At 36.4% G+C, this 245,692-nt stretch overlaps 1 long non-coding RNA gene across 1 annotated transcript; it reads right to left on the minus strand.

Moving 5' to 3' along the window:
• Positions 1 to 108,559: 108,559 nt before the first annotated feature.
• LOC110357101 (uncharacterized) lies at positions 108,560 to 240,202 on the minus strand. The gene is made up of 22 exons (XR_010472403.1): positions 233,454 to 240,202; positions 213,896 to 233,147; positions 207,736 to 207,787; positions 205,031 to 205,161; positions 202,189 to 202,275; positions 178,130 to 178,230; positions 166,880 to 167,185; positions 161,406 to 161,477; positions 150,122 to 150,278; positions 149,779 to 150,029; positions 149,351 to 149,461; positions 147,033 to 147,273; positions 143,017 to 145,387; positions 142,621 to 142,711; positions 134,693 to 134,832; positions 133,564 to 133,637; positions 131,575 to 131,701; positions 129,487 to 129,562; positions 128,766 to 128,836; positions 122,271 to 127,531; positions 120,720 to 120,808; positions 108,560 to 115,302 (listed from the first exon to the last, which is right to left on the minus strand). It is a non-coding gene; the product is annotated as an uncharacterized LOC110357101 (long non-coding RNA).
• Positions 240,203 to 245,692: the final 5,490 nt, after the last annotated feature.

Genomic DNA, 245,692 nt, shown 5'->3' on the forward strand with positions numbered 1-245,692 from the left:
AAATACTTTTTACATATGATTGATTTAGTTTTATATATAAAGTTTATCCATCTCAGAAAAACATTAAGGTTTTAATTTCTCTCTTCTAGGTGATTTCTATCCCCAGCTAGACTTCTTATAGACAGTCTTGGGTTTTTTCTCCCCCTCCAAGGTATAGCCACAATTTTTTAATGCGGCATTCTTAGCTGAAATGGTAAGCAGACCTTCCCTTCTTTGCCCCCATGAGCTTTAACTTAATGTATCCTTTGTACAGTTAACTTATCTGCACATCCATAATGTTTTAACAATGGTTGATCAAGGAACTGGCTTCTGTAAAGGAAAAGAATTGACCTACTGTGGGGTCATAGTTTAGTTTAAAAGGAGAAAACATTTGCATGGTCTCTGTCATGCCCAATGATTTAATATGTTGAGACAAACAGTGATTCTTGTTTCACAGAATGAATGGTAGAGAAGAAAGATCATAATTTAAAAGCTGGTTGGTCCAAGAGTTCCTGGCTACAGAGAAAGGAGGAGAGGAAAGGTCTAGTATTTCATCTAGTATAGATATATTTCTACCTAATGGCAATTTTTGCCTGATTTGGAAGTTCAATGAAGGAGGTGCATTGGAAGTGGAGACCAAATTTGAGCTGTGGGATTAGAACACTAACAAGAAGCAGGACAGAATTCATGATATTTGTAACGATAGAATTCTGCAGACTCAACTTTTGCTGCTGATATAACTTTTCCGTCAGTCTTGTAACCACCATATTAACTAAGAAGAGTGACTAGAAGTACCCTCCCAAAAACAACTTAGTGAGCTGCTACTGTATTTAAATATTGTTGAACTGTTAGACAAAGGATAGGATTAATCTACCATTTTCCCTGCCTAGACTAATTAGACATAGGGAGAGTGTCAGTAAGCATAACTACTTGCAGTTATTTTTGTTTCTGAGTGAATCTGTAAATGCATAAATCTATATTTTATGTGGTTTTAGAATTAATTTTCCTCCCTTATTGTTTTTTATTTGCTACTCTCACTAAATGTAGCAGCTTTATACTTCTAGGGCAGTCCAGATAAAATATTATTGAATCTTCTGCCAAACCTATTAAGGTTTTCCTAAGTGGATGTCATCTCTTGAGAGGTAGAAATTTGGGTTTTCACTTACTTCAGCTGTTTGCCCAGTGCCCACACATAACACATAAAAAAAAAAGAAAATTATCCATATCCATATTATATTCTAAGAATTTTTTGTATGACTTAGGCAGAAACTATTTTTAACATTCTTCTAAAAGGGGCATAATTTTCTTCAGTGAATAAATGCATAATGGCAGGACTGCATCAAAATACCTTACACACAGATAATCTTAAGTGCTCTACGCCATCCTGAAAACTCACTAGCATTTCTAGGTATTGAACTTGGTTTAAATATGACGTACAGCATGCAGAAAAAAATCAGAGTAATTGCCATAACAGGATGGGCATGGCTGGGATTGCAGCAACTTGAATGCTTCTGTATAATAAACAGACATTAGATTTTTTATTTTAAATGTAAACAATGTGGGCCCCCTTCACTCCTCTCGTAAGGCCCAATAGTTTCCCAAATAATAGCCTTTCCCACAGCAGTAGCTAGGATCCACATCACTCTGGAAACACGAATAAATTTTATTTTGGGTAAATTAGGGCAAGGCAACAAATCTTCAAGAGTAGTTTTCAGGTTTTGGAGAAGTACATTTCCCTTTTACTCTTGACAAGCTAACAAAGCCCCTTCCATCAAACTTGTTACCCTCTGCATGTGGAAGCATAAGTCCTGCTTCAGACAGAATACGGGATAATTGAATTAAACAGTGCAAAGTCTTCCTTTGCATTGCTACATTATTCCAGATTTCTATGCACCATGACTGCAGAAGCACATATGGCTTACTTGAACATTTTGCCTATCACTGAGGAAATTTCACTCTGTTTCTGAACAAGCATGTACTTCACATGAGCTAAACATAAGTGAAATAATCCAGGGTGGAAACTGAATTTAAAAAACAAGAGGTCAGAAAAAACCTAGCAAAGTGTTGTCAGTATTTTAACATGGACATGCCAGCAACAGGTAGCCTGTGATACATGATATATGTTCAAATGCATTTAATGTCTTTTTGTTTGGCCCAAACAGCCTCCTTGTGCCTGTGTGTGCTCTGTAGCAATAACCTCAATGTCTTTGCGCTGCCTCTGCAGATGAAGGTGTGAGTGGGGTTTCCTCAGAGCAGCAGAGATCAGCAGCTTCCCCGTTGCAGACTTGTGCTTGGCTGGGACCAACCCCACAAAGGCTCCTGCAGCAGTTTGCAAAACACCTTCTCCCTTCCAGAGAGATGATGCTGCTCTGAGCATGACCCCTCCTGCCTGCCAGCAGCACACGCTGCAACACCAATGCCTGGAGCAGGATTACTGAAAAGCTTTACATGAGTCTGCAGGGCAAATTCATGCTCACGAGTAAGTTTACTATATTCGTTTCTTCTGGCATGCAACCATTTATTCAGATTTCTTTTTTTCTTTTTCGGTTATTCTAATGTTGTATAACTTCTCCTGGAGGAAGTGACTGAACTCACAATTGAAAAAGCATACTTCCCAAGAGAGGATGATATGCAAAAGCAATATATAATGTTTAGAGTACTACTGGGAGGAGCTACAGCGTATCATAATGTGTAATTTATCAACTAAGAAGCAGCAGCAAAATCTACTCTAAATTTTTTATCACACGTATATGATGTTCTGAAGCCTTCATTTCACTTTTAAAGAACAGAGTTCATTTTAAGAAACAAAGTCAATGTATTAAGTGCAGAGATTTAAGACAGACACTGTGGAAGAGTCAAATAATAAGCTCAAGGAAAGTGGATTCCTACATGTGTGTGTGAATTAAGGAAGCAAGACAAATATTTGTAACACTGCCAAACCAAGACAAGATTTCAAATTATAGGGATAGAAGATAATGCTGTTATATGTGATTCAGTGATTGCCTTGCAGTTAGTTTCTGCATAAATTTGCTCAGTTTGTAGATAAATATTAGCTTTTTTGTCCTCTCTAACAGCTTTTCATTCAGGCTGGGGTCATACTTTTTTTCCCAGCAGCAGCACTAAGATTTTTGAAGAGGATATTCAGTCACATGCAGATATTCCCTATCATCAAATACAGCCCTTACTGCTAGGGCAACCAAGTGGCAAACAGCCATCTTCTTCAAGGTGGAGCTGATGGACCTGGAAAACTATATTTTGATTGAGAAGAAGCAGCAGAATGAAGCGGCTGGGTGCTGTGAAGGTAATCAGGTGGCCATGCAGGTGGCGAGGTGTGTTTGCATCTCAGGGTTTGTGAGCTGAACTCCATCCTTGTTTCACCAACCAGGAGGAGCCTCAGCCACCTACATGCTGCAGAAAGCCCTGCTCCCTGCCTGCCTCACAGAGAGAGGGCAGTGAAGGCAGCAGCCCTGGGAACTGGTTTTCTAATATTCTTAATTTATTGCTTATTTAGAGAGCTGATTCGCTCATATTTTAAATCAAAATCAAACATTTATTTGATGCTGCTTTTTAATTATATTTGAATTGCAAAGTGCCCCATGATATGCTTTGTTAAGAATAATGCTCATTAACATTAATATTGTTGGTAGCAACAATAACGATCAAAGCTTATTTCTCAGAATAGTGATGTATATTACCCTATTCAAACATGAATATAAAATAGCACGTGTAGATACATGCTCAGACTGTAGTACATGATATTACTTGCCCCTGACATTTTCGGAAAGACACAAGTAAAGCATGAATTTTAGCTGTGAAACTCTTACAACTTTATGATGTGTTGGGAAAAAGCAGAAATACAAATGCATTCAGAAAAGTTTGCATTTCAGATTAAATTTAAATGAAGTAATTTACCATCCTGCTTATCACGCAAGGTGGGAAAAGATCGTACTCACACTGACATATATATATTTTAAAAAATACATATGAAGCCTTCTAGTGGGGTATAGAGCAAGAAAAGCCTCATGAGGATCAATATGCTATGCAAGCAAATTGATGCATATGAACAGTGAAGTTGCTCATTTTCATGTCTCCTAAGGGAACAAGTTTTAGATAATTGTACGACAAAAAGAACTTTTAGGAGCGATGAAAAAACACTGAAATGTCAAATTCATAGAAGACACGCTTTACCTGTAACGATCAAAGCAGCACATTCTATAACCTTTCTAGAAACAGGTTTACTAAACACATTAGCTTAATTTAACAGCAATGTAAATGTCTGTTGTACTGTACTGTTAGGCAGCTGTGCTGAAAAAATACTGTTTTCCTGCTGTATGTTAGAATATTGTGGTATGCTTCAGGATTTTCTATGGAAAGAAAATGGTAGGCAGAGCATAATTAGAGGATACCAGAGTGGACAGCCAAGTCAGGGGGAATAATAAAGGGAGAATTTCTTAATTAGGAAGTTCTTGCAGCTTGTTACTTTAAAAACGGGCATCGACCCCCACACTCCAAAAACCAGTGATGCATTGTGGCTTTCATCATGACAACATCAGCTGTCTCTGAACTAGATATATGCAGCTCCTACACAAGGCCTTGAAATAGCTAGGCACCTTGGGACAGTATCTTCAGAATTCAGCATTTCAAACTTGGAACTAAATAGATGAGTGAATTTTTCACCACATTCACATTCCCTCCTCTGTAACTATTTCTTTTAATGTGTTTGAACAGGTTTTGGAGGAAAGGAAGTATATAAGTGCTTCCACCCAAACCAGCTCCTGGTCTGTAGATAAGAGAAATCCACATATTTGGATCTCCCTTAATGTTAGAGTGGGCTTAGGGTGGCATGTAGCCCATCCCAGCTCCTGCTTTGAAGGCCACCAGCTACCAACAAGGGCTTCTCCTTGGGTCTGCTTTCTCAGCTCCTGGTTTGGGACTTTCTGGTCAAAAAAGATGCAGCAGTGCCTGGCTTGCAGACTCCCAGGCAACCCAGTGGGCAAGGCACAGCAACAACAGAAGCAGAAACTCACAGGCTCCTCCTGCACTATGTTCTTGTCAGATAAAGTCTCTCAATTGAGCAGCTGTTCATTAGAAGGCTTAAAACCAACAGGTTTTGCCTTAGATCGCTACAAGATCTACCAAGTCAAGCACACCCTAACTAGCCAGATTATATTGTCATTCATTATATGAAGAAAGTTTGAAGCTTAAAAAAAGAATAGAATGTCAATTCCAAGGTATGAAAAAGTTCATACACTCAATGTGCATGGTAAAGCTACATTATGTAGACAGTATATTTAAACAGATTTTTTTTTTTTTTTCATAGAATGGAACAGAAATTACTGTGCATAATACATCAGAATACCATATTTTGGGATGCACTTGCAGATCTTACATATTTACAGTACATTTATTACTTGTAGAGGGTGTGTTTCTTTCCAGATAAAGCCTTTAGCATCAGCCTCTTAAGGAAATGTCTGATTCTGTTAATGCAATATTTGAATTCAGCTAAAGAATATGAAGAAATAGCATAAAGCACAATGAAATGCCTGGGGTTTGAGTTCAAGTTCTCTGTAATACTGGATGTGGATTACTAATTTACATTGGTAACTTTCCTTTTATGTATATATATCGTTGAACTAATGACAGATGTTTGTATATAAAAGTACATGCAGAAGGAGGTGAACCAAGCAGGTATCTGACCACAGGCACAGCTATGGAAAATCCTAAGCCACATCCCCTAACTGTTGCAACACGAGAGCACAAGTTAATGTAGCCATAGACAGAAGGATCTCCAGTGTGTTGGTCTTGCTAATGACATTATGAAGCTACAGTGTCCATCACTGCTGCCTGCATTGTGCCCCACTCCTGCCTGATGATGAGAGTAACATGTATGGGCTGAACCCAAGAGCTACATGAGTTGTGTGATGGATTTGAGTTTCTGTGTGTATGAAATGTAGAAATGTAGGTTATATTACAGAATGATTAGCAGCAAATCAGAAATAACTTTGTCTTCGTGATCATCCCGGGACTGTTTTACTCTGAATTCCCACCTGCCCTGTTTCCCTTTAGAAATTATACTTATGCTTAAAAATTATACTTACACTTAATACTTAAAAAATTTTGTTTGACAAACATGATGAAGTGTCATTTACATGACATCAGAGTCTGTGTATAACTTACTATGTAGATGCTGAGTCAATGCTGAGAATATTTTTTTTTTCTGGAGAAGAGATAGACATTAACTGCCCTTTATATGTTTTGGTTTGGGGTTTTTTTTATTATTATTCTTAAAATGACATGGGATAACAAATGTTCTTCTTGCTGTCTTACAAACAGCTAGCAGCTTCTGTTTCCTGCCTCAGTGTTTCTGTAAATCAAAGGTGGGACAAATTTAAAATGGCTTTAGCTTTATTATTTTAGACTTCAAACTTGGAGATCCCCTGCATTGTTAGGACTGTCCACCTTGTTTCAATGCATTTCCTTCTGAGTTCATATCCATGTGATAACAAGGTAATGTGCAACTGTAGATATGCTGGTTGCTTTTGTTCTCTTCTATCCACCAGCACTGCAAAAGTAATTAGCATGAGGGCAAGAAAACAAAACAAACCTGTCTGACCACTTTGAAACTTTCTAGTTGTGAATATAGCTGCCAATTCTGACACAGCCAGGGAGAAAGACAACTTCAAATCGTGTTATGTCTGGCTGGGATGAGAGCCAGATTATTAACAGGATGACTTGTTTTGTGAGAGTAAGTGAAAAATTCAATATTACCTATGCTTTCTGTCCTCCCTCTCAGTTCTGATGCCTGGAGTCTGTGAACTGATATTTGACTATTTATGAATGTATAATAACCAAATAGTGGCACTAAATTGAGAGACGTTATCTTCATGGTTGACACAGAGGCTCCACAACTGCCCGTTTCTTCATTTTTTTAATACACTTGAATGACAAGCTACTGATAAAAATAAATACTTTGTGACAAGGGAAGAAATATGACTTGAGGGTGTCAGTGTTGGAATGAATATCACAGAGGTCTTCCATCACAGCTGTTAAATGTGGAATGGCATCTAAAATCACACAGCTCAATAAATGGCCATTATACAGCCTATATCTATAACTAGGGCACCTGATTTGTAGTCTTATAGCTGTGCACAGGTATGAGGGCAAAATATTTCTAATCTCTGAAATTTACTACACCTAAGCCTCATCTTTCAGACAACAATAGATTATTTCCAAACAGAATGTCTTCCTTAATCAATTTTCTGATCTTTGCTGGAATATTTTCATAGTGTGTATCTAACATTCTACTATTAGGCCATACTTTCTGACTTTTGTTTTTAGATTAGTTTCATACTGAATTGAGAGGTTTTAAAGAATTTTCATTCTTTATGAGTATCCTGTAACTGATAAGATTATATATGACAGTATGGGAGCATATGTGGCACTATGATTCAAAAATAATATGAGGTGACAATTTGCTTTTGATTCACGATTTAGCTTTTATTTTATAAACCAGTATCTAATAATGATACTTGCTTTATATAAATAGCCAAGAATTAATTTCCTTCAGTGGGAAACAATAAATTCTTAGCAACGTGTAACATTCTCTGCATTGCATGTTGTCCATATCATATCCTCCATCTTTAACAGCATCCTGCCCCCAAACCTTGAACTTTCTTCACAGTTTGTGTTTGTTTTTAAAATATCTCCCCCTTGGTCTGATTAATGACTTTTTATCCAGTACCATAGGTTTTTACTTCTCCACTCTTTTGTTTTTTATCCTATTGCTTTAATTTTTAATGAAGATAGTTTTAGAGGTTTTAGAAATTGCATTTTATCTTTCACAGAATTTGAAGAGATTTATATGGGATTTGCATTATTAATGCTGTTATTACCATTATTATTAATTCTACCTGTTTACTTTTACTGATATACATTTTTTTTTTTCATTTGAATCATCAACTTATAAAACATTAAAAATATATTGCAATGCATGACTGGCAAGAAAGTTAGTCCAGCTTCATTTATAGTGAACATATCTTTAGGGTCTTATGCTTTCTCTTTTTAAAGTTACATATGGAAACAAGTATCAACTACATTTATGTCTTCTTTGAATGAAAGCTCATATTCCAGATGCGGAATTAAAGTTTATAATCTTACATTACCTGTTGAATTTTCATAGAGTTGAGGCTGTAAATTGTGGTAACCAAAGGAAACCCTGTGGAGTGATAATAAATGCCTCCAGTGGAAACCCATCAGAAATGAAAACAGAAACATAAAGAAAAATCTTGCTGAGCATTTTTTTTATTAATTTTCTGCTTCCTCTTGAAGTCTGGTATTGCAAAAATATGCAAAGTATAACTTTGTGCTATATATTTGGTCCCAGAAGCATTCTGCAAATGGCCAGTTCTAAAATTACAGTGATGTTTCTACTACAGATTTGTCTGCTCTCTGTTTCACATGCCATGTCCTGGAACACAGGTCTTGGATGGCTGATATAAATACAGATCATATAGTTTAACTGTGGAAGCTATTCTTAGTCATATAAATGCCTAATATTTCCCTCCCATACCCACTCATAATTACTTTAGCTATGTCAATAATATCCTGTGGCAGGAAGCTTACAAGTTCATTATACACTATACCTATTCTGGCAAACAATAATTAGTTTCAATTTTGAAATTAAAACAAAGGAGTAACTAAAATAAACAAATAAACAAACAAAACCACACAAAAATCCCAAAAACCAAACCAACCAACCAACCAAATGCAAACCAAAAATGGATCAATCTAATACTTTGCTTATATCCTACTAAATTATTCTCCTCCAGTGATTCTTTGAGCATGGCCCTTTCTGACTTTATGCATTACAAACTTGTTGATGCTTAAGTAGTGTTTTGGAGCTCACTCAGGAAATTCACTACACAAAAGTCAAGTAGGTCCTAAATATTATTAATAATCTGTTGTGGTGTTTGGCAACATATGTTTGGCAAAGAACAGGAGTAATAAGCTTTGAAGTGTATGCGTGTTTTGCAAGGGGATTTTTCACAGGTGCTGAAGCTGCATGGGACTCAGATGTTCTTAAAGATCTAAGACAACAGAATATCTCTCCAAACCATTAAAGTTTGAAAAGCAAGTGAACAGATGTTCAGTCCTTTCATTTAATATTTCAGGCAGCTGTGTAACTTTACTGTGTTGTTTTGTTTTTTCTTTTTTCCCTCCACTTTTTTCCCCCTAACATTTAAAAACTAAACTGGGTTTAAGGTCAGGCCTGATGACAGCATGAGCTGGTTCTGACAGCTGTTTAAATGTTTGTGACATCTGCCTCAGAAGCTAGGACTCATGTCTTGCTTCTGCCTGAACTGCTGCAGCATGACGTTTCTGTCATTTCTCCAGGCAACTTCCCCCAGTGAACAACTTAAGGCACAGGAGGTTGCTAAAATTTTCTGATATTTCTGTTAGGCTTTCTTAACTACTTCATAGTCTTTCCATCAGGAACCTGTAGTGAGAAAGTTTAAACCATTTAAATCATGTTAGAGAGTAGGAAGAAAAGCAAAAGCTGTTTGAAGGTATCACTTACAACCTCTGAGGCACATTTTTCTTCTTTTGAAGGGAGCCTCCACCGCACTGGTAACGATATGTGGCTAATTTTACAGAGGAGTTTGTCACAATATGGCATTGTCCTTTCTTCAGTCAAAAGCCTGTACCTAAACAACCTCTCAAACAGCATCTCCCCATGAGGCCTGCAGCGTGAGCAGACTACCGCAGAAATCCTGGCAGCTTGCTGATTAACCCTGAATGTTGGGCTCATCTATTTCCGTATTAAATTCTCAAATAAGTTTCAAGAAAGCAGACTTCAATGCAGTCAATCAGTAGGTAGAAACCTCATGGAAGAGTTATAAGAGGAGGAAGAGCTGAAGAGACCCAGCCCTTCTTTAAAATTACATTGCTGAATGCAAAACACCTAGTGCAGAGGAAGGATTTAAAGTGTCACAGAAACAATTTGGTTAAATTGTGATCTTTAAGTGTGAGATTCATTTCTTCTTTCTGTCAGCTCCTACTGACAGCTTGTATGATGCCTATATTAACAGATATTTTTCTTTCGGGATGTTTAGCAAATTAGCACTTATAGTTGGGCTTTGTGCTGTTCACCTGCTTCTGTGCTACGCTGCAGGGTAGCTGTCTGAATGTGACATACGAATTTTTTTAGTGGAGAAACTCTGCCTACCTTTCTGTGCACCTGCGTGAGTGATGTCTTACTTGCTGGGGTGTCAGAATTTGACACAGGATAGTGGAGAGAGTTGGCATTATTTATTGTAGCATCTCATCATTTCCTATGCCTATGACCACCTGCTGTCTCATACTGCAAGGGAGCAATCAGAGGTATGTCATCTGCAAGTAGAAATCATCCGGAAATCTGTAGTGTGAGGTATCCAAGGAAGGACCTTATTCAGTGTTTTGGTTTGTGTTTTGTCTTATGCAGGTTTCATGTATGATACAGTTAAAGTTTTACCCTTCTCTTGTTTGTTTTCCTGATGAAATTGTTTAGCTAATGTAGTTGATTTGTTTTATCACAAGTTGGATCTTATCTTCCCCAAACTCAGTATTTTCTGCATGAGCCCTTGTCATCACTGTCTTCAGCACTGATAAGTGTTTCATTGGAATTGATACCATTATTACTATGTCATCAGTTATCTTCTGCATGCCTGTAAGTTTTCCAAGTTGTCTTTGTCCTTTTGTTGAAACACTTCACTAGCTGACCTTATTCCAAAAGGTAGGCAATGAAACTGGTGTGCTGAAAGTGTAGTTACTATCATTCTTCATCTAATCTGAATTGTCAGTATCCTTCCTTTCTACCAGGATTACTTTTAGCAGACCAGTTGCTTTGACCATTTGCTATCACAGCTTAGGCTTTCTGAGACTGCTGGAACTTGGGTATATCCAAATTTCACCATTTCTCTTTGGGGCTGATGTCATGCTGTTAGCCTATGGACTGAATATATTTGTTTTGCCTATATTCCCTTGTCTCCTTAGCTGCTACTTGCTTCCTTTACTGCTTTCTGTCACAGCAACAGTAAATTTTACAGCTGTGCATGACAGGGATGATTGATGAATACAGATACATACGTGGTACTTCTTAAGGGATTCTGCTAACTCCTTGAAGAATTTGGGATGTTTGTGATCAGTATTCAGTGATGATTCGTGCATTGGGATGTCTACTTTGTGTTAAATCTTTACTCAAGCATGAGTTACACTGGCCTGCAGGGTGCTTCCATGACAAAGGGTCAAAGACCAGCCTTTCATCAGCCATTACCTTTTTAAGTTGACTTCAAACTGTTTCCCAGGACTACATTACAGCACAGGTAGTTCATTCAGTATCTTTGTTTGGCCTAGGATACAGTGCCTGTTTTAAAAACTGAATCTCAGCTCCTGTGCTTAACTTGAACCCTCAGTACATTTCTTGAAGCACATTCTGCGTGTCCTGTCAGGGTTGTCCTGTTTTATGATATTACGCCCACCAGATGAGATTAGTCACATCTGAGTTCAGCCAGGGATTTGTGGCTTTTTCCCTGGGGTAAGTTTGTTGTTTTGAAAAGCAAGAATAGTGGTTACACATGCTGCATTTGTGACAGAAAATTTGCACAGACTGGTGGTAGTGCCTCTACTCAGGTGTGAGATGTGGAGGGATTTCTGCTGTGGCTCAGGGGCCTTTGTGTCCTCCCTTTTGCAGGGTGGTTAGTGCAGGAGCCTGTGCTGATTTCCAGATGCAGTGCAGACCTGATCTCTGCTTGTGTGGCACTTCGGCTCTGCAGATTACCTCTTTTTGCGCTTCCAAATCAGTCTTCCTCAGACACCTTTACCAAAGTGATTTATCAGTGAACAGAGTTTTATCTCTAAGCATGTAATTCTCAGTATTTTCTGATTCCCAGTTTCGTGCTCTTTGCCTCAGCTCTGTTATATGTTTTTGCATCTGCTCTTCTTGGTACTGCTGAGACCAGAACTGATATCGTTCAAAGACAGCATTTTGGAGTTGTTTGTTTTTCTCATGGATCACAGTATTTCTAAAGCATTGTTAAGGCCCCCTCTGGAGTACTTTCAGTTTGTTTCTTTGATAATGTGACCAAAATCCCAGAATCTCCTAACCTAATGAGTTCAGCAAACCAGCTATTTTCAAGTCCTATCCTCTTTATATACTCATTGGGATTTTGTGCTTTCAGTTCTTTGCTGACCTGATCAGTAAGAGCCTGTGGGGTGATAAAGAGGAGGTGACTTATGACTCCTGCTGCTCTGTACTTTTCCACTGCCCTGCTTCCTAGGTTATCTGCTATGATTTTTCCTTGCATTCATGTATTTACTGTCCTAGAAAAAACAAAACAGAACTGCTTTCTGACCAGCCTGGGGTCACACTGCTACTTTCTGTTTCATCATGATACATCAGTATCATTAATATAAAGTCTGAACTAAAACTCTCTTTTAGGGCAGTAACAGTGGCTCCTACAGCCACAGCTAGGTAGTCCTTTAGCTGCTGTCAGACTGAAGAGACACACGGTATCCTCAGCAGGGATTATACCTAAGTACATCTTGAGAGACCATATCAGTGTAAAAAGCTAATCTTCCTTGACCTACAGGCTACACCTCAGAGGATAACCATGTCTCTAACGCTTAAAGCAGACATAAGCACCTCCTAGAAATTAACCTGCTTTAGATTGGGAATAATCTGGTAGAGCAAATCTACATCTAGTGATGTTACACAGAGCTGAAGTTCTGAGTCTGCTATTAACAGGATTGCCATAAGCAGGAAAAATCTGTAAATAAGCATAAGCAGGTTTCTGTGAAATAACCCTGTAAAACTGTGTTAGATTTCTTGTTGCTGTTTTTTTTTTTTTTTTTCTTTCCCACTATTCCAATACTGAAGCATACTATTGAAGAAAAAATTGACATACGACAGCTGATGCTGAAAAAGCAGCACGGGTATATATGGAAAGAGACACTAACCTCTGATAGTATCACTTCAAAAGCATAAACCAGACAAGGTAAATAAAACCACTCAGCAAATAATAGGGGAAAAAAAAAATCAAAAAAAAAAAACACGAAGAAAAGCACACACCAAAAAAACGATAAAAAATGCGTAACAAACCTAAACCACAACAGAATTAATACCTTACCAATGGATCCTGGCATTTTTTAGATATAATTAAAGTGTTCATCATCGCTAAAATGTGAGTCTGGGTTTTGTATGAGACTGTGACTAATTAATTTCAAATCAATACCTTTTTTATTTTTGAAGTATTTCTGAGAGCTTTTCCCAGAATCTGGTCTATCGCACATCTCCCAGGGCTATTTACTCATTCTGTCCCTACTTACTCATTTTTAGTTGTAGATTTGTCTAAGACATAAATAAAACCTGTTATCTTCTTTCTCAGCTGTAAGGGATGTAAATGCCACAGATGTCGCCATTATGAGATCATTAAAGAAGCAGACTCTTCACAAAGTACAGTGGAAGAGGTTGCGGTGCATATTAAGATGCAGTGGTTGCAAGGGTGTAGTAAGCCTGGCTTAAAGGGTTGCATCTGAGGTAAGACAGTGAATCCATCATTTCTTCCAATCAGTTCAAGATGCGGTACCCTGGGGCTTGTTAGATTGTGCCCACAGACTGTGATGCATTCTACAGTGAAGCTATTGCCACAATACTATTGACATAATTCAGTAACAATTACATCAACCAAGAACAGGGTTGTCTCTAGAGGTCGTAGCACCACCTGCAGTCAGAGTGCACAGCAACAGAGTGCCATTCGCAGTCGGTTTTATCTCTCTAGCAGCACCATTAGACTGTACATTTAAAAAGTACTTATGGATATTCACATGTCTCTAGACATGAAAGTGTCACAGATTTCTGCTCTCCCATCACCCTGGCCCAAGACCCTCTGCAGTTGTATTCACTGTCAGAACAGGGAGACATAAAAAGGACTAACACTAATATGCAACCACCTAAGTTTCTTCCTTCTTCTGCACAACTCCCATCAACCAGGTGTTATAAATTCCTAAGAAAAATCAAATATTTGTAACAGTGCCACCTGCTGATACCTACTGTAATGTTACAGTGTGTGTTTGGTATACTCCTAAAATAAGTGTATTACTTTCTCTGGTTCTTGCTTATCAGGTTGTGTTCAGGAAAGCCTTTAAGATATTCAGTCTGAATTAGGTGACATTTTGCAGCTTTTGTAATTAAATTTTTTCTTGAGACTGATAATTTGACTATATTTTATATAATGAATTATTTGAAGTGGTTCTAGCAATTTTTTCTATGAGTGTCAGGTATTTATAATTATGTGACAGGGACTATACATGCATTCAAAAATTATGCAAAGAGTTTTATTCCTACCCTGTGTAGACCTAAATAAAAGCAAACACAGTTGAAGCTAATGAATTTATCCCAACAGCATGTATCTTAACTGTTTGAATGGGTTCTTCTAAATGATCCAGTTTTTCCAAGTCCTCAAAGCAGGGCTGAGTTCCACAGTTGAAAGCCAGGTCCAAGCCAGTAATGTCTTTCCAAGAAAATAGTGCAATTTTCCGTAGTCCCAGTAATAGTTTGAGACATAATGTGGAATTGTATGGTTCTGAAAACCATGACCATAATCTCAGGACAAATTAAGGGATAAGATTTCTGTGAGTAGCTGGTATTTGACCTTTTATTCAAAATATATAAAGGCTTTCTAAGGTTGTTCTTTGTTGGCTGGTCAGTTGTGTTGTTTTATTTTGTTTTTCAAAGAGTTATAATTTATTTTTTCTTATTTCTCTTCCACTGTTCTATGGCAATCTAGAAGAAGATTTCTCTACATCTATATTGTAAGGCAGGTATACTTGGAAAAGATTTGTCTCATTTTTGGTTTACTACTGGGCAATAAGTGGAATAATGTATTCACAAACATGATGGCTAAATCCAGCAAATTGATTCAGTCATGTTTGTACCAGACTTCTTTTGCTTTTCCATGCACTTTGGAGAAGCTGCTTTTTGTTAAAATAAATGTTTAGGTAAGAACTATTTATGTAAGAATAGATGTATTAGCATACCAAGAGAAGCGTTCCTATGCAAACAAGGATATACAGACAAGTATGTATATAAGAAGTGGTTTTATTTTTATTTTTCTCCTACTTTTTTTTTTCTTCATCTGGAAGAATAAAATAAGAGTTAAGTCTGTTAGACAGCAATAAATCTGATTGTTTTTTTTCATATTTGCTAGTCTAAAGCCAATATACATATTCAAATGTGATACAAAGTCCAAAGTTTGAAAGACTCATTACTTTCCATGAATTCGAATAATTTACTGGCTGAAATGTATTTTATGTTTCAGTATGACAAAAAATACAAACTTACAAACTGTGCTACAGTTTTCAAATAATGGAAGGGCATTTCTGAATGGTAGAGTTACAAGCCCAGATGTTACTTCAATAATTAGGAAAACTGCTACTTGAATAATTAGGAAAATTAAAACATTTATGGAGAATGTAAGGGTAATTTGCAGACAGTCTGCTACCTGCAGAAAGACAGATATGTGTAATAAATATTTAAAAAGTCATGACATGAAATGCTGGTGTCCAGTGGCAATAGCTTAAGACTTTTTATGTCACATTTGGACAGCAAGCTGCCTGAGCTTTATTCCTGGAATTCTGAATTACCAATTTGGGGGGGGGGGGGTGGGGAGCACAAAAGTAAAAAAGCAGAAGAGAGTATTTTTAGTGCTGGGACATAAAACAAGCCAGCAATAGAGCCCATTTATTGCAAATAGATATGCAGAAATGTCAATCAGTGGTGGAACTCCATGATGATTACTGGGACAGATTTTCAGCTCCTCTTTTGGGCAGAATTTTCCTATATGTGTATATATTAGCTCACACTACGAATTTGGAGAGCTGGCAAATCTATGAATTAGGACAGTAACCACTTAATTAATGCAAAGGCTTTTTTATACACAGACTACTTTAAGTACTTTTTATGCAGATAAAAGGTAGGCTAAAGCAGTGTAAGGTCATGGTATGTGAGCCAACATCTGGAAGAGTTATTTAAACTTCAAAATGGTTTTTGAATCCAAAAATAATTAAAAAAAAAAATGTTGAGCATTAAAACACCTCAGAGAAAAGCCTTTTTTCTAATGTAACTGAATTTTAGTGCCAAACTGAGCCATCATGTCAATAGGAATTACATCTTCATATTTCAAAGATTATATGTTTGTTATTAAATCTTTGTAAAAGTAGACATACTGAAATGATCAGAGAGAAATCCAACATTGTAATGGAAATATTGATGAAAATATGCTCATTTTAACATAGGAAGTTTTACATCAGCATGCAATCTAATTAAGTTCACATATAATAGATGTTTTCTAAATTAAGACAATTCCCACCCACAGAATTAACATAAATTTTTACTTCAGAGGTGAGCTGAAATGAGAAGGAACATTAAAGCTGCTGATGTGCTCAGCTATTTCCTTGTTGAACACTATCAAGAAAACAATAATAATAAAATAAAACTGAAAAACCATTCACGCATATGCAAAGTCACTCACTTCTTTTGTTCCAGAAAATGCAAAACGTTACTGTGCAGTGCTTTCAATCCTGCTTTTTGTCTATCTTGACAAGGTAAGACTCTGGCTTTATTTTTTTTGTTGTTGTTTTAGTTGTGTCACTTGCTATTAGATATTTCACTCTGGTGATTTGAAATGCATTTGGAGAAACTATTTTCTGTAGATCTGTATGCATATGCTCGCACAGAGGGAAATGCATGTAAATGAGGAAGTATTTGCACTGATTATAGCAATTAAATCAAAAATACAGAGGAGAAGAAGAATTAAAGTGCATGTGACATGCACTATGAAAAGATTACAGCGTCAAAAGGGAAGAACATAAATTACAGTATGTCCATATAACTTAAGAAAAGAAAAAGCAGGCACGTTATTATTGTTGGTTTCTGGTTTACACACAGGTGCACAGACACATGCACACACATATTATAACATATTTTACAGCCTGAAGCCAGCAAATAAAATCCAAAAATACACTGTGTGAATTTAACTGCAAAAAATAATCCAGAAAGCAAACAGGCTGCTTGTGAGATTGAATTTTTGACGCTTTATATTTTTTTTTCCCCACAATGCCAAGTTATTTTACTCTAAAGACCTCTTAATTGTATCAAAGTTGTTACCAGGCAATTAAACAGTGAATATTTATGATCTGGGAATCAAGAATATCTCAGTGTTTCACATAAAGAAGCATCCAGTTCAAATTACTGAATTCCTGTACTGCCTGTAACTACCCACTACAAATATGCTTAGTCTAACCCTAATCTGGAAGATATTCTTGTTTCACCTTTTTAACCTTGACAGTAAAAGCTAAATCTCTGAGCCAACATATGTGTCCAGGTTGGGGGTCTATTGCTGTGAAGTCATAATACCCACTTGAGTTTTACTTTTTTGCTGTAATCAGTGACATTTATCTTAGTAATAAGAATATCATGTCTGAACATGTAGGGGACTATTTGAAGTATAAGAAAATTTGTCTTGTATTTTCAGTTGAAGGCCTTTCTCGAATGTTCTAAATGAACCTCAGCAAGACAAATAGTTTTGCAATAAAATAATTTATCAAAAGTAAATAATACCATTCTGATTGGCAGCCGGTATTGAACTTATTTACCTTTTTAAAGAAACTTTCTCATGCTTAGTATTGTGTCAGAAACCTCTGTACACTAATAGAGAATAATAAAATAGAATGCCAAATAATTTTAAGAGCAAAGAGCACTGAGCATTTCCCCATAATTTTGAAAAGAATGGAATTCACGTCAGTTCTGGGCTTGATGATTGTGTAATAAAAAAGTCTGCTTTTAAAAATCATCCAATCTGTTTCATAAGCAACGTCTGCTTCAGAAAATGCATTTACCCCTGGAATCTGACAGATGAAGAAGGACAAGGAGGATTCTCTCTGGCAAAGATCCCCACTTTCCCCAGTGAGTAACTGAGAAAACTGAACAGTAAAATCCTGTAGAAAATTATTGAGAACACTATTTTCTTTTCAGTACATCAGAGGACAGACTTTAAAACAGAAAAGAAATCATGATATCATGATGGCCTCTATGGGCCTTAGTGGGAAGAGGCAATAACCATTGACAATCACAGAACTAGGAAACAGAGCTTTTCAACAGTTGATCTGTTTTAAACACTCATAACATCAAACTTAATTGAAAAATTAACATTCAAGAGAACATGGAAATTTCTGCCTCAGAATGCATCTCTATATAGATAGACAGATACACAGAAACTGTTGATCTGCTCGTATCAATTTATATCCCATGCAGCTAAAATACACATGGAAAAATTCACACTGATCTTTCTGATCTTTGGGTAAGGATATGCATTTGGCAAAAGAAATACTTGAGAAAAGAGCATTTCTCCATTTGTAGAAAGGATAAAAATAAAATTTTAAATACCTATAGCTGTTCACTTTCACAGGCCACTATGGGTAGGGTAGATACTGTGCTGCTATTTTTTTTTTTTTTCTTCTTGAGCACCCATGTTCTTCAGTATTAGAAGCACAACCACCCACCAGTTTTAAAGGTCACAAAGGAGGAATATAGGCCACAGTCACAGGGGAAACCAGAGGAAACTCATCTTCCATGTCTAGTAGGTCTTTATGTCAATTTGAGGACCTGGGACACAAACAGTAGAGATAATTCATAGCAAAGAATGACAGCTCTAGACCAACCTCTTCTTGCCTTACAAAACTTTATCTCAATCTTTAGCATAGAGCCTATCTAAGTGATTAAGATAAATGATGCACCAGTCTTCAGATATTCTGTGAAAAGTTAGCTCCCATATTAAGGCTTATATCATGGTTAAACACAGAGAGATTGTATTGAACCAAGAATTCCAGTAGTACAGGTACAATATTGAAGTTGACATATACATTAGTTTTGTGTTATTGATGTTGTGGCTTTTATTTCTTTGCACCTTCAAGGTAATGTGAATATCAAATAGAAATTCAGCTGGCATCAAGTTTCCTAAATTGATCACAAGTTAAAATTCTAAATCTTAATTTATTTTTCTAGGTTTTCTGTCTTTGTGAATAAGATAGGTTGTTCTTCAGAAGGACATTAGGTAGGAAGGTGGGTGTACTAACAATCCTTTTAGAGAAAAGAAAGGCAACCTCATTTTACTCATGCTTCCCAAACACAGATGGAAACTCCTGTTATTCATACTAATCAAAATATGATCAAAGTACACCGCATTTTCCTTATATTCTATTTCTGTTCTAAACAGAGTAGGTAATAGAGCTAAGACACACTTCTGTCCAAAGTTTTAGGTACTTACAGAAGACAGAAGGAGAAATTGAGAGTTATTGTACAGTGGATATGAATGGTTACAAAAATTCCTACCACAGCTGAACAGTTAAAAGTAGAGATATCAATTGTATCCTCTAATTATTAACTGTTAAAGTAAGTTAACATAAGGCAACTATGCACACATATATACCTGTATGCCTGTATAAAATTAGACTGAAGAGTATTGATTTTTCTGGTATGATTCATAATAAAGTAATAATAATACCTTTGTAAGTGGTATTACATAGTAGCTTTCTGGTCCAAAGTCTCTGTAATCTTACCTACTGGATATTCACTAAAGCTCAGGAGTGATAAAACAACCTGTTTAATTAGTCTCCAAAAGTACAAGGAACTCTATTTACTCCAATTCTGATATTATACATGTGGTATCTACATGTATAATATCAGAAGCCTCTTCCCACACACTGAAGATATGCGTTTTTGTGGTTTTTTGTTTTGTTGTTTGTTTGGTTTTTTCCCCTTAAAAGGTCAGAGACCACATGTATGTTTGATGCACAGTCTACCCAAAATGTCAAGATATCCATGGTGCTTAAAAGAGAGGAACCCCTTCACGCCCTGGGGTAAGCAAGCTTCACAGTTTCAGATTTTTGTTGAAGTAATCTCTGAACACTATCAATTTAATACAGAAACACTTTTCTAGGTGACTGGACACACAGGACATCTAATTCTGTCCTGGTAAGACCAAGAATCATGAAACTTGTAATGAGTGTTAGAAACTGATGTTAAACTCTTTAATAGACTAAAAATACATCTGCAATTACACTTTTCTTAATGAGCCTGTTTATTCTTTTATTTTTACCACTGTTAAAAAAAGAGAAATTTTATGCATGTAATTGTTTCATAGACTGTATCATTCACATACAATCGTTCATATTAAATGATGTTTTTCAAAAATCTACCTAACATCCACATGTTGCATATGAAACATGTGTTGGAGAGTCACGCATACCTACAAGTATTTTTCATATTTCCTGCACACTTCTGACTTAGGGTAAAGAGCTTGTTCATAAAATGGAGCTTTATATTCTGAGGAAGCAGAATGTGTTTGCTTTTTGTATTAGAAAAGTTTAAATTCCTTTCTCATCATAATCTGCAATCTGACATGCTTATAAATACCCTGTCATACTCTGCCTTACACATTCCTAATCTTCTGTTGATAGTCATATTGACTTCCATTTATACTGCTTCACTCACGCCCATTCATACTGTATCAGGCTTTGTGCCTGGCTGATCACACTGAATGAAAACCATTCTTTGCCTCTCAGACTTTTATACTCCTAACCATTCATATTTCTTTATTCGTATTCTCTTCTTCACACATCCATTGTGTATTACCTCAAGATATTTCCAGGCTGTGTAGCCTTATAAATTTAAGACCTGATTTAGGGAAAAAGCGTCTATGAAAATTATATACTTTAGAAAAATCCACTTTCTGGATTTTCTTCTTTCTTGAAAAGAAAAATGGAGAGTTTCAGTGGACTGGAAAAAGTGTGGAAAAATACCGAAGTAGGATACTTATTACACTACTCACCTACGGCCAGGTGCTGATAGCCTTATAATGAATTGCTCAATCTCTGAGTGTGTATTGACTGAGTTAGCCCACTCAAAGTATACTGCATTACTCAATGTGGATAAGGATGACAAAGTCTGCCACCCAAACCTTTGGAGATTTTTATTTGAAAAATTAGTTTACGTATGTCAAGATTATATGTTCTGATTGGTAGCTCTAAGTTGGGGGGGTGAGGGAGCAGTTGTTTTAAACAGAGAGATCTATTCTACTTGAAGGAGAGTTTTGACAGCTTTGGGTCATGAGTAAGATGCACTATAATACAGAAGGAATTATTTTTTTGGCAGTATAGAGTTGATATAAAAATGAAAGACAGATTTCCTCTCCCTGTCTTAGTAGCACTTTACTGGCACTCTGGTATTTGTGACACATTCAGCATTGAGAGGTACTATGCATGACTAAAGGCTTCCAAACCTGATAGCATATTGCCTTTTTATTCATTATTTGGTTTGCAATTTGCCAGATGTATACTTCAGTTGCAATGCGAAAAGACTATACTGAACATATATGCTATATTATTAATTTATAAATTTCGATGTATTTGAGAACAGATTTATATGTTTTGAAAATTTGCATTTTCAGTAAAAGCATGCTACAATTTATTTGTCTTGGCTGTATTATAACCACCCATTTGGCTGTAAGATATAACAACTAGTTCATGCAGTTGATTTTTCTTCTATGTTTTAGCTCAAATGATGTACTTTCCATTATCAAGGTTGATGTTTAAAAATCTGATACTGTTCCTCAAGTGGACATAAAATTAGCCCTTTTTTAAAAAATGGAAGTGGCACAAAAATACTCTTCAACCTTAAATTTAATGTTCTGATCATCCTCTGTCATGTTATTTTTTATTTCCTTACAATACAAGTCCCAGTAGATATTTCTTGACTTTTGTGTCTGGATGAATCTAAAATACAGCACAACAGACTAAAAAAGGGGGTAGTCTTATTAATGGATGTAATTTGCAAGCACAGTAGGAATTTGTTCAGGTTTACAGGGCAGAAATTTTATGGCACTTCTGAGTTAGGAGCAAGGTGTTAGTCATGTTGAGAAAACAAAACAAAATAAAACATAGCACTTCTTTGTTTTCCCATCCAGGGTAAAGGATGTATTCACCATGTCTGAAATTCCTTCCTTTCATGGACCATGACATGTACTGGCAGAAGGAAATATCTGCAAGTGTGTCCAAGTGACACTCCAGCACCTGCTCCAGTGGCTTCCAGTGACTGTCCATGGCCAACGTGAACTAGGAGAAAGTACTGGAGTAACTTTATCATCAGGTGAGGAAGCTGTCCTGTGCACTTTCTAAACCAGGCAAAGTAATACTTCTCATATAAATCACAGTAAGTTAGGGGTCACTGCTGTTTAAACTACGCTTAATCCACCAGACAGTGTGTGGGCTCTTGTTGGTCACATACTTCTTGCTGAAGTATTTTATGCTATTATATAAGAAGACCAAAATGATCCCATACTGTATCATATTGAATAGCTACCATAAGAAGGACAGTAATGGTGAAATAAAGCATTGTTTTGCACACATGATAATTTTAAAGGCCTTTTAAAGCCTCTTAAAAATAAAACACCAGCTATAAAGAGTTGCGGATGTGCACTGGAGACTCAGCAGGTGTTTCAGGGGAAAAGCAGCACATGCTCCTGGAGTGGCCCTTCACCTCTTACAGAGGCATAGAAAACTCTGTGGGGCAGAGGGGAGAATGTAAATGTCAATGTAAAAAAATCTGAGGATCTCATCTGCCACTGTATTATACACCCATTCTTCTTGGAGTAACAGCAGTTTCATAATCCCACAAAGTCATTTGCTCATTGCTTGTTTAGAAGCTGCTTTTAGTTTGGTGGGAGAGGCGGGGGGGGACAGAATGCTGGTTGGGGGGCAGTGGGGGAGGTGTGTTTTCCAATTGTTTGGGGGGATTTTGTCCTCAAAAGTAAAGGGTATAAACATGAACTCTCATAGCTTGTGTGGTTCAAAATTTTTTAACCAAATGTGTGCTGTCAAACAATTTCAGTGTCTCCCAGAAGAGAAAAATACAACTAGCTGGTATGAATAAGGTTTGTAAAATTGAGTAATAGTGCTTCCTGAAAAACAATGTCTTTTTCTGTATATGTCTTTTTATTACCTGCAGCTCTTTCATCAGCCAACATCTGCTCTTTGATTCAAATTCTTTCCCTTTTCCCATGCTAATAGTTGTTAACACTGAATCTGCCTGTTCCAGTTCAGGCTGTAAACAGCACGAAAATATTCAGTGTTGCTGGTGTCAAGAATCTTTAATGCAGCCCCAGACTTTAAAAGGTACATTCAAATAAATAGGAGATCAGCTTTCTGTCGTGTTTCAGCTTGACACTCCTGAGGCAGCACAAATAATCTGCTCAGTAAAGTGTAAAAAGCATAGAAGCAACAGATGAAAAGTTTGTTTTCTGTAGTTCTGCTTAGTAAAAATAAAATATATTTTCATGAAAATAACAACATGCTCTCATATAGGTATTTCTCTTCAATCATTTAGGCTCACCTTCCTAACATAACTCATTTGAGTCTTCTTGAAAAGAAGACTGGGAAAAAGAACAATCCTTTTAACATGTGTCACCAATCCTAATCCATCAATCCAAATGTTCCTGTGCTTGTGATGTGTTACCGACCCATGTACACTTTTTTTTTCAATCCCTCCATTGCACGCTCCACACCACCTTCTGTTTTGAAAAGCTTAGTGATGCACCCCATCCAAGTAGGCCAGATTATTCACGGTAATCAAGGTTATTCACTGTCATCTGGACTATCTGGCCTCTGGGTATCAACCACAACATTGTGGGGCTGGTATGGCATTCAGAGAGATGGTTTTGAAGTGATACATGATGAGGGCAAGCTCCCTATGTGGTCTCAAGACAGCACTGCGCTTATGGCTCAAGTTCAGCTGCCATGTACATGGTCTGTCAGAGATCAAAAGTATTAAAAATTAAATCAGCCATCTCTAAATGAGGCATTCTGGATATCTGACTTTCTGTAGTACAAGAGAACTTCTCTGTATCTTTGAGTCTGTGAATTTGAATTCCATTTAAACCATATTAATTAATTTGAATTCCAGGCAGGATTTGGATAAACTCATGCAAACAAATTCAGCAGTGTGTGAATGCTTATCACCTACAGAGGTTTATTTAATAGCCTAGACCTAAATGCACTTGTTTATTCCTCACTCAATAATATAGGCTTTAAAGGGCAACATATACAAAGTCAATTTACCAAAAAAACACCTTTTAGTATATGTCTCAGGATACAACACACTGAGCTGAAAATTGCATGACCTATACTTTTAATTGATAGGTGGAAAGCCATTTTTATCTGTGTTTCGAATTGCCTTGTCCTGATGGGTCAGGATAATTCAGTCGCTGTGGCATAAATGATGAAGCACTGCCAGAGTCTGCGTCCCAGGTGAAGAAATCGGTACCTACAATCACACCCCTGTAGCACAGGCTTTGATAAATGCTACCATAGTTGTGCAGAAGGAATTATAGGGAGCTGTTTTATTTTGTTTGTTATCTACGAGACTGTCAGTGACTCAATATTGTAGCTAGCTTGTCTGGACAAACTGTTTATCTTGCTGAAATGATGTAGAATAGTCCAAATGGGTTGGCCAGCAGGACACCGTGCATACAAATAGCTCCTTGCTGAATACAAACGATATTTCCAAACATATGGGACCTTCTGATAAGTCATTAGATACCTTTATTCTGATATAACTTACTTTGGTATTTAGGATCAACTAGTTTTTCTATCAAAGATGATATTTTTCAGTTCTCAATTGTCACAAGGGGGATGAGGTGTTGACTTTTGTGTGATAGAAAAATGAGTGCAATAACATAGATGATCCGGTTAAAAGGACACTCCTTGTTCTCTGAGTATGCCCAAAATAATAGTTTTCAAGCAAATACTCATTAAATTAAATTAATGTATCCTCACATCTCAGTTCCTGTGTAGTAGGAAAGTTTGAGCCCTACCTGACACAAGTCACTCTAAATATTGTTCACATCTCAGAGTTGCAGTCTCAACTCCAAAACAGTCCTCTTTTCTCCTGCTCCAGGTTCTGCAATTCTTTGATGCATTATTATTCCTCCTTGCATCTTTATTTTGTCTGCAGTTCATTATGCCTCTCTTGATAATCTGATACTTGAGAATATGGTATGCTACTGAAAAGGAACAAATATGTAAACATATGTTTTATTTTTCCATTAATCAGATGTTTAACATTGTATTGATATTATATTTGTGGTACTTTACATTCTATTTCCAAATTAATTAGTCATTACAGTAGTAGGTAATTCAAAATGAATTCCATTGTGCACATTTTAGTAAAAAATATTTTACTGCTGAAGATTATGTTTAATGAGCATTCAACACATAAATTGACAGAATACCTAGCTATGGAATTCTAACATGGCATTAATGAAGTTCCTATTTCTACAGAGGTACAAACAGCCTGAAGTTTATACAGAGACATAAATAGGAAAAATAATATTATTAAAATAATAATATTTATGTTATAAACAAAAGATGTGTATGTATAGGTATATGAAAAATCTCTTTATATCTATACATATTTTACAATATATTTTATGCATAGTTTTATGTATGGTATACATTACGAGTATCATAGAATAATAGATGCATTACATACAGAAACAAAGTCTGTATATGTACACGTAAATATTATGTACACCACACACACCTTATGCATAAGTATACCTACATGTATTCATACATATTAACAGGAGTATTTACTTTTCTATCCTTGTTAATTAGGATTAATAGTGATCATGTTGATAGACCCTTAACAAATAAAACATGACAGGCGTTGCAGTTTTGGGCAATTATACCACACCTCAGGTGGTGTTAGCTGGCACTAAGCCAAATGACCGTAATCACACTCTAATAATCTTGCAATATTTTAGTCTGAGTGTATTGTTGCTATTTTGAAATGCTCTATTATACAAAAAAATCAGAAAAAGAAATGGTTCTGTCCAATCTTATTGAGGATATGGTCATGGGACTGACATTAATGTCAAACAATAAACAAGGTACAAAAGTATTCTGATATTTTCAACTAACTATAGCAGTATTAAGTGATCTCATTATGGTTTATACCTTTTTAGTGTGAGCTGTACGACAGAATAAATGGCCTAAAAAGCAGAATATTTTGTTTCTTTACAAGCAAAAAGAAATTCAGACAAGATTTGGAGTAGCTTTTTTATCAGATTGAAATATCTGTAATGTTGGCACCAATCAGGTACAATTTCTATACAATTCTTTTTCTGTTTATTAATATAATGCCCCTGGATCAACTGTTTGCACACTACTTTGGAAGGTGACTGCTTTTCAAAAGTACTTTAAAGTGAATTTGCAAATAATACGACTGTCCAAGACAATTCTGATATGGGGTTACATTTTTTGGTAATTTTTGTAATTATTCTGGGAAAAAGTTAATGGGTTATACAGAGCCAGTTTCGCAAAAGGACTTCAAAACATAAGGCAGAATCTCAGCAGGATGGGGATGGCTGAAGCCTGACCTGAATCTTAAGCTGCAAAATCCCTCACAAAGTGTGTCAGTGCTCACTTCCACAGGTAGTGGATGCCCTTGTTCACGCCCAGGAATGTACCAGTATGGCAAGGCTGTGTAAGGAAAGATCAACTTTATCTTTAGGCTGAAGAAATACAGGGATATGTACTATTCCTCCTGCTACTGACATTCATCCTCTGAGAACTTGATTTGGGTGTCACATTTAACTTGTAAGCTGGAAGCTGTGCCAGTTTTCACAGAGAAGGGACTTTGTTTAAGTCATGGAGTGGGGACACTCCCTTGCAAATAATACCTGTGCTACAGACTGAGAGCCAAAAGTTGTGCCATGTTAGGTTGCTAATCAATTAGCTCTGCCTTCCTCCCTCCAAATGCCCCAACTGCCGGCTGCACCCTGGGAACAGTCACCCTCATTTAGAGATGAGTACATGTCTCCTTTCACTGTGTTTTTTCAGTACGAACGTTAGATCTCCTCATGCTTCTGTAGTTCCTGTTCACAGATGACAGATCACTGCAGTTTCTTAGGGAAACAGCTGTATTCTAAAAATCCAGCCATAATCCTGTATATGAAATACATTCATGAAATAGTGAGTAAGAAGTAGGCCAGCAAAGATATCAGTCAAAATAGTTATTAAGTGCCAATTACCTTGTTTGGTAATTAACTAATACTTAATGAATTTCTGCATAGCTGTTTCTTTTAAAGCCAATTAAATGCTTGAACAGACCTTCCATGTTTAATAAACTAACAAGAAAAATTCATTTATAATGTATGCATTTTTGAATAATTACCAAGAAGCTGTTCTTATCTTCAGTATCATTATTAAACCTCAGCAATCAGTTTTAACAATAATTCCATATTTAAAATGCATGATCTTGAAAACTTGGTTATATTAATTTTTGTTGCTTCTTTTGAATGATTTCATTTCAATACACATTGATTGTGGTTTGTCAACACACGTAGATTTTAATTTTAGTTGCTGCTAAAAAGTTACCTAGAACTTGAAATTCCATTGTCCTGCAATGTAATTATTTTCTTATCTGTAAAATATTACCATTTGGTTAAGTATCAGACAAATATACCACAAAAACTACATTGATTCTGAAGAAGGGTTTATCCAGCCTAGTATTATTTTCCAGCAGTAGTTATGGACACTTAGAGAGAAAACTATGTTCCAGGTGCACATCCAGTTTCCACAGAACCCATGTGAAATATGCATCCATACCACCTGTACCTCCACCTCTTCTGGATATCACTCTCTCACAGCTCTTTGTTATGGGACTTGGTCCTTGCTTTGAAAGGGACCATGTACCATTGATCTCCATCCACTTCTTTCTTGCTAGTCGTGACTCAGCAGATCTCTCTCTGCTCTTTCCTTCTCCAGCCTTTGTGCTTCCAGGCTGAACACACAAAGTCTACCCAGCTATCCAAAGTAGCACTTTGCAGTTTGCATGTCACCCCCACAAAATGCTCAGTAATGCCCTGTGCAGACCTTGGTTTCCATGTTTGTGAAGGGAGAGCAATTGTACTTCCCCACCTTTTCCAAAAACTTGGATATATATATGAAAGAATACTAATCTGCCCCATTTACACTTTGAAATGTAAAATTATTACTAATGCTAACATTAATACAATGAGGTTTAATTTATTTCTATTCCTTTGGCTCATTTGATATGGTAATAGAAAACTTTCAATATATATTCATATAGTAGATGCTAAGTGTCATATTTGTCTTAGAACTAATATTTCAAAGCACTTGTTTGGCAAAAATTGGTATGCAGAACATGAAAATGCTTCCAAAATATTGATATGTGTTATGGCAGATACAGGATGGTAACATCAAGCACTAAAAAATGCATGTTTGTTCTTTTCAGAATAAAACATCTAGATTTGCTACAATAAAAAATGATTGTATAAGATGTTCTACTTTTTGTATTTCCTGCTGGTTAAAGATAGTTTTCTGTGGATACAGTGAGGAGGGCTCTAAATAAACAAGAGGAAATTAAGTCAGAAACAGGTCAGCTCATGTTCCTGTCTTATCAAAATCAAATTAATTTGGATAATGTGTTCTTGCTAGACGACCAGTGCTGTGCAGTCTGTGATTTGTCCTCTGAAGGAAGGATCACTAACAGGAGCCCATTAGGTCATTGCCAATCTGTTAGCAGAGAGATTCAGAGCTGGGCACTAACCTGAGCTGACACGAGAACAGCTGTGGGCCCTAACAAGTGGATTGCATGCACAGACCATCTCGAGCACAGACAAAACTACAGGCTTTATATTTTTCTAATAGAATGGTGTATTAATCCTCATGTATAGACATGCAAGATAACTAATAGCAACACACACTGGAAAGTGCTTGCTGAGATGCAGAATGAAGGGCTGACTGACAGAAGCCAGAGCTAAAAAATAACTCGTTATCATTATTTTTCTTCTTTTCCCTATGTGAACTAGGCAGAAAGACTAACTGAGTTAATGCACTGTCTCCAGGAATTTTCTGATACCAAGGTTTGTCCTTCAGTATACAATTTAGGATTTCAAGGATATGCCATATTATAGGAGCTATCCAGTTCTTGTTAACCTAGCAAATCTACCATTCTTAAAAAAATTTTTACTTTGACAGTCAATTGTTTTTTATGATTTATTGAATCAGTGGCTGAATGAAATATGCTTTTTAGTGTAATTGCCAGGTTTAAAATGTGTATTCAGTACAGCAGAAACAGAACAGGTATGGCTTGGCTTCTACTGAAAATAATTCCTTTTTTAAAACAAATTCTCTAAAATTTCTTTCATTCCAGTTTTCCAAGTTTAACTCCCATTCCTTCAACCAATCTTAGTGTCATCTAACTCTATGTTAATATAATTTTGCATGCAGTTAAGTCATGACCCAAAGTTAGGACCCTGTACTGTTAATTAAAAGACACAGGAAGGTTCAGAGGAATATTCATTCTATTCATTTACAACAGGTATCTTCAGCTGATACTCTCCATCCCTTGGTCATGCCCACTTTTCTTTGTTGTATATTTGAACGGGCTTGAATTAGACAAATGGCTCAGAGAAAAATATCTATCTTTCAGACATTTGAGATCAGATGAATCACATATCATTTGGTCCCTTTTCCTTTGCAAAGAAAGAAGAGTGGTCTTCTGGCAAGACCAGTTTAAGCAATGAGTAAGCATGAAACTCCTGGTCTCACTAGGATGGTTGCCTCCCCTCCCTCGGGTATCTGACTTTTTATTGAAGAGGATTCCCTGGTTATTTACAAGTCTCTTTATTAGTAAGTTTTGGCTCTGCAGGAGCAAGGGCTAAAGGTCAAGTGTCCCATTCCTTATTTCTTCTCTCCTTTGAAGGGGACAAGAGGGCAAAGGGGTTATGAAGGGCAAACTTCTGCCTCTTTGATCATCCCAGAATACATTGATAAAGGGTTTTTTCTGTTCCTGTGGAACAACTCAAAGAAGCAGTGTGAAAGACTTGGTCCTCATTTTGAGATGTCTTTAAACTTAATGCAAAAATATGTCTTCATTCTGAATGTATTATTAACTTTATAACAAACGAATAATGAAACATCTGTCCAGGCATGTTTCCATCAAATATATAGGGTATAATAGATATTGATTGCAAATTTTAGTATAAAGCTGGATGGAGTATAAAAGATTTTTTTTTTTTTTAATGCTTTTTATTTACAATTTCCTAACATCCTGCTGTTTTGTATGTCTGCTATTCCAGGAAGAGTGGGGAGTATTTAAAGCAGTTATTTATATTAGTTTATGCTCTAACAATTATTCCCACTACTGGTTTTGATAGTTAATGGGAAATCAGTATAAATCCATTAGAAAGCCCATTGAATCCTGCAGTATATGAAGGTCTAACAAATCCAGTTCTCAACTTATTATTTTTGGGAAGCCTTACTTAAAAATTTAATAAACTGAATGTCAAGAGCAATGAACAGTAAGCTAACTACAATAGGAACCCTGGGTTTTGTACACAATTTCTCTAATCAAAAGGAGCCAATTATTTTTTGAGTTGTGTAAAATGTCATCCATTTGGCTGCCTAAAGTTGTGTAGACTGAGAGAAATGTAAAGTTAATGAAAAACCTGCTTTAAAAAATATTCATAGAACACAATACAGTGTTTTTTTCCCTGAGTGATGAGGATCAGATCCTTCTTCCTTTTTAGAGCCCAAAGCAGGGAGTAAGGCAGAGGACAAGATGCTTGTAATTATTACACGTAGAAACACTCAAACTGATTTTTTTTTTTGCTCATGTATTCAGTTTTCTAAGCTTGGGAGGATATGTACTCTGTCATGCACCCCACAATTCCTCATGTCCTAATCATCCAGACCGAAGACCCACCCAGACCGGCCCAGGCATCACAGTGCCTTCCATGTCAGGCATAAGAAAGAGCAAGTTTAAGCACAGATCATGCCTCAGGTTGGAGTTAGGGTGCAATAGTGAAGCACCCATGGAGCTGTAAGCTGAGAAGAGTATTTCAATCCTCTAATTTAGAGTCTAACCTCCATGGTCACTTAAGGGCAGTTCAGAAGCAGGATAATGCCAAAAATGAAACATACACATTCACGTCCATATACACATGCGCACGTTCATGCACACACTTGCACATACACACACACTCACACACAGAGGCACACACAACCATGCACACATGCACACAGACACATGCACACACATGCAGGCAGACAAACATGCACAGACACACATGCACGCACAAACGCATGCAGACGCTTATGCACACATTCATGCATGCACATGCACAGACACACACAGACGTGCACACAGAAACATGCACAAACACAGGCAAACATGCACACACCCACACAACGTAAATCTTTTAAGCTAGATTTTTGCCAGCAAGAAGACTAAGAAGCCACTCCATGATTTTGCTTTAATACTCTTCTTGGTTTTTGATTGACAAAATAATCACAAAATGTAGAACAACTGTTACCTTTGTTTAAAAACTTGGTTAAAGAATCAAAGATTCAACTTAGATCTATATGATGGTTGTGTGTGTTCCATGAGCATTGGTTATTGCAGGAAGATTACAGAATCGCAGAATGGTTGGGGTTGGAAGGGACCTCTGGAGATCATCCAGTCCAACCCACCTGCTAAAGCAGGTACACCTGAAACATTGTACGGGAATGTGTCCAGGCAGGTTTTGGATGTCTCCAAAGCAGGAGACTCCACAACCTCTCTGGGCAGCCTGTTCCAGTGCTCCAGCACCCTCAAAGTAAATTTTCTCCTCATATTCAGATGAAACCTTCTATGCTTCAGTCTGTGCCTGCTGCCTCTCATCCTATCTTTGGATAGCACTGAAAGGAGCTTGGTCCCATCCTCTTGACACTCACCCTGGAGATATTTATAAACATTGATGAGATCCCCTCTCAGCCTTCTCTTCTGCAGGCTGAAAAGAGTCAGCTCTTTCAGTCTCTCCTTATAAGAAAGGTGCTCTAGGCCCCTAATCTTTGTAGCTCTCTACTGGACTCCCCTCAGTAATTCCTTGTCCTTCTTAAACTGGGGAGCTCAGAACTGGATGCAGTACTCCAGATGTGGCCTTACCAGGGCAGAGTAGAGGGAAAGGAGAACCTCCTTCAACCTGCTGGTCACACTGTCCTTAATGCACCCCAGGATATGATTTGCCTTCTTGGCCACAAAGGCACATTGTTGACTGATGGTCAACCTGTTCTTGACCCGAACTCCCAAGTCCTTCTCTGCAGTGCTTCTTTCCAGCAAGTCCACTCCTAACCTGTACTGGTGCCTGGGGTTATGCCTCCCAGGTGCAGGACCCTATACTTGCCCTTGTTGAACTTCATCATGTTCTTCTCTGCCCAGTCCTCCAGACTGTCCAGGTCTTGCTGAATGACAGCACAGCCTTCTCATGTGTTGGCCCTTCCTCCCAGTTTGGTATCATCGGCAAACTTGCTGAGGGTACACTCAGTCTCTATTAAAATAAGTGCACTGTAATGAAAGAATTTGCAAATCTCAACAATTTGTGTAAAAACAGAAAACATTTTTTAAAAGAAAGTTACTTGCCATTTATTAAAAATACCTGACTTTTAGTATTTAAAATAGAGACCTTTTTTTCCCCTTCATTAAAACCAGTCATTTCCCCTGAAAGGATGTCCATAATCATTGCAGTAAAATTCATCATCATAAGAAACAAGAAGAGGAAAGCACAGTTGCACAGTAAGAAGAAAAATGGTTTTAGGCATTTGCAGCACCTAATATCTTTGTTTGTTATTTTCTCCAGTATATGTTTAACTTGAATGTTTTATGATTGCACAGGAGACTTTATAGCACAGAACTTCTGCAAAGCCTCGTAGAGTACTAAGATGAAATGAGTTTCATTTAAGAATATCGAATATGAGACACAGTGAAAAATAATTCTCTCTTTATTTTTTTTCTTCTACATTTACCCTGTTCACTTTTTTTTACTTTTTTATTTATTTATTTATTTATTTTTCTGTAGCACAGGCTTGTTTCTCCAAACAGTGTAAGTCTGTGTGATGTTGGGTATTCTCATTTTCATGAAAAAGAGCATGATGTAAACTTCAAATTCTCCTTGCTCACACCACAAGAATTAAGTGCTCTCCTAATTTCCGTTGTATTTTAAGCCTGGTTTTGTTTTGTCATCTGCCTTCCTTCAGTGCAATAAGTGTTCTTTTACCTGTCATTTCCTTTAAGGTATTTTAAGATTTTACTAAATTAATTATTACAAAACAATGAGGTTTCCAAAGTTACTTTGGGGTGATGGCTGTGTAATGTGTTCTAGAGAGCCCTGTGGATCTGATGATTTGGTCCTCTTGTGTTCTAGGGACTAGGAAAAGAATTCAGTTTTCAAATTAAGCCTCCAAAAAGGCTACCTAACAATGCACCAAATGTGGGAAACAGATGGAAAAAAAAAATTGTTTCTCTTGTGCAGCAAAAATTGAAACATCCCACATCATCAGTCTCAGTACCCCACGGGATCAGATGGTCCTGTGTCTAATGAAAAGGTGGGGTAGGTGTCTGGGTTGTTTGCTTCTCTTTTACTTTCCAGTTGCTCAGGGTTCTTCATTTTTCAGGAGAGGAATTCCACCTTTTTCGGATCATAAGAAATGAAATTAAACTCACCGAACCTGCAGAGTGTAAGGAGTAGTTTCTGTGGCAACGATTGCCATTTGACAGCTCTCAGAACTTGACTTTGCCTCCCATGACTTATTTACTGTTTTGGTAGCGCAGACAGCAGAGGTGAGATCAGCAAGTTGTGAAATGAGCACCTGTGATATAAGGCACAGAAATACAAGTATCAGGAAACTTTATGTATGCAACAAAAGGGAATAGAAAAGATTAAAATAACATTCAGATTATAATTATAATAATATTGAGTATTTCATAAAGGACTGGTGAATTGGTGAACAGACTGTAACACATGCTGTTCAAATAACCATTTTTATGGTTTGAAGCATAATGTTTAAATTTTCTTAAATTAAAAATAGGGCAGATTAATTTTTCTGCTTTACCTTATTTTAATTATGCTTTCATCTTGTACCTAAGCCAAGTGCCTGCATACCTGCACTGTTACTGTTTTCTTTCATCTTAGAAGTATATATACCAGAATTACATGTACCATCTGATTAAAAAGACATAAAGCCTGTGGTTTTGTCTGTGCTCAAGATGGTCTGTGCATGCAATCCACTTGTTAGGGCCCACAGCTGTTCTCGTGTCAGCTCAGGTTAGTGCCCAGCTCTGAATCTCTCTGCTAACAGATTGGCAATGACCTAATGGGCTCCTATTAGTGATCCTTCCTTCAGAGGACAAATCACAGACTGCACAGCACTGGTCGTCTAGGAAGAGCACATTATCCAAATTAATTTGATTTTGATAAGACAAGAACATGAGCTGACCTGTTTCTGACTTAATTTCCTCTTATTTATTTAGAGTCCTCCTCTCTGTATTCACAGAAAACTGTACTTTACCAGCAGGTAATTTTTTTTTTTTTTTTTTTTTTTGGGGGTGGGGGGTGGGGGAGCGTGAGGGAGATGCACAGAGGGGAATAAACATTATCAAATTCAGTCTGATAAAACCAACAATCTGAGCTGAACTTGCTTAGACTTTATTCCCTCTTAATTATTTAAAGTTACTTCAGGTACCTTCCAGATCCAATAAAAATAGTTATTTACAAGTGGTCATTCGTGTCTCATTAGTGCCTTCCAAAAAGTAGACAGAATTAGTTTAATTAGTGGACTATATCATAAACTAAACCAATAATGACATTAGCTATAAAGAAGACTCTGTGTAAGCATGTAGCTTATCATTACAAAACTGTCCTTGTTAAATAACCATGTTGGTTATTACCAAAATTGCAAAAAAAAATGACATGCTGAAACAATATGAAAACCACTGTGGTGATTTCAAAATATGTCTAGCTTTATTTATTTTGGTTTTTAGAATTGCACAGTAGGAGTTATATAGACAAGGGATAAATTCCACATTACCTTCACAGAATGCATCAGCAGGTCATCAACTGGCAAATGTTATAACCTTGATAAATAGCTACCTCATCATCATCTTTGCAAATCCATTTTGCACAGGTGTTCATAGGTCATCAGTAGCATCTTCAGTTACTGGAGATATGTATTTCAAAAGCTATTAGAAGCTCTAGCATAAGAGAAAAAACCCTACTCAGCTTGAAAGAATATGGAAAAAGGGATCAGCTTTTGCAGTTGTACATATGGTTTTTATAACAAGGGAATACAAAGTCCTGGCTGGTGCACTAAAATGAGGATGAATTATGAACCAAAGGACTGAGAAGCCCAGTTCTATTTTTGCAGAGTATCCAGGTGACTATGAAAGGATTTTTATAGGTGTGCAGCTACCCAGTGGTACCATTCAGACCCTGAGAGGCTTAGGTCTCCTTTAAAACTTGTGTGTTTGGTGCAAGACGCTCACTTCGGATGCTTCATGTTCATGGGGATCTCCAACAGAACATCCACAAGGAGGCAGTAAACGAGGTGTATGGGATACTGAAGATTTCCATCCTCATTGACTCTGCAGAAATCTTAGCTGAATTGTCAAGTCTGACACTGGATCCTGAGGCAGATCTGAGGTAGGTCTGAGACTGATGGAGGTCTGTAGTCCCTGGCATCTGTCAGTGATGTGTTTTTCATTTTAAACAATGGGATCTAGGCTTCCACCTGTAGCAGTTATGAATACATAGTCTTTGTTTGAAATACAAACTACTCATTACTGAACAATGTCTTATTAATATTCTTTTGTTATTTTATCTAATGTTCTCTTAAGCTAATGAAATATGCTCACTATCTGCACTTTGAGTCTTCTCAACTTGCATAAAGTTATAGGAAAAAGAAATACATGAAGAAAGTTGCTAAATATAGAAAATAACTTTTTGATAACTCCTCTTATAGATTTAAATGCAGACATATTTTAAATATTCATTGACATAGTCTATATAAATAGGTACATATTTCATTCATACATGCAGATGTTTCATTCTCATTCCTGATGTTTAATCAACCCACATTGTCTTTAGAGAGATAATTGTGATTTTTCACATAAAATTTAATTACAATGACTATTCCAGACTGGATTGAAAAATTAATGACAGGAAAAAAAATATATATTGGTGTTTAGTACCATCTTTGATATTTCAAGAGCTGGAGAGAGCCTGCAAAGGATTGAAAGCTGTTTGAATACGTCCCTGGTTGAGCTGTTTCCAGCCCTGAATGACTAACTTCTATCTTCTGCCTATTATCTTTGCACAATATTCACTTTGCTTTTGCCACTGTGTTTATCTGATTGCTTCAGGCAAAATTAGATTACTGACCTCATCACTCAGAGTTTTGTTTTATTCTCAGTAGAAAGCAGTTAGATCAAAGTCATATAAAGGATCAGCCATGAAGCTGACACTGGGGGAATTTTAATTTTCATTTGTTTTTTATTTTCCTTTTACTTGTATGGTGAAACAGTTTTTACAAAGTTATAGGATGTATCTGGTTTTTAGTCTCACAGACGCCAGTTCACAGAAAAATAAAATTACATAAAATAATAACAACTAACCACTGCTGTTTTGTTGTTTGTTTGTTTGTTTTTCCCACAAATATCTCATTTATCTAATTTTAATGATTTGAGCATTTGTGGAAAATGAATATGAATTCCTGACATAAAAAATTCATTGACACCAGCTTCTAAATTCCTACATTCCAAGGAGTGATGCCAAAAGGGCGAAAAATAAAAACAATCCATGACTAACTAGTGCATCCAATACAAAATATGTAATATGGCCTGAAAACTGAAAAATTACATTCACATTACAAAATAAATTGAAACTATGTCATGCAACATGGACAGAATAACTTTAATTAGTATAAAACATTAATTTATATAAGGATACTCCACAACATTCTTGTTGATATGTTAAACGTTTAATTCACTGTAGTACCTATGAATTACATTTTCAGCATAGGCCCAAGCCTCTATTTTAATCCAAATTTGCTTCACATTAACACTATATGGGAGCAAGTCCAAGTTCAGATACAAGCATTAGGAGTAACAAATGTGTCCTTGCTAATCTTTAGTACGAGTCAAACAAGCAGCTTCCAGAAAATTTTCCATCACTTAATCAATCTGTTCTTGCAGCAATATCTGTCTTTAATTATGAAAGACAGAGAAATCAGTCAAAAGACCTTGCTAGGGGAGCCCAGATATCACAGGAGGGATTTACTGGCATGCTGGTCATCTCAGGCTGCCTTTGGCTGTCTGGACAGGAATCTCGTATGGTGGCATCATATTACCAGCTCACCAAGTGAGGTAGAATTGAATGAGTTAATCCTGTGGTATCACTGTTTAGTGTAATGGCACAACATATCATCTTGCTAATAACAAAAGCTAGCAAGAAACGTAAGAGTTAAATAACATAAATAACATTAATAAGTACAATGCTAATATCTTCCTTTTCAGGAAGTGCTTCATTTGCTATGTTTCATTAGTAAACCTTACACAAGATTGCAGAGGTTCCTATTCTGTATTTGCCCTTTTCTCGGATTTCTGCAACAGGAGCATGAGCCCAGCCTGTGAATCTGATGGGCAGTAAAAGGGAAGGAGAATTATTCAGCTGTGATTCCACGCAAACATCTGCAGCATTATTGCCCACATTACAAACACGGTATATGAACTTTCAGACTTGGATTTTTTTGTGACTGTTCCAAATTGAAATTGGTCAAACCTCTTTATATATTTTTTCTTGTATTTCAAATACAAGCTTCCACTTTTAGCATTGAAACTGACCTCAACGTTGCTTCTTGCTGCCTTTTTTTTTTTTTCTGTGTTTTTTCATTTCCTCAAGTATTATAAACTGGGACATTCACTGAATACATTTGAATTAGATTTGAAGTGCTTAATGATTTCAAGTCAGAAAAATTATTTTCCTAATTAGTAGTCCTTTTTCTTCTGACAAATGCCACATAAATGTGTATGAACACTTTTGCTAAATATCAGGGGAGTTTTCCTGATTCAGGTTAAGGATGAAAGTCTAGCTTGTAGTGTATTTGAATGAGAAATACACAAAAGCAAATTAGGGTTTATTTTCAGATTTTTTTTCCCCACAATATAGTGGATTACTAAATTATAACAAATAAGTATCACTTCAGTGATATACACCTCACCATTAATACAGAAGGCATACAAAGTGCTAAAAGTGAATACCAGGGATGCAAGAATCTCAGGATAGTTGCATTGGTGTGTTCAAAGTCTTATGACTGGGAACCAAAGCACGACAGGTCAGAAAGGAGAAGTGATCACAGTTACACATAGAAAGAGAAAATGTACAAATATATTCCTTGGTGAGTCTATTGTATTATTTCTGTAAGTGTTACTACTTCAGTGTAAATTAGTCTCTTGTCAGAAAAGTTAAACTTGGCTTATTGTCTATTTACCACACCAAAGGTCCCCACAGCATTGTAACGACGACAAGTGCTGCCTCATTTCTGAGGTTTTAGTACCAACTTCACCTGTGATAGATACAAAAATGACCACCAGGTTAACGATGAATAGCACAGAGCCAGTTTTAGATCATTGCTGACTTTTGTAGGCAGTCTCATGACACTGTGTGTGAGCAGTACAAAAGATGAATTGACTACACTGCATCTTTATTAGTGCATATCTATTTCTGCATATCTATATGTATGTATTTTCCCCCTTAGAAACCAGGCACAGTGAAGTCCTCACTCAATGCCCCAAAGCAAGTACTTAACTAGCAGTACTAGTTCTGTCAAAGTTAATACAGCTTCTCAGATATTCTACAGTACATGTTTATTTAGCAGTTTTTAGCAAAAGGTCACTGTGTTATCAAGCAGATCATGGTAAAAGTGCTTAGGAAAATGATCAAAAAACAAAACCAGAAGACCCTAGTATCCCAATACTGGTTTTGGCCAGCCCATCAGAGCTACAGTCCTCTCTTCAAGCAAAAGGTTTTGGGAGTGCCTGTTGTCAGCCCTTTGTCCCTAATAACCTGATTAGTCATGACAAAAAAAAAAAAAAATCCTATTAAATGGCTACATTGTGCCACAAGACAGTTACAGGGATTTGCTCCTCCTGTTATCTTCCATTAGATTTCTCATTGATTCATTTCCTGTGATAGAATGGTAACGGGGAGACAAAAATGGCAGATTTTTTGCTAGAAATAAGTTATAGTTTAAAAGTGCAGAGAGGCAAAAGATACCACAGAGGAAGAGCTGTAACTGACAAACTGTGCTAGTTAAAGTTGCTAAGAGTTAGGGGGAAAACAGTTAATTAAGTGGAAAAGGAGGAGTAACGTTCCAGTTTTATCCGCTTAATTAATTTCCACTGGTCCTTCAGGAGGTTTAGAGACTTAGTATTCAAGTTAGGGAAAGAGAAAAAAAAGTTATCTATCAGCAACTTAATCTAGACTATTTTGACCAGAACACAGACAAAAAAAAAAAGGATACCTTTTGAAAATGGCAAGCTTTATTTATGTGTATATTTTCTCTCTAACAGCTCTGTGAATGACATTGCAGGGACTGATTCTGCTGTTATTTCTCTGGAATATCAGGAGTGGAACAATAATATATCACTACTCTCAATAAAAGGAAAACTAACACATGCTGTACTTATTTCATTCTTAATGCAGTTATGTTTAACAGTAGTTGCTGAGTATTGCCTGAAACTTTAAATAATGTCTGTCAGTACAATAGTGAAAAAAAAAAAAAAAAAAGATGAAAAATATCAGGGTTAGGGTCACAGTGCTGTATTTTCTATGCCTTGTCATTATCAGCTTTGTAATTTAATATCTATTATTTACGCAATAAATGAAACTCTGTAAAATCTGTCAACGCAGGATGTCCATCACAGAGAGTGTGGCATGGTAAAGGACAATTTAGAAATGCACAATGCCCTTAAAATTTTATCATTAATTTTCTGCATTTCCTGATTTTTCATCAATTTGACATTACTTGAAAATTCAGTTGAACTGAGCAAGCATTCAGTTCATTGATTACATTATTATGTCTAGTATCAAGGAAAACGTATTTCCAGAATTCAATTTCTGGCAAAGGAGGACATTTGCCAAGTTTGAGATATGCTAATACTTCTGTTTAAAATATTTGCAAATGGTTTTATGACCATTCATAACACCTCTGGAAAAAAAAAAAAAGCCAACTGTTCCTTTCAACAGTATTTCAACAGTATTTATTTATGGCTATAAGGAGGTCCTTTGTAAGATTAAAATCTTAGATTTGTGACAAGATGGATTAACTTTTGTTGCCATTTTCAGATCTCGTTATATTTTTGGCACAAAATAAAATGGTTTTGTGTCATTTTCTGTTCTTTTTACAATTTTGTCACTGATAATGTTTTGTGAAGATAAATTCACATCGAGTATTGAGCCTTGTGATAATTCACTTTACAGTAGGACAGTTCTGATTAGAACTGCCAATTCCACAAAATCATTTGACTACTACTCATAAATAACACGAGGTGGTATAAGTATTTCTTGTTTCTCATGATAATCTATAGGCAAATTAAAAAACAAAACAAAACTAAACAAAGTTGCTTGTTATTTACCTTGAATGAGACTACGTTTACTGATACTTTAAATTCCAGAGGGCTACCATTTAAATAGTGTGAAAATATTTTAGAAGACTGCAACAATGCAGAAAAGCATAATTTATGTCTTTACGCAATGTTGAGCTGTGTAGCATCTATAAGCCTCATAACACATAATAAGAAATTGTAATGCTAATTTTGCAGATAGAAGTTAGTCCAAAAATGATCATAGTGACTGGGAACTCAGCTGTTTATTGACAAAACTGTAATTTCAGAATTGCTGAGGTTAAATGGCCACAGCAGTGCTTCTACCAGCTAGTCCATAAGTAAGAGCAAACCAGGTTAGAAAACACCTCCTTCCACTGATGTGTGAATTTTGTTTATTTGGGGTGAAATGGCCTGAATCTCAAAGTGTTTCACCAACAAATAATACAGCAGATATTTCAGGGCCAGTGGTCTATTTATATTTCCTGTTATTGTATCCTTTGTATAGGAGCATACTGCACATTTCTGGCAAATTTCAGTAACTTTTGGCATCATCAGTCCCTGGAGGTGTTAATGCTTTAGCCCTCCAAAAGCTATAAACAAAAAAGGATGTCTACCCATGCTGCAAACTCACATGAGCTATGCCTAGACTGTATGTCCACACAGCGGAAAACATCCTGGTCCCCTTTCTCTCAGAGCATCTAATGATCCTGGGGGACCCAAGACACATCCTAGCTAGGATATTCACAGTGAGAATGCTGAAATCTGGTAAGTAAATAATGTGTAGACATAGCTACAGACCAACCACTGCTCCACAGAATTACCAACACCGAACGAGAATCCCATATAGGTTATATTTCCTTTTTGTGCATTGGTTTGTTTGGGATTTTTTTGCCCCAATAATATAGCTAATAACTCTTTTGCAAGGAATTCAAATCTCAAAGTGTTTTCCTTGATAACAGCACAACGACATAAACAACATGTTATTTATGCTGTGGAGCCCCTTGTGACAGGACGTGGTGGATCCTGAGAGGTTATAGGGATCCAAGGGGAACTTCGACAAGTTCATATTAAAATGTGATCCTGAAAGTCCTGGGCAACAAATTAAAGGGCTCTGGGAGAATATTTATGGCAGAGTGTCATACAAATTTTGCTTGTTATTCCACCCTTTATGCGTCTTCACCTTTTAGATGTACTTGAGACATGATACGGGAGCAATGGTTGTGTCTGACCATGTTCTGTCAACATGGGATATGGGAGAAATGGTTCTGTTTCAGTCTTCATGTTTAGTGATTATCATTCCTCAGATACTTTCTGTTCATTACTTCTCTACCTCACACACAAATCTGCTTAAAGAATAATTTTGAAATTCTGTTTACTCCCATTTCTCACTTCCTTGGGGAAAAAGAAAGCAGAGTGGGAGTCAAACACTTTTAGCACAGATGTTGTAGCAGAAGCTAAGCCATTTTGTCCTTGATTTGAGGTGAAGGAAAAGAAAAAACCAAACCAAACCAAAACAAAAACGAACACAAACAAACAAACAAAAACAACAAAAAAACCACTGAATTACTTGCCTCTTTTCAAAGCAAAAATAAGATCTAAAAGTAAAATTACCATTCAGTTTTAACAACTGAATGTAATAATTGAGAACCTCGAAAAAAAGAAAAATCTTAAAACTCACTCTGAGGACAACATACAGTGCTTAAAGTGCATTATGACTGAAGAAAGCTAATATAAATAATTATTTGTGTAAAAAGCCTTGCCAACAAAGCAATTCCGAACCAAAAAATTAATTTCTTTAGAAGACCATTCCATGTTCTTCTTCATCATGGCCTTGTTAATGCCCTGAATACTTCAGTGTTGGTACATCTCTAATCCAAAAATAGTATTGCAAAGTACAGTGTAAAGCCATTAATGCAGATTGCCAGCACAATAGGATGACAGACAGAAAACCTTCAAAAAATGTTACACCTGGATTTAAAGTGCCACAACCCATTGCTTTATATATGTCTATAAATTATTAAATTAATGCTCCATGCTTAAAGGGTAGGTTTTTGGAATATTTGAAAAATCAGTCCATGACACAGAGAATAGTTACTTCCCTCACCCTTATTTCATGGTTAGATTAGTTCTATCTGTCTTTGTGAGTCCAGATAATCTTTAATACACAAACACATCACCCACAACCCGCCGCCCCTGCCCCATCCCCCCATCCCAAACTTGATGACAGTATTTAGTGGGCCCCACTGCATTCTTATGCATCTTAATTTCATAATTTCAGTATACATGTAATTATGATTCTATCTGAAATATCAAATATTGATCTATAAAGTAATACAAAACTATTTACTTGAAGCTAATCAAATGCTTTTTGTTTTTTTTTTTTTTTCAATCAGCCTAATGAGCAGAACACAGATGTGACTGGCGAAATGTAAAATCAACCAATTTGTTGCATTTTTTTATTGAAACATTCTTATCTACTTTTCCGTTTTCTGAATATAGAAATGTACCTTCCAAATACACTTTTGCTTTCATTAGGAAGAAATACTGTTGGTAAAAGTAAGAAATTCTAAGTGTAGAGTCCAGTTTAATATAAACAAGGTCTTATTTATGCTGTGTTTACATATTGCCTCTATTTTTTTATCTAATCTTGCAGCATGATGGAATGTAGCAATGTAAAAAGATAAGGAAAAACAGTTTTATGTGGCTAATTGGCATGCTAAGCAACGTTCATCCAGAATTCTGGAAAAAGAGATATGCATAGACAACCATAATATTTCTTCTTTTTCTCCCCAGTTGTGAGTGGAAAGCATGAAATGTGGAAAGCATGTGAGTGGAAAGCAGAGGGCCACGGAAAAGTTGCCACCAGGAATTCCCCAAGCCCCTAACAAAACCTAGGAAGGAAAATTAAAATCCTGCATTTATCTGTTTTCCCTCCAACCGGGCAATGCCATGTGACAGCGGTACAATCTGTTTTGAGAATTTCTGGAATTGTTTTTCAGTACCTTAATGAAGACTATGGTGCTGTTTTTGTGTTTGTTTGTTGTTTTTTTAATTTATAATACTTTTGTGTTTACTACAAAATTCCATTGGCCCTTGAAATAACACAAAAAGTTATTCACTCAGTATATAACAAAACTTCTCAGTACAACATTGCAACAATATTTCGGCCTCATATGCACACAAAATGGTTCATGTTTCCAAATAAAAATAAGCTCTGTTTTAAGAAAGTACATGCCTTAGCAGCTCTAAGAAGTCAGATGGGTTGCATACCATCTTGTACTTATAGTCCTTATTACCTAGCTTTAAATAACAGGTTTGCATGAAAACTGAAACAAAGATACTTCCATTTTTAATTTCTTAAGTTCATAGCACTATGAACTGATAACAATTAGCCTCTCTCTTTTTCTTAATGTTACTATGAGCAGATGTTGAAACCATTATTTTAAGATTTTTTTTTCTTTAAGTGTCAATTTTACAGCTGGTTTCTGAAATGGTATAGATACTTTTGCCATCAGCATAACCTATTGGAATCAGTTTGGGATTTTTTTTTTTAGGAAATATATCAGGAAGCTGGCATGTAAATTACTGGTTCAAATTAAGAGTAGTGTCCCTCCAGCCAGACTTTTAAACACTAAACCTCTTCCCAGATTTGTGTGCTTTAGTCTGTCACTTTGAACAAACTATATGTCAAAGAAGAAGGTCTTAGTGTTTGTTTGTAGTTTATGTTAATTATTCTTTGAAGAGCCGAAGGCCATAACTTTGTTCTGTAAGAAAGACATTCACGTGAACAACCTCACCCCCTCACACTTCCTTGGCCTTGGAGATGCTCATATCAAAACAATATGTTCCTACTCCATACAAAGGAAAATGGCTACAGCCAGGGGGACTTTGTGCACTATTTTCCATCCCTTCATTGTTAGAGCCTAAAAAACCCAAACCAAGCAAACAAAACACCACCACAGCTTCCAGCTGCTCCCAGAAGGCGAGGTAATTGGGTGGCAATCTACATTAACTGGAATAGCTAAGGTAACTGATATATGAGTTTGGCAGAGATTCTCAGAGAATTTCTCCCTGGGTTAAGTACGAACACATATTTGGTATATGTTTTAAAAAGCTTCTGCATTCTTGGCCTGCCTGCAAACAGATCCTGAGATACTTATGACATATTACATTTTAATATCTGGGCACCCACAAATATTAGATGTCTTGATGGATCTGGCAAGAAACACGTGAGAATTTCAGTGTTCAATTTTGTACCAAGATGGGTACAGATGGCCATCTTTTATATTTCACAGGCACTATCAGTCAGTCTTTCTTTCTGTCTATCTGTCTACCTATCTATCTTTTTGTAGATATAAACATGTAACTGTGAATGCTGATTATTTCTAGTCTTTTGAGCTTCATACAAACAAAAGATGATTAGTGTCTTGTGAAATAGGGTTCCACATGTACAAAAAATTTGCTAGTGTAAAAAAATCTATGGAAGGCTGTTACTTAGGTGATCTCTTCTAGCATCCAACAATCCTAATTAAAATAATGTTTACAACAACATGGTGGTTACTCAATTATGATGGCTGTCTCATCTTGCATTCTCCATATTAGTGTTGGACAAGCATCTCTGTAATCGGGTTCATGACAAATTTGATGGTTAAGACTTTCTGCTAAGTGTTTTGTCTGTCTCTGCTTTATGTACAGATGAGGTTTTTTCCAGCCATATGCTTGATTTGACTACTTTTTTTTTCCCCATTAATCTTTCAACAATGCAGACAAATGCAGTTCTGTGCCTCACTTAGTCTCCTGACCCTTGAACACTGCTGCCTCATAAAGCAGAATTACGGTCTGGTTCCAAGGAACCTGGATCTTCCTGAAGCAAGACAACAAAGGCAGTGATAGCTGTTGTATGGCTGAGTCCTTTACAAAGTTCAGATGGTAAATATTTAACTACCCCTCTTTGTTGCCTGTCTTTCTGCCTTGAACTGCATTTCATAGAGTGATGTTGCTATTCTAGCAATAGGCTGTGACTAGTCTGTATCATTTTTTCTTTGGCTTTTCCTTTTCATTTTTCTGTTTCCTTTTCACTTTGAGGATACTGGCTATGGCTTATTAAAAGGTCATGTTAGCAAATCTCTTTGCTTTAGCACTCATAAATTCCCCTTTCCTGTAAAGAGAGAAGATTTGTCTTTTTATACAAATAGTAGTAAAGTTTACTAATAAACAGAGTTGTTTTTCTTGTTTGTCTAGAAACATAGGTTTCTTAATGCACTTTATGGTATTACATGAATAGACATTGTGCTATGCTTCTCAGCCCAAAGACATAAAACCTCTTTCCTGAAAGACACACTATGCAATTCAAACATTAACGACAAGTCCTGTGGAGTGTTTAGGAACAGTGACATTTGGGTGGAATTTAGGGAAAAAGGTCTATGTGTAAAATTGTAGACCAAACAGGCATTTAACGATTGTAAAAAGTTATATGTTGCTGCTGAAGGGCTGGTAGGATTTGGAAAAATGGAAGAGAGTAAATCTACATAATCCAAAGGAAGTACACAGCAAATATTGGCCCCTAAAGAACAAGCTGCTTCAGCAACCTGTTACAAGGTTGCTAAGTCACACAAACCCTGAGCTACATGCTCTGGAAATGCCCTAAACTGATATATCCCGAATAACGACCAGCATGCTTCAACAGTAATCCATCTTGTTGTTCATCCCAAATTCACATCATCCTCTGTAGCACTATGGTTGCTCTTTTCCTTTCCTGTTCACATGAACAATAAGCCACCTATGGTAACACTGCAGCAGCAAATGAAGCAGCGCTCCTTGGGGAACAAACCAACCTTATTTCCTATTGGTCTATGTACTTTACAAATTCCCTTAGGTATCCTTCTAAAATTAATCTATTTTTGTTATGATTTTCCTGATGAAAGAATGTAAATTTAAATTTTGTCCTTTGAGAGACACGGGATCTTCTGTTTCAGATGATAAAGGTTGCTATTTGTTGTCTCCTTCTGGCTCTTTTTTGCAATGATTAACACCCAAAAGCTCCCAAACAGAATAATTTAGAAGAAAAACAGATTCCACAGACAAAAATTTAAGTTAAAATGACAGAGTAAAGTTTGTAAAAAAAAAAAAAATAAAAAAATAAAAAAGGGAGAAGAACATGAGAGGCTTTGTATTCGTTTGTATTGACCTTAATCTATCAACTTTAAGACTTTAAATCTGATACGGGTCACATTCAATAAGATATTTAAGCAGTACCAGCAGTGGTTAAAGTAAGAGACACACATACACAACTTTCTCAGTGTTATAAAAATCTTGTCTCAAAAGATAAACAAATGACAGACTTTATTTTTCTTCCCTGCTCGATGTTATCTTTCAAAGAAGTTACTGTCTAGCTTCATCTTCTGTCACCAGAGACAACTATTCTAGTACTCTTTCTACTAAAAATAAATGATACAGAAGTAATGTGACAAGCTGGTGACCAAGGCAATGACGAATGAAATGAAATGTTTTTAAGGGTGACAATTCACTATAAATTTCACTTCTAGTGTATGTTGTATATTAGACCTTGTCAGTAAGTAAATCTTCTTATATCAGAAATCTAATCATTGCCAGAGTCCTTTTGAATCCTCAGAGAAACTTATTAGCAAAGCATTTATGGCAATTCTGAATTGCTTTCAGAAAGGTACATCAGATTTGCAGCTGGGACCCAGCATGTATAACAGCTGTCCCTATAGTGTCCTTGTACTATACTGGTGCCATCCTGTCAACACTTAAAAATTCTAAAGTCATCTGGTTCACATTCAATTTTTTGTACTCAGATGACTTATCTGCATTACATTTGAGTGTAGGATGTTTCATTCGTTATGTTTTGTACATAGATGTTCAAAAAATGATGACTTTGCATATACCACAAAAGCCCCACCTGCGGTGTTGGTGGTTTACAGGACTACAGATAGACATGATTTTTTTATAAATCACTTCAGGTAGATTAAAAACAAAAGCAGAGTTTTCTCTGTGAACTTATGCAAAACTGATTGAGCATATTAAATGCTCAAAACCAACTGCATTTCATACTGGAAAATTGCCATTACTGTTCTGCTAATGCTCTGACAACTTAGAGCCTATTTCTAAGTTAAATGCATTGCTAACTCTGACATGCTAAGTCATTCCCTTCACCTGTCACAGGCATAATGTGATGCTAACAACAGCCTACCCATGTCAGCCTTGTCTTGTTAAAAGCAAATGATCAGCATGAAATATTATAATTTTTTAATTTTATTAGTATATAGAAACATTATATTGATTTACCAGTATTCCTGTGGTAAATTCTAGACATGTCACGCATGTCAGTTTCCAGACATCTCCTGACATCATCAAAGATGATGATTGTGTGATCTTTTTCTTTTTCTCACATTATTAAAAATCATTATCAACATACACTAATAAAAACCATAATTACAAAACTGCTGCAAAATTATGGATGCATTTGCATTTTCCAAATTCATGAAATGAGGTGTATATGTTTAGTCTTCATTCCAGACAGAATTCATTCCCAATTTGAGATTAGAAAATTATTGACCTACAATTTGATTTTTTGCAGGCATGTGAAATATCTTCCACATTCCAATGTGCTTTAGTTACTGCTGTTCTTTGAATAAAATAGAGGAAGAGAGGAACTAACATTTTGAACCATAGATTGCAAACTGCATCAGGTTGTCCACAAAAGTGTTTTTATTTGTGGACTATTCAACCATTTCAGAGAGAATTTATTTTATTTTATTTTATTTTTTGTTTTTCAAATACAGGAATCTACTTTCTAAAACACTACACTAAAATTCACAGAATTCTTGAGTATAAAATTCAGGGATATGTATTTCCAGGGATATATATATCTCCAGCTATATTGCTGGGAGAGATTAAACTGTATGTGGTGTTTTAAACAGTCATTTTAAAGTTCACAGGGAAAACAATGTTTATGTTGGAAGAAAATATAACCTGAAGGTGGAAATCACAAATATCATTCACTCAGCAGTATAATATGACTGACTAGAGCAGCAGAAGACCAAGATGAGATTTCCTGTAGTTTTTGGTGTCTTTATACAATATTGAAGCCCAGCATGACTTTTATTGTTGAGTCATGAATATACCTCTCAGAGGACAAAGCTTTTTGCTCTTCCTCTCTTGAGGATATATCACCCACAGGTTTTTCTAGTTATTTTATTCTGTCTGTAGGAAAATACAGAAAACTTTTCATATTTCTCCTAACCTTGAAAATAATTTAATTTCTGAGTCACTCAAAAGTTTTGCCAGAGCTCCCTGAATTAGCCCAGTCTATTACGAATATATATATATATATACACATATATATACACATATATATGTGAAGAGAAACAGAAATGCAGCTGCTCTGGGAAAGGGAAAAAAAAATGTCTGTCCAGCAACTTATGCTTTTGTTTTCCTTAAATTGTATCATCCTCTGAGGAATCCACGCAGAGTGAAACTGATGCTCTGTTCTCCCTGGAACATAGAACTCCTCCTCCCAATCTCTGTGCTGATAAACTAGAGCTTAAATGGTTGCACAATTTTCTTTAGGGAATGGAAAGCATTAAGGAGGGAATAAAGAGACACTCTAACTAATTCATCTCCAGAACAAAACAAAACGGAAAATGATTCACTCTTTCAAAGAGCTTACTCTGTTCTGAACCTTTAGTGTAAAAATGTCTGAAGGCCAAAGTGCTTGATGTCAATGTGGTAAAATTCCTGACAAGGGACATTACAGTAGTTGTTAATCACCGAAGGGCTTTGAATAGGCAGCCCTTAGAAAAGATATATACATGCAGTATCCCTGTCACTGTCATGGCATGCACTGTATAAAATGTATTGACCCTTACTTGTTAGAAGCTCTGTGATCCAGAGCCTGTTACCTGTGTACAGAAAGGAATAAAACAGGAGGATGTGGTTATGCCCTCAGGCTGATGGGCTGTAGGGAATCTGGCAAGAGCTGGAGCTGTGCAGGGACATCTCCCCTGGGTGTGTACCTGGCTTTGCTTGCTGAAGAGGCCAAGTGTGCTGGATGGAATCATCATGGGCTGAATCCTCAGCAAGGAAAGAAAACATCTGATGGAAGAGCAAGTATTGAAACAGATGTGCTCCATCGATGAGGACCCTGGGATTGTGCATGATCAATGATTACATTTCCCCAGCTGAAGCGTATATACCGCTTAATGTTAAAACAAACAGAATTATGCAGTTACTTCAGAATAAAAGAGTTCTATGGTGCCAAAATGATAAGAACTAAAGGAAACATTACAGAGATGCATAATTCACATTAAATCTGTAGTACAATTGTTAATTATTTCCCTGCCATCCTACTGCAGTTACAGAACAGATAATATGAATTTTCTAAAATATACAACTATCGGTATTCATACTGGTCTCAGGAAAATATGAAAAATTAAAATGTGAAAAACAAAGGAAAAACTCAAAAGCCTATTTAACCCTGTTCCAGAGTTTTAAGTTATTTCCTTTGCTATTTTGAAAACACATATCCTCCATTATCTGTTGGTAACATTCTTACTGTCATGATAGACTAGTTGGTTTATGTATCCTCTGTGATTGGAATCATCCCACAGTATGGTTATCCACTTGAAAGACTGCAAACTCTTCCTGACTTAGCTCCTGCGGTGATGTACCTGTGACTGACTTGCCTACTTTACCCTCTTTACAGGGAAAGCAGTCTTGTGGCAAACCAACTTCATTAGCAAGTATTACAGAGCTAATAATTTTGATAATTTCTCACAACAATTTTAGTAAAGCTAGCTAGGTCAAGGTTTTGAACAAATGAAAAAAACCACAAACAAACAACAAAAAGAAACCCAGAACACTTTTTTTTGTTGTTGTTTTTCCTCAGGTCTGTTCATTTGGGATTTCTTCCTCTGGTCCACATTTTCCCCTCTACATTCCCTGATCTTCATCCAGCTCCTGAGAGCCGGATCCAGAAAGCTGGTAGCATACATTGTAATCATCCTTAGTGACACCTGCAACGTATCAAAGACTGTGGGAAGTTTGCAAGACTGTGGCTATTCTTTTCTGATTGTGACTTTTCATAACGTGTTGTGAAGAGTGAAGTGCGGTGCCTGAGACAGTAGCACCTAATGCCATTGCAGACAACCTTGTTTATCTCGCCTGACTTCCCATCTAAGGAGACTTCCTGGGATTGAATGCACCTCGCCTCCTCGTTTGGGTGAGTGGTTGTTTTTCTCTGTTCAATATATCCTTGAGTGAGTCGCGGCCTAACCCAGGCAGGCGAGAGCCCTTGCTTAACCCAGGCAAGTTGATTACTTCTTCTGGGAACCCTTGAGTGAGAGGCCTCTAGTTTTGTTTCTTGTGAGTGAATGCATGTACGCTGTGGATTCTCATTATTCTTATGCAGTCATACCCTAATATTCTCAATTGGAATCCGAATCTGTGGTTTATATTTTCAAAGTGCTAAGAAATTTATATAAACCCTGTTTCTAGTTGGTTTATTTGCTACACTTTTCTGGCTAGAATAAAGTCCATTTTGGAACTTGTTTTCTACCTAAATTGACTTTTGGGGTGCCTCCATAACATTTTAAATGGCGTAGTCAGGAGGATTTCAGAAATGGAGGAATTATTGTGCAGGTATGGCTCTAATAATCCTTCTGCATTGACTTACACACATCGGGCAGACACAAGGTGGTTCAGTCCTGGAGTGTCCATAGTGACACATGTTGTTGTTTGTGTTTTCTGTGTTGTTTTTTGTGCTGTTCTGTGTGCCTACTTAAAGCAAGCACAGGATCAGAACAAATGCTGTAGCCAGTCGGAGAATCACGATTCTGAAAAAAACCTGGAAATAATAGATTGTTCGAAAGTAGAGTTACGGTGAGAGAGAGAGTGGGTGCGTTTGTTAGAACAAATGATCGAGCTCATGTTAACCTGAGCAAAATCCCCTGCTCCTAGCATTGCCCAAATTTGGAAACTGGACAGGGATATCTGGTGACATTCTGAAAACAGTGTTGATAAAGTGGGATTGGTGGACAGAAAAAAACTAAGACCTTTTATTAAAACTGAGAGATGTACAGCTCCACAAGGTGGAGACCCCTGAAATGCTGTTCATACCACACCATGGATGGGACCCGAGCTCAGTGACTCGCAAGGTAAATTCTCATGCAAACTGAGTGGAAGAGGAACTGAATATCTTTGGCATGTTTCACTTACCAGAAGTGATCAGATATTATTGAGTATCACAGTATCACAGTATGTTTGGGATTGGAAGGGACCTCAAAAGATGATCTAGTCCAATCCCCCTGCTTGGCATGGATGCCAAGGAATTTGGGGAGCCTATCATGATTAGGATAATGGACTTTTGGACTTGGCTGAAGGTGTTCAAAGGGCTGCTTGTATACGGGCAACGAATGAGAAAGGGTGACAAGGAGTTGCCATGGCTGTGCTGGTAAATCCGACCCACCTTTGACCACTTATCAGACAGCTGCCGGATGCTTTAAAGATACATATCCCGTCCCTCAAGGAGAGAATTCAAGGGGCCATAGATTGTAACAAACAAAACCTTGAAATCCACCCACAGAAGTGAGCTTTGCACAAAAGCCATGGATGAGCCCTGTAATTTTTTTCCAGTTTCAAAAAGTTCCAGCAAGCAGCCGCATTTCCCCAAAAATTGTAGCTCGTGCCACCAGGTATCAGCTCTCGAGCAAAGACAACGACAATTTTAGCTCACACTTCTGGGACAAAGATGTCTTTGCATGAGAACCGGAGGTGGGAGCCAGTAACACCTGAGCCATGTGGCTCACCCTGGAGGAGCCCCAGAATTTTTCTCTGGCTTCAAAAATTTCCAGCAAGCACGTGCATTTCATCAAACCTTGTAGCTTGCACCACCAGGCACCCAGTGGGATGACATGGCAGAGCCCAAGCCCTGTGGCTCACATGGGACAAGAGTTGAGGTTGTTCTTCCAAGGCAATAATAATTGCCAGCAAGCCGTGGTATTCGGCAGAAAATAGCACCTGACAGGACAACACAATAAAGCCCCAGCTGCTTGGCTCACATAGGGTGAGAGCTGAAGTTATTAGTCCACAGAAAAAATCACCAGGAAGCTGTGGTATTCAGCAGAAAATGAACTTTTAAAAAACTTTTTGAAGCCATAGAAAAATTTCTGGGCTCATCTGGGGTGAGCTGAGCGGCTTGGGCGCTGCAAGCTTGTTTGCCAGACACCAGCTCTTGCGCAAAGACGACTTCATCACAGCAACGTGAGCTATAATTTTGTGCAAAATGCAGCTGCTTGATGGAACTTTTTGAAGCCAGAGAAAAATTCAAGGGCTCATCCGAAGTGAGCTGCGTGGCTCTGGTGCTGCTGTCTCGTGCTGCCAGACGATGAATCTCACGCAAATTCAACTTTGTTGCCTTTGTGAAGTTGGCTTTGCATGAGAGCCAGCACCCAGCGGCACTAGCTACTGAAATAAACTTAAGAACAAAGTCAATTATACTGTTAAGCAGGCATTCTTTTATTTAGCAGCGCTGGGGTAGCACTGGATATTATCCACCATAAGTGCGCCAACAACCGGACGGTCTTATGTTGCTTATATTCACACAATTATTACATATTCCTTACAATTTTTTGGAAAATTTTAACATACAATACTTCTATATTAAGAAATAATTTCACAAACCTATATTTAATAGTGAAGTTAGTTATTTTCCGGTCTTTGCTGCCATCTAGCGTCCCTTTACAGTACTGCAGCCTCTGGGGCAGGGCGGGGCTTCTGGAGGTCTTTTCATGTGTCCGCTGATCAACCCCTCCACGTTGGTAGCTCTTTGCACAAGAGTAATTAGTACATACATAAGTAATTGATTAGTTGCTTACTTACAATACATCTATTGATTACTAGTCAAACATAAATAAGCTAAGCACTCTTCTCCTCAAAAATCTTCCTCTCAATCTTGTCTTCCTCTTAAAAAAAAAAAAATCCCCTCATTTTGCAGGTGGTTAGAAAACATTTATGATGTCAACTGGTTAATGATGGGTACATCCTTTGAAACTTAATCACAGTATAGATTAATTTAGCAGCTTCTCTTCACTACAATTTTCTGCAAAATGTGGCTGCTAGCTGGAACCTTTTGAAGCCAGAAAAAAAATCTGAGGCTCATCCTGGGTGACCCACATGGCTCAGGTGCTGCTGGCTTGTGACACCAGGTGCTGGCTCTTGTGCAAAGACGATGAAGTCATGTTTGCGTGTGAATCGGCACCCAGCATCATAAGGTGGCGGAGGCTGAGTAGGGTGGGTCACAATGCACACAAAGTGGAATGCTTGCTAGGCTTTCAAAATCTGTGATAAGCAGCAGCATTTTGCAGAAAGTTGCAGCTTATGCCACCAGGCACCAGCTCGTGCACAAACATAACTAAGTAGTGTTTGTGCCAGAGCTGGCATTTGGTGGGCCGAGGTACCAGAGACCCAGCAAGCCTGGTCACATAGGACACGATGTGCAACTCCTTCTAGGCTTTCAAAATCTCTGACAAGAAGCAGCACTTCACAGAGAGTGGTCTGTCAGGACTAACTGCTGAAAAATATGTTTCAATGCTTTTGGGTTTTCCTTTTGAGGATGGCTAGTCAGACTCCTCCAATATTTGATAATAACTATAATTCTTGTAATTTGCATTATTCTGTTTGATTCTAACAAGTTGATTTATAGTGATAATGTATAACAGCAAAATTACACTTAAGGTATGGTGATACACAGTGGGCATTAAAACTCACCAACAGTGTGCCTCCTTTTAACTTTGGAGGTGCCCAGAGAAGCTGAGAAGCTTCTGGACCGTTTCACAATGACTGTGGTCAGATCTACCCAGGCTATAAAATTGCCAAAGACCCCCTTTGATTGGTCTTCTCAGAGCAGTAGGTCTGTGATCTGAAGCCCTCCCCTTAGATTGGGACATCATCTAAGGAGACTTCCTGGGATCAGGTATACCTCACCTCCTCATTTGGGTGAGTGGTTGTTTTCCTTTGCTGGATATATCCTTGAGTGAGTTCTGGCCTAACCCAGGCAAGTGATTATTTCTTCTGAGAGCCCCTGAGTGGGAGGCCTCTAGTTTTTTTCTTGTGAGCGAATGTATGCACATTGTACAACCTCATTATTCTTATGTAGTCATACCCCAATAATCTCCTTAACTGGAATCTGAATCTGTGGTGTATTTTTTCTCAAAGTGCTAAATAATTTGTATATAACCTTTTTCTAGCTGGTTTATTGCCTATAGTTTTCCGGCTAGATTAAAGCCCATTTTGGAACTTTTTTTTCTGTCTAGATTGACTTCTGGGGGACCTCTGTGACAGCATGCATGAGTAACATAACAGTGTAACACTTAAAAAAAGTTGCTATGGACAAAAAGGAACATGAATTATATGTTCATCCTAGTATTTACCACTCCCCTAACTAAGGTCTTGTCAGTCTAATGAAAATGTAATTATGTTTGAGACTAGCTCAGTTACAGTGCTGCTAGCACTTGTAGTCCAAAGCGATATAGAAAAAATCTCTCTAACAATCTCTTTTAAAATGATTTAGTAATATATTCACTTTCTAGTATCTACCCTTTTTCTCTAGTGTTAGGCTCACCTTTAGGGGTGTCCCTCTGGGTGCCAAGGTCCATAGTGGCCATCTTCAAGAGATTTTAGAGGGAGAGTTAGCACATCAACTTGTTAATAATATCCGAAGAGCTTCACTGATAGGAACTTGGCATTCACAGTGGGCTTTCTTTACCTTCCATGCTCACTTCCACTTTTTTCCTTGCACTGATTCCCAGCTACAGTTTGACAAACCTTGCCTCTTCACTGTTAAAGACACAGAACAGCCTGCCACAGCAAAGGAAAGAACGTTTGTTTGTTATGCAGGAACTGCACAGGTTTACTAGACCTTTACCACATTTGTATTCACAGAGATAAGCTTAAACAAGTCAGATAGTGGTTTTCTGACAGACAGACAATTGTGACCACAGCTGGAAACAAGCTAAAGTGAACTCTGGCCAAGGCGAGTCCAGGCGAGTCCTGAGGCCAGTGCTGGTGAGTTAATACACAGCATGTGGCCCTTTGTAAAATCAGATACAATCATATTCACTGAGCTGCAACAGCAGCTAGCACCCAGGTTTTTATTTGCTTCCATTTTGTCAAATCTCTCTACAGCATTTAAAGTTAGAGAGCATTGACAGATGGAGAAACAGATGTAAAAGTGGTCAAAGGCAGAAACAAATCAGGAGTTAAATGAGGGGAGAAGCACATTAAAGGGATTTTTGACACCTACGAAGCACGAGAAAGACTCAGGTGTTTATCCAGTTCAGTTCCTAAGTCCTGTGGGTACATATTTATAGCTGTTGGACTTCAAAAATAAATCCATACACCTGGAAGTTTGTTATAAACCTATTGCATATATGTTTTGAACAAAACAGAGCAACAACAAAAAAGTTTAATTTCCTCTGAACTGGAGGTCTGCAGCACTTGCTTATGACCGAGTTGTCTTGTCCTGAGTTAGAACCCCAAAGAAACAAAGATGGGCAGTGAACAGCAGATGTGAACACAGAGAAGGCAGGTGGAGAACATGGCCAGCTATCTGCAGTTTGGGAATTAGTTTGCTGTGGATCCAGAAATTTTTAAAAATAAATGAATAGGACTGACTATTTGGAAGGAGATGCCACAGTGTACTGAAGGTACTTTGTGTTATTCTGTCATTAAAATAATGATAGTGGATACTAGTCTTGTTGAGTTTTCATCTGTTCTAAGAATATTCTACTTTGTATCTCAAAAATGTTTAAATTTGCCATCTTTCTGCTACTAAATTTGCATATAGAGCTCCTGAAGTATACCCTACAGTAGCTTCAGGTTCATATAATAATACTTCACCAATGTTAGGCAGTGTCTTACTGTATCTCAGATGAATTTGAGAAACAGAAATCAATTCTAAAACTCCCCATTACAAGACGTTTTCACTGACATACTTGACAGAAACATAAAAAATCAAAATAATCCAAAACCATGAATTAAAATCTGTTGTCCAAATGATTCTGCCTCCCAGCATGGTTATGGTAAGCAACCATTTACATACTAAGGTACACAGGGCTTATGAGGGATGGTGGATACTGTAACCCTCTCCAGATGAAAGGCACTAGTTACCCAGAAGTTACAGGGAATTTATGTGGAAGTGGATCTCATCAGGAACAGCTTTGACGCAATGTAACATCCGTTGTTGGACCACAGCCAATTGCACTGATCAACACTGTGTGATTGTCACAACAGGGAATTCTGTCCTGTAGTCCTCTCCACTCAGTGCATCACCAGCTTTGATCCCCATTTCCAAAATAGATTATGCCGTTGTCCTCATGGGCACAGCCTGCATTAAAGCTCATAGGAGTCAAACAAGATTATGGGACAGCATAACTGAGGCCCTGGACAGCGATGTATATTTACTCATCTGTTTGTTTCAAAGAAAAACAAATCTCTGGAGTACAAATTTTAAAAAATCCCAGAAATAAACTTTTAAGCCATTTTTGTCAGCTTGTTTCCTTGAGGCTTTTTTGGTTGGTTGGTTGGTTGTTTTTTTGTTGTTTTTGTTTGTTTGTTTTTGGTTGTTGTTGTTGTTGGGTTTTTTTTGTTTTTTTAATGTTGTGAATGAATTCTTCCAAAATTCTTCCAGCACATGTACTGTTAAATGAATGTGTTTCACATGAGCTGATTTATCTGGAAACTGTAATTTCTTCTGTTGGCAGATGAAGATCATTAAGGAAATTATTTATGGTAGACTAACATATCTATAGACATATATACATAAACACTACAGCTAGTATTATCTCTATAAAGCTTACAATATAAGGTAGCTATTTTTATTTAAATTACATTTTTAGAATAGGTTTTAATTCTGAAATTTTTAGCGTGTGTGATTTTATTTGAGAATAAATTAAAACTAAAAGCTAACATGACTTAAACACCCCTAAGGAGCCCTTCAAAGAACGAATAACTAAAGAGACATGACACAAGTCAATCAGACATTGACAATACTTCTTGACAGCCCGAATTTTCATGAAATTATTTTCCAAGACCTTCCTAGTCATTATTAAAAGCCCATTTCACATACTACGTTATTAAAAAAGTGACATTTTAACAAGACAGTAATTATACTAATACTTTACATAGAAACTTCTCAACATGAATTGTCAAGAAATGCGTAAACCAGAGCAAAGTACATGTAAAAGGAATCTCAGGTTCACGAAGATTATGAATGTATCATAAATAAAGGTCTTTTTTTCTGTGCTTTGTTCAACCAAAGCCCATCTAGAAATCTGGTGTTGAGTTGTGGGCTGATTTTTTTTATGTTTCCCATGTTGGACATGTGATGATTTCTATTTTTTTGTATGAACTACCATGGGGACTTAAACTGTAATGAGAACTGTGGAGCTGATCAAAACTTCTTGCATTAAAGTCAGTGAGAAAGGAAAACAGAACATGAGGAATCTATGCAGAAGAAGAAATGGTTTGCACCTTCAGAGTCATCAAAACATCTATGTCAGTAGGACCTCCTATCACATTCTCTTTAAGTGGAGTCAAATTGTTTCCTAAATAACCAATTGTTATAAAAATGCACCTCCCCACTCCTTCTTATGAAGGGTACGACTTATTAAATTTGAGAAAGCAGTGTGAGAACAAAACAACTCCATATAAGAAGATTTTTCTTTGTTTTCTCCCACCGCTTTCCTTGTCCTTTTATAATAACTCCGATATCTACTTCATAACTTTTATTTATCTTCCTCTAAGAGCTCATTTATTTCTGTCCTGTGCCACTTTTAGGACCATATACCTGCAGTCCAGGTGTCACCTCACTGCCTGGGAATAGGGCTAGATTCTGCTTAAAGTACAAGACCAGGGCTTAGGATGCAATAGGAGACTGTAGATGGACACCGAAAAGTGAAGCAAAATTATTTTTAGCATCACTTGAACTTAAAAAGGAGCAGGTTGTAATTCTTGCACTGAAAGGTTTGTTGTTGTTTTTTTTTTTTTTTATTTTGAGATATTTTCTCAGATATACATATATGGAAGTGAATGCTTTGCTGGCTTAGAAATTCTGGATTTTTAAGGCAATTTTATTTACCTTTCTGCGTACTATAATGCTTATGTCTTCACATGTGTGGCAATGTTCTGACTATACTGTAAATAAATTAACCAAAAAAAAAGGCTGTCTTTTATTTTCCTCTTACCTATACAGCCGTTTATACCTCAGTCAGTATTAAGATAACAAAGACTTTCAGGATACCATTAAATAATAAGCAAACACAGCTGACAGATCTAAGCTTAGAGAGACAGAGGGTTCTGTGCTCAGTAATAGGAAGCAGATGGAAAATCTCTGAGTTATTTCTATAAACTCCACCCTGAAATATAAGGAACCAAGCTCTGCCCTTGGTTATGTATGTCCAGCTCCAAGAAGTTTCACTTGTAGTCGCATGTCTGAATATATTCGGACAGAACTGGATATCATATTATCAGCCAAAAAAATTTTAAGATCTTTCTTGCAGTGAAACTCAGTGAAGCTGTGAATTATCTGCTGTCTTAAATGAATTTGTTGGTTTTATGAAGAAATCTTGAGAGAAAGAAAATAAGATGATAATTCCACTAGTGACAAATCCTGGTGATCTCAGCTTTTTGAAGAGTCAGGAAATAAATTATTCACTTGGCCTAAGAACTACCCTGGAAATGGCATAATCCTCAGTTTTAAGCTGTTAAATGTGGAAGGTGAAGTACACCAGGAAAATGAAAAAATGCTCAGCTGATCTCTATGTCCTTGTCTTTAAGTTAACCAGGTAAAGTCTCCTCTGTTGGAGCCTAAAGAGACACCACTGTGCTGTTCAGATCATATTCCAAATATTTCAGCAAAGATCTTAAATCAGTTTTTGAATTGCAAGCAATATTGTAACTACTGAAACTACAGTTCCTACAGTGGTAATGTGTAAAGAAGACGCTTTGTGAGCGTGGGAAGATGATACTACATCTCTTATTTCTAAAAAATAAATTCTAAAAGCATTCAAAAATACTAAGTTGTATGGCAATAACATGGCATCAGGACCACTGTGTTTAGACAGGCTGGTCTGTAGCACAATTGTTGAAAATTAATGACAAAGACATATGTAAGCATACATTATGTTAGACCCAATACTTCAGAGTATAAACGTAGTTCTGGTTATCACCACCAACTTCCCAGCATGAGACCGTATCTTTATCTTCCAGTTAAGACACCTGGGGGAGGAAAGAAAAAAAAACCCCCCACACAAAAAGATGAGGTCTTGTATTAATAAAAAAAAGCACTATGTTACAATAAATACCATCTTTCGATCATACTTTTTCATCTCATATGAAGCACAATGTGCCCTAAGCCTGTTCTTTTGAATATCAAACAGAAATCAACATATTGCAGAAAAGTCTAGATGTCTTAGTGTGTTTTACTAAACAGAAAACAGGCCCATGGCTATCATACTGTTATGAATGTATCTCAAATACGAACGCTGGAGCCTACAGTACGTGTGTTTGACATAGTAGCTTGTTATTGTGAGTAATATTCTAGCTGTATTCTTCTCTATTCTGGAAGAAAACAATAAAAAGAAAAGTACTTATAACTCTGATATACAAACTACATACACTTCAAAAATGTTTAAAACACATTGCATTTCTAAAATACCTGAAAAAAAAATCTTAGCAAAAATGTGTGTAGCTTTATATCTGTAAAGAAAAATCTTGCATCAGACTTCATTGTGGAGAAACATTTCAGAAACAACTACATTCCAGTAAATTAGCATTTGGTGGCAGGTTACTAAGCAAAGAATTATCTTATCAAAGCATTTTTAAAATATATATGTGCATATTTTATATAATACACATAGTTTTGTATGTGAACATGACTTATATTTATTTGTTCATGGAGTGGTTCCAATCACTGGAGCACTTTAATAAAATGGATACACAGTTAGCAATGAAAGCTTTTAATTAATAGGAAAATAACAAGTTTAACAAGCATTCCAAAATCCATAGAGTTACATGTTTTTAAATCAATTTATGTACCCATTTAAGTATATGCCCTTTTGTATACCCTTTGTGAGCTTAATTGCTTAAAATATTTTTTACAGGCTGTTGCAGCATTTTGCCAAATATATTAGCTGTAAGAAGTGTTATGCATCCTGACCTCCCACTATTTGATTAAATGAACTAAATGACACTAGAACAGCGAAAATTAAAATAGGTCTTGTGTGTTTTTCCAGAATGGTGCTGCTGTGTTCCAGCATGGCAGTGTTCATACTTATATTTGTCTTCCCTTAATAACAGTGGCAAGAGATTCATGGTTGGGAGCTGTTTTTATAACATAACATGACAAACAAAAATATCATCAGTGGCTTTTCTCTCATATAACAATGCTTTCCTTGAAAAGAAAAAGCAGGGTAAATTCTCTTTAAAAAGGATCAGTAGGTTTCCCTTTCTTCTGGACAGTAAACACAGAGTACATTTACTCTGAATGAAGTATTTGCTGCCAGAGTTGCACAGCGTCAGAAGTGGTGCTGTCTCACAGCTGGCTTGAAGAGATGGTGGAGTCGTGCAGATGTTTCTGCACATCTGTGTAATGCACGGTACAACTGCACATCAATATGCTACAGTGATCCTGCATCTGTTTATTTTGTTTGTGAAACACTGTCCTTTGAAGAAAAGTGGTCTCTCCTTGCCTCCTAAAATGGTCAGTGATTTCCAAGTCTACTAATAGATGCAAGATAGGCAAGCAAGCCTACTGTCATGAATATTAGGATATGAGAGGAAAAAATCATTCACCTAGTAATGAATATGTGTATTCATGCAAATACCTGTGTTTGTTCAAAAGGGAATCTTCATTCTAAATGGTTAGGCAAACAACAACAAAACCTTAGTCTGAATATCTGGAGACCTCCAGGCACTGAATGCCCGGTGCTGAGTGGGGCTTTCAAATTAGCCAACATTTTAATGGGGAACCCTGTGCTTCCAGCTTACTTAGGAACTGGGCATGTGCAGATTTCTGTTACACGTATGAAAGTAGATGCATATTAATGGTGACTTCAAAATAAAACTTAACAATAGCTCTGCTTTCTATGAACGTAAACTTTCCACTATATATATGTATTTACGTATGTGTATATAAGCATAGACCCATAGGTATATGCACGCACACTAAATTTATCGAGCCCAGTGAAGAAGTTCTTACAGTAACATCTACCACATTCTGACATCAAATCTGCGTTTGACTTTGCCTTGCTCCTGTAAATTGGTTTTGACTGATCTTTTACCTGTCATTTACACCCAATTATTTTTAAAAGTCTGCAACCTACAATTAAAATGAGTGAGTGAAAAAAAAGGAACTCTAGAACATCTGTGATTTATTCACTAACAGATTAAAACATTTAATGCAATATTTCATCCATTATTAAACAGAAATAATAGCCATGGTTAGTACATGTAACTTAAATTCTGGAGTCAAAATTGTATACTAGAAATCTGTGATTTTGACAATTGTTCCACATCTGATTTAAAAACATTACTGAAAGGCATCCTCTATTAAGTACTTTGGTAACCATTATTTTATCCTTTAAAAGTGAAGACTGTTAATCCTCAACACAAGCTGCAGATGGTGGGGAGAAGGGGGAAAAATACAGTGAAAATAAAGTGACTAAGGCTACATGAGTATAGGTCTGTAACTCAGACCTGCTTTCATATAATGGACTTTTCTAGCACATTTTCTCTAAGGCCAAACAGCAGGATTCCTGATCAGAGCCTCTCTAAGCCAAAAAAAGCCAGCACCCGTCCTCTGAGTCCTGCTGAACCTTGTTCCCATCATGGCTGGTGCATCCATCAGGACTAAAAATTGCTTAACTAGAAAATATAGAGGGACACAGTCAAGCAACAGAAACCCAAATTTGGATGAAACTCAAATGAGAAAGCATACAGTTACTCAGACAAAATATCAGGTTTAGGGCTCCATAGAAAGCTCATGTGAGTAGTTCCAGCTTAATGTTAGGAAAAGCCTGAAGAGTTCATTTCAGAAACATAACGTGTGTGCACTGAGCCCAACAATGACAACAGAGTGAAGAGAAAAGCCGACAAAAGAGACGTGATACTACATTACACAGCGAAAAAATATGAAATATATTTCACTGGATAATAGAAACCTAAAATGGGATGAGGACAAGGGCAACGGGTGACCTTCACCATGTAAAGCAATACTGAGACTAAGAAAGGAAATTTTGTATTTTTCTGTAAAGATATTCAAACTGTTAGCTTGAGCACTAGATTCCACTAAGAGTTACAATACATGTAAAAACAGAGCAAACAAAGACACAAACCACCTAAACATAAAGCTGTTTTTGAAGTCATTCCACTTCCTTTCTCCATACCGTTTTCTTCAAAAATCCATAGCTTCAGACAGATCTACTCTTGTGTTTTTGGTATCTCAGGGGACACAATACAGTGCCTGAGATCACTTAAAAAGCCATCTTTGTATTGATATAATTTGGTGTAACTGCAGCAAGTGCCTTTTCCTCCCTCTTTCACAAATCCAATGGGAACTGACTACTGGAGCCACAAAGCAGTATTTTGTCACGGCAAACGTGCCTCAGGGAACTGCCGTGCTGCCATCCACATCCTCGGCGGTAGGCTGGAGGTCCTGAAACTGGAGCTGTAAATATTGTGCATTTGCATTTACGACTCAGAAGTAGGTGTCGGTGTATTTCACAGGGAATTGATTCAGCTCTGAAGACGAGTACTGAAGATCTGCTTGCTTTAAAGGCCAAAGCAAGCAGACAAGCCACAGTTCACATTAGAGTGTCACTACCTGTGACACCACTGTGATTACAGTATTGAATATTTTTTTTTCCATCTTGGATGCCTTGCTGAGCAGCTTTTCTTCAAAACCTTAGGGAAGTACATCCTACTATTTTATAAAGTAATTGCTAAGGTAACATGGTTTATGACATAGCTACAGTACTCTCAGTGTCTGAAAAATAACAAATCTCACTAAAAAGATTAACCTGAGTTGAACCATGAGTGTGAAAGCTTCTAGATTTTTTTTTTCCCCCTCAAATAGAATGATTTCCTTCTTGCTTAGGATGGCATTTTGTTACCTAAATGTAAGTATGTTTCCCAAACAACACAGTTATGTTGCTTTCTTATTTTTTCTCATTGTTCATTAAATATTAAAAGTATTGCCTTCCTTAACACTTCTGCAAATGTAACATATTACTTTCTTCTGCAAACGTAACATATTACTTTCTTCTGCAAACCCCCCTGATACTTTTGTTAGTATGTTACTATTATACCAAAAAAAAAAGGCATAATAGTGTAATAATTTCATGATAGAATACTGCTTTCACATAGTGAACGAAATTTCAATCTTAGCAGAATTAGCAGGGTGAATGTTGTCAAGTGTGATCTATTCCAGTCAACTCAACATAATATGAAATTCCATTAGAGAAAAATGCAGCCTAAAGAGAAGACACCTAAATCGTATTCAGAGCCTCTAAGACAAGACTCATTTATGACTTAGCAAAGGCTCTCTTGAAGACCCATGAACAGGCAAGACTTCATTTTATTTGGTAGGATTTTATTTAGTCAAAGAAATAGATTTAAAGCTCCAGTTTTCTCTCCAGTTAGGAGAGAAAGGTTTATAGGTTTTCTAAAGAGATTTCTGAGAGGAAGAGAGCTTGCTTCTGTAAGTGGGTTTCTGAGATATGTATTTTTTAATTTTTATTTGTAGCTCTTGAAGTAGGAAGTGCTTATCTTGAAAGATTCATGCACATACCCCTAGAAATCTCTCTCACAGGTAATTATTCTTTCCAAGTGCTGTATATTCATAGAAATATATTTACTTCCCCTATTCTTTTTGTGCTGAAATTTGGATTATCTTAGTCAAAAATGTCTTCTCTAGTGAGTGTTTAATCCATCAATTTCTAGAAATTGAAATGTTCTTCTATTCATTCATACTACAATACATTAGTTAAGAATTAAACAGCATTTTGCAGTGCATATTACAGAAATTGTATAATTATTCTTTATTACTTAAATGTTTTTAGAATGTTTACTTGCATTGGAAAATTTCAAACAAAGCTAACTACAGATTTGTAAGTGTGTGATTGACCAAGCTTGGTGAGGATTATGAGAAGGTAACTGGAAAAGAACTAAACTTTATCAACATTTTAAAATTAATTAAACAAATTTATAACATTTAAAAAGTAATTTCTTTCTGATATGCATTTTTGGAACATCCTCAGTAAAATATGTACTAGATTTTTTTCCCACTATTTTAGCAGTAAAGAAGTTGAAACACAAATAACAATACCTGTCCTCCTGATGTGCTCTCTTGTTCTGATATGCTATATCGTTACGTATTAGTTTTTCTCAGTCAGGTTAGTGGAATCTGAATAGAATTCTATTTTCAACTCTCTTCAATATTGGGCCAGATTTGCCTTTTAAAAATTGTATCTGGATTCCAATGAGTCACCTGATTGCTCTGTTTAGCCATTCCATCCCCAGCGAAGTAAAGATGAGCAGTTATCAATACTCGAGCCACACTCCATCTTGCAGTCCCACCAGCACTGGAATGGGCTTGCAGCAACGTCCAGGTGGGAAGGATTCTTGGTGCTGTATTAAGGCTAAGGCCACAACCAGATGCAGATCTCTAGAGCAAAAAAAATCAGTGTGCAAGGAGCTGATGACCTCACTTTAAGATTTTAGCCATATTTTTACTTCTGGCCAGCTCAGTTACGTAGAACAGCTGCCCACTAGGAGCTGACCATTACAAGTTGCACTCATGGAGCACATCTTTTATTTCACTGCTGTATGCCAAGAATACATACTGTACTCTCCAGGGCCATTCCTAGATATTTACCAAGGCACGTTTAAGTGGATGTGATCGAGACTCGCCGTAAGAGTGCACTGCTAAACTGAACTAGAGCATTGGTATAGACACATCCTAAAATGATACTGCTGCCAAATGTTAAAATCAACTTGGTTTCAGCAAATTTTTTTGGAAAGCAGGTAAATCTCTGATCCAAATGCATCTTGACTTTCTGTCAATCAGTCTAACTTGCTCTCTGGCATCCTATATGGAGAACAGAATGGACTCACGGCCCTTCCGAGGTAGTTTTTGCATAGAATTTGAGGATTTTTAAAAGATGTATTCCTGAATTGAAGTCTTGAAATCCTCTATGACATTTAATTTTTTTTCCCAGCCAGCTTTCCTCAATTCCCCATTCTAAATCCAAAGCTAGAGAGATTATACTCATCCTTTCTATTCTGTAGGATGTGGCTGTGTGCAAAGATCTTGAAATAAATATTAAATAGAATATTACATTTTTCAGCAGTATTTCATTGGAGCAAATACATGTTCATTATCCACATATTGGCTAATTATAAGCAGTATCTCAACAGATCCTGACGGATCTTAATTGGAACATACACATATATCTCCAATAATATTTCATTTGATATTCTTTTTCTTCCTTTTTTAAGTCAGTAATTAGGAAACACTGAATAAAAGTGTTGACAATGTAACACTAATATATTTTAAATATAATGATCTGCACATAATATGGATAATTCAGATGAAATAAAGCTGATATTCATCTATCTGATCTTGGATTAACTTTGGTGATGACTAATGACACAACTCCGCTAGATAATGGCACAAAAAATATAGAAAAGACTGGGAAATACACCACAGATAGCTCCAAGGAGGAGCAGAGAATGAGGTGATGAAGCATACTAGAATGAATCTTAAAATGGCATACAAACAACTTGAACAGTCTGTGAGAGACGTATGTTACAGAGATTACCTAGACATGGCTACCAAATGCATTTGACAGGGAAGGGTTGTATGCAAAAATTATTACTATGATTAGTGGTGTCACTCTTGAGCTTAAGTCTTTACTTGAGTTCTGTGGGCAAATTCACACTGATTGAGGGGAAAAAAAAAGCCCTGCGGGATAATCTCAAAGTTGCCTCAGTATCTTAAGCATCATTTGACACAGACACTCATTTGAAGGCAAGATCTGCTTAGGGTACTGGGATAAATATCTTCAAAGCTTTGATTATAACTGGTAGTTTAGATGACAGCAGCAGTTATCTGCACAGTCTCAGTAACCACTGCTTTACATTTCATTTCTCAGGATCCACTGCTTTACATCTCATTGCATATATTTCAAGAGAATAATAAAAAGCTCAGTTCCCTCGTCTGCCTAGTGAAATACTTCCAGAGGGGGATAGGGAGTGGGATGCCAGATCTCTCTTAGCATCATGTCCTAACCAGGCAGGAATTCCAGGAGCTTGTAGCTATAGCGTTTGCCTTACCAACACCTTCTTAGGCTTCCCACTGACTAAACCACTAGCTGCTGTACTTGCTACAAAACAATGACAGATTTGATAACACAATATTAATTATATTCCTACTAAAGAAGTAGTCTACGTGAATTTTAGAGGGTCATTGTAAACTTAATCATATTAGTAGATGCAATGCAGATATCTGGCTTCTGTCTACTTTTCTTTAGGAATACATACTAGACACATACCAAACTTCTAGTGTTTTAGCAACAATTCTTCCTTTAAAAAATCCACACATCAACATGCATGTGTATCTTTACACACACAGGGACACACAAACCGTACGCTTTATTTCTTCTCCGATAACACTAATAAGACATCTTTAGGTAAGAAGAATTAACTATCATCAACAGCCCTTCAGATTCGTTTGAAAGGTTAAGATGCAGGTTAACATCAGAAGCAGGTCTTTCCCTTGAAATTCGCAAGCATTGGATAGTTGCCCCATCTGACCAGAAATCTTGCAGCCTGCAGACCTGGAACCAAATAACATATCATATGATCTTTTCAGTAACCAGTGAAATGAAGATAGCAAAAATTATGTCATGAGAACAACCTTTAGCAACAGTTTATTACATATGACACATACTTACTTAAAGGAGTCATCTGTGCAAAAGAATAACTGTCACTGATAATAAGCTTTCTTATATTAATAAAACATAGTATATCAGATGATTTTCTGATAAAGGCTCTTAGTTCAACTGAGTCAAATGTAGGAGCTCTATGTACTTCAAGAAGCACTGAAACCTAAGTATCTGAGCACTGGGATATCAATTTATGACCGGATAAAGGTTATTCTGACTCTCTATAGGAAAATATGACCTAACGTCTATGACAGGTGCCGACACAAGTGGTGCAGTCTATTCACTGTGAGCAACAGAGCCAATTCCTTTTCCCTCTCTGGACTATGGATACAGACTCTTCTCTTGAAATAAGGTACTCTGCTAACTTTATATCATCTTGGAAAGGCTTTTACTGAAGCATGGAGCTCTTGTATTGCACTGTACACAGCTGCTTGCTTGAGCAGTCAGTTCAATTCTGTATGCGATTCTCAGAGTGGCTCATTGATCTGATTAGCTCTTGATCACCTCAAATTGAGATCCTTTGTTCAGCCTATTAACATAGTCGAGATCTTTGCAATATCCACAAAATAAATTTATTTCAAATAATGTACTTCCTTCTACTGACACTCCATTTTATTATTTTGCTGACTTCCCTTTTTGACTGTGAAGACACAGCCCAAGTAGCTGCAGTCTAAACTGCTCTTTTAAAAAGTTTCTCCAAACCCTTTATTTCCATTTTGAGTCTTGCACTATTACAGCTCTGCATTAGCGTATATACCTTATATGAATTGTAAAATTCTTTAATGTGTCTTTTTTTTTTTTTTTTTAAATCAAGTCTGTAATGATACACTTGCAGAGATGAGGGAAAGTGGGTGATTAGGAGAATGAGTTATCTGGTACCATCACTGTTAAACATAGTGACTCTCCAAAGTTTCTGAGGAACATCTGAGAGCAACAGCTGTGTAACAAAACTGCCAGATTTCCTCATTATTGCAGATAATCCCCAATTCTATCTAATCTCTCTTTCAGTCTGTTCACCTGCAACATAAATAAAGCTCCAACCTACATCATATCTCAGTTCTAGTTCTAGTCCTAGCACTTCTCTAAATATGGGGTTCTCCACCTCTATTCTGCTCTCATGAGACCCCACGTGGGGGGTCCAGATCCAGATCTAGGGCCTCTAGTACAAAAATGTCAGGGACCTGTTCAAGTGTGTCCAGAGGAGAGCCAAGAAAATGGTCAGAGAGCTGGAATACCTCTCCTGTGACGAAAGGATGAGAGGGTTGGGGTTGTTCATCCTGGAGAAGAGAAGGCTCCAGGGAGACCTTACTGTGGCATTTCAATATATAAAGGGAGCTTATAAGAAAGATGGGCACAGACTTTTCAGTAGGGCCTGCAGTGACAGGACAATGGGCTATGGTTTTAAACTGGAGGGTAGATTTAGATTGGATAGAAGGAAGATATCTTTTTTTGATGAGGGTGGTGAAACAATGGAACAGGTTGCCCAGAGAAATTGTGGATGTCTCATCATTGAAGTGCTCAAAATCAGGCTGGGAAGAGCTTTCAGCAACCTGATCTGGTGAAAGATATCCCACCACGACCACCACCACCACCAACAACAGAAAAAAGAAAAAAGAAAAAAGAAAGGGCGACCCTTCCTATGGATAAAACCAGCCACTGCACTGGAGCCTGGCACAAAGTAGGCTTAAGTAAAGTATAGGAGATGCAGCTCAGGTGAATCCTAACACTGTTAAGCAATACTTCAGTTCCCCAAACAAACCTCACTGTTATTGCATGGTATTGAAAAACTGTGTCTGCTCAACAGGTCACGTTTGTGTTTAAACTGCAAACATAAAAACTTAAGACTAGTAACAGTAGTGCTGGTAGGCTCCAAAGAGGTGGTGACTGAGTTGAAGCAGTCCTTCTTCCTAGGAGAAAAATTGCAGGGCACTTGTATCTGAATATATATTTTTGCAGATAAGAGGACCACTAAGTAAAAGAAATGCATATCAAATGGCATACGGTATTTGGAAAATCAACTAGAAAGCAACACAAACAACTCGCACCTTAGACTGTAAAATACCTAATTCAACACTGGAGATGTTGTACAAGGCATCCTCTTACAAGATGACATTATTTTCATGTTGTTTACTTACAGTGCTTTCTGCTACTGGAATGATTATACTTTTAGAACATGATAGCACACTCGATACAGAGGACAAACAATCCTTTGTTGAAGTTTTTTTGTACTGAATTTATCATTTTGAAGATCCAAATTTCAGTCTTCAAGTAAATCTTTGCCTAAAAAACATTTGACATTTTGCATATTTGCCTGCTCAGATTCTAAATCATCAAAACTTGTAAGCACTATCAATTATTCACAGTGACTGTGGTACAAGCATGGATACCTGCAGTTATTAATTTATGGCATAAATTCATCCAGCTGAGAAGTCTTGAAAGAACAATAAAGTCCTGTGTGTTTTGTTGGGAAATTACAGTGGGGCCTGAACAGCTGCTTACTGTTACCTGTATTTCCAAAACAAGACCATCCGTACCAGCTTATAGACAATTCAGATGTATTGGTGAGCACAATTATCTGCTAAGAACAACAATTTGCTTGCAACTGAACAGTGATTAAATCATGCCATGTTCACATAATTCAGCTGTCCAATTCTTTCTGCCATGCTCTACGGCAAATTCTATCTACAGAGATCCTGATTCACGAGCTGCTAAAATACATACCCAACTTTAATCACCCAGACATGCTATGGCAGTAGTATTTTTGCCTTAAAATATAGTCTGAAGATTTTGTTCTCCCACAGAAAATCTATGTAGACTAATAAGTATCAAAAGCATCATAGAGAGTTAAGCAAAAATCCCAAGAAAATACCACTAATAAATGATAAAACAATGCCTAACAAATCACTGTAATAATGACTACAACATATTGTTTCCTTCATATCATGTATACTAGGGATGTTAAAATTTTAACAGTATTAAAACTTCAATAGCTCCACAATTAAAGTCTTAAGAAAGGCAAGATTGACAGGGTTGTGGGTTTTTTTAATTTTATTTTTTAAAATTATTTTAATTTTTATTTTCTAAACAAATAATATAGTTTCCCTTGCACATTTGATTTTATCCAGAATCTAGCATGAGGAGTACTGTATGTGAACTGTAGAGAAAGTACCCTACACTCACCTGTCCCTACTTCTACAAAGTATCTTCTTTGTAATTTACGATAAAGATATATGAAATATAAACAAGAAAATTTATAACTGCTCTGAAGTTTGTGTATCTGGGTCGTTGGCACTGAGTTGACACACACAATTTAGACATATAATTGCTTCTTTCAGGTGAACTGAAGACTTTTGTCAATAGCTCTTCACATGCATAAGTGCTTGCAGAATTTTGTAGGGCTATGCGGTCAATCGCATTTCTAATCTTTCTGTATCAGTTGTAAAGGTTCTTCCCTTGCCCATATATGATCAAATAACAGCCACAAATACAGTACAAATAACCTGAAGAAACTTGTTATATCAGTTGAAAGACGTCCAGAACAGTGTAAATAAGCAAATCTTGCCCAGATTTGTCTGTCTTCCATATCTTTGACTTTCCTGTGTGTGATCCCATGTTTTACTACTTTTCAGGAATATCTGCCACACACCAAGAAGACAATATGGAAGGTCTGCCTAACCAGGAAGGGCTGTTTAGATTTACATCAATTTATCCTGTGGAGAATGGAGAATCTTGGTAAATACCTGCTAAAGAGAAAAAAACATAGCTGTGAAAAAGAACTTAAGTGTTGGGTGTATTTGATGTTACTAGTTGACATGACATGAAAATGACCATCAAATAAATGAGAACTATCTTGATGCAAAGAAAACATAATTTTTCCCTTGATACAACAATTTAGATGCTTTGTTGGTAGTCTTCACTCAAAAATATTTCCTGACATTTAAAATAAATTTGTATAATTTTACTTTTAATCAATTTTATTTGATATTGTTTCTCAATATCACTATAGAGGTTATTCTGAAGTCAGTTTATCTAAATATTTTTATAATAAGGAGTTTACTTTTTTCCATGAGTATTTGACTTGTACTTAAACTGCATCAAGTTGAAAGAATTAATTTCTTTTCTTTAATCTAAAAGAAGAAAACCTATAACATGACATTGCCTGTTGTTAATTCATATTTAAGCAAAGCAGTATATATAAGTCAAAATACATTTAAATAAATACTGTTAATGTGTTAACTTCCAGGGTCTCTTTGTATTAGTTCATTAAATAAAGCAATCAAAATTGTACCATATATCTCCCATGTCTTGAATTGAGCAGTATTAGCTAAGTTGCTTTTCTACAGACTTTAAGCCATCACTTCCTTGCAAAATATTAATCCTTATAAATTTGACCCACTGCAGATCAGACTGAAGGGGAACAGTCTTACTAATTTCCTTATTTAGTTTCATTGCATAGATTAAAACCATACAACAAAAAAGTAGTGTCACAAATATGTTTGAAAGTGATAAAAGGATAAGATCATAAATGGCACTTTAGAAGATACTATCTTTACAATCAATTTAATCCTTTGATATAGGGAAATATATTTTCTTTGGTTCAAACTCACACAGAAAATCTGCACACTCTCATATATGATATTCAAATTCAAAGCACATGCTTTGTCTTACATGAGGAGTATGCATGATCCAGCCTCATGCATCTAAACTATCTTAAACAAGAGCAAACACAAGATCACATTGAGCAAACAGAAGGTGACATTTTATAAATATTCCAGAAATATATTATTACAAGGAATATAATAAATGAAAAAATCATGTGATTCTTAATAAAAATTAAAATGCCACTGGAATCTAGAAGCTTGGCATTAGAACCAGCTCTTCCAAACACTTATCCACACAACCATAGACCATATTATCACAGTTTAAACTTGCAAAAAGTATTCTGTACAATTTCATTGAATATTTCCAGAATTTAGCATTATTTTAACATGGCTACATTAACCTAATAATGTTTTCAACTAACTCACCTGCATCTCTACTTAGAGACACAATATAGTGCAGTCGTACAAAAAGATCAGGAGTGGGTAGGGTGCTCTAAGGGGAGGGGAAAGGTAAGACACTAAGAATTATCAATTTTGAAAAGAAAACTTAAGCTAAATGTGTCTGTTCTATTCCTGTTATTAGTGTATTCAATAAAGAATAATCTGGGAAGTAAGACAGTAGATTTATATAGAGACATTGTTGGTGAATAGGCTAGGTATGCCATTCTTCTGAAATAACATAAAAGAAAATTTTACCTCACAGATGAATGAAAATGTTGAAAAGTTCACCAATTCCTCTTAAATAATGGTGTTTAATAGAGATGTTTCCTGTTGTCAGCTATACTTCACTTAAAGTTAAAAGAGATGACAAAAATGTCTATGTATAACCAAAACCAAAATTCTCTTTTAAAATTCTTAGATTAAGAGAAATGGCTGTATTTTAGATTAGCATAATCTCTAATGATGAGATTTCCTTGATGATTTATTATTTTTTAGAAAGAGTTTTTGTAATGTTAAAGTCAGGGCTACATTGTACTGCTCAGATGAGCATTACCTTGATGAGATTTCCTTGATGATTTATTATTTTTTAGAAAGAGTTTTTGTAATGTTAAAGTCAGGGCTACATTGTACTGCTCAGACAGTAGCAGATCTACAGTTCCCCTGAGAGAACAAGTAACAGCACTGCTCCTCTCCACGCTTCCAAATAGGTGCCAGAAGAAAGCAAATGATGCATCCAATTCCTACACAGCACGCCTGGCATTTGATATCATGGCTTACGGAGCCCATCTCTCTAACGTCCTTGGAGCAATATGCTAGCACAAAGGAAGGAAGCAAGAGGTACCTTTACTATGATTGTAACTTTTTTCCTCATGCAAGAAAGAAAGAAGGAATAGCTCATGTTGTCCTTCCAGTTCTTTATACAATGGGAAGACTGCACTTCAGTTTATAGCTGTTGTTCACTATAAGGTCAGCTACTGCTGCGGTCTGGTCTGCAGTAATAACCAGCAAATCTGACTTTGCAATGACTTCTGCTATAGCTTTGTAGTTGAGCACATAGTGTGTGCTCAATAAGCTGAACATTCCCTTCTGTTTTCACTAGACGTGCCCCCAATTTTGCTCTTTGTGGAGAAAATACTTTTAACATGCAGCCACACTAAATCTTCTAATAGAGATTCTCACCTCTAAAAGCATCTCGTCAATAACAATGGGACCTGGGGTAAGACATGGTAGAGCTTCAACTGGAGAGCTCCCATGAGGAGAGCCCCTGCCTCACAGCAATGAAAATAAACCTTAAGACAATTTCTTGTGTGAAACTACTATGAACCCATTTCATTTAAGAGGCTGACCCCTGGAAGCTATAGAAATAATCAAAAACCATTTTGCAGATCACCAACAAAGGGGAAAAATACAAAATGAGTCATGAAAGCATCCCTTTGAACTAAGTTCTTTTGTTGCACACACTAAGAAATGTGAAACACAATAAATAACAAAAAGCAAGAATCTGTTATAATAGTATTTTCAAGGATCAATTACAAGGCTTAAAATATAAGAATGATGAACTTATTTTCTGTTCTAAGAATAATTGTGAGACTTCAAGTTTAATATAATTTTACCAAAAATATTTTTAAATGGAAAAATGCAAAAAAACACCTTATTTTTTCAGTGAAATAAAATTACCAGAATATTTTGATCATTCAAAATATTTTATATTAGCTTCAGGGTTGTTTTTTTTTTTATTTGCAAACAAAGGAATCCTATACACACCATATAAAGTTTAAAAAAGTGCAAAAAGTTGGGGGTTTTTGAAATGGAAAATTCTACGGCTCCTTTCTGAAAATTAAAGATAGATCATTCTCATTTTTTACTTAAAGTCTCTTCCGATTGACACATTTCCACAAAACAGTTCACTTTAAATGAATCAGCATTTTCTAAATGAAAAACAATCCAACTGAAAAATTCTGGCCAGCTCTACTCAAAATGACAAGTGAGAAAATTTTCTAACTATTTAACAGGAAGATTGACATCAAATCACATCACTGTAGTACGCTACATCAAGCAACTATTAGTACTGTGGCTGAGCCAGGTTTCCCATCCACTGTCTGTCTTCCACTCATGATCTGTCATTTCAGTGCCCTCCACCCATCCCTTTTGTCACTAAACCATAAAGCACTGGAAGACTTCTAAGACGAACAATACCAAACTGAGGAAGTCAGAAGGGGGGTTGACAGGGAGAAGCATCTCTCTAATTGTAACAAAGATTCAATATTTCTAAATAGTTAGGAGAAGCAAAGACTTCCCCAGAATAGGACTTGTCCTACCAAGGTGTTGGCTGTCCTTCCAAGCCTGGAGCAGCTTTCCACATGGACTACTATCAAAAAGTAAATATAAATCAGAAACAACTGTAAACTAGCAATATCTGATAAAAATAGATGAGAACGTATACCAAATGGCAGGCTGTGATGTTCCAGAAGAGACCACAGTTTCTAACTAGAGGTAAGTAGAAGAAAGAAGTCTATTCAATTTCAAACTCATGAAATATTAAGACTACATTTACAGTATGTTTGGGATTGGAAGGGACCTCAAAAGATCATCTAGTCCAATCCCCCTGCTGGAGCAGGAATGCCTTTGTGAGGTCGCACAGGAACATGTCCAGCTGGGTTTTGAATGTCTCCAGAGAAGGATTTAAATCTGTTTAAAAAGAATATAAATACATTGAGCTGGTCATTAGCACATTAGAATGCTTTCAGATCTACACTAGTCTACAAATGTCAAAATCTGGTTTTCAGTTTTACTCAGCAAATATGCAACTCTGCATTCCTTTATAATTCTTAATTTAAAATACATCATATAAAGAGTTTTGCAACTTTCAGTTGTATTTTTTCTGTCTCCACTTGCACCAGACGTGGTTGTGGCATTAAAGGCAAAGGGCCTTCAGAGGAAACATAGAGTTAAGTGTTGTTAAGATCTAGAAGGTTGTCTCTCTCAGCCACAGCTCTAGAAAGAACTTTGAAATATCTTATGACACACCATCCCCTTATTATTAAAACTAACCCTATAACAATTCATCAGTCCAGTCTCCATGTCTCTGTATGATGCATTTGTTGATTTACTCATTTTTATATTTGTTACGAACTCAAACACTTTAGTGCCCCTAATGCAGATTCCTGTAGAAGTGAAGATTTAATCTTTCTTATGTAGTCATTAAGGCAGTAAAGGAAAATTTATTCCAGTTCTTTTTATATATTTCTCTCCTGTGCATTGCAATAAATTCTTCAAAGTTTTCTGAATTAATTCTTTGCCTGAGGGAGAGGAGGGGGAACAAAACAAAAGGCCCCCAACCTACCAGTGACCTGAGATAAGTTGCTTTCAGCAGAATCCAAATCCCAGTTTGCTGATGGATCTCCATCTGTCTAATTAAGCTGTGGACAGTGAACTCTAGGCTATAACGCTGCTCCTCACAGAGCAGCAAATCATTTTGCCAAGCCCCTCTTATTGTCAGGACAAGCTTTTGTCATATGTTATATATCAGTTTTTGTTTTGATAGGTGACTTTTAATTGAACCATAATGCCATCATTGCCAGAGTATGAGAGGACTTAAGTTATAAATCATAAATTCAGATCTATAGCACTTATGGTCTTGGAAGTGTATGAAGGAGCCTGATGTTATTAGCTTATTCAGGAAAAATTACCTGTTATGAAACAGTACATGCCACAGTATAAAGACACAATAATTATTTATGTAGATTTATAAAAGTATAATAAATGTAACAGGTGGTGTAATAAGCTGTCTGATGAGCAAGTTATGATGAACACTATTGGACTGGTTATAACTTCTTTAAAGAATTTGAGTTTATATCTTTGCAGATCTCATGAATTGAGAAATGCTTCAGTAATTTCAAACAACTGAGTACAATGATAGGTAATTTGCAGTTAGTAAGAGCTTTTTATGGCTACTGCAATTAGTGAGTAAGTACAAGCAGAAGTCTTGAATAATAGCTCAACTCGTAGATATAAAAAACTGTAAAATTAGGGAATATATTTAACATTGCTAGAGGAAGCAGTGACAGCAAATGCCAGATTAACCATCAAAAGCCATCAAAATCTTCCGCTTAACAATACAGACTTTCATAGGTCTCACATTACAGCAAAGCAGTAGTGTATTATGCTCAAGGCCCCATCTTACCGTGAGCTTGGCTATCCACAATAATAACCCTACAGATGTACGGAAGGTGAACAAGAGGAAAAATGTTCCTCTCCTTTACCACACAAAAGATGTCCTAAATAATTCAGCTGTCTTCACTGTTAATAAGTGATTTTGCGCATAAGCATATTACATACTGTAAAATAATACGTAGGCTTGTCAAGTTCATAAGCTTCTCTGTTCCTTTTAAATAAAGTAAAGCTGTTTTGGTAGTAAGTTGCTTTTACCAATAAGGACTTCATCCATTTTTTTTCTTCTATTTATTCCAAGGGACTGGAATTTTGCAATCAGCAGCTCAGACAAAATCAGTGCAAGGTATATACCAATGAATCTTTAAAAACCAGGCTCCTGATTGAGCTCAGAATGATATCCAAAAATAGGGCTTCCTGATATTCATGGGCATGAAGAAGGAGACTCTTCCCTGACAGCCTTCATTTTTCTCAAACACAGGGATTTAATTCACTCTTTAATCCTCTGAGTAGCCAGCCCCTCAGATCTCAAAGGCACAATTTTCCCTACTGTATTTCCCTACTGCTTGAATGGATGAAAAGGCTTAATTTGCTATGCTAAAATTCCAATTACATTGACTTCTACCATGGTTCCTAAAGACAATGATTCACATTCTGAAAAACAAATCATCATGAACCCTTCATCTATAAGCCCTGTTTTAATCACTGGACTAGTCTTGGTTAGGTCACCTGACCAAAGCAGTATCTATCTCACAATATGCAAGGAAATGATAGAATTAATTCCTTTGGTGTTTTGTATTGGTTTTTAGACAACAGGAATGTCAGTTGTAAGAGCTCAGTCATTTCCTCATTTTTCCTTGATCATACTCTTATTTTCAGTATCATGGGCTTTTTCACTTTAATAATTTTTATTGGTATTGTACAATTATTATAGTTCTAGATAAGTATTTAACTCACACATCATGATGACACAGTCTTTCTCCATCTCAGGTTAGATCTCTCCAGCCTATCCCTCTCCATACTGAAAAACTATTTTTTCATACAGTCACAGGAGTTAATACTCAGTTATTCAGTTATTCCAGCTAAGCATTATGGAATAATGTGGAATTCACAATCACTGTAGAAAACAGTAGTTTCATTATATTGTTTTTTTATTTGAAATGCAAGAGATGCATAAAGCAACAAGACTTTCACTTTAAAGAAAATTTCTGCCTTGAACTATTTCAGGGGAAAATTGGTTAAAAAAAATCTGAAATTACCTTCAACTAAAGTAGCTGGCACCTAATTGCTCAGGTTTAGCATGCCTTCTTATTTAAAGAAGGTAGTACCTAAAATTGTTTTGCATTTTAAGTTTACAGGCTTCAGGTTAAAAAGTCATCCTGTGCACAGTCAATGTTATAACTGATAATTGATGGAGTATTGCTATGTTTTTAATCTTCCTGAAACTGCAGTTTTGAAATTAGAGACATTTATCACTCCATTTACCTAACAGGGAAGATATGAAAAAATGTTTAGTCAGTATTTCCAGAATTCAAGCACACAATCACAACATGTTCTTTCCACCCATTAACAGACAGCTTACTAGCTTTGTCACTTAATGCAGCTGAAATGTAATTGACAGAATGACAGATCTTTTTATGAGGAGTCTGAGTCACATCAAATTAGTCACACAGAGATGTTAGTAACATATAACCTGCAAAGATGTAATGTCTTTCTGATTTTATACTTTCTGTGTTGTTACCCAGTTACTGCTGCACAGATAGAATGTCTTTTTTATTTTAAACTACTCCTGCTACCACTTGTGTAAGCTTTTATAATTAGTTTTAACCTAGGGCAAAGAATTCACATAATAGTTGAAGCTGAAAATGTGAAATGTATCTAGCAAAAAACAATTTACACAAATACGACACTGTTTATTATATACAAACCTTATGCAGAATTTTCTTTAGCTTCAATTTGCAAAATCAAACCTCAAAGGCAGGATCCTTGCAATATATGTTCCAGCTGGACTATTATATCTAGATTATATGAGAATCTTATTCAAACCTGATCCCTCAGAGCTGTTTGGTGCTCTCTGTTGGACTGATATTTCGACTTACAGTACAGGTGGCTTTGCTCCAGAACAAATCCATAAACCAACAAAAGAAAGCATAAAAAACACACTATGATCCATTTGTCCCACCAGCAGCTCTGAGAGATGCAGTTAAAACACAGTGTCAGTCTCAATGGTATTGTAGCTTACAGGGGAATAAGTCTTTCTGGCTCCACTGCATGGCCAGACTCAGATTTTGACATAAAGATTCCTGCCTAAGGACTGAAAACAGGATTTTTTTGTTAGCTCAGTTTCAGAATAAAGGGAAGGACTCTGTCTGAAGATTCCCATTACTGAACACACAAAAAACCCACCTCAGTTTTAAATGCACAGGTAGCCACCATTAAACAGAAATGGCAGAAAATCCTTGGAATAAAAAATGCAGCATTAAATTATTGTTTATTGTAATTGTTATGATCTCAACAGTGACTTAAGTGCCCTTAATTCACAGGCATGCCAGACATGCTTAGACCACAGTTTTGAATCAACAGCATGGCTGAAAATTACATATTTCAAAAACAGTGACCATCATGTAAGTACTTAACCCAGGAACCACTTGAGCAGGCATTGCTGTAAGTATGTGCATGGGCCCACACTGGCTAGAGCAAGCTTCTTGGCTGCTGCTGTCAAGACCAAATTTATGGTTATCTAGGCTCAGCTGGACCATGCCTTCAAGAGCCACACATAGGTTTTGTACCCCACAGAGCACCCTGATGGACACAGCTTGCTCATGGGCAGTCTGCAGGACATAAGTTGGATACGGGAAGAGCAGCTGATGGATAAGGGAAGAGCAACTGACATCATCTACCTGAACTTGTGCAAAGCACTTGGCACTGTCCCACACGACATCTTTGTCTCTAAATTGGAGAGACATGGATTGAATGGATGGACCACTTGGTGATCAGGAATTGGCTGGATGGTCACACTCAAAAAGTTACAGTCAACTGCTCAGTGTCCAAGTGGAGACCAAAGAGAAATGGCATTCCTCAGGGGTCGGTATTGGGACTGGCACTGTTTAACATCTTTGTTGGCAACACGGACAGTGAGAGTGAGTGTACTCTCAGCAGTTTTCCTGACAACAAGCTGTATGGTGTGGTCGACATACTGGAGGGAAGGGATACCATCCAGAGGGACCTTGACAGGCCGGAGAGGTGGGCCCATGCGAACATCATGAAGTTCAGCAATGCCAAGTGTAAGGTCCTACACATGGGTCAGGGCCATCCCAAGCATAAATTCAGACTGGGTGGAGAATGGATTGAGAGCAACCCTGAGGAGAAGGACTTGGGGGCATTGGTGATGAGAAGCTCAATACAACCCAGCAATGTGTGCTTGCAGTCCAGAAAGCCAACTGTATCCTGGGTTGCATCAAAAGAAGAGTGTCTTGCAGGTCAAGGGAGGTGATTGTCCCCCTCTACTCTGCCCTCATGACACCCCACCTGTGTTCAGCTCTGAGGCCTCCAACATAAGGAGGACATGGACCTGCTGAAGTGAGTCCAGATGAGGGCCATGAAGATGATCAAAGGACTGGAGCATCTCTCCTATAAAGAAAGGCTGTTAGGCCTTTCTAGGGCTGTTAAATCTGGAGAAGAAAAGGCTCTGGGGAGACCTCGTAGTAGTCTTCCAGTACCTAAAGGAGGCCTACAAGAAAGCTGGAGAGGAGCTTTTTACAAGGACATGGAGTGATAGGACAAGGGGTAATGGATTTAAACTGCAAGAGGGTGGGCTTAGGTTAGATATAAGGAAGAAATTTTTCACCATGAGGGTGTTGAGGCACTGGAACAGGTTGTCCAGAGAAGCTGTGTATGCCCCACCAGTGGAAGTATTCGAGGCCAGGTTGGATGGGGCATTGAGCAGCCTGGTCTAGCAGAAGGTGACCTTCAGACTTGAATGATTGAATGCAACCACAGAATTCTCATACATATCCATTTCTTATGTGAAATGCAGCATTCCTCAACGTATTATTGTGCACTTGCTGCCTGGAGAACCAGTGAATCACATGGGAGAAATAAACATTTCTTGCAGGCTTTTCCAGACTGTGCCCTCACTTCTGTGTACACATAATTTTGTATGGAAATTAAAGGAATTTCACATCTTTGAGATCTCTAACTGTTGAATTTGGCTGAAGATGACAGAGCAATTAAAAAAAAAAAAAATAAGAGAGAAAGAGAAGTTGCTTTAGCCTTATTATTTTGGAAATATTGCACTGGTACCAAACTCTGTGTAATAAGGAATAAAAGCTTGATGTTGAAATATTAACAACATTCTCTTACTGCTTTTATACACTAACTAACCTCAAATTTGATCCCAAGTTAATATATTGTCCATTGAAGTATAAGGATTTGCAAGAATTGGTTATTCTTTTTCAACCTGCCATTGACTTTCTTCAGTAAGACATCCACCCTTTCCTTTAATCCACCTAGTAAGTGCTTGATTTATAAACTTTACTTAAGACCTTGATGTACTTTCCACTGAGGTATTTCTGGGCCCTCTGACTAGTGTGTTAAGTCCTGAGGTCTGTTGTTGGCCTCTTAAGCAATGCCTCTAAGATCTCAAGATGATTACAGCTCAACTTGGAGGATTTATGAAATCCACCCAAGCTGAAGGCAGAATGCGTTGCTGCCAATTCACATGATTTTGCTGCTCCTATAATTCAAACTACAAAATGCTACATGTCAGTATAAACAAATACTGGTATTTGTTCATGAAATATAGGTGTCACAAAAGTTAATTTGTATTTGTATACAAATTTGATTTCTATTTGTATGTGGATTTTAGGATAATGTTCTTGCTACTCTGCTTTTAAATTATTTATTAACTGCTTAGACAAGTACTCTCATCTTTATTCTGACAGGTGAGATCAGAGATGAACAAAATGCATTTGCCAATAACTAGTATTTATTTTGGCCTAAATAAAAGTGCATGTTGTCATTTATCCTTCTACATGGCATTGTGAATTTACATAATGATGTATGATAACAGTTATAAAAAGGACACTCTGTCATCTCAAAGAAATGAAGCCAATTGCAGTGACAGCTGTAAATGATGTCAGCAGGGTTGAAAGACAGCCTCTATTGCTGCAGTCTTCTCTGTACCTCAATTTAACAGGTAAATTCCTAACACTAAGTTAAAGTAACATTGGAAACATATAAGAATTTTTTATTCCTAATGTTTTATATTTAAATATAATTTCAGTATCTTTTTTTAAGTATCCATGAAACAGAAATGCATACTCAAAGCATCAGAAAAATATTCTTCTATTCTTCTTTTTTTTTTTTTTCCCCACTTAATTATTCATAGAAGCAGCATAGTCCAGATAATTTGAATCAGATTTCTTTATCTCTGTGAAATGTTTATTTAATCTTTCTGTTTCCTCCCCGGTATCCATTAAGATACCTGGACTTGCATAGGTGACAAAGACCTGAATAAGGGCCACTCTTTCCCGAATCACCCCTTTCTAATACTAATGCTGCTCTTGTCTACCCTTGGCCATCTCTCATTTCACAAAACCATTTCTTCACTGAAAAACACACTCTTCCAATTCTTTTGCTAGATCAACCCTTCAGTGAAGTCTCAACATTTTCTCTTTCTATCTACAGCACCAAGTAAGTAATTTTCTTTTATGTTTTGCATGCCATTTTGCTACATCTCATTTCTTCTCACAATCACAAAACCCCTCATAAATGAACAAATTTCTTGAGCAGCCTTAGCTAAATCCACCTTCCTCTGCTGGAAATACCTTCCTTGGTTAGTACTGGATTCCTCTTTCCTGCAAACCCTATTTTATTTATTTATTTATTTATTTATTTATTTTAATTACAGATAAAAACATAACAGTATTTTAAACATGCCAAGCTCTGATTAGGCATCATATGGTGATAATCACTCTCCCTGAACAGCAAGATATTTACCACTACTTGCTGTCCTATGTCTAAAAGCTTGTAAGTGCCTGAGGGTAGAGACCTGTATTATATTTCGGTCACACATTATTTACACAAGTTATTATTGTTAGTTTTCTATGTAGTCTTCTCATTTCTTATGTTCATCTTTCCATCCATACAACGCCATGTAACTATGTTCTTTTTCCTTGTCAGTCCCTTTGACTGTGACAACCTCTCCTTAAACCTTTGCTGTGACTTTGAATATTTTTTCCGTATCTCATCTTATCTCATTGTCACAACAATAATAACCCTTTTCACTGACAAGGTTTAGGAGAATAAAAATGCAATAAAGAAGAAAATAAGACTAATAATTTGAGAAATACGTTACGTTGATTCTCAAGAGCTGCTTTGTCTCTTAGTAACTGGTAAAAGGAATTAAGACAACAGGGCAAATCGCTAGGAGCATACTAATGTCAATGATAATGAAAGGTTTATACAATTCTTCAGGAAAAAAAAAGTCAAATAAGATAATCTTTTTTCTTTTCATTGATTCCTTTTCTTTTGGCATGGCACTATTCATGTCATAACATCCCATAGAGAAAAAAAACCACAAACACAAAAAACACAAACAAACAAACAAACAAAAACAAACCACAAAGGCTATATTTTGAATTTTTATCATAATACTTAACAGTGAGCCATAAAATAATCATATTCTTGCAATTTTGCTAATGTTTAACTCCCATTTCTGCAATGTAATGCACATCACAAAGCACCAGAACATTTTTAAATAAGAATGAAATTCAGTGTGTATCGTATGTCGTACCACAGGACACAAATATGATATGACATACCACATTAACCTGCCAAGATGCCATAATAACTATTACTATATGTTTTCAACTTTTGATTTAAAACCACAAAGAGTTACAATTCAAATTCTAACTGGATAAAAAAATTAGTTTTATATCAGTGTTATCTCTGGAGATACATTTAGAATGGAAACACTTGTTTTCTGAACTCTTTGACATTATTTCTCATTGAAATGAGTCTGTGAAATTTTTCATCAAAAGCAGAAAGAGAAAGAAAAAAAAAGGATTTGCATTTTAAACCTATCCCAAGATCTTGACTAAAAACTGAGGTAGTTTCATAGCCAGCTAAATTTTAACTCCTTGTAGTTTCTAAATGGTAGCTCTCATAATGTTCACACAATAGGAAGAAAAAACACTAATATATATCTTCTCTAATGACCTGAACTTTAAATAGAAATGTTGCAACTTTAATTAACCAATAAGATTACTGGTTTTTTTTAATGATTTTCTTTATTTATGCAAGAAAGGGATTCTGACAAGGCTTTAGAATTACATGTGATGCTACTGCAGTTTCTTCTGCTCTTGCTGTCCTTCCAGATTATTTTTTGTTTTCCTCTCCTACCCTTCTTTTATTTTTCTTTTTTTTTCTTTTCCATCCTTTCTTATTTCCTTATTTTGTCTGCCTTATCTCTTTTCCATATTTTTGTAATTACAAGTAAAAGTCCTATACAACTTAAGAAGTCTTCAGATAGATCATTACTAATGTAATTACAGTATGGAAAGCATAGTGATGTTTGAATGTAAATCAGAGTGACTTTTTTAGTTCATTAGAAAGACTCAGGGATTAAACTTAGTTTAATCAAAGCTTGAGTGCTCCCAGTATAACAGTACATACCTAGTGAAAAAAAGCATGAATATAGACTCAGAGATAAAAAAATGTACACCATGCTTTGCATGCATTTAAAGGAGTCTATGCAGGGTGCATCACAGACCCTAGCACCTAACAGCCTAATGGTGTTAAACTAAAATAATTGCATACAATTCATTAACTTGCAAATGAATATCCATTATTTCACTTTTCTGCAATAGACAAATAAATAAATACATACGGGGGAAACGCTGGTTCCCAGTCCTGCTGGCTTTTGCCAGGATCCTACCAGAGATGGTGGCCAACCCTCAGCACCTGCTCCTGCATCATTTTCCACTTTATCTGACCTAAGATAATTTCAAATGCACTTGGCAATTTAGCTGGAGAAGAAAGGGTGATTCCCACTGCTGATTCTCTCCTGATTTATTTCCCTGTGGTGAGCATTGGCAGTATTTCTGGGCTTCAATACACACTGGAGCTAGTGAGAACAGCTCTTACAACCAGCACTCCTGGGGACCCAGCTCCCTGCACCCTCATGTGTTGACAATATACAAGAAACACATTTCTCACCTGCTCACTGAAAAAGCATATATCCTCAGGTAATCAACCATAATACTAAGTGCCGTTCCTCTTAGAAAATATCTCTGTGGTAACTTCCTAGGATCTATCCTTAGCTGCTGGTTTTGTGATACCTGAAAATGTTCAGGGCATTAATCCAATTGATATGACTTTTTTTTACTGTGAAAATTTAAATGCAATTGTCAAGTCACTTTAAACTACTAGTCCTAAAGAACTTTGCTTTCTCACTGTTATTTTTCTCTGGTTATCTTCTGTTTTGGGAGGTTTTTAAAAATTATTTTAGGCTTTTTGTTTGTTTTTATTTGGTCAGTTGGTTTGGGGGTTTTGTTGTTGGTGGTGTGTGTGTGTGTGTGTGTGTGTCTCCTTTTGTTTGTTTGTTTTAAAAAAAACCAAACCAAAACAAACAAAAAAACCCACCAGGTACAGCCAGAGAAGATTCTGCAGAAGATACATGGGTTAAGCACATGGGGACTTACTCAGCTAAGCCCTTCAGACTGTTTCTGTGGCTACCTTGGCCTGGGAACGGGCAATTGCTGCAAAAAAAAAATCACTCCTCAGGGAGACTACACAAGAACATATATAATTCAGGGCATGCATGGAAGTGTATGTACATGCCTTGCGAAACTGTACTGAAGAATCTGCATTTGATGTGCAAAGGCACAAGCTACAGGAGAGATGGTTGACAACAAGAAGGAAAAAGGTCCTGAGAGAACAGGGGTGGTACCGCCATACGTGCCACAGCATAGCTGCAGCAACAACAGGGCAACGGTGCTCGAGTGCTTATCTGCCACAGCCAGAGCAGGGGCCAGAGCTGCAGCAGCTTCCCAGGCACCCAGCTGTGTTGGGCAGCAGCTTGTTGGCTTTAATCAGTTAATCATCTGCACAACCAGGATCGCAGTGGGCTGGGTTACACTGCTTGAAAAGCCCCTGCATGGATTTGTGTGTTAAGTTTTAACTGCCCTAAAAATAGGTGTTGATAATTGAAAACCTGGCAGATCCTTTAATTATAGGGGAGCAAACAATGCCACTAGAGAAATGTAAATACAGCCTAATTGTTAGTTCTTTATTTCATTGCTAAAGAGCCCGCTGACATAATGGCAGACATGGGATAATGCCTGTGTCTTAAGCAGCAAGATCTGCAATCAAGTTTTTAAAATGTTCCTCATTTGTCTTCCTCATGGGACTTTACATGCAAAGTCTTGCCAAATTAATCAAGAAAAAATAAGGTAAGCGTGAATGCTGGAAAAAGAAACCACAAAGAATACATTGAAAATACTATATGGGGCACAGTTTAATTGAATTGTGATTTGTTGGTCTTGTAGTTATTCTCCAGAAAAGAATGTCATGCTAATCAAAAGCTGTCCAACTTCACCTTATTTTCACAGCAAACTTAAAATGAGACAGTTCAGGATTTTGATTTCTGGGGGATATTGGACCACATTCACCCACAGGGTATTTAAATATAAAAACCTATTTATATGCAAATTCTGTAGTATTTCATGTAAAGTGGATTTTTACCAATTGACCATTCTATAGGTTATCTTGTTGGTAAAACGTCTTTAGTAATGGTGAAATGAAGGAACAAACATAATCAGTGGAGCTCATTTAGCTAGATCCTCGACTTTCTCGGGGCATGCCTGTGAGTTCTTGAAATTAGGAGCTATAAAGTTAACAAATTGCCTTTCATAGAAGGACCCAGGAAGAGAAGTCCTCATAAAAGGTTCTTTTGATCACTTTCGCCTTAATTGGAGAGATAACTAATACTGGGGAAAGTTTAGAATATGTTACTCATAAGTTAAAGGAAATGAGAGAGTAATTGAGTGATTCTGCTATGGAACCAGTCATCATATTTTCTTTTTTATTTTTTTCTTCTTTTTTAAAACACAGTCCAAATCTCTAATGTCCAAATTTTAGCTTGTCCAGCTTTTGTCACAAGATATTTTTTAGACATCTGTAGAAAAAAATGCTTCATTATCAGAACACCTCTGGCTGTAGTGAGGGAACATCTGCTATTGCAAGGTATGCCTCTTGATAGTAGTTTATATGCATATATGTAATTTCGGGTGGGGGGGTAGGTGTGCCTTGTTGATTCTATGTATTTGATGACACAGAGTTTGGAGGGGTGGAGGGCGAACACCTCTGCTGGAGGAAGAAGCAACCTCATCAGGAAGGTCAGTGCTTCTGCCCTTTTTTTCATTTGCTCACCATGGAATGCCTTGGCAAAACTCAATATATAGTTGTGGTGAAGTGTTTTACCAGCAGACTTTGAGCACCAGCCCAGAGTGCCACCACCCACACTGATATTAACAATTCCGAACACAAAACTCCTCACCTCCAGAAACGTATACCACCATCCCAACTCTCCTTGCAGCCCACCAGTGTTAAGATTTATTATACCAAATAGTTGGATTCCACCCTAAATCTTCTCTTTGGGGTTAAAAATCGACTTGAAAGATTTTGATTATGATTTTGTTTTGCCCTCAAGTTTGGAAGGCAATAGTACAGTTATCCCAGCACTGTCTTCTGGAGTTCTGCAATAATGTAGCTGGCTGAAATCAAACTGGTGTAATATGATATGATTAGGCAAAGGACACAAAGCAGCCCATGTGATTGAGATAGTTCAGCAATCCTAGATCTCACCCTCATCCTTCGGAGGTTATAGTAATGATAGCCAATTGCTTCAACCATGCTTGCAGTGCTTATTTGCTTATTTAAATGAGTTAGATGTAACAGCACAGTTCTCTCTTTTCCTGGAAAGAGGTTAGTGTTTCTTTGGATTGTTTATTCCTCTAAGGTTGAACTCAAGAACAAACTTTTAGAAATAATAAAGTATTACAGATTGTGCTGGGTTTGGAAAAATACATAGAGGTGACCACTTCACATGCAATCTATCTTACAAAGACTTTAGTGTACATTATTACAGAAAATGGCATCACTTATCTGAGTACTAGTAGCATTTCTGGTAATAATATTGTATAGAAAACCAGGTATGAATTTACATATATTTGTCTGACATAAATGTTCAGAGATTTCTTCTAAATTTACACAGTCCTTTTTAGAGGTTTGAGAGAACAGGCAGGTGATTTCACAAATTGAAACTCATTAGAAAGAAGAGATAACTTTATTACTATTTGTTCTCAAATTCAATTGACCAAATGAATGAAAAATGTCTTTTTTGCTAATTCTTAATAGTGAGTGACCAATGTGATGTTTGAATTTACAGTATTTCTAGTATTGAAGCTTTGCTTAATAGGTTCACAACTAAGTGCAACACTCAATGCCTCTTATTGCCTTCAATTATGATCTTAAAATTTGCCACTCACTTTCACCTATGAAGTTAAGTTTGCTGCAAAAATAAGGTGAAGTTGGACAGCTTTTGATTAGCAAAGAAAATAATATTTTTAGAATTTTTTTCAACAGGCAGGCATCATCACTGGTTGGACTGGGAGGAATTGTACTTTCTGCACTGCACTGATGATTACTATTTTTTGATGTCTTTTTCCCTGTCTTTCAGTTGCACATATCAATAGCAACCATATTCTGCTGTATTATTATAGCTAAGTCAAATAATGTAATTTGTAGAAACATACTCAATGCAGTTCATTAAACAATGAACTCATGTCACAATTTATAATTTCTGGAAATTTGTACTATATTCGTGTATTCATTCATTTCTCCTAAATATATTCACTCTTTGGAAACAGAGTTGCAAATTATTTATTTGATTAATGCAATCTTTTTGTTTCTTATCACTTTCTATGAACAGTACATAGCTTTTATTAATTAGTTCATAATTCACAATCATTCCATCATTCCACTACTTTGAACAGAGAAATTTCATCCTATCAATTTATCCTGATCTTTTTAGCTATTTTTCTACAATACTAATTTTTCATTTGATCATTAAAGCAGCAGCTCATTGTGTCCTCTGATAAGCTAACATTGATAACTTCAAGTACGAATGCAAATTCTAACATGAACTGACTTATGACACTAGTTTGAATGCAGTAGTTCTTTTCAGCATTCCAGGGAACAGAAAGGTACATCTAGCAGACAAAATATAACCCTAATTAACCTTCTGAAGCAAATTCACACTCAAATATTACAACCAATAAGCAATACAGAAAGGATGAAAGTTTAAATAAACTCAAAACAATCTTTGTGATATTTCTTAATCAGATCGAAGATCACGAGTGGTGTTCCCCAGGGCTCAGTATTGGGGTTCTGTTTAATCTCTTTATCAATGATCTGGATGAGGGGATTGAGTTGCACCCTTAGTAAGTTTGCAGATGACATCAAATTGGGTGGAAATGTTTATCTGCTGGAGGGCAGGAAGGCCATACAGAGGGATCTGGACCATCTAGAACGTTGGACTGAAGCCAGTTGTATGAGGTTTAAGAAGGCCAAGTGCCGGGTCCTGCACTTGGGTCATAACAACCCCAGGCAATGCTACAGACTCCAGGAAGAGTGGCTGGAAAGCTGCCTGGCAGAAAGAGATCTAGGGGTGTTGATTGACAGCTGATGGAATATGAGCCAACAGTGTGTCCAGGTGGCCAAAAAGGCCAACAGCATCCTGGCTTGTATCAGGAATATTGTGGCCAGCAGGACTAGACAAGTGATTGTGTCACTGTACTCAGCACTGGTGAATACTTGAATACTGTGTTCAGTTTTGGGCACCTCATCGTAAGAAGGACATTGAAATACTAGAAAGAGTGCAGAGGACAGTGATGAAGCTGGTGCACAAGTCTGGGGCACAAGTCTGATGAGGAGCAGTTGAGTGAAGCTGGGCTGTTTAGCTTGGAGATAAGGAGGCTGAGGGGAGACCTTATTGCTGTCTACAACCTGAAAGGAGGTAGTAGCATGGAGGGTGTTGGTCTCTTCTCCCAAGTAGTAAGTGATAGGAAGAGAGGAAATAGCCTCAGGTTGCACCCTGGGAGGTTTAGATTCGATATTAGAAAAAAATTCTTCATGGAAAGAGTTGTCAGACATTGGAACAGGCTGTCCAGAGAAGTGATGAAGTCACCATCCCTGGAAGTGTTTAAAAGGCATTTAGACAAGGTTCTTAGGGACAGGGTTTAGGTTATGGTTGGACTCGATAATCCTGAGGGTCTCTTCCAATAAAAACAATTCTGTGATTCTATCTGGTAAAATTCTTACAAGATCTGCTCACCACATTCATGGGAAGTTCAACTGAGTTTCTAATTTAAATTTATATTCTCACAGCTATTATGTTATACTATACACAGAAAACTGCAAGTCTGTAAATAACCTATCAGGTATACACAGCAGATATTCAAAATTCTGATAAAATCGCTATACTTACTCTAAGGTGTTATCAGTTAACACCTATTAAAATCATCATGGAAACAGAATCAGTGAAATAAGGATTCACTTTTCCCATGTGTGAAACAAGAAAACACTTCAAAATCAGATTTTTTTCGAAGGCTTTTTTATAACAGAAAGAGAAAACCAGTCAAGCCAAAACAGGCACATACACAAGTTTTTACAATCTATGGTTTCCTATCAACCAATATTACAACTGCAAAAAAGGAGATGAAAACCAAAAATCTAGTGCCATTACCTGTGTTTTCAAATTCCTTCTTTCTAGTCATTAACTACCAAAGGTTGTCATTTGGAATTAGTTTCACAAAGATGTACTGAGACGTGGCCCATCATTTACAGTTTTTTAAATATTTCTATCTTAATTTCTAGCTTTCCACTTTACACCCATTTCTTAAAATAACTTATTTATAAAGCAGAGCAAAGAAGAATCTGAAGTCAATTATACCTGTTTTCATCTAGAGTGATTTATACAAGCAAGCCGTAACTCTGGGCCTTTATGGAAGGAACTGGAGCTGAAGGTGTCCCCATGTAAGTAGACACATTGTAGAATTATCGTTACTGAATAAGCCATAGGCATCTTTTTAACAATCAGCATTATTAAGGATAAAAGCTTAAAAAAGCTTGAAAAGCATCCTATTTTCAGATGTAATTACAACATAGCCCTGATCTCTACTAAGTCTATAAACAGAATACTTGCATTAATTCTTGACCCTTGGGATCAAAACACAAATCAGAGATTAAATGAAGTCAAAATTTTATCAGTAGCAGTAATACAAACTAAAATATGGAGAGCGTCCACATTATTTCGTATTCAGATTTCACTTTGTATTGTGTTCAAAAACTAATCCTTTAATTTACTTTAAAAGATTAATGCAACAAAAGGGTGACTAATTGTAAAAGGAGCACAATAAGGTTCAGGTTGGTGCTCTTCTGTATTAGAGAAAAATAATATGTTTGAGATGGAGAAATTAAATTTTCTGGAAGAGGTCAGCATGGGAATCAAACGAATCCTTCTGATTCATGCAGAGTCATGCATTAACCACTTGAGATTTGGAAAGAAAGGACTTAAAGCTTTTTTCCTTTAATAACTAAGATGCTATTTTGTCTTCAGAATATCAACTTTCCAAATTAGTTGAGTTCTGAAGGTCCTCCAGAGCACATCATCTATGATGAAACACTTTCTGAAGTTCATTCTACTAGTAAAAGTGTAAATTCCATTATTTTAGCAAGAGTGGGCATGTCAAATTTATCAAGGCATGATAGGACTGAGGATGGAATAGAGGTAAGGAATCTCTGTTTGTAAAGTATATTCACAGGGCACAGAAGTTATTATAAACCTCATTATTATGTGATGCAGTAATCAAATGAAAAATATACTTATTGTGATTCTTGTTAAGCCTAAACTGTGAAGAATTACCTTCCAAACTTTCAAAATATAACAATGTAGAGGCAGTAGAATCATACAAGCACAATTTCTTTTGCCTGGTTTAGTCATAAGAAAAGCCCCTATTTCTGATTTACCCTCCTTAGAAGCTCTAGGGGTCATTGGAACAAAAGCCACATGTGGCATTACAGTCTGTCCATCCAGGCTACAGCAAAAGAGATGGTAGCCTCGGGAGCTTCTGCACCCCAATGCAGACTCCAGCCAAACCTGGGAAGAAGGACATGCAGGAGCATCACAAAGGACCCCAATATGATTCCTTGAGTCAGGCATTACTGCCATGGAGAGGATTACCTATTTTTCACAATTCTTTTATGGTGCCAAACTATATCCAGGAGGTAGACCAAAAGCTTAATGCCTGGCTGTTCAAAGAGAGGACTGATTTGTTGTTAATTTATGCACTTTCCCCACCTCCACCATTCTATCTGTAGTGATGGACAACTGAGGATTGTAAAAGTAAGTTATTAGGCTGCCTTTGAGACATCTGAGCATTCTTCGTCTCCACTGCTGTGGCAGATTTGTGAAAAATTACCCCAGTGTGCTGAAAACAGGTATCTACTACTGAGATATAGAGCTAGTTACTACAAATAGAATTGATGCATGTGCACTGTGTATGGGGAAGTGAAGCTCCTGATAGGATCTTTTCATCATTATCTACCCACCCTTCTGGTCTCATAGAAGCAGAGAGATAAGACAGGCAAAGAAAAGCATAAAACCATGACTAAGCATATAAAAGTTCCTGATGAGGTCCAACAAAGCATTTTCCAAGACTATAGTAGTTGTAGTGGGCTGTAATCCCAGGATGTCTTAGTCTGGTTTAGTCAGGAATTCTGCACAAAGGCCATTGACTTTTGTCTTTATTCAAAAGAGGAATTTGAATTTTAGGCTTAATTTTCTGTTCCATATGTGTGTGAGGTTCTGAAGAACCTATATACAAGTTTATGAAATCTAGATGGGATGGCAGCAGCACTCTCTGTATGTGAGTAGAACTGCTGGGCAGTTTGAGAGTGGACCAGCTCTGCTCCAGACTTCTGCCAGTGTCACCACTACCTGTTATAGCTGGGAACTGCAGCTGTAATAGTTGCTTGTGACAGTTAGGAATGAAATTGGGTTTGATGGTGCTTATCCCCCTAGATTTTAGAATCTTTGAATTGGATCAAACTCTATGTCTTCTTTTTTAGCTCCAGATTTTAGGGCAGTAACTAAGAAGCACCTGCCTTGATGGATGGCTTCCATCATCTCAAAGGCCTGGTAAGAGGACATCTGGCAGGGGAACATTATAGAAGAGATGATGTGTTACTGGCCGCAATGGAGAAAGAGGAAAATAGAGACAGTCCACATTAGGCAAAAGAGGACATTAGGAAGAGAAGAGAGACCCCAAGCAAAGGTTTTTCTCACAGAGCGATCCCTTTTTAACTGTGAAAGCAGCTGAGCTGTGGAAAGAAAGAGAAAAAACAAAACAAAACAAACAAACAAAAAACACCTATGATTCAATCTGTCAAAAAAAAGAGCCATATGTGGGAGAAATTACACTGGGCTCATTAGAGGAACACACCTTAAATTCAGGATGTGCTGAAAACTCGTTAAAAAAAAATGAGACTGGCAGAAAGATACTGGCACTCTGTTGATTTACACAAATGATGTCTGTATCTCATGTGTGAGTTATACTTGTGTTTTCACACTTTAAGAAAGACTGAGTCATATTTCCTTTGATGACCACATGCCCAAATAATTCACAGAAGTCTGAAACACTGTGAATTTACACGTTCAAAAAGTTTTACTCCATTTTTGTGACAGAGGTGACATTTGTTTTACTTAACATTTGGTGGGGGTTATCTTTTAACTTTATGGATTAAACTATGGATTATCAGTGTAAGAGAACATGTACAGTTCTATTAAATGATACATAATTCCTCTTCTTTGCTTCTTCAAGAAATTAAAAAAATGTTAGCTTTCAATTTTGAAGGGGGATATATTTGTTCTGTTTTTAACATCAAAAAGTTCCTGCAAAATGGAAGTCGTATGCTTGATTAGCTATAAAAGGCAAGTATGGCCAACATGAAGCCACAAAAATAGAATAAAGTATAAATCATTCTACAGCATTATCAAAGTGTCTGAATTACCCAACTACCTCATGATTTTGGGCACAATTAAATACGCTAATAGGAAAGCAGTTGAATAACATCATGCTCAGATTACTAGTTGAATAACACTGTCATACTCAGGCTAATATATTGTGACAGCTTCTGCCTAGAATATATTACTTAAGATCTGAAAGTTTTGATCATAAAAACATGTTTTCCAGACCTTCCAAACAAATAAAATAATAATATAAAAAGAGCATGAGTTAAAGTCTAAAAGTTAATATTTCAGAACAAGTGAAAATATTTCTCTGTTAATTTAAACATTTGTCTCCGTATCTTTGACATTTGGAGCCAGAGGAGTGGTGTTAAGAAGTAATTGCATTTGCTGCCTTCTAGATATCTTTTATTGGTTCTCAAGTGGATCTGAATTCAAGAAATGGCTCTGAATATTTGTGTGCATGGGGAAAATATTTCTTTTGACATTTTGTTCTCTGGTAGCATTTTTATGCTTATGCATGTATAAATAAATTCCTTGAACAGCAAACTCTTTTAGTACGCATACTAATGAAAAGGGCACGACAAGGTAGTTCTTCTAATTTTCTGTCTGAAAGAGGAAGCATGCCAGCTAAGGATCTTTGACATAACTGACCTTGTTTTAATATATGCTTTTATTTTAACCAATGGGAATTTGGTACCTTGATCACTGCTGTGCAAAGATTAAGCTAATTGCAAAATTCACTGAAAAATGCACAAGTACTTGGAGACACAACCAAACAAGTATTACAATCAATAGGCAATGGATTAAGTCCCTGATAACCATTACACAGATGGAGTTGGAATGGAAAACACACTTTTCCCCAACATGGACTCCCTAACGCAATTTTTAAAGATGTAATGTATAACACGGAGCTAGTTGCCTGATTTCAAAAACTCAGTTGTATACATTGGCCAAAATGTTCTACTCAGTTACAACAGAAATGCTAACTAGCACGCCCTGCATGGGGACAGTTCGGGTGCATGAACGTAGGTGCTGGTGCCATTTCAGATCGCTGTTCGTGCAAAAGGGTGAGCATCTTCTGTCAGGTCTGTGTTTTAACTGCTAGCTCCTAGCAGATGTCTGGGGTGCCACAAGCCATTTGAAATAGCCTAAAAAGTTTAGGTACCTAAATCAGTCCAAAGGATTCTGAAATTTAAATACTTCTGAGGGTTGCCAATCCTTTAAAAGAAAGTCTATACATTTTGGTCTCCAATCTAATATACCTTTAAAGCTATTTTATAGCTGTTTATCATGATCTGTTAGTCAAGAGAGAAAACAAAATTGTCTGGGCCAAAATAAAGAAGGACTGTCTGATTCTCCTCTGACTTAACAGCTACTCACAGTAGCGCCACACATGTCAACATAGTCAACATATCCTTTATGGACAGAATTAATTCTGAATATCTTTGTTATCTGACAGTAGAAGTGAAAAGTAATGTTGTTTTCTTGGAAGAAAATCCACTAAGGGCTAGAATGATCAAAATGGGACAGTCCTTTCTAGGGACATGAGCCTCACTGTGTGCTGCACCCTGATTGGGAGCACATGTAGTGCTGTTCACCTCAGGGTTCTTAGTATCCAAAAGGATGTGGGACTACCTAAACTATTTTCCCTTTCTTTATAGCTTTAGCTTTGATAAATAGCATTTTAAATGATACTTTACAGAATCTGAGTGCCTTTCTTACTGGGATTGTAATGGACCAGCACCTGCTGGTGCAAACTATCATCTGGTCTAAACTTATTTTCAGTGTGTTAATTCAAGTAGGTTCCTATATTCACTAAACAATTAGAATGCAGTTCTAACTTATTTTTCATTTTACAAGATTAACTAGAACGGCCATTTCTAAATTTTGAAGATATCTATAACTGCAGATATTAGTTAGTTACCCCGTTTTTTCATTGATTTTATCTACTGATGTATCAATTCAGATATGTAATAGAAATCCTCTACTTCTCTCTAAAGTAAACCCAGAAAAATGTTAGAGAAGATGAAAATACAGAATAAAAAGTAATTTATATTTTGTTAAGTTTCAAAAAAAAGGAACAGCCAGAATAAGTATGGAGATGGCAGCAGGAAAAAATATTACCAAATCTAATAATCAGTAATTTAATTCTGTTAACAGAGATGAGTCATATAACAGATTTGACCAATATCCCAATATTTTCTGTTAACAAATTTGGTTTGTACTTTATTTAGTATTCTAGACAAAAACAGTTCCCTCTGTTAAGCCACTCCACTTTTTCAGCTTGTTTAACCTGTAAAGCTTTAGCTTGGCTTAGTATTTGACTGTCTTGCTTTCTTTCTCTGCCTGTCTTGCTGCCCATCTGAGAAACCAGAGGAATGTCTGCAATGCCCAGGCAAGGCAGGGTGACAGCCCTGGTTTGAACGTACATAATGGAGAGGGATTCTGACAGTAAAAGGGCTTCTGTAATTTTGGCACCATGTACATCTCACAAGGAAGCAAAGGAAATTTCATGAGAAGGCTGGCTCAAGCTTTTCTTCCATCCAAGCAAGAATAACTTTTTTTTTTTTTTTTTTTTTCTGCCATAAAAGACACCATAGAGTTACATCCTGATCCCTGAAACTGGAAAACTTAAATCTTGCAGCAGCAGCAGCAAGGACAGGCTGAGCTGTCTCCTGCAGATGCAGCAGTGGGTTGGCCCTGAGGAGGAGATGAATACATAGTAGACAGCGAAGATCCCTCCAGACTAAGTCACTCCACTTTGCCTGGTAAAGGCATCTGCAAAGCAGTTCCTGTGCTTCTTTTCACCTAGAGAGCTTCTTCATCTGTGGTGTCTCCTCTATTCTAGGAGCATCATTGTTGACGCCAACAGCCAGGACTTTCACTGTAGGGAAGCAGAAGGCTGGTTACTCTCTCTGTAGGTAGTGGTCAAGGGTCCTGAGCTCTCCAAGCAGCCTCTGTGAAGCCACTCACCCACTGCACTGCCACCACTGTACCCATCTGTCCCCTCACAGAGCACTTGCCCTCACTGTGCCTTCTGTGCAAAGCCCAAAGTCCTCCACCATCAGCAAATGCAATGTGATTAAATAGAAGAAAAAAAAAAAATAAATCTATTAAACAGAAAGATGTAACTGGTAATCCTTGAGTCACAGGTAAGTGGAGGATGAAGAGAGTGCACTGGACAAATATGTCTCCGGTTCCTATCCTTCATGGACGTCCCGTCCATGTCCCCCCCGTGTTCTGGATTGGTGGGACTCAATATGGCTGTTCATGTACATTCACCAAAGTCCTGGATGCAGGTTCCTGAATGCTCTCTCTAGTTGGGAGCCTGGGATAATGAAAAGCCTGAATCCTGCCAAGAGCGGTGGCAGAGATTCAAAACTAAATGCCAGCAATAAAGTAGCACAGGATGGATGGGTTCACACTGAGCTTGTGCTAGGTTAGACAGGAGACAAGCCAAACAGTGCCCCAGCATGCACTACTGGTGTTATCATTCATATTTGCTATAAAAATCATTGATGACTTCCAACTTGTCTCCGTGCAGATTAGGGTAGATGCCATATTCCATACAACTTGCAGAATTGTTATTCTAGTCATGAACAAAAAACCTTCTGTTGATCGTCTTCCATTCTAGTGCAAATACATAACACCTAGCATTACATGTCTGAATATTGTTACATTATACTGTAAAACAGCACACATGGATGGAATACCCTGGGACCTTCTAAGCTCCAGTCAGTTTCATTATGTTTGCAAAAGGCAAATACAAATACATCAGTGTACTTTATTATAATGTCATATTCCTGACACTATAGTAAAAGTTGATTTGGCGTTTCCATTAGAAATCTCATTTTCAGAGGCTTATGACTCATTCATCTAAGTTTTTTCAGGATGAGATTTACCATATAGACCTCAGTCTGCTTATAGTTCCTCCCCTAAAAAATTGGTCTGTGTTGGTTATTAGAACATTTTAAATCCCAAGAGTTGAAATGAATTGTTTTCTCCATGCTATTTCATTTTTTAACATGATCAAGTATTTGTGGCCTTCTTTGAGAATATAAAAACAATTAAGTAATTCAAGTTAAAATGTCCTTGCTTCCACATGTATCACATCACATTCTCCTTTTTATTTATTTTTTTTTTTTTTTATGTGTTTTAACAAGAAGGCTCAAAGCCTATTTGGGGAAAAACTGTAAAAATTATTTAAGATACAGGCACCCACCACAATTTTGTCAGTGATTTTTTAAAGCACTAAATGAAAATCTAAGTTTAAGATACCGAGCATTATATCTAATGATTAATAAATGCCATCAAATTTCACTTCTGTATTCCATGTGCTAGGTCATTGTCACACACACTGACACACAAAATTTACATTCAGCTGTTCTCTTTTGCCTCATCAAGAGATTCTGATCTTTTATGCTACCACAAGCTTCACAATTCAGAAGGTCTAAATAAGTGTTTTTGCAGTTTTTAAGCCTATACGAGCTAATTCATTGAACATTTATACAGTCTTCCTGTTCACTATAAAACATGATTTATCTAACTGAAGTCTTGCATTGAATTGCATTTTCCAAGTTACATGTATTTTTAAACTCAAAGTTTAACAAATCATTGGATTAATAGTTTCACAGGATTGTCATGAAAAACTTAGAACTGATTATTCTTTTTTAAAATGTCTCCAGGTTTTTATCTGAGCTATACAGGAAACCTGTTAGGAATGTTAAAAAAACTTTTTCAGCTATCATATATATTAGGAATATAAGCCTATTTCCAAAATATGACTTAGACATGAAACGGTGGCTACTATAACACACATATTTCATGCATCCAGCACACAGAGTGGAAATCAGAGTCACAGTCGCTGGAGATGGCATCATACCTGGATCGTAAATTGTCAAGCACTCAGATAGACACCTGGATAAAGTGAGAATACTCTGCAAGGAAAACTTGAAAGGCAATCAGTAGGGGAACTTAAATTCCATCTTTTTTTTAGAGTGAAAAAACTATTGGAAATATCTGTTCTTGCTCTTTCCAAAGGTCATACAACTAACAGAGGAAGGACCCCCAAATATTACCATTCACTTCACACAGCACTCATCAGAACAAAGACAGTGATGGTTCATTTTTTCCAAGTAGCATTTTTCATCTTTTCCATTGGAATGTCCTAATAACAGTCTACAATGAGTAAGGGAAGAGACAAAGCTTTTTCAATTTTCTAGAAATTATTTAATAATTAATAATTTTATTTGTCTGGGAGATTTTAACACTAAGAATTGAAGTGCTTCACCATGATTCTGTTCTTTAACCTTGGTACTACCATCACTCCTTTAGAAAAAAACAGCCATCCTTCACCAGCTTGCCTTCTACAATAAAATGACTAGGTCTGTGGATGAGGGAACAGCATTAGAAGCCATCTACATTCATTTCAGCAAAGCTTTCAAGAAAACATCCCAAAGCACCTTTGCAGGGACACTAAGGTCTAGATGGGTGGACAACCAGATGGTTAAAAATATTTTATTGTCAGACACAGGGCAGCAAGTAAGGTTTTTCTGTAGCAATCATATTCTTTTGCAATTGCGTCAAATCTATTATTTCTGACTCCATCTAGAGCTCAGTTATGGAACACTTAAAAGATCAATAATCCATGTTCATTTTAACATACTCAGAAAGCATAAATGCATAATATACTTATTCACATGGTGTATGATTCTTTTTAGCTAGGTAGAAAGTAAAATTATGTAGGAGGGAAGAAACAATGGTGAAAAAGAGGATCACTCCAACATTTAATCTATTTTCTGTGCAGCTGAAGAACAAGCTGCTCTCCATAAAATACCATTTCTCTCATTGAAAAACAAGGTGTTTAAGCATGCTGCACATGCCTTCTTATCACAAGGGCATTACCAGTTTCACTTACTTGATTTAACAGTAGACAGCAGGTAAATGAGGTAAGATAAAAATAGAAAAAGCTCTTCAATTTTAGTGCAGCCACTCTGTCACAAATTGTCTTATAATCCAATAGTGAATGTTATAACATCTTTAAGTAATTAACACAAAATATAAACAACACAATGCAGAACCATTTGCTCTCTTGATAAGAAGTTGAAGGTAGGAATCTGTCTAATAATTAATTGCCAAAGTGCTTGAAATACAAAGGAAGAAAGAAAAAAGAAACCACAGCTTCAAGAGGGTTCTGATTCAGGTTAGCGATACCTACATCACCACAACTTAACCAGCAGTGAGCAAGTTAAGGTTTATAATCTTCACTTTGCTTTGCCTTAACTATTTATTCTATACTAACAGAACCATATAGAAATATAACACGGCAGAATGATTGTTTCCATTGCCACAATTTCCCAGTTTTTCTGCTGTATACTGTCTATTAAAGACAGAACACAAAACTTTGACGGGGTCGAGGTGGGCTGCCTGTGACTGTCTGCTACTTGTACAACACTGATGAGCTACCACAGAGGATTTCCCCATTTCTGAAATGACTGGAAAGTGTAATGTATTCTCCTGCACTGTGTTCTCATAGACAAAAACCAAAACTAACAACAACAACAACAAAAAAAACCACAGTAAAATATTTGGTTAACTCCTGCAAACATCCAGCTAGCTCCAACACTTAAACTGTTTAAAATTGTCAAATAAAGGAAACGAAAATGAAATCACGAAACTGTGCTCCCAAGCACTTTTTAGTATTTAATTTCTTTCCTTTCCGGATTATGCAATTGGCCACAGTAACAAAATCACATTTCCAAATAATATACTGTGTTACAGATCTTTATTGAATAACCTCTTGTTGGACTTGTTGCGAGAACAGTGACAAAATAGTGCATGTTTAGCAGTAACAGTGTAACTTAGAACAGAGAGTGCAATGAAACATTTTATACTACTTCTTTCACTTAGTAATCTTGGGGGTTTATCGAAGGCTTAAAAATCTTAACCTAGAAAAATGATAGAGAAGAGGTAGCTGGTACTTCTCTTAGTCAGAAATGAATGAATGTCTGCACTTGGTCTTTTTGTTTTAACTCTGTTCTTACTTGAGAAACTGAGCAAAGCTTAGCCTTACTTAGCCACACACCAAATAAAACCCCCAAATTACTTGTGATCCTATACATCCTCAACATTCAAAAATAAAGACATGGAAGTGGTTCAATAATACAAAGCCGTGATAAACCTAATCCTAAAAACTCAGATATGGAATTAGAATATGAAACAGATCTTTCTGATTGTTATAAAACTACTTCGATTGACCCTGAGTCAGGTCTTAGTTATCAAGAGAGAAACCAGGGCCCAGCTGGTTTTCTTATCAAAATGCACTCATGACAAATACTTTTGTTTCCTTTGTATTTGAAATTAAAATAGTATAGTTACTGAGAATCATGTAACTAGGGGAGATTTCATCTATTCATGTATTTGGTTATAAAGACAATTCAGATTTACTGTCTTGCTCCTTCTCAGGTTTCACATGTGAGAAAAACCCTTTTTCTACATTCTCTGGCCTGTAAAGAAAAACAAACTTCAGTGAGCTCTATGTCTTAATAAATACAGTACTATTCTTGCCTTTTCTATGTTAAGTATTTTTCTGAAGCAAAAGAGGTTTGTTTTCATTTTCTAACAAAATAGAAGGGTACAACTTTCTTATCACACTTAACGTGCTAGCAGTTGACAGGGAAATGTTAATTACTGAAATAAGAATGGGAAAACTAACATTTCACAGTATCACAGTATCACAGCATGTTTGGGATTGGAAGGGACCTCAAAAGATCATCTAGTCCAATCCCCCTGCTGGAGCAGAAACACCTAGGTGAGGTCGCACAGGAACATGTCCAGGCGGGTTTTGAATGTCTCCAGAGTAGGAGACTCTGCAACCTCCCTGGGCAGCTGGTTCCAGTGTCTGTCACCCTCACTGAGAAGAAGTTTTTTCTCAAATTTAAGTGGAACCTCTTGTGTTCCAGCTTGATCCCATTACCCCTTGTCCTATCATTGTTTGCCACTGAGAAGAGCCTGGCTCCATCCTCATGGCACTCACCCTTTATATATTTATAAACATTAATAAGGTCCCCCCTTAGTTTCCTCTTCTCCAAACTAAAGAGACCCAGCTCCCTCAGCCTTTCTTCATAAGGGATGTGCTCCAGTCCCTTAATCATCTTTGTTGCCCTTTGTTGCTGTGACCCTCTCCAGCAGTTCCCTGTCCTTCTGGAACTGAGGGGCCCAAAACTGAACACAATATTCCAGATGTGGTCTCACCAGGGCGGAGTAGAGGGGAAGGAGGACCTCTCTCCATCTACTAACCACCCCCCTTCTAGTACACCCCAGGATGCCATTGACCTTCCTGGCCACAAGGGCACAGTGCTGGCTCATGGTCATCCTGTTGTCCACCAGGACCCCCAGGTCCCTTTCCCCTACACTGCTCTCTAATATGTAATTTCCCAACCTATGCTGGAACCTGGGATTGTTCCTGCCCAGATGCAGGACTCTATACTTTCCCATGTTAAATTTCATTACGTTATTCCCCGCCCTACTCTCCAGCCTGTCCAGGTCCCGCTGGATGGCAGCACAGCCTTCTGGTGTGTCAGCCACCCCTCCCAGCTTAGTGTCATCAGGACTTCATGAGTACTTACCCATCTTAGCACTATGTCCTTAAACAAGTTTCACTGGGAGCAAATGAAGGTTACCACCCTTTCTTCCCTTGTAGTGAATTCATGCATTATGCACCCTATGACATTCAGGAAATAAAGACAGACAGACAAAGACGTTTTTCCTCCAGGCTACAGCAGAAAATCCACCCTTACTTCCTCTTCAAAGATATGGATGGACTACAGTGTCAACAAGCAAAGATACAAAAGTCAAATTACCACCTTTTCACCTGTTTTCTTTTTATTTCCAATTACTGCATCAACAGATGATGAGTGATTTTGGGATATTTTTGTTCTCTCTCATTACAAAGCAATAAGCAATTCTTCTTTAATTGGAATCACTGTTACACCACTATGCTAATGTGAGGTTTCAGAAAAATCTAACAGCAAAATACATAATAAAACCCAAAACAAAAACTAAGGCTTTTATCTACATCCATTTGTAATGTATGCTTGAAAATCTGTATGCCACTTCACATAGTGAAGCCTGAGAAAAGAGAGGATTTAGATTGAAAATCTTTCCACTGGTTCTTGAAATACAATTTTTAACCTCAGTTACTCAACAACATTCCAACTGGGGGAAAAACAACAACAACAACAACAACAAACACACACACACAAAAAGCAAAAAACAAAAACACACACAAAAAACCCAAACAAACAAACAAACAAAGCAATCTAGTCAGTTCACCACAGGGACAGAGATAAAAATCCACAGGTCATTTTTCGATAATTATTATAAGAGCATTTATCAAGAACAGAATAACAAGTAACTGAGGTACAGCTTCATGATCTTACAGTATGAACACTCTCTCACTTAAAAAAAAAAAAAAATCTTCTCAAAATTACTACTAAAATGAAAATCACAATAAAGACTTGACTGTAAAGAAACCAAAAACAACAACGAGAAATTATCTTCTTATTCTGGTTTCCCATTCAAACAGTCAAGATGAAGTACCTAAAGGATCACAAAAATAATGAAAAGCTCACATAATATAGTAGAATACAAAACAAACAAACAAACAAAAAAAACCCAACAACCATTCAATCTAAAAGTCTATACAACTTAGTGATCAAAACTTTTAAGTCCACACTTAAAGTAGTAAATTTAAAGCCATATTACTTCTCTGAACTTAAAAAACAGGTCAACCTGTACAAAGTACCAACGTGCTTAGATTCAATGAGAGGTAAATGATATTATTTCTCTTTGCAGTAATGAATAAATTAAACACATACAAATACATTAAACTGATCAATTTCACAGCTTCTTCCTTGTGGGGGAAAGGCATAATGCACTGCTGTCTCTGATTTTCTGAAGAGTACATTGAACTGTAAAAATCCTACTTCTCACACACAAACACAAAAGAAAAAAGAAAGAAAGAAAAAAAAGTCACAAAAGTCTAACTTTCAAAATTCATTCTGCAATAACAGAATTGAGAAATGCAAGGGATTCAAAATTGTCCTGAGATCATCCCTACTCATACCTTCTCATTAAGACTGCTGTTATTACATTCAGGCTTTGTGCAATGGTATTACTTGGCTATTACATGATTAGCTCACTTCAACTGTCAAAGACAGTAAGGTGAGTATTTTTTCCAGTTCACCATATTGAGAAGCCCGATTGTTTTTCAGGTTATTTCCAAGTCTGTGCTCATTCACCTCTAAACCTCTCATGTTGACTCATGTCATGTTCTCCTTTATTTTCAATTATTTTAAGTCAATTAAATACTCTCCTCCAGTCTTCTCAGGTCCTTGCTTGAGATCAGACTCAACCTCACCTTGTCTGAGCCCTACACAAATTGTCTTGCCCTTAATTCCAGAGGTTTTTAGATTAAAATAAAATGCCATACAGCAATCCATCCATGTGGGATAGAAATTATTACACTCAACCACAAAATTCTTTCTCTGGCCTTAGCATCTCATAGGTTTAGTAGAATACTGCAGTGTTTGAAGTTGTAATGATGATACTCATATTTAGTTTCCTTCAGACAAACATACAGGAGTTATTCTACATCTGGATTACTTCATTGCCCAACCACACAGAACAAAAGACAGTAATGATTTTTTTTATATATATACTGAAGACATACACAATCTCCTAGTCCTCTCTTAACATTACCATCTACAATTATGTTTTGAGCCATTTTTTTTACTCTACATTATAGTACATTCCATCTCTCAGATACCAAAAAGTAGCCCCTGATAAATTTGTCTCAAAGAGAACATGTTGTGTTTTCAAAAGCAGGTAATAGATTTAGATCCTTAGACCTTAAACGTTTTCCAGACTGCATAGCAGAAATGAAGGTGAAAAAACATGAGGGCTCCCAGTGTAGAATTTTCCTGATGAATTGACAAGGAAGAGCAGAACAACCTAAATAGTTGTGTTTTTTTCTTAACTATCCACTTGTACATTGTGCAGTCCCATCCTCCTGTATTTGGACATTACAAGCTAACAATCTCCTATCAACTTGATGAAAAAATATGTTTTCTGAGAAGGAAAACTGCACCACAGAACTGAACTGATTTAGTTCTTCCCTTAATGAATATTAAAATATTGAAGTAGCGTTAAAAACATAATTTTTACTGACGGTTTATACCATTAAGAAAATCCCATTAATATTGGGTTTTCCGCATGAGATACCTTCTAAACCTATTCCAGTTTAGGAGATCTAGTAAGATTGTAGCCTATGTCTTCAGATTTGTGAACTCCCTGGAGCTACGTAAAATAAACAATATTAGAGAGAACATAATTTCTCTCTAAGAAGGCATGTGCAGCCATTGCTAAACACTGACATTTTTGGTCATTCACACAGACCAAATTAAGCTGATAATGTCACTACTTGACATTACAATTTTTGTTTTATAAATATGGTCCTGCACTTACTGCATTCTCATAGAAACTCTTAAACCAACTTCTGTGCTGTATAATACTTGATTCATTCTATTGAAGAACATTGACATAAATTAATCTATTTTAGCTCTTGTATCATTCACAATTCCTTCCACAGTGATTAAAGATTAGATGGTAGAACAAATAACAATCAGTCATTCATTTCAGAATAAAAAAAACCAAAACCATAATGTTTTCTAGGCACTCTAAGCTTAAGCTTAATAACTAGGTTTCACTGCTGATTAAAACATGAACTACTTTGCAGTAACTGGCATTCTGTGAAACAGAAGAGTAGCTGAAGGAAAGATTTATTTTTTCTACTTTTAGTACTTTCACAAGCTATCCCCTTTGCTTAAAGGTTGAAAATAATTAATTTCAAGTCTTTAATAATGATTAATATAATGAAGTAAGTGATAACATAAGATGAATACCACTTATGTGATAATATATTACACATTAATGGATTTGCCATCCTCATTCATCTAGCTGAGGACCATGTTTTTGACAGTTACCATCCCAAGATGCTTTGGAAAAGATGTATCAAACTTCTCAGTATGGAAACAGTAAATAACTTGCCCTTCTTCCTGTCTCATCCGAACTGTTTGAGATTATGCTTTAAGACACTTATGTAGGTGACAACATCTGCAAATTCTTCTGGCTTGTGGATCAGGGTGTCCTGACACAGGACAGTTCAGACTGAGAGGTGGACTCTTCTCATTGGCCTGACTCTGTTGCCAGGCAATTTCAACTTATCTCCCTAGACCATCTGAAAGCATTAATAGTTTATCCACATTAACTGTTTTTCATTTAAAACCCCTAAACAGGAGATACTTTCTGTTCGTTGGTTGCTTTTATCTTGTTATGTATTCCCCAGACTAAGAAACAAAGAATTCCCTGGTTCTCCCAGTTTTACATGAAAACCAAACAATGTATTGAATAAGAGGCTTAGGGTCTACTCTTTCTCTCTCTTAAGCCTCAGGAAGATCATTACCACTTTAGTTCCTGTGATGTAGCAAAAAGTGACAAGAAAGAGATCATAACAAGGGGTTATTCAATGTCAGTGAAACTTTCTCTTAGGAGATCTACACCTTAACTTGTTCAAAGCAGAACAATTATAAATTCACTCCACTACCTTTGATGTTTGTAAAATTCAGAAAGGGAAAGCACTGAAACAGACCAAACCCTGAAATTGAGGTTGTGACTTACTGAAGCATTCCATATAGTGCAGGACTACTGTAAACAAAACCAATATGGAAATTAAATTAAACAGTGAAGCTGAAACTACAACTATTTATGTGAAAAAAAAAATGGTAGATAATTTTGCATTCTTAATTTCAAGACAAACCTAGGAAACTAGTAAGAAGAATTAAGCTTTGTTATTTTTCCTTTAATACACTGTGGTTGAACATCTGACATCCTGTTCTTCAGGGACATCCTCATCTTACTGGTCCAGAGAGAAAGACTACCATATTTCCACAAGGTTTGTGGGCCTACACTGACAGAATTGAATTTCTGCTCTTTTCTATTACCCGAACTCACTCACTTATATTGCTTCCTCCTCCTTTGCCTTCTCTTTAAAGACAATCAGGTTTAGCCAGCAAAGAATGATTCCTTTCATTGCTGCTGTGAATCTGTCACTAAAGCAAGCTAAAAATCAACACGTGAATCATCTTGATGCTCCTGTGAATTTGCCAGATCATTGGCAATCTTGCAAAAGTACCTTCTATATCTCTGTTTCAGCACCAGGCTATCAGCAAGAGTCCACAAACAAAAGCTGTGTATCCTCCTTGTTGCTCCTTAGTCTTCCTATTTGGTGCTAGCTCCTTTCTTTCAAGAAAGTGAGACTGGACCCAGACAGCAACAGTGACACCAACACCACCTCTAGCACACCAACTGCCTTACCTCTACCACTCTTCCCCAGGATGAAAATGAACATCATCTGCAATAAGGACTTTACTAAAATACTCCACTTTTATTATAATGGAAATACCACTTAAAGCTTTACATTCTAGAGACTTTGGTTTTGTCTTTCTCTTTCCTTCTCCTGTAATCTTAACAGAAGTTGTGTCAGGGTGAATCCAGTCAACAGCCAAACACCCACCTGGCCTCTCACTCAATTGCATCTCCTGCAGGAGTGACAGAAAACAGAAGGCAGTTGAGAAGATTCATGGAGTGAGATGACGGTTCAATACAGAAAGCAAAAAGTTGTGTATATGAGCAAACAGATAAATTAACTTGCTACTTCCCACTGGCAGGCAGCTATTTAGCAACTTCCCAGAAAGCACAGCCAATGGTTGCCTCGGAAGACTAACACTATAACTACAAATATCCTCTCTTCCTTCTCCTTTCCTGGATATTTTATTGCTGAGCACACTGTCATGTGGTGTGGGACATTGTTTCAGTCGATTTGGACCAGCTGTCACAGCTATGTGCCCTCCCAACCTTTTGCTCACTCCTAGCCTACTCTCTAGGGGTGGGGAGGGAAGAGAGAACGTCTTGCCACTGTGCAATCAGTGTTCAATAGCCAAAACACTGGTGTGTCATCCCACTAATTTAGCCACAAATACAAAGCACCACATAGGCTGCTATAAAGAAAGTTAACCTCATCCCAGCAAGACCTAGTAGGAAAGCTTATATGATTTAAGTCTGTCAGCTTGCTATGGGAATTAGAAGGCAAAGACTAAAAACTCTGGAACTTCCATAAAACCTCAATGTTCTCCAGTGACAGAATAATGCAAACTTCTTTGACTCTCTGATCCTCCATATTCTTTCAAAATAAAACCCACTAACTCCGTGCTTCAGACCTCTTGTGCATAGTGCTTTCTCCAATATAAGAAACAAGAAGAATGCAGCCAGTAGGATTTTCTATCACCTGTTTATAAAGTCACAGGCATCCATGTAGACACCAGCACCAGCTTCCCCCACAAAACCCCCAAATAGCAGAAAAACTTTTCACATTCCCAACTGCTTGAAAACAGTAAACAGGAGAGCAAAGTGTAATAGCATGTTTTCTTTCTTACCTTCAATGTCCCACCATAGGTGTTTGTCAAGATAATGCTAATAATTCCTTCCAAAAAAACCCTTCAAATTTTGGGAAATAGACTGGTTTAACTGAGGAAGACCACCTTTCTAGTCATAAAAGCTGCTTACCATCCAGTTATATTCATTGGCACAAATTTTATGCTTCTTCTGTGCTCTTCTAGTATATTCTGCTTCTACTTTGAAAAGTTGACACATGATGAAAAATCAAGATGCTGGAAAATCATTCTGCAGTCTGAATTCTATAGCAGCTTTATAAGTATCTGTCACCCATCATAATCTTGATATCCATTAGCTTTTGTCTATTTTTTCCCCTTTCTTTTTCTGCTGGGACTCAGCACAGGAAAAGGATGGATCTCTATCAATAAGAGTGAAAGTTCCTTCAAGAAGAACTTGTTGTAGCTTTTTACAACACTTTTAAGAGTTAGAAGTAAGGTTAATTAAAAAAAAAAAAAAAAAAAAAAAGAAAAGTAAACAGCCATATAGCTAACCCCACTTTGATATAATCCAGCTTCACTGATTTACAATGAAATTTTCATATGTATCCTCAGACTCTGATAAGAATATGAGTCACTTCTGTTTTTAATCAGGACCGCATTCAATTTCACCTACATTAGCTGAGGTCTAAAAATCTTTGAGACAGCAAAGTAATGCACCCATTATAACTTCTGTATTTCATTAGTTTGAATATACAGTATTTGTACATTTCTCTATTTATCCCAAGCTTTTCTGCAAGCATGCACTTTTTTGCTAATCATCAACATCTGTCTGTTTTTTTCACACCTTTGTCTCTATTTTGTGCAATAAAATGAATAGTTCATAATTCAGGATAGATCTGGTGACAAAGAAAGCTTCCAGGAAAACCTCAAATAAAAGCACAGGACTATGGTTGGATTAATATGGATCCCTTAAAACGTAGCCTCCAAGCTTCTTCTTGGCCATTCTGAGCACAGGTCACATGCTGTCATCAAGTTCAAGATTGTTCATGATTTGATTACTCAGTGTTACACTATCCTCACATCCCTTTCTGTAATACTGCTCTCATAATGTGACAGAAGCTCCACATTGCATTGCTTTGTGTCTGTTTGAATGGGTTGACTTGGTATCTGCCGTCTGCTGCTGTTCTTTGGTAGCATGTATAGGCTGTATCCCATAGCCAGTTGCCTTTGGAACAAAAAGAGCATCCTAATGGGAAGAGCTTCACTAAGGCTACCAATGTCATATTTCATCTACAGCAAGATACATTTTGGAGACACATGGAAAGCAGAGGAAAGTGGCTTTTCTTCTGTCTTTTTGTTTCTGGCAGCCCCAGACCTCAGTCATATTTCTGCCAGTCTCTTGCTTATGCTTACCCTCAGGGCAGTTCTCATTCTCCCTGGCAGCTGCGTTTTTCTGCCATGAGTGAAACTTCATATCCCAAACATTAGTGGTCAATCACTTAGCAGCTGCTGGGACCTGGCTCTTGGGTCCCTCAGTTGCTGTCATGGATTGAAGCACACTTCACAATCTACACATTAGATTGAATTTAACTCCATTATAAGCACAGAAATCTGTAATTCATCAGAAAACTTCTGTAGTCTTAATGAAAAGCTTGATGTATGATTACACTTCTTAATGAAATCCATATTTTTATTATCAGTTCACTTTATATGTGAAGAATAAAATAACCCTTAGATATTTTCCATTTGCATCAGTTGCCTGCTAATAAATGATCAACTACTGTAATATTTTTCTCTGATATTTTTAATCTCTAAAAGTACTAGATTGTTAGTAACTTAAAACTGCAGGATTGGGCTATGTATCTCCTTACCATTTGCTGAGTGAAGATTCATTATCTGCAGTCTTGTCAGTATTTTTATCTTCCTTTCTTCCTGCACTCACTTGGGCTTACATGATAATACTTTTGTTATTTTTTATATATTAAATGCTGATCTTATGCTTTCAACACTATGAAAATACTCAAGTCATGTAAAACATCTGACCTTTAGAGCTGAGACAGTAAGAACGTTCTACAGTATATCACTAAAACATTATTGTTACAAAGTATTCAGTAAACTGGAAATGCCAACATAAGGAAGCAATTTCTTCTACTTGAAATGTGACTGTTATTTGAAATGTGATTAGTGTGGTCAGTAGAACTAGGGAAATTATCATCCCCCTGTACTCAGAAATGGTGAAGCTGCACCTCAAATACCGTTTTCTGTTTTAGTCCCCTCACTATGAGAAAGAGTATGAGGTGCTGAAGCAAGTTCAGAGAAGGGCAACGAAGATGATGAGGGGTCTGGAGCACAAGTCTGATGAGGAGCAGTTGAGGGAACTGTGGCTGTTTAGCCTGAAGAAAAGGAGGCTGAGGGGAGACGTTATTGCTCTCTACAACTACCTGAAAGAAGGCTGTAGCATGGATGGTGTTCATCCCTTCTCCCAAGTAGCAGGTGATAGGACAAGCGGAAACAGCCTCAAGTTGCAACATGGGAGGTTTAGATTGGATATCAGGAAAAATTTCTTCACTGAAAGGGTTATAAAGCATTTGTACAGGCTGCCCAGGGAAGCAGTTAATTCACCATCCCTGAAGGTTATTAAAAGATGTGTACACATTTTACTTAGGGACATGGTTTAGTGGTGGATTTGGCAGTGTTAGATTTATGGTTGGACTTGATCTTAAAGGTCTTCTACAACCTAAATGGTTCTATGATTCAGATTTATTTATGCAGTTTCTCTTACTTTAATCAATTAATTGTGTAACTACATGTTTTTGGCCATAAATGCGTTTAGCTACAGCAGTTTCATTCAGAACAGCTGCTGATACAGTTTTAGTAAATGTGCCTGTACACACATATTTCACTCTGCATGAAATTGTCTTCCTCTTTAGAAATGATCTCCATTTCAGCCTTGCTCCTACCCATCTACTCATCAGCTAACTCACAGTAAGCACACTTTGTGCCAGTGTCCCTCTCAGCTGGAAACAGAGGATTTTTCTTTTTGTTCCTATCTCCATATGACAGCAGAGTACAATCACTCAGACTTTTTAGGATTATTTGGGGAGCAGAACACACCAAGGCAGCTACCTCTGGGGGGCTGGGAAGTGTTTCCCTTTCCTTGTCTCTACTTACACTAACACATACCCACACAAACATTAGTCAGTGTTACTGGTGGGATGGCAAGTCAAAGGGTAATTGTAAGTAACTTACTCTAGTACCCTTCCTAGTTTCTTCCTTCAGGTGAAATTCAGGAGCTCCCAGGAGAGAACCACTCTGCTGAGCAAAGCCCCTGACCTAAGCAGTACCTACCAGAAAGCTCTTTGCAAATAGACCTCAGATTTAGCTGAGTGACTTAGTAAATCATTGACTTCAAATGAAAACTAAATTGACTACTGTCTTTTATTCCCCTACAGTAGTATACTAGCATGCAGAATACAACAGAAGTTCTCTGGCCCTGTTTAGATAGGTTGGGTATTGGTTTAAATTTAGAGTCTGGCTTGCAACTGAAAAACAGAGATCAGATACTGTTTTTCAGCCTGTACAATGAGAAGTTTTGGGTGTAAAAGCTGCTCAAATAGAACAAAGAGATTTACTTACTATAATCAAGAATGTACATAATTTTTCTGTTCTCCTCTTACAACATCTTGCCCTAGATTTCACAGAAAAATTACATTTTTGAATAATATTAGACAGAATATTAATATTTCCATACTTATAGGCAAAGAATTTTTGGTGATGGTGGTTATATGAGAGGTTTGGGAAACCTGAGCTATAGCAAATCAAGGCTACTTCCCAGAACGGCACAACAACATGACCAGTGTCACTTCTAGGAATTAAAGATTTGCATTACAGGACTTCTAAGATATTCATCCTATTCTATGATGGTGTGTATGAAGGGATGAAGACTTATTGCAAAATTCTAAGCAATAAACCCTATTAAAGCACATAATATAGAGGTCTAGTTACTTTGGAATTTTAGAGCATTTTAAAACATTTTAGTGCTAGAATTTGTACGGTCGAATAGGCAGCATAGATGTTATTCCTATTACTTCAATATTTTCAGTTTTTATATACTCTGAATTATTTTTGGAGTCAGATAACAACAACAAAATTTAACTCCTAGACAACAAAGCTTTACTGAAAAAAGACTTGGATATCCATTCATTTGAGCATGACAAACTCCCTGGGGATACAAACAAAACCCACACCAAAATGAAACAAACTAACAACACGCAAGAAACCCCCAAAACAAAAACACCCCCCAACAACAACAACAAAACCACAAAACAAAACAATTAAAAAAACCCATCACAACTTGACTTTCATGACTTCTTGAGTCAGAAAATATTCAAGTGACTCTGTTGCCACATATGAATTCAATATGGAAATTAAAAATCTTCAGAGAGAGGGATAATGAATTATTTTGCTAGAAAACAAAAAAATCTTATGATCTCCTAAAGAATAAGCTTTACAGTTCAGTTTCTTCCCACTGTTCACAACTTCATTTCAGGAAGCCTGTAATGATTTAAAGGCTGCCAGGTTGGAGCTAATCAATCTTGCATATTTCCTTCTGCAGAAAAACATCATCAAAAACAAAAAACAAAAAACCCAAAACAACAACAACAACAAAACAAACAAAGAAAAAAAAAAAAAAGCCCAAACCCATCCATAGAACAAAACCCAAACGCTAAATGAAGGAACATTCGAAAACTGAAACAATCTTCTAGGTCTCATTATCAGTCCTCTTTGATCCTTCAATGACTTCTTGACAATTAAAAATCCCCTACAACTCAGAAACGTTCTCAACCAGCTTGTTGAGGAGGACTGCAAAGTTTGACTAATATAAAAATCTTTAGCACAGATATTACTAGGCTTGGTTGTGCCTTGAATAAGTTTCTAAAATTTTGTAACAACAGAAAGACATTTGATAATCAACTTTGCAAACAACACAAATATTAATGCACTTCTCATTTTGACCAGCAATGTCTCTTAAAATTAGATTACCTAAACTTGTTTTAACTTCTTTGATGTTAAAAGATTCCAGATACATACAATTATAACTGATGCATAAATTTAACACAATAAAGCATATTATTGTCTGAGTTGTTTCATATCACTCATGACACACTTCAATTTTCATTTGTGCTAACACTGATTGAAATCCTGACTGTACTTGCCTTTAGAGAGACAGAGAAATCCTGACTCTTTCAATGCAGAAAAACAAACTTCTTTTCTTTTTTTTTTTTTTTCTTTTCTTTTTCCCTAATAAGTACAGGTTTCATATTAGCAGTGAATTTCTAATCAACGTAATATGATATAATCTCACTTCTTACTCTGAAGCAGAAAAATATGCAATCTCTAGCAACTTCTTCTGAGGGCAAGTACAATTCATAATGAAAATTAATTTCACACTTCTATTTCCTATCTTCTACAAATAACAAATACTTGTAACACAAGGACAGATGTTTTTAATATATTCTGTTATCAGATTAGAAATACAAGTAAAATGGATGAAACAAAATCCACCAGGATGAAGGACACAATGCATAATACTATACTGCTATTAGCATAATAAAAATGTGTAAATTATGTTGGTCCTGAGAAAATTGAGAGTAGTCCTTAAAAGAATCTAGACAGAAGATATTTGTGAATGTTATGAACTCTAATCTTCACTTTCCATGACTACAACAAGATATCACTTAGTAGTAAACAGTTGCTTTGAATTAAAACTCATTGGAGAATACTGTAAACAGCAAAGCAAGGTGTATCTTTAGAAACTGTCTACTTTAAAAATGCATGCTATAATTTAGTTCTATTTTCTAAGTACAGAATTAGAGCTCTGAAGTTCCTTCAGCAGTAATATTTGCCATTAGAAAGGAGCAAATTAAAAAAAAATCACTATGTTTTAAAATAACTTCATGGATAGGATGAAACATATTTTATTACACAAATAATATTGGACTTCTTAATAATATAATTAATGAAAATGTTAAAGATTTGGCAACTTTTTTGGAAGGCAAATAAAGCAAACCTTTATAATACAGCCATGAAGTTACACTCATATTTATGTAAGACTATAGCTTTGTAGATTACTTTAAAATTCAATTTCCTCATAAAGTATCACCTTACTACTACAATTGGATGAGTTTGTTTCTATTGCTGTTGTTGTTTTGTGCTTTTTTTGGTGGGTTGGTCAGTTGTGGTTTTGTTTTGTTTTCTTTCCATCAAATTCCATTATTATGTGCAAGATGTGTTTTCAAGGTACAACTGAATTAATCCAGGTAAAACTGGAGACGATCCAAGGTAAAACTGAAATTAATATGGATGAGTAAAACCTTAAACACCTTATTTTCATGATTACACTCCCATTTTAGTCAGAGAAGACAGACATGAGCACCTTGCAGGAACAATTTATCTCACCCTAAAATAAACATTTAAGAAGTTAGATCACTCTCTAGGGAAGAACCTACAGAAAGTATATCATCAGTTACTTAGACTGGATTCATCATTTCAAGGCAGCTGAAGTCAGAAAAGACTGAATTCACACTGAATCATAGTGAGTATATTATCTAGTCAATAAGTTTAAAATGTAAAAACCTTTTATGTTTTAGTTAAGTTACTCCTTTTATTCTGAATGGGAAGATATCAGAAAGATAGAGAAAATGTTTACACCAGGGCTGTATTTATGAAAGGAATGCATCTGCCATCAGCCTTCATTTCCCTAAGTACATCAAGCTTCTATTGGTCCACCTACAGTCCCAGCTCAGGCATTTGTTCAAGCCTGAATTACATACTGATGACAAGAATTGTCAGTTGTATCTTGGACTTCTGATATGAGTATTTGCTGATCTTTCTGGAAAAACAAAAACAAGACAGAATGGTGATTTTTTTACATCATGACATTAGACTCTTGTGTTGTCGACATCTTGATCTTTCACCTTAATTACCAGCAAACAAAAGATCTGAACATTCAGTAAAACTTCTGTGGACTGGTGGTGCATGCAATTATGAATTTTAAGCTTTTTTTCCTAAGTAAATGTGAAATACCTGATCACAATATGAGTTTTTTCTGCATGGGTTTATTTGTCTCTTCATCCCTCTCTTACTCAAAAAACATTTCAAAAGCAATGTCCAAGCTCAATCAAATGAAACATCAGTGAGACTGAGGTTTCAGAGATAATCAGTCCCCACATATTTTGTAAAAACAGGTGCACAAATAAAGGTTCTATGTTAATTCCTTCCAAGGGCTGTGACATGAATTCCGATTTTGTGGATGTCAGAAAGTCTGAGCTAAATTGAAAGTTCTTTGGAGACCATATACTAACTTAATTCCTCAGCAGAAATTTACATCTCTCTGGTCTCACATGTGTAACATCATCTTCAGATAGTAGGACTGGGCTTTCACAGCTCTCCCTAAAGACAGAAGATGACTCATTAGCAATGATGACATCGCTGAACGTTTCAATGGAAATACTGAGCCCAGATGCTTATTCTCCAATTTTTCTTTCATTTTATATTCAAAGCTGGAATGTACTTTAGTGAAGTTTCCAGTTTGTACTTGTAATGATCAGGTTGTAGCGGTAAAGCCTAAAAGTTCAGGTTGCTGGGATGAGATCGGTGTGATTGACTCGCTCTCTGAAATGCCTGTACACCAGCGCATGCAGCATGGGGAATAAGCAGGAGGAGTTAGAAACCTGTGTCAGGGCAGGAGATTATGACCTAGTGGCAATTACGGAGACATGGTGGAACAGCACATGACTGGAATGTGGTCACAGATGTCTGTGTCCTTTTCAAGAAAGACAGACCAGCCAAGCGTGGTGGTGGAGTTGTTCTTTACGTGAGAGAGCAACTACAACATTTTGAGTATTGTCCAGGCATAGATGAGGCGTGACTTGAGAGTCTGTGGGTGAAAATTAAGGGGCAGGCTGGCAAGGGTGATATTATTGTGGGCATTTATTATAGGCCACCAGATCAGGGTGAGGAAGTTGATGAGGCCTTCTACAGACAGCTGAGAGCAGCCTCACAATCACAGGCCCTGGTTGTGGTAGGGGATTTTAACTTCCCTGATGTTTGTTGGAAGGACTACTCGGCTGGCCAGCCACAGTCTAGGAGGTTCCTCCGGTGCCTTGACGATAACTTTCTGCTGCAAAGGCTGAAGGAGCCAACTAGAAGCCATGTACTGCTGGACCTCATCCTCACTAACAAGCAGGGTCTGGTTGAAGCAGTAAAGGTTGAGGGCTGCCTTGGTTGCAGTGACCATGAGATGGTGGAGTTCAGTATCTTACGTGGCAGGAGCAGGATAGCAAGCAGAATTGCAACCCTGGATTTCAGCAAGGCAAACTTTGGCCTTTTCAGGCAATTGCTAGGGGAAATCCCATGGGCAAAGCTGCTTGAAGGTAAAGGGGCCCAAGATAGTTGATTAGTGTTCAGGGACTGCTTCTACTGGGCACAAGATCAGAGCATCCCGACACATAGCAAGTCAAGGAAGGGAGTTCAGGAGACCTGTGTGGTTAAACAGGAAACTGCTGGGTATGCTCAAGTGGAAGAGGAGAGTTTATAGATCATGGAAGGAGGGGCTGGCCACTTGGGGAGAATATAAGGCTGTTGTCAGAGGGTGTAGGGAGGCAACTAGGAAAGCTAAAGCCTCCTTAGAATTAAACGTGGTGAGAGGGGTCAAGGACAACAGGTAGAGCTTTTTCCGATATGTGGCAGATAAAACTAACACCAGAGGCAATGTAGGCCCACTGATGAACGAGGTGGGTGCCCTGGTGACAGAAGATACAGAGAAGGCAGAGTTACTGAATGCCTTCTTTGTCTCTGCCTACTCTGCCAGAGGCTGTCCTGAGGAGCCCCGTACCACTGATATCCCAGAGGAAGTTGGGACAATGGAGGAGTTTGCCTCAGTTGATGAGGACTGAATTAGGGAGCAGTTAGGCAATCTGGACATCCATAAATCCCTGGGTTTGGATGGGATGCACCTGCGGGTGCTGAGGGAGCTGGCTGAGGTTATTGCTGGACCACTCTCCATCATCTTTGCCAAGTCTTGGGAAATGGGAGAGGTGCCTGGGGACTGGAGGAAAGCAAATGTCACTCCAGTCTTCAAAAAGGGCAAGAAGGAGGACCCAGGTAACTACAGACCAGTCAGCCTCACCTCCATCCCTGGGAAAGTGATGGAACAACTTATCCTTGGTGCCATCTCAAGGCATATCAGGGATAAGAGGGTCATTAGGGGCAGTCAACATGGCTTCACCAAGGGGAAGTCGTGCTTGATCAACCTCATTGACTTTTATGAGGACATAACAAGATGGATGGATGATGGCAGAGCAGTGGGCGTGATCTACCTTGACTTGAGTAAGACATTTGACACAGTCTCCCGCAGCATCCTCACAGCTGAACTGAGAGAGTGTTTGGATGATGAGGTAGTGAGGTGAACTGCGAACTGGCTGAAGGGAAGAAGCCAGAGAGTCGTGGTCAATGGGGTGGAGTCTAGTTGGAGGCCCATATTTAGTGGAGTGCCTCAAGGGTCAGTACTGGGGCCTGTATTATTCAATATATTCATCAATGATTTGGACGAGGGAATAGAGTGTACTATCAGCAAGTCTGCTGATGACACGAAGCTGGGAGGAGTAGCTGACACGCCAGCCAGGCGTGCTACCAGCCAGCGAGACCTGGACAGGCTGGAGAGTTGGGTAGGGAAAAATTTAATGAAACATAACAAGGGAAAGTGTAGAGTCTTGCATCTGGGTAAGAAAAACCCCAGGTTCCAGTATAAATTGGGGAATGACCTATTAGAAAGCAGCATAGGGGAAAGGGACGTGGAGGTCCTGGTGGACTGCAGGATGACCATGAGCCAGCAGTGTGCCCTTGTGTCCAGGAAGGACAATGGTATCCTGGAGTGTATTAGAAGGGGGGTGGTTAGTAAGTAGAGAGTGATTCTCCTTCCCCTCTGCTCTGCCCTGCTGAGACTACATCTGGAATATTGTGTCCAGTTCTGGGCCCCTCAGTTCAAGAAGGACAGGGAACTGCTGGAGAGAGTCCAGCACAGGGCAACAAAGATGATTAAGGGAGTGGAGCATCTCCCTTATGAGGAAAGGCTGAGGGAGCTGGGTCTCTTTAGCTTGGAGAAGAGGAGACTCGGGGGTGACCTCATTAATGTTTACAGATATATAAAGGGTGAGTGTCATGAGGATGGAGCCAGGCTCTTCTCGGTGACAACCAGTGATAGGACAAGGGGTAATGGGTTCAAACTGGAACACAAAAGGTTCCACTTGAATTTGAGAAGAAACTTCTTCTCAGTAAGGGTAACAGAACACTGGAACAGGCTGCCCAGGGAGGTTGCGGAGTCTCCTACTCTGGAGACATTCAAAACCCACCTGGACAACTTCCTGTGTAACATCATCTAAGTTTTCCTGCTCTGGCAGGGGGATTGGACTAGATGATCTTTCAAGGTCCCTTCCAATTCCTAACATTCTGTGATTCTGTGAAAGTAATGCTGATGCCTTAAAAAATGCAGAGGAACTAATGAGACTAGCTCCAGAGGACCACTTACCTTTACAAATAGAGTACCTTTCACTATACTCCACTCATATGTTAAAAATCCTGTTTCCAAATACAAATAGACAATTCAAATACTCTCATCATAAACAAAGGTCTGGAGAAAGTATATTTTTTCTATATTTGAAATAGATGTACTGAATAAGACAAATCTACCATGTTGCTTAAGACAGATGAGATACAAAGAACCAAAGAACCAAGAGGAAAACATTGTGAGTGAGGAACAAAGACATAATTTGAGATCTGTGCCTCAATTTTTTCTAAATAAATTATTCTATAGAAAATAAAATTAATTGTCCAGAAAACTATTTTTAACCCCTGAAAAATCTGCATTTCACTCATATCTGAATTACAATTGCATAGAAGTAGATTCAAGAAAATGGTTAATAACTTAATTTTAAACCTCTTCACTATGAAATTAACAAATATAATTTAATTGCAATTTCTTGCATGATTAATAGGCTAGATTTTCATTCTTAATTCCATCATGCAGTCTGTTAAATATGGCCTTTTTGTTAAATTATTTTAATTTCCTGAGAGATCAAGCTGCTATTGCATGCAGATTGTGTTATCTAACACCTCATATTATTATTTCTAATTTTCATATCTATTTGATTAATGGTTTACTTTGATGAGTCTTATGCACTAGGAAGACACAAGCTGATAAGTCTTTACACCCTCAAGTAGAACTGTTTGGACTGAGGGAGCCTGATGATGCGATTCAGAATACAGAAGTATGCTGATGTAAATTAAGTGTACTATAAAATCTTAACTATTACTGAAAGCTATTCTGCTTGTAATGTTAATAATGAAATAAAAACCATAGGCACATATATTTGCTGGGTGTATTGCAAAGTGAGAAAGTATTTTTGGGATTTAATGATTAGATTTTTTTTCAATTGACATTTATGTTTAAAGGTGTTAATGGTTACAGAGTCAACACATTGCCTTGCAGTCTTTTTTTCAAGATTTGTTCTTACACAAGCAAAAATTACTAGATGGTGAAACCATCACTTTACACAAGTCTTGCTCCAGGGAAAGAAATTCTTTGCAGCCCAACAAGATATGGAATTGAGCTATGAAAATAAAAAAATCCCTAAGATCCTGAAGGTTTCTCAGAAGTCACTAAGGGCAGACACACTGACTGGACGGCTGTTACTGGTGTCACATTGATAAACACAAACCCCTGCCAAGGCAGAGAGCATATCACACTGGACACCCCAGTTCTGCAGTCCAGCCTACACTCATGAGGTGGAGCAAAAATGATCCTGGTGCTGTGCTGAAGGGTCAATGAGGTTGGGAATGCACACAGCCCCTGTCTGCAACCACTCCTGATGATTAAAAAAAAAAAAAAAAAGTGACATAGAACAAGCAGCATTCAAATGGATTCTCTTTGGAGAGTCCTTAGCAAGAGAAAGAACTTGTAAACACGTATAATAACACTGAGACATGCCAGTCACCATACAAGCATCTACATGCACACCTTGGATACTTCAGACAATTCTAAGCTTATTTACAATACAGCAACATGCACAGCTGTACATAACCACCTTGATTTGCTAGCACAGAGTTTATAAACTGTTTCCCCCAAAACCACACACACTCTGCTCAATCTTCTCAAAGAATTCTTAGTGTTTGGGAATGAGAGATGCAGAGTGACAGCTGATTGAGAAGTTTTATTTCAGTTTTCCAGGCAGATAGATATGAGAGCTATACCTTTCACTCCAGGAGAAGTTTCTACCATAGAAGCAATTGGTGCCTTGTAGAGACCTGGAAATTGCTATACAGGAACAATATGTATGTACCTAGACGAGAAACAGGAAAGTTGCACTTTCAATGGAGCCATACTGTTCAGCTTTTCCTCCTGGTTTCACTGATCAGCTAATACCCAAAAAATATCCATGAAAAGAAGACCACTTAAAAATGTTCACATATGTCCATTTTTATTCATCTAAATATGTGAGTGCCTTTGCCTTTTCTAGATTAATTTTAAAGTATATACATTATTTTTCATATTTTAAATGCAGTTATATGCATGTGGCCTTTCCCATTTTATTGCAGTATATTTTAATTAAATAGTTTATTGTTTAACAGAAACTTTTTCAGTTCTTTGAAAAATTTAAAATCCATTTGGCTTACTGAAAAGATTTTAAATATTTATCTTCTTTCCTCAACATCCTTCAATATCTCATCATTAAATGATTACTTAAGTGATTTAAGACTCTGAAGAAGAATTTTTTAGCAAAATGTCAACTATTATGAATACAGATTGGTAACAAACACTGCTAATCCAGACTTACACACTTCAATTCAGTGGATACAGTCTGAACAATTCTTTTTTAATTTCACTTTTCATTTACTCAAGTCTTTTTCCTATAAACTTATACAATTCCTAACTTTTATTATTGCCAGACACATAAAAACAGCTGCTCCAGATCATCTAGGTTTAGACAATTTCTAAATTCCTTATAAACATTGTAATAATAAGCTCAATGTTAAACAGTATGAGCTTGAACCTCATATTCCATTAGCAATTTTCTACTGCACACATATTCCTGAAAAATAGCTGAAAACTACATTTCACAGACAGAGCTAAACAGTTGGTGTGTCGAACTGTAAACTTCTAGAAAGGTTAACTATGACAAGGGCTGCTAGTAACCGAATTTCTACTCTCTGAAAAATCTGATTTCAAATTATAAGATACTTGATACTGGATGTTTGCATTTAGCATTTACTGAATTATAAAATCCTCACAAAACAAGATGCCCTTAAGGCAGAAACTGGCAGTGTGGCATCATGACAGTCCCTCAGTTTTACTTCAGTATTTGATGCCAGTATGCTCAAGATTCACAAGCAATACGGGACCAATACACATTATGTCACCTAAATAAGGCTTTCATTTTTACACAAAAGGCAAAAGAAAGATAAAGACAGTCAGTATTCTACCAGATATTTGATAACCATACTCTGTGCTGTGGGTTCTCAACCTAGGTACAAACAAATGTGTCAGAGAGATGCAGAACTGATGTTTGATGTCTATGGTCTCTTCAGCTATGTTGAAACTAGAGAGTTGGGTTTCACAAAGTGTTCACAGAAAGTAACTCATTTCAATAATTCAATTTAATTGGCTGAATGAAGCAACAGTAAAAAGCTGGTAATGTTTTCAAGATTAAAACAATATGACAGTTAGTCAAATCAGTTTCATTTCAAATTTCTCTGCAGAATAGCTTTCCACAACTATGAATTAGTAGAACTGGAGTAACTTACAGACATCTCCTCATTTCAGCTGCACCATTTATTTTGGGTCATCATTTTCTGAGACTCTAGTCCAGAACAAGTGTATGTCAGGATAGCATACGATGTAAAGAGAAAGACATGCAACAGAAGAAAAATTCTACTCATTTACAGTGAAACTGAAGACGCATGCTTAATTGTACAGATAACTTATATATTTACACACACATTTACATATTTACTTCTATGTTTTGCTTGATGCAATTGTGAATTATGGTCTTTCCGAAGAGAATTAGAAGGTTATGAATGCATAGAATATGTTCTTTAGAATGGGATATGTAAAATTATTGCTCGCAATATAAAATAGGAAGTTCTTTTTTTCTGTTGAAAGACAGGAAAAAAGTTAAATAAAAGTATCCAGGGGTTTAGAAACATTTACTGTGTCAGACAATCCAATAGAAAAGGGCTCTACTGTATTATTACTTTTTTTTTTTTTTTTTTTCACTGGGAGACTACATATGCATCATATTTTTTCCTTACTAGTATTTTTCATACAAAAGGCAGTAATACAGCTTTTGAAATTTGGTAGGTATTAAGATAAGGAATCTAATTCTGAATGTAACTCTAAGATTTCTTGAAGCTCAAATATGCACTGCATTGGGGGAATTATACTTTTATTAGTTTCAGTTCACTCTCTTTTCATAGAATCACAGGGTGGTTTGGGTTGGAAGGGACCTCTGGAGATCATGTAGTCCAACCCACCTGAGAAGGAGACTGCACAACCTCACTGGGCAGCCTGTTCCAGTGCTCTGACACACACAAAGTAAAGAAGTTTCTTCTCATATTCAGATAGATCCTCCTATGCTTCTATCTGTGCCTGTTGCCCCTCATCCTATTGTTGGGCATCACTGAAAAGAGTCTGGTCCCATCCTCTTGATATCCACTCTTGAGATATTTATAAACACTGGTAAGGTCCCCTCTCAGCATTTTCTTCTCTGGGCTGAACAGACCCAGCTCTCTCAGTCTCTCCTGATAAGAAAGATGCTTCAGTGCTCTAGGCCCCTAACCATCTTTGTAGCCCTCTACTGGACTCCCCCCAGTAATTCCTTGTCCTTCTTAAACTGGGGAGCCCAGAACTGAACACAGTACTCCAGATGTGGCCTCACCAGGGCAGAGTAGAGGGTGTAGATAACTGTCACTTGACAAGACTCCTTACTGAATGCCTACAACTGACCAGTCTGGTTTTAATGTTCCCTCAATTAGCAACCTAGTTCCGTGGAATATAGGTATTTTACAAAAGTCTCTTAAAGGAACTGAATAATACAAACAACATGCATGACAGAGAGAGACAGAGAAGCCAAACAAGCTTGACTCTTCAGTCATTGCTCACTTATGCTCAAGTGATAGAGCCTGGATTAATAAGAGAAATGGGATCATTGCAAACAATGTTTCCTCAGGACTTGTGCTTTCAAAGATCCCTCACATTCATATGAAGTAATGTATCTGCACTCAAGACAAACTTTCTGCTCTTCAAAATGTCTGTCCACAAAGATTGGGTCCATTTTCAGTGGACTGGTCAATCACAGTGCTGTACAGGAGAGGACCAACTTAAGAGCAGGTTATAGAGAGAAAAAGTCGTGTTAGACCTTTGAGGTGAAAATGACCTTCCTGCCTCTATGCACCTCTTCTCAGTGTTTTACTTTCCTGAGATCACTGGAAACTTGCAGCATCTGATTTACACTGTTGCTTAACAGATGGGCTCTGCTGGCAACTTTCATGGTCTGAGAGCCATTCTTGGCTCTTGCACCAAAACAAAAGAAATTTTCTTCTCACCTTGTATAGTGCTTTTAATTTGTCTTCCAGGTTTCTCTACTGATGCTACTATGTAAATAAAACTTGCCCAAAAATGTTGTATAAAAATATTTTGATAAATTAGAATGACAAATAGCTGTTAAACAAATATATTTGTTAAAAATAATGTTATTTTAATCCTTTGTATTTGATAATTTGAAAGTTGGAAGAAAAAAAAACCAAAACAACAACAACAAAAACAAACAAACAAATAAATCTTGGTCCTTATTCCCAACAGAGAGAAATTAATTTGAATCTCCCTTGTCTTGAGTTGATGACTGAAACATTTTGTGATTATACTTTAAACAAACCAGATTTTTCCTGTGGCTATATTTTAGGAAGGATGAGCCCAGTTTAGTTATTTACCACCACAGACCATGCAGTTTCTCCTCTTGGACAGGTGGAGATAGTTAGCAATAGGTCATGTGGCACACATCTCAGGTTTACATAAAGGCCAGAAATTAGACATTTGCCTGAATCTGCTTTTCCTAACTGATTTGCTACATACCTCATGTCAGATCTTTGGGTTATTGTTCCGAGATACTAACCTTCTTCCCCATCTGTACCGGCACAGTTTGTGCCTAATACAGACAGTGCAACTTTAAGGCATTGCAACAATTGAGTTTGGGGGAATTAATTAAGATGCTTCAGATTTTATCCTGGGTCTGCAAACAGGCTGTCAAGTTCAACTGACTGTTTAATATGGCTATTCTTTGTTAAGGTAATCAAATGCATTTTGCAGTCAAATAACACATCCAGTACAATACAATATGAGAAAAAGGACTTTAGTTCTTCACTCAGACTAGTTTGACCAGACTCTAGTCTTAGATTTGTAAACAAATGAAAAAAAACCTCATCCATCATTAGAAGTATTCTTATTATATACTGATAGGGTTATCATATCCTTTCAGAGACAAGCTATCACCATGTACATGTTTAAGCAGAATTTATACAACTGGCAAAAATACATACATAGTCTGAGATTTACAAATTACAATATTCTCTAGCATTTTGCTTTTGTTTATCTAGTTCCCTTGTTTAGCTAATTTCTTACTGAGCTTCTCTCATCTCCACAGTTGAAGTTGCAGGGAAAACAAAAGAAAATCAAATCCATTCACTTTACATGTCTTGAGGCCAAACATCTGCCTGAATGGGATGCAAAATACATTGAAAGATTGTGGCTTGTTACTCATGACTCCTTTTTTTCACCCTTCAGATGCCTGTGATGCATTTCATTTAAAATTATTAAAATGAATTTTAAAGGATGCATCTTACAGATGTTAAGTACGCTGCTTCATTTTGACTAAATTCTCTCAGGACACAGCAAGTGCAAAAAGCCTTTGAAAGCACAAACCTGCTTCTCTAAATGAAAGGTCACATAAATGTACAAACCCTCTTATTTTCAAAAAATAATTATAAATAAAATCTCCTATGTTTGTGGAAGGTTATTATAAAGAAAGCATGTATTTTTTTAACTTGGCCTTCAGTTACAAATCACCTTCTACGGCACATAAAAGAATATTAACAAATGGATGGGTTACAGCTAGATCTTAATAATAACAGACATCATCTGTGTCACAGCCTTCAGGAAAAGAAATGCTTGTTGTCATTGTTTTTGGGTCTTCAGTTACAATTAAATGTTCCTTTAGCTTGTGTCAAAAACAAAAACAAAAACAAAGCATGAGTATTTTTTTTTGCTTGTTTTTCATCTGAAAATGAAATGGCAAAGCTTCTTATTTAACTCAACCTTAATATATAGTTTGCTTTGTTTTGGACAATACTTGCATAAAAATCTCTAAAAAGAAACAAAGTGAATTGAGGAAAAGAGAGAGAAAAAAAAAAGCCACTCAGAGCAACCACATGAAGAGTGGTGAGCAGGGTGAGCAGTGCAGCTTTGCGCTCGCTTACTTCTTCGCCCACCCTGCCTGCCTCTCTATGAGAAACCAGCATGCCATCACTCAGAATAATGAAACACTCAATCACTTCTTCAACCAAAATCAGATCAGCTTAATTTCACAGGGAAGGCAAGAATTATTAAACACTTCAGATAACTATGCAAATGCCCTTTGTTTTACAGTCAAGAAGGCAAGATATTTTCAGCTAGACTGTACACAAAAATTAAAAAGGAGATCAGAGTTTAAAAAGGAATTAATATGAAGGGCTTCACCTCCACTTTCCTGAAATATGTCTATTTTTTAAAAACACATCAGGTTTTTTGAAAGGGTATGAACAGACTTTTTTGCTAAAATACAGAAAAACGTAGTAAGCATAGTAAGAATTCTGATTTTTATTCAACCTTTAGAAGTGATTTGCATTGAAATAAATTTTATCTAAAGTAAAGTAACTTCACAAAAATTGATCAAATGGGGTAAGGAAAAGAGAAAGATTAAACAGAAACTTTACAGAATGTGTGAACAGTTGAAGAAATGAAAAATTTAGAAAGCACACAGTCACCACAATACATGAAAGTGTGAAGACATTCTCAAATCTTTGTCTAAAAAGGGTTGAAAAACTATTTTTAAGTAATGAAAGTAACTTAGGCTATTATGCAACACTGAATTCTGACGCAATGTTTCTTTATATCTTTTCCTTTTTGACAAGACAGTTCAAGGGTGTTTTTATGCTGCTAGATGAACCAGCTAGGAAAAATATCATAATGTTTTGTACACATTTTACAACCTACATTTCTCCTTTCATTTTGGCATGGCTGCTTCACACAACATGCTTGTGAACAGCAGAATGAGATGAGATGAGATGAGATGACAAAATAGCTTACAAGACTATTACAGGCTGGGAGAGGGGAATGAATGGGTATCTTACATCTATTTGTGATTTATGCTGCTGCCAATCACTGCAGCATCTTGGCATGACTGCCAGCTTCTTTTAATACAAATACTCTGTCTTGAAAGCGCTATATATATTGGCATTAAAAGGGAGTTTTCCTTCATAGATAATATAAATATAAATAAACATGAACAAAATAAGCAGATGAAACACATTATAAAGTCTTTTTTTAATTCAGTCAGAAATAGTTCTTAGTCTTCAATGCCACTTTTTCTTTTCATAATTCAGTTTCTGTTTTCTTCAGTGCTTTTCTAAATAGAATTTCAAATGCAGACTATTGATTCAATTGATTCTATTGGCTATTTCATGTCAGCCTGTGTTTAAATGATATGAGGTGGACATACCAGAGTTAATTTCCTTTTCAGCAGGTTTACTTTGTGGCTAAGCAGTAGCAGGGGAGAAGAACAGACATCATTATAAAAAATAGTTCTAATTTTGGGCTTCATTTTCTTTCCTCAAAGCATGATATTTATTCTTTTACAATATATATTCTCCATCTTCATGAGTTTTCCTCTCCTTCCTTTTGTCCATTGGTACTTAAAGACGTGTAATATTTTTAGCATATTTCTGATGTGGTTTCACTGAGACCATTGTTATTTCTGGGAGAAAAACAAATGAACAAACAAACAAATCAATGATTTAAACAATGAAATTATACATTTACATTTTTATATTTAGGTTATACTTTTACCTAATACTCATTTTAGTGCTGTACAAATCAACATAGAAATCACATAAAATTCCATAAAACAAGATGAGCCGTTTTTCTTTTCAATGTATCAAGGCTTTTCTATATAAGCGATGATTTTCCTCCTCATTCCCCTTTTCCTTATCTTCCTTAAACATATATTAAGCCATGAAACCAACACTCAAGATATACAGAAAGTAAGAATGCTAGGCAGCACTGAAATTCCAGATTAGTCATGGGATTGCATATAATTTAAGTAAAATTTCTTTTTTTTTTAGTTTATTTGATAAGAACTAAAAGCCTCTATAAAAACTGGAGAAAATACTGACGTTGAATTTACTAGATTGTTATTTATCAAAAGATTGCAGAAGGAGCACATAATATCTCCGATTAAATAAACAGAAATTTGAATGAATGAGGCAGCTGTACAAAGAAGAGTTGATGGTGTTCTGGTAAATGGTATGACAAATACTACCTAATCGTATGTATTTCAAAAATGGCTATGCTTTTATTCAAAGACAGAAAAACTTCAAAATTCAAAGAAAAATAAAAAAAAAATCACTGAACCAAAGTACTGTGCTGCATTGTCAGTAGCAAAATGAAGAAAAGCAGCAGATGCTATCAGAAACTGCAAAGAAATGCCTCTGGTCCCAAGCTAACTCACACAGAAATAGTTCAGGAGCTACTAAAATTATTTTTACTCTATTTCCATGTCCTTTGTGACACCAAGCCACTTTTATGAGTAAGATCACATAGTGTGGCCAGCTTAAAGACAGTTGGTGTTTCTCATAAACACCAAAATGCAGAGAGTCCATTGTTATTTCATATCATATGGCATGTCACTGTTACTCTTTTTGCTAACAGGTATTGCCGCTTTCAGAGAGGAGCTCCTATTGTCTCATGTTCTTTAAATTGTTGAGGAAGAGCAGTTTAAATTATTTTGCCTTCAACTAGAATAATGTAGACATAATACTTGTAAGTGATTTTTTAAAATAATTTAACATAGAGACCCCAATATGTATAATACACTCACATCTAACTTGATTTTAATTAAAAACTTTGTTACTTTCAGGTAGAAAATGTTGACATTCTCAATAAATTTCTTCTTCAATTTACTTTAATATTGTATTTGGTAAGAATCTTACTTGCTCATTTAGAACAGTTGTGTGAAACAAAACCATCAGACTTTGTCCCGGTGTGTTTTGAACTTGTACATCTAAGCAAAATGAAAGGGATCATGTAAAATATTTTGAAAGAACCAATAGGTCTGGTATGGAAAATAATACATTCACATGGAAATATCACCCATGTCTTTTCATCATATAAACCCCACAGTTTGTATAGTAAAGTTTCAAAATACAAAGTTTAAAATTACAAACAGTTATTATAGATAAACAGTGGTCGAAGTAATTCGCTAATCTCTGTGGTTTGTAAACCAACTATTTGGCTTCATAATGATACAGTCATAATAATGCAATTGATTCTGTACACACATAACCAGTAGTCTATGCCCAAGTAGCAAGGTAATATGGGAGAACTCAGACATAAGCTTTACTCCCACACCTGAACTATTACTAGCATGCCCCTATTACATGCAGAAACAATTACACATCAAAACTGAGGCTGCATATATAAACTGTACTCTAAAGTGTGTAACTAAGTATAACCAAGAAAAACAAACCCTAAGAGAATAAACAGCCCCATTCCCATTGTACAAAGGAAACCGAGCACATGGTATGAATGGCTGACCTAGATCTTGGGAACTTGTAAAGTATAATCAAGTAGCTAATTATAGATATAACCTATATGACACTAACGATGTATAGTACAGTCTGACCACAGGGATCATGAAAAGAAGGTACAGACCTATAGGGATATTCTTCTTCCTTGTAGGCAACTCATTAGAGAGTGTAATCCTATCTGGTGTTTTCCAAGGGTTGCACTGGGAAGCAAGAATACCCATAGTGTCATCAAGGGGGAAACACAGGGGAAAATAGTGGACTACATAAATGGGGAGTCAGTGTGGGGGTGCTGGTTCTGGTCACAAGGTCATTTGCTGGTAGCCACAAGCATCACAGGAGTCTTAATGCAGCTGTTGCTGCCATGTACTCATTGTTAAAAAGATCACCACACATAGCCCTGTATTTTTAAAATGTAGACTGTGTTAGGAAATAGAAAGTTATAAGCAGTTCAAAATATCACTCTCAAAAGTTAATTTTTATAAAACAAAAAATAAGTATAAATAACATTACAAAGCAAAGCTTGAACACAGGCTATGGAGAATGAAAAAAACCCATCACTTTCTATTTGCTCTGAGTGTCTTCACCTTGTAATAAAGAATATTGGACACAATTCTAATATAACTTCATTTGAAGATAACCACAGGCACTTTTTAGCTAACTTGTTTGTGACTTCAGCCTGGTTATGGGAAATTCATCCATGTTTTACCTCAAAGCACCTGCTAATTTGGACCCAGAAAGAATATAAATTGTATAATTATTCCCTTTATAACATTTACACACTGAGTAGCATCCACAGCTTAATGGAGAACAATGGCAAGAGTTTCCTTGCTTTGAAAGTTATTTTTTTCACTTCAAAATAGCAATTTAAATGTGAACGGTAGAAAGGTGAATAAGGCCAGTAACCAGGAACAGAAATTGTGTCCAAATAGATATTTTTTAATTAAGAAAATTTAAGTCAAGCAAGGCAACTCCTCAGCATTGGTGCTGATAATGTAACAGTGATGAATTGCGTAACTCTCATCAAGGGGCCTCAGTGCACTGGAGAGGCATTTTTTGATGTGGAGTTCTTAAACCTAAATAAATGAATAAATAAACAAAACCAGTAACCTGGCCTCTAGGAAAGCTGTAGCTACTTTAAGTTGTCATATGAGTTTTCCTTTGGATGCACAAATCCAGAACACCCTGCCTTAATACAGGCTGGTGTGACTGATTTAAATCTCTTAGCATCCATTTTAAGGCACAAACTCCTATATAAAATATAATTTAGGAGATTGCCATCAGTATAGTACTGCATGTGATTTCAACAACTTGACACAAATAAGGTTAGTACTTAAACAGAAGAAATGGAATTACAACCTATTATTTGCATCTTCGTAATGTGAACACCTATGTAGCATATTCTGACAATTTAATGTTCATTTATAAGATTCCCACTCCTGCTGATTGGACCAGGCATCCAATATGCAGCAGTCTGACTCATTATATGACTACAGGAAACTTACAGAAACTAAACAGGATTAACAATAACTAAACTGTGCCCACCCAGTGTTAACATACACAAATATTAAATGACTAAGAAATACCTATGTAAAAAAATGATATAGTACCTTTCACTTCTGTTCAGCCAAAACCCAGAAAATCATTATGACTTTTGGCTTCCTATACTTAATAGCAGTTGGGGACCTGTTAGGAACCCAGATGTGCTTCCATCACATCAGAGGGTCCTTGGTGTCAGATGCAAGCTTGCATGAGGGAGCAACAGAGTGCTGGTTTACCTCCTCCCACGACTGTTTCTCCGCATGCCCACCACCTCCATCCAGACGTCAGGGCAGTTGCACACCCCACCCAGCCTGAAGCCAAGCTGCCAGTCATTCTTACCAGCACATCTTTCTGTTTCAATAAATTACTAAGTGAGTGGGAGAACTGGTGGTTGTCACCCAAGGTGAGGCCAGGACACAAACAGTGCAAGGGCAAGAAATTCAGGAGGCAGATAGACTTTGAGGCTGTTCACTGCTTACCTACCACAGAGGGGCATGGGGAAGGGGTGGAGAAGCAGTGTGTCACAGTCTGATCCAGCTCTTTTCTGAAAGCATTTTGAAAGCATAGTCTGGACATGCTGGTTCACATTACTGGATAAATCTCAAGTCTCATCAAAAGTACCGATGTGGGAAAGGTACTTAACCAAACTTTAGGTTTCGATCAGGTAACTTACTGTTTACAGGCATTTTACTGGATCAAAGGATCTAAATTTGTCAGATAAAGATGAAGTTCTTCATAAAATCACATCTTTGTATGAAGTTAATTTTCAACATAATTTTTCTTTCTTCATTCAGTCATTGCTTGGAAACAAAAACAAAAAAATAAAACGCACTTTCATGCTATACATTCAGTATATACAAATGTATTTTTGTATTTGGTATTTTAGATTGCACACACTGGTATAAACAGTGTTTTAACCCAGAAATTACTAGGTTAAAAATCTGTTCATGAGAGTGCAAAATAAAATCCAAACCCCTATATTTGGTAACATAAAAATTCAGAATCTTTCTGGAACTTATAGATTTAAATTGCTAACAAACATTAAATAAGAGTAGATTTTTTTATTAGCTACATCACAATTACTTATTTTCGTAGAAATCTATGTGGACAGAATCACCATTTTCATGATCTGAAACAATTTCCCAAATATTTGATGAATCTGACATTTGTAAATAATTTTCTTGCTAACAAAGAATCATGACTATTTAATCACTTTTCTTTTCTTTTTACCTAGCAGTGTACTGTTCTATTTTCTTGATTTTTAATATAAATTGATCTTTTAAAATAAGTTCTGTGCTTCTCTCTTGTCTCCTCCTATAACAAGAGCATTAATAATTCCTTTTCTTGTATCTGCCTGGTCTACTATCCTCAGAAATATTTATAGTGCAGAAGGCATGCAAAAGAGGGTGACATGTAGTGGCAAATCTTCAATTAGCATTTATTTTTACAGCTTTATGACAAATATGCTTGTATGTTGGACATCAGAACAAGACTGTTATATCTGTGTTCCTAAAAAAGCTGTTTTGAAATTCTGGGGTAGGTTTCAGACCACTGTGTAAAATGTCAGACTATAGACTGTGTAAACTACCACAGCTCCACTGAAGTCAAATTGAGCTTACAGCATCGTGATTTTAATCTTGGCATTTTGCAGCCCAGCATGCTGCTGTAGTCTCATGCAAAATCTTCATATATAATTTAATATTTTGAAGTGCTCTTTTTCCCCTGTTTTTTGACTCTGACAAACAACAACTTGTGTGCTGCATGTGCTGTTGTGTATGCTGGATGTTTTCCTCTTTCTGCTGTGTGGATGAAAGCACACTTATTTTTTTATTTTACACATACTTTACTGTTACCTCAGTTATCTTTATGCAATGCCTTTTTTTTAGACTGTGAGCAAACATGTCCACCCTCTCAGCAGTTCTCTGGATCAGTATTTTGTTTTCTAATGAACTGAGTGTGATGAGCTATACTGCTCTCTGAGCTGCCTCTGCTATCAGATTGTACTCTGGATTTTAATTGCAGTTCCTTATCAACAGTTCCAACTACCAATGACACTTCACAACACTTAGCCAGTTGTCACAACATCCTAAGAAAAACCTTTATTATAACTTCCTTTTTTGGTACATAATCTTCTCATATCTCCTATTTACAATAGCTTATTTCTACTTTTTTTTCATCTCCATACATAAGAACATAAGTGTGCTCACCTACTGCTCCCCTACTGTGATAGTCTGTTACTGCCCCTGTTACCTTTGGAAACTAGAATAATGATCACCTCATGCAAGCTACAACAAACCGTACACTGAAGTAAAGATTTTTAGTAAAACTTCTTATACATAAGCCACAACTGAGATTTTGCTGCTAATTAAATATTTAATGTCATGTATACAGTATGATGCACATAAACTGACATGGGAATTGGAAACTTCCCCATTCACTATTCAGAAATAAGAACATTACACTTCCTCTGCTATTCTAATCTTACATGTAGGGTTATATCTATTCCTGCAGTGTCCTCACTTGGGCTTGGCTTTTCAGATCTTTTGGGAGCTCAGCATCCCCAAGTTTACAGGTAGAATACTTACAAGAAAACAGATTTGTACACTAAATAGGGTCATTTTATTTACTTTTATTTTAGGAACCTCTGGTATATTTCCCTTACATTTTTTTCCACCAAAACTTTCTAGAGCACTTTTTTTTTTTTTTTTTTCAGCAGTAAAAATCCTCTTCCATATTCTGCAGAACAAGTACAAAGGGAAAAAAAAAAAAAAAAGATTGAAATTAATAACACGTTTCCATACAGTTCCATTTATTTCTGTTTTCTTCTTTTTTTTTGTGGTTTGCACCGAATAATGTTCCAAGGGTTCTAAAAACTCTGAAACAATAATTATTTAAGGTGCTTTATACAATTAATGCTGTGTCTTTCCCCAAAGGACTATGCCAGTATAAAACATGGGGTTTTTTTGTTTAAAATATGATCGCTACAGAAAAGCCTCCAGTATGTTTTTTTTCCTTAAAAAGCAGATGGTGTCTTAATGCATAAAACATACAAAACTGTGTCTCAGAGTCTAGTTTCAGACTATGCTCAGTATGCAGGCTCCTTAATTTAAAATGTTATTATATAAGCTTTTAGATTTTCATCTCTTATCTTTCCTCCATCAGCAAAAAGTACACGTTAGTAGAAGCCAAAACAGAAATTTAAAATCTATGCTGTCTAGCATCTCATTCTGTTTTTAGCAGCATCATCCAGACTAGAGTGATGAAAATCTAGATCAAATCGTTAAGAGTCATTCCCGTGGTTGTTTTTTGTTGTTGTTGTTTTTTGTTTTGTGGGATTTTTGTTTGTTTGTGGTTTTTGTTTTTAATTAAATATAAAGCAAAATTTTACAGCAACAGTAACAAAAATAAAATAATAACTCAGTAAAGAGAGATCACACAGAAGCATAGTTTCATACCTACCATTTCAAAAACATCACATTCATCAGCTCTTCCCCGTGAATTAAACATACACGTTGTAATATGTATACCCATTGCTTTGCTAAGCAGAACTGGTATTTTCAAAACCCTTGGTCTAGATGAGGCAATGCTTAGGACAGCAATGAGAGTAAAGGCACTAGGCGTGTATCCCAGATGGAGCACAGGAGTATCAACAGAGGTTGGCTGGCCAAAGATACCATGAACCAGGCTTTGGCGAGTCATGAATCAGGTTAACATACCACATCCTTGGAGAACATGGGGAGATAGAGGAGAATACATGGGAGATATTGCTGTATGTGTCTGGTACAGATTACCTCATCAGGAAGAAAAGGCAGATGAGGCCTTCAGACAGCTGGAAGGAGCCTTGCACACTTCCACCCTCGGCTCTTCTGCAGCTCTGTGACAGATGGGGACTTGTTCTGGCAAGATGATTTGGCTCAAGGTCACAGGCAAACTGAGGGACAAGAAAGGAAAGGATGCCGTCAAAAATGTATTTGCAGACCACTTCCATGCTAAGTAACACTCTTCCTTAGGAGTAAGAAGGGTATAACTCATCCAGTGCTTCTTTCTTCCTTAACATGCATAAAGGATTTCCCTAACTAGAATAGAAAGAAGACGGAACACTGAATGACTAAATGTATTCTGTGAGCTAGGGACTGGGAAAAAAATTAGGACTGCTAGGTATGGTGACTATGCAAACATTAAGAAATCAATATCATGCTCTCTTTTAACATATGTTCCTAGAAGAGAAGGAGTAAAGGATAGATGGTAATGCAAGTAGTTTTCTTTCCCTTTCATGGATTGAGGTGATCATCACTGCAAAAAGTTTAATAGCTTTCTGTCAATTTTTTTTTGCCAGTCTCTTTATTGTCATATGCCATCACTCAAATCTGACCTTTAAATTGAGCCTACAAACCCACTCAAGCCGTAGTTCCAAATGGATGTGTTATCCTGAGGGACTGAGTCAATACAGAAACAGAAAACCAAAGTATTCCTGAGAGGAGACATCTATTCTTGTAACAAATGCTTTAAATATGAATATTACCTTCTAGGAAAAGCTAGTAGAATAATCAATTCTTATTAAAATAAATCCTAAGAGTACACAGTTCCAGAAAGAAATTCTAGCAATTGACACAATTGCACTGTAGAAGAATATTTTTTTAAAATGGCAAAATGTTATCTGTCTGTTAGACCTACAGAATGACAAATGCCCATGCCACAAACAAGATGCCCCTCAGCTGAAACCTAGCTGTTTGAACAAGATATTCATAATTATTTACAAGCAGGACACCACTGAAGCAGAATGGCAACCACATCTACCACTGCAAATTTTTCTTTCGCTTATCCACCAAAACAAGAGCCCTATGCATTCAATCTGAGATGCAGAAACACTATCTGGGTAGTTATGACTGCTATTTCCCCTAACCTAGCACATTTCTTTTAATATCCCCCTGTGCAGCACCTCTACAAACAGTTAAATCATGTTTTTACTGCATATCACTCAATGTAAACAGGTTGCAACCTCCCAGACATAAGCTGATGTTTATTATTCCTCTGTTCCAGTAAGAGCAGTGTAAACTTCAGTGCTGAGAAGCGCATGTTTTTTTTTCTGACTCTAGCCCCACAGATTCCTGGTCCACCAGTAACAACAATACCAAATACACCATGTACTGGATTAATTACTCAGCTACATCAGATAACATGGCAGATAGCACAAGAATTCGATGGTCAGAGTGTGGGAAAGTTTTCTTTCTCTATTTTCTTCCACTGTCTAGAATACTCCACTTAAATGTTATTCAGACTACTAGTGCTAAATACCTGCAGAAAAATTTAGGCACTTAAGTACTAAATAGCACTTCTGAAGCAGGATGCCTATTTGCCATCCAATACTGTAAGCGCTTTGGGTTTTCACACTAAAATTACTTCTCTATGGTTGTATTCATAACACAAAGTTCTTGAGTGACCTGAGCAGTAGCCACTTAACAAAAGTCAATGCAGGTGTTTCCCTGCCTGCTTGTGTAAATCTATCCAGCATGCACACTCTCAAAAAGGCACAGGTTTCAGAGGTACAGAAAATGCTACGTGCTTCAGTGGATACAACTTAAACCTCTCCCTTGAAGGTCATGGCTCTCTCAGGAAGATTAAGTCTTTCCCACTGCTGTTTTGGACAGTACAAAAAAACTCAAACAAACAAAAAAACCCACAAACAAACGAAAAAACCCACAAACAAACAAAAAACAACCAAACAACGACATAAAAAATCCCAAAACAAACAAAAAACCCCAAACAAATAATCAAAAAACCCCAAATGAAACAAACAAGCCCCCTTTTCTGCTTTTCAGAATTAGTTTTCTAGTTCCATGTGCAACGTGTTTCCAGTTGTTAGGGTCATCTGAAATGAATAAATATATTAAAAAATGTAGAGCAACAGGGCATTTTAACAGCAACTTTGCTTACACTTTGTACTCAAGCACATGTTCCAACTGTATTAACATAAAATAGTTCCATAATTAACAGTATGAACAAAGGTATAATTTTAACAAGATTTGTCTATTTGAAGAAATATTACAATGCTGATTTTGTATTTATTAAACTAAGAGCTTTTTTTTCTTTATGTTTTATTCATGAGATTCCCTTTTGCTTTTTCAGTTTAAATAAAGAACTGTGATTATCTGTAAAACTGATTGCTTAAAGTAATTAATAATTTTCATGATGAAATTTCCTGGGTAAATTAAGGATCTTGTAATTGAAGGGTTTTCTCTTGTGTAAATGGAACATGCTGAGATCCTCAACTGAGAAATAAATGTACTGCCCAGACCCCTAGAGCTGTTTCTGTTTTATTATTTGAGTAGAACTAGAAGCTGTCTGACAATAGCACAAAAGTATTGTTTTTAATTAATAGAAATATATCAATATCTTCTTAATAATAACTTACTAAAAAAGAAAATGTTTAGTCTTTTTTTTTTTTAATTAATTAATAACAACATTACTCCTATGTTCAGAGTTTATATTCAGCTCATAAGACAATCATGTAGATGGAGGATAAACTGATGTTTGCTTACAGATACCTCAGCAAACCTAATATGCAATTTCAATGGATTCCTCAGAATTACACCCATTTGTATACTATAGGCTAGAACCACATCCAAAATTCCAAATTACAGGTAGTCATTTAATCAAAAAACTCCTCATTTTATCCTAGATTAAAGCCAATAAGTGTGGTATTAGATAACCATGTGGAGGAAAAAATTAAGATCATCAGAAAAACCTAAGACATTAAAGATGTGTGCATGCCTAAGTATGCTAAAAAAAAAAAAGTCAATGTTGAAACTGTCAAAATGAATAGGAGATAAATACTTGTCAGCTCTTGAGCTCATTAAGAAATAACATCCTCTCTGAGAATCTTATTCATAAACAGTAGTGAGAAACATTAGAAACTGAAAAATATGGTAATGGATAAGAAAATTTTGAAAACAATAGGAAGGAGTCAGAAGAAGATGAGCAAGCAAGAAGATCACAGAATCACAGAATGTTAGGGATTGGAAGGGCCCTCAAAATATCATCTAGTCCAATCCCCCTGTTGGAGCAGGGACACCTAGATGAGGAATGTGTCCAGGCGGGTTTTGAATGTCTCCGGAGAAGGAGACTGCACAACCCCCTGGGCAGCCTGTTCCAGTGCTCTGTTACCCTCGCTGTGAAGAAGTTTCTTCTCATATTTGCGTGGAACCTCTTATGTTCCAGTTTCCAGCCATTGCCCCTTGTCTTATAATTTGTCTTATAATAATGTCTTAAAGTTGTCACCAAGAAGAACCTGGCTCAATCCTTGTGACACTCACCCTTTACATATTCATAAACATTAATGAGGTCATCCCTCAGTTTCCTCTTCTCCAAATTAAAGAGACTGAGGTCCCTCAACCTTTCCTCATAAGGGAGATGTTTCACTCCCTTAATCATCTTTGTGGCTCTGTACTGGACTCTTTTGAGCAGTTCCCTGTCCTTCTTGAACTGAGGGGCCCAGAACTGGACAGAGTATTCCAGATGTGGTCTCACCAGGGCAGAGCAGAGTGGGAGGAGAATCTCTCTTGACTTACTAACCACACCACTTCTAATACACCCCAGGATGACATTGACCTTCTTGGCTACAAGGGCACAGTTCATGGTCATCCTGCTGTCCACCGGGACCCCCAGGTCCCACTCCCTTACACTGCTCTCCAACAGGTCATTCCCCAACTTATAGATGTGGCAGTCAGTTTATTCAGCTCCCACTGGAGTAAATGCTTGTAATGGTGATGGAATGGTTGGATTCAACACCTATGGGACAGAAGAGTATAAAATTGATGAGAGTTTAACAGAGGTACAACTGTAATAAGGGCTGTTTGTACTGATGCTTCGTACTAATTGAAAACTACTGTAAATGAACAAAAAAAATCAGTTTTTCTTATATTTGCTTCTTGGGGGGTTGACTGTGGCCCAAAGATTTTTATATATGAATATGCTGTTTAGTTCTTATTTACAACATCATCAAAAAAGCAACAGCATGGTCATGAAACATTGTATCTAACAGATTAATCAGAAAAACTACTATTAATTTAGCATTATTGATTTAGATTTTGAAGCTAAATAATTCCTGACAATGTACTCTAGAGATGATGTGAATAAAAAGAGCTTAGAAATTCACAATGAATTCTGAGATGATCTTATAAACAGCTCATTGCCAAGAAGGCAAAAATATCTGCACCCTTCACCTAAGAGAGCTCCTAATACCTTGACTTAAGTAACAGTCCAAGTGTTATCCAGTGTCCAAAAGGGAGAAGAAAATGCAATTATTAATTTCTGCACAGGTTACCATAGTCTATATCTTTCTCTGGAAGGAGGTGCTTTGCCCAGGTAGTTTGTGTAACAACTCTATTTATAATGTAATATTTTGGCTATTTGAAGGAACTGTTGAGACTGAAAATCTGCATCATGAGAATCAAGGTCATTTCCAAGGCTGAGTAATATCAGTCAGAAAAAGCAGACAAATTAGAACAAGAACTAATTAAAAATCCTGTTGCAACATCATTTGGATTTTATTAGATTATTAAACAATTTAGAAAACCCATTTTTATTACTCACACTCTATGGCACTCCCTTGACCAGGGCTAGATGCAGAAATACCACCATATTGAGCTACTATAAAGCCCCCTTTCCTACTGTGCCAAACATGAGTAAGGATTATACAGGTGTTGCACAGTCGGCCTCAAATGACTCAGCTCCCTCATCTCACAAAGACTTCAATCAGGCCAGGATATTTTTAATTTCTCCAAGTAGTCCATGTACAGCTTACACTATACTATGGTCAAAGTTTTTAGGGTATGGGCCATACAAATCTTGTACAGCCACCTAAACTAGAATCAAACAAATTAACACAATAACTGACTGCAGCATTTCATGGTGATCTTCTTGGTATAATACATTCCTGCTCTCAAACAAGCTAATTAAGTTAGGCAAAGCATAATGTTAATGAACCTGTACAGCTCCTACAACTTGAGAAAGCTTGAGAAACATTTCTTACCCAAACAAAGTTGGCAAAAATAGCTGTCACTACTCCATCTTGCTCTTAAGAGAGTGAGGAAAAAGAAAGGAAACAAAACCACTCAACAACTATCTCAAATTCTTGCATGCTTCCAGAGAAACCATAAGTCAGGTTTCTTTCCAATCACAATCTTATGTTCAAATTTTCCTACTGGTATAATAAAAGAGTTTCTTTAATTATGAAGAGCCTCCAAGGTTCCTGTCACCTGGAACTGTGTGGATGGGCAGGTTATTTAGAGACTTTCAGTAGAAGGATAACACAAGGACCCTACTATTACAACCCAAATTTTACATTAACCTGTCCCCTCTGCAGATTAGTTATTTTTGCACATTAATCATAATCAAAGCTCATCCAGCCCTTAAAGGCAGCAGAAGCAGCCATCGTCCTTCCTGCAAAGAACCGTCAGCAGGTTTATTTGTTTAGGTGAAATATTGAAAGTATATTAGAGATCTAATTTCTATTAATTGCAATGAGAATTGCATTCCTATGGGTATTCTTCCAGGTTTGGATATGTTTGCCTCAGTTTTCCAAATTGCAAAGCAGGGATAACATACCTCGGTTCTACAGAAATTTTGAGAGTTTTAAATGCTGAGACAACTATGAGACAACTATGTCTCAACTAGAGACACATAAGTATATGAGTATTATAGCTAGACTACTTGAAAATATATACATGTAAAAACAGAAAAGGAATAAAATGTTATTGACATAGCATGAGGAAAAAAAATATACTACTATATGATTTTTTTTTCTTAATTATTCTAATGATAAAAGACCAGAAAACATTTACTGTTAAAACAAAAGCTACTGAAAGTTTATATTCAAGAGAAATTGCCAGTCAAGATATTTTAACTTGCGCTCAGGATTGGAAGATCCACTCTTTTGTTCTGTTTGCCTAACAGATTTCCAAAATTTAAATGGATAAATAAGTACAGGAGTTTGCTTTTTAAGTTTGCATTATGCTCAAATACTTTTTGATTCTTAGAGAGTTAAGTCCTTATTCATACTATGAGCATCAAAACCACCTTATTACGTGTGTACCATTACACAAGGCTGCATGCCAAAACTTGTAAAATGTCAATGTAGTGTTTTTCCTGGAATCTTATAATTAATTCATCATCAGAATAGCTTTGGGGCCTTATTCTCATCCATTTTCTAAACAGTGTTACTGGGAAATTATGTTCTGTGCTTCTGTTTATTTAAAGAATATCATTGTGAATTTACAACAAGCAAACTAGTTAAATGAAAGCCTTTGGGGGAATGTAGTAAATTAAAAATGAAAACACAATGAGAGGTATATGGAATTTACAACTATAAAAATCTCATAACAGAGCGTACATTTGGAGATTCATATAAATCAGATACAGCTTCTGTAAATACTTACAGCACAATAAATAAATGATTGCTGAAATCAAAGACTAGTAAGTGACATTACCATATGTAATGTCTGTTCCTGACTGTTCCATCTTGTTATAGTGGGAGGGTCCTGTGCAGTGAGGTAGGGGATTTTGTTCATTATGGCAAGAAGGTAACATGAGAAGTCAGAAAGAGATTTATCTTCAGTAACTGACAAAGAGCCTAGCTCAAACACACTGAAGGTGATAATAGTGTTTCCAAACATCTCAAGGGCTTTGATTGAGAGATACATTATGTTTTAGTGCAAATTACTCATAACTCCTTGATAGCTAATTTCAGTAAAGTTACCTTCACTTGCATTTCGGAAAAATATGTTTCCAAAGTGAATTCATGATTATGAGGAAAATGTATATGAATAAAAGAAGTCAATAGGGTTACAACAGGTAGGAAATAAGTCCTTGTCTTACAATAACATTACAAAGATTACTTCTTTAAATGGTAAAAGTAAGAATTCTGGATATTATCTTTGGTTTCCAGTAGTAAAATTTCTACTTAGAAAGAAGCAAAATCATAAGAAAAAGAACATAAGTAACAAGAGGGGAAAATGCAGTTTTTTTCCACAGTGTACTCTTGCAGAAGATTTGATTCTACTCATTATTTTGTAAGTTGCCCTGCTCCTGGTATCTAAGTAAGGACTAGACACTTGCTTTCAGTTCCACAGCAGTCTTACAAAACTTGAGTTGTAGTTATAGTCAGGACTTCAATGAAGATAGCATAGTAGACTGGTCAGCTGGAGGACAGTCAGTGCTTCAAAGGCGGCGTGGATAAAAAGAATATAACTGCTATGAGGAGAAAGACACAACAGGGCAGAAGTAGCTCACCAGTTACATACGATTTAAAACGTTTGGATTTCTCTCTCGCGCGCGTTGTACCGATATCTCTGAAGTGTACTTCCTACAATTTTCCTCTCCTCCCTTCCACATGTCTTGTGACTTAAAGTGCACAGTGTGCTTCCCACTCTTTCCTTGCTCTGCTGAACTTAAGAAGCAAGCAGAGAAAACCCTGTTGAGACTACGGCAAATTGAAAGGATGTCAGTAGTCAGTTGAGTCTTCCCTCAGATCTTCGGCTGCAAAGAAAAGGAATGATCTGTGAAGCTCATTCAGGTGACAGCCAGCAAGCAGCAGCCTCTAACTTGACACCTTCTTATATGCATTAAAAAAGCTGAAGGAAAAGATTAGCAGGAGAATGGGAATGGAAGCAGCATGTTGCAAAAGCAGTAACGGGCAGTAAATCGCCAGAGCGCTACTTACAGAAGCAAGATGAAGCTTGCAGCAGTAATGTAATGTCTCCAAGCTTTTCACGGGAAAGTTACTGTTCCATAAATGGTTTTGTGATTTCCAGCTGGCCAAAAAAGATCATTGTGATTTTGCTAAATTGCTTGTACTTTATTTCAGATTCAATGGTTCATTCTTCTCAATGGCATTTTGTTCAGTTAATTTTTAGCTATAAGCAGCACAAAAAGACCACCCCCACAGAAGAAAGACATATTAAAATGAAGTTAGCTATGGCTATCCATCACTATATCCCAAAACAAACCTAGAGCCACAAAGGTTGGGTTGTTCTATATTTCCCTGTGACAAATTATGCCACAGATCTGTTACTGTTTTCTAGAAGACAGAAATATAATGTACCCCACATATACTTACTTTCCCCACTCCTTTTTATCAGTGACAGGAAGGTTAACCCTTTGATAATGCTTCACTGTTCCTAAATTCACAAAAATTCCAATCAGCGGGATCGTTCAGGACATCCTTAACAAATCAGCATATCACATTATTATTAAAAAAAAAAAAAGAAAACAATGTTCATTAGGAAAGTTGCAGGCAGTCCTACGTGAATGGCTTTAAAATTCTATTCTCAGTAAGATCTATGGGCAAAATTGTGCTTTGTCTCTCACAGCTTCTGCTTGGAGTCTCTCAGGCTTCTGGTTGCTCTTTTCCCTGAGATCTACTTGGCCCACGCATGGAGGGCACTGACAAATGCAGAGCATGTTTCTGGCAAAGGAAAATTTTTTTGACAGTTGCTGACTTAAGGGCAACAGTAATGTCTGATTTATGACCTTTATCATCTTCTTTTATTTGGACAGTTCTCATTGTTGAGAGATTTTTTTTCTTTTTCCTTCTTCTTTTATTCTACCTTACAGTCACTTTGTGCAATTTTGGGTGGTCTTCTGGCAGGCCATCAAAAATAAGCCATTTCTCACCAAACTGACAAAACGCCCTATCAAAACCCAAACAGAAAGTATCTTTTGGACATTTTTATTTTCAGGGTGCAAACTACTGGAACTTAAAATTATTTTCATCAAAAAATGTTTCAGGGCCAAGTCCTGCGATGTTAAGCTGTAGTAATACAGGACTTTTAAGTGTTTGTGGGATGCTCCAAACTATTTGGACATGTCACTCAATATTTGTGAAAAAGACAGGATTTACTACTGTATGTTTTTCTTAATTCAAAAGATTTCAGTGGATTCTCTTTCTCATCATACACATTAGAGAAGTACTCGAAATAATGTCATAGCTCAGCCACCTGCTACTGATGTGACAAAGAAGTTGTTAGACTGTGCTAAGGAGCCACATTAGATTATCACAATGGTCCCTCTAGAACTGTGAATATACAGGTTTCTTCAACCTGAACTAATTCCTGCGTGTAAGAAAATGTTGGTGCAGATATTCCTCTTCCAGGTACCTTACCATTAGAGGTGAAAGATCATTTAGAGACTGATGCCCAAGGAATTCTGTGTCAATTTTCTTTTGAATTCCATGCCAACAGAACATAGTCTATAAGCAATTTAACAAAAGAAAATAGCATCTGTGATGGATATTCCTTATTTAAGTGGAAAATGCTAGTCAGCTTTCTCCCAAGTAAATAAAGCATCTTAAATCTTTTAACAGATTTTATTTTTATTGCTGTATTCTTTACTACAGGGATTGTGCAATTTTGTAATTTCAATTACTAAGCAAATAAGCTAGAAGACAATAATGATGCTGATCAGATACTTAATTCTTTAAACAAGAAAAAATACAGTTTGACTGCATAAATACTTCTATACTGCAGTTTATGCATCTTAAAATATGTGCATTTTAGGTTGCAGAATTACAGATTTTCAAGAAGAAGGAACAGTACGCAAGAAAAGGAAAGAAGATCAAGAGCAAATTTTTGCCAGGCAGGATTTTTGGAAGAATAACATAGGTAGGTATCTGTCCATCAGTATGTACATTTAAGTGAAACAACCATAGAATCAGTTACTTTGCAAATTTCTCAGATTCCAACTTGGTTGAAAAATATCAAAAGGCCAGGGACATCGTAATATCCAGCTATGCTGTCCATACTATTTGGCAATATATGAAACTTCTAATGCTGTAAACCATGGTTAATTTAGGAGAAAAATTATCTCACAAAAGTATCACAGATTTATTTTTTTTAATTTCAAAATGATATAATTATATGTTGCTTTTACATTTGTATTTTCTGTTTTGTTTATACAAACAATTTTTTATGTCACTAGGTTGCACTAGATATTATTTGAAATGCACTTTTTAATATTAATTGTCCTTATTGTAGTAAAAAAAGCAGTTAATGGCTGAACTCCAGCACAGCTCCCAAGCCATTCTGGTTTGTACCATGTCATGGGGCTGATGACTTGGGTCACATCACTGACAGCTGGAACCAGTTGTGATTCCACCTGACAGTTCACTGGGGGATACATATAATTTTCCAAAGTCAAACTATGTATGCTTTATGCTTTTATATACTAAAAAAAAAACTTGCATAAGTTCTTTCTGTAGATTGTGACACCTGCTACTGTAACTCCAAGTGGATTGTACCTGAAAAACTATTTGGCTCCTGCAATTGGTTGAAGCTAATATATATTGTTTTGTGATTTAAGTGAAAAACTAATAGACTTATCATTTTTTTCTTGGCCTGAAGAACATATTTTCTTGATTCATTTTATTTCCATAGTGATGTGCAGGACACATTGTCATTCTATCCATTGTCAGCTATTGGATCTAATTAGATCTAAGAAAAAGAACAGAGATAGAGATAGAAAAAGAAAACAACAAGAAAACACATATTCGAGGCTCTAGCTTAACAATTTTTTCTTCCATAACCTTTTACTAGCCTGTTTCTCTTTGATGGCCCTGAAAATGCAGTTCTTTCACTCACCATGTAAAGCCCTACCTAAGATGGTGAAGTAGGATAACAGGGCTTTTTATTGTGTTGCTGAATCTATTCCACATTTTAGGGAAATGTGTGACTACACATATAATTTAAAGCAAGACAGGAAATTCACATAAGTCTTGTCATGTTAAAAGAGGGTATTTTAGAAAATAATACCTTTGTAAATAATTGCTGTGAATTTCCAATATGACCCTGTGACCCTAATGTTTTCCAGGCATACAAGAAAAACACGGTTCTGTAAGAAGGCATCTCTGTGCAGCACTGATGAGAAAACTGCTGTGTGCATTTCCACTGTCTGCACTTCAGAAAGAGCAAAAGGAAACTGAAGAGGTTTCAGGAACATGCTTGAAGAGTGAGCTGGACTCCAGAGATCATGTGAAACCTCAAATTAAAAGGGCTATTCTGTAAATCCCTACCTAGGAAGATCTTTCAATCTAGTGAACTAGAACATGAGCTAACAATACAATATAGAAGCTCAGAAAATGCAATACAAAACTTAAACTAGCATTCTAGTTTTAGATAATTTTAATTTAAAATTGATAAATTCCAATATAAGAATTGCAACACTGAAGGAAAATATCCACTGTATGGAATAAATAACTGATCACTGTATGGAATAAATTATCTGAAAACTTAAAAGTTTCACAGGGCTGTTTTGGTCTTTTCCCATCTTTGTTTGTTTTATTTGGTTGGTTTGGTTTTATTCATTTGTTTTTAAAATAAAGCTATATTGAAATAGATATAATTACTTTTAGGCATCTAGAAGTGCACCATATGTAAAAAACATAAATTCAGATGAAATATTTGCTTGGGGTGTTTTCACTCAATACCCACTCTGATATGGGAATCAATAAGACTATGTTGAAGACAATTCCCCATTCAGTTAAGTACACATTTATAAGCACAAAATTGGGACTCACAAGTTAGAAAACTGACCCAGGAAAAGCTTAAGCCCACTAATAAACCAGGACAAAAAAAGGTCTATATTTGAAAGTGTCTTTTCTGACCATAAATAATAGTAGTGTGAAATCCACAATCCTTAATTTTAAGGCATTTCTAGGACTTTCTTTTTCCAGGTTCAAAACAGTGCCTGGCATGAGGGATTTGTTAAATTCCAAACACATAAGGAGCAGAACTATACATGATCAATTTATTAGAACTATGCTCTAAATATGAGTGCTAATTACATTTTTCATCTTTTCCTAGCAGAAATCTGAACTTATATTACTCTTTTTAAACCTATTTCATAACTGAATCTCTTAAATAGAAACTATTTTACCCATGGGTTTTTGAGATTTGTTTTGGTACAATGATCTACACTACTAGATTTCATATACGGGTTTTTGCCAACAAGATTCTACTTTCACAGTTAAAAACAAAACAAAACACAAACAAACAAACCTAACAACAACAACAACAAAAACATTTTAAGGTTTTGCTTCCTGAGTTGGTATTAGCCCATTGACAGTGTATACATGATTACCTGTACTGAGACCCCATTAAGTCCACAAAACAGAGTTATTGTCCCATGAGGCCTCAGGAGCTGAGTCAAGACAAAGCAGAGGAACATCCACGGAGCTCCATGCCCTGGTTGTGGCTGCATCTTGAAGTACCCAGCTGAGCCTCCCCTTGTTGCTGAGCAACCTGGCCAATACTCCCAGATGAGTATGGTCACCAGTGAGGCACAGATGCCCTCTGCATCCACCACAGGTGTATACAAAATTCTAAGGATGCAAAAACATTTTATAGAAACTATTAAAAAACTAGACTTAAAATCTGTTGTAATCCCAGAAAAACATCTGAGCAGAGTAAGAGAAAATAAATGGTATTTTCTGCACTCCTTGAAATTATTGTTTAAATTTAGAAGTGGCTTTAGGTGGCCAACAGGTCTTACACTTTCTAAATGTAGCCAATTAGCTGCTAATCTTTCTGAAATACTACATCATTTTAAAATCCACTGTAGACTATTTGCTTGATTAAGTAAATATTATAAATAATCGTAAAAGACTTCTGGATTCCCTGAGATTTAAAGCAATAAAGGAAACAAACAAAAAAAAACCCTACTACTGATGTGAATGGTGTAACGTCTGCAAATATAGAAAAATATTGTAAAAAACAATAGATGCTTTCTCCATAAGTAGTTCTTATATATAAGTTCTCATTACAAATGGATATTTTCTCTTACTTATATATAGTTTTTCAGTTGATTATAACTAAAAATCAATGAAATTCTAACAAATGAACGATTTGTTTACTTGCTGTAAGTACATGCTTTTTCTTCCTGTGTAGTACATCACTTTTCCCCTAAATACACTCTTGGTTTGTGATAGATCACTAGCCAGAAGATTGAAGCACCACATACAATGCTAAAAACCTGTAGTTTCAGAAAACTTCACCACTAGATATCTTGCCTTTTAGTCTATGCATAAAAATTAATTATATCCTGAAAAGACTTTGTATTGTGGATAGTCATTTTGAATTTTATCTATTTATATGATATACCTGTTGCATTGAAAAGGAGAAACAATTTAGTGTATGTTTTTTAGGTATCGGTTAAAGCTCATATAGGCACATCAGAAAAGCCACCCAGTATTTCATACATCAGGATGACTTCATTTGATTGATCAGAAACATTCATTGAAAAAACAGCTCTTTTCGTTTTTAATTCTAGCTGTAATTACTGACATTTGGCTAGTGCCAACACTAGTATGATCTTTACCTTGAAGATTTTTATTTGGCACTATTCAGAACTCAGAAAAGCATGGCAAATGATAAATCATTAACACTGGAAAGCAGAAGTAATACTTATCTGACATTATTGAAACATTCTAAAGCTGCTTCTTAGCCATAGAGTCTTTAAAATCAATAATCTATTTTGAGCTGTCAAAAAAAAGTATTTGTTTTCCCCATGGTTCAGAGTTATGTGAATCCCAGATACTTGAACAGTTTTTTTGCTGAGATTGCAAATGTTAGATGATTGAGTCTGAAGGATACTTATCGTGTTTTTCACTCCAGAATACATATATACCTTTATTAGCCAAAAGCCTTAAAACTTCACACTCTTGAAAACAACAACAACAACAAAGTGACATACAGAACTAAACATTATCAGTTATAGGATAAATGAATATGCACAATATTCAGAGGCTGTTGTTAACTTTCAAAGAAATAGTCCTCAAGATGGAATGGTACTTTGTCAATTTATAATTTTGTCCTATAGTGTTGAAAGACAAAGCAGAGGAGCACAGTGAGGTTCTCAAATATAGGTGCTTAAACCCAGCACATTAAGCTCTTCAGGTATGTAATCTTAATTATCTAATTACCTCCACTGTAATTGCCAGCAGTATAAGATGTATAGCATCCCTTACTAGCTGTGTGTATTGCTTCTTTTCCAAGTAATACAGTGTCCCTGTAGGTTGCTGCTTTCCTATATTGATACAAGAGAGACTGAAGAAAAGCATAATCCAGTAGTTAGGACAGTAAACTAAGCCTTGAGACACCTAATTTTGAGACCTGATTTGAGTGCATGCCTTCTATGTATGATCTTCAATGAATCACTACTTTGCTTAAATCTACTAAACTCAAATAGCTGACCATTCTGTACAGCAGTTGGGTTTCCTGGAAAAGCTTGCTGGTTCCTGAAGCAAGCACTCACAGATTCCCATTATAGAATAATTTTTGGGTAGAGCGGGTGACACTCACAGAGCTGAGCTCAATCCTTTCTTTGTGTAGAAGGTAACCTATATGAGACTGTTGGGAATATTTATTTATTTATTTGATTTTGACAGTCTTAATGCTTACTATTTTGTTGCCAATCTGCTTGGGATTTTAGAGTTGTGGCTATTCAGGATGGCAATCACTGAACTACACATCCAGGATTAGTACCAGGAATACAAAAGATAAACCACAACACTAGATGCATTTAAAAAGAAAAGAAAAAAAAATACATCGATAAACATTTCTATAATCCCAAAACATTCTAGTTACATGCACACATGTTCAACATAGTAATGTGTACAATCTCCTCCCTTGCAAGCCATGTGAGTTACAAGCGCACCTACAAACTTCTCCGAGAGTCCTTTTTCCCCCCATCTGCATGTCTTTTCTGCTGGAGATGCAGGTGCTCTAGCTTGTACTGCTTCCTGGAATCTGCTAACTGTGCACTGCTGAGAGAGCACCCCATGACTTCCCAAACACACACCTGATCCTTTGGTCCCCATTTACTTCACCTTGTGCTGTCAGTTTGCAGGCTACTTGTGCCGCCTCATGGAGTCATGGTTCTCAGGCCTGGGCAGAGGTGGCAGTGGACATCAGCTGAGTCTTGGTAAGGTCAAACGTGGCTTGACTGCCAGTCTGGCACTTTTGTCATTCTAATGTCTCTCCTCTGTAATCACAAGTTTTCATGCTTCTTTTCAGGTTGCCACCAGTTTTCAAGAGTCTTTTGGTAACCCCTGGTTGCTGATTAATCTGGCTGGTGGTCCTAATGAGAAAATGTTGTTATTGTTATTCTTCCCATAGAGCTATCAGTTTGGGGGCAAACACTCCCAGAACAATCTTGAGTCTTCTACTCACAGACAATGGTTACACTCATGTTCCTCTCAGATCAGCTGCTGTAATCCAGGCCATGTTACTGAGAGGAGGCTGCACAGACTTCCCCACATAGGTACGATCCAAGTATCCAGCTGGAAGAGTATGGATTTACAAAGAAGACATCCGGAAATCAAAACCTCTGCACACAGGAAATGGAGTGAGACATGAGAAAAAGCCCATGGGTTGCTGTAAGAAATCAAACTATAGAACAGAAGCAGAGAAACTTTCAACAGCTCAAAGTCTTATTTCAGATATTTTGGAAAAAATAAGTTACACTAGGTAACATGAATTTATAATCTACTAGTGTTTTGCATTTTGATGTTGTACTATTTGTTACACTAAAATTAGTGCTCTAAAATTGAATTGTCTTAGAAAACTTCTCTAGCTACTCTTGAAACAGCAGCTAAGTGGAGTTCTTGTCTACTAAAGCTCAGGTAAACATATTAAAATGCTTGAACATTCTTTCTATTTGTCTGACAACGTATCAGTTTTTCTTCATGGCAGGAGAACAAATATGATTTTACGATATCAAATGAGACACAGTATTTTTTTCTAAATCTGCCCTCCAAATATCTGATTTTACATTATGACATGAAGGATCAATATTCTTTGTTTTCCTGATGATTCAATTGCTACCTAATGTATGAGTCACTGAAGATGTTCTGTTAAGTTTTTATTAAATAAGTGCCCCAAGGCCAAGAATATAGATCACATCTTTGGAGGTTTTGGTAACTATGTTCATGATACAAATATAGTTTAATAAAGCTCATTTTAATTGATATATTTTCTCTGTAATTATTCCCTCCAGTCATAGGACAGGCAGTTTCATCTCAGATAGTGTCATACACTGGTATTAAAATAAAGTATTTCACCAACTACATAAATTAATTAGTAGCAACAAAGGCTACAGCCTAGCCAAAGTAAATGGCATTAGGTATAATTAAGAGTAAACAAAGCTTGCCCCTAAATTCTATAAGGCTATGTACAGTTGGATTACAGGAACTCTATTGGGCAGTAACCTATTTGCCTAGTAATTGTGACTCATACAAGCAATATACCAACACTGATTAATTTTACTTACAGACCCTGTGGTAGCTTAATTAAATGATCCATTCTAAATAATGACAGCCTTTTAAGAGTAGCCCTCAGGAGCTCAACTGTTGCCTCGAAAGGCAGGAGCCAAACAGAATATAATGAAGGTGAACCACAGATAAGCCTTTTGAAAAAAATATTTGTACAGAGAATACAAAAAAAAACCACCTTTTTTAAATGCCATATTGTTAAGTATTTGACTGTATTGTTTACTGTTATACCGTCCTTTTGCAGTAAAAGAGATACTGAAAAAATAAATTCAAATAAAACTTGCTCGGGATTCCATGGTAAAACACCAAAAAGATGTAACATTGCAATATCCTACTAAATAACTTGGTTTATAACTGGTAAATTCTTTAAAAAAGATATCCACAGTCATCTCTCCACCAGGCTATGTAACCCCTTTGCAAGGCCACTGCAAATTATGCAGTCTTATTGGCCTACAAAAATGTAAACATTAATGTATATATACTGCACTACAGTTTATTTCTCTTACATTTGGCCCTCCAGAACTTGGAGATGTTTATTTTGCAAAGAAGATTTGAAAACTACTTCAATTCATCAAAATTGCACATACTTTCCAATTCAGCTAAAAATGGGTTAGAACCATATATAGTAGATTAATCAATAATGTCAAACATTCCGCTGCAAGTGACAAAACATATTCTGGTAGGGCATTTAGATAATAGGAAACAGTGTAAGGCAAAAAAATCTTGATCCTAATCTGAGACCATCTTTGTAAAAAAATCAAGAGAGACGAAGTTCTTGTAAATTCTTCTTCTTTAGTACCAAATAAATATAACATACACCTAAAAAAAAAAAAAAATAAAAATAAAAAAGGTAGCTCTTCAGACAGTGTTGAATTCAGGTGAACAATTCAGTGGTCAATAATGGAAGCATGCCATGTCCAGAACCTACATGAGAGATGACAACTGAGGTTTTTTTGTTATTTCTGTAGTCTAGGAGGGTGGTAAGAAGGATAACAGAAAGCCCAAAGGAGCCCTTCACACTACATAAAACACTGAAATAGCTTGTTGGGAATTAGGTTCTGTTACTGTCACATCCCTTGACCATTATGAAAAGTATTTTCCAGATGACTTGTCTAGTATGAGAAGATGAGACCAGGCCTGCCGAGGGTTGCTGAAGTGTCATTCAGCCCCCACCTGAACATGCGAGTACCTGCTTTGGGCTATTTCTCTAGCAATGTGGAGTGACTGTGACATAATACAGGGTAGACCAGATGTAGAAGCAAGGGCATGTACTTTGTGCCATCCATACTTCATCCATACATAGCTTGATTATTATGATTTATGTGGGTGAAGTTATTTTCACCTTTATCCAATAAAATTCTTATTCAACTTGAAAATCTCATCTCTTTCAGTTTCTCGGTGACAGCTGTCAGAATCCATCAACATTCAGCACAAGAATATAAAGCTAATAGGCTTCCTGTAATACCAAAACTAAATGGACTGGTGGAACTCACAATGAAATACCATTTCTGAAAAGATTCTTTTATCTGGTGCTTTGTGCAGTGGGGGAAAATGATTTTTATCTCATCTCCTTTAAATGTTGGATTATAAATGAATGCTGACAGGATCAAGTAAATGTACTTTTAATTTGAGCCTCTGACAGTATTTTTTAAAAAGCCAGCTGAATGTACATTACTTGATATTCTGCAAGTGTGGGTTCATAACACTGAGGTCTTGGTAGAACACAGGAAAATAACAACAGCTAGGTATTTTTTTTAAGTGCTTCAAAGCGACCTGTTTCTTCATTTAGCCCCTGTAACACTAATGAATTTCAGCTTGTGTTCTGCACCAGCTCAGTCCACATAAAGGATACTCCTCATAGTATGTAATCTAGTGATAAAGATGATGAGAGGAGTGATATGACTTCCATATTAAGTTAAACTAAGCAGGCCAAGAATCATCGTCCTGGAAATGAAATGATTGAGGGGTGATACAATGGGTCTGCAAAATTGCACATGATAGGAAAAAGTGAATATGGTTTGGTCTTTACTCTCCTGTGGAAGCAAACCCTCACTAACTCCAAGAAATTTTTGCATTTAATACAGCTTTCACAATACACAACTTATTTCCACACAAAAGTTGTGGAATCATCACAGTTACTGGACGTAAGAGTTGTTCTATCCCATTTCCATCTCTGGAAACAAAAAGGGAGGCTGCTGCTTTTTTTCAATACAACCACAGACACCCATCATATGGCTAAGATTAAACAGCACTGACCATCTTCTATTTCAGACACAATAAATATGAACTATTCAGGAAGGAAAAGCCTATTTGTGAAACTATATACAAGAACCCATGTCTCCCGTGCAAGCTTACAGACTCACAAATGTAGGATCTGTAGAGTAAAGGCCTTAGTCTAAAATGAACTTACAGAGATAACACTGAGTATCACCTGCCAAATTTAGAAGCATCTGGCTAGACATGGAAAGCATGTATTAAAGTTTGGCGCCTTCTTCAGCCACATGCAGAATCCTACCACCCAATATTACTAAATTGTTACCTAAAAGGTAGACCATCACATGTCACAGTTCTGTATAAAGACTCATGTCAGATACAGTGCTTTTAGTATACTAGGAAGTATACCAACTGAATCTTCCTCTTAAAAATCTCAGATACAGAAAAGTCTAATTAAGGTATCCTACTTCTATTTATTATTTGAACTTTGCTGAATATGGGAGCTGATACTGGAAACAGAAGTATGGCAAATGAAAATGAAACATTTAAAATCTGAAAACTTATTACTCCAATAGCTGGATACCATCAGTGCCTCTTTAAGCACACCTAATATAATTCCATGTGAGCTAGAACAGAGTGATTCAAATATTTTTTAGCTAGATCTTCTATATGACAAGATATTTAGCTTCAACAAATGGGGAAAATACTGAGTGTAGGAAATAGCAGACTTTAGTTACCTAATTAACTGCATACGTGGGAATCAATTTGTACTCTAAGTGCTTAAATTTTTTAGGTTTTTTCCCCACCAGGCTATAACAGTCGAGCCTATTTTAATTTTCTGTCTGAAGTCTCTATTTGACACTTACCTGATTTCTTATTTTACTTCTCTTTCTGATTCCTAGCTATTCAGTGAAGTGTCATAAAGATACTTGTTTAAATTTAGCTCTTTCCCCCCACCCCCTTTTTAATTTTATTATTACATAACTAATTTAGACTTTCACATTTCCTACTGGTATTTCAGAAATTATATGAGTGATTGACTCCTATTGTGAATGCATAGCAGTGGTAAAAACCATGTTATAGTCTGATTTCCACCCCAGACACACCATAATGTCATCTCATTTCCAGCTGAGACAGTCTTCAGAGAAAAGGAGAGGTGGTGTGTATCCAGAGAGTGAAAAGCAAATTCCTTAAAGAAAAAGATACTTAAAGTAGCATTTGCTGTTATGACAACTGACACTTTAGTGTGAGGTGAAAAATACAGAACGTAAAATAAAGCCCACTTACTACATTAAGCACAGACTTTTGAAAATACATAGATATTGAATTTTCTCCATCCAATCACATTCATACACTAAAATAAGAAAGTGTAAAGATTGGCGAACATGTACTAGAAAGCTTTCTGTAACACTGCTTTTGACATGAACTTCCACAAAGGCCATGTTCTACCCTCCGGGAAAAAAGGCTGAATAACAGAATGAACATTCCTGCAAGGACATGAAAAATTATGGACGCCATCCAACTACTACTGCAACTACTTTCATGTTTTCTCTAGGCTGAAAAGCAATGCACACCATTTAAACTTCAGTGGCAACACTATTGACTTTCTCTGGTCTCAAACTAGACAAAATTTGTATTATTCTCCTCCTGAATTCAGCGTTAACTGAGTACACCAGTCTGAGGGAATTTAATCTGAGACATCAGCATCTTCATACATTTAAAACTAAATGAAGTTATTCCCGTTAGTCAAAGAGAATTCTTTTTATAGAGCACGCTTGCTGAGAAACACATCCTTTGCTACATATTAATGCCAATCAGACAGACAGACATTCATCAACAGGCTTCTCACTTGTACCGGTTTTGTACCATTTTTCTTATTTGGAATAACTACTACTAATTCAATAAATTAAAGAACAAAAATCAGGCATAACAGCAATAGAGTAATTCCTTATTTATGTTTGAGGTCTGGTATGATTCCCTGACTGTGCTACAAAGCTGAGCACAAAGTTATAAAGATCTGCTCTGTAATCGAGGCTGTTTCAGTGAAATAAGTCTGCTGTGAGTAAAGGGACAGAGACCAACAGAGGTACTGACTAGCAAAGGAACCGGAGTTATAAAGACTAAAGTGAAGCTAAAAGAAAACATTTCTCACAGGTCCAAAAAAAAATATAAAGTGCTGCCATCTTAGATTTTATCTGAAAATCATACCTTTCCTTTTCATATGTACCAAAGATGAATCATGTCCAATTAGAAATTAGAAAGTATTATCTAATCAGGACAACTACTACTAAGACAGCAGTGTTGATGCAGTGCTGTTTTTGAGAGCCACTCACTGTCATTAATGACTAGAGTATGAGTGTGCAGACCATATCCTTTCTAACCCTCATCAGCCAAGGTCTGTGCTGAAAAATCAGTATCCAGCTCACACCAAAGACGAGTGAAGCTTTAGTCTGAAAAGCAAGTGTATGTTTTACCACTTCTGTTGTAGCAGAGCTGTCCAAATCATAGCGACAGGCCTCTTCACTGTACAATGGCCAAGCCATTCAGTGATTCAGAAGTCCAGAAAACAAAACCTGCCAACAATGTACTAAAAACCTGATGTCACACTTCCTGGATGCCAGGGAGAAGAGGAAAAAGGAAACAGCTGTTTACCAGCTTTGTTATAGGAGTAACATCTCATTTATTTCCCCAAGTTAGTCATCTGAATTGCCAACATTAATTAAGGCAAAGGTGGGAATGAAATACAGAACCTATGTCGACTGAGAGATCTAGACAATGAATTATCAGCCCTTCAAAATCCTCAAGCAGGCCCAGACAGCCATCCTCAGTTCCACATTTCCGATCCGAGGCAGGACGGGGGTAATGAAACAGGCTTCACCGGGCAGACTCAGAGGCAACATAAGACATCCCTCGTTCCTCCCCTTGCGAAGTGGGTAGGAGGGAGAAAAAGCAGTAAGAAACACAATTACTGAAAGCAGTATGCGGGCAGAAGATGAACACAGCAAAATGGAGTAATGCCTCATCTTGTTGAGGCTGTTGAGGTGGAGTGTTGAAATGATCAAGGGTCTTTACTGCTCCCTGTTCGCAACCTGGCAATCATTTGCTTTTGCTTGTGTTACAAAAAAAAAAAAAAATAATATTATAACAGGTTAAAGATACAGAAAAAAAAAAAAAATCAGAAGTTTCATGTAGGTTTGCAACCTCTCCCTTGATACAGTTTAAAAATCTGATGGTGGTCTTGTTTACCTATCCTCAAATACAAGCGTGTAAAATGAATAATTACTATGAAGTCTCTAGAGAATCATCTGAAGAGCCGAGCTTTACCATGGCACTCTGTTTTAATTTTTGGCATTTCTGTCAAAACAAACAGTTTTCTTTTTCATTCTATTAGTTTCTTTGCTATTGGAAGGATTTACATTTACCTTTCCCATGGTGAAGGTCACAAAATGATGGATTAAGCATTAAAAATAACTAGAAAACATAGCTGAAAGACAGAAAACATACTGAAATAATGGATCTTTTTGTGATGATATTTGACAATTAACATTTTGTATTCATGATGAGTATTTCTTAAAAAGTAATTTCAAAGCCACATCATTACACAGGAAAGATAACAGTTAAAAGAAATTTGTGGTGCTTAGGTTAACGCACTAGGTATTTATAATTCCAGGAAAAATAATTTTTTAAATCTAAGTTTAATGTGCTTGCTAGTCTTAGTCTCATATCTCATTAATGCAGTGTTTTTAAACTGGAACAGACTTAGACTACTTAGACTATGAATAATGGGGTAAAAAATGACACTGGATACAGTGACACGGACGAGTGTGAAACACCAGATAACAGTCAGGCAATTTCACGTGTGGGGTATGTAGTTGTAATGGTTCTAACTCATGACCTGAAGTACTTAATCAAGCAAAGGTGCAGAAGTATATACTCGGCTTTGCCCAGTGTGGCAGAATGCAAACCCCCCTCCCTCCTTCAGTATGGCACATCTCCCCCTTTCTCTGCTACTTGAGGCTAACAGCTTCTTTTGTTTGGCCCGGAGCACCCTGGCTCCTGGGACATTGGGAGAGGGGAGTGCCGAGCCGCTGGGTGCCAGCAGCCAGAGTAAGGCTTCAGGGGCACCCACAGCCAGTGTGGGGGGTGCAGAGAAGCTTCTAGAGTGCCTACAGTCAGATCTGATCAGATAAAAATGGGACTCTCGTCGAGACAGCCCCATTTTGTGTGGGGGTCTCTTGGAGTATGAGTTTAGCCACTGCCGCCAGGAGAGCCCCCCCCCTCCCCTGAATGGAGACTCTGTTTGCCTTACCGCCACGGATGTAAGTAAAACTTCTCGCAGGATTGCGAGTATACTTATACTTTCCGTGCACATATGCACATATAACTTTCCGCGCTCCATTTGAGCTTGTATAAATTTACCCTCGCCTAATCGCGGGGTGTATTTTCCTCCCGTGCACATATGCACGAGTAACTTTCCGTGCACATTTGCACGCGTACTTTATCTCTTTAAAAATAATCCCGCACCGTGTTAGGCAAATGTGTACTTCTCCGGGACTCAGGGCCAGCTCCGGCATTTTTTTTGAGTGAAGCCACGTGTATGCACGCTGTGGACCGCCTGTTGGTTGTATCAGTTGCTGCCCCTCAAATAATTTTCCTCAGCTGATATCCGAACCTTTATTTAAGTCACTTTGGAGTGCTAAAACCCTGGTCTAATAAAAGTTGTTTTGGACTCTGTTGTCCCTTAAATTAACCTGCGAGAAACAGGGTGCATACACGTGGCTTCACTCAAAAAAAATGCCGGAGCTGGCCCTGAGTCCCGGAGAAGTACACACTTGCCTAACACGGTGCGGGATTATTTTTAAAGAGATAAAGTAGGCGTGCAAATCTCCGTGACACCCAGCTACAGGAGAAACTCTTACTAGTCTACCAAATGGTGCAATTCTGTCTGACAATACTGCTTTTAGTCTAGTGCTGGAACTGCTTCTGCAGCCAAAGTACTCCACAAGAGGTTTACTTTCCATATGCCATTTCCAAGACTTATGCCTCTCCCTTTGAATGTAATAGTGGTTATCTAAAAAAAAAAAAAAAAAAAAAAATCAAATCAAAGATACATATTTCATAGTATTTCCAAGTTAACTTGTAAATAAGGAACACTCAATTAGACCATTATTGTCTCAATCATATTCAGCTTGTGCAAGATCAGCTTATTCAGTCAGCAAGGTAGAAGAAATGAGTTGTTTAGAGAGAAGGCAGTAGAAAAGTAGCTTACATTTTGGATCATTACCAAAAGGCTAGGAAGGGTCTGATTTTTCAGAAGATTGGCAATCAGTACCTTCCTTAAAAGCAACAGATTTTCAGTATCTGAAGTTAGGCACGTCTGTATGTAACACAAATTTGAAATCTCACTATATTAACGGAATCACTATACACAGTCTCTATTTTAACTGCACTTTTCATGCTCTGTTGGGTTGATACATCTATTTCTAATAATCCTAGGTAAGATGTTGTCTGGGACTCAAGCATGATGGACATGCGTGAATGTCACAAATATCTCATCCATGGCAGATGTCATCAGCGGACCACAGCAGCCCCCCAGCAAGAGCATTGTTCCTGGAGAGGGTCGTGGTGGTCAACTGCTGTTGGAACAGTTGTTGGTACCATCACCTCCAACAGCTACCTCACCAAAACACTGCTGGAGAACTTGACACAGAGCAGGTTGTAGGGAAAGGAGCAGCCAAGGGGGACATAGTAACAACAGTAACTGCATCATTTTTTCCCCATTCCTAGAATATCTCAGAAACGGAGATGTGAGGCAACACAAGGGGCAACAGGACACAGAAGATGGTGTTTGCCCCTTAGGTAGCCAGCAGAGCTCATATGGTGCAGCCAGTGATGCAGCTCTGTGCATGCAGTGAGGCAAATAAGAGGCAGAGTCAGCAAGGGTGGTGGAGGAGATTTCTTGTAGCTCCATGCATAGGGGCTGAAGGGTTTTCTGTTTGGAGCCAGCTTTTAAAGCAAGTTGGCTAATACATAGGGAAACATGATTCCGAATTCTCTATCACATAAAGAATGCGTAAAAGGATGTTCAACTGTTAACAGTTACTCCACTGTAGACCTTTAATTGCATCACTATGGTGTCTCAGTTTAGCAAAAATATACTGCATGGATATGTAACTAAGTATGCTTTCAATGCTTCTTAAAAAAAAAACAAAAACGTACATACATATCACTTCAGTGATACATCCTCCCAATAAACAAATAACCTATAAAAAGTATCGTGTTTTCCTGTTTATTCTTCCAGGGGTTTTGTTTTTTCTTCCTGACAATACCCTTGCACAGCTGGAGCCCATTAAATTTAACAGCAGCACAGCTGCTTGCAGAGGCCTTAGAACTCCTTCTGCAATAAAAGAACTTTTTCTAAAAATAAAAAAATGAATTAAAGACATAAAAGCAATTGGCTTCCACATAATGAGATTATAATGTGAAATGATGAAAAGATGAATAAACCACTTATTTTTACTCCTCTGGAATTGGACAAACATAGTTCATTCATTCATGAATATTTGAAAGAGATATGGTCCATCCACACTCTTGTACATAAAAGGGTTTGTTTCACTTCCCTCTAGCATCTAATGTCTGAGAGCTCCAAGGCATTCTAAGAATGCTTTTGTCCCATTAATTTGAATTAAAACGGAGTGGGCAGCTTTTTAGTACCTAGCAGGACTAACTAAATATTTAATGTATTGTGCTGTCATACAGGTAATTTGAGCATTCAGAGTTTAAGACTGAATAAGAAGTCCCATCAGAAGAGAGAGGTTTTTACCTGATATTCAAATGATCTGTTAGTTACTTTACATAATTACTTTTAAAATCTCTTTTCAATAATCTGCTAACAGTAGGATTACAGAAAAATTTCTTTTTACAAGGAAGACCTCAGGCAATTGAAATCTGATAAACAATAGATCTTCTGGGGAGATGCTATTAGTTTGTAAATTCTTCTTAAGCTTGCTCTAGTGGGATCCTGAGTTGGCAGAAGCTTTGAGGTAGAGCATCTTTTTGAAGGAGATGTGCCAAAAGGCTTCAAAATTCTAAAACTGGTGTTGTTTCCTCAAATTACAGAAAGAAATAAGAAATGAGATTAACAGAGGCTCTTTAAATGTGGAAAACTCAACACCTGATAGACAGGAGACTGCTAAAGAGAAATGAAAACAAATTTCTCCTTTTACCAGCCGTTTCCTTGTAAAGTAGAACTGGTTTTCTGTTTTATGAAATCCTTTTCACAGAGGCATTCTGAATGGTAGAATCTCTACACAATTGTCTCTACATGCCTAGAAGTCTCATCCCATCTTCAATCAGATTTGGCACTGGGACTGCTCAATCCAGTCATTTAACAACATACAATCATGCTGCAAGACCTTGACTAGCTATGTCTCTCCCCCTGTCTTTCTCGCTGACTCCAGTGAACTCTACTATATTTTCCACCCAGAACACCTTCAGCTGCTCTCAGGAAAGCATCATCTTGACTCTCTTGCAGTCATTCCCCTTATACCCGGTTACAGAAGCACACAATAGCTGTGTAGTAAATTGTGAACAGACGAATCAAGAGTTCTGCTGTTCATCCCACGCAATTTCTTTACTCTTTCACTGTACACTGACCACAAATGATCTAGCAAATGATCTGAGTTAGGGAGGTTCAAACTTGAGAAGGTTTGAAACAGCTGATCCAGCTCTTTGAACATCAAGTATTACAATGAATGTTTAAAGGAGAATGGTTGCAATTTTGAAAATAGGAAAATGCAACTGAATCAAGTATGTGATCATTCTGCAAAACACATATTATTTTACTAAAAGCTGAAGATACTAAATTCTGATGAGGCATACACAGAAACTGTGGGTAAACAGTGTATTTAATGTTCCACTGTTTACTACCTGTTGGAGTCAACTCATTTATATATTCTGGTGTTACTTACCAAAGGCACATGTAGTATGTCAGAATGCTGTCAACACAGACTTTCCCAAACAGCCTTGGTTCTCTGGACCAGCTTATGTCAAGAGAAGAAAAGGCCAATGAAGATAAGGAGGCAGCCATAGAGCTTAACGAGGAATTTTTCTGTTATAATAACGACTGGTGCTAGGGTTAAATGCATCTGGTTACAGCACTGTATTTCCATTAAAGATACATAAATTTCACTTACCTTACGATGTTGAAAATATTTAAAGTATAGTGTGCTTCTAACAAATTGCCAGAAAGCATAAAGTCTCATTTTAATGGTCTTATGCTATTTGCCACTGTAACCACAAAGTAAAAGTGGAAAATGGGTTACAGTCTTTTGTTCATTAATCATACTAAATTTACTTTTGTTATTTTCCCTTTTGCATTTAATATGGACCTGGAATCTCAACTGGGATTCTCAATATGCATTTTCATTAAAGTATCAGTAACAATTCTGCAAAAGCGATCCTGATGTACATAGAGCAAAAATATTATATGTGTGTCAAGTGTGGTTTCTGGATGCATGACCAATTTTATAGGTTGTTGAAAAATCATCAACAAAATAATAGTTTAAATTCTCTAATTTCCAATAGGCCTATGACTTTCCTGTTTCTGACATTTTGATTATTAAATCTGCCATAATTATAATAATAATTTTGCCTTTATATTATCTTTCACAATGTTGAACAAGACACTGCTGTGATCTTTGTGGCCATTGATTTTGATTTAATATGCTAGTAAAAACATTGATTTCCACCGTTCATCTCAACTGAAAAGGAAAAAACTGTTTTTAACAATACAAAATAAAAATGAGATTTTATTAATAAAAGTGAAAGAATGAAAGAAAAAAATAACATTTTCAAATGATGGGCTGCGTTAAAGAGAGAAATGGAAACAGTATTACATATAGTAGCAAAGGAAAAAAACATTTTCAAAAGTTACTATCACAGATTATTCTCCTTCCATTATTTATCATTAATGTATTATTCCTTCTGTTTTCACTACCCAATGAAGCAGGAGCCCTGTGTTCTGGAAAGCACTAATTTTCAGGGAAAATATCACAAAATCCTCCTCACTTAGCAAATAAATAAATAAAAAAGTACTAATAATGATGTAAGTTACTGACAAAACCCCAGGTATTCATCACTACTTCTCCAGTTGATTAAACAGCTCATTGATTGGGCCTTCCTGCTGCATGTTGCTTCATTTAAAATCCTGAAAGCTAATCCATTCTTGTGTCTAGTGTGAAGCTGAAATCTCTTATCCTTCCAGATACTGTGTGTAGAAGTGCCCCTTGGATATTTTAAGGCCCTCCTGAACAATTTTCAAGTTGTCTGCTAGATATTCAACTTTGTGAGAAATCATACGGTATGTAAAGATATGAAAATCAGTAAAGATCTCTAGATCTACAAGACAGTCTCTAAAAGACTAAATCACAAAATAAAATTCAGTCTGTAATATTATAGCCAGAACCATGAAATTAAAGGATCAGTTGAAAATCATGGAAGGTCCTGAGTTGGAAGATACTCACAAAGATCATTGAGTTCAGCTTCTGTCCCTGAAAATGACAACTCCACAGTTCACACCATGTGTCTGGGCGCGTTGTCAAGTCTCTTCTTGAATACTGTCAGGCTTAAAAATGTACCTGTATGGCCCAAAACACTGACCTATCCTTGTTACAAGTTATACCAAAGACTGGTATTTCAAAAATTTAAAAAATAATAATAACAATTTAAAAAAAATCTTATCTTCAAAAAATGGTTGCTAAGTGACAAAAAACATACTATTATACTCTTATGCCTAATGATTCTGAACATCTGATTACCATATTAAGATAAAATAAACCACATAAGAATATATTTTATCTTAAGGAAGAAACAACAGATATCTGCTGTATCTGGCTAAGGAATCTACTCCATCTGTAAGATCAAAGAATTTCCATCTGACAGCACATTTAGCCAGCAAGCTAACTGCAGGTTATATACCTTGATTACTACAGTATTTACTATCTGAAAGATCACACTAAGTAGTGGAATTTACTTTTCACAAAGTCAGTGCTTAGTGCATACATTTCTTCTATGTCAGTTGATACAGTGTTTTTGTTTATAAAAACTATGCCCAGAAGTAGCCCTTTAACTGTATGCAGCTCTTGAGGAACTCAAGTGGAGCTGATGTTCTGCAGCTAGATAGTAGGAATGTCGATGGATAGAGGCTGCTAGAGAAATCTGAATTCCTTCACTGGTGGCTTTGGTACTGGTGTCCTGGCACACAGCTGAACTCCCATCTTTACTTCAGAAGGTAGCAGAGTGGTTTCCCTGAATGGTGACATTTCCTGCCTGCAAACTCATGAAACCAAAGCTTGACCCTCTACCCTTTGAGATACCTGCAAAATCTGGAAATTTCAGACTTTTGAAGATTTTCATGTGTATCTTTGAGTACTGGCCATCCCAATTTCTAAACTGTTGTGATTAAAGGTGAATTACTTCAGAAATGTGGTGAATTGCTATGAAAATATCCAACCAATATTCAACCATCCAATAAAAATAAAACACATCACAGTATCACAGTATCACAGTATGTTTGGGATTGGAAGGGACCTCAAAAGATCATCTAGTCCAATCCCCCTGCTGGAGCAGGAACGCTTAGGTGAGGTCGCACAGGAACATGTCCAGGCGGGTTTTGAATGTCTCCAGAGAAGGAGACTCCACAACGCCAAAACACATACTCTGGTACAGCAAACTGTCAGTCTAAAGCCAAACCCAGATGGAAAAATCATAGTTTAAATTTAATCCTAAAGATTTTAAGGGTGCTTAAATCATAAGGAAAATACAATAAACGACAAGAACTTTAAATACTATACTAGTAGATGTGAAATATATGTCTTTAGAAAAAGTGAATTTTGGTCAAGGAAACATCAGCACATTTTTAATATAGTAATTAAAATAAAATGGGCAAGAAGTACAGTCAGCACTCTTTCTTATTATAGGAATACTTCAGATATGAGAAGTTTCACAAACTGGCTTCCTCTGTTCTTAACTCTTTTTAATAGTCTACTGATGCATATTAGAATTTAATTATACCAATTAGTACTGCCGCATCAGACTTATGATGTAGCTTCAATTAGGAGTTACCTAATGGATATTAGTAAAATTCAGCTTTATAATTAAAGTTCTAAGAGCACTGAAAATTCAACATTATGATTACAAAACATTAAGACAACATTGATGGCATTTAAATTGAATATTTTTAAATGACCCTATAAATTAGTCGTAAAAATATATATGTATCTGAAATTATATTGAGCTCTCTGCATCTCAGTGCATAAGATGATGTTGCTATCTCCATTGGCAAAGCCATTTTTAACATTTAAAATATTTTTTGTTAAATCATTTTTTTCATTATTAGATCGTGTCCATTGTAAGATATTCTGTCAATTCTCACTTTTATTAAAAGGTTTATTAGAGACCTCTTGGAATTTCTATCATCTTCTTAGGAACAAAGTGTACTGACCCTACTAAATCAAGAAAAGCTTACCCTGACAGAGCTCTGTTTTGTCAATGACAGCAGTGAGGTCCTACTCTTCTGTGTGTCCAGCTTCTTCCCACCGATACTTTATGTAATCCACCCCTATAAAGTTCTGTGATGGAGGAGTATAATGATTTTTCTTCTCTTGGCCTTGTCAAGAACAAGGACAGCAAGAGACCAGTTTTAAAGAACTGCTGTTGAAGTGACTTCCACTGACAAACTTAACACTGAATTTTAAACATCTTGTGAATTGATTGTTTTTGCTTATAACCATGGAACAACTTAATTTCAATAGACATTATAGACCATTTATGTGAAGCACAAACAGACAGACCGTTCCAAAATAACATTTTGCCAAGTGCAAGATGCTAACTCAGAGATGATTGGACAAGCACATTTAGAGAAACCACAAATGTTACAGTAGTAATTAAAAAAAAAAAAAATCATTAAAAAGATGAGTTACTCTCTTCATTATTGTGTTTGGTGTTGGCTTAAAAACTAAAATCAAGTGGTAAACTGCTAATGAGTATCTCCACCAGAAGTTTAGCCAACAGGTGATACTGGACTGGGATTGATGGTTCTGTACTCTCAGCTTCTGCTGTCACCCAGAGAATAATGACAGACAGCAGGATGAGGGAAGTCATCACAGTAGGAAGAAACTAAGCGTGGAAAAGTGTCATACTGAATGTGACATTCAGAGAGACTAAGTTCAGACTACGGATGGGGTGATGCTTGATATCTGAGTCTCTCAGAGCCTGTGTTAGGAAGTGCTGCAGCTCCTCTCTAGCCCACATGTCCACAGTTTTCCTGGGTACAAAAACAAAGGAGAAGAAAAGGGGAGTGATGCTTGTCACCAGCTCTCAGTATGATACAGAGGTGGGACATGCTGTGGGCTGAGATATGTGCCACCCTATTTTATTTAGCTCTAGCCAAACAGTAGCCTCACAGTAATGCATCTCATATAATCTAGAGACCATATGAGGAACCTTTTAAGGAACCTTTTAATCTTGCTACCTGACAGGCTAAGTTCACGACCTATACTCCCATGAGAAGAGAACAGCTAGTTTCTGTGGTACAAACGGCTTTCAGTGAAAGCACCGAACTGCAAGTTTTATAATGGCAAACTATTCTTGTGCTTCCCAGCTAGGATGTGCTTCCTAATTATAATATAATTTAAGTTTTTTGACTTAGATTTTGCATGATAAGCATATTAAATTGCCACGATGGGCTACAATTTATCATGATCATTAAAAATGAGATATTCAAACTGTGGTTGGTCATTAATCATGGTCAGTAGTATAACAAATAAATGGAGTGTAGTGCGTCTTGGGAATCTATGAAAAATAATTAATTTTAATTGCCAGAAAAATAGAACAGATGAATAGTTATATAGAAAAGCAAAACATAAACAGATAAACACCATAAACCCTATCAAATACGATTCTGAAATATTTTCATTGCTCTCAGTGTTCCCTTGCCTTTGCCCAGAACATTTACAGATATATTATTAAAAACTTTCCCAATAGACAAATATTAACTAAGGTAGCTAGCATTTTGCACATAGGCATTTTTAGTTGAACTCATTGTGCAAATTTTACTGATAGCTCATTTTCTGTTCTCTTGGCATAAAAGTATATGGCATGTTCTGCAGTTTAATTAATACTTATCAAAGTAGTTCAAGATCACGTGCTGAAAGACTGCAAGAGGTTGGGCATTAAGCCACTTTGATTCTAGGCTGGCAGAATAGCTAAACGTGGATGTTACAGCTTCCTCAACTTTTACCTACACTATAAAATGAGTGAAAAATGTTCCCATGACACTGGGGAAACCCACTGGCTTGCAAATACTGGAATGATTTCCTTGAAAATTTCCCAACCTCCTGTTTGTCTGCTAATGAGATGAGAATTTTGATATCCAAAGACTTACCTGAGGAAAGTGATAATGGAGACAGAATTAAGTCCATTTTAGCTAAAAGGTCTCATAAGTGAGACCAAGACCCAGTAAAAACACCTTTACATCTTCCAAGGCTCCCAGGCTGTGTCAGCAATAAAAAGTGAATCCGCTGCAGCCGACAGCAAAAACGGTTATTCCACGGTCTGAGGCAAAAATCATAAGGATCCCATTTTCCATGTCCATTTAACAGACATTATTCCACAGGGGCCTGGAGGGCATCCAAGGTCTGACTGACAACCTATTGATTATTTTGGTGGGCTGATTATCACATGAAGAAACCTGCAGAATACAGAGTTTGGTTTAAAAGTCTTACTTGATTGTTCACCTGTTTTAAAGCTCAGTTCAGGTATTCCTTCTCAAATTTAGATTTGCAGAAAAGTATGTTATTCCCATTTTAAACCTTGTATTAATCACTGCTGCCTTTTGCCTGTATTTTCAAATGTAGAACCCATTCTTAGATTATTTTTATAATTAAATTACAGTATTTATAAAATTAAATCACTGGAGAACCTGAAAAAATCTGAGTAGAAGTGGTTATTAAAGGAATGAGATCCTCTTAGAAGTTCTCCCTCCATATACTTATAACTTATGCTCATGCTGAACAGATTTCTGGTTTTGGTTGGTTTGTTTTGTTTTGTTTGGGTTGTTTGTTTTCATTTGGTTGTGGGTTTTTTTGTTGTTATTGTTGTTGTTTTTTTTTTAATTTATTAAAGATAACCTGTGGAAAACAGGGGAAAGTTGTAGGGATACATGTTGCTGTATGCTGAGAAGAAATAGGTTAACAGAATTTGCTACCTAAACTGCAATTTTATGCATCTGAGAAAAATGAATTGAATGTGAATTCACTGCACAGTTTAGGATTTTTAAGTGTTTGCACTAGGCCAAATCAGACGTATCAAAACCATGTAGCCCTTAACTCTCTACGTCACAGAGCCACAGCGTACTAGGGCTCAACTTTTTGTAAATGATCATTTCAAAATGTGTGAAAGCCAGCAAGCTGCAGGTATACAGGACTTGGAAATGTGAACTATATACAGAATTCTCCAGTACTCCAGTTAAAAAAAAAAAAAAAAAAAGAAAAAAATTACTCTCAAAAACATGAAAGCCGCTCACACTTTGAAAACTATACTTATCTTTCAAACAGTTACTGAAACCTTGTTCAAAAGGCAACGTTAAATGGTACCAGCTATTGTTTTGGATTAAAAAAAAAAAAGTTGCATTTTAGATCAAGGTTTTGTAGTACATTTTTTCATACACAAAGATTCTCACTGCTAACTGAAAGTAAGCATAGTTGCTACCCTGAAAATATATAAGATATTAGGGTAATTAAAAAAAAAAAAAAAACAAAACAAAACAGCACAACATTTTATGAATGTGCACTGGTGTGCACTCTTTTTGACCAGTTTAAGCGAATGAAGTTGCCCTGGGAAGTGGAAGGCTTGTTTTAAAAAATAACATAATGGCTGAAAGTACAAGTTAATACAAAGGGAGTCTGTTCCATTGTCCTTCCCTTTGAGAAAAGAAATTGCTCGAGACTTCTGTTAAGGAGACATAGCACTGAAGCGTATTTCTGTAGCTATTATATAAGCACAAATAAAAGGCTGTTTTCTAAATTGTGATGTGATGCCTTTTTAAAGCACATCAAGACGTTTGTCTTTTTTGAATTGTACCCAATGCAAAACAGAGTCTTGTAGAAGTAAACAGAAGTGAGCATCAGTCGCATTTCAGATGAGAATATGTGGTGCTCTGCAGCAACAGCTGTGCCCTGATGAAAAAGTTGATGAAAAAATGGCCAGTATTTGCAAAGAAGAAAAAAAAACTTGTCACCTCTGCATGAATTGTTGTGGCCCAGATGTTAAAATCCAGTATGGTCTGTTTATTTCGGAGTAGAGTGTTGTAAAAAATGTTAATCAAGTGTTTTTATGCAGATCAGGTTGTTCTACTTGACTGTTTTATAGACTGATGTTATTGGTATTCAGTCATTACACTGTAACTGAAGGTAGCATGTTAAAGATCAATACAAAAGTAACAGATATCAATACAGGACAAAAATATTAAAGAAAGTAGGAGGACACTATGGCTTTCACTTATGTATTTCATGTCATTAACACAGAAGGAAATACAAAGTAAAGAGAAAAACTGAGTCAGGAATCAGTATCTGATTATCCTCCCACACATGGGCAGGAATGAATCTTCAAAAAGCATACCAGAAGTTAATGGAGAAAAACATCCTGGAAGAACCAAGAAGCACTCTGACCTGCACACTTAACACTATGATCAAGGGAAAATACACAAAGTTCAACTTTGTACCACTCAGCTGTACTAACATAAATCTAAAGGAATCATGATTAAATAGTGACTTAGACCATCAAAACCACAAGCACAACTTGGGGCAAGATTTAGGCCTCCCAAGTTCCTGACAGAGTGGAGAGTGAGACAAACCACACGGCACACAGGGAAGGCTCTTCTGTTATTATTTCTATGAAGAAAAATGCTTTGGGACACAACCAGCTGTCCTAGTGGTTGGTAATGGGATTAATTTGGAAAACAAGGAAATGTCAAATCACAGCCCAGGTAAGAGTTTATAAATATACAACATCCATGTTCAGAAAGAGTGGGGCTGGAAGCCTTTGCTGCAGAGGCAGGAGGGGATGGAGTGCCCTAGCCCAGGCAGCCCACCCTGCTAGGACACCCTGTTTCCAAAGTTACAGCACCTGGGTAGGAAGCTCCTGGGGGTCCTCTCCTCTGAGAAAGACATGCTGCTGTTGCTGTGACTAATAACAGAATATCTGCTTTTCAAAGCTTCAGCACCCTTTCAATCCATCTCTTTGCTTAGACTACACACAAAAGTGCTGATAGAGAAACAGTAGGAACACTTGCATTTGAAATGCCAGAACCTTTGGCTGCTAGCAGTAAACAGAAATCTGAACCAAGTCTGTGCTAAAACAGAAAGCAAAACACAGCAAGCCTGACTGCACCACCTATTCAAAACATCACAGACAACAAATAGCGGATGAACATATTTTTAGATGTTTTTCATTCCATAAGGTCAAAGAATTTCACTAATAAAGGGATCCAACAACATCTTTGCTTTAGGATTGATAAGAGAATTGTACAAACCAAGGCATGTGGAGAGATAGGGTCAAAAGCTACTGTCTGTTACAGCAGCGTAAATCCTAGCATTGCTCTGGATATATGAAAAATGTCATAAAGGAGAAAGCAGAGCCATGCCCAGCTCCATGTGGCTTACCCTCTGACATGCAGCAAGCAGTAGGGTTTCATGGATTAAAGTCAGTTCCGGGGAGCTGATATAAGCTCTGAATCAAACAATATGCAAGTAGAAAAGAGTGTCCTGACAGAAATCCCTTGGTAGAAATTTAAGGAAGAATGCAACACTGTATTTTATCTTCTGCTTGGACTTCAGAAAAACAGAGGATTTAGTGACTCCCATACCAGTGTTTTACTTCTTCTGCTCCTAGGTGTTTTTCCTTTTAACCTTGTGCTGAACTTTCAAAATATATTCAAAGCAGATGACTTTACAGATGCTCCTGACTGAGCATAGCCTAACAAATTTACCTTAACACGATATAAAATAGTTTACTGAAACCACAAGCAGATACAGACATCTGCCACACATCGGTCACTTTTCCTGTGAAATGCTGCCAGTGCTATACCCAAAATATTCGTTTTCAGTAATATTCACTTATCTTCCTTCATTTTTTGAAAGTATCAAGATTCTAGCAGCTGTTAAATGCTATTTAAAATGATTTTCCATTAGGTTTTCAGTAGCCTTCATTCCAAAGAGAAAATTAGATTGTAATAAATAAGATGGCAAATGAAGAAGTATTGGGCATTGAAAATAGTTGTCGTTTTTTGTTGGTTTTGTTTTGTTTTTTCGCTTAGGTTATACCACTAGTCACTCTGCATTCAGAACAGTGTATATATGGCTGAGTACTTGACATGCTTGTCAATATGTTCAGCATATTGACCAGAAGTCTCCCCACCATTCTGTAATAATAAAAATGTCCAAAGACAAAGCTGTTTGAAATGGTTCAAATTCCCTTAATATGTTAAGCAGTTCTTTAGTGGGCAAGATCCTGTTACTGGTTTTATCACTGATGAGCTCTAGAGCAGATATAGTGCATGTGGCCCCTGTGTGGAAATGGTTAATATGCTACACATGGAATGATGGTGCAGTTGATGACCAATGCAACTGGTAAAAAATAACGTGACATATCCAGTGATTCCAGGCATCAGATATCACAATACATGACAATCCTGGTTGCTGTGCTCAGGAACAGGTGTATGGTAATATCGGTTCTACTAGCTGTGTCCTTGAACTTGCAGATTCATTCTACAAGAGACTTTTGCTTTCACTAGCTAATTTTTGCTATTAACACTGAGAATAAAATGTTGGTGAATGAACAGCAACAACAGAAAAAATCCCAGCTGAATAAAATTATTATTTGTAAGACATTCTGAGATATTGATCTGCATGACTTATAAGTAATTCATGCAGTTTGGTGCTGAACAAAAGGTACAATTTTAAGAAAATGTGCTGTAGGGCAGAACTCGTATAATAATTAAAAAGTTAAAATTACTTCTTTTGACTTAACACCTTCACTTTCACTTCAACATAATGTTACATGACTCAACAGTATAATGACAAGATTCTTATAGGGAAAATTGGGAACAGGTTTTTTGCATTAGGCCTGCAAAAATTTCTTTTATATAATCTGATCGATACTTTGCTTCTTTCTTTGACTTCCATATACTGCGGACCATTTAAAATAAGTAGGCATAAAAGGAAAAAAGAAAAACCCAGTACATTTAAATATTCAAACACAGCTATGCTTAGAAAATGTAGATTCAGTTACGACTCTCATAAAATACAAGCTTTTTCTTCAAAAATGTGAGTGTGACATAGTCTGTTAAAGGTCTTCCTTTTTATAACACCAGCCATCCAAATTCTCGTGTTGGATTTAAATGTATTTGTAATGCCATAAATATGGGCAAGAGGGGAGGAGTGGTAAAAGAGAAAGATTGATAGGAAATGACCTTAATAAGCTTTACAGATTGTTTAATCTCAGAGGAAAAAAAAAAAAAAAAAGTTAGAAGCTAAAAATCCATTAGAATTATGCGTAATTTGTGGTTTAACCCTGCGTTTGACATTTAACTTGGTTTTACTGGTTCTTTAATCCTTCTGGCCTTTGAGCCAAAATATCTTTTAATTAAAAAGCTATAAATGTGCCCCTTTGGCCATCTCTTAAATCTGCAATCCTCTTAAATTTCCCCTTAAAAGCCTAATCCCCTTAGTTCCTTAGAGAAAAACCCTGGCTCAGTGAGGCTGTGGCGCAGAGCCCAGCAGACTTGAGCCCAGCAGAGCTGAGCTGAGAATCCTGTCTGGCCTCTGCACCAGGCAAGCAGGAGCCTTCTGCTCCTCACCTCACCCAGACTGGATGGGGACTTGCTCGAGATGGGTGCGTGAGTCTGGAAAGCATAAAGTGATGCACAAAGGTCCTTCCGTGTCTGATCAGACATTGGGTATAATGCCTCTGGCTCAGCAGACAGCAATCAATGGCAGATCCCTGCTGGTACGGTGGGATGCAGGATCTCATCCAAGATGTTGCCAGACACCTGAACAGAGTGAGCCTGCTGCTTTCTGTGCAGCTCAAACAGTGCCATACCTCTCCATCACCCAGTCTGGACTCTGCTGTGACTACAAAACATCAGTATGCAACTCAGGCGGGGGAACAGGCTACGTTGCTAAATTACTGGTATATCAAACAATGAATCCTTTCTCTCCAGCATCATCTTTTTAGTAACAATAAGTCCAGTCGGTTCCTTCATGTAGACCAAGAGATAAATCTTGAACAGCTGAGTCTTTGGATTTTTAATTTCCATCACACACTTTTAGTATCAATAAGAAATAAAACCAGCCACATTAATTCCAAACTGTAGTTCAAAAGAACTGAGACAAAAAGTAATATCTATGATATATGCAAGGGAAAACTGGATTTTCCTGAAAAGATTTTTTTTTTTTCTGTCTTTGAACAAAACACATTCATACTCAACAGGAAGAAAAAGATAAAAAAAAAAAAAAGGCCTGTATGCTGTGCCAAATTATTGTTCTGTCGTAAAATTAAAAATCAAGATTAGAAGCCAACCATATTTCTCAAACATGACATGTTCTCTACACCATATGCTCTGAAGAGAGATTCATTTAATTGTTTGGATTAAGTCCATATAGCTGTCAAATTCTAGGACTCCACCCAAAGTCATGTAATAGGTTTCTTCAAGGTGCATGGCATCACATTATGGCATTTTCCAGATCTGAATTACATTCCTCAACATAAAAGACATTGACAGCATCTCAGTCTGATAATAAATTCCTAACCTCAGAAGGCAATGAAAGCCAGATCAGTGCTTCAGTACTAAAAATGACAGTGCAGAAGAAGGTCCTTAAATCATCCGTATTAGAGAATTAGAAACCTAAGAAGGATATTCACAATAGCCAGCTGGCTGGGACACCAAAACCAACCAGACTAAGGGACATTGTGATTCAAAAAGCAATAACTAAATTGCCTGTCACAGAAGCCGAATCATCCAAGTAGGTTGCTTGATCTCCAAAACTGGACAACCAAAGCATGAGTGAAGCACCAGTCAAGTGTAGCAAAAATTTCTTTGCATTCTTAGAAGCACCCTAGCCTGATCTTCTTGCTCCCAAAATCATTCTTATTTGGGACAGATCAGCATGCACCTATACACTGGCCAAAGCAGCCTGAAGGGGCTTGAGCTTTTAAATCTGGGCAGATGAGGATTAACATGTTAGCAGAACCAAATATAAGATGATGGCATATTTAGAAATGTTACTCACCTATTACATGATAATCTAGGGCTTGTTGTCATGGTGAAATTTAATGAGAACTTTTGAGCTGTAATAACAAAGATATTGGTTGAGCATCAGGGGAGAATCAAAATGCCCTTGGCTTAGACCTTCAGAGGGAAACAGACTGTGAGACAGAGAAGGAACGAGCAGGAAGAATGCAAACTGAATAGGGCCAATGGAAAAAAATAGTCATTTTCATGGAAAAGGAAGGAAAGGGGAGAAGAATCTGGGTTATAATAGTGTATGTTTGTTTCTGGGCCAGTTACACTTTAGAGTTTTCTTCCAGTACTGAGATACAAAAGTTGGGTTTTTTCAGGAATACCATTTCATGAGCCTACTGTATGCTGTGAAGTGAAAAGCCTGTTTAAGAATCACCTATGAAGTATGAGAAAAATTGCAGAACCCACCTTATAAGAGTGAACCATTACTGAATGCAAGAGCTGAAATAAAAGAAACCATCAGTATGTATTTCACTAGAGATGCCAGCAGACTGAATAACATAGCTGGCAAGGGAGCAACAGAAAAATCACCTCAGGTCGTGAAACGAAAATCACCTGAATTTGGGCCCTGTTACCCATCAGGATAGGTTACAAAACCCTTCAGTCTTGCTATGACTGAGACTTCATAAGAGGAAAAGCAACAGCTGTTCTAGGATTTGCCTCAATGAAGACAAAGACTGTACAGTAGTTACACTTCAGGAATTAAGTATTTATGATACATTTTTGAATATAGCTTACTGTGGTTTTCTATTCCCCTGTAATAAACTGTTATTTATTAACCAAATGTATGTTTACTTGCTGCACCTACACTATTAAGCAGAATGACAGAACTGGAGAGTGAGTAGTTGATGCTGAGGACCCCATGTCAATGTAATATCTGTCTGCTTCGGGGATTTCACTTCAGACAAGCTGTAGCTTGGCTCTGTGGGCTTGGGACTCATTAAGTGTTGGGGCATACAGTGCCCCAATAGTACGTGCCAGGAGCGCAGCTCTGAGTTTACTTCCACTCAAAGAGAAACTGGCTCAAATGTTCCAAACTCGTTCTTCAAAGTAAACCGCAATGCAGCAAGTGAACGGGAGATTCACCTCCAAACTTCATGCCTGTTTTGAGGTAAAACTCTAATGCAGGCTCATCCTGAGCACTACAAAGTTTATAAATGTTGTTCTTTCCAGTGTTGCTGGGTGAGGAGGTCCCACTGGAGTTTTACTATTGTGCTTTTTAAATTTGAAACCATTGTTCTTGCCACCCATCAAGACCTATCAAAACAATAACACTTATAAAAATAATGTATTTTATAAAATGTTAGCAGAAAGTATTTGTGAGGGATGGAAAAAGGACCTATGTCTATTTTGGGGAGGCTGCTTGCTGATTAACAAACAGCATCTGGATGAAACAAGAACCTTTGCAGTCTCTGATCTCCATGGGCTGATCTCCATTTATTTCTCTTTCCAAAATAAAGTAGAAATAGTTATGAATCACAACGCAAATAAAAACTGTTCTTATTCAATAGCAAATGCTTTTACAGAAAGTGGAACAAAAATGGGTTCAAGCTCTCTTCTGTCTAAATGCACTTGAAGCCCATTTCTAGCCTCTCCTTCCCCTTGGGGATGCTCGAGTGTCCCAGCTCCCAAGCCTGTCCTTATCTCACCAACATTTGACCCTGTCTTTCCCAGACACCCAACAGCCCCACTTCAACAGGAAAGGCACAAAATACCCAAATGGTGCAGGGAATCACCCCCGGTTGCAGTCAAGTCCTCTCGGGCAGGGGAGGGCCAGGCTGCAGCTCCTTGGGAAGCCCCCTGTGCCAGCTGGCTGCTCAAACCATGGGCTGCAATGGCTGACCTCAGTGCTGATAGCTACACACCATAGGTGTAGATGATTCTAGCTCTCTCTTCAATTGCTAATCAGAAAACTTGACCAGAGCTGGCCTAGTTTCTGTAATCCTTTAGGGATTCTCTGGATAGTATGGATGTATAACCACTTATACCTGCAAACAAATGTTCAGTCCTCATCCTTTTGTCTCATTACCTTAACATTATTTGGATGGAAGTACAGAGTTTAAAGAAACTAATAGTATTTTTACAGCTTAATATAAATCCCTAGCACTCATGTTTCCTTTATCAAAGAATATTACATATCAAATTTTGTTCTATGCTAGACTGAAGTAAGATATATTTATTTCAATTTTAGATTTCACTTTATATATTCATAGACATTGATGCTCTTTTGAAATTTAACAATGTATGTACTATGTTAATTTACTTTACGTTAGGCTTAATTTGATAGCACTAGGTGCTAGTGAAAAAATTCTCAAAAGAAACCCATGTATTTTTCTGAAATGTGTTTCTGCATGTCAACATGCTGATGTTTTTGCTGAAAGACAAGCACCCAATTTAACCTTCTATAATTTTACACGTGTCTACTCCTTTGATCAAACCTCTGTTTGTGTTGTACATAGTTTACAGATAAACAACTGGGAAGATACTTTTTCTATGCCTAAATGGAAATGACCTTCTCTGAATTGCAGACCAATATGTTTCCTCTTTTCTTTAGTCATTGTATGGAAGCTTTTAAAAGCATTATAAATTGTTAAAAGCTAATGGTTCCCATCTAGCTTTTTACCTTCAACACGGCTCTAAAAAGGAAGTTAAATTATATTTTCTACTTATGATTGTCAGTTGAACTGCATTAATCTCTCTTTGTATCTTCTTATGTAGTTCTTCCAATAATTGCAACACCCAGCTTTCACTGCATTCAATATTTCTAGACATAATATGTACATATTTATATTTATATTTATCTTAAAAGGCTATGATTTGGAATGCTCCTGACATTACCATAAGTAAGTGTTTCACTGTAAAATATCATACTCATACCTTGAATACATAAAACTAAAATCTACATGGATCCTCAAAAGGAAAGTTATATTTGAAGCAAGAGTAGATCATTATGTTACAGTTGAGGAAGAGATAGGCTCTTTGTAACTGTAGAAGAATGGTATGATGAGGACCAAAGATAAGGTAGAGGGACAGATCCATGATGAAACTTTGCATTAAATGACACTGAAAGAATTCATGTTTCTTTACTGTCAGAAAAGACTTTTCCACTGTTCCTAACTTCTTGCTAATACTTTGCACCAAATAAAATCACAAGTTAATGTTGAAATAAATCAATGTTTTTTAAGAAGGGACTATATTCTGTTGTATGTCTGCACAAAACCTTTTTCAAAAGGCTTCCAAAGAGTAGGTTGTTCTACAGCTACTGTTACTGTTGAGTAACCAAGAATGTAAATTACTAGAGTGTATGTACTTCTGTGTGTACATGTAAAACCTAGAACTGAAAGTGTAGATATACACAAACAATCACACTACTCATTTATAATTGTATCTAAATTTATACATATTCAATAGCATAATCAGTTTTAAGACATTATTTTTCACTATATTAAAACACTCTCTTTTATGCTACAGCAATAAATGATTCTGTTCCCTGTCCAAGTTAGCATGTTTTTTTATAGACATTTTCTATAGAAAATGAACATCTAAATACACTGAATTCCTGTGACATCATGGAGAATGAATATAACCAAAGATGACATTCAGCTCATTGTGCTAATTCACTTACATTGACAATACTGAGACAGAAGAGGAAGCTGAGAGATGTGCATCTTCAGCTGCCCTTCTACACAAACATATTTCTCTTCAGCATCACTAGTGCTTTGCCCACTATTTCTGGCAGATTTAGTATCTCACCTCAGAGAGAAGACAGTTACTGTAAATCACTGGCTAGGGGACTGATGTTATAACCTTGCTCTGACTTAGATAAAATTATCTATATCTATATCTGAATGTTCTGAATGAACTTGTCAGTGTATTATTTAGGGATAAGAGACATAAATTGCCATGACAGACAAAAACTGCAGTGGTTTTGATGTTGCACAATCTGAACTATTTCCCTCCTCTCTCACTGTCCTAGAAATCCTCTTACTGAAATGTTATTATTAGGAGAAATTACATTAAAAATCTAAACACACATTTATCATATACCATTATATGTCAGAAATACCGATTCTAAAGGAACTGAAATTGCACAGATGTTTTAATACGTTGCTCTCTTTGTAGGGGTCTCTGCTAGTGGGCTTTCGCACACGATCAAAATCTTCCATTTCGACCTCACTGGGCTGGGAAATACAATATCTAATGCCTAAAAAGTGTCTAGATTCTGTGAATACTACCAAAACCTGATAATAATACATAATAAATATAACTGCCTGTGCTGTGCAAGAAGAATTGCAATTCTCTTTGGCTAAGGCTGTCCACAAGAGGTATGCTCACCGAAGCATGTCGTGGCAGAATGTGGCCTCTTCGATGTTAATTTCTTTTTATGTTCTGAGTCCCAGAAAACCTATATGCTGGTTTCATGGTAGTTTGGACAACTGAAATGATACAAGGATTAAGAGGATATGACAGAGGAAGAACAAGCAAGGGAACTTAATTTACACAGCTTAGAGAAAAGGAGATTAAGGGGATATAAAACAGTATAAATATCTTCAAGGATTCAAGGAAATAATATCAAGGCAGGAAAAGGATTTTGTATGTTACCTAAGAAAGGTTTATAAATTTACTATCCTAAAACTATAAAGTTTTGGTTAGAAAGAAGGGAAAAAATGGCTAAAGAGATTAATAAATGGAATATTCAATCACAGAAAACAAGTGAAATTGTTGTACCACAAACATAATAGAACAATGTAAGGACTGTTTGTACAATAAATAGAGCCTATAAGGAACACAGAATTTATACTAATCCCCAGGCTTTAATCTCTTACAATGTCCATGAGTAGGGCCTTTTGAACCTATGAAAGTTTTTTTGGCTTGCTGTGGGGTTGTTTTTCCTTACGTGAGATATGGAGAAGCCCAGAAATTTCAGCTGTTACAGTTTTAATCATGTTTTGCAAAATCTAGACTTTCTTCTTAAGGTTTATTTACGTGAAGAGATGACAGCCTTTTCTGCCATTTCATCTTTCTGAGCAAAAGGAGGAAAATACCACCTGAGAACTTTGGGAGTACTTGCAGAACTGAACTAAAATTAAAACCACAAAACTGAAAGTATTTCCTATTCAAAATCTGTCTACAGCATGATTCTTGAACATATTAGAGTTAGCAGCATTGGAAACACAAAATGAATTATGCAAAATACAATTTATATCCATGTAAATCCATGGAAACAGTAAGGGTCAATGCAAATAACAGTGTTCTTAACAAAAGGACTTAAGTCAGCCACAAAGGAAATAAGATTGATAGGCCTAGGCTTTTTTTTATCCCCTACTCCATCATCTCCCTATTAACTCTTGAAAATATGTGATAATTCCAACTACATTTCAAGAAGAAGTAGTTCTTCAATAGGAACTAAATTTCAATAAGCTTTGTGGTAATCAGCAGCCAAGTAGAGAAGAGAGGCTACAGTAAGTGCCCTCACTGTGCAAAAAGCAAAAAAATAAATGCACCATTATCTGCTCTGCTCAGCACACCAGGTAGCCGATCAACAGGGACGAGGTGGCCAGTTATCCTCAGGCAGCTCAGAGCTGGGTACAGTGTGAGCTGCAGGTGGGAGCCAGGGGATTTCAAAGGCAGCCTAAGGAAGTGGCTAATCTGGAGATGGCAAAGACGGTATTTTGTAGAAGATATTCTGGAAAAACACGGTAAGAAGCTGGATGTATTGCAGCTAAGGAAAGAAAGAACTGGAAAAGTTTCACTGGCCATAGAACAAACATTTTTGGGTACAAAATGGGTCATTTATGAAATAACAGTTTTTGTCACTTGTTTGTGTTGTGTACTGAGCCCCTATGTAAACCTCCTGGAGCCTATCTTCTTTAATCTAAAACCTTCTAATCCACCTTAAAAAATTAAGGGCCTGTATTATATTGATCTTTCTGTTTAATTCCATGTTTTGAATAATACATCACAGAAGTGGCAATGCTTTTATGATATGTTGATGTCATACATCATAACTAGCACCACTGCTCTAGTGATGTATTATCCACACAGTGGCACTAACCAGAAAGATAAATGCTGGTATATGGACAAGCTACCTACATCTCTTGAGAAATAAGGATAAAGACAGATTAATTTATACACACTCTAAAACCCAGAAATAAACAAAAAGTCTATCTGGTACAGATTGCATACTACTTTCAGCAGGACATACATACATCTTTACAAAAGAAGAAAATAGAAAGTCATATTTGTTTTCAAGTCAAATATTCTGTGAATAAATCTTGTCTGCCTGAGTGAAAGAAGCTCAAACAGGAGGGTACATTGAGCACCTTTCCTTCACTGACAGGAGAAGCTGAATCAAGAGTGGATTGTTCCACATGCTTTTCAGTGTTTCAGACTTTTTCCACGACTCAATTCTTTATCTTTCATTGTTTTCAGGATCATGATAACCATGGTATCCACAGAGACCCCTTTCTCCCAGCTTTCTTGCACACTGTATTGGTGGTATAGATCATTTCTATAAAAATTGTTGTGCTGTTCTGCCTTTGATTTTCTGTTTCACAGGAAGGGTAGAGCTCCATTATTCTTTCATTCATATCACAAAACCCAAAGGCAATTATTTGGCTGTAAGCATACTATTTTGTTTCAGCCACCTGCCGCCTTTGCTGAGGTCCTTGACAGTCTTGCACAGAAGGGTGTTTTGCAGAAGGGTTTCTCACTAGAGAACACTCACAGGCCATTCTGCTTTTCTAGCAAATAATTTGTGTCCCCAACCTCAATAATCACAAATTCAGGAGGTGTCTTTACACAGAACAGCCATGACTCACTGGGATAATGCAGATGTCTTTACACTATTGCCCACCCCACCAGTGGCTCCCGGGCAGCCCTTCATGCAACAGTGTCAGATAAAATAACTGCAATATTTTTCCCCTTCACACTTACATTGAGTGGAAGAACTAAGCAAGTAGTGTACTAGATAATATTTAATTAACTCATAAACCACAATGGTTATTCCAGATTCTGTGGTCTATAAGTGAATCATATTAATTAGGGCATGATGAATCAGCTCAGAACTAATGGACTTGACACCATGCCTGTCCTCTCAACAGAACCAAACCCAATGCTTTTCTGAGGCTTAAACCACTTCATTTGTTTTTATTAATTAACCAATCAGGACTAGTCATGAAAATACCTCAAGAAAGAATAAATTTTTTTCTAAATTATTCAAAACTGAGTCACTACTCTATGTAGCAGTTATAGGAGAAGAGATTTCTAGCCTGATTTTCTGCATTTGTGCCTGAGGATAATATTATTTTCTTGGCTTCTATCTTGTCACCCTACCGTGAAATCACCCAAAATACTTAGGAAATGCAAAAGCGAATCAGCTATGTGAGGAAAAAAAAATAAAGTACATACACAAACATATCCTTCAGCCAACTTCTGACATATCACCCTGTTGGAGTAAAATTAATGGTAACAATTGATTTATCCATCGCTACTGTGCAGTATGCAATGCTAACAAGTTGGTCTGTCAAGTCTCTTATCAATATTAAAGCAGTCAGTCAGATGGTATGAGCGATAAGACGAGGCATGTGATAATGGAATTTCCAGATTTGTTAGACTTGCTGGGTTTTATCTCGCTTTGTAGTGCAACCCCTTCCTTCCCACACTGTTAAAACAACACATCCCCTCACCACCTCGCAGTGCAGAAAAGGTTTTGCTTGGCAAGTGGGAAGTGAAGATGTGGTGTAATATTGTGGATCAATTAAATGACTGAAAATGGCAGTCTTTGCTGGCTGGATGCCTCTGTTATAGATTTAATAGTGTATGTGCTGGCAAATTTGCAAGGTGCTTTGTATAAAACAATCAGCATGCACAAGTTGTAAGACCATATTCTCATGCTTAATTACTGCAACTGTAGCATCAGCACAGGTTAAACACAGTGGCTTTCAATTTCCAGTATTAATCAGAAGAAAACAATGAATTTCAGTCCAGTAGGCTTTCAATTCCCTGTCTTCTTATTGTGGTTTCATAATTCTCTTCTCTGAAAAGGTTTTATTCAGCTTCTGCCTTTTATATCAAGCCCTGTGAATCATCTGAAGTAAAATACAAGACTGACAATTTGTTATAAAGCTGAGACTGCCTGTACATCACCAATCCTGTTGCAAAATTATTTTGTAAAAATGGCTGCGGATGTTGGTTAGTTTTGTATTTGTTATTTTTTCCTTCTCTTTATGCTTTTGTATATCTTTCCCCAGAAGATCATAAAATTATTTTAAATAGGGATGTCAACTTCTGCCTGAGAAGCTGAGGGGGTAATTACATCATTTATATGCAAAATGGGTAATTTTCTCCCTGTTCTTCACCATTCTCTTCTTTCCATTTATTCCCCCGTATCTCCACTCTTCAGAGTTGAGCTATTTTATTTTGGTCCATCTGGAATATCTCTGCCACTCTTCCACTCAGTCTCAGCCAAAAAAGTACGAGTTACCTTCACTATAAATCTTCACAGCTCTTTTTCTCTGTGTACTCCTGCCTATTTAATATCCTTAGGGATTTTAAGGTCCACCACAGACACACAGAAGTGGCTTATGATCTCTTGCACATCAGTAACATTTTACTAAGTATTATTAAAGAAAGGAAGATTACAGAGAAACTGGATCTGAAGATGAAAGTTTTTTAAAGAACAGTTTGTGGAAAGGGAAGAATAGGTCTAATAAATTTCAAAATGCCCTTAACAAACAAGGCAAAAATCAACAAATGGGTGAAGACCGCACAGTGACTAAAATCACAATTGAATGGAAAAGCAAAGAGTAGAGAGACTTAAGCTATAATCAAGCGCTCATCTCAAAGATGCAGTCTAATGCTAACCACTTCTTCTGACATTTTTCTGGTACTAGGTCATTCTGAAGCTCTTAATTTCCTTTTACTTTCCTGAGTTGACTCATGCAGAGGAGATAAACTTTGAGACTTCTCACTCAAACTAAGAGAGAGAGAATCACGTAGATTTAAAAGGCACATATGATAATGTACCCTTAAAATGAAAAACATGCAGCAAAGGGAAATCATTGACTTTCTCAGATATGAGAACAATTCTTTCAATTTGGGGGGCAATTATTTCCTAGTAAGAAACCAAAGGCTCACTGGCATCTTGGACAAAATATCTAGGCTACTGATTCACTACCAATATCTGAATGAAAACTGACTTTATCACAGTATCACCCAATCCAAAATGACAGTGCTTTCATACTCCTAATCTTACAGAGAATCTTCATATGACAAGAAAAAAGGCCTCATTCGTTGAGAAATGCACACAACTTCTGGGGAAGGGAAAGGGGAAGGAAAAGGGAAAAGGAAAGGGAAAAGGAAAAAAAGAGCTTCAGTGAACTATTTATTTGCAAGAGTTTCCAAAGGTCAGCATAATACAATATGGACAAAACCAGTGATAATTTATTCAAAGGCTTTTTTTCATAGAAGCAAGGGATGCAGCTATAACAGAAAACTATTTAGCTATTAGTCTTGAAGCAAATGTCTATTCAAACCTTCATGTTGTCTGGATTCTGGGGCATAAAGCAAAGTAGCGGCAGAAACAAAGAAAAATGACAAAAGTAGACTGTATACAGTGAAATTCAGAACTTAATATGTATATATGTCAGCTATGCTGATTCCTCACCTTCAGAAGAATTTCTTGTTGTCTTTTGCCATGGGAACGAAATGTCAGGAAACCAGCATCTCAGAATATGTAAAGAAAAAAATTACAGCACTATTTCAGTGAATCAAAAGTGCTAATTTCCTTTAAAGGAAGATAAAAATAAGATTTTAGCTAAACAAATAATACAGGATACTGAGAAGAAAAGTACTCTTGGGTGGAAAACATAGCCTATATGCTTGGTTTCATAATTCTACCTTTAATGAACAAGCAGAGGGTCAGAACAGAGATTGAAACATTGGAGAACATCTTTTCATGCCTAAGAAATGTCTTAGCAGAGTTTCTCACCTATCCTGCTGTGTGTGCCTCCTAGAGAGAATAGCCCAGATGCCAAGGCAGAAGCTGGACAACCTCCCACCTCTAGAAGTCACAAGAAGAGAAGAACAACCAGCACTGGTCTTTTCAGAAAGGGGAAAGAAGAAACCTATACATGTATCTTCTCACTTATATGCTCATCTCAGGCATCTGAGACAGAAGATAACAAATGCTTTAGTTGAATAATTCTTTTGTACCAGAGAGGCCCTAATTACATTACTGTACATTCAGAAACATTTGAAGTAATTTTAACTCAGACTACAGCCTGGGTTATTTCCGATATCCAAGTTGTTTCACTACGTGCATTTTAGCAGCATATCACAGAGCTTTTTCAAGTGCTGGATTTAGACCCAGATATAAGCTCTATTTGTGAGTGAATTTTAATTTGACATTTCTTATGGAAAAATTTACATTATGCAATTTTTCAGTTCTCTTGAAGAAATAATTATCATAAGCAAGAGGTGAAGGAGATGTAATCAGTTCACTATTGAGCAGACAATACAATTACTCAACAGATTTTGGCAAAAAAGCAGAAAGTAAGATCTACATATAGTAGAAAAGCTTGAATGGAAGTTTTAACAAGTCCAGGAAAAAGCCAGACCGCAGGTCTAAACCTCTTTTAAAATAGAAAATTTTCTTAAATAGCAAGACCGCACAGAAAAGAAGTTAATAGAGTAGAATATAGTAGTTATCTGAAATCACCATAAATATGCCTACCTCAGGCAAGGAAAGCATCTTTCTTTCAAAGGTGAAATGAAGAAATAAGAATCTAATCCAGAAACTCAACCCAAACCCCAAGTGTTCTTGTGCTGAGATATCCCAGCAATTAAAGATTTTCACTATTCATTATCCATTAAATCATTACTGATTGCCCACATAGGCCCTGCATCCCTATTTACTGAATTTACAACTGCAGTAATGGGGTAGATGTCCCCAAAAGACTCAGTCTTCTTGCAAGCTAATAAAAAGCTATTATCTTTGTTACCTGCTGACCACAAAGAGGAAATACAAATCACCCTTGAAATGCCCCACTGGGAAGCTCCCAGGGCTGGTGGCTTGTCACACCTGATGGGGCCACAGCTGTGACCACTGCTTCAGACATGGAAAACAGATGCAACAATCCTGTGTCAAGTTTTTCCATTCCTGGATGATTTCTGAACACTTCCACTACCTATGCTGTGACCATCTTGAGGGCAAATGAAGAAGATTCCTTCCTTGAGACCTCTCTCAGCTTGATGTTCTGAATATTTATAACATGATGACTATTAATAACAATTTCATTAAACTGCTCTCCACCGAAACTGCAGTGAGATGTTGTTGTTGTTGTTGTTGTTTTGTGGGATTCAAGTTTATGTAAACCCTGCTCATACAGAGACATAACTGAGATTTATACACTTTGTAGTGCCTGGACTAAGGTGCCAGAGTGTTTTGTTGACTTACTGTGGTTTTACAGAAAATATGGTATCACCATCTGCCAGTCTCTCGGGGATTTTCTAATACTGGTGTCTCTGAGCTGATCTGGATAGCTGGTGTCAGGCCCTCCTAAAGTGGGGATACCTCAAATGGCAGCATAGGACCCAGCAGCTTTCCTCTGTTTCTATTGTTGCTAGGGAGCCTTCCCACAGAAACATGCTGGAGCACAGCACACGATGGACTGTCCTGGCAGGAAAACATCAACCTACTTGTTTTTCCTTACCAGCAAGAGCAACTAGCAGGCAGGCATTTCTAAAACTTAACAGGTTCAGTTGCACAATATGTGCAGTGGAGAAACATTCCTCTGTTGTCCTGTGTCTTTGCTTTGAGGCCTGGATTGGTGCTGGTTATCATCAGGGGCTCGTCTGTTGCTCTGTCTTCAGAAACCAAGCTGTTTCGTTACACCCATTACCATGGTTATCCAGGGCTGTGGGAACCAGCTGGAGTATTAATTGCACAATTATTTGTGCAAGTCCGACACTGCAAAGACAATCAGTCATCATGCAAATGAAGGCTGTAATTCAGCAGAGCACTTAACTACGTACGTAGGTGCAGAAAATTCTGGCATATTTTTGCAGGCAGTATTCTGAAAATCTGGTCCATGATATGAGCTGGGAAGCTTACAGTTTGTGCCTGTTGAAACATTTCAGTGCAACCTCATCGCTACATGTGCTATACATGCCACAGAAAAATAAAAAATATGTGAGAAATAATCAAATACATGGGTGAATCAGAATATTCTCCTACCTTATTTCTATTTCTACATTCAAAATATTTTGTTCAGTTTAAAAGCCATAAAAATGTGTCATTAGGAAAAAATGTACAAAAAGAATGGAAAAAGTGAAGCGATACCAGCGTCATTTCAACCTGCAAGTATAATTTCTTTTTCTTAGCTTAATATCCTGAACTGATCAGCCAAACACAACTGTCTTTTTCAAAAATAAAGGTTTTTAGGTTTAATAAAGGACGTTAACCCAAATTAACTCACGTTTTCCTTTTCCCTACTCAGAAAAAACTAACATAGAACAAATCCAAGAATATGACTCCTTTACCTGGTTCATGTCATTTATCTCTAACTTGTTTCCTAGACTTTAGAATCTTAGATTATATGTCTAATATTTCTATCCACCCCTACCCTGAGTAGTAAAAAACTCTTCTTCTTCTCAGCTCAGATTTTAATTATCCAGTCTCCAAGGTTAATTTCAATGTGGAGCTGTAAATAGATTAATACACTGTGTTCAAATAAAGAAAACATTACAGAAAAATCACCATATGGACCCTATTTAGACAGATGATCTAATTATCATAAAGCCCTGATGCAGGAAAGGTTTTAGAGCAGGATGCTTCCTTCTGGACTTTGCCCTGCCATCCTGTACTGAAGTAGAGGTGAAATTGTTCTCTGAAATCCTGTGACCGATATGTTCTCACTGTACATGATAAAATTTGTCATTTGTAATATGCAAGAGATATCCTTGAACTACAAAGGGACTTTAAGTCCCAGAGAAAGTAGCATTAAATAGTAAGACAAAGAGGACTGCTAATGAAGACTGAAGAGGTAACTCTGTGAAAGAAGCTGTTTTAAGAGACCAAGAAGGAAACCGAATACAATATTACAAGTGACAGCCAGATGTACATCAATATGCCATTTTTTTAACTAAGCATTTTAAAATCTGGGCCTAAATTGTGTTTGCACTTCTTTTCAGACTTTCTTGCCCCCTCTTTATATTCTCACAGAACTTACTTACATTTTGGCATTCTTTGGCAACACAAAATATATTATAGGTATCCACTTATTTTTAGTATAAGGCTAAATTGCACATATGTCTGAGAAACATGAGCATTCAAAATGTTTACAATTCAAAAGCTCTTTTTATCACAACAGTGTACTGAATGTTAAGAAAACCTCCTAGTCAAGCCAATCATACAACCTTAATGCACAGAAAATTAATGTGTAAGCATCCATAGTGCTTTTATCCTCACAATACCTGTTCACTAAACCCCACAACATCTGTGCACAAACAGCGTTACCATCACTAAAGTGTAGTATCACATAATGGCTAAGAGACCTCCAAGATTCAATTTGAATAATAATAATAAGGCGTTGACTCCCCATGATACCGGACATAGAAAATAACTTACTCAAGCACAGATCAGTAGCATAAAATGTGGAGCTTTCTGAAGGGTTGTTCTCAAACAGTAATGAGTGATTAAGCCTCTAGATACCCTACCCAAATTACTGGCTTTGGAGTTGAATTTATATCATCTAATGTCTGTTAGTGATTCCTGGACTACCAGAGCACTTCAAGTGGAATATATGAACCATGGGTGCAATAACATTAGGTAAAGATGAGAAATACGAATTCAATTCAGCATCTATTTTAAGTTACTTCCACTTGCCAATGACCAAAGTCTGTGGTTGATTCCATGTTCAAATACTCTACTAATCTCTTTCTTGTCTTTTGTCTCCAAATTCTTTGTTCTTGCAACCTTAAGCCTAATTACAGCCCTGTCCCCAAATATGCCGTTGTATAGAATATATCGAACTAAAAATGTGGAAGATTTTAAAAGCTATAAAACAGCTTTCAATAACAACCAACACATATTCTCTTAATCACTGTAAACTCTCCTTTTTAATAGTCAGTGTTACCACAACAGCTATACAAGGTATCCACCTTAACAATAATACACAGTTTCAGCCAGAAGCTGAACCTCGAGTTCGTGAGCACTCCTGAGTACGAGTGGAGATCTGTGGGTGGAACGATCTGTCCCCACGAGTCACATAAAGATTCTGTGGAGGCAATTACATGAATCATCATGAACAACATGCTCACCTCTCACTTGGAATTGTCAAGAAAAAGGTGTAAAATTAATATCCATTTTTGTTTATTTTAATTCTCTTCAATATCATCAACAATCTTAGAGAGTAACCTAGGACAGCATAGGCTGAAAACTATACATTTTAATAATGACTTCAATTGTTTACAAAGCAGAAGGCACTGCAATTGACTGTTTTATAGTAAGTTATAATATGTTACAGTATTTTACAGTACTATATGCATTTAGAAAACACTGAATGTGGAAGTAGAGTTGTTAATCTTTGGGGTTGGTTCAAGGCTCTCAGTGACGTGAATGCTGTCCACGTCACTGATTTCCATGAGAGTTCTACTAAATTCTACAGTACTGATTCATTACAGTACCTTAGCTCTTAAGTAGGACAGCACAGTTCAATGACTCCAGTCATTTGCTTGACATTAGGCACATGTACAAGTGTTTTTTGCTGGATTAATGCCTGTGATCAGAGTGGCTCTAACACGAGCTATATGCACCAAAAGAAAGTGAAAGAAAGCACATAAAATTAATGGCAGGAAGGGCACAGTTGTCTGCTTTATATGTGGAAACTATCTGCATGTCCGTGAAAGATATTAAGATTAGCATACTTGACAAAAAATACTTCAATTTCCATCACAGAGCACAACTAAGTAGCACAACACAATAAAGCTTTTATTACAGAATAAGAGATTTCCCAACACTGAGGAATTTTAGGCTATACAAGCTTTAACATGGGTGGTCTTAAGAAATAGCATGGATGGGTGCATAGAAGAAGAAATTTCTGTGTTCTCTGTGTTAACATATGTTTCCATTTCTTAAGAATTTACTTTGCTATGTTGTACTATATAAAATATTATATACTATATACTATATACTATATACTATACACTATACACTATATACTATATACTATATACTATATACTACATACTACATACTATATAAAATAAAGTATAACTTAGCAAAATAATATCTAATATACTATGTGAGAAAAATATAACATCTTCACAATTTTGTAACAATTCTGTTTCAAATACAGTTTGGTGTTGTTTTCTTTTGTTTTAAATGTAAATAATACTGGTACAGTAAAAGCAGCTATTATTGGTAGATGAAAATATTTACAAGATACATTCTTAAACATGTTCTGTATGTTATACGCTTTAGCTTTAATTTACATCCATAATAGCTTCCTAGTTGGGCTACTCATCTGTTTTTAAAGTACCACACAGAGGTGCTTTGAGATGTTCAGATTTTATATAATAACTAAAAAGGGAATAAAACATTGGCAAGAGATGCACAAAATTGTTTTCATCTTTTGTTTCCATATTTGCCAGCTTGCTGTGCCCTTTGCAGAGATCATTGTACCAAAATGCTATTTCACGTGTTAAGATGATTCACAGTAGGGAAGCACTTTCTTATATTATTTTCATCAAAAGGAGCTTATATTTCTTTTGCCCATCTGAATATTACCATTGGGCTGCTAATTTACACTTCTGTAAAAGGGTCAGAAGTATTCAATTTTTTTATGACTTGATTTTAGCTTGAAAGAAAATTTTTAATAACAGATGTAATTTGCCACTGTAATTTTGTCATTCAGTGTCTTTGAATTATATATGTTTTATAAAACAAAGCCCTGGAATAATTAATATTTCAAGGTGTTAAGTCTTCCAGAATTAAGAATAGTCTTTATTACTGCCATCAAAACTGAGGGTCTCGTATCTTGGTAATAGCAGCTTGGTATACTTGGGATTCAATACATATTTCAAATAGAAATTGAAGCAATAATGCTTTCTGCATTGACATTCAAAAGTATACAGACCTGCTTACAATAAGGTATCCTTCATGACTGTTTATCCCCCCAAAATAAACTGAAATTCTTAAAGAGGTGGTTAGTAGAAGCAAGAAATAAGACAAAGAAAGAGACTGTAAAATATTACTGCCAAGTACTTCAAGTGAGTTGAATCAGTTTGTTGAATTCGGATACTGTCTCAGGAAGCAACCTATTTGATCAGGGGCTCTTATAAAGTAATGATCAAACAATCTCAGTTGATGAATTGATTGATGATGACAGTTGGTCACCTGCAGTCCAGCTCAAGCAAACAGAGGAGCTTAGTAAATATTTGCTGTGTGTTAAGGGAATTGTATCACATCAAGTGCCGTATGTGTTGACAGGGAGGACAATGAGAATACGACATCACTTTTTCTGTTGTATTGACATCAGGTCAGGTCTTATACCCTTGTAAATTGTCCTAGTTACACTGGCCATAATGAAGATATGGGCAATTTGCAACTACTGTAAATTAGTTAGATCTCAAGAATGTTTATAATACAAATGAGGATAATATAATAACCAGGAATTGACAGCACTTCTGTTCTACTCAGGTAATTAATTACAGATACGTTTCATGACAAGTCTTCTGCCCTTTTCAATGCTCTTTCACATGTGAAGCACTTAATGATATAGTGAAATATAACTTATATTCCATCTAATGTTCATTTATATTGCTAAGTGACATGGAATATTCACTGTTTAGGGATCACTGAAGTTTTAAAATGTTTGGGAGGGTTCTGCCATGAGTTTTCCTCTCTCTCTTCTGAAAACAGGACTGAAGGAGAATGAGGATTAAAAAAAAAAAAAAAAAAAAATCCTTGCTCAAAAACACATGATTAATTCCCAAACAGATGTCTTACTATTTGAGACATATTTATAGGAAAACAGACAAACAATTGAAAGAGCCTTCGGAGCTACACAAAAGGTATTTCTGTCACCAAAAACAAAGACTGCTTAAAGTAAAGGCAGCAGGAGTTTGGCACCATTTGGTAGTGTAAAGGTTGTGGCAGCTCATGCCCTGTCAGTTCCTTATCTGCATGGACTATGTTCAAACCAATGGGCCATGGGCTATTTCTATGTATGGATAAGCGTCTTTTCTTCTCCCACGTCTGGGTACTTCAAGGTTGAAATCCACACACAGAAGAGAGAATGGAAGAGAACTGCAAAATGCTTTTGGAGTACCCTGAGGTGGATGACCAGGCACAGGAAGCACACAGTGGCAAGATTTGCTCCCTGCACTGGTTGTTTCCCATTGTGTGGTGACACGAATCATGGTCACTTTGAGAAGAAAGCTGCAGATCCCTGAGCTAACTTGGTCTCTCTGGCAATAGCTTCATTTCTCGATATCCTGCTGTACAGGTGGTTATTTGGCAGTATCTCTGGCCAGGGGTCAAAGTGAGGAAGATTTATTTCCCCCCATTTCTAAATGCTTTTATATCTGGATCAGCTGAAGTGTTTTTTTTTATTTCCTCCTGTAAATGATTCAATATAGAAGGTAAGGGCTGCCAAAGCTTCCAAGCTTGAATCCCTGATAGTTTTAAAACTGATTTATCTCACCATTCATTTATTTATTTATTTATAGAAGAGACAGTCAGGGTGAGAGATGCAGGTGGGACACAAGAGGTTTGCCTAATATGATTGTTATCCTTCTGTTTCTGGTCCTCCCTTAGTTCATTTAAATGATGTCTTCAGCTTCATCCCAGTCACTCATTTCTCAGAGTCTCTGCTTTCCTTCCCTGATTTACTTGTCAATATCTCTATGTCTTTCTTGCTTTAGCCTTGACCAACTCCCTTTGTTATTCTTCCCTCACCACCTACTGACTGCGACACACCGATTAACCTTCTGACCCTAATTCTATTGTTTGGCCCATGGAGAAACAATGGCACATATTGACTGTTGGATATGAGTAATTTCTTTAATCTTGCATTCAGGTCTGTACTTCTGTTGTGTTGATGACTTTGCAGTCCTCTGTTAAGACATTATATGCAATTAAAAAGGGGACAGCATTATTTGGATTCTCTGGGTGGTGAGTGCAGGTGCCTTGGTTTCTTTTATTAGACTAAACTGTTCAGTTCTGAAGTGGGACAAACTAACCAAGAAAAAATGTTACCTGACTGGCTTGCCACTGATGATAACAGCCCGAGAGGAAATTGTACTGGTGAGAATGATGGTAATCAGAAAAAGAAATACTTTCTGGAAGGAGTGCTAGACTGTAGATGTAGCTTATACTGATGTATTAAGGGAGAGGCAAAGGCAAATTTCATCTCATTTCTAAACTTGCACAAAGATAATAAAGCCACTTTGCACACCATGCTCTCAGTGTATCAAACCTGTCCCTCTGTGTACCTTCTGAGGCTCAGGGAACAGAAACTGGGAAAGTGACAATCAGAGTTTCTTCTGGGGCAGTGTAAATGCTGAAGAAAATGGAGACACGTGCCTCATACCCAAAGCTGTTCATATCTTGTCCTTGATTTCTGGCCAATGGCAGTTCACCGAGATTAGCACATGTAGCACCAGAAATCCTTATGAATGTGTCACCACTCCATAATGTATAAAAAGCAGCATCACAAAAGCTTTTGTTTGGAAATGACAAGCCCAATGCAGAAAGTACTGTAAAAAGAGACTCCTCAGAACTATGGAGCTTATTATTCTATTCAGTACAATATCTATGTAAGTAAGAGGTTTAGCGACTGTTTTGGAAGAAGTCAGGATTTTCTATGCTAGATGGCATGCATTAAACAAATTTATTTGCATTTGGGCATTGAGATAAATGGCAGAATATCAGGTAAAAGATTTACAGGAATTTATACCCAACAGTATAAATGACCCTGAGATTGTCTTATAGAACCAAAGACAACTGGAGCCAGAAAGACATTAGTCTATCTAATGGAGGTAAAGCATTATATTCAAAATGCTATATCTGACATGTACATTTGAAATGACTGTGCAAAACCCTCATCTCAGATTGCTGAAAGCATTGAAAATAAATAATGCTGGATAAAAGTTAATATTAAACTTAATCTTATCTGACGTATACTAAACCCTTTTTTACCATTAATCTTGTTTGACACCTCACAACTCTTCCAATCCTGTACTCACTAACTTTTCCAAATTCCACCTTTCTCAACAGGCAGCACTGCTGTAATCAAAGATCTGCTTCAAATCTCTAGCAGTCCCATTCATTTCCTCTATTGCATATTACACCTGTTTCTTTACAGTGCTAATTTTGCAGAGGATAATCTTGTTATCTTGTAGACAATCTTATTTTCTGGATACGCTCTCTTCAGTACAATCTGAACAATGACCCTGTTAAGGATCACCTCACACCCACCTTTGGTCCATTTTGTTAAGTGAATCATATAAAGTCTACAGCTCCCTTCTGGAGAGCTATAATGGCTTCACCAGCCAGGAGCTGAAATGTTTCATTAAACCACTCTCAAACCTTTGAACCCCATCTTACAATAAGCCATTGTTATAAATACTAATTCAGTAATATATTTTGAGGGAAGGAGTTGGAAATAGGTACGAGTAAAACAGGAATTACTACAAAAGCAAAAGATGAATGGTCAATTTACCTGCAGCAGGAGGCAATGCTCGATGTTCCATTAAGAGACATTAAACTTCTTAGCTAATTATAAGAAGCAGACAAAGGAGGAAATTTCTTAGTGAGCTCAATGGGACATTGATTAAGCCAAAATCCTAAGAAGTCCATCCTCAGTGCGGGTGAAGTATTTAATTTTAAGGAAAAAGAGTGACTCTGTTTTATTCAGCTAGACTCCACAAAAACTTCAATAGATTAGAGTGAAGGAATTCACTTTGTTAGAACTTCAAATTGGTATATCACTTATTTCAACCTTGCATATCTCTTTATTATACATATTTTAAAAAAGCAAAAGCACTTTTTTGTCACAAACTATGACTTTGAACTCCTCTACACATGCAGAGAGACATCATGTTGCTTTGTTTATTCTTAAAAATTCTCATTTTTTAAATTTTTGGTTTTATATACAATCTCTACACTGTTTTTTACTCTGAAAGTACTAATTAGATAGTAGAAACAGAATGCCTCTTTCCTTTACACTCAGTCACTGCACAAACACTTAAAAATATGTCTAGCAGATAGCACTATAGTGGGCTCTGGATGTCCTGATTTTATAAGATTTTGTTTAACTGTGCTACATGAAATCAAGTACTATGCCCTTCAGAAACTGAGTAACTGAATGAAAGCTAAAGCAGGCACTATATCTTTCAGTTATAAAATATTTATGAAGTCATTTAATTTATATACCATTAATTATGTGCAAATTTCAGAAAATCTAAGAAATACTCACTTTGAATTCAAAACCTTAAATTCTCCTACTGTGAATGGTAAGAGAGGTGAAGGATAAGAGTTTCATCTGCTTTGGAGTGACTTTCTTTTTCACATCTTAAATTGCAGAAGGATAACAAAAACAAAAACCAACCACAAACACTACAGATATATACCTTTCCTAAAGTACAAGTGGAAAGCTTTTACAACAGAAAAACAAAGGAGTACAAGTTCATATTGCTAAATAAAATGTCAAAGAAGTGAACCCTGGAAGGAAAAAGGAGTTTATACTTTCAACGGTTTTTCACCAAATGGATTCCCACATGCAATATGAATATCAATAAAAGCATGCTGCCAGCAGAAGCAATGTCTATTTAAGGATAAGTTGTACATTAAATTATAATTATTTCTTGTCTTCTAGACTTCTCATAAATTAAGGGTATGAATGAGTTTGTGACTCAAATGTTTGAGTACAAAAAAGGAACAGAGACATCAACTTCCTCTCTTAAATAAATGCGGATAGAGCATTAGGCTCTACAAAAAGTTAGACTGTCAGTAAAATAGTACAAGAAACTAACCATTGCACAAAAGCAGACTAAAGTGAGTGGGTACTTGATCTCTTCTTATGCCTCAATCAAACCTGTTGGAAAATGGGAAATGCTAGTCTCAATAGTAAAATGCAAATTCTATTACAGCCACCTAAAATCAGAAATTAAAGGCTTAGTCTCTGTATCAGGCACAAGAAATAGGCTGCATGTTTTAATCATAATAATACAAAGCAAACAATGCAAAAATAAAAGGACTGGGGAGCACTGCATAATCTATACTTTTATTTTGACTGCCAGTTTCTGTGAAGACTGAAATTAAATGACTTCTTTCAAATTAACAACTCTAGTGGGAATGTTCTGCTCAGTAAACTGTTCTGATATGTCACATGCTTTCATATTTTTTCTATTTTACAAGCTCCAGTTCCTTGCTGTCTTAAATGTTGCAAGAAGTTTTTTAATGTGAGATTTATTTTTTTTTTTCAGCTTAAACACATTTGGATAAGGCAGTCAGGAGCCTCATGAAGACCCAAACTGGACAGATTGAAGACATATAACTTCCTTTTCTCCAACTAAGTGAACACACGAAGTGTGAACAAATAATTTTCATGCAAACTACTAATTAGACAGAGATACTGATTTTTTTGAGGGGCACTTCCGAAACAAAATTACTTTGATGATTTTTCCTCTGTCTATATTAGACGAAAACAGCATATATTTCTCCAAGAGATGCATATCAATTTTACATTTCTCCCCTTGTAGTCCTGAAGAAATTCTTTTAAATGCCCAATACCTAGGACTTCCTACATTAGAAAATGTAGAGTGGAGACAGCTGTTAACAGACTTGTAGACTGAAACAAGTTGTGAGTATGACTGGCAGATGGATGACTAAATAACTTATTGTGGATGTTGCATTGGTACAGAAAACAAGAACACTTAAAGAACTCGGTGCTAGTTGTGATGGTGAGCATAATTACTGGAGTCCATTGAGAGATGAAACTAAAGGACACCATAAATGAAGAAATCCATTAGTTTTGAACACTAAGCCACTGTTAATTTAACAAATTGACTTGAATGTTTGAGGAAAAACAACAACTCCCCCCCCCAAAACAAACAAACAAACACAAAAACCCAAACCCACAACATAACTCCCTTTAAGTAGAGGAAAACTCTGTTACCCCAATGTTTGCTCTTGTTAGAAACACAATTTGTTGCACCAGCTTAGTCTAAAATCTGTTCTTACTAAGGACTGACTGACCCATAAAGGTGCTTGAACCATGTTAGTTCCTCTCTTTTCCTACTAAATTATTCATTGTGGACCTCATATTCATTAGGAGATATAATTTTTATAGAAACCTTCCCTGTTGAGCATGTTACACTAATTACAGAAAGCAGTTCTCTCGTAGCCATGTGGTTTAGTATTTTCATGTTTTACAAATTCTAAGTACTTTCTACCACAAATGTTGCAATTACTTTATTTATTTTCTAATATTTTCAGCTTGAACACATTTGGATAAAAGTGTCAAGAATCTGATTTAAGCAGCCTATTAAATCTCATTAAAATCCTTGTTGTGCCCAGTTTATATGACAGTAATGTGCCTATGAATCATATTTGCAATGGTTCATCAAGTGTCTGATTACTTATGTCATATAAATTGGGGAATGACCTATTAGACAGCAGCGTAGGGGGTTGGTCCTGGTGGACAGCAGGATGACCATGAGCCAGCACTGTGCCCTTGTGTCCAGGAAGACCAATGGCATCCTGGGGTGTATTAGAAGGGGGGTGGTTAGTAGATCGAGAGAGGTTCTCCTTCCCCTCTGCTCTGCCCTGGTGAGACCACACCTGGAATATTGTGTCCAGTTCTGGGACCCTCAGTTCAAGAAGGACAGGGAACTGCTGGAGAGAGTCCAGTGTAGGGCAACAAAGATGATTAAGGGAGTAGAGCATCTCCCTTATGAGGAAAGGCTGAGGGAGGTGTGTCTCTTTAGCTTGGAGGAGACTCAGGGGTGACCTCACTAATGTTTACAAATATATAAAGAGTGAGTGTCACGAGGATGGAGCCAGGCTCTTCTCGGTGACAACCAATGATAGGACAAGGAGTAATGGGTTCAAACTGGAACACAGGAGGTTCCACTTAAATTTGAGAATAAACTTTTTCTCAGTGAGGGTAACAGAACACTGGAAGAGGCTTCCCAGGGAGGCTGTGGATTCTCCCACTCTGGAGACATTCAAAACCCACCTGGATGCCTTCCTGTGTAACCTCATCTAGGTGTTCCTGCTCCAACAGGAGGATTGGACTAGATATGGACAAGGTCCCTTCCAATCCCTGACATTCTGTGATTCTGTGATGTGTGCTGCTGTTAATTTATGCCTATTTCTTTTTAATCTACTACTATTTTGATTGGTGGATAGAAGACAAATTTTGAAACATGCCAGCTTGAACACAAACGTGTTCCAAATGATATCCATGTTTTCATGAACTATCCACAGAAACACCAAATATGGTGACAGGTATACTAAGGGGAGCTGGAAGCAATCGGGCTACACATAACACTGGGGTACTGTGGTTGATGATGGGAAATACCAGCCAAATTGATAGTCACCACAGGGTTGTATTTGAACTCTGCTGAAGACTGAAATACTCCAAGTATCAGATGTAGCACAGACACTAGAACATCACTTTTTGCCAGGGTACCTTTCCAATAGCTTGCCAGAGATGTGCTGTCTGAGGAAGGTAGTTAAGACTTCATGGCAACTGCAAAAAGGTTGCAATAGCAGTGACAGTTAGTCGTATATATACATGATACTTCGAGAAAATATGTATAAGCTATAAGGGTAAAGATAAACAAATAATAACTGTAAGCGCTGGGATACCTTTCTGGTCAATCTATGACCCCCAACAAGAGAAAAAATAACTTTACCTTTGAGCATGGCCAACAAACCAGGAGATCAAGAGCTACCCATGGTCAACAAAAGAGTTATGACATTAATAAATAAAGGAGAAAAATAATCAAGATTGTAATGCTGTCTGTTTCTCCAGTTACCTTACAAATGTCAAGTATGTAATTTTTTAAATGCTTTTGGCTGTTTTTTAAACATTCTGGCAAAACCAAAATATCACCAAGTAAATAGTAGCTCAGTATCAGAAGTAAAATAGCATTAACCATATAGAATTGTAATAGAATTGTAACAAATTTTAAATGAATTGCATAGAAGATGTTGGAAGACAGTATTTCTATTTTGTACTTAAGAAATAAAAGGTCTGTTAATGGGAAAATTCAGCACTGCAGCTTCCTTCTGAATGAAGAAGAGCAGTAGAGCAGCTTTTTTTTTAAATCTGTGACTCCAGAAACAGTAAGTTATCATTACACAAGCAATTCAATTAAAGCTATCTTTTGAGATTTAATAACTATTTTCTGTAATGATCATAACTGTGAGAGAGGAAGATACAAAGTGTTCAGTTTTATTGCAATATTTTACACTCTGTTTCACTCTGCTGCCCTACTAATTTATAAGCTATATGTTCAAGATTGAAAAAAGAAGCAAACTCAATTATAAACTGCGCAGCACAAGAGATATTCTGTTTTATATTTATTCTGGTCTAATTCCAAACATAGAAAATGAGTTTTATACTCTTAAACACACGATACTAATCATTTAGGGCCAGAAAATGCTGTTCCGTGTAAAGACGTAGAATAGATTTAGTCCTATATTTTAAGTATAGCTCTGTGTGGAAGCAGTTGCAAGATCAGCAAATCAAGAATGTAGGCTGAAAAGAGCCCACACATGGAAACCATCCTCTCCAGGTTCCTAATACAGAAGTACAGAGTCTTTATTATATCAAAAGATAGACTCTGGACTGGCAGAGTCCTATCTTAGTCTCCAGAAGGAAAGAGGTATAAATTCGCCTTAGCTGTGACTGTCTAAAGCTAGTGGCCAGTGCAAATATAATCTAGTCCAGAGCCAGCCATCTTCTGTCTTACTTTACCTGCATCTCCTTGTCCTCAGTACTCCTTTTCTCTACTGTTTCACACTTCAGCCTCCGCTTTCCTTCATTTCCTTGTCCAGTATCTTCCTCCATCAGCATTTCTAATCTCCCTGTCCAGATACCTGATGGTGCTGATTGATCACTTGTGGTAAATGGACATCCCAACCAGACCAATCCATGTATCCATCCATATGCAAGATTTGTCCTAGGCACTCCTGGAAGCAAATGAAGCTGTAATCATGAGACCAAAACATCCCACAGGCTGTCACCTTTGAGGTACTTTCATCTTACTTTTGACAAATACCAATATAGTAGCTACACAGAGACTGTGCTGCTCAGACACCTCAGGAACAACATCTCCCATCCCCCACTGCAGGGGAGGTAGGGAGGAAGGCTGCAAAATTCAGAATTCATTCAGACAGGGATAAAGCTCAAAAAGACTGAATTCAGTCAAATATTTCAAAGCCAATTCGTACATACTGCTCTGTGCATCTGTGAGCAGGAGCAGAATGTACAAAGTATGATGCACTCATCAACTCCCTTCTGAGAGAGGCAATATCAGGCAGTTCTGGGGGGGATTATCAACAAAAGCCTTTGAAGCGATCTCTGCTACAAGAAACTCACTTAGGTTGCTCACTTTCACTCCCAATATAAAAAAAAAAAAAAAAAAAATATAGATTAACATTAGCTGTATATACAAGAAATTATAACAATGGATTTTGAATGTCTGGCATACAATAAATAAAAATAAATCAGAGAGGAGACAAGAGAAAATAAATATGAAAAAATGACTGCTTACTATCTTTTCTACTAGAAATAAATGAGTGGTATGAAACAAATGAATATTGGATAGGGTCAAAACAAATAAAATGAACTATTTCATCAGGCTATATGTATTATACTGCAGAACTCAATTTAGTTTTAGAAGTTGTCAGAGATTAAAAAAACAATTAGACAAACCAACAGAACAGTTATCTAGGAAATAAATGTTTAGTACAATGGCATCCAGTCTGACTCCAGAAGCCTTGAAGATGAGAGAATATTTTACAAGCATCATTAGGTGCTTGCCTTGTCCTTATATTCTTCCCTAAGCCTCCTAAACAGCTAATAGTTACTGTGGGAGATAGAATGGCCTGAAAGGCCATTGTGCCATTCTCACGCTTTTAAATTAATGGAATTAACTCACTATGTTTTACACATTTGAGACTAACAAGCTTCTTATATAGCAAAACAAGTGCCCTGAGTAACCAATATCTCTTTGTTGCCTCCTTATATCACATTTTCTGCAGGGACATTTTGGAGCACAAAAAGATCCTATGCACAAATCACCCAGCTTGGCATCTGAGAAAAGTAAGTGTATATTACAAAACCAGGGCTGGCTTGGCGTCTTTATGAGACTGATGATCTACTTTTCACATCAGAGCTATGATGGTGCACATTTTGCAAAGTTATATTTGAGACTCCTTGTGCGTACTCCCAACAGATAAATGATGTGCAAAGATACAAAAATAATAATCCTACAGTCCCATAGAGGGTAATGGTATCGAAGAAGCTCATAGAAGGTATGGATATAGTCTTCTATGACTAGGAAAATAATTTAATCTCTTATCACTAGGAAATAAATTTAATCCAAACCATATGATTTCTATACCATTCCAAGAATAAACAACAAACCAAAGAGCAGCAAGAAAATCTAAGGTTTTCAAATCTTGCTGAGTTGTCTTTTCCCCTAGAAAATTCTTCAAACAGGTTGGTAAATAGCAAACAGCCTTTTTGAAGGACTTCAAAAGCCTTCCTCTCAAATGGGAGGAACTGGCAATCTCTCAAAAGTAGGATTGTTACTATTGTACTAACTTTCTTCACTTCTAAGGGAGAAAAATCCAGCCTGCATACTGTCTAGAAATCAAAAGGGCACTGAAAACCACAGGGAGCGACTGCAGCTAAATGAAAAAAAAAAAAAAGGCATTGCCTTTTGCCTCCTCAAACCAAGGGCACAGAAATCTTGCTTCTGTGATTGAACAGTGAAGAGTGTTGATTTCTTTCAAAGTTTCCCAAGTCACTCAGCTGGTTTTGTAAGCACGCATACATTCTTCACAGGTTCATGTGCTACACTACAAAAGCAGACAAAAGAAAAAAAATGAACAGGAAAGCAAAGCAAACTAAAGCTCCAGTATTCAATCAAGGATGTATGCTATTTATCTTCATCAGGTTTGCCACATCCAGATTCTGACACTTCTACATAGGTACAGAACGAAACAGTGCTCCTAGAAATGGGAATGTAATATATGTGACCAGGTGCAAGGTTTTGGGTACCCACAACAATGATTGTGCCACCAAAAATATCAGTGACTCTAAAGGATCAGATCTTCAACATTTTTAGCGTCCTTTAATGATCCATCTAAATAATATATTTTGTCATTTAGTATTTCATTTACTTTTGTGATCAAGTTACCTAACGCATAGATCAAGTTGAACAGCCTGCTGATTCTTCATTGACTTATGTACATAGTTTTCCAGTCAAATTGTTATGCATATCATAGATCAATTTGCACATTTTAATAATCATAATATATAATTTACTACTTTATTTTGCATATTTTAGTAACAAAGATCTATTCTTGTTGATCCATTTCTTTTTTAGAGTTTCAACTGACTGCACCTTCGAGAATGAGTTACTGTATATACATTAACTGTTAACATTTTACGAAGCTTTGTTTAACAAAGTGCATATTTCAGAAGTGGGATGTCTCTTATGTGCTTCTTGAACTGCATACCTCAACAGCCTATGGAGATTTCCAGTTATCACAAAGCTCTCCGTACTCTACTAGCCAAACGCATACTTTGGATTAAATTATACATGGTTCTGGTGAAGATATGTGTTTTGTAAAACAAGACTGAGCTAAAAATTCTAAATGCTATCTCATGAATTAACAGGACCACAAAATACAGGATGTTTCAAAAACATGGACTCAATTTGAAAACACTATTGCTTTGAAATTGGGTCCATCTTTTTGAAACACCGTTGTTCTCATCAGTGCAGTTTCATTTTACTTATTAGAAATCATCCAAAATCCTATAAAAATCAACATACATTTTACTTCTAGTTTTTTGCTTGGTTGGGTGGTTTGTTTTGTTTTGTTTTGTTTTTTCCTTTTTTAATATATGGATGAGCATTTTTCCTGTAAATTCTTGTGGTGAATATACTTTTCTCCCAGAGAACACACGATGCACACTAACATGGTAAGAACCTCTAGCAAAGCTTAATTTTCTTGTGATAGACATGTGTAAATCTGGTGTTTCACAGACACTTCTCACTTTTATGTAACAAACTAACAACTTTTCCTAGAACACGTAAAACAAAAAGTCTGAAGTCTCAATGTCTTAATGCCCAATACTCACCAGAAAAACAGGTGCTTCTGGTTGCAATTCAGCCCTTTCCCAGGACAACTTACATCTTCTAATTTTTAAGCCAAGTATGAAGAGTCACTGCAACAGAAAAACGAGTTGAAAAATACATGGCTTAAGTAAACTCATTTCACATATAACTTCAAATACAGTATACATTTTAGTTAGTAAAATTTAGATCAAAGAATTTCTGTGTGTTTTTTGCTTTCAAAACTTAGAAAGCACACTTTCTTCCCTAAGAAACAAATTATCATTCCTTGAGAGCCAAGGCAAAATATGCTGGACTTGATGACAAGCAAATATTTAAACGCTGTCCTGTTTCAAGTTCAAAATGAGGTGCAATTTGAGAGACTATTTCCAGTAAGACTTTTTAAAAGATTTCAAACAAGTCAATCAACAGGTTGCAGTAACAGCAGTGGCGCTTTCAAATTTCTTAACAGTTTATTCATTTTGCTAAAATTCTGACCTTTATTACTCACAGTATCTAAGAGATACTTCCTAAACTGTTTAATATCTGTGGTGAAAAATCCTATTTCTTAGCACAGATGCAAATGACCTAACAGGAACAAGTGTGAGTATTCACACAGAGTAGGATCAACAGCTACTTAACAGTATTTTTCATGGCTCCCTCAAGTGGCTGCTCAGAAAAGAAAGATTCACCACTGGGTAGAAGTGAATACAAACCTTCACTTTGTGACCAGCCTCGTTAGTATACCTTGATCTAATAAATAATTTTAAAGCAATACATATCAAAAGGTATCTGCAGGGCCTGGATTAGTACTTTTTGAGATCAGAGAAAAGGCTTTCATTGACTTCTGCAACACACCTTGAAGTGTCTCCATTTTTCTTTTTATGTTCTAAATAGCAAGCCCAGAAGCCACTCGGTTCTTATTTCAATGCTAGGACCAGACAGCATCTAATGAGAGTACATCTTCTCTTCTTGTACAAGTACAATGCCTTTTACAATAGCTTAATTTTAAAAGAAATCAAATTGAAAAATATAATAAATCCTTTACTATTCTTCCACGTTCCTCAACATTGCATGAACTCTGACATGCTGCAAATCTTCATTGCTCCAGACAAATTCTTCCTTTGCTCAAAACTCCTGTAAAGTGTCTGCAGCTGGATTGTGGATTTGGCAGGTGACAGAGTTTCAGAATCCTCAGCAAAACCCATTTAGTGTATTTTCAGTCTGAATTGAACTTGGCTTAGGCAATCATACAAGTTTCACGTGTTCATTCGTATTTTGTAATTGTTCATAAAATTTGAACTGGGCTTTGGTAATTTTTTCAAGCCAAAATAGTAATTAAAATAGTAATTAAATAAATAAAGAAGTATACTGATATAAATTGTGCGAATATCTTCACAACGCAATTCCAGTTTACTAAATTCATCCTGTTGATTATTGTCTTTTACTTCTGTGCAATAAACCTTGGGAGCATCAATATTTTTAAAACTGCTGAATTTTTAGGAAGTTCTTTCGTCTCAAATATCTAAAATTGTGGCATGTAAGAAAAAGACTGCTCTGACAGGAGCAAAATCACAGCACATGATGATCCAAACAAAGGGATTTTTTTTCTTTAACCGAAGCTATATCATGGTGCAAGGAAAACAGAAGCTCAGAAATATGTATCAATGAACAGAGAACAACCAGCTATTCTTTCCAATTTCACAGTATCTCATATTCAGTCATGTATTATAGCAGTCCAAAAGGTGTACAGTCTGGGACAAGTGAACAGAAATCAGCATCTAACCCCACTTCAGTCTATGCTGCTGGTTCTTTAACTGTCTTCACTTCCGAAATTGTTAAATAAATAGATGAAGTAATACACAGTGATGTTCATCTTCATAACTAAGCACAAGTAAATCTGAAAAGTGTCTTGCAGTGTAAATTTCTCTGGTTCAGAGCATATAGTCCACACAAAACTGAGCATGCCACATCTCAGCTACCAACCATATCCACAATTTGACTAAATCTTAGCTGTTTAAAGTGTAAATACTCATTACTCACTACAGTAGGCATATATAAGTTTATAGATAGAATGGCCTTTTGAGAGACAACTTTTGACAGAATGCCAGGCATTGTGCTCCTAGTTTTGGTTACTGTGTGCTACCTGGTATTAACCTACCAAACTAAAAGCTCAGCAAGGCTCTAAAAGATGACATCCTAATTTGAAAAGAAAAATAACTGAACCTGTTTAAAGATTGTCAATATTCTATGTCTTCAAGACCTAACCAATCTTTAAAGTGTCAGATTTTTTCCCCCATTTCTTTTATGCTTTTAACACAAACTTCAAGTAAAGAAAGACAACTCTTTGTGCCAGTGTCAAAATCACCCTGATGAAGATTGGGTAGATGACATCATAATTTATGTCTTTTTCGTGTTGTTTTTAATTGGGTGATACATGATGATACATGATGCTGAAGTGTCAGCCTTTTATTAATTAGGCAAATATATCTTTTGCTAAAGTATTTGTCTGTACACTGAGGGGGCTATTAAGTCTCTTCAACAGCCCATTACATAATTATATGTTGAGGGAAGAAACAGAGAAAGTGTTCCATCAATAATTACATCCATGCTCTTAAAATACACCCCAAGTCAATAAATGAGGAGTGTTAGGAAGAGGAAGGTGTGAGTCTAACAAGACTTCCAGAAAAAAAAAAAAAAAAAATAGGATGAAGATATATTAAATGTAAATGGAATTCCATTTTTAGCATGTGGTCAGTGATGTATGAGCTCAGAACTGAACTCATACTGCGTGAAAAATAGGAATGGCTGGCAATCAGCTGCGCTACCAAATGGAAAATCTCAGAAGAAAGCACCACTATTGCTCACCTCTGCAGATTTACATAAGCAAGAAAACCTCTCTTCTTTTAGCAACTTGCATATATTTTGCTCAGTCTAGCAGTACACATCAAGTATTTCAACCTGGGTGCCAAAATCACTTGAAATAGAAAATGCGGATCCTAAAACAACAAAAGGAAATGGGAAAATTAAGGTCAAACTAGGTGTCTAACACATTTAAATAAATCAAACCACTATCCATAAATATCAGAAAGCTTAGAGGTTAAATGTATATTTCAGTATCTCAAATAAAACACACTTGATTTTTAAAAAGCATGAAGGATAACGTATCTCAGTTGGAACATTATAACCTAGATGTTGACCTTTACGTACTCAGCCTGAAAACCTCATGTATGCAAGTTTATTTTAATCTTTGTTTTAAATGGGCCGGAATCAGTGCATAACTTACTTCTTTTTTTTTCTTTTTTTTTTTTTTGGTCACAAATTAAAGGTTTTTTTAAACATTTATTTAAAATTGTATCACTCTTTATAAAAATACACAGTATTAGGCATTCCTTATTACTATTTCTTATTTTAATCTGTGAAAGCTAATGATAATACAAGTTTTCTTATTTCTTTAAAGGTTACCAAATACAATGTCTAATAAATCCTTCAGCTGTTTTATATTTGATTGTATCTACATTTATCCCTCTTTCAATACTAAGCTTGAAAGGTTCAAACCAGGAATCTCTCTCAAAAGTCAATTTCAAACTGAATTGATGTCCTGGCTTTTCTATCTAGTATAAAACTGACAGCTTCTCTTCAGAAGCTGAAGTTGAGAATTGACTTCATCTCCTTTACAAGAATTCTTTATTTCACTAACATTCATTTTTCTGGTTGAAGACAGAGCTTTCAATGAGGTCCACCCTTCCAAGCCATGGAAGTTCATCTGCCACATCTTTCAGCTACACCTGTGGCTGAATGAATGCAAAACATGCATTTCCATTTGAAATAAAAGAAAGAAAAACAAGTTTACATTTAATCACATAAATCACATGAGTCATTATTTCCACAAGATTCTACTAGAATCCAGTCTCTAAATCAAGCTTTATGCCCTTCACATTGCCCTGTCATAGGCCATAATGTCCTATTTTATCACTGTAATGTTCAATTACATCATGAGTTTTAATAGAGGGTGTGGAGACATCACATTGCCCTTGAATAAGTTATGAGTTAAGAGTTTAGTTTAGCACCCTGAAAATGCAGAAGCATCAAAATACTTAGATGATGTAGGATACAAGTCCCTATAGAGCTCTCCAACAGGAAGAGGATCATCACTTCCAGGCTCTTACAGCAATTGGTAACTAAATTGATGCTTAGTGTGCAGAAGCCTTAATATTAAGATGAACTAAAAGGCAGCAATGGCAGTTAATCTGCACATGAAAGTGTGAGATGAAATTTTTTTTTTGTATTTTCTAGGTCTTTACAGAGCCAGTTGTCATCTGACAGGATTTTCAAATTATATGATCAGTTTCTCTGCTGAAAATACCTCCGAGAAAGCAGGTAATATTTTAAAATAAATTTTAAAAGGAGAAGAAATAATATAATCCCATTTAAAGATTTTAGAAATTAAAATAATTGTGAAACAAGAACCCCAATTTCTGAATGTACTTACATCACTATGTACAATTATGTTGTAATACATACAGAAATAAGCCTTACAATATATAAATTATCTAGTGAAGCCTAGCAATTTGCCATACACCTTAGCTCAAAACTACATACAGGAGACCCTTGAGAATGACCAATGACCTCAGGTTTTGGCAGACATTACAGAAGCAAAATTAATTTGCACTCTTTGCGCATGAAATGTCTGACCTCCAGGTAGTACAGTCCTTACCTTTCATTGTAAGGACACTTAGCATATTACATATAGTGCAGACAGTAACTACAGGACAGTCCTGTACTTATTATTTGGGTTAGTATTAATCTGTTTCCATAAATACCAAAGACATGACGATCACTATTTGTGTCCAACTGATACAGAAAATTCACTTTAAAGTGTATTGAAGACAATATACAAAACATGTTATGTAAATATAATAAAACAATAGGAAAAAATATGCTTCTAGCTGAGCCTTGCAAAACTGTTTTCACAGATGAGAATATCCCTCTGAATATCTACTAAAATCTGTTTCCATTATACTAATTTTATACACTGAGATACGTTGCAAACAAAAAGCCTTATTGAAAAGCATCTATGTTAACATTTTGAAAGGGCTTAGATACCGCTTTGGGCCATCATTTCTGCTAACTGCACAGATTCAGAAGCCATTTTTCAGTTACAAATGGTGCTTCCAGTGTCATAAAAATGACTCATGCTGATTCACCTTAAATAATACAAAGGAATATTGTACAACAAAAAAGTGAATACTGGATGAAATGTTTACTCCTCAATTCTTATATTGTTTGGCAAAAGAAAATCTTGACTCATGTAAGAAAGCAGAAAGTTCAATATTTATAACATCTTTTACCTGCTCAGTGTGTGTTGCTTGATGCAGAGAAAGTAGAAAACAAATTTGATGAAATATGTAAAAACTGATGAATATTCAGAAGAACAAAAAAGAGTAAGGGATGTATTCTGCTACTTATAGAATAATTTAGAACTTAATGTTTGATTCTGAAAATACTTTACTCAGTTACAGGTACATAAAGGTAAATAAAAAGGTTTAAAGTAATCTAAAACAAAGTATTACCTTCAATACACAATGTGATGTACAGCAGAGATGCAGTCAGACCAAGAAAAATCTGAAATAATTAAAAGTTGAGGTTTATTTAGAAATTATCCTTCAGTTTACCACTGTATGAATTATTTATCTGCAAACTAGTACATAAGAAATAATCTTAGCTGAGCCAGAATACCTACATCAAGAAATTATATATATTCATAACTTATATCACATTGTAGTTTGTTGTGCATTTCATTAGACAGATTTAGTATCACTCTGTGACTTCTTATTTTTCCTTTTTCTCTCCTTTTATATAATTTTACATATGTTTTCCCAGTTCACTTCTCTGATCGACAGCCCATCCCTACTTTCCTCTCTTCAATAATTACATTCATGCCTTCATGACTGAAGAACGACTATGTTTCTCATTAGAGGGAGTATATTTCTTAACTTTGCTTTTGTTACAGATTCATTAAATGCCTTTTGAAATTTTTAAAGATGACACACACTTGAAGAACAGATTAAAAGCAGATGAAAAATGAACAGTAGTTAGCTCATTTTCAGAGGAAAGAATTCCCTAGCATGGTCCTGGGTGCAGTTCCTTCTGCTGCCTTCAGGAAATGTCCTTTTAGATAATGGGGGGTGGGGGGTAAAGAAGAGTCTTTAATAAGTATTTCTTTTAATGAAAGATCATTGTACCACTGGAAACCCAATTTAGAGGTGAATTAAGAGAAGCAATTCTACTGGAGTTTTGAGTTTTCATTTTTCTACCCTGTTTTCAGAACCTCCTTACAAGAGTGGTATGGTAAGTGACTTCATCACCATCCTTACCTGAGATGCAAATGCAAGACTCTCAAGAGCTTGTCTGAATTGGATTGATTTGAGGTTGCGCCTTTATTTATTTTTTTTTTTATTTTTTTTTAATTTAATTTAGATGAGTAATTTTATCTTGGATTAAGAAAGCTTTCCAGTGAAAGTTGTTTCAAGACGTGCATTTTACAAATTGACAATAAAGAAAAAGGAAGCATTTTTCATCCACATTTCCCAACCAACTGTAGTGTGAAGTTTCCTGTCCTGACTTTGCACTGAAGACCACTTCTGCTGTCTTTTGGTAAATCTCTGAAGCCATCTATAATCTACAGTCATAATATCCTTATAAGAGAGAAAAATGTTGAATCTTATTTCCCACTTACTAACACTGGTGAAAACCAGGAATTACCTCACTTGTGAAAAAAAAAAAAATATATATATATATATATGTATATATATGTAAAACAAATCATAACAATGTAACTTTTTGTTCTCCTACAAATAAAGAAATAAGAATTATATCCTGGAAAGAGATTATAAATGCTTTTTATAAATGCTTTATTATAAATGCCTTTCAGCTGTATGGAAAGTATACCACTGACATCAATGAATTTGGAATCAAGTTCAGATACAACAAGAAAATTTCTAGTACCATGAACAAATTGTGGATGAGACTACATAGGCATCAGATGAAGAAAAGCTTATTCTCTAGAATATGAAAGAAACACCTATTTTGCCTCTCAGCTGTGCCTACAAAACCTCCATTATTGCAAAATCAGTGCATCTTCTGAAACAGCTACTTAAAACTGCTGAAAAAAATTCAAATCCCAAGAACAATAATGTTGACAAATGCACACCTTCATCTCATCTACCTAGAAGCATGTCTAAAAAATGCACTAATTGGCATTCATGTATTCTATTATCTTTAGCATCTTAAATCATTATTGGATTTGCTATTTTTTTTTCTCCTCTTAGCCAGGCTCAATGTCCTAAGAGGCATAACAAATATGAGTTACCTTGTTTCCATTCTTGTTTATAATCCTGTATTATACTGTTTATTCATTATTACACACTGTTTAAAAATACCATTGGATGTATGATTTTCTTGGTATGCAACAAATGAAAAGGTGCTATTTTTCTGTGACCACAAGTAGAAGACATTTCAAAACTCAGATTTGTTAGTACCCACAAAATCCTGTTTAATGCAAACTACTACTTTATATTAACTATGCTCTCAGTATTTAACCATACAAGTAAATAATTTATGAAAATCCATAAAATAGAAAATTAAAGGTCACTAGGCTATCAGAAGAAAAAGTGACCTTTGATGCCTGAAATCATTAGAGAGTTCTCCAATTCTGCATAGATGTATTATGCAGTATTTTACTAAAGACAATTTAATGCTGTGTTTTTGAAAAAATAAAATAAAAGCTGCATGTGAATGTCCTCATTCATATAAATCCTTTACATTATTGTAGGACAACTGAACTGAAAGACACTGACAAACAGAACTATGTATCATTTTCCAAAACAAAAATTAATTACAAAAGTGAAGTGTTTTATTAAATATACAAAATATTATTCTATCATTTTATCAGTCTCCAGCAGAAAGCTTAATTTAAAAGTGAAAACAGGATTTTCAGTATTTTGCCTCAACAACTACATCCTCAAGAATCAAAGGAAGGATGAATAGGATTTTATTATGTATCACATCAAATATACACTTTGTTTGTTTGCTAAATACTTCTTTTTATCTTCCTCATTCTTATTCAAAGTAAAAGGAAACAGCGTAAAAAAAAAAGCTTTTATTACTTTTTCTCTTCAATAACCCAAAATTGAAACAATATCATCTGTTACTCAGTTCAGGTCAGTGTTTTTTACACACCAGTTTATTTCCAGTAGCTTCTCATTGCTTACTCAAGCAGCAGAGAAACAATACATCTGTGTATTTCTCCAGCATCCCTATTTTAAAACACAAGATGCCTAAGCAAACCTCCAACTATATTACTAGGGATATCTAAATTGTTCTGTATTTTTCCTCAAATCACAATTTTGAAGGAATTCATTGTGTTTTTATGAACTGCTCACTATGGTAAGTTTTGTAACATATCTTTTTACGTTGTTCTAATGGCAGGGGTATTTGAAGAACTTTCAAAATAAATTTCCATAAATAAGTATGGCATATTAACCCAGCAATCAAGATGTTCTTTATGAAACACTAGGATAAAAACAGTATCAGTATGGTTTCCCTAAAAATGCAGGTGAGTCCTCCCAACCTTCTACCTCATTCATTCAAAGTCATGAAAAGCCAAGTTCACTGGTTCAGCCAACATGGGCAGAATCAAGCTTGTAAATTATTTCCTCCAGGAAGCGAGACATGACAGCAGCTCACCCTTAGAGGTGAGAAACAGGATAGCAGCTACCAAAGAGAAGTTGTCATAATCCAGAAAGTGAATCAAAGCAATGGTGCTCTACAGTGTGATGGGAGGAAAATAGGCAAGATAAGAACAGTGCGCTTCAGTTTCTCAATTTGCAAACTACCTGCACATTTACCAGAAGGTATGGCTCCTGTGACAAATTCAAGCACATGAAAACCCTTTGGCTTTTCTAGTTGTCTTTTGCTTGCTTCTCATGAATGGTCCTTGAACTGAAAGCTACTGAATAATAACCAAGCCAATTTAGTAAATCAAAGAAGTAACTTGGGTTATCAGGTTAGTTCTTAAGAACCAGCATTTCAGTTTTTTCCTTGTGTTTTTCAAAATGTGAGTGACTCTGTTAAAGAACATGGAAACTACACATGAAGTGGCTTTAATAAAACCAATGTCAGTGCATCTTACAGGACCAAGGAGTCCTGCATAATCTTTAATCTTTTATACAAACCAGACTTGATCTTCAACTTCCTGCCATGAATAATTCACACAATCTCCAATTCTTTATATGGAAAACCAGTTTTCTTTTAGGAATTAGTCCAGTGTGTAAAACTCGTGAACTCAACTATACAGTAATCAAGTCCTTTCAAAACTGCATGCAAAACTTTCTTAACCAACATGTTAGGACAGTCTCTCCATGCTGAAAACAAATAAATGAATTTATCATCTTGGTACATTTCTGTTATTTCTTGATTGATGTTTTAGGTTAAAAATAAAACTCATTCAACCAAAGCTGTAACAACAGTAGCAACCAGCCTCAGGGCCAGGGAAACTACCTATTAGTTTGCTGACCGTGTTCACTATGTATTTTTGCTGCACTGCATCAGTGAGTCTTGCTTGGTACTGAACATAAGACAAGGTGCATTTGTTTTGTTCTGAATGCTCTCTTCCTGTCTGTCTTTTCTAAAGTCTCTTCCATTTCTCTTCATTGCTTGGTGCAATCAAATCTCCCATGCCCACGTGCAGCTAGTTACATTAATATTGCTTGTGCTAAGCTCATTAAACTTTTTTTTTTTTTTTTTTCTTGAAATGTGATATACAAGAAAACTGCAAAAACTTTAGCTTGGCTGTAACATCAGCTTTTGTGCTACCACAGATTCTACAAAGATAAATAAATATCCAATAAGTTGTTGATGTTGGTGTTTTTTGTTTTTTGTTTGTTTGTTTGTTTGTTTTTTTAATGTATGATGTCTTCAGTCACCTTTCTGCTCTGTTTTTCTGCTGGGCACTCCAGCTTTGAGGGAAGCTACAGCAGACAGTGGCAAACTCAGACAAGCACTAGTAGAATCAGACTTTCATTCATAGAGTATGGATTGCATGTAGGATGAGAGAAGCTGATTGTCATCATTATAATACACAATGGAGATAGTCACTGTTCAACCGTATTTTATTATGCAGTGAACAACTATTGAAGATGGTGAATTGAGGGACAGAAGACCACAAGTAGGCAATTATGCTGTCAAAGAACTGATGGAATTTATTTGGCCTTGCTCTGAGCCTGGCTGCTTTCTAGGAATATGAGAGATGATGGCAGAAAAATAAAGAAAGTGCCATTTGTACAGTGTCTCAGACAGATTCAGAAAACCTGTCTTCCACCTTATTTTCCTGGGCCTAGGGTTCCTTATCAGTTGAAACCTGTGCCGTCAGAGCACAAAAAAAGATCTAGGGCACCGGACCCCAATAGATCTCTTCCTCACAATTTCATACAACAGTTTTCCCATCAGCCATAGACTTACCTGCTTACATAACTCAGGGATCATTTTTCTTTTATTCTCCTAAATTCAGGAATACACTATAAGGTCCATATTCATGGCAAGTTGAACTTCGGATCTCTGTCCTTCCTTTCTATAGAGAATTTTTTCTCTAAGGAAATGAATACCCCCTTTGTGGTGCAGAAGAAAAACCAAGTTGTGCTTTGGATTCTAAATCCAGAAACATTTTGCTGAGCATTGTACAACAACTTAATTCTAGCTCATGGGTCTTCTTCAAGAGAAATTTAAAGCATCACGCTGTAATATTATGTAATCCCAGCAGAGGGCATTAGAATTGAGCCATTTATAAAAGGCTTTTCAAGGCAATTGCTTACAAACTCCTCCAGCATTCCTCAGGTTTTGTTGTTGCTGTGGGTTTGGGTCCCCATGCCGAACATTTAAATATTAAAACTGTTTTTGGTCGCAGAAAGGTTCCTACTGTTTATTTCTGGTTTACCTTCCAAAATGCACGGGCACATTCTCAATGCCTGAAAACATCTCTCTGGAAAAGCAAGACACAGTCCTCTTTACACTACCATTTCTTCTTGTTCTCAGTCACGCATCTGAATGTAAATGTGGTTACAGTATGTGTCACATCCACAAGAAATCTGCACATTAAAGTGTAGTTTTTAGGAGACAGTCTCAGAGGTACTTTTTGAAATGGATTAATGGGCAAAATGGAAGCAAATCAATTGAAAGTACATGATAAATGTTATTTAATTCATTCTATGGCTTCGCTATTCATACACATTCATTTATGCGGTGAGATACTCACATATGTATAAAATGAAAGCTCACTTTCAAAGTGTAACTGCAGGGACACCTGCACTGGAGTGAACAGTAAAGCATTATTTTACAGTATGCAAGTTTATGGGTCACAGGAGATCATGCAATGTTTTTAAATATTATCCCAATGATAAGGCTCTGTGTTTTTATTTACTGAAGTCTAGATATTTTTAGACTTATGAGTTCTTAGATAGATAACCAAAGCTCTAAGACAAGAACAGAACAGACACCTGGCAGATTTTATAAAAATCTCACAATGATATAATGAACTGTATTAGAGTTTCATAATTCACAAAGAAGCAATATTCCCTACTGAGCATTATAACCAGTCAACACCAAGAATAAGCTGTTAAGTCTAAGAGTGTGATTTTCCTCTCCTCAAGTGTAAAGAGACAAAAGTATGATGTATACCTGTTGATGGTTTGTGCAACAACACGAGATTGCATGTTCTGCCCTGAGTCAAATGTTCCAAATAAAAAGGTACTTATTGGCTGCACATTCTGTAAAGAAAGAAGCAGCTTATGCTTTAGTAATATATACATATATTTACAAAAATATATATGCATTTCTACTGTACCCAATGCAATTCAAAGCTTAGCTGATGGTTTTCAGTGTTATTGCAGCATAACCAGAAAACAGTAATATTCATCAAGAAACCAAAGGTTTTAGAACACAAAAAGGCCTTTTGTACAAAATGTTCAGATTTTCTAGTAGAAGAAAAAATGTCAGGGTGTGTCTTTTCCTGGTATGTCACAGGATACATGATGCTCTACAGGAAACTGCATGCTCATTTGTTTCCTCCGCAGACTGAGCAGTAAAGCTTGTGAAGAGAGAACTTATATTCCCTGCTTCTTCATGAGACCCCTTTGCACATCACACTATCTAGCATCCACTTGCAATTGTGATGTGGCTTCTTTAGTTTCACCTAGATAGCTATTACAGAAGAACAAGTTTCTTCTATATCCTTTTTATCTCTGGTGTTCTGCTAGTTTTTGTTCATATGAAGAAGTCAGAAAGGATTAGATGACGCTGTACTATTAGAGGTTGATAATAGGAAAAGAAATTTGTTTTCCTTGTACTGGAGAGTGACTGACAAGAAGATAAAATTACCAAAATGCTTCCCAAAGTGCCTCTATAAACAATAGAAGCAATGGTGCAGCAGAGTTAACAAGATTTTGATGTTTGAGAAATAGTGAAACACATAAGGAAATGGTTAAGCTTCTATTCTTGCAGGACATGTAAGGGTGTAGCACGTTAAATGAATATCTGACAGAAAAAAAGACCATTGATTTAAATCATCTTGCTTTGTGACAGGGAGATGGACTTGATGATTTATAAAGACCCAGCTACAGTTCCCTAATACCCATAGATCTGTGTCTTCCAGCTGGATTATTCTTTGGTAATATGGTAATTGAATTAAAGGTTTTGTCTTTTTTCCTGTTGCTGGGATTCTCACGGCCTCTTTCTTTCATACAGCTATAATAGATACTCTAGGATGTGCAGGAACTGAGATCAAAGCTTAGTCTGAATCAGGGCATGGTTTCAATGAGTCTTTTGAAAAGTCAGTATCTTTCAGAGCACAACCTTTTTTAGATAAGATTGCCATCAGTCAGCAGAGCCTCATGTTTTAAGGGTCATTCCTTTAGGAAACAAGACTAATTAGTTTTAGACAAAATACTTCAGATTTCAGTTGAGTTTGATCCTTTTATTTCTAACATCTACGCTATTGGATGCAGTAAAGCTACTGCTAGATTTGGTTGCATGCACACAGGCATCACACAGCGATGATTAATGGTTCCTGTTCATGCGGCATTGCCAAAACTCCACTTTCCTGTGCAGTGCAGCAGCAAAAAGATGATATATTGCAAGGAGTTCAGAGTTCAGAGAATACCATCTAAATTAATTACCAGTTTGGAGGGACTGATTCATCAAGCAAACTTGAAATAATTAAATATGTACAGCTTTGCCTAAACATATCCTACTACAGGAGGATAAATGAATAATAAAACACATCTAAATATTTTAGCATCAATAAAGTGATCTCAATTAAAAAGTCAATATTTGCATATCTTAATGACACTATGGCATCATAGGTCATGACATTTGCTTAAAATGAGATCTAACTGCAGCCTATAGGGTAGAACTATAGAGAAACACTGAAAAAAATACCAGTTTAGCATTAACAAAATTGTAGTATAGTTCTGATTGGTAGTAACTTGCAGCTGTTCAGAATTAATGGTTACACAGCAGTGCTCCATGCTTGTAGGAACATTACAAAAAGCAGTGGCTCCAACTGAATTTCAGAGACATTAAGAATGAAACTTTACCCTCCTCCTCAGAAAGCAGCAGGGTGTACACTTTAAAAGGCCATCCCATTTTGAGCATTTTAAAAAACACTTTGTATAACAAGGCAGAAAATGCACTGGCAATTCAAAATGGACAAGGGCAAAAGTACAAAAAGTCTTTAAAGCTGGATGCCGAAAAAAGCCCCAAAGCCCAAAACCTTAAAGAGCTAGTAAAAAGCAGAAAGTTTCTTTTTTCCAGCTATATAAAACACTACTCCAAACTCAGACATGTGGAAGATGGCGAGAACACCTTCACTATTATGTTCAGTAATTTGACTGTTTTTTTTCTGAAATAAAGTCTAACATATCCATGCTACTGTGTATTTCTTTTTAGTTATTAGCCTTTACAATGTCAGATATTTGTACATTTGTAAAAATGATATCTTTTATCTGATAACAATCAACAATAATAATGGCAAGAGCTAAAGATAAGCCCAAACATATATTTTTGGTATTATGGGAAACCATGTGCCAACACTGAAGACAACTGAATGTTTATCTCATTTGCTGCTCTCTTATAAAATAACATTTTTTCCCCCTTGTTCAGACAAAGAATGTTTTTCACTCATGTTCATTTAAGTGAAACAGAAAATATCTTTTCTCCACTCTCAAAATGACCTAGGCATCGAGTGATTCTGTTTCACCAAACCCATTGAATTTAGGGCAGTAGATTTTGTATTGTTTAATTCATCACTGCATGTAATTTCCATATATTTTAACTTTAGAGGAAAATAATTTGATCGTTCTTTCATGTTCTGACTCATTAATATAACTCACTAAAGTTTTATGGTTTGTGGCTTTTTGCATAAAATTTTTTCTTTTGAAAAAATTGTGTACCCTTAGTGTTATAAAGAGACACAGAAAAAAGAATGCTACTAAATTTTTAAATAAAACCAAGCTTTGTTATTTAAATGTTAGACTTGCCAAATTTAGCTTAATAATCTTACAAAGTTATGCAATAACATTAAAATATTCAGTTGGGAATGTTATATGAATTTAGAGTATAAACTATGTAACTACAGCTATCTAAAAGCAGTCTATTCTAAAAAAGCTCTAAACACAGTTACCTGATTAGTTTTTCCCATACTGGAATCTAATTCCCTTCTCCATGTCATCACGTCTTCTCCAAACCATAGAACTGTTCAGTCAGGCAAAATCTTATGTGTAGCATATCCCTGTGCTAGAGTTAGGATATGGTTGGACTCGATGATCCTGAGGGTCTCTTCCAACTGAAATGATTCTATGATTCTAAACACAATTTTTGCCATTGTTAGCAGACGGCCTCAAGCTTTGTGATGACCTGACCCAACAGCGCTAGGTCCCATGGCTGGGCTGGCCTCACCTCACCAGATTTAGCTGTGATAACAGGCAAGTGACCGTTGCCTCCCCTGTATTGTTAATAATTGTTAAAACATTATCTGGACAGACAAGAAACTCGGAGTTCCATACATATGTACACACATATATATGGGATGCCACCTTTTGCTAAAAACAAGAGTTTGTGTGTAACAGAGAACACACAATCATAAACATCAGTAGCTTTTGCTCTTTCACCCAAATGTTTTTAAAAATTGCTGATGACAGGCACCTTTTAAATAGTATTCAAGCTCCTCTAAAAATGATAATGTTTTGTTCTCCTCTCAAATAATTTTGATGTTTCCAGTAAGCAGTTCACGTTATGAATTTCCCTTCTGCATCAATTATTCACTGGAATGAAAGTATTTATAGGAGAGAAGGAAAAGAATCCACCATCTGCTTCTTCACAGAAACGGTTGTCAAATCACCCCCACTGAAGTACTGAATTGCACAGCAAAACTGTCATTGATTTTTTTTTAATCTTCACCCGAGATTGGAATGGAAAAATCACAGAGGGTTCATCTGTACATAACTCATCTCATAGGATTCCTCTAAGTGTACAATTTTTACTTTCCTTTCCCAGTGCTGAAGAACAGCATATTTGCTGCGACCACTATCCTTGTGACAGTTACATGACTGAAGCTGATAATACCATATTAATGATATCAACAGTGCTTTGGCAGTAATTCTTTTAAACATTCAAAATATGGAGAACTGGGCCAGGGCAGGCAAAGTGAAATTCCTTCTTAAAGATTAAGATTATAGTATGTTGTTCTTTTGAAGTGTTTCAAAATGGACAGTTAGTAAAGTATATCTCGCAAGGCATGAAAACGATTGTAAAGAGTGAAAACTTGAACAACTGCTGACAGCATAAAACCATTCAGAATGTCTAAGACAAGGCAATGTTGTATGAAACACTCTGAGACAATCTCATGGCATAAACCGTAGGAACAGCATTGTATAAAATGTGAAAGATAAACATGAGGCAAGGAACGCTTAAAGAAATATTTCAGCCATTGAAACACATTAAATTAGATTAAGCAATTGCCTACAGCACACAGAACAAAATGATACTTCCATAAAAATCAATGAGTGTTACCCACTGAGTAAGAACAGAATTCCCCTTAATGGTCAAATTCATATCTGAATTATAATTGTCTAAAACTGAAGTAACCCTCATAACACAAATAACCACAATTATTATGGCTACATACTTATAATTGAGTAGCAAGTGACCATAAGTATTCTATTAGCAATGATAGCTAATTGAAGATATCTTACAACATACAGGAAGAGTTAAAATAAAAAATAAAATTATTCACATGTTTTTGAGAAAATATTAGGGAAACATATGAATACCCTAGTGCAATTCATATCATGTGCCAAATCCATTCATTACTACAACTGAAAGCAGAATTACATGGGCTATGAATTTATTTTTGGTTTTAGTTGTTGTATCTCGAATTCCAATAGTATGGTATCAATACCATTCTGAAGGAGGCCTGTTGGTAATTATATTAGCTTCCGCAACATAATCAGCAGGGAAAAGACAGAAGAGAAAGAGTTCAAGGAAATCTTCCTAACCCAAAAACGTATTTCTTAGCTCCTCACTAGTCAAATCTAATGTTCTGCTCTATTCAGTGCTGCTCATTTGATTCCCTTTTTTATTTTCTGTTATATTTTGGAGAACCCATAAATACATTCCAGACCTGATACATCACATTCTAGTAACTTAGCCACTCAGCGATTTAGCATTTCACAGCCTGCATTGGCATTAAAATTCCATTCTTGTTCCTATGACAGAGACTGTAACAAGAATAGAACTGGTAAACCAAGAAAAATTTGTGATGGTGATTGTAATAAGAAAAAAAAAAAAAAAAGGTAATTTTCACCTATTCTTTTACTCTAAAGATTACACTTGTACTCCTTGAATGATACGCAAAGAAATCAGTGATGTTCATAAGAGGCAGAAATGTCTGAGAATAGTAATTTATAAAGAAATCTGACTCCTCTTGAACATACATATATATGTAACCAAATCAACTCTTAATTAGCATACTATATCAGAATTCATATACAGTCAAAGTGTCAGTAATGTTAAATTTTTTCTAATGCAAATTCAAAGCAAAGCATCATCTGTGAAACTGTTGCAATGGAGCAGAAACAGGTTGGGTATTTTTTCCCCAGTGCAATTTTCTGCCTTAGTGGAGATGCACACATTAAAAGCTGGTTCATAGCATTCCAAGATTCATTGTAATATTGTAAGATTTATTAAAGATGATCTGGTATTTCTTATGCCTTTTGTTCCAACTTTAACAGAAATTATTTTCAGCCAAACAATTGGATGTTATCTCTGTCCTGTGGCATTTCACTTGGACTAATGTACTGAGACACCACGCTAACTAAAATCAACTTCTAAGAGAATCAGAGAAGTATATATAATAGCTTTGTTACAAGTTATAGAATCATAGAATGCCCTGAGTTGGAAGGGACACACAAGGATGATCGAGTCCAACTCCTGTCCCTGCATATGACAACCCCACAGTTCACATCATGTGTATGAGGGCATTGTCCACTCTCAAATATTGTCAGGCTTGGGGTCATGACTACATCCCTGGGGAGCCTGTTCCAGTGCTCCACCATCCTCTGGGTGAAGAACATTTTACTAATGGCTAGCCTAAATCTTCTCTGGCACATTTTCCTGCCATTCCCTCGGGTTCTGTCATTGGTTGCTAAAGAGAAGAGTTCAGTGCCTGCCCTTCCTCCTCCCCTTGTGAGGAAGCTGTAGACTACAATCAGGTCTCCTCTTAGTCTCCTCTTCTCCAGGCTGAACAAACCAAGTGACTTTGGCTGCTCCTCATATGGCTTCCTCTCCAAAACCTTCACCAACTGACCAGCAATGAGTTTTATCTCTGTTAATGAACAATAAATGAAGATTTTTCATTTAAACAACCTGATTTCCTTAGTGGTTCTTGCTCACTTTTTCAGTTTATAGAACTTCATATGCTTCCTCAACTGAAACATAGGAGTGAATCAAATCAAGCATGACTGGATAAACGTCTTCTAAAATTAAGAAACAGATCATGAACATTTGAATTACCAGCAAAGCAGTTTCATTCATTTAGACTGAATTTAGAAATATCAGTTCTTCATTGGGTAATTAGTAGTATGAGTATCACAGAGGTTTTTATAAACCTCAAAAATGCAACTACTCCTGCAAGTATCTACCATAGGCAGAGATCCTGATGAAATGGAAGATGCACATAAACATTTAACTAAACACAAAGTTCAGTGAACATCTTTTAATGGTTTACATCTGTTCATGAATTCCTTAAGAAGCTTCAAAACAGCAGGAGCCATCAGAGAATCAAACTCGATCATATGGAGAAGATCATGATGCATCATTCATGGTTTTAAAATCTACCTTCTGAAGTAGAATGCCTACAGCATTGTGCATACGGCTCTCATTTATACCTGATTTTAGCTGGGAGTCCTGAATTTAAAACTGTTCTCTCTTTGTAACTCAAAGAGGCTTGATCAAATATGTATTTTCATAACCCACCTCCATAACTCTGCAAAAGCAGTTAGCATATAATATAAAAAGGTGATTAAGAAGGGTTTTGAGGGACTGTATCCCCACCTACGTACATGCAGTCTTACAACTAATCACATTATGAATATTAGTATAGCCTGAGACCTAGATCCATGAAGAACCCACACATACAAGGGTCTCCTACACTTCTGCAGGAGACATCATATTAGTATTTCCAAACAGTTTTAAGGTCTTCTAGAAGAAGCTGAATTTCTTCTACACTTCCTAGCTCTCCTAGTGGCTGCTTTTGGCTCCCATTTGATGATGCTTCCATTACTTGTGCCCTGTGAAAGCGATCTCAGTATCTGAAACCTACTTTACTATTTCTCATATGGTTGAAGTAATGCCAAACCTTGAAATACTCTACCTACCTTCTTGGATCTTGTCAGTTGGTTTGAAATATCCTTTGAGGACTCAGAAGGAGGGGGAAAAAAATACTGGTTACTTCCAATAAACAGTTCCTTTTTCCAAATCTTCTTTTCTAACGACTGAACCATTGTACACTACAGAACTAGACAACCCTGTACTCTGTGCTCAGTACAGTTACGGACTCATATATTTAATAAATTGCCTTAAGTTTATGACTTACTATAACAAACATAATTTGATATTTGTAACCTGGAGAGGTTGGAGGACTGGACAGAGAAGGAACTAATGAAGTTTAACAAGGGCAAGTGTAGGGTCCTACACCTGGGGAGGAGTAATCCCAGGCACCAGTACAGGTTAGGGACAAACCTTCTGGAAAGCAGCACTGCAGAGAAGGACTTGGGAGTTCTGGTCAACAACAGGTTGACCATGAATCAATAATGTGCCCTTGTGGCCAAGAATGCCAGTGATACACCGGGGTGTATCAAGAAGACTGTGACCAGTGGGTCAAGGTAGGTTATCCTACCCCTCTACTCTGCCCTGGTGAGGCTGCATTGGGAATAGTGCATCCAATTCTGGGTTCCCCAGTTTAAGAAGGACAAGGAGTTACTGGAGGATTTTCAGTGTAGAGCTACAAAGATGATTAGGGGTCTGGAGCATCTTCCTTACGAAGAGAAACTGAGAGAGCTGGGTCTGTTCAGCCTGGAGAAGAGAAGGCTGAGAGGGGACCTTATCAGTGTTTATAAATATCTCAAGGGTGGATGTGAAGAGGGTGGGACCAGACTCCCTCCAGTGGTACCCAACAATAGGATGAGGGGCAATGGGCACAGACCGAAGCATAGGAGGTTCCATCTGAATATGAGGAAAAACTTCTTTACTTTGAGGGTGTCAGAGCACTGGAACAGGCTGCCCAGAGAGGCTGTGGAGTCTCCTTTTCTGGAGACATTCAAAACCTTTCTGAACATATTCCTGTGAGATCTGCTCCAGGTGTAACTGCTTTAGGAGGTGGGTTGAACCAGATGATCTCCAGAGGTCCCTTCCAACCCTAACCATTCTGTGATTCTGTGATTATCAACTAAAAGTCAATATATTTTTTTAAATAGTAACCTTAGCCTTTAAGAAAATAACCATTAATTTTAATTATTTTTATTCTGTATTCCAATAACTCATACATTTTGGCAAGGTCAGCACATAAACAAAACACTGCATAGGTGAGTTTGTAAGTATATCCTATATATAGTTAGTAAAGTAAATTGAAATCTGGGAATGGTTTGGGATAGTTTTCAGGTGATGACACAGGATTAGTTAAGAACACTGCAGACAAAATATCTTAAAAATATTAGGATATCGTTATTAAAAAAAAATAAAAAATAATGTCTGTGTTTTACATTTATGCCACCTTACCAAATTAAATAATTTGGCTCTGCAGTATCACAAAACCAAAGGAGATTAAATATACATTTTTTGTTGTTAAAATTGAAATCATCAAGGAGGTATCACTTAAAGCTACAAAAAGAGTTATATGAGCTATTTTCATCTTTATGAATAATCTGTCTTGTCACAAAAGAAGGAAAGAAAGTAATATGGTGGCTTTCAAAACAAACTCAGAATAATCCCCAGATTTTTTTGGCTTTCTATCACCTCCCCACAATTGCCTAGAGCAATTAATCATGAACACGGCACCTGTAACAAGTGTGAGAGAACAGAATGGACCTGAACAATGAAGTGGCCTTATTTCAGCATTTGCAACAACACAGGGAAAATCTGAAATTGTTCTAAATTATATTTAAGATGAATGATCACATTTTAACCCTCTTTGTCTCTTCCTTTTTCCTTCTTCAAATACATATGCTAGACATTTTTCCAAACCTAGACAGAGAGAATGCAATATTTCATTCCAATGTCTATCATAAAAATTAATATATTTTGATTTTACGATACATTATTATCTGTTATGTGTGTGACATGTAATCCTTTCAGGATATATTTTCCTTCTCCTGGAGTTATGTATTACCTCTCTTAACCTTAGTAAATTTATACTCATGTATCTGTGAGCAAATCAGAATATGTGACTTTGGAGGCATCGTAATTAGAAAATTACGGTATTTTTAAAACCCAGAGGCACCATAATTAATTACTGTTCTGTATATCTCTGCAAGTTTTATTAATTTTTTGGTTAAAAGTGAAAAAAATCATGGTTTTTTATCACTTCAAAGCTTTGTGAGAGTATCTTAACGTTCAAAATAATTAGTTATCTCACCCAGGAATGACATTTTTTCTAGGGCAAAATATTTTATATGGACGTATGATAAAAGTAACGTAGTGCTTTGCATATTTCAGTTCACACAGGGGTGGGGTGAAGCAAGACATTTGAAATAAAGTATTCATTTTTGTCAGGGAAGATCAGTAATACTTTTCAGTGCTTTCTTATTCTGAAATAATATTTTCATCATACAATGCATTCAACAGATTATCCAGCCTACTTGTTCTACTCTGCAAGATCAATAGAGAGCTGCTCTCCTTATTTACCTGCACTTTATCCTTATCTCTTCTAACACATACTCAGGGGTTAATGTCAACAGCTTTGGTGAATGTAATTGGTACTTAGTGAACTATGTAAATCTACTAATAGGCAGCAGTAATAATGAAGAACAATGCCACTGTTTACCTAGACATAATTTCTAATTTTGCCCTAAACAAGGAAAACACTCAAGTTTTAAGATAAAAAAAAAAAAAAATCATAATTTGTTGCATTCAAAATAATAGACACTTCCTTTTTCTTGTTTTCTTCAGTGGTAGTGGGGGATTTACTTTTCATTGAATTGGGAAGATATAACTGTTTTTCTCTAAGCTGCTCATTTATGTTACCTTTTTCCAACATTGTTTTTCTAGGATCTTATATGTTATTTTTACATCATTTCAACCTTGTATTTTCATCTGTGTACATTTAACTATGATTAGAACAGGCCAGCTTCTTTCCTGTAAGAAGACACAATGTCAGTTAAGCACACAGTGATGAGAATTTAGACTTTTCACTGTCTTTGGCAGATGTTTTCTATCTAGGTAGGACCAATGGTAAGGAGAAAGTCCTTTCTTCCTAAAGGATCTTCAATTGTAACTTACATGAACCCTCCAATAAAGATTATAATTTCATTCACATATCCAGAAGCACTGTTTTCAAGTCATGTCATACAAACATCAGTGTCAAATTGCAAGCACAGGATACCATGCTGGGCTGGAAGCTATACTGAAAAAAGCCCAAAAGTTCAGAGAAGAACACAGTTCTGTCCTTCTCACAGGACACACAGACTGCTATTTGGGCAAGGGGAGCTTGTAAGTGTCATGAACCATATCTGCTTTTCTCAGAGAAGTTGCAACCTTCTCCAGACACAGGTTCAGACTTAAAGAAGACTCCACAAACATGTGTAGAGTTGCAGAGCTGAAAAACTTAAGAGAGCAAGAACAGTTTTTGATTAAAGCTTCTTATGTACAAATACATCCTAAATGTAAGAAACTTCTCCTACAAAAATGAGGTGCTTTTTACTGCAAAAATGTTTTATAGAGACAAATTTACATTTTCTGATGCAGAAAAAATTTGTCAGAAGACTCCTGGTTCACCATAATCTCTTCTTGTCTCCACTCATCTGTGCGAAAAAGAGTTCAGGGAAAATTAGCAGACAATGGAAGAAAAGCTTGTTAATTAATGACCTGGACTTCAAAAAATGAGTAGCATGGCCTCTTTGCAAAGAATTTAGAGTAAGATTTAAGAATTTTTTTCAAGGCAAGGCATGAAAAAGAACCATAACATATAGTTATTCAAATTGCATCTAATATTAATTGCACTTGGGAGCACAAATGGGACAAGTCTTATTTCAGAAAAGGCTGCAGGGCAAAACAGTGGGATATTCAGAAAAACATGTCTGGAAAAAAAGCCTTTATATGGTTGCTGTTTTAAATCCTGACTGACAATAACATTAAAATATTTATTCTGCAGAAGAAATGAACCGGGATGGTCATAAGAACAGCCTGTTGACTCCAACTGTTACTAAAAATAAATGCAGATTTTTTTTCCCTTTATTATGGGAATAATACCCACTTTGCACTCAGCTTTTGGTTGGGGAGAGATAAACATTATGTTAGTTTATATGCTTTAGAAAGAACCAGACAATATCCTCAGGTGGTTATAAAGAATGCATAGCACTCCAATCAACAGTATTTTTCTTCTAACATACTAAGAAATTATTAAAAATTACCCCAAATAGAACAGAGATACAAGCTTTTCTTCTGAGAATGAAACAAGAGACATTTCAAATACTTACTACTTGAGCTTCTTTCTAAAGGATACTGGTTTAACAGAACATTTACCTGCAAAGGTATTTTTAATCTGTTACTCAAAAGATTTTTCTGCAAGAAAAGTTTAATACAAAAACAATTTGTCGTAGTAATTTGCATACGTTTTCCATATACTCAGATTAAGCTCACTTAAATATTTTTCAGCCTTTATGTTTCCATTTGGCTAGAAATAAGGTGGTTAAGCTCACCTAAAATGAAACTTCACTCAAAATCTGCATGTAAATTTCTTGTTCCAGTATCTGTTCATAAGCAGTTCCCCAACTGAAAGCCTGTGAGTGAGCATGTGGAAAAAAAAAGACAGGAGAACTGCAGCAGGAAAATCAGCCCAGAAGAGGCATTCCCCAGGACACTGTTCAGCTGATTCTAAAGGAAATAACTTAAATTTTTAATATTAATGCAGATGCACAAATTGGGCCATCTGGAATTAAAGGAACAGTTTATTAGCCCTTGGCTGCAACAGCTTTTATCATATACCATATGGAAATAATTATACAAACCTCATACGATGAAACACCTGATAATTCAGTCATTTCGTATTCTCTAAAATGTAGGTGTTTTAACTTTCACAATGTACTATATGTCCAATAATGTATATGTTCATTCACACTTCAGTGTGAATGAGAACATGGTCTATGTAACACCTAAAGGAGGAGCTGAAATGTAAAGCATGCAAAAATGTGACATTCTATTGTAAACATTCGATTTTTTTTCTGCATACAAATGCTGCACACTTCTGGTAAGATAAAGAAGAGTTTGTATTTGTTCTGGGCTACAACTATAAGCACACAACTATGAAATGTAAAAGTAATGCAATTACATGATTACTTCAATTAAAACAAGGCTGCATTTCATTAACACACGGCACTATTTATAGAAAAAACACAAAGGAATAACGAAAATATTCAACTGCTGTTATTTTTTACTTATATTAAAAAAGCGCTTTGAGTCATGCCCCATACTCTGCTTAAAAGATATTACAGTTGTTATCACAATTCTGTGGTGACCTTTCCTCTTGCATTGGTCACAAATGAAATAATTGTTTGCTGCAAGACCATGATGTAACATAAAAACACAAGTCCATCAAATTTGCATCTGAAAGTGAATTAATCACTTTTTAATAAGTACCAGAATGCAAAGAACACTAAAAAGTTGTGATCTTCATTATTTTCACTATATAGGTTGTAATACACAAAAGGCAAAAATAAATATATTGAACAACACAGAAACTTTTTTTATACTGTTCCTTTTGCCAACGAATTTGAGAAAACACAGACATATAATATGGAGACAATTCAAAGTCTTGGCATTGCTCTGGATAGACTGAGTCTTACCAAGATCAATTGGCTAAAATACCACACGGCATTTCAGAAAACCATAGGAGACAGCTAAACTTGTTTCTGCTTTCAGCTAAGAACAATTCATAAGAGCCTGACTAATACATAATAAACAAAGAAACTTTGCCTGAGTATTTCTTGAAAAGAGGCTCCTTCAGGTGAGGAAAGGATCTTCTGCACATACAAAAACAACAACAACAAAATCAAGCTTACAGCAGTAGAAGAATTTTTGGAAGCATTATTTATTAAACCTCAAATTAATTTTAAGTAAAATGACCAAGCTCTAAAAACGGGGAAAAAAAAGAAACAAAACAAACATACAAACCAACCAACAAAACAGAAGAACAAGAACAAAACATGGTGATCCATTAAGCATTGTGTATAAGCATGATAATTCAATTATCATAGATCGAAGGAGTTCCTTAGACTAAAACAAAACAAAAGTCTCACAGATAATTTGCTAATAGGTTAACATGTATAAACGCATTTAGAATTTATGACATAGCCCCATTCAGCTTCTAGGTCGCCCAAGGGAAACTGTTCAAATTTTGCAGCTTGAAGAGAAGATAATTTTCCATGGATGTGCACTGTGAAATCTTAAAATAAAAGGTGTTGGTTTTGCTTTAAGCTTTATTTTGTGTTTTGGAATTTAAAAGACAAAAAGCAATTTGTCTTTAAAATTCAGCCATCCATAAACCTGAAAGGCCTAAAGTTTGTCATATTAAGTAGAAAAAGTCTCTAGTTTTCAATACAACTTGCAGTAACATTCAATCAGCAGGATTAGTTTTACATTCAATATTATCTTAGGAAACTAATAAAGTTCAATTAACATTCTTAAACCATTCCAGATAGAAATGGTAACATTACTGAGGTATAATCAAGATACATGGTTTAATAAAGAACCAACAGTAAGCGTAGTCTTATTTGATTTCTTAACAAAGTACTTTGTTTTAATAATTTGTCCTCTGAAGATTTTTAAATTTAGGAAATTTGGATGTCACAAAAAGTAGAAATAAAATTAGTCTTTATATACTGGTTTCCTTCAGTAAATAGAAACAATCAGAAAAAGGCCATCTAATCTGATATTTTTCGTCTAATTAAAATACAAGTGACCATGCACTGATGTAGCCCAAACAAACCTCATCAAGCTACTCTATTGATTTTTTTCTCATCTTCAGATAAGACTCGCTTCAGGGACTTTGTTCCATGTCATTAAAAATTATCAGGCACTATTACACTACTTTCATCTTAATGGTTATCTACCAGCAGTTTCAGCTACTTGGGTTCAATCAATACTGCAGTTTCAATGAAATCCTGAACTACTGTAGCCTTCCCAACTAGAACTGGATGCTGGTCACACCTATCTGCCTTCCTGGTCTAAATATGAAGATAACTGTGGACTTGGAATTTCATCCTTGCAATGCTTGTTCATCCTGATGAAGCCAAAAACATGACATTTCTTAACTCAAGCTAGTGACCTAACACATGGTTTCCTTCTTCTGACCTCTGGGTTGGCTAAGTAAGGTGCAACACACAATTCTTTTCCTGACCTATCTGTATGTTTTCTGACATCAGCAGCTACTTCTTTTCACCACATTGCAGTGCATGTATCTTTGTCTTATTTTGTCCTTTTCTGACCCTTTCAACTTCTGATAAAGAAACACTGTAATATTCTTCTTGTTTCTTCCAGCAGGGGCTCCACCTTGCTTTTGCCTCTTCTCCTACTTCTCATAAAGTTTATCCTGTCTTGACTAAACTTAACATACATCACTCATCAGCTCTAGGTTACGATCTCATTTTATCACCCCTGCACCTCTCTGACCCCAGTGTATCCACAGAAGAATCAATAATCCCTAAAAATGGCTTCCACCGCTTATGCAGACAAACACCTCACCCTAGACAAGGTTACAGCTGCCTCACACCAAGAGAAAAACCTTTCTGTTGCAAATCCAATACATATGGAGCACCACAGTTCTACCCTTATTTTAACTCATAGCCTGTAAACTAGAGATACTTACTGGATTGTATTTCTCTCAGGCAATTTGTAACAGCAGAGCAAAAAGCCTTTTATTTAATACTTGCATTACTTTTGAGATATAGTGCTTTTGTGGTCAGTAGAATACAATTAATGGTCAATACAACATTTGAAACAGGACAATTCAGGGTCCAGGAGTTAATTCATGGACATAACATGACTTTACCCTAGAGATGAGTAGATTGATGAACTTAGTTCTAAGCCAAATTAACTGATTTTCCTTTATATACCATTTTGTCTGCTAATTAGAAATTGCTTGTTTGAGTTTTCTTCATATCCACAAAATGTCCACATAAGTTCTTGACTTCTTGCATCAAATTACAGTTTGTTCTGGATTTGAGACTACATATTACCTGTATTGCCTTGACTAGCTGAGACTTTTCTGTGTAACTGAGGTTTACCACAGCCTAACTCCAAGAAAGACTGTTGTGGTTTGTTGTTGGTTTTGTTTGTTTGTCCGTTTTTCATTTCTCAAGGCAGATAAGACTACAATATGAATAACATTTCTCGTCCAATTTTCTTCTAATGGTACATAGCAAAGTATATTCTCTTTCTTCCATTATTTAAAACTTCTGCTGTTTTTCACGTTCTTTTGTTTCTATGAGTGTAACAGCTTTAAAAGGAGAAACTTGTCCCTTTAAAAGCAGAGTTGCATTACTACAGAGACAGAGCTTAGCCCTAATTTGAGTTCCAGTATCCATGTCACACAGTGAGCACATAGGATGACAAAGGAGCTGGAGCCTGACCTGTTTTCACAGATATATTGATCATTATAAAATCAGATCCATCTGAGCATATTTTAAAATTTTAAGTCCTGTAAGCCCATCAAAACAAACCTGGAAGGCTTCTCTGAGCACTACATAACAGCTTTAAATTACATCACATTGTGCTTTGTCCATAAAAATATTTTTGGGGATTCATTGCTAAGTTATATAATCCCCTTAGCCTAATTATTTTTTCTTTTAAAGTGAATACTAGTTCTGTCAAATTCTCTTAAAAAATACAGGAAGTTTCACAGATATTGCTAAAGAAAAAACAGAATTTTTTTTACCCAGATTCATCTGCCACTATATTTCTTGCCATTAGGAAGGCTCTGAAGGAGACAACAAAAGGGACTGGGAGGAGAAAAGCAAAATAAATATTGAAATAATTACAGCCTATATGAAATAGGCTTATCCTCTTTTATCAGGAGACATGTTTGAATTATAATGAGCTTTCTGTATAGTTATTTTTAGTAAAAGGTAGCATGCCTGTTTCTTTTCAATGCATTAAGAGGCTAACACTGAAACTGAGAATTGTCTTAAACTTTTACTGAGCTACTAAGCATTGGAGACATTCGATACCTTTCACAAGATGTTTGGCGTCTTACTGTGTTAAGCCCTATGCAGGAATTAGCCATTATATAGGTGTCAAATGACAGCACAACATATGTGTCTGGCCTGCCTAACCACAGTTATGGCTTTCAAAGCTAATACTAGCTTTTTTTATTAGTTAGCATTTTCTCTTAGTGCTCCACAGCATTTTTAACATCAAATATCAAGAATGGCAAAACACAGAATCCTACTTAGCTCCTTAAATTATGAAGGAAAACAAATAAGAAAATATCAGTTTTATTGAGTTTACTGTTACCAGAAGTATGTGCTTACAGCATAAAATATTGTTTTGTGTATATGCATATATTATACCTTTTGCACCTGGCTGTACAAAGATTAGGGTCATAAAAGTAACTGCCGTAATACAGCGTATTCTACAATGGCTCATATACAATCTTCCACTACTTGTTTTATTTGTAAAGTTCATGTTGGCCAGAACTCTGAAAGTATCATTTGCTTATTTGGAAAGTGCAATATGATTTTTAATTTATGTGCTAACTCACCGGGAACAACATAACTTTTCAAGGATATCCTCCCCAATAGCTCGACACTTCTCAATAAAACGCTGCAAGGTGAGCAGGGGGAGGACATCAGTGACTCAGGACTCTGCTTCTGTTTTGCTCTGTTTGCATCTGGAAAGTTATGCTGCCTTTATGTAAATACAAAGCAGAAAAAAAAAAACAAAACATCAAGCATGAATTTAGGCATGGTCATTACATCCAAATCCCTGCCACGTCAGCAATACTGACACTGCATCAATGAAGCAGAGCAAATGAAGTCATCACTGTTGGTATCCTACCTTAGCTTCAGTGAAGAAATAGACCATGATTCATTTTCTCTTTTCTTGTTCCATTCTTTGTCTCCTTTGTTCTGCACTTACCTGCAGTCCAGATACTGACAGAGCAACATACATTAAAGTGGCTGGAAAGTAACAACTCTTTTCATAAAATACTGTTAAAATTCTTGCCAATTTTCACTGATTGTGGTTTTTTTTTGCTTTCTTTTGTGTGATGGGAGGACAATAAAACTTTGGCTGGAAATAATACATTAGTTTTAAGTATGTGGAGTTTTTTTTATTTTTATTTTTTTTTTAAAATCAAGCTGCAATTGCCATTCCTTCCCTCTACTATTTATATTGAAAAGCTCAGCACTTACAAATACATAATTCAAAGAAGAGATTGCAAACAAAATGTAGAATCAAGGAATTTCTGTCACTAGTTCAGTTTTCAGTCCAACTTGGTGGGGGTCAAAACTCCTCACAGGAGTAGTCAGTGAAAGACAGAATGAGCTGACATTTCTTTTTCCCCCTACCTCAAATGCCTTTGAAATGAGTATGCACTATATATACTATTTGAATTAAGCTGATGCCTTGAAAATCAAAAGCATTTTTAAAACTGTTACAAACATATCAGACAAAAAATTGATCCTGCACATAGACCTTCTTAGTCTAAAAACATAATTAAAGAAACTCGTGGAACTGGACAACCACTTCTGCTTCTCTTGATGCCATCCTCTTGTGATTAATCATTGTCATTCTTTGGCAAAAAGCTGTAGTGGTACCCAAGCATATTAATCCAGCAGCTCTCACATGCATCATAGGCATTCAAAATTTAGGTCATCTTCTCTGACATTCAAGAAATATAACTTATGCAATGGTGGGGTTTTTTTGTTGTTTTTTTTTTGGTTTGTTTTTTTTTTTTTTATTATTATGTCATCATCTCCTCTTATTATTGCAGCAAATGAAATATTTAGGATACAATTTAAGCAAACTGGGGATGAAAAATTAATGACACAAGACTAAAGTGTTTTCTTTCAGGCTATCTCAATACACAGCTGAGAGAATTGAAAACAGAGAACAAATAAAACACAGTATCATCACGAAGTGCAAACAAAACACAGGACTAATATAAGCATTAGAAGAGTCATGACTCTTCATAATGTAGAAAGCTGTAGGTTTATTAGTCTTCATTTCAGCAGGGTGAACGGTAGCTTTCTTCTAAAGCAAATTTTTACTCACATTTTGCACTGTTTATCTGAGAAGGCAACTATCAATGTACAGTGATAAATGTGACAAGAACACTGAAGCGGTTTTGAACTCTATGTTGTATTAACTGCTGTTTTTAGCAATACAAGTTTCAAGTTGGGGAAAAAAAAAAAAAAACAGATCAAGCTCAATAGCATTACACTTCATAGTTAAACTTACTTTCAATCAATATTCCAAGTAAACTCTTAAAAATGAGAGGCCTGGAAGACCTAGGAGTATAAATCTTAAGTTTACATAGCACACTTTCCACGTTTTTTTCACCTGATAGTATTTCAGTAACACATTCTTTGTGTTAAGTTCTCAACTCCTTCCTCTATCTCTTCAACTGTGCTTGGAGAACACTAGGAAAGGAATATCTGTAGTCATACTTGACACTGTTCTTTTTTCAAGAAATTGCTGTTTTGACATATTACAGCAGGACAGAATTTGGTCATGATTTTATCTGGTCATGTATTCCTTAACGAGTGGAAATATCAAAGTATTTGGAATAGTTTCTTGTTATTCCAGAGTTCAAAATGGAATAATAAGTTGCTTAGTGCATATTTTAGGTTTCTCAGTGAAACTGATTAAGAAGTATTGAAAATATAAAATGTGCATTACTAAATGTGTAGCAAGTGATCTGGAGTACGTAAAACATGGACTGAATGATCTAAAATGTGAATATACCTGGTTATTTCCAGCTGATGATGGTAAAATTCAGAGGGAGAAACACTGCCAATAAATTAAGACAAAATCAGAATGGATGTTACCTCTAATATAATTACTGAGCTCATCCTATGGTGTGAGATAACAAAATACACTCTGAATAAGAGACTTCTTGATCTTGAAGGTCCTGTAACAGACAATTCCAATTATTCTTCGTTATCTGAAAAATAATGTTCAAAAATTGCAAGAGATTTTTCAATTTGCCAGTCTCAAATACATGGAAATGTTGAAGTGTGTCCCGATAGGACGGGTTTTTCCTCTATGCTACATTTGAAAATAGCTCTTTTTCTCTTTCACAATGATTACGTCCTTTAAGTATGACAAATTTGAGGACATGCAATTACACTCACAGTGACTGAAAATAATTTTCACTTCTTCTATAGTCCAATAGTTTCATTATACACAGTCTTAAAATTAAACCTTACATGTATCAAAACTTGATAAAAAACATTAAAGAATAACTTACCTGAAAGAATCAATGATGAATTAGTTTGTCAGATATGTAACTTCCACCCAAAAGAACAAAAAACAGAAAACATCAAGTTATAATTCATTGTTATACATTAGCTCTCCAATACCTGACATCAATTATTAATTTCCACAAACAAAACTACCTTGATTTTCATGCTCTTAAAAAGTATCATTCCTCAGGAAGCTGTAATCTTTAACGAAGACTTTAAACCTGACTAAAAGCTAGAATAGAATGAGAATTACTATAAAAGAACCATGAATACCAGGAAAGTTGATGAGTGTCTATGTTTCAGGATCTTTGCATTGCAAAAGAATTTAATGTTCTTCCTTCTAATTCTGGTCTCTCAGGTTCTCTAAATTCATGCAATTAATTACAATCAGTCTGCCTCAAATATCCCCACACATTTCTTGAACAAGCATTCTTGGACAATCTATGAGATTTTGCTATTACATTTATTAAGATTCTGCTTCAACCCAAAATTATTCTCTATTTGTTATTTAAAAGAATTACTTATGTTAATTTAAAAAACCTGCAAATATATGGAAGAATACTAAAATTTGTAAGTATGCATTTTAGAATAGGAAATTATATTTAAGACAAAAATGAAATTATTTATTGAGGGAAACAATGACCTTCTGAAATAACCCTTAGAATAAAGCTTTGTCTCTTACACCTCATCCAGTTTTAGAATTCTGCTTCTTCTCATTACAGAAGTACTGCAACCATCAGGCCTGAATACGGACAAAAGACATAACTTTGGAAAAGAGCCTGCCTGTTTAATGTTCAAAATATTTACCTCTTTTCATAGTTTACTGCTTATTATAGGGACAATATTTCTCTGTCTTTTTTTTTTTTTTTTTTTGAGGGTAAACACATTAACATTTTTTGAACAGAAATGTATCTGATAGAACAATATACTTGAATTTCCAGCCATTCCGTGATCAAAAGAAGAAAGCCCTGATCTGGCTGTTCACAAATTGTATTATACAAGACTCCAAATATTGGTTATTCACTGGGGTTGTGACTTATCTTCCATGCTCACTTAGGGAGTAGATGTATTTCTATTGTGAAGGAGCTTAAAGGAAGGCACACATTCGTGTCCAACCTCTACCCTTTGCCTGTTTTTCGTGGATTCTAGGACACTATGAATTCAGCTACACACTTATTGTGAAATATGAGAGTCTTCTATGCTCCTTTTGCTTCCAGGCATCTTTTAATAGCTACAGTATCGGTCTGGAGAGGCAGTATGTCATAAACTATCCTTTCTTCTCACCTTAATCCTATTATTGTTTGACGCAGACTTTTCAAACTCAACTTACCCTACCCATGAAATCTAGTTTAATTGTAAAGATATATGTGAGCTGTTAAGAAATAATTGTATTAAAAGAGAAGTGAGATTTAATTTTAAGAGTTAGGATCTAATTAACTTTTATTAACAAATTCAAACTCTCACTGTCTAAACATTGTTCTAAGACTGGTCTGGCAACATAGACCCCTTATTTCTGTTCCATATATTGTCATTGTCTCCATCACACATAGCTTATACCAAAAAAGGAGATGAAATGAAGAAACAGATTACCATTTCACAAGTCTACAGAAATACTGTGAAGCTTCATTGATTGATATTTACAAATAATTTATTTCCAATGACAGTTTCCCAGTATCTTAGCTCATAGAATTGATACGTTATTTCCTTTCATTACTATTCTTCTAAGACAAATTTTACTGCCATTTGTAGGTATCTTTAAATGCTTGTACTTTTAATATTATTAATAAATACAAATATATAGATTCTTTTTTTCAGTAGCAAAGTTAGTAAGGAGATTTTATAGTTCACATCTCTGTTAATATTCTGCAGTGCAGTAATTAAAGTTCTATAGTCTGCAGTTATACCTACAGCCATTCTGAGGAGTTGAATTTAATTTGGGAGACATTTAAGAGACATTGTACAAATGTTAAACCTTGTAACTAAATATCAAAGTATGGAAAAGAACATTTTTCATATGAGTAGAACATCCTATCCTGTAAGGTTTTTTTGGTGTGTGTATCTAATTTCTCCCATCATTTATTTTTCCTTCAGATGTTCCCATTAATTGGTGTATGCTCTGAACTCTAATTATCTAGAAGTTAGTCCTCCAGGAACAAAAATATTTCAGTGATACAGCTATTTATTTGTCTATTTTTAAGATACTTCTGCTAAAGAAGGTTTTTGGTTTGGTTTGTTTTTAAAGGGGGCTGTTATGAAACAAAGTACCTCAAAGACAGTATTTTAAAATACCAAGGTATCAGCAAGGCCTACATGGACACTTAAGAAAAAGCATATTACACTGCATTTACCAATTCTAGTCAAAAAGCATTACCATCTTTATGTAATAGGAATGTCTTAATTGTGTCTTTACCTGTCCTTGTCCTGAATATTGATTGTTGCTTTGTATGACATTTATAAGACGGGAGAAATGGAGGCAGGAATTTGGCTATGTGGCTGCATTTATCTTATAATTGCATTATTTCTTTTCTGTAATACCTAAATATATTAGATTTAATATTATTAGAAAATATATTTGCATATGTATATAAAACCAGAAGAGTTTCATAAAAAATATTTTCAGACAACCACGTAAAAAACATACCAAATCAACATATAGCATTATTTAGACAAAAAAGTGTAATATATATTTTTTTTAACTGGCTACAAACATCTGATTAGAGCTACAACACACCAAATTATGAAAGTAAAACCAGCACAGATCTTCAGGTGAAAATACGACTTCGCTATAGGCATGAGAACAACGAAAATAACTGGCAGAAAGAGCTGAAGGGGAGAATACATTTTATGGAGGGATTAATCTTTTGGTTTTGTGTCATGGTAATAGAACCTCATGTACTACATTATAATTTTGTTTATGAGTAGCATATGCTTATACAATGTCACAATTGACCCTAAACGTACAGCAAATTGTTCCTACTGGCTTTTATTTTTAAAAATGAAAGGCCACAAAATTTCATTTTCTTAAGATGGACTGGTACATGAACAGTCATTGAAACTATTGTTGTGAGGGGGGAAAGGAAAAGTTCTTATCAACACAGCCTTCCTCTGTCATCATGAACCCAAGGAAGGGGTTTAGATTAATCTGAGCAAAACAGAACTTTTAGAATATATATTGATTTTCTTCCTTTTTAATGCTCCCATAAATCATAATCATCATGTGCCATGCCTATGTGCCCTTGATTCTGCTAGCTATAATCTAATCTTATAACTCAAGCTCTCCAGAAAAGAACATTTTTCTTATTTCTTTTCTTCTTACTTATGCATTTTACACTGCTTCCCCTTCAGCTCTTCCCCCCTCCCGCTCTCCAAAGAATTCAGCTGTCTGGAATCAGGATGATAGCATCTCAAGGTTATCCACACAGATTGATAAATGGCAGGATTTGTGTGAATTCCAGGGTACCTAAGCACGTATTCGGTAGAGTTTTTACAAAAGGTGGTTACAAATCCTTTCAAAAAAGCTTCTTTGTACTTTTTTTTTTTTTTTATTAATATGCTCAAGACTTTGCACCCTTTAGACTGAACAAACCAACTAACGATCTGCACCTCTGGTTGTTGTACATAATTTCTTCTGGTTTGTACTTGAAACTACCTGTTTCAACTACACTACATGTCTTTCAGGGATTTTGTATTTTTTACTTCAATTACATTCTGTTGTTCAGAAATAGTGAAAATTATCAACTCCATTTTGAAGATACAGATTCTTCATTATGCTAACATATCTTTCACTCCATAAAGAGGAAAAACAAAATGGAAGCTCTCTGCTGAGAGAATTAGATTTTCTGTAAAGTAGGGGTTAGACTCAATACTTAGCAGCTTTCAAGTAAAGAATGTTTTTTATACACTATATTTAGGAGTAGAAAAAAGGGAAAAGCAGGACATGCTGAACCAAGAGCAGACGAAGACCATAACTTCATGAATCAGTACTTATCCCACAATCTAACTTACCTTCAGAAAGAAAGAGTCAAAGTTAATCTTTCTTCTTTCCCTTCTGTGCCCACTTCCTCACAAAAGCTGGTGCAATCACTGGCATACCCTTTTGCATAAAGGACCAGAACTTGAAACTTCAGTTCCTGTAATCTGAATTACAGTGTAGCCTGACCGCAAGTACACTGGGTAAACAGCTTTGTCCTTGGATCATGCACCTCAGTTAATTCACTAACACTCTTTACAGTGCTTTAGGAATCTGACAAACCAAAGACTTATCACTGAAACTCATCTTGACTGAATAATAGCAGTTTGACACCTTGCTTCTCACCAACTTTGAATTCTTTAATGGAAATATCATGACATTATCCAAAAGCATTTGCTAGCTGAGCTGAATTAAGTAGACAGAAGCCAAAGACAGCAACCCCACAGGAATTTGAATAGAGAAAAGGCTTCTAATTTATGCAGAGATTAAAGCAGGACTTGTTGGCAAGTCAAATTGACCAAAACAATTAGGATTTGATTTTATTCTATTCTGCATCGGTGCCATTACCTTTTCATCAGGCTACCGTGATGTTCAGTAGAGTATTGCTTTTTATTTTTCCCTCAGAATAACAATTGTTGCATTATGAGTTGCTTAAATATTCATTCAGGCTTGAGAGTTAGGAAAAGTCCCCAGACCAGAACTAAACTCTGATGAAGCTTCTTTCATTTTTGTGGTGGTGTAATCAAAGATGTGGAAGAAAAAAAATCAGCCACCTGACTGATAAAGTAGGGCAGAGCCTCAGTGTGAGCCTACTCAGATCCACAGAGTGAAAACGATAAAAATATGGACATAATGAAAAACACTTCTCTCTAACTTGTTCACTTTGTTGATTCACTTTCTAAAAAAGCTGAAACTTCTGGGTGCACATAATTTTTTACTAATTATAGATTAGTAAATTAAACAGTGTATTTTCTACTAGCCTATGTTTTGAAGTTTATCTTCAACTTAACAACATACCTTTTTTTTTTAAGATTAAAGAGACACACTTGACTTGATATTTCAGGCTCAAGTCTCCATCACATGATGTGTTCTGTAGTTATCCTCTTCAGCTAAGCCTAATAAGCTACTATGCAGATTCAAAAGCATTTTCAACTCTCTGCACTGACAAAAAGCACACCCCAAAGCCCACAGATGTAGCAAAAAATAATAAAAAATAATAATAAAAAAAAATAAAATAAAAGAATGAGAATCCTTATGCTTTAAAAAACAAAAAAAAAGTTCTGGTAATAAAAATCCAGGCCACACATTCAGAAATGTTTCATTCTTGTAATACATGAGCAATCTCTAACACCGAAGTGTTTTGACGATCAAACCAGTTTCACTGCATGTTGAGTTCTGCCTGCCAAATACTTCCCATGATATATTCCAATTTACACAAAATATATTTGCACATATAAGAAACATGGTGAGTTACAGACAGAATTCAAACCAGACATATATGTCACCTTCCCAGTTTTACCTCATCACAACTACTGACAATATCAGAAATGCAGACATGTAGGCAATTCCAGAACATAACACATGAAAGGGAAAGCAACCCTCACAGTCCTGGAGACTATGAAGAAAATTACACTCTATTTCTTTTCCCCCCCTTTTTTTTTAAATTTTCCTTTTCTTTTTACACCCCCTCCAGAGGAAAAAATGAGAAAGGGAAAGAGACAGGGAAAAGGAAACAGAGGAGTAAAAAATGCTGAGAAGAGAAGAATTTAAGCAGTATTAGTCTCAAGGTTGAAACAAAGGTAAAATTTCCTTTTTTCCACTCATATTCCCTCCCTTCTCTTTTTCCCTGTTTTTCCGTTTTATCCTTCCTTTCCTAAACATAGACCATGCATCTGGATCCACTACACATTAGTGACCCTGACAGCTCCCATTACCTCCCCTTTTGCCCCAGCAACCTTTCTCCCATCTGATAGTGGGCATGATGCCTCTTCTTCTATACTCTCACTTCTCATTTATATCTCCTTTGTCTCAGAGACAGAGAAGCAGAATAGTACACAGTTGAAGGATAGTCTCACATCATACAAAACAAAACTACCTGATAAACAGATTCATATAAATCTTCACATCATTTAAAATAGACCTAGGATATAGTACCTCATGCCACTGATGAAAGACAACAGATTAACTCATCGTTGTGTTTTAAACACTTGAGGTTTGACTGGTCATATTTTTCACTTCTTTAGTAGCTAGTATAGTTACAAACTAAAGGAAGATAAAATGGGTAGGTCCATCAAAATTCAGTATATAAACAAGGTGGGAGTAGCTATTCTACAATTTACAGAGTAAATTTACAGAGTATTCAAGACATTAAAATGCTGACAATTCATTCAAATGACAAGGACTGTGACAAGATGTGAAAATGGCAAAACATCAATCAACTCTCATGCAAAGACTACAACTGAATGAAGGAACCTCACTTAGGCGTTCCTGCTCCAGCAGGGGGATTGGACTAGATGATCTTTTGAGGTCCCTCCCAATCCCAAACATACTGTGATACTGTGAATGTCATTAATTCAATCTCATTTAGCCATTTCTCTCCTTTCTGAAAAGAAATCATACATCTTTACAATGTCATCACAGAACACAACAGTTGGAAGGGAAAGAGGGAATTAACCAAAGTAATTCTCCCAAGGAATATTTGAAAAAGTTGTTATCCGATTGGATTCCTCAATTCATTGCCGGTAGATCATACTTAGATTCAAACATTAAGCACGTATATTGTATATTCACCTAGAGATATTTTAAAAAATACAAAGTATTTTAAAAAGATGGCCAGATAGCACTAAACTTTTTTTAGACCAAACAGACTTTTTGATTTGACCAAGTGTTTACACAGATATTCTGTCAAGACTAAAAGTAGAATCCATGTCTTATTTCACAATATGAGGTAATACAGATGCACTAGTGACATTTTCCATCTAATACCTCCACCAGGATATTAGATTTCTAAAAAATTATCTTCAAATGACCATTAAGTTTGGAAATCAAACACTGAAAATTCAGGAAATAGGAGGACTGGATGTTGCCAGTGCTTGGTCCTCTTCTGCATATGTTTCATGCTATATTTTATAATAGGTTAAGGGGCAATGGTTTTAAACTAAAGGAGGGGAGACTAGGGCTAGACATGAGGAAGAACTTTTTTTTGCAATGAGGGTGGTGAAACGCTGGCCCAGGTTGCCCAGAGAGAAGGTAGATGCCCCATCCCTGGAAACATTCAAGGCCAGGTTGGATGGGCCTCTGAGCAACCTGATCTGGTTGAAGATGTCCCTGTTTATGACATGGGTGTTGGACTAGATGGTCTTTGAAGGTCTTTTCCAACCTAAACTGTTCTATGATTTTATGATAATTTTAAATGAAAGATAGACTGCTGTTTTTGCCCCCCAGTCATAATTGTCTAGGACAAAAGGAACTGAATAAAGATGGAGCATGTGTTCATTTTAAGAAATAGTCTGAAATTACATCATGAACAAAAACCCATGTAAAATACATTTAAAATTATTGCTGGAGATCACCTGAAAGCCTCCCATCACCACCCTCAGACACTCACAGGGAAGAATGTAAGTTGCTAGTGCTACCAGGGCTACAGGACTGAATTTGAAAGTCTCAGACATTAAACAGTTTCTGCATGCAGTTCAAAGTGTTAAAACTTGGGTTGCACTGAATTTAAATTCTGCCATTTCCTAACTTTGGAAAACTTAATTTCCCAGTCTCACTATTTTAAACATATTTGCTACTGCCATAACTTTAAAAAACGTTTGAAAAGCATTTAGAAGCCAAGTCATATTTGCTAAATTCATTTACAAAAGCCTGTAGAAGGTTAAATGAACTGGAGACATTAGTTTGTTCAATGTGCCTCCATAAATTAACAAAAATATGGAATTTGTTCCAAAATATATTAATAATATTAAAGAGATGTTCTCTTTCAGAAGGCCAGTTCTTTTTCCCCACTGGCAATATATGCTGCATGACAGATCTTTTGTATACACATGTACATACTAGCTGAAACCTTCATTTTTCCTACAGATTGGCACTTGCAGTCCTAGACAAATCTTTGACTTCTAGCACAGCCTCCCCTTTCCCTGCTGCCCAGGGGTGCTGATGGAAGCTTTTAAGTGACAATCATATTGCACCTGATAACCCTTCTGGTGATAATAATTCTTTCTATGGCAGCTACGTATGTACATGCAGCTTAGAAACAGAACAGCTCTGCTTCTGGAACACTGAGGGCACATTCTCCCTCGGGCGGGGGAGGTGTCTATGACAGGATGATCTTATCCTTCCCCCTCCTCATTCCACATGCTGCTCTCATCAGTTTGCCCAGCATTTTCATACTTCTATTTCTTGTAACCTGGATCAATGTCAACAATTCTGAAGGGCTCTGAACTATGCAATGTTTTTTACAAAAAAAAAAAAAAAAAAAAAAAAAGCACCCACCACAGAAAATAAACAGACTCCACGTCATGACATTAGCATGTGTAACAAAGATCTGAAAGTGATGATTAGATGTTTAACTGAATGCAGGTCCGAGCCTCTTTTATTGAAATTCTTATGCATTTTTGATGGAGAGGTATTTCCCAAATTCTTGATTCAAAACTGTTACTGTGAATAAGCTACATAGCAGGTTTGAGTATCACTCATAGTTTGACGTTCCATTTTAGTGTCTGTACTGTTTACCCATCACTAGCATTGACCAAGCCTGGAAAGCACAAGACGAAACTCGTGTATAGAAATATCTCATGGTCTCAGGTGGTTTGTATTTGAATATTATTTTCCCCATTTGTCTTGTTCTAAAGACTGAAAGAATAATATTTATAGGAAAATTCTATGGTATAAATAAAATTTGAAATTATTTTAGACTCCTTCATTCTAACAAAAATGTTGTGGGGTTTTTTGAAGGGGTTTATTTTTTAAAACAGATACTATTTTCTCTTATTATAAGAGTTTCTCCACATTTTTACAGGGCAAAGTACAAATAATGTGTTCTTCACCTGTGATCCTTGCCTTTATCTGGCTACAATTTTCATACATTCTTGCAAAAGTGGGGATGTTAAATGAAGCAATATCTCTCCAGCCAGTTTCTTCTGAAGACTTCCTGCAACTGCTGAGAAAACATTGCGTCTTATCAGCTGCAGTGTGACAAAGCAAGCAGTATAAGGAAGATGAAGTAGAAGGAATTTCAAAATGATCAAAAAAAGCAAAAAAATGTTCGCATTGCTGTGGAAACATGAACTCAATAGCTAGGTGCTAAGAGGGCTTTCATGGGACTATGTTTGTGTACTAAGATAAACTTGTCTCTAAGGTAAAATAGAACAGTCTATGGAGTAGCGAGTCTAGTTTGATTGATGAGTGTTCACACAATAGCTTACATCTTTTCACATACAGAGAGTAACTGTACAATTTCAGAATAAACAGGCAGAATGAAAGAGTTCAGTGTGTACACTGGTGTCTCATCTGTTGCCATAAGCTGCATCTCTCTGATAACAAAATGATAGCTGAACTCCATATGCAATGAGTGTCTATAAAAATCCTAAAGGATAAAGTGTAACATATATTAATGATCTGTCATTCCCTTTAATACTGCTAATAAAGTTTTTAATTCTGCTGGACTATCAGTTATGAAGTCGTTCTTGGTACTGAGAGGGAAAGAAGAAAGAAAGTTGTAATTCTGTTTTCAGTTTGTGTTTAGATTTAGAAAGAGACCTGGAAACCTGCATATCAGAAGGGACATGCATTACTCAAAGGGAACTACAAGCAAAAGCAAGCTAGGCAACACCTTTTTATGTCTTGAACAAAGATAGGAAAGGAATATGTTGTAATGCAGGGAAGATATCAATGTTTGGTTTCCTAGTTGATTAAAGAGTGGAAAACCTTAAAAAAAAAAAAAAAAAAAAAGAGAGAGAGAGAGAGAAAGAGATAACAGTAAAAGACATAAAGAATGTAAAAAGCAACTAAAATCTGCAGAATTCGGCACTCTACTAGAAAAAAAACTGAACATATGTGGGTTAGGAAATGTTCTAAAGGTAGATGGAGGCAGAAAGGACTATTTTCCTGCTCAAAAATACATTTAATTAAATTTCTGAAAATAAAACAGACTGCACTATGCAGACAGAAAAAGAGGCCTGAAATTCTAATGCTAATGTTGCGTAGCACAATTTCTGGGTGACTGGGGACATGCACTTTTTTCTAATTGCGTGTCCATACATACAGCAAGAATAGCATCAATGCTGTCAATCTCAGACATATCTTGATGAAGATTTAATGCCTATATGTTTCTTTTTAGATTTTAAAAGTTGTATTTGTATTAAATTGAATTAAGTAAAAAAGCTGAAAATGACCAAACCTTTTATAGTGTAATTCTAAAGCAAAACATTCTTAAACTGAATCCATGGAAGACCATATCAACTATGGAGACATTGAGACTAAGTACCAAACTACTAACAGAATATTGTTACGTCCTGAGTTACGAATACTGTGTGAATTTTTGGTTGGTGGTTAAAACTATTTTAGTGTAATATCAAAACTATAACTAATTAGAAGATATACTTTAATTTTTGAAGTATTGTTATGTGATGACCTACATTTTAACCTATTCCAGGACACCAAACACATTCTAAGACACCTGTTCTAGGACACTCTATATTCAAGTCATTTATTTGTAAAGGTCTACAACAGTTAGCAACAGTTAACAACAGAAAGACTACATTAAGACCAAAGACCCAGAATGACACTTGAAATTGAATGGAACTTGAAATTAACACCCCAAATCACTGCATCATACATATAAATTGTGGTGATTTAATGTGCAAGGTAGGGACAATTTAAGCTTTTCTAACCAGTGCCTCTTCTTATAATCTGAAGATCACACAATCTGAAAGCTCTACCATGAGGCCAAAGTTTTTGCATCATGACCACTTGCCTCACCATCTCATCTCTGGGCCTGATGCCCATAGAGATAATTTTTGACCATTAATTTCTGTAAACTTAAATTATGTCCTGACAAGTCTGAACTGTACAGAGGGATTACCTGCCAACTTGAGCTAAGTCTTGAACAATATCTATGAACCATGGGTTTCTGCTGTCATCTCCCTCTTTTGAACACTCTTTTTTCTTTCTACTTTCTACTTTTCCTTCTCTTCTTTTTTAACCTTAACATAAGAAAAAACTGGTTCCACATTCTCAAACTCTCTCTGAATTGAAAAGCTGGATGCCCTGGACACCTATACAATGGCATGCCTCTCCAAATCAGGAGGATAAGACTGTGTGCAGCAGCCATCTTTTTAGAGCAAAGAGGTTCCTCACTCAAAGCCACTAGTAGAGTTGCTTTTACAAGTGTTTGCATCCAAGGAAAGAAGATCAGACTCCAACAGCAGGAACAACCTTTCTCAGAGAAACAGAAATACAGTAAATTTAAGAATTTTTAAAAATTAATATTTTGCTTCTCATATTTTTTGTGGGTTTTTTCTTTTTTTTTTTGTTTGTTTGTTTTGTTGTTGTTGTTGTTTGTTGTTTGTTTTTTTCTTTTTTCCACACAAAAGCTAGTTAGAAGTGGCTGTTGCTACGCAATTAAGATTACTGAGACATCTTTACTTGAAAGTCACTAATTTTAACTGTTGACTGTTGCATACTGTCAGAACAATGTTGTCTCTTTAGGACTATCTGTTCATGTAAGATTACCATAACTGACAACTATTCACATGAACAGTTTGCACTGTAAAAAGCAGCAATGCCCAAAAGCACGTTTCCACAGCACTGCAATTTTTACCATCCCCTCTGCATCACCTGGAGATTTGCTTCCTCTTCATGTCCAAGTGTTTCCTGTAGCATACTTTCATACTCAACTCAATTTTTCAGCTATTCTCTATCCCCACATACCTTAACAACTCCTATGTCTGTCAAAATCTCTTGCTCAATAGCATAAAGCCAATTGTAGCTCATGAGCTCACAGTGTGGAATACAGACAGTGATTATGGACTGAGCACACTGCTGAGTGCAAGTTAAAATACACATTTTGTGTGGCTGTGTTTGACCCAGAAGAAGGCAATAGAGTTCAGAAGAGAGAGGTGTAGGGAGTATAGTTACCTGGAAAACAAAGGAGGTAAGAGGAAAAGCTAATAAGAGCAACTGGGAATGGGACAACAAGGAAACACAAGCTTAAAGATCTGGAGAGGATGAAGAGAACTACTATCTCTCTGTGTTGCAAGTATGCCCTGAAAG

The sequence above is a fragment of the Columba livia genome, chromosome 4, assembly GCF_036013475.1.
Source record: "Columba livia isolate bColLiv1 breed racing homer chromosome 4, bColLiv1.pat.W.v2, whole genome shotgun sequence".
NCBI lineage: Eukaryota > Metazoa > Chordata > Aves > Columbiformes > Columbidae > Columba > Columba livia.